The 288,358-nt window shown below is 36.8% G+C and overlaps 2 protein-coding genes across 3 annotated transcripts; one reads left to right on the top strand and one right to left on the bottom strand.

Annotated features, from left to right (window-relative positions):
- Positions 1-100,044: 100,044 nt before the first annotated feature.
- On the top strand, positions 100,045-120,358 carry CHODL (chondrolectin). 2 transcript variants are annotated; one of them, XM_056109398.1, is made up of 7 exons: positions 100,045-100,161; positions 109,396-109,705; positions 109,841-109,998; positions 113,996-114,082; positions 115,934-116,036; positions 117,474-117,552; positions 119,021-120,358. In XM_056109398.1, the coding sequence occupies exons 1-7, from the start codon at positions 100,083-100,085 to the stop codon at positions 119,021-119,023; spliced, it is 819 nt and encodes a 272-aa protein (XP_055965373.1). In that variant the 5' UTR covers positions 100,045-100,082; the 3' UTR covers positions 119,024-120,358. The 2 variants fall into 2 exon arrangements, with proteins under 2 accessions (XP_055965373.1, XP_055965372.1); XM_056109397.1 differs by lacking the exon at positions 117,474-117,552.
- A 2,710-nt stretch (positions 120,359-123,068) lies between these two features.
- On the bottom strand, positions 123,069-255,840 carry TMPRSS15 (transmembrane serine protease 15). The gene is made up of 25 exons (XM_056109423.1): positions 255,704-255,840; positions 253,240-253,366; positions 252,680-252,747; positions 245,335-245,486; positions 230,563-230,574; positions 230,220-230,375; positions 221,074-221,182; positions 220,023-220,129; positions 212,761-212,901; positions 211,805-211,954; positions 203,852-203,957; positions 203,006-203,156; positions 201,031-201,166; positions 185,189-185,278; positions 182,672-182,797; positions 180,756-180,896; positions 167,958-168,068; positions 166,613-166,742; positions 151,762-151,857; positions 149,076-149,125; positions 148,622-148,796; positions 136,594-136,775; positions 135,068-135,163; positions 129,644-129,783; positions 123,069-123,224 (listed from the first exon to the last, which is right to left on the bottom strand). The coding sequence occupies exons 1-25, from the start codon at positions 255,838-255,840 to the stop codon at positions 123,069-123,071; spliced, it is 3,045 nt and encodes a 1,014-aa protein (XP_055965398.1).
- Positions 255,841-288,358: the final 32,518 nt, after the last annotated feature.

The following is a 288,358-nucleotide window of genomic DNA, read 5'->3' as shown; positions in this document are numbered from 1 at the left end:
AAGAAACTCTCTATCCATTTTCCATAATTACCACGCCACATTTTATGAGGTTCAGACAGTAGGCACCAAATCATAGAGGGAAATATATATATAAATATATATTTTTATAAAATATTATATTATATATGCCTCTCAGAGCCCGGCAAGCTACCGAGAGTATCCCACCCACATGGTAGAGCCTGGCCAGATCCCTGTGGCATACTCGATATGCCAAAAACAGTAACAATAACAGACCTCATTTCCCTGACTCCCTCCAACCATTGGGAAAGATGAGTAAGAAGAGGCTGCTAAAATCTCAAGGCTGGGACGAATGGAGAATTTACTGGCACCCGCTTAAGTAAATCCATGAACAATGGGATGATAGTGATATACAAATTATGAACATTAACCCCCCACCCACCCACCAAATACTGTTTATTACCTAACAGTTCAGTAGACTAGAAGTCTAGGCACCACCAGGCTGTTTTTCTGTTCTATGTTTTTTGAAGCCAAAATCAAGGTATCAGCAGGGCGAACTTTCTTTCTGAAAGCAATGTGAATAAATCTACTTCCAATCTCATTTAAAACGTTGGCACAAATTCATTGCACATGATTGCAGGAATGAAGTTTCATTTTCTTGTTGACTGTTGGCTGGGGTCATTCCTAGTTTGAAATAGCTGCCAGATACCTTGGCTTGTGGCCACTACCCTCCATCTTTAAACCACAATAGTGAACTGAGAAAGTCTCATGTCTAAAATTACTTTGACTTCTCTTTTTGTCTTGGATGCCCTCTGTCTCCCTCTTTAAATATGTTTTTCTTAAAGTATTCTATCTTGTTCACCCCTTTTTAGAGGTTGTATGAGTGTTTGGGGTCTTAATGGGCAAATCTAAGATACAACCATTATTCTAGGTGGAGTTGATTCATTAACCTTAATTCTATCTACAAAGTACCTGTCACTGTCACTGTCAATGTCCTCCCGTTGTTCATCAATTTCATTGAGCGGGCCCAGTAACATTGTGAGACTTGTTACTGTGTTTGGCATATCGAATACATCAGGGGTAGCTTGCCAGGCTTTGTCGTGTGGGCAAGATACTCTCGGTAGCTTGCCAGGCTCTCCGAGAGGAGTGGAGGAATCAAACTTGGGTCGACCTGGCCGGCCGCGTGTAAGGCAAACGCCCTACCACTGTGCTGTCGCTCCAGCCCTACAAAGTACCTACATAGCCATATTTAGATTAGGCTATGATTGGATAGAGATAAAGAATTTGGAGGAATAGACTTAGAATTTTATATACCAAATACTTCATATCTAAATTTAATTAACAAATGGCTATGAGTGCCTCAGGAGGATGTGCTTGTTAAGAGATTCCTTGAAGGGTGATATATGATATACTTATATGTAATTATATAAGATATTATGTATAAAATGATTAAATGAGAATTGTTTAATTATAAGATTATTTGAAGGGTGATGTATATATAAATATATATTATAATAGTAGATATATAATGTAAGATATATAATGTATAGATATATAATGTATAGATATGTATAGATATATAATGTATAGATATATAATAGATATAATGTATAGATATATAATGCTCTGGGTTCTTGTGGATGGCATGTAAAGGTAAAGGTAAAGGCCCTCCCGTTGATCATCGATTTGCTCAAGCGGGCCCAGTAACGTCTCCATTGGAGACTTTGTTGTTACTGTATTTGGCATATCGAATATGTCACGGTGAGCTTGCCAGGCTCTGCCATGTGGGCGAGATACTCTCGGTAGCTTGCCGGGCTCACCAAGAGGGGCAGAGGAATCGAACTTGGGTCGGCCATGTTGGCTGTGTGCAAGGCAAACGCCCTACTGCTGTGCTATTGCTCCAGCCAGGAAGGCATGTAAGATTATCAAATTGACAACTGGATGTTACAGCTCTGTCAGGTATCAATTCAAGCTGGTACAGGCAGACTACAGGCAAGCAGTAACAGCAGGTCAGCAGCGGTTGAAGGGGTGACAGGGACAAAAGTCCAGTAAGAACAGGGCCCTTCTAAATAGTGGCATCGTTAATAAACATCACATAAGCCTGCCCTTTAGTAGTTTCAGCTACCTATTTACACCCTTTGAGGACATTGGATTAGAATAGCCAATACAACTGATAATTATGAATCCAAAGAACTAAATAATAAGCCAGACTGACCAAGACACAGTACCTGAGCAAACCAAGTGTACAATCTTCTCACGTCCTTGAATATCAAGTGGTGTTGAGGAACCCACAATTCACGCTCCCTGTGACTTCAGCAACTCTCGAAGCCAACTTCCTTTTACATCCTTCTCTACAGAGGAGGGAGTGACAGGACTGGACAAGGGCCAGGAAGGTTATCCTAGTTGAACCTCTTCCCTGTGAAACAGAAGTCAGGAGAAGAAGAGTCTCTCCCACTCCTTTGCAAAATTTAGCTCTCAGCTGGAGATAATAGTATCCAATTTCAACATACCCCACAGAGATTATTTAAATTTAAATATGATGAAACAGAAAGGAAGAACTTTGAGGTTTTTAGAGACACACGCGGTATGAGTAAAAGGCCTTGAGTTTAGCTAAATCATGTTACTCAAAGAACACGAGTGAGTTGGTAAGCGTCTTCTGCAGTTAGCTCTCCCTCAGTTTATATGCATTAGGAAGTTGCCATGAAACAATGCTGCTTGCTAGGTTTGTCCTTTCAAACTGAACCTTTCGCTTTCAGTGTGTCAGTCCTAGAAGGAGCTATTGATTCAATGCTAGTCCTACAGATCTGAGTCAAGCTTAAACTACTGAACAATGTTCAATGAAGGTCACCTATAAAATAGTTTCAAAATCTCGGGGTCATCAGCCCACTAAAAGTAAATTCTGGAACAAATTACCTAAAGGCATTATGTATGAATACCATGTACTTTTAGTCATGTCAGAGGCCAAGAGTCATTACTGCTGCGTTCTGCAGTATTAGATACCCAGAGAACAACTGGGAGATTCTCTGCTAAAACACTATCTAATGTATTCCTTTTAGCTTGAACTCTGGTAGGGAAATCAAAGTAACACACTTTACCAAGATAATTTGATAAAAATTGCATGAATAAAAAGATACCTTAAAAGTCAAATTATTTCTCATTTAGGTGTCTTTGAAATAAGTAAATAATTATTGTTATAAAATAACTGCCCTATAAATTAATGCTTTAGAGCTTTGATTATGTTTTATGATTTTTACTTTTAAAACAATTTTTTAATTTATTGTAAAAATGAAAATGACCCACCCGGGAAGCTACCAAGAGTATCTTGCCCACACGGCAAAGTCTGGCAAGCTACCCGTGATGTATTCAATATGCCAAGCACAGTAACAATAAGTCTCACCATGGTGACATTACTGGGCCCACTCGAGCAAATTGATGAGCAACGGGAGGACAGTGACAGTGACAGTGACAGTGACATAATCGGTAAAGCAAAATTTTAGGGACGTAATTTTAAATCTTTCTTTCTGGGTCAATAGAGTATCAATGAAGTTAATATTTTCCATGAATTTGTTATTATTTTTGTTATATTTACTATAAAAATCATATTAGCATATGTTTATCACTGGCCCATCATATTAGCATATTTTTAATCACTGATTTATCATTACTTCCTTTGACTATTGTTGTAAAACAATCTGTTCCAAGCTTGGTGGTGTAAAGTTTGTTTCTATTATGTCAATAGTATCCGTGGATTAGGAATATCTAAAGAATACAGTAGCATATGACCTGTCTGCTCCATAACATTTGGGGCCCAGGTGGAAGTTTCAATGGCTAGGACCAAGGGACTCAATGGTTGGGGCTTAGTTATCTGATGACTTGTTCATTTACTTGTTACCCTTGAATTGGCAGGAACCAAAGTCTAGTACTGCTGATGTTATACCTACTTTGATCTCTTTGAATGATTAGTCAATCAATTTTTTTATTTCCATTTTTTAATAGTGAATCAACGTGTGGTACAGTTACATACATACAAACTTTCATGTTTGCATTTCAGTCATACAATGATCAAGTACCTATCCCTCCACCAGTGCCCATTCTCCATCATCAATGATACCAGTATCCCTCCTACCACTCCCCCTCCTCCTCCCACTTCACCCAGCTGCTGTGGCAGTGCAAATCCCTTTTGTTCTCTCTCTCCTTTGGGTAATGTAGTTTGCAATAGAGGTATTGAGTGCTCTTTGTGTTTGGTCTATAGTCTACTTTCTGCATGCATCAGCCAACCTGAGCAGATCTTCCAAACACCCTTTACTTAATGTTCCCTTCTCTATCTGAGCTGCCTTCTCCCCCCAGTATGTGAGGCTGGATTCCAAGCCATGGGGCAAACCTTCTGGTCTTTATCTCTACTATTCTTGCTTGTTAGTCTCCTATTTCGTTTCCTCATATTCCACAGATGAATGCAATATTTCTATGTCTATCCTCTCTTCCTGACTCATTTAACTTAACATGATACTTTCCATGTTGATCCACTTACATGCAAATTTCATGACTTCATCTTTTCTAACAGCTGCATACTATTCCACTGTGTAGATGTACCAAAGTTTCTTTAACCAGTTTTCTGTACTTGGGCACTCGGGTTTTTTTTTTCCAGATTTTGGCTATTGTAAACAGTGCAGCAATGAACATACAAGTGCAGATGTCATTTCTACTATACTTTTTTGCCTCTACAGGATATATTCCCAGGAGTGATATCGCTGGGTCAAATGGGAACTCAGTTTCTAATTTTTTGAGAAAGAGTGATTGACTTTCTCACAGCTCACTAGCAGACGTTCAAATCCAAGGCTCCAAGTCAAAGATCAAGGTGCAAATATCCCTAGAAATTATGTGCTAGTACTGTTATCTCTGCCCCCAAAGCCATCATTGATAAATGAAGTCACATGACTGTGTGCATTCACAGAGAATCGATATTGGTACTGCCTCTCAACTGAAGGAATTTCACTATCAAATTGTAGAAGCAAGGTTGTGTATATTGAAAATTATGTTGTGGCTATTTTTGAAAGTGCAATCTGTCACACTATTTATGGTGTGCATATTTGTTATCCAACTGAGACTATCTTCCTAGCTACAGTCTGTCTTGCTTACCTGCCATTATGCATTTGGGAACTATTCAGAAGAATTTCATCTTTATTTGTGGTCAAAAGAGAAATGATATCCCATACTCTAATATTAGTGATGAGAACAACAAATGTTAAATTGAACAATGCAGTACTTCTGTTATTCAGTTTACTGGTAACTTTATAAATATATTCCATTAAAAATCCATTTGTACATTTCTCTAGGAAGGCTTTATTTTTCTTTATTTAGGCAGGTTGTGTCAGCCAAACAACAGATGGTCTGTCCATAACGTTTTTGGGCAGATGTTCTCATTTGAGCCATAACATGTGAATAAAAAAATGTCATATTCCAAACTATCTCATCATCTGCAGTAATTATTGGATAATGTCCAATGTGTACACAGGTTTTTTATTACTCTGTATTATACTGATTAGACCGAGTACTGGAGGCTTGACTTACCGTAAAACTATTTGCTAAGTTTCAGAATGTATTATTTCTAATACTACTCTATTCTAATTACTCTATTTAATTTGCCTTTTACCAAATGATCATAATTTTCACTTTTCTATATATTAGAGCCTAGGCAGAAGTTAATAAAATCGCTTTATTAATTCCAACTTTCTGATTATACCATTTTAGCTTAATTGACAAGAATGTTTATAATTATTTACCATATAACAGATTAGAATCATAAAAATAAGTCTACTCTGGTAAATAATAAAAATTGGGCTTATTATTGGAAGTGTGAAATGGTTTTGCATTGTTTTAATTGAAGAGTTATTCTAGCCATATAAGACTAAGTATTTTTGAATTTTTTTTAAATTCAGATGTTCATTAAAAGTAAATTTGTGATTCTTTTTATTTGAAATTTCATTGTTACAAGCAATAGGAATTTAAATTTGCTTATTCCTGCTTAGGGGACAGGGTTGGTGGGGTGCGTAGGAAACTGGAGCCATTGGTGAAGGGAAAGTCACACAGGTGGTAAGTTTGGTGTTAGAAAACTGAATGCCTGAAACAGTTGCATTATGAACAGCTTTATGAATCATGGTGTTTAATAGGTTTTGTGTAGATCAGTTTAATTCTTTCAGTATTAAATATTATTTAACAATTCCTACTGTATTCAGTCTCTGCAGTTTTATAAAGATGGTTTCTTTGAAGATGTGCCTGAAACTTTAAAAGGACAAGAAGGTGCTGAATAAAATAAATAAATAAATAAAATTCTCCTCACTAGTGTTGCTTTGCTAGGAATAAGACAGAAACACAGATTGTTCAAAATACTTATTAGGAGATAAATTTTTAAGCTATTTTGCACCTGCAACTTACATTGCATGTTCTGATTACTTTGCCTACATACTCAGGCAATATTCTTGAGAAAAATTGAATTTTAATGAAAGGAAGTCTAAAAAGTATAAATCATACTCTTTATTATTACAATACATACCTAAACAAGTGGAATATAGCAAATATTAAAAGTAATTTTATTTTTTAGAAGCATTTAGACATTGTGTTATGTGTTTTGCTATAAAGGGATATTTGTAAATGCGCCTCCAAATGGGTTGGAGCGATAGCACAGTGGGTAGGGCATTTGCCTTGCATGCGGCAATTTTGGCCCTCAAGTGGTATTTGGCAATATCTGGAGATGTTTTTGTTTGCTATATCTGGAGATTGAGTAAGGGAGACTGCTTCCAGTGTCCAGGGAATGGACATCTCAGTTTGCACATATTGTAGTTAATTACTTGTCAGTGCTTTGTATTTTAATGTGCTCTGTTTCCTTTTCCTAGCCTAAGGTTTCTCTGTTTTGTGACTATTGACATCTTGTGAAAGACAATTCTATGTAAAAGTGTCACATAAATATCCTGGTATGTCTGGCACATAAGATTGGAAATGATGGTGATTTAGTATAAAAATCATTTGTTCCCTTCTACCAGCATTTGAAATTGTCTTCTATTTTGAGATTTTTTTTTCTCAAGAAACCTTCTCTGATACAGGTCTTATTCCAAAAGTGAAGATTTCTATGCCAATAATATGATAGTTCAACCTAACTTTCTTGTTGAAGAACTATACATATACAATATATAATGTTGTGATTCACCTGGATTTTAATTTAAAAAAAATAGGAAAACATGATATGCCATGGGTTTGAAAAGGAATTAAGAATGTAAATGATCATTTGATCACTTGACTTCCCGTTAATCGTCAATTTGCTCGAGCAGGTGCCAGTAACGTCTCCATTTGTCCCTGTCACATGCTAGTGTAGCCCAATGGGGTCTGTTCACTCTAGGAACACAAAGAGCCTCAAACTGATCTTGATGAAGAAGTCTAACCATCTGGTAGGTGGGCGGCCATGCAGTCTTTTGACATCCCGTGGAATCCCAGTTGGTAACAGCTCTAGTCCAGCAGTCGTCTCTAAATCTCATTACGTGAGCAGCCCATCTGATTTTTGACACTGTAAATGATCATTTTGGAGAATTTCCTCTATCTGGCAATGTGTTCAGTGTTATATTGGGCATTTAATAATTCCTCCAGTCTTAAGGTGTTCAAGTCCTAATTCTCAGCACCTTGAAACCATGACTGTAAGTAGTGAAGGGGCTTTGCAGCTCTGATAGAGATTACGGTGCTGGATTTGAGTGCTAGTCAGGTGATCCAATGGTAGCAATATGAGATTCTAGATGGAACATTGTTCCCAGCTAGAGTCAGAAGATCAGATGGATGGTAGCACAACAGTGATTTGATTTTGTAAGTTTTAAAAATGGTTTAAAGGATCATGAGTAAAGAAACATAAACTAATAGAAGCTTAAAATGGTAAGGAAATAGATTCTTTCCTGTACTCTTCAAAAAGGAATGCACCCATTTTCAAGAAGGTGAAACCTTCCTCATAACTCACCTAAAAACTATACAATAAAACTTTTAAGTCTTAAATTTGTGGCAAAATACAAATTACCTCTTCACAGTATCACTTGTATCACTTGTCATCCCGTTGATCGTCAATTTGCTGGAGCAGGCGCCAGTAATGTCTTCATCCGTCCCTGTAGCGTGCTAGTGTAGCCCAAAGACATCTGCTCGCTCCAGGAACACAAAGGACCTCAAACCGTTTGTTCAGAGTTTTGATGAAGAATTCTGACCATCTTGTAGGTGGGCGGCCACATGTCCTTTTGATGTCTCGTGTAATCCAGTTCGTAACCGCTCTAGTCCAGCAGTCATTTCTAAATCGCGTTATGTGTCAGGCCCATCTGATTTTTTTTCTAATTTTTTTCCCCTTTATTTTATTTTATTGTTTTTTACAGTTGTAGATTTACAATTTTTTGTGCTTTGGTTTCAATTATACAATGATCAGATACCCATCCCTCCACCAGTGCCCATTTTCCACCACCATGGATAATATCCCTGCCACCCCCATCCCCCCATCCCCCCTGTCTCTGTGGCAGGGCAATCCCCTGTGTTCTTTCTCTCCTTTTGGGTGTTGTGGTCTGCAAAAGAGGCATTGAGTGGCAAACATGTTCAGTATATAGTCTACTTTCGACATGAATCTCCCCTCCTGGGAGGATCCTCCAAACATCCTTTATTTAGTGCTCCCTTCTCTATCTGAACTGCCCTTTCCTCTAGGATACCCGCTGACCTCTAAGTTATGGAGTAATCGTCCTGGTGCTGATCTCAGCTATTCTTGGGTATTAATCTCATACTTTGTTACTTTATATCCCCCAGATGAATGCAATCTTTCTATGTCTATCCCTCTCTTTCTGACTCATTTCGCTTAGCATGATACTTTCCATATTGTACCACTTGTATGTAAATTTCATGACTTCATCTTTTCTAAGAGCTACATAGTACTCCATTGTGTAGATGTACCAAAATTTCTTTAACCAGTCATCTGTTCTTGGGCATTCAGGTTTCTTCCAGTTTCTGGCTATTGTAAAGAGTGCTGCAATGAACAAACAAGTGCAGATGTCACTTCGACTATACATTTTTGCCTCTCTGGGATATATTCCCAGGAGTGGTATTGCTGGGTCAAATGGGAGCTCAATTTCTAATTTTTTGAGAATCGTCCATACTGTTTTCCAGAAGGGCTGAACCAGTGGACATTCCCACCAACAGTGAAGGAGTGTCCCTTTCTCGCCACATCCACGCCAGCATCGGTTGCTTTTGTTCTTTTGAATGTGGGCCAGTCTCTGAGGTGTGAGATGGTATCTCATTGTGGTTTTGATCTGCATCTCCCTGATGATTAATGATGTAGAGCATTTTCTCATGTGCTTTTTTGCCATTCGGATTTCTTCTTTGAGAAAGTTTCTGTTCATTTCCTCACCCCATTTTTGGATGGGGTTGGATGTTTTCTTCTTGTGGAGTTTAACCAGTATTTTGTATATCCTGGATATCAACCCCTTGTCAGATGTGTATTCGGTGAATATCCTTTCCCATTCTGTAGACTGTCTTTGTATTTTGGTCACTGTTTCATTGGAGGTGCAGAAGCTTCTTAGTTTAAGATAGTCCCATTTATCTATCTCTGTTTTCACTTGCTCGGCCAGTGGCATGGCATCTTTGAAGATACCATTAGCTTCAATGTCATGGAGGGTTTTGCCAACTTTATCTTCAATGTACCTTATGGTTTCTGGTCTGATGTTGAGGTCTTTAATCCATTTTGATCTTACTTTTGTTCATGGTGATAGGCAGAGTTCTGAGCCTATTTTTTTGCATGTAGCCGTCCAGTGATGCCAACAAAGAAAGAGAATTACAGGCCGATATCCCTGATGAACACAGATGCAAAGATCCTCAACAAACTACTAGCAACTAGAATCCAACTACTCATCAAAAAGATCATACACCATGACCAAGTAGGATTCATCCCAGGGATGCAAGGATGGTTTAACATTCGGAAATCAATCAACATAATCCACCATATCAACAAAAGAAAAGATAAAAAGCATATGATCATATCAATAGATGCAGAGAAAGCATTTGATAAGATCCAGCACCCCTTTATGATGAAAACCCTAGCCAAAATGGGTATAGAGGGGACCTTCCTCAACATAATTAAAGCCATCTACCACAAGCCTACAGCAAGCATCATCCTCAATGGGGAAAAACTGAGAGCCTTCCCTCTAAGATCAGGGACGAGACAGGGATGCCCACTCTCTCCACTGCTGTTCAATATAGTACTGGAAGTACTTGCAATAGCGATTAGGCAGGAAAAAGATATTAAGGGCATTCAGGTAGGAAAGGAAGAAATCAAGCTCTCACTATTCGCAGATGATATGATACTCTACTTAGAGAACCCAATAACTTCCACCAAAAAACTCCTAGAAACAATAGACTCGTATAGTAAAGTTGCAGGTTATAAAATCAATACCCAAAAGTCCATGGCTTTCCTATACGCAAACAGTGAGAGAGAAGAAAGCAACATGAAAAAAACAATCCCGTTCACAATTGTTCCCCAGAAAATCAAGTACCTAGGAATCAGCTTAACTAAGGAAGTAAGGGACCTGTACAAAGAAAACTACAAAACGCTACTTCAGGAAATAAAAGAGGACATGAGGAAATGGAAAGATATCCCCTGCTCATGGGTTGGGAGACTTAACATTGTCAAAATGGCAATACTACCGAAAGCATTGTATAAATTCAATGCAATCCCTATAAGAATACCCATGACATTCTTCAAAGAAATGGAGCAAACACTCCTGAAATTTATATGGAACAATAAGCCCCCACGAATAGCTAAAGCAATTCTTGGGAAAAAGAAAATGGGAGGAATCAACCTCCCGAACTTCAAACTGTACTACAAAGCGGTAATAATTAAAACAGCATGGTACTGGAACAAAGGCAGAATTGCAGACCAATGGAACAGGGTTGAATACACTGACATCTCCCCTCAATCATATGCTCATCTAATCTTTGATAAAGGTGCAAGTAATGTGAAGTGGAGTAAGGCCCATCTGATTTTTGATGCCTTGGAAAATGAGACAGCGTTCCTGATTCTTGATTGTCAATGGAGGTCAGAACTCGGGATTCTTTCTCTCACTTGAGTGAAGCATGATACTCCAAGTATAGTTCTTTCGATTCCTCTTTGTGTGATCCCAATAGTGTTCTTTTCCTGTGTGCGTAGGGCTCAGGTCTCTGAGGCATATGTTGATGCAGGAAGGATGGTGGAATCGAAGAGATGTGCCTGGAGCTGGAGGTTCTTCCTCCTCTTAGCCACTTCTTCAACATTCTTGAAGGCTGTTCATGCTGCTCTCTTCCTCCTGTGCAGTTCTGGTGCCAAGTTGTCCCTCATGTTGATTCTTGACCCAGGTACACATAGCTGCTACATTCAGGGATATTCATTCAATTGCGAGCAAATGGAACATCAGGGACTAGTTCATTTTTCTTGAACATTGTCTTGGTGAGATTCAGCTGCAGTCCGACCTTTCCACACTCATGGTCAAAATTGGTCAGCATTTGTGCAGCTTGGCCAATGTTTGGTGCTATTAGAACGGTGTCATCAGCAAAGCGGAGGTTGTATAGTTGCTAACCGTCTATCTTCACTCCCATTTCTCCCCATTCCATTTGTCACATGACGTTCTCGAGTGTGGCACTGAAGAGTTTCAGTGAAATGGTATCATTCTGCTGAATCCCTGTCTTTATGTTTATGATCACTTCCTTGTACAATGGTGAGATCCTGGTGGTGAATCTGTAATACAGCTCACAGAGGATCCTGGTGCACTGAGTTTGGAAACCCTGTTTGGCTAGGGTTTTGATGGCAGCTTCAGTCTCAACAAAGGCCTTCTTTAAATCGATGAACATTAGGCAGAGTGGCATCTTGAACTCTCGCGAAACCTCAGTGAGATTGGTCACCATGTGGTTTGGCATGAGCCTCAGGCAACCACAAACTAAAGTCCAAGCTCACAAAGCTGTGCAGAGAAGAGATAAAGGAAGACCTCAAAGAGAGAAGAGCAGCAGTATTGGCTAATGTGTCAGAAGCCAGGAAAAGTATTCTCAATGCCTGCCTGTCCTTTGCCAACTATAAGACCAAGATGACTGCCCTCTGACATCCTGATAGATCTATCAAATCTTCCAGAAGGGAAATGGAGAAGATTATCGATGACTTCTACTCGATTCTCTTCGATAACCACATTGACCTGCCCAAATTCGCAGGATGGATATGTCGTTCCCAACATTCTCCCTTCTGAAATCTGCACATCATTTTGTCGGTAAAGAAGCAAACAGCACCCAGTCCAGACAAGGTCAGACCTGGACACCTGAAGAATCTGCCACCAGTACTAGTCAATACAATGGCTCGACTCTCCACACGCTACCTGTCTGAATGCAAGTTTCTGTTCTAGTGGAAACTCAGCAGGGCCGATCTGTAGTACAAGAGGGGAGACATCCACGACATCGTCAACTAGCACCTGATCTGCCTGTTGTCCGTCATCTATGAGTTGTTCACTCGAGTCATCCTGAATAGAATAGGCAGAACACTGGATGAAGGACAATCCCTTGAGCAAGCCGGGTTCCAAAAAGGATTCAGCATGATAGATCTCTTCAAAGTAGCACTGAAAAAATTGTATATTTCTTTTAGTCAGCCAAACAACCCCAGGATAAGGAAGTTATGATTTTCTTCAGATCATAAGTGCAGAAATAAGATGATGAGGAGGTGGGGGGACAAGATTGCAAAAGCGGGTACATTTAACATTAAAATTAATGTTCTGAGAACGAACTTCCAAATTGTTTCTTAGGTGTAATTTTTAAAAGCATACTATAAGCACTTTATCTCAATCTTGGGTTTCTACCAACTGTAATCTTTATGATTATCTTGACAAATATTTCTTTCCTAGGATTAAGAGTACACTCCCTTCAATTTGGAAGATACAGTTTTTAAAAAATTGTCTTTTGGGATCACAATCAATGATTCTCAGGGATCACTCCCACTCTACAGTCAGAAATTACTCCTGGTGTTGCTTGTTGGACCATGAGGGATGCCAGAGATTGAACACAGGTCAGTTGTGTGCAAGGCAAATGCGCTACCTGCTTTACTATGACTCTGGCCCTGGGAAGACACATTTTTATGAATTTATCAAGGTTAAAAAATTATTTTGTTTTATTTTGGTTTTAGGGCGACACTTGGCTGTGCTCAGGGATTACTTACTCCTGGTTCTACTCATGGGAGCTAATACTTGGCTATATTCAGATGACCATATGGAATGTCTGAGATTGACTGAACCAAGGTTGGCTGCATGCAAGGCAAACAAACACCTTATCCTCTGTATTACCTCTCCAGATTCCACGGGGGGTGGTGGTTTTATTTTGTTTTTTTGAGGTGAGTGGGGAGTCATACCTCGTGGTGATCAGAGCATATTCCTGGGTGTGTACTCAGGGATCACTTCTGGCTGTTCTCAGGAGACCATGTGAGGTGTCAGAGATTGAACCTGGTTCAGTCACATGAAAGGCAAATGCTCTACCCACTGTACTACCTTAATCTACTATTTTAATCTTGGAGGAACTGCAGCATCCATATTTTGAAATTTTGAATATATTTATTACTTTTTGGCCTCCCAGGCTATGCTCAGGATGTTGAGGGTCATTCCCGGTGTTATTTGGTTCAATGCAAGGGCCTGGTCATGAAGAGATTCTCTGGCCCAGTTTTACTGTAGGCCCCCAGGGAAACCCTACCACGCGGTTCCAGGGAGCAAATTAGGGTCTCTTCTTGTGTAAAACATACACACTTGATCTCTGAGCTCTCTCTTCGGTCTCTATAGGATTTTTTGGATGCTGTTGTTGTTGAATTTTAAAATGATCGGATTCCCATTCAATATAGTCAAGCCATCAGAGTCCTATGTCTTATGTTTTCTAGGCCTTACTCATTTATTTCTCTCACCTTCTCTTACACATGACAAATCATTCACTGCACTTCAGCACCATGGAACTACTTTTATTTATTTAAATACTTCATACTTTTCTTCTTTGAATTCTCCTCACACCTTATTCTTTTCCATCTGTTTGCTCTGACTGGATTTTTTCCCCCTTCCTCATCTTAGTCGTTTGTACTCATTCTTCACATCCTAGAATTCTGTCATTACATGTCCCTAGGAAGTCGATCTCTGGCTGCTCTCCCAAAATCCAAGAATGAGTGTGCTTCCACTGTATATGTACTGAACCCTGGGTCAGAACTGATTTCCCTGCCGTATGTCCTCTCTGACTTCTTTGCATCTCTCTCAAGGCTGAAAGTTCTTCAAGGATATGACTGTATCTACTTATTACCAATGTTCTATTTTAAAGGGATTATTGTAGCATAATTTACACTGTAAAAAAAAAGGCACAGATCCTAGTTGTACAGATGGTTGAACTTTCAGGCCAGTACACATGTAGCCACCACTCAGATGAGGAAATTAGCAGCTTTGTAGATGGAAGAACTACCCTCCCTCTGCAAACTTCCAAATCATTATCCTCCTCCACCCCCTCCAAAGGTATTCTTTATCCTGACTTTCAACTTCATAGTTCAGTTTTGTCTGTTGTTCTTAGGGATGCAATAACAAAGTACCATAAATGAGTACCATAAATACCACAGAGTATTGCTTCAAACTCTGCAGATGAAAAGTTCAAGATTGGTGGTATGGTGCTGCCAGCAGTTCAATCTGTACCTGTGAGGCAAGTACATCAGCAGTCTGATGGCATCTTCAGACTTTCAGATACCTCAGATACCCCAAAATTGCTGCTGTGCCTTTGACCACACCCAAACAACTTGGGACAAAGTTTACCAAGAAAGCAAACATCCAAAACTTAGGTATGTGGGAGACACACCCACAAAACACCTCCGGCTCAGCTATATAATTGGAGGCAATGCCTGTCTGGTTCTTGATTGAACTACTTAAAAGCCATGATCCCAGAGACTCAGAGAAAAATCTCGGACCCAGTGACTTTTGGCAGAGGTGTATCCAGTCCCCACGATGGGTTATTGGCGCCGGACCACCTCAGGGGAGAAAGGGTGTTGTCCCTCTCCCTGCTCCCCCTTGGTGGCTCGGTGGCCACCATCTTCTAGAGGCCATTGGACGGTCATGTTTGGGCCCGCAGTGATGAGACACGTGGGGACTCACAGGATGGGGATGGAACCAACCCTTTCCTCCCTGCCCCAATGAGATCCCGGAGACACCACCCATGGATGGCCTCTCTGGCTCCTGATCAAACTGCTTAACAGCCATGATCCAAGAAACTCAGAAACAAATCTTGGAACCCAGTAGGTTTCATCAGAAATGCATCTGATTCCTGCAATAGGTTATCGTTGCCGGGAAACCCCAGGTGGGAATAGGTTTCGTGCCTTTTCCTGTTCCCCCTGGTGGCTTAGTGGCCGCCATCCTCCAGAGGCCATTGAAAAGTCAGGTTTGGGCCCACAGTGATGAGACATGTGGCGCCTCATGGGATGGGAGTGGAGCCGGTCCTGTCCTCCCCACCCCAACGAGACCTCGAGTCACCGCCCATAAACGGCCTCTCTGGCACCTGATCAAGCTGCTTAATGGCCATGATCCAAGAGACTCAGGAACAAATCTTGGAACTCTGCAGGTTTGGGCAGAAATCCCTTCAGATTTAATTGTTAAAATTCCGGAATTTCAAAATTGAGCAGCCACTAATGTGGCCGCACAACATTATATTATTCACAACCAGAAATAGAAAACAAATTGTCTACTGTTGCCTTTTCGGTAGATCTGAGTATTGGGGTAAAATCTCAAATAATAATGGTGGGTCTGATGTCGAAATATAGAATGTAATCAAAGTAGAGAGAGAGAGTAATGTGGAAATCATCTGCCCCACAGTTAGGGGGAGGGTGTGGGATGGGGTGTATACTGGGGTTTTTGGTGGTGGAAAATGGGCACTGGTGAAGGGACTGGTGTTTCATTGTATGACAGGGATTTAAACCTGAAAGCTTTGTGACTGCTCTCATGGTGATGCAATAAATGAAATTATAAAAAAAGAAAAAATAAAAGTAAGTTGGAGTTCATTTCCAATTTGATCAGCCTAGTCAATGGATGATTAAATATCAATACTCACTTAATCACTTAATCACTTAACTTCCCGTTAGTCGTCGATTTGCTCGAGCGGGCACCAGTAACGTCTCCATTTGTCCCTGTCGCGTGCTAGTGTAGCCCAATGGCATCTGTTCTCTCCGGGAACATGAAGGGCCTCAAACCAATCGTTCATGATCTTCACGAAGAAGTCTGACCATCTGGTAGGTGGGCGGCCACGTGGTCTTTTGACATCCCGTGGAATCCAGTCGGTAACAGCTCTAGTCCAGAGGTCGTCTTTAAATCTCATTACGTGACCAGCCCATCTGATTTTCGACACCTTGGCAAAAGAGATAGCGTCCCTTATTCTTGATCATCGACGGATGTCAGAACTCCAGATTCATTCTCTCATTTGAGTGAAACGTGATATTCCAAGCATAGCTCTTTCTATTCTTCTTTGGGAGACCTGAATAGTGTTCTCATCTTGTTTGTGTAGGGCCCAGGTCTCTGAGGCATATGTTAATGCAGGAAAAACAGTGGAATCAAAGAGATGTGCCCAGAGCCGGAGTTTCTTCGTCCTCTTAGCTATTTCTTCGACGTTCTTGAAGGCGTTCCAAGCCGCTCTCTTCCTCCTGCGCAGCTCGGGTGCCAGGTCATTTGTCATGTGGACCTCTCGACCTAGGTACACATAGCTGTTGCATTCGGAGATGGCCGTTCCGTTGAGAGCGAATGGGGCGTCAGGAACGAGGCTGTTTCTCATAAACATTGTCTTCGTAAGATTCAGCTGTAGTCCTACCTTTCCACACTCACGGTCAAAGTCGACCAACATTTGTGCAGCTTGGCTGATGTTTGGTGTTATTAAAACAATGTCATCAGCAAAGCGGAGGTGGTGTAGTTGCCGACCATCTATCTTCACTCCCATTCCTTCCCATTCCAGTCATCGCATGATGTTCTTGAGGGTGGCACAGAAGAGTTTCGGTGAAATGGTATCACCCTGCCGCACCCCTTTCTTGACATCAACGATCACTTCTTTGTAGAATGGTGAGATCCTGGTAGTGAATCCGCAATACAGTTCATGGAGGATCCTGATGTATTGGGCTTGAATGCCCTAGTCAATCAATACTCCTACATTTAAAAAAAAGAAAAAGAAAATTTCAAGATTAAGGTATATGCAGGTTTAGTCCCTGCTAAATGTTGTGAGAGAGAATCTGTTCTCTGCCTCTGCCTCTGCCCATCATCTGGTGCTTTTCTGTCCATCTTTGGAATTTGTTGACTCCTGGAAAGATCACCCCAGTATCTTCATCATAGTTTGTTGATTCCCCTTGCCCTTTGTTTATGACTTTGTATCCAAATTTCCTCAGTTGACGGACATTAGTCATATTGGATTAAGGAGCCAATCTGTTCTATTATGATCTCATCTAGCCTTTTAAAAAATGATTTGGGGGTCACGTCCATCAGTGCTCAGAGCTTATCCCTGATTCTGTGCTCAAGCATCACTCCTGGGAGTGCTCAGGATGGTAAATGTAGTGTCAAGGATGAAATTCTGGTTGACTACATGGAAGGAGAGCATCCCACCTGCTATACCACCTCTCCAGCCCTCAGTATAACTTCACCTTAGCCAGATCTGTGATGGCTCTATTTATAATATGGTCACACTCTAATATACTGGTGAATAGGACTGAAGCATAATGGAGAAGACACAAATTCAACCTATAGTAATTGCTTCTGATATTTAAATGATATCTTAACCTCTGTATTCTTCTATGTCTTCTTTGTTGACTCCATATTTTGTTCACGCACACATCATCCATTCCTTAGTATTGTTATACCATATTTCATGAAATGCCTATACCACATTATATGTAATATATAATATATATATATATATATATATATAATACCACATTATCTTGGTCTTGTAGTTGGTGAACGACAGACGGGCGTTACAAATACTTTTCCCGGCTTCTGCCACATCTACCAGCACTTGTGCTCCTCTCTATTTGAGGTCTTCCTTGATTGCATCTCTGCACTGCTTTGCAAGCTCGGACATTTGCTTGTGGTTGCCTGAGGCATGCGCCAAACCACGTTGGTGAATAAGCTCAAGAGTTTTCAAAGACAGGCATTTTTGGGTGGCTATCTCTCTCTTGGCGTTCCTTGCACAATCATGGAGGTGCTGAACCAATTGATCGTATTCCTCATCAATGTTGTCAACAATGGCATCTTCCCGTGTTGCAGCAAAAGTGCCAAAGAGCTCCCAGTTGGTGGTCGTTCTGGGAGTTATCTTCTTAAACTTTGCAGCCCTTCCTTCCTGCTCTGTCAAATAGAATTTTGCACGAAGGACACGGTGGTCCGATCCTGTTTGGAATTTTGGGACAACAGTGACATCGATCAGGCAAAACCGTCCATTGAATATGATGTGGTCTATTTCATTTTGGAACTGTCCACCTGGAGACTCCCATGCCCAACGTTTAGATTTGGCCTTCTGGAACTGTGAGTTACCACGGATGGTCTTGGTCATTATGATGAACTCAGACAGTCTCTCACCCTGTTCGTTCCATTCTAGGTCATGGGTCCTGATGTGGAGTTCTTCGGCTCGTCTTCTCTGTCCTATCTTGGTATTAAAATCACCCACAATGATCTTGTAGAAGGTGTGGTCTTCTTTATAGAAGACATCCTGATGGATCTGTCACATCTTCCAGAAAGGCAATGGAGAAGATTATCCATGACTTCTACTCAGATCTCTTTGATAGCCATATTCACCTGCGGACATACCAATTTCCACAGGATGGATATGTCATTCCCAATATTCTCCCTTCCAAAATCCGACACGCCATTTTGTCAGTAAAGAAATGAACAGCACTCGGCCCAGACAAGGTAAGACCTGAACACCTGAAGAACCTGCCGTCAGCACTCATCAATATGCTGGCCCCGCTCTTCACATGCTACCTGTCTGAATGCAAGTTTCTGCCCCAATGGAAAGTAGTACAGCAGAACTGTACTACTGTACAAGAAGGGAGACATCCACGACATTGGCAACTATCACCTGATCTGCCTATTGTCTGTCATCTACAAGTTGTTCACTCGAGTCATCCTAAATAGGATTGGCAGAACACTAGATGAAGGACAACTGTACGAGCAAGCTGAGTTTCAAAGGGGATTCAGCATGATCGACCATCTCCACATGATAACCAAGCTTTTTGAGGTTTATCGGGAGTTCAAGATGCCACTCTGTCTAAAGTGCATTGATTTAAAGAAGGCCTTTGATTCTGTTGAGACGAAAGTGGACACTGGAGCCCTAGCCAATCAAGGCATTCAAACTCAATACATCAGGATCCTCCGTGAGCTGTATTACTCACTGTGGATTCACTACCAGGATCTCACCATTCTACAAAGAAGTAATCATCCATGTCAATAGAGAGGTTCGGCAGGGTGATACCATTTCACCAAAACTCTTCAGTGCCACCCTCGAGAACATCATGTGACGACTAGAATGGGAAGGAATGGGAGTGAAGATAGATGGTCGGCAACTACACCACCTCCGCTTTGCTGATGACATTGTTTTAATAACACCAAACATCAGCCAAGCGGCACAAATGCTGGCCGACTTTGACCGTGAGTGTGGAAAGGTAGGACTACAGCTGAATCTTACGAAGACAATGTTTATGAGAAACAGCCTTGTTCCTGACGCCCCATTCGCTCTCAATGGAACGACCATCTCCGAATGCAACAGCTATGTGTACCTAGGTCGAGAGGTCAACATGACAAATGACCTGGCACCTGAGCTGCGCAGGAGGAAAAGAGTGGCTTGGAACGCCTTCAAGAACGTCGAAGAAATAGCTAAGAGGACGAAGAACCTCCGGCTCTGGGCACATCTCTTTGATTCCACTGTTCTTCCTGCATTAACATACTCCTCAGAGACCTGGGCCCTACAGAAACAGGATGAGAACGCTATTTGGGTCTCCCAAAGAGGAATTGAAAGAGCTATGCTTGGAATAACACGTTTCACTCAAACGAGAGAAAGAATCCGGAGTTCCAACATCCGTCGACGATGAAGAATCAGGAACGCTATCTCGTTTGCCAAGGCATCAAAAATCAGATGAGCTTGTCATGTAATGAGATTTAGAGACGACTGCTGGACTAGAGCCATTACCGACTGGATTCCACGGGACATCCAAAGACCGCGTGGTCGCCCACCTACCAGATGGTCAGACTTGTTCATCAAGATCATGAACGATCAGTTTGAGGCTCTTTGTGTTCCTAGAACGAACGGACACTATTGGGCTACACTAGCACGTGACAGGGACAAATGAAGACATTACTGGAGCCCGTTCGAGCAAATCAACGATTAACGGGAAGTCAAGTGATCAAGTGATCATACTACATTATATGTATATAATACATATACATATATTTGAAGGATAAGGTGATGGTGTTTATAGTCTGGGGCTATTATAAATCTTTTGTTCTAAGCTTTTTTGTATGTGACTTTGGTTGAATATGTTTAAGTAAATATTTACTGAATAGATAAATTTTAAGGCAGCTGCAGAATTTCCCTCTACTTTAACAGCCTTAACAAATGAGCAAGTGTCCAAGTTTGGCAGAGGTAATCAAATATTCCTCCAAACATATTTCTCGCAATAGTATCTTTGCAGGAACTTCCTGAGTGTCACTTTTAAACAGTACCTATGGTAAAAGAGTTTGAAAATATTGGCTGGAACAAAGTTTAATATTCTGCTTCCTTTTTTTTTACAGTTACACAGCAGCATATTTCCCAGAGTTTTTAAATGCTAATGCCAATCCTTTTTCTCCCAGATTTTGAATATGAAAGTCAACACTTCTCCAATTTGACGGTGAAGCTTTGCTTGTTTGTGAAGGATTTAGTTAGAAACCAATTTCCTATTAAACTCTCCATCTCCATACTAGCTAGGCACTATTATTAAGAATATACCCCTCTTACTCCTCCCACAATTTATACACATGCACTGCAAATTGACATATAAGCTCATTGGACAAATTTTTTAAACCCAAAATTCAGGTGGATGGAAATATAGCTCACCTACTAAAAACAAAATCCTCCCCTTGAGATGTTTGTTTGCTTTAGTGCTGGTGGGTGAGGGGGAATTGATTAAATGTCTGAAGCATTGTTTAGACTTCAATGATAAACAATATTTTTATGTGGCTCCTTTGCACACACAGTTTCATATGAGAAAAAGAGCTGCCTCTCTGAAAAAGCAGCAGCAAAACTTAGCAAGGATAGCAAGCCATCAGCCCGAGCTATGCACTTGCTTTCATTTTCCTGATCCAGTTGTGATTAATGCTTAGGAAGGAGAAACTACCCATTTCAATTCCCTTTTCAACTTTATTCTTAGCTGCACAATGGATTACATGCTTGCAAACGGAGTTGTTTCTATTGTCTGTCTTAAAAGAATTAAATTTTAATTACCGAATGCATTAAACCTGTATATTAATTAAGTGGTTTGGGTCGCAGTGATCCAGGCCTCAGCACTTTCCTGATGTCTCATTTTGCTGACTGCAGTCTGAAGGGAAGCGTGTCCCAGACGGGCAGCGGGACTAGGGCTGCCAAACAGCACTAAGGCCAAACAAAAGGGCTTGCCCCCCAATTAAGTAAAGAGTCTCTGAGCTGCTTCTGCATTCCAGATGGCAAGTAAATTCAAATCTACAGGAGGGATTTAATTAAAACACTTTGAAGCCAGGAATGCAATCTCAAGTACACACAATGCACGCACGCACATATGCACTCACACACACACACACACACACACACACTCACACACACCCCACATACTTAGAAATGATGGCACTATAAGTTGGTAGTTAAGCTTTGTAAGGTGATATCTAAAAGATCCTGTTAATTTTGTTAATTCTGTCCTTTTTTGCTATCTGATAATTTTGAAGTCTTTTTGTTTTGTTTTGGTGGGAGGTGAGGCTGCTATATTTAAGTTTTCTTGGTTCTTAGTGACTAATTGACCAGTATGGGTATTAGACAAATCTGATTTCTAATACTAGATTTGGCAACCAGTGGTTATGACTTTAATTCTGCTTGATCTGTTTTCTCCACTGCCAGAAGATTGTTATGAGGAAGGGATGAGTAATATCCTAATCATTTAAATGACAGTATTATTCTGGGGTCTTTCCTACCACATTAAACTTGTCCAACTGCTTAATTTCCAATTCTACTTGGATTTTATAACTGATATCTCAAACTTCAGCTGACTAAAACTGTTTATTATATATAAAAAAGACATTGTCCTCTAGTCCTGTCTCCTGCCTTTTTTACCCCCATTCTGTCACCTATCTCTCATCCTACTCTAGTAGTGATTTCACCATCTCTCTGGCTAATCAAACCAAAATCTTGAGGTTACCATTATTTATTTATTTATTTTTGCTTCTTGGGTCACACCCAGCAATGCTCAAGTGTTAGTCCTGGCTCTGCACTCAGGAAATTTTCCTGGTAGTGTTTGGGGGATGGGATATGGAATGATGGAGATCAAATCCAGGTCAGCTGCATGCAAGGTAAATGCCCTACTGCTGTACTATCACTCTAGCCCTGGTTACCATTCTTTTTTTCCATCATTTCCCACAAGTAATTTTGCTGAATCTTGTACTATCTACATTTTTGAACATGCTCACTTCTTCAATTGTCATCATGCTAGTACATGGTTTAGATTTATTGTTACTTTAAGTCCTGTGATTATTTGTGTTGGAGGAATGTATTGTGCATTGTGTAAGATGTTTAACAATATACCTGTATTGTGCATTGTGTAAGATGTTTAACAATATACCTGGCTTCTAGCCACCACAGTGTGCAGAAACCAAAATGTCTCCAGACATTGGCACTGGTTCTGAGAGATAAGGGTTTGGGTAGGAATCAACTCCTGTTGAGTACTTCTGTATACATAAAACTCAGAATTTAACCAATACAAAGCTCACTGAGATTTACTTATATTTTGTGATCATTGTTCCATTCAGTTTTTTTTCTTTACATGATCATATTTGGTTTTTTTTTCCTTTGTTTTGGGGTTATATTTGGTACTCAGTGTTTACTCCTGGTTCTGCTTTCAGGGATAACTGCAGGAAAGCTCAGGTGACCATACGGGATGCCCAGGATTGAACACAAGCCAACCATGTGCAAGGCAAGCAGCCTACCCACCACTGTACTCTCACTCTGGCCACAGCTTTTCCTTTTAAATCTTCATTTTATTATTCTGGTTCCATTGATATAATAAGAAAACTCAAAATTTATTGCATTAAGACAGTACTAGAACTTATTTTGCACTCAGATCTAAAATTTAGTCAGTAATTGATAAAAACTCATCTCTGCATTTTCACAGCAATAAAAGTTACCATAAGAATAGAGTTCTACCCTCCCCCCCAGCCGCACGCCTTTTCCCGCCAAATACCAGCAGGAAGACCGCCGCTGCAGATCCAGCTCCCTGGGACTGTCCATCAGCTAATCGACCCCTCATCTCCAGGTGGGTAGGGGGAGCCCAAGCCGGGAGCCGCTCCTCCTCCCCAGTCGTGCACCTTTTCCCGCTGAACGCCAGCGGGGAGACCCCCGCCGCAAGTCCAGCTCCGTGGAACTGTCCACCACCCTTCTCCATTCCAGGATCCTGGGTGGGAGTGACCTGGAACGGGCTAGGGGCGTGGTCACTATGAAGGGGGAGTGGCCTCCCAAAGTGGGCGTGGCCTTATCCTGGGCGGGCCGCTGCTAACACCGCCTCAGTTATATCGCCCACTACAAGCACTCAGGACTTTCATCCCACAACTTGTCGCCTAATACCGACCAAAAATTTCTCACCACTTCTACTATAATACAACAACATCCCACTCACCTACTCCATTTCTAACAAAAGACCTGTTTTAAATGAGCTGTATAAGCTCAGTACTAAATAGCAACTCCTCCAAAGTTTCACTCAATGTCGATTATAAAACAAAGAATAACGCCTGATTGAGAAGAAAGTCAGACTCAGAAAGGTAGAAGGGTGGCTACCATCGATCAACCTTATCCAAAATCCTTTCCCACCATAAGAGGGAACAGTACCTGTGATTTCAGGGTTCTACCTCTAGGCAACCAAAACAACATGAAGAAACAGCGCAAATCTCCGCCACAAGGAGAATACGAAGAAAAGAATCCTGAATCCTCAACTGAGGTTCTCCACAAATATGCTCTCTTTGATAAAGAACTCCAGGATGAAATGCAGAGGGTGTTCAAGGATCTACTCAAAGAATCAATGCAAGAGATATCCAGAAAACTAAAAGAAGAAATGAAAGAAACAATAGAACAGATAGTCGAGAAAATACAGGAAGAAATGAGAGCAGAAATAAAAAAGCTACAAAAAGAAGGCTCACAAATAAAGGATTCAGTGGAGGAAATTAAAAAGTCAGTAAGTGCCCTTAGCAATAGGATAAGTGCAGCTGAATAGAGGATCAACAAGCTTGAAGATGAGCAACAGAAATCCTATAGGTAACAACAAGAAATAGGAAAAGACCTCAAAATGGCTGTAAGGAGAATCAGAGACCTAGGGGATGACGCCAAGAGGAGCAACATTAGAATCATTGGAGTACTAGGAGGACAGGAAGACAACCACAATGAAAAAGCTACAGTCAAGGAAATCATTGCTGAAAAGTTTCCAGAGTTAAGGAAGGCAGACATCCAGATCCAAGGAGTCAGAAAGGTACCAGCTAAAAGAGACCCCAGAAAAAACACTCCAAGGCATATCACAGTCAGAACAATGGATGCTGTGGACAGAGACACAATATTACAAACAGCAAGGTCAAAGAAGGAAATTACATAAAAGGAGCACCCCTTATATTCACAGCAGACCTATCAGAATAAACCCTCCAAGCCCGAAGGCAATGGTGGGATATAGTGAAAAAACTCAATGAAATGAACACCTCACCAAGAATACTCTATCCAGCTAAACTCTCACTCAAATTCGATGGAACGATACACCACTTTGTAGATAAACAACAGCTCAGGAACTTCATAGACTCAAAACCAAATCTAAAAAAAAGGACTAAAGGGGCTCCTGTAAGATAAGAAGGAAAACACGTATAAACGCAACCAACTCCTACAGAAAGATGGCACAAAACCCCATGACAATAATCTCCCTTAATGTCAATGGTCTAAATGCACCTTCACACAGAGTGGCAAAATGGATCCAGAAACTGAAACCAACATTTTGCTGTCTACAAGAAACTCATCTGAACAATTAGAGCAAACACAGACTCAAAGTTAAAGGATGGAAAACAGTCCTGCAAGCAAACAGCTCCCTCAAAAAAGCTGGGGTGGCCATACTAGTATCCGACAACATTAATTTCAGGCTGAAAAAGATTAGAGGGACAGTGAAGGCCATTTTCTCTTCATCAAGGGATACGTTCAACAAGAAGAAATCACACTTGCCACGCCGGCAACGGCGTCGCCCACGTATCAACATGCTGCAAGGGGGCTCAGGCAAGGGCCTGGGTCCCTGGGAATGGGAGGTTCGCGACCCACGGGTCTATGCCTCCGGCAGCCCCCTTTCTCTGTTTTCTAGGCGCCTCTGACATGCAGTCTTCACTTGCCATTCTGTGGGAATAGGAGCCTGCTTGTTAGATATTTTGATTTAACTTTTGGCCTTGGAAAGATGCTTGCTAGTAGAGTTAATATTAGTTTTTGTAAAATCCTGATTTTTATATGCCTGCTAGTAAAGTAGAGTTAATATTAGCTTTTGTAAAGTCCTGATATTTTTTTAGTTTATGGGTAGGCGTTTTTAGGGAAATAAAAACTTAATGTCAGTAAAAGTATACAATAAAGGAATTATAAGGAACATAATATTTCACTCAGATATTTTATTGGAACAAGTGGATCTTCTGCCCTAATCTTAAAACAGAACATGTACGTGCCCCTTGATGTCTTGGGAACATGACCCATGGTCTGATGTAATGTGTGCTTTGCCACGTTGTTTCTGTAACTGTATAAAAAGAAGAACTTAGAAAAACAGGTAAAAATATCTATCTTCCATTTGGCAGATGAGAAATATGAATAACATTCCGCAACATCTTAAGCTCTGAGTGCCCATCAAGTCTGATTTCTGTATGCTCTTGGGGATTGGTCTCTTTCCTGGACTTTGCTGTCCTCTCTGGTTCATTTAAGTCCTTGAAAGAACTCAACTCCATACAGCTGCTCTGTGAACTGCTGCTCTCCGGTCTTAGTCTCAGCTTCTTCTTAGGCTGTTTCCATCATAGAGGCTTTTGTATATTTGATTTTTTTTAACTTTTTAATGTAATCACTATAAGATAGACCCTTACAAAACTGTTCATGATTGGATTTCAGTCATACAGTGTTTCAATACCCATCCCTTCACCAGTGTACATTCCCCAGCACCAGTGTCCCCAGGTTCCCTCCCATCACCCCTATATTTTATATATTTATTTATTTATTTTTTTACTTATATATTTATTTGTAACTCTGGTCTTTCGGAGAGCCTGGCAAGCTATCGAGAGTATTCGATATGCCAGACACAGTAACAACAAAGTCTCCAATGGAGACGTTACTGGGCCCGCTCGAGCAAATCGACGATCAACGGGAGGGCCTTTACCTTTACCTTTAACTCTGGTCTTCAGATGATCTGTTTAAGGGCTTATTTGATTCTGAAGCCTGATTTTTAAAAATTTACCTTGTGGTTCAATAGATTAACAACCTTAATAATCTCTATAAAATCTTTTTTTAAAAATAATTTAATCTTTTCTTTTTTTATTCATTTTTTATTAGTGAAACACCATGAGGTACAGTTGTAGACTTATAAACTTTCGTGCCTGGGTTTCAGTTATACAATGATCAATTACCCATCCCTCCACCGGTGCCTGTTCTCCACCACCAATGATCCCAGTATCCCTCCCACCCTCCACTCCCCACCCCCCATCCCATCACGCCTCTGTGGCAGGGCATTTCCTTTTGCTCTCTCTTTCCTTTAGGGTACTGTGGTTTGCAATAGAGGTATTGAGTGGCCATCGTGTTCGGTCCATAGTCAACTTTCAGCACAAATCTCACATCCTGAGTGAATCCTCCAAATACCCTTTACTTGGTGTTCCCTTCTCTATCTGAGATGCCTTTTCCGCCAGTATGTGCTTCCGGCTTCCAAGCCATGGAGCAGACCTCCTGGTACTTACCTCAACTATTCTTGGGTGTTTGTATCCCATTCTGTTTCTTTATATTTCCCAGATGAGTGCAGTCTTTCTATGTCTGTCTCTCTCTTTCTGGCTCATTTCACTTAGCATGACACATTCCATGTAGAACCACTTGTATGCAAATTTCATGACTTCATCTTTTCTAACAACTGCATGGTATTCCACTGTGTAGATGTATCACAGTTTCTTTAGCCAGTCATCTGTTCTTGGGCACTCAGGGTTTTTTTCCCAGATTTTGGCTATTGTGAACAGTGCAGTAATGAACATGCAGGTGCAGATGTCACTTCGACTGTACTTTTTTGCCGCTCTGGGATATATTCCCAGGAGTGGTATTGTTGGGTCGAAAGAGAGCTCAATTTCTAATTTTTTGAGAGTCATCTATACTGTTTTCCAAAAAGGCTGAACCAGCAGTGAAGGAGAGTCTCTTTCTTCCCACATCTGCCCCAACACAGGTTGCTTTTGTTCTTTTGCATGTGGGCCACACCAGATGTGGTGTGAGATGATCTCTCATTGTTGTTTTGATCTGCATCATCCTGATGATTAGTGATGTAAAGCATTTTCTCATAGGCCTTTTAGCCATTCGGGTTTCTTCTTTGAGAAAAATAATGGTATCTTCAAATATGACATGCCACTGGCCAAGCAAGTGGAAACAAAGATAAACAAATGGGACTATGTCAAATTAAGACGCTTCTGCACCTCAAAAGAAACAGTGACCAAAGTACAAAGACAATCTACAGAATGGGAAAGGATATTCACCAAATACCCATCCAGTAAGGGGTTGATATCAAGGATATACAAAGCACCGGTTGTGAACTCCACAAGAAGAAAACATCTAACCCCATCAAAAAATGGGGTGATGAAAATCCTTTTATTTTTTGCCTTATAAACTGGTCCAATCAATGGGATGATCATCCAGTACCTTTATCATGTTCTATTCTTTTGAAGTGAATTACACATTCCTTCCTATGTCATGAGGATAGTACACAGGGGTCATAACAGAATTTTATCTCTTACAGGATATTTAAATTGTTGTTCTTCCATTAATTGACTTGAATATTTTAAACTTATATCTTTAGTTTTATAATTTAAATGTTATAATAGTGTGATAATGACTTTAAACTTTATTTTATTAATTTTCTAAATTTTTTTCATTTTATCTCTGTGATTTACAAAGTTCTTCATAGTTGAGTTTCAGGCATCCTATGTTCTAGCATCAATCCCAACACCAATGTCAACTTGCATCCAACAGTATCCCCAGGTGCAAAATTAAATGTATGCAATTAAATTAAAATTTAAATGTACATATTTGACTCCACATTAACTTATTCATAAATTTCTTAGCTATTATTTATCTCTAATAATAAACAAATAATAACTTATCAATTGGTGCTGGAGCGATAGCACAGCGGGTAGGGCGTTCACCTTACAAGCGGCCAACATGGCCGACCCGAGTTCGATTCCTCCACCCCTCTCGGAGAGCCCGGCAAGCTACCGAGAGTATTCGATATGCCAGACACAGTAACAACAAAGTCTCCAATGGAGACGTTACTGGGCCCACTCGAGCAAATCGACGATCAACGGGAGGGCCTTTACCTTTTTACCTTTAACTTATCAATTAGGGTACTTAAACAATTTTACATGATGTGAACTATCAATGTTCTTAAGCAGCTTTTTAGAAAATATATAGGTTATATGTACTATAATATTGATGTTTATGACTTTTTATTCATGGTATTATAAAGGGATACTTTAAGCAAAAACAATGAATGACCATGAATATGATTCAAGAGCACATATCTAGTATGCACATATCTAGTATGTGCAAAGCCCTACGTTTGATCCTTACACTTCATATCCTTCCAATTAGCCACTGTTGAGTGTGACCCCTGGTAGTAACGTAACCCAACACTAGATATAGTGATTATATCAAATGATATATCAAATGAAAATGATATATAAGTTAGCACAAAATATTTTTTATACAAGCTAAAGTGAAAATGCATGAATTGGATTCAACATCTACCAATTTCCCATGACTCTTAGTGTTAAAGTTCTAATTAAGTGAAATTTTATGGCATCAATATTCTATAGTTCCTTAAAGACCATGTCACTTTATGAAACATAGTTTCTCTTAGCAATTAACTTTCATATTGAAAGCCAAGATCATAAGCTTTTCCTAATTTGTCATTTTTTAGAGATAGAAATTTTGCTGATGGAGCTTTTATAGATAACTAATGCATGAGAGTATTTTGTGTGAAAAAATGTTGAAAATGATAAAATGGCTTTTTCTAATTAGAAATGGCTCATCCCAACAGGTTCCACTTAAAACAAGAGAAAAATATTCTTTTTTTTTTCTGCCAGAGCATGTTTGTCTGGTCATGGAGATGCAGCTGTGTTTCATTTTATACCATGTCTATATGTAGATCTGAGGGGCCTTTTTGAAAATCAAACTAGATTTAAATTATCAATAAAGATGCCTTTGTATGAAAGCATTTGGGCATGTTCTTAGAGTATATATCACAGCTGTCCATATAAAGCCTGAAACCGAACTGTACTCAAATTCTTAACTTTCACTTTAATTTTTGTTGTTCTTTGATTGGTTGGCGGCCATACCTGACAATGCTTAGGGCTTATTTTTGGGTCTGCACTCAAAGATCAGTCCTGGAGGATTCATTGTTATTGGATGCTGGGGATCAAACCTGGGTTGGTCTCATGCAAGACAAGCACTCTATGCAATGTAAATTTCTTTGGCCCCTTAATTTTCAATTTTTAAAACTGACTTTGGGCAAAAGATGAACTTTGCCCTCAGTTTCTTAATATATAAAATTTTCATGACACCTGGAATACTAAGAACATTCAATTATCTTCAGAGTTAGATTTTATAATGATTTCACTATATTAAATACTAATTAAGATTCAGATAATAAACTTTTGTGGGGGGTGTGAGAAGTTTATTAGGGCTATTTCCAGTAGTGTTAGAGGCTTACTCCTGGCCTTGTGTCCAGGAATTACTCCTGAAGGTACCCAGAGGGCCATCTGCAGTACAAGGAATCAAACCCGGGTCAACTACAAGCAAGGAAAGTACCTTATCCTAAGTAACAAACTAGTATAATAAATTAGGTAAAGATATCATTACAGAACAAGCCTTTGCATCTATATTAAAGGTAAAAGGTAAAGGCCTTCCCGTTGATCATCGATTTGCTCGAGCGGGCCCAGTAACGTCTCCATTGGAGACTTTGTTGTTACTGTGTCTGGCATATCGAATACTCTCGGTAGCTTGCCAGGCTCTCCGAGAGGGGCAGAGGAATCGAACTCGGGTCGGCCATGTTGGCTGCATGCAAGGCAAACACCCTACCCGCTGGAGCGATAGCACAGCGGGTAGGGTGTTTGCCTTGCACACAGCCAACATGCATCTATATTAGCTAAGGAATTCATAATTCATGCCCTTGAAAACCTCTGTCAATTACTAGTCAAATGCTTTATATATGTCACAATTTGATAAGCTCTTGGCTTTGACAAATAGGAATGATGGCTACTCAGGACTCCACACCAGGCTGTTTTCACTCAGGGTGCCCTGGGGGAGGGGGGCAGGTGAGAGCCCTCCCTGCCCCAAGGGACTCAGCCCCAGCAGCCAACCTCCACAACCCAACTGCTACCATGCTCCAGGCCACTTTCCAAATGCTCAGGCTGATCTTCACATATGAGTGAACATATTCCTGGACACATCATAAGACACTCCCTACCTATTTTCCATAATTACCACATAATATTTGATGGTGTTCATACAGTAGTCAACAAATCATAGACGGTAATATATACATATATATTCATACATATATACATATTTTCAGACATATATACCAAAGCTCATATCACCCAAACTTTAACATGTTAGTGATATCCTATAGAATATCTTAATGACTCCTTCCAAAATCAAATAATCGTCACATTTTTTTCTATATGAACACTTTTTTGTAAGCAGGTTCAGCAGTTCTTCATAATAGATAATACAAAATATATTCTTTCATTTGTGTTTTGGGACAGGGATTGGAAACATTCCGAATTCGGTGGTGGGAAGGTATAATGGTGGTGGAATTGGTATTTGAATATTAAATGTAATCAAATATTGTGAAGTAACTTATAAAATTTAAAAAATAAGAAACTAAAATAAAACTTAAAAAGGGATATAAGTATTGGGCTATTGCCCAAGGAGTAGAGCCCATGCATTGCTGTGTGAAGTTTGAGTTTAACCCCCAGAGCTTCAGGGAGCCTCTAGCACCTTAGGTGTAGACCTGGGGGTTTCTAAGCATCTCCAAGTATGTGGGTCCCATAAAAAATACCCCTCCCCAAAATCAATTAAAAATATTTTCAGATTTTCACTTGTTTATTAAAGGTATGATAGAATAGTGGTAGGGCATTTGCCTTGTGTGCATCCAGCCCGGCCGAGCCAGGTTCGATTCCTCCGCCCCTCTCAGAGAGCCTGGCAAGCTACCAAGAGTATCTCGCCCGCATGGCAAAGCCTGGAAAACTACCCATGATGTATTCAATATATCAAACACAGTAACAACAAGTCTCAAAATGGAGACTTTACTGGGCCCACTCGAGCAAATTAAAGGTATATCTATGTAGTTTCGAATATTGCTAATGTAAAGAATGTTTTCCTTTCCTCTCTCTCCTCCTTTCCTCTCTCCTCCCCTCCCCTCTCCTCTCTTCTCTAATACCATAAGACTTTTCTGATCTTGAAGAAAAGAGACAGTGGAGGAGAAAAAATGATCTTATGCTTTGTATCTTAAAATTGACACTGAGCAAAATAAGATTGATCTATAATTCTTTCTAATAAGACTTATGAAACTATAGCTGTGATTATGTCATGAATTGTTCAACATGAGAAAAAAAGTGACTTTTTAAAAAACTACTACAAGGGGAAAATAGTACTTGTATTACCTTTATTACCTTCACCTAGTAGATGCATAGGTAGTCATAAGGGAATATTGCACAGTGTAGATTATTCTTTGGCCACTCACAGAATAGGATGCTGTGTAACCCCATCAACAGACAGGATCCAGAGACTATAACACCAAGCTCCCGGAAGACTTCTTATTCTCTAGTTCTCACTCGCAGAGAACCCGGCAGGCTACTGAGAATATCATACCAGCACATATGCCTGAATAGGAACATCTGTAAAGTTTATTTGTGTTTTCAGGCTACCGAGAGTATCCCACCTGCACGGCAAAGCCTGGCAAGCTATCCGTGTCATACTCAATATGCAAATCTAGTAAATACAATGGGTCCCATTCCCCTGACCCTGAAGGAGCCACCAAGATGGCAGCATTGAGAAGGATGTGGAAGGAGAGGCTGAAAAAAATCTCAAAGAGAACTAGGCTGTCAAAACATATAAGGACAAAAATGACTGTCTGTACTTTCAATGCATGTACACTGGCATCAGATGCATCCATTGAGGACCTAATGGTACAAGGTGAAATATCAACTATGACATCATTGGTCTGACCGAGATGAGAAGGCATCAATCACATCATGTTGTTTTTCGACACTGGAAAGGAACTGTTCCTCGGAACATGCGAAAAAAGAGGCGTCAGTGGTGTCAGTGTACTTGTCAACACGAACTTAGCCATGAGCATTGATTCATTCAAATGCCTAACAACCCTAATCAGATAATTGCACTTGAATAGATGTGGCTCACTGCTGGAAGTTTCTATCTTCATTGTCTACTCACCAACATCCAATTATGATGTAGGAGAAATTGAGAAGTTCTACATGGAGCTGGAGAAGTTCTATAAAGAAGACCACACCTTCCACAAGATCATTGTTGGTGATTTTAATACCAAAATACCAAAAAGATCAGCCGAAGAACTCCACATCAGGACCCATGGCCTCGAATGGAACAAACAAGGTGACAGACTCTCTGAGTTCATCATGTCAACCAAGACCACCCATGGTAACTCTCAGTTCCAGATCTAAACATTGGACATGGGAGTCTCCCAGTGGGTGGTTCCACAATGAAATTGACCACATTATATTCAATCGATGGTTTTGCCTAACTGATGTCACTGTTGTGCCAAAATTCCAAATGGGATTGGACCACCATCTCCTTCATGCAAAATTCTATGTCAGAGAGTGGGGAGAAACGGACTGCAAAGTTTAAGAAGAGAACTCCCAGAATGACCACCAACTGGGAGCTCTTTGGCTCTGTTGCAGCAACATGGAAAGATGCTGTCATTGACAACATTGAGGGGGAATACAATCGACTGGTTCAGCACCTCCATGATTGTGCGAGGAATGCCAAGAGAGAGATAACCACAAAACAACAACAACAACAACAACAACAACAAAACGCCTGTCTTCAAAAACTCTTAAGCTTATTCACCAATGTGATTTGGCACATGCCTCAGGCAATCACAAATGAACATCCAAGCTCACAAAGCAGTGTAGAGAAGCGATCAAGGAAGATCTCAAAGAGAGAAGAGCAGCAGTGCTGGCAGATGCGGCAGAAGCTGGGAAAAGCATTCGTAACGCCTGCCTGTCTTCACCAACTACAAGACCAAAATGACTGCCCTCCAAACTCCTGATGGATCAATCACATCTTCCAGAAAGGCAATGGAGAAGATTATTCATGACTTCTACTAGGATCTCTTAGATATCCACCTCTACCTGCTCACATACCAAATTCCGCAGGATGAATATGTCGTTCCCAAAATTCTCCCTTCCAAAGTCTGACAAGCCATCTCGTCAGAAAGAGCACCTGGCCCAGATAAGGTCAGACCTGAACACCTGAAGAACCTACTGTCAGTACTCATCAATACACTGGCTCTGCTCTTCACATGCTACCTGTCTGAATGCAAGGTTCCATCCCAAAGGAAAACCAGCAGGACTGTACTCCTGTACAAGAAGGGAGACATCCACAACACTGGCAACTATTGCCCAATCTGCCTATTGTCTGTAATCTACAAGCTGTTTACTCGAGTCATCTTGAATAGGATTGGCAGAACACTAGATGAAGGAAAACCATGCAAGCAAGCCGGGTTCCACAAAGGATTCAGCACCATCAACCATATCCATACAATAATCAAGCTCATTGAGGTTTCTCGGGAGTTCAAGATGCCGCTCTGTCTAACGTTCATTGATTTAAAGAAGGCCTTTGATTCTGTTGAGAGAGACGGAAGTGGTCATCAAAGCCCTAGCCAATCAGGGCATTCAAACTCAATACATCAGGATCCTCCATTAGCTGTAGTACGGATTCACTACCAGGATCTTACCATTCTACAAAGAAGTAATCATTGATGTCAAGAGATGGGTTTGGCAGGGTGATACTATTTCACCGAAACTCTTCAGTGCCACCCTTGAGAACATCATGTGACGACTGGAATGGGAAGGAAAGGGAGTGAAGATAGATGGTCGACAACTACACCACCTCCCGTTTGCTGATGACATCGTTCTAATAACACCTAATATTAACCAAGCAGCACAAATGCTGGCTGACTTCGACCATGAGTGTGGAAAGGTCGAATTACAACTGAATCTCACAAAGACAATGTTCATGAGAAACAGTCTTGTTCCTGATGTACCATTAATTCTCAACGGAACCACCATCTCTGAACGCAAGTTATGTATACCTAGGTTGAGAAATCAACATGATGAATGACCTGGCACCTGAGTTGCACAAGAGGAAGAGAGCAGCTTGGAACACTTTCAATAGAGTCGAAGAAATAGCTAAGAGGATGAAGAACCTCCAGCTCCGGGCATATCTCTTCAATTCCACTGTTCTTCCTGCATTAACATATGGCTCAGAGGCCTGGGCCCTACAATAACAGGATGAGAACGCTATGCTCTTCGGGTCTCTCAAAGAGAAATCGAAAGAGCTATGCTTGGAGTATCACACTTCATTCAAATGAGAGAAAGAATCTGGAGTTTCGACCTCTGTCAATGCTCAAGAATCAGGGACGCTGTCTAGTTTGCTGAGGCATCGAAAATCAGATGGGTTGTACACTAATGAGATTTAGAGATGACTGCTGAACTAGAGCCATTGCTAAGTGGATCCCACGGGAGGTCAAAAGATCGCGTGGTCGCCCACCTATGAGATGGTCAGACTTCTTCGTCAATCGGTTTGAGGCTCTTCGTGTTCCTAGAATGAGCAGATGCCATTGGGCTACACTAGCACACTACAGGTACGAATGGAGACATTACTAGCACCCACTTGAGCAAATCAATGAGTAACGGGATATCAAGTGATCATTCAGTGGACTTGTAAAAATGTATGTACTTGTATACAGTACAGTTATTACATTTACATCAAAGTATAATTTTAATTGCAAATGTATGAAGAGTGCCTTTACAGCAAAGATAAAAGATGATTGGAAGATCATTAATTATTACCAACCATACACCTGGACTCTAAAGTATGTCCTTAACCAATTTCCCAAAAATTTATTTATTTTGGGAATTGCAAAGTGTATGAGAATATTGAAAAATGTTGCCATGCTCTTGCTAAAAATAAATATTTTCATTTGAACCCAAATAAAACTTCTTAAATATTAGCAAAACTGTTTATAAAATAATATTCTAAGTCAATTGAATTCCACTAATTTTTCCAAAAGTATGTTATAAATGATTTAGTGTTGATATGATAGTTAAACCATATGAATAAACAGAGTAAGTTTTATTAAAAGTATGTTTATAACTTTTTTGTTATAAATTAAACAATGGTTAGATTAATATACTGTACATAAATTTTAAAATCAGATAAATTCCAGTAATAATTAAATATGAATAAATAATTAAGCATCTATACCGGACCATTTTGTCTATTTTATGTCAGCACATTTTTTGATATTAGATATCTCTGAGGTATGTGAATATGTCAATTTTGAGCCAAAGTGATAATTCTCTTTGCAAAATAAATGAATTCAAAATAGTCTAGTGTAGCACACCTTCGTGTTTTCTATTGAAATAAGGTCAAAATATAATTTACATGTATTTTATTTCAATAATATTTTGAAATTCATACAGAAAGTATATTATGTTCCTAATGAAATTTTTAGTTAAAAATTTTAAAGCGATGATAAATTAATATTACTTTAATCATTCTGTTTAAATAACACAAGTTGGTTTTTTGTTATTTAAAGAAATAAAACTGAAACTTCATACTTTTTAGGCCAAATTCATGGTTATTGGAAAAAAAGAGGATAAGGAGTTGAGTATTTGGTGTAAAAAGGGAGAACTGCAGGGTCAGAGGAATAGCACAGGGGGCAAAAAGTGCTTTCCTTGCAATGTGGCAGACCCCAATTTGGTCCTCAGAGCCAGATATAGTCCTCTTTGTACAACCAGGGCTCATGCCTGAGCAGAAACCAAATTAATCCCTGAGCACTGCTGCTGTGGCCTCCAAACCCAAACATAAATAATAAATGAATGAATGAATGAATGGATAAGTAAATACATAAGGTTAGTTGTACAGTGATGGATAGAATTAGGTGGTGAAATTAATATAGTATAAATTAATGTAATATAGCATGTGTGAATCATATAATGTGATATGATCTTACTTCAATAATTTATTCTAATTTTTTATTGTAGTATCACGGTTTGTAATAGTCTTGGTGCTTTAGCACCATATGCACCATCAGAGTGCCCAATTTTCTTCACCATAGTCACTCGGTTTCTTCTCCACCCACACCTTTGACAGCTTTAGTTCTCAGTTTTGCTAGCACTAAGAGTTTGTTTCTATTGGAGACTGTTATTCCTTCGCTTTGATATTTTCACTACACATATGAGCAGTAATCATCCAATTTCTGTCTTTCTCCTCATTCATTTCACTTAGCATGGCACCCTTGAGTTGCAACCAAATTGAAACAAAAGATTTTATAATCTCTTCTAGCTGAATAGTGTTTCTTGGGGTATATAAGTCACAACTTTTTTTTTTTTTATCAACTCATACACTGTTGGATAACTGGGCTCTTTTTAGTTCTTGATCCATTCTAAGATTTCTTTGATTATTTCATCAGCCAAAAAATATGTGGGTTGTTCCTACTTTTTAACTATTATAATAATGTTCTTATGAATGTTTGCTTATACATTTTGATGTAGAAGCATTTTTCAATTATCCAAATAACATATGTTTTAGAAATAACATTGATGTACCATATGTTAACTCTATATTTAATCCCCATTTTTGTGATTAGGAACCACTTCTGGAGGTGCTGAGGGTATATTCCTGGTTCTGTAATCGGGGTCTACTCCTGGTGAACTCAGAGGACTGTGCATGGTGCCAGAGATCAAACCAAGGTCACCTGAGTACAGGATAAGTGCCCTATCCACTATACTATCTCTCTGGCCCCTACATTTTACCTGTTGAGGAAATATCAGCATCTTTTTTAAAAGGCTGAGTCAATCATATTCTTGTGAGCTGTATTCAATATCCAAATTGATTTTTACACGCAGCCAACATGGCCGACCCAAGTTTGATTCCTCCGGCCCTCTCGGAGAGACCACCGAGAGTATCTCGCCTGCACAGCAGAGCCTGGCAAGCTCCCCATGACGTATCTGATATGCCAAACACAGTAACAACAAAGTATCCAATGGAGACGTTACTGGGCCCGCTCGAGCAAATCGATGATCAACGGGAGGGCCTTTACCTTTACCTTTACTTAATTTTTCACATTTTATTTTATTATCCTCGAGCGTGCCCAGCCACCACCATGCTGAGACCACTCTCCGCACACATGAAGGTACTGGCAGAGGGACAAAGCCACGCGGGTTCCGGGGCCGAGACCTCCAAGCCTACTCGGATTGGAGTCGAGCATCTTCCACCCAGATCCTCCAAATTCCAGTAGGCGGGGGTCACACCCACCACCTGGCCCCCTGGCGCCGTGTAATCCCATCAGCGGCCAAGACTCAGAGACTATAAAATCCAGATCCCGGAACCGCGCGGCCTCATCCGCGGCCACGCGACATCTTATCAGAACTTTTTTATGACATCTTATTGTCTCATTCCTACTTTGGACAAACTTGCAGGCTATCGAATGTAGCCTGCCCACACGGCAGAGTCTGGCAAACTCCCCGTGGCGTACCAAATATGCCAAATACCAGTAACAATGATGGGTCTCATTCTCCTAAAGAGCCTTGAATATAATCTCAGGGCTAGGATGAAAGAGACGTTACTGGGGCCTGCTCGAGGCAATCGACGAATAACAGGATGATGAAATGAAATGATGAATTTTAATAGAGCCTAATGAAACATGTATGAACTTTTTCAAAGAAAAAAATTAACTAAAAATATCCATAACTTAATTTTATTAATATGTTTCATTAAATTACATGAAAAAAGAATAAAATCACATTTTAGTAATTTTTGTTTTTAAATGGAATTTACATCCTCTATGAAATTTATATAAACTCATTCCAAAGTGAAAGCAAATGCTTCCTAAACTACTTAAAAATTTTCTGTATTTTTTAGAATGCGTGCCTTGTGTGCAGGCAACATTGGTTAGATCTCTGGGACTATACTATCTCCTGAGCATTGTTGAGTATAGCCTTGGAGGTCCTTCAAACTGTCAGGGGTGCCTAGGTAATTCGTGTCATCACAGGGTCCAAGCAGCAGCACATTCTCAGACCTGGTTGGCTGAGAAATGGTAGGAGAGGCCTCTGGGTTCAAAAGAAACACCTCTTAGCCTTGCCTGTCTTCCAAAATTGCAAGGCAGAAATCCGTGTGCCTCCCCTCCCCCATTGTATTTTTATTCTACTGATTTAGATGAATTGTGTTAGGTGTTGGTCTGCCTGTCACCCACTCTCTCCAGGTTTGCACCACAATTTTCTATAGACCTGGAGCTAATGTCTATAGAGGTGGAGCAAGAGGGTAGTTTTCTGTCACTACAATTCTGAGATCACAAAGTTTACATCACACCAAGTCTATGTTACAGAAAAGAAGGCACATTTATCAATAAGATATCATTCCAAAACCAGTTCTTGAAAGAATTTTGAAGAAAGGACAATTCTTACAAACCTCACATTGCTTTTAATACATATACACATTTTAGGTATTTTAATAATTAAATTTTGGGGTCTCTTTCTTTGAGTATGCATTCCACCTCTCTTTTATATGTCCATAAAGTATTTGTGTCTCAAAAGATGAATATTTATATTATATCTTGTAATACCTTATCAATGTTTATACAGTTTTACCATCTCTAATAATAGATTGGATCCGGGACTGGTCAAATCTGTGCCAAATTGTGTTAATTTCACAAGAACTTAAAATTGGGCTCAATAAAATAAACTGTGATTTGAGATAAATAGCACCAATTAGGAATCATGGCGAATATCAAAGTAAAGAAGAAAAAAGAATATATAGCCAAAATTCTAGAGACGAAAAATGAGAGTATAGATAGAAAGACATTTTAATTTTAGTACTACTGAGAAATCAAGACTGGTATCCGTCTTTTTTGTTTATGACACATCATTGATTTTCCCCTTAAAGTAGCTTAAGTTTTTCTTACTTGAAATTAAAATAAAGGACTCTAATAAGTTAAGCTTACTAGACTAACAAAAAAGAACTAATGCTCTTTCCTCTTTTCTGCATTTGGTGCTAGATGTATTTGTACACAGAAGATTCAGTAATTATGTACACATTAATATAACAAAGAAAAATCCTTCTGGAAGGGTGTGTCTTTGGTTTATATATTATGCTAACGGGGATAAGTGGCTACAGACTGTTTAACATTAAGAATTTTTTTCAAATGGAAACTTTTACTTTAGTGTTGTAATGTTTGTCATCTAAATGCACGTTTTCCTTTTTCAACATCAGAGTCCCAGCTTTTTAAGGGTTTGATTTTGCATTTGGACCATAAAAACATTTTCTATGACTTTTTCTTTCCCTCGGGCATAATGTTTAAAGGTTTTTCTGCTCATGTTATTGTTTTTACTTTGGATTCAAATGAGATTTAACTCCGTGAATATTTTATGTAATTTAAAATTTATTGATTGATCCTAATGATGGATTCAATTTTACAACTTCCTTTATAACTTTTTTGTTCTAAAAATATAAACATAAAATCCTTAAATCAACCAATATGGCATTTAGAGAAAAAAACAGTTTTGATTCCAAAAGCAAAAGGAAGTTTTCTGGAAAAATAATTAGTGATTTCATTTTCTTTGTTTTTGTTACTTAAGTGTAATCTGCTAAGTTTGAGATCTGGATAATTTGCTTTTTATTTTGAAACACAAATCATATGCAAAGACTGTCAGTTTTTCTAAGTGAAATTCAGACTGACTTAAAATTTAATTGGGTGAAATCAAGTTAGAATGCCTAACATAAAAGTCCTATTTTGAAAGAATTAAATGAAGATGTTAGAAGTATACATTGGTTTTCCACCCATAAATCAGTGGTTGGAAATGGATATTGGTAAAGGAACGGGTACATTAATTCAATACAAAATTATTTTTTTTTTGAAAGGAAATCCATGTTTACAAGATCATAACCAGGTATTGGTTAAAAATATTCTGTATTTGGTATGAATTTACTTAATGTCCAAGAGTATAAATTAATAAACTACTTTTACTTAAGTTAAATCCTATCTACCTCCAAGTTTGAAATCATTAGAACTGTAAATTGCCCAATAAAACCACTAGCAAAACTTCTCGAAAGTTTATGAGTTTCTAGATTAGAAGGCCTCTGATCAGAAACAGTGATAGGCCATCCTCCTCTGTGATAACTAGGAATATAGCCTTACATCAAGATTTCTAGAAAAAAAAAAAAGATGGGAGTGAGTTCTTGGTCATTTAAAACTTTCAAACACTTCTTATCACCCAGACTTTCAGGGAATCACTTGTAATAACTTGTCTCTTTTTCCTCAAACAATGTACAATTTGCAAATAAATCTGGGTTATTTTAATTGAGCAGTTGCAAGATATAAGTAAGAACAAAAGTCAAACTCAATTTAGCACACAAAGGGTGCTGGTTGACTTAAAGAAATAGGAACTTCTTAGGAACTTTAGCCTAGAGATGTGTCTGACCCAGGGGGAGTTTTATTTCTCTATTTCCTACTCTGACTTTTACCCCTTATTTCTAAAGCTGCTTTTGCTCCACAGGTAGAAAACCTCTAGTTTATGGTGAGGAAGTGGGTGTCTCTGGGAAAATAGTCTGTGAAGGGACAAAAAGGTACCATGTTAAGGTTCTTCTTCGTTGTTTCCTGAAATGGAAAGAATCTAGTTTTCTCTTTGCTGAGACTAATATTTGCCCCCAGAGGGGCAAAATATCTCTCATTCGTTACCTTTACCTTTGACAGCAAAGTCAAAATACAAATGTATATCTTAAGTATCTGGACATACTTGGCTCTGCCTGATAACCTAGATGATTGGATGATCCAGATGCCCAGGAGATTATCATTTTAGCATCCCCATCCATTTTACCAGTGTTAGGGCGCGGATTGTGATCTCCCTTTAACGACAAAGAAACTCCAGAGACTGCAAACAGCAAGCAAGGTTTATTGTAAGACTGGCTAGCCAGGGTCAAGCCGCCTACACAGACACGCAGGTCAGTTAGGTGAGGCAAGACCCCGAACCTCTTCAAAGGGGATCTTATATAGGCCTTCACTGGCCGTTACAGCAAAGCCCGCGCATTTCATAGCCAATAGATTTGTAACAACATATGCTTTCCTAACCAATCCAATTAAGGGTACATCACTTCTTAGCCTATAGTTTAAAGATCAGCATTTTGCGTCGGTGCTTAGGAACTGACAGGTTTTTAAGGCAGTCCTGGGTCTTGCAACACGGGTCTTATGAGAGACATCCGGTTATCTGGTCTGACCCCCACCCTTCGAGTACCTGTATCTGAACTCCTTGCTCAGGGGCAGAAAAACCAGTTATTTTGCAGGGCAGGCTCTTATAAAGCGGATCTGAAAAAGCTTATCTAGACCTGTTCCTTGAAAAACAAGTTATTTTGCAATGCAGGTTCCTATTAAGCTAAGCTAAATTAATTCTGGTGTTAGTCCATTTTTGGGCCTGTCCCTTACAACCAGCTCATCTCCTTTAAAGGCCTTGTATCTTTGTTAAAAAGGTATATAGTAGGGCCCAGAGCAATACAAGATTTGCTTTGTATATGGTAAACCTGGGTTTGATCTCCATTAACATAAATGGTTCTCTGAGACCATTAATAATGATCCCTGGGCACAGAGCAATGAGTCATCCCTGAGCAACTGTGGGTCTGACCCCAAAACAAAACAAAACAAAACAACAAAACAAAAGTGAATGAGAAAAAAGTATCAAAAGAGTAATGTTTCCTGCCATTCTCTGGAATCTGTCAGGGAGACCCTCCAATAATCTGGGAGATTCACTGAATTCTTTACCTTTCTTTTCCTTTCCGTTAAATAATGTCTTTTCTGTCATTTGATATCCAGTCACTTTTTCAAAAAAAATTTTATTAGTGAAACACCATGAGGTACAGTTGTAGACTTAATAAATTTTTGTGCTTGGGTTTCAATTATACAAGGATCAAATACCCGTCCCTCCACCAGTGCCCATTTTCCATCACCATGGATCCCAATTTCCCTCCCACCTCCTTCACCACCATGCCACCCTGCCTCTGTGGCAGGGCATTCCTTTTTGTTCTCTCTCTCCTTTTGGGTGTTGTGGTCTGCAAAAGAGGCATTAAGTAGCAATCATGTTCGGTCTATAGTCTACTTTCAACATGCATCTCCCATCCTGGGAGGATCCTCCCAACAGCCTTTATTTGGTGCTCCCTTGTCTATCTGAGCTGCCTTTTCCCTAGCATGCCTAGCTGGCCTTAAGCCATGGAGTAATCCTCCTGGTACTTACCTCAGCTCTTCTTGGGTATTAATCTCCTATTTTGTTACTTCAAGTCCCCCAGATGAATGCAATCTTTTTATGTCTGTCCTCTCTTTCTGACTCATTTCACTTACATGATATTTTCCATGTAGTACCACTTATATGTAAATTTCATGACTTCATCTTTTCTAACAGCTACATAGTACTCTGTTGTGTAGATGTACCAAAGTTTCTTTAACCAGTCATCTGTTCTCAGGCACTCAGGTTTTTTCCAGATTCTGGCTATTGTAAAGAGTGCTGCAATGAACAAAAAAGTGCAGATGTCACTTCGACTATACATTTTTGCCTCTCTGGGATATATTCCCAGGAACGGTATTGCTGGGTCAAATGGGAGCTCAATTTCTAATTTTTGGAGAATCGTCTATACTGTTTTCCAAAAGGGCTGAACCAGTCGGCATTCCCACCAGCAGTGAAGGAGCTCGCCACATCAGCGCTAGCACCAGTTGCTTTTGTTCTTTTGAATGTGGGCCAGTCTCTGAGGTATGAGATTGTATCTCATTGTGGTTTTGTTCTGCATCTCCCTGATGATTAATGATGTAGAGCATTTTCTCATGTGCCTTTTTGCCAGTCAGATTTCTTCTTTGAGAAAGTTTCTGTTCATTTCGTGGCCCCATTTTTTATGGGGTTGGATGTTTTCTTCTTGTGGAGTTCAACCAGTACTTCAGATATTCTTGATATCAACCCCTTGTCGAGATATCCAGTCACTTTTAGTCTTGATTGCTCCAGGACCAGAACCTAAGTGCTTATGTCTGCTATAATAATATAAAATGTTAAAATAATTGTATTTTGTTTAAATTCATGTTAAATATGCATAATAATACTTCTAATAGTGTTAAAACTTCACACTCCCAGGAAGTCTGCAAATTACCTTGCTATTGATGTCCTTTCCCTAAGCAAACCTCCTTTTAAATGCACTCAACATTTTTTTTTTTTTTTGCTTTTTGGGTCACATCCAGCGGTGCTCAGGAGTTAATCTTGGAATCCTGGCACTTCACTCAGGAATTACTCCTTGCAGTGCATGGGGGACCATATGTGATACTGGGGATGGAACCCGAGTCAGCCACGTGCAAGGCAAATGTACTACCTGCTATACTATAGCTCCAGCCCCAATGCACTCAACATTTTATGCTAGACAAGTTCTGTAATGTCCTTCTTTGATTATTTATAAAAAGGTAAAGGTCCTCCCGTTGATCGTCGATTTGCTCGAGCGGGCCCAGTAACGTCTCCATTGGAGACTTTGTTGTTACTGTGTCTGGCATATCGAATACTCTCGGTAGCTTGCCGGGCTCTCCGAGAGGGGCAGAGGAATCAAACTCGGGTCGGCCATGTTGGCCGCGTGTAAGGCGAACGCCCTACCGCTGTGCTAAATTTAATTTTGTACTCATTATATTTCAGAGAACAGTTGAGGCTAGACATGTGTCATACACTTCTTTTGGACATCTATCAATCTGTTGGAAACAACAGATTCATTATCCTATAACTAAAGGAAAAAGTGGCAAATGCTATCAACAAAGCAAAAATGCAAAGTTCAGGAGAACAGAGTGGTGATTATCTTAGTGTTCTCATTTCTCATTAAAACTGAGGATCCAAAGCTATGCCATGATAGGCTTCATTGGTGGAAAGGCAACATAGACTAGTTTCCAATTATTGGAACTTTAACAGACCTTTCCAAGAACAAAGGGTCCATATCTAGAGACACCACAGGGAGCCTAAATCCTGAACCGCCTGTGCCACAGCTCATCAGGAGTGACTTGACAGGGGCACACCACACAGGTGATCCCTAGATTAAATGAAGGAGCCAGTAAGGAACTAAGGTTGAATGTAGCCTATCACGTAGCACCGCACTCTTCAAATTGTAAAGATCAACCAATCCTGTAATAAAGATGTTTGAATTTCCCACTTCTTGCCGTACACTCTATATAAGCCTGGTTCCCTAAAGGGCTCAGAGCCCTCAGCCTCGACCTGCTGATGCATTGGTGTTGCTTGGAAGAACAAGCTAGAACGTGCAACAAAGACCCTTGTGTGTTTGCATCAGAGTCGGCTCCTTGGTGGTCTTTGGGAAACTGAGTCATGGGGGTAAGAAAAACTACAAAATTATTCACATGTGGCCTTTGGAAACTTTAGTGCTCTGGGGCAGAAATTCCTTTTACTTGAAATCCACTTGATATAAAGTTCTCTCTTGTACTGTAAACTTCGTGAACTTTATTTCTTTTCTCTGCAGTTTGTTGAAATCTAATCATAAAACACTATGATTTTTGCACCATTGATTTTTAATTTGTTTTGTCTCATTTCATTAGCCAATACGCATACTATTGTGCAGGAGCAGTGACAACGGGTGTCAGTGTTTGTACACGGTTCCCAGGTTCTTCAAGAGTGAAAAAAATTGAGGAATAAAGATGCTCAAGACTCAGAGTTAGTTAGAAAATAGAAAAGTTTATTGGATAGAAAATAGAAGAGAAAGATATTTCCCCATCAGGAGAAGAATTTAGTATAAGACTAAGATAACTATGACTCACATTTTGTGAGAGGGGTGAGGGTTGGGGTGTTATAGGAAAACTTTGTTACTTTTCAGACAAAGCGTCAGAGGATTCCCATTTGTTTCTCAGAGATGTCTTGTTAATTTAGGGTCCATTCATGCTGTTAAGACTAGCACACTGTTACAGGCTACACTTTAATACCGAATTCAGCAGGCCTAAATCTTGGTTTCCTCCATCAGAAAGTCCCAACTTCTCGGAAAACAGTATCACTCTGGGCAGATAAAACGATCCATGGCAACAACCTATCAGAGTTGGGGGAAAGGGCAGTGGCATCCAGCCAAGCAGAGAGGGCCTAGGGAGTGGACTCATGGGACCAGACAGGAACCAAGAATTGGAAACATAATATTGGTCTCTGAAGTCACGGAAGGAGAAAGAGACCAGAATTGGAGACATTGCCAGTTCCTAGAAAAAAAAATGCTGTTATGCAACCAAACCCTATATAAACTGCTTAGAATTCAGAGTCGAGGTCCTTGTCAAGACTCCACTGCGTTGAATGAGACTTGTACCCTAGCTGGAGCTACCAATAAAGGGGCCTTGCAGTTGCAGCCTCAAGTCTGATCTGGTCAATGTGTGAGTGAAACTCCTGTCCCGGAACATAATATCTGTACTAATTTGTGTCTTTTAGGTTATTTATTTGACCATCTCCCTGGGTATTGTTATTATTTCTTGGTTTCCTGTGAAGCCAAGAGTTGAAGTACAATTTATGGTCTTGGGAAAGAGTAAATTACCCAATCTCAAAGAGAGTCAAGGAATTGGATGGGTTGTTTAAAAAGCAGATTTAAGTTAGCTAAAATGGAGCCACAAGCAACAGTGGGCAAGGGGGAAACTGAAGGCCCCTAGAGAAAAAAGTACAACTCAGAAAGTCCAAGATATACAACCACAATGAGCCCACAGGATATGCAGAAGATATCCCCTCTTGTTTTATCATCTTTAAGATGGGCTGGAGCGATAGCACAGTGGTAGGGCGTTTGCCTTGCACGCAGCCAACATGGCTGACCTGAGTTCGATTCCTCTGCCCCTCTCGGAAAGCCTGGCAAGCTACCGAGAGTATCTCGCCCGCACGGCAGAGCCTGGCAAATTCCCCGTGAAGTATTCAATATGCCAAACATAGTAACAACAAAGTCTCCAATGGAGACGTTACTGGGCCCGCTCGAGCAAATCGACGAACAATGGGAGGGCCTTTACCTTTACCTTTACCCCCTTAAACATCTTGCTTCCAGCAAAGGATACTTGGAGGGCTTACTCAGAATGGGAGATGCATGCTGAAAGTAGACTATAGACAGAACATGCACTGTAGCACTGCAGCACTGTCCTCCCGTTGTTTGGCATATCGAAGACGCCATGAGGAGCTTGCCAGGGTCTGCCATGTGGGTGGATACTCTCGGTAGCTTGCAAGGCTCTCCAAGAGGGACAGAGGAATCGAACCTGGGTGGACCGAGTGCAAGGCAAGCGCCCTACCCCCTGTGCTATTGCTCCAGCCATGATGGACACTTATTACTATATTGCAAACCATAACACCCAAAAGGGAGAGAGAAAGAGTAGAAGTAACTATGCCTGCCACAGAGGTAGGTGGCGATGGAGTGGGGATGGTGGGAGGGATACTGGGACATTGGTGGTGAATGTGCACAGGTAGAGGGGTGGGTACTCAACCACTGTATAACTGAAACATAATCATGAAAGAGTGTAAACCTGTAATTGTATCTCACAGTGTTTCCTTAAAAAATTTTAAAAAATCCTGCTTCCCAACAATCCCTTTATCTTACCATTTTGCATGCTGTAAGGCCAATGAACAGTGCTCACTGAACCTCCTAGTGAAGACAATATTAAAATAGGATTTTTTTTCACCTTTTTCTGGCTTCCTACTTGAGGACAATCCCAGATTTTCTGCCCTCCCTTCCTTTCCTCAAAAAAATTTTCCAGTGAATTCTTCCCCATTCTCTCTCTCTCTCTCTTGATCCTCTGTATTCAGTGTTGACTGCCTGAGGTCAAGAATCTCAGCTCACTTCAAGAGGATCTTGTTTCTCTTTTGATGTGCATATTTGCATTTCTCTGATTAGTGCCTTTAAATCTCTTTACCTATTGACCATTTGTAAGAGGTCTTTAGAAAATTCTTATTCAAGTAATTAGCTCATTTTAAACTGGATGATTAGGAGATTTAGGTTTGTTTGTTTTTCTTTGGCTATTTGATTATAGGAGTTCTACATCAAATAAGCCCAGCATAGAAGAAGAATTACGCTTTATTCTGCTTGCTTACATATTAAAATCAAGATAGAAAGAAGTTTGGTTACCAGAAACTAGAGGGGGGTGCTGGTGGGAAGTGCTAATCAGTGTGCTCAGTCTTAATTATAGGATATGAAAAGTTCTAGAGATCTGTAATATAACTTAATACCCCCAAGTAACAAGGAATTTACATTTTAAAATGTTTTAAGAAAGTTTTAAAGAAAATGACATTGACATTTTGTAAAGATTATGCAAATAAATGCATTGATATTTTCACTTAAATATGAGAGAAAAACAAGTATTGAATATTAAGTCATTTTGTTTGTTTTTGTTAAAGGACACATCTGGTTGAGCTCAGGGCTTACTTCTGGGGCTGTGCTCAGGGACCACTCCTGGAAGCCTGGGAGTCCTTATGAGATACTGAGTCAGCCCATGTAAGTCGAGCACTTTATGGCTTCAGTCCCCAATTGTAAAGTCTTATTGAAACCACACTAGAAGAACTGTTTATAATTTTAAAGACAATAATCTCTCCCTTTCAACACAGTTACTAGAGGGTCCTATCTCTGACTCTTCTGCTTAGCTTGGAAAATTTGAGAAAAAGGGAAGAACAGCAATTCCATGATGTATTTACTATATGATTTACTGATTTACCTCTAGGCTAAATTCTGAATTTATAAGAAGAAAATGATCTCAGTCCTTTACTCAAAAACAGTGAAATTTTGCTGTAGTTTCCAAATTCTTACCCATATTTGCAAGATTTTTAATATGAACATTATAAACAAGAAAGAAAATATACTTTTTTTCAGTTGAAAAAGAAATGTGTGCTTATCTGAGATTTTATTCAAAGTGAGTAATTTACACATACATCTATTCAAAATGCCATTTTTATGGTTATGTAGTTTAGCTTAAAAAAGATCAGCAAACTACTTAGCATAATTGTACAATATTAGTATATTATTCTTATTTTTCTAATTTAATACATAATTTCAAATATTTAATTTTGACTTTAAATTTGACTTTTCCCAATAGAAGACAATGAAGAAATGGAAAGTTCTATTATTTGTTTAGTCTACTAACATATTCCAGTCAATAAAAGAATCTAGAGCATAAACTGTTTAGTGAATAAATATTTTTATTAGTGTCAGACAAAATTACAGATTGGCTATAACTAGTATATCATTTCGTCTAGTAGGTTCTAGAAAGATTAAAAGCCTGTTTGATCTTTCTGAGAACAGTAAATATCTTAGTCTATTTATAAGCCATAGATCTATCTACCTAAGTTTCGGCACTTGCAATATAGTGTCGAACTAGAAAATGTTCTAAGCTTCTTTAAGATCTACAAAGCATGTATTCATTAATGAGTTGCACTAAATTTTCTTTCCAGCCTTAGGCCTTAGTATTAAATATCCACATCAATCTGTATTTCAAACTGGAAGATAATATTTGCAGCAACAATAAGAATTTTGTGCTTAAGATTGCTTAAGATTAATATAGAGATCACTGATGTGTCTGAGATTTTTTTTTTGAGGGTTTTTTTTTCTTTTTTGGTCATGTCCGGTGGTACTCAGAAGTTACCTGTGACTCTGTGACCAAGGGGTAAAGCCTGGAAGTGCTTAATTATCCTTTGTATTGTTGGGAGCTAAACATAATTTGCTGCATACTAGTCAAAAATCTTAACCTCTGTAATGTACCATCTCTGTAGCTCTCAAAATTTTCTAATCCACTCATTCATTGTCACTGTCACTGTCCTCCAATTGTTCATCAATTTTGCTCGAATCAATTTTGTTTCAGCGGGCCCAGTAACATTGTGAGACTTGTTATTGTGTTTGGCATATTGAATATGTCACGCGTAGGGTAGCTTGCCAGGCTTTGCCTGTGGGCGAGATACTCTCAGTAGCTTGCTGGGCTCTTCAAAAGGGGCAGAGGAATTGAACTTGGGTCAGCCATGTTGGCCAAGTGCAAGGCAAACGCCCTACCCACTGTGCAATCGCTCCAGCCCATTACATTCACTTATAACGTGATTCCTTACTAACAACTCAAGCCAATGCTTTTTTATTGCAATAAAATTTAATATTAAACATTTATTTAGATAAACAGAAGTCAAATTTAGAAGTTTTTTCTCTATGTTAGAGACTTTTTAGACTATTTTATATTTTCAACTAGATATGTTAATTTCAATTTCCAACAGTTTTGCTATGTCACAATTAAGTGTAAGTGGTGATGGTTTGTATAATTGATAGATACATATCAAGTTGGTGGAGGGAAGATATATTCACAAAGTATGAATCCATTTAGGAAGATGAAGATATTTCGAGAAATACAATTTTCTCTCAGTTTTTACCCATTTACTGAAAACAAAGTTCGAAATTAAAACTAAAAATCTTCTTTTAAACATCTTTCCATTAAATTGTGCCATATAAAAACATGATGTTATAGCTTTTACACAAATGTTTCACTGCCATTTAGTAATTTACTCATTCACTGTAACTATACTTGTTTTAGCAAGGATTATTTAGAAATAAATCATAATTCATAAGACTTTTTACAATCAAAAAAGTTCTTTTGAGGTATTAAATATATATTATTACTATTAATTTATATCAAAATAGGTAAGTTTCATGTTAATCAGATTAGCTTTAACATTTTTGTGCTATATATATTTTTCTCAAAATTATAAATAATAACTTTTTTTTTTGCTTTTTGGGTAACATCCGGAAATGCACAGGGGTTATTCCTGGCTCTGCACTCAGGAATTATTCCTGGTGGTGCTCAGGGGACCATTTGGGATTCTGGGAATCGAACTCAGGTCGGCTGCATGCAAGGCAAACGCCCTACCCGCTGCGTTATTGCTCCAGTCCCCTATAAATTACAATTCTTTATAGTTGCCTACTTATATCAGTCTATTCAAACAAAATTAAAACCTCTCATTTACCTTTGCCACCGTAACAAGCAACAGAAATTTATGAAATGTTGATTTCTAGGTAAGACTATAAAAATAATATTTGTGTGTCAACAAACACCTTTTACCTCTTTCTTTAAATATTCGAGTTATTTTTTTTCTATTAAGAACTGTGTACTATTTCAACTATTACTAGCCTTCACATGAGTAAATTTTAGGTCTATAATTAAAAACAAAATTTTTTTATTAGCTGGTACTGATCAATTTTATTAGAATAAAAATATATCTATATAAGCTATAGATTTCCCTTATCTAAGAATTTCCTATTCTTCAGGGAGAGGTTATCAGTAAGAACAAAAAATAAGTTTCAGTATGAACTTTCATCTTTTCTGATAAATTTTGTATTAGTATATGTGGTGATTTTTAAAAAATTAGCTTTTTATCATAATCCTTACTTTTAAGAATATGTATCCGAGCCTTTTTGTGATCATGGGTGCTTTCATGGGACATTGGTGCTGACATCTGGTGATATCTCAAACATATTTGCTTTTTGTTGATCCTTGCTATTCTCTTTAGAATGCGAATACAGAGGGCTGTTCTAATGCCAGAGAAGTGGAGACCCAACTACTTACACTCCCCTCCCTGCCCGCTGGTCAGGACAGACTGAACCTTGTAGGAACCTCCATAACAGGAAGTGAGTTCCTGGCTGTAATGTTTAAGAACAAGAAGTTACAGGAAGGATTAACCTCTGGATTCGCTTCTTTACACATGTTCAGTGACTAGACTCTGGGAAAGGATAAGGTGTATCCGGGTTCAAAATGGAGACTCAAGGTATAAATTGACTGTCTACCAAACGTTTGGTGCTCCAGGTCTCTTGAACTTGTGAGACTGAAGTGCTGCGCCTTGTGTGTATGAGAATAAATCTGTCTTTTATGTTTAACTCTCCCAGTGTCTATTACTTCTTGTGCCTTCAATTCTGGGAGGCGCCAACACAAAATATCTATTCACAATTTTAAATTCCTCTTAATTCCACTTGGATTGCAATTCAAGACTTTTTCCACATATAATTTTGTTAAGGTTTGGTGACAGTTACAAGTGTCTATATAAATACTAGCTGATTAACATGCTCTTGATGAAAATATAGGCATTTGGTGAAGTTTGGAAGTAAATATCTCGAAGAGATCCATAATGAATACATTATCTATGAGATGATCCATGAAGCATTATTCCTATGCTAGTTTTAAGTATTATTAATTAATCTAGGAAGAATAAATTTATAAGTAAACATGTTAAAATACAGGTACTTCATGATATTGGGTTAAGCAAAAGTTTTTGAGGGTTGCAAGCAAATTGTAAGTTTCTTGGCATATAAACAATGTGATAAATATACAGACAGGTAGGGAAAATGTAAGATAGAAATAACAAGTTATTTACAATGAAAGATTTCAGTACATGTATACATTAAAATGTAGGACTAAATAGTCCTGATAATTAAACCTAGACTTAGATCATTCCAAGAAAGATATCCCAGAAATCATGTCTGGGATCAGAAAAGTTGCAAGATATAGATGAAAATTAGGGAGTCTTTTGAGATTTGAACTAATCTTTAAGGAATAAGTATCCATATAGGATGAACAGCATAATTAACATACTGTACAATCTCTGGACAATGGCTCACTTATGCATGGTATAGAGGCATTCCCTTCTCATGCCATCTCCTTAAGAAGGGAATTTTAGGGGAAAAAGCATTCCTGTCTGGTTGCAGAGTTTTACAAAAGAAAATTTGAAACTTTGGAAAATATTAAAATAACTTTATTCTCTTCCACACGGAATTTGATCAGAGAGTGTAATATTCGTCATCCTTTTTCATAACTTTTACTCAATCAGCCCAAGGGATGATGCACTGACTCTTCTAATTGATCAATGAGAAGAAAGTGTTGTGGGTTTGCACAGTTCATCTTCTCTCTTTTTCTCTCTTAGGAACTGCCTTGCCTGGAGCAGGAAGCTTTCTCCTCTGTCCTCAGGATAGAGGAATTTAGTTCTGTTAGACACCTTCAGGGAATCAAATGGTTTTAAAAGGAGTTATAATAAGACAGGGATGTAATTTTTTCTGTAGTAACTGTGACACTAATACAGAAAAATGATTTTTTTCATTTCTCATTTAATTTTATCTGGTGCATTAGGAGTTGTTTATTAAAATGAAATGTTGGCACAGAGATTTTAGGTAAATGTTATAGTTCAGTAATGAAATATTAGCAACACAGAACTGTGATGCATTTAAATATGTTTGTTCAACAATTTTATGGGCAAATTCAATATCTAGATATTTCTCTTTGCAAGTTAATGTTCAATTGCCAACACATTAAAGTCTAAAATTGAATTTTTATGCTTGAAAAAGAAGTTCAAGAGAAAGGTTCTGCGTCTTTCTCTGAGTCTTAACTAGACTCACTCTAAATGCAGACAAACTGGGTATCTCTAATGGCATCAGTTTGGTAGCTGTGGCAGAAGTGACTGCCATTACACATGGGCAATTATATTCCCAAAATGAACTCTGACACACTTGATTTTTCTAAAAGATGTCAAAAATAAGAATATTATGGTGCTTCACACAAAACAATTAAAAATATATATTCCAGTCTTTTGTAACAGTTAACCTTAATCTCAAATCAATTTACAATGCCTAATTCCAATCTTTTGCCAAGGATTAAAATGGAGACATAAAAGTATATAAGAAAGCATTTCATTTTTTTTTGGTTTGTTTTTACAAAGAAATGGGGGCTAGAATGATAATTGTTGACAATTATTTTGGGCCATAGCCCATCTATACAAATTACCTTCTTGAGAAAAGAATTCCAGAAACGTCTGTCATCTTGCAAAGTTTAAAATAATCATTGTTGCAAACCCCCATTTCAGATCATTTTTGAGTTTCCTTTGCCTTATAATCATAATCTTAAAAATATCTTATTTAATTTTTGTTTAAGTTTCTTGTTTCTGGCATACATACTTAACTGAGTGTGTGTTGATTCCACATAAATCTTTCGCCATGTCTTATGAGCATATATATTTAACTCTCTGACCCCTGGGTACTTCACTTATTCCTCAGGAATCATTTAATACTAACAAAGCTACATATTTGGGGAGTTTACATTCTCATATGTAATACAAGTATATACAGAGCGAGACCATGTTGTGGAGACTAGATCTTTTAGTCTGCAGAAAAGCAATAGGGAACCAAATTTAGCACCTTTAAACTTAATTTCTTTCTCCTCATGATTGAATAAGATGGCATAAAAGAGTAATTTAAGATTCATGAATAGACTTGCTCAATTTTCTGAGCTTAACACTCAAAATTTCCTATTTAGTATTGTCTTTTTTCTATAGTGTATGCCTTAATCATACCTGCTTAGTACATGGCAGCAGCCTGAACCTGGGAATCACCAGTAATTGATAAAAGCTCTTGCCTTTGCCAAAGAATCTTGGGAAATTATACAACCTAATTTCTTGTCATATAAAATGCCACAAAGTATCCTATATAGCAATGCCTTAAGGCATCTGGATAAATGACTATCTAATGCCTGGAGGGAAATAAACAAATGTGAAAGTTGAAAGGAAAGCTTTTGTCTACTTCACAATTATTCACATGAGTATATAATTTGCAAATGCAACTAAATAAATATTTCATGATTGTTAAAACTCCTTACCTAAGCATTTTTGGTGACCGTTAAGAAGAAAGACAAAGAGTAAAATTGACAATCATGGAATATTTAGTTAATGAAAAGTCATTGTTATTTGTGGGTTTTATTGTTTGTTTGAAAATAGCAAGCTGAAAGTAATATATGGGTCAGCAAATAACACAAACAATTGAAAGCCATAGGATACTTTAGTATCCATAGTTTCCCTTAATTAGATTTTTCTGTTAGATGCTATGCACTATATTATACAAAGACCTCCCATAATCCTAGGTAACTATAAGCATTTATGGAGGTTTCATATTCTTTAAATCTTGAGATGATAGGAAATTAGCAGCAATATTATGTTCTTATGTTATTTTCCACAGAAACTCATGTAAATGTTGCAAAGGGATTAAAATAAACTATTTTAATTAATGAAAAAACTATAGTATTTTTCATTTTCTATTCTAAATGTGAAATGTACAAAATGTTATTATAAAATAATGATATTTTACAACAGCAGGATTAGATTGAGTTAAAAAACAGCATAACTTCATGTGAAACTGTAATAAATTTAATTCAGATGATTTGATATTAGTGCTAGGCATAGCACTGTAGCACTGTCTTCCCGTTGTTCATTGATTTGCTCCAGGGGGAACCAGTAACATCTCCATTGTGAGACTTGTTACTGTTTTTGGCATATTGAATACCCCACAGGTAGCTTGTCAGGTTTTGCCGGGCGGGCATAATTTATCCAAATACAAAACAAAAGACAATCTTCAGAAATACAAAGGTCAAGTTTTCTCAATATTTTTTGTACCTTTAAAATTTGGATGTTATTTTTAGTTCTATTACAGAAGCATTTAAAAACAATACTCTTAAAAGAGGAAATTGTTTTTACAGGTGTGTGTGTGTGTGTGTGAATCCAAGTTCTTTTTATTAATATGCCAAATATTATTGTGTCAATACAAAAATCTTAACATGCAGAATGAAATTAGTCAGCAGGAGAGGGCTAGGCACTGAATAATCATACGTGGGATATAAAGAAACATGGTGGGAGAATATCTAATGCCCAAAGACATTAGCTGAAACTGAGGACTAGTCTTCAGATGGAAGCTTCCCTCCTGAGATAGGGGTATGGGGGCCGGAACACCTGGGCAGCCATGAAGGGGAGCAGATGCTCAGGTGGTGAGTGCAGTGTTGGAAAACTTTATGCCTGAAGTCCTACATCCGCAGGTTTGGAAATCATGGTGCCTAAAATGTAAAAGCAAAATACAAAACAAAACATCTTTTAAAGAAGAAAAAAGGAAAGAGAATGGTAATAACATTCCCAAAAGGTATCACTGTAACACTGTCATCCTGTTGTTTGTCCATTTATTCAAGTGGGCGCCAATAATGTCTCTATTGTCTATTCATCCCAGCCCTGAGATTTTAGCAGCTTCTCCTTACTTGTCTTTCCCAACGATTGGAGGCTCTTTCAGGGTCAGGGGAATAAGACCTGTTATAGTTACTTAGTTACTGTTTTTGGAATATTGAATACGCCACGGGGAGTTTGCCAATCTCTGCCCGTGTGGGCAGGACACTCTCTGTAGCTTGCTGGCTCTACAAGATATATATATATCATATATATATACATATATATATGATATATATATTTCTCTATTATTAGTTGCCTACTGCCTGAACCACCATCGAACATGGTGTGGTAATTATGGAAAATGGATAAGAAGTGTTTTATGATGTGTTGCACAGCAGCAAGGCAGCCTGGAGAGTGGCGTAGATTGGGTAGTGGAGGTCAGCTGCTAGGTTTGGGTTCCTTGAGGTGGTGAAGGCTCTCACCCACCTCTGTCTGGGTCGTCCTGAAAGAAAATGGCCTGGCACGAAGTCCGGTGGCATGGCTATGGGAGCCTCATTTTATGCTCCCTCCTGGGAGAAACAGCCATGATGAGTTGTGGGGGGTGGCCGATGAGGAGATTATTCTGGCACTGGCAGGTTGTGGCTTATGGGTGTGACCCCCTGGGTCGCCAGAGATTGGAGGAAGCAGGCAGAGGATCTCTGCTCCCGTGTCCCGTTGGGCCCAGAGTCCAAGGTGACAAAGTTCTGTATTACCTGGGTTGTTTGGGACTTCACTCATGCGTGAGGCTCAGCCTGAGCATCCAGAAAGCGGCCTGGAGTGTGGCGGTGGTTGGGTAGTGGAGGTCGACTGCTGGAGCTGGGTACCTTGGGGTGGAGAGGGCTCTAACCTACCCTCTCTGGGGCACCCCAAGTGAAAATGGCCTGGTGCAGAGTCCTGTGGCATGGTTATGGGAATCTCATTTTATGTGCTTTCCATTTATGTGCCCAATTAATACTTCAATAAGAGTGGAAATTAGAAAATAAAAAGGCACATCTTATACTACTATGTTGTTATTTAAAAATATTATGATGGTCACGGTCACCCCGTTGTTCATCGATTTGCTCGAGCGGGCCCAGTAACGTCTCCATTGGGAGACTTGTTGTTACTGTGTTTGGGTATATTGAATACCTCACGGGTAGCTTGCCAGGCTCTACCGTGTAGGCAAGATACTCTCGGTAGCTTGCCGTAACTTTAAATATAACATTAATAGAAAGGTGATTTAGCAATGACATTTTCAGCCCCAATACCATTTTCTATACATTCAGGAGACCCTGTAGTCCAAGGAATTAAAATAAACTCACTAAGTTATTTCTCGTTGGATAGAAAACCTAAAATGTTAATAAGTTTATATGCAGAGATTTAGCTTGTAAATAATAGATCTGATTTATTTGTGTGCATTTAGTTATTATTGTAACAGAGTTCCAGAAAATATGGAAATGGGGAAAACAGAATGATGGCTAATGAACCAGGCTGCATCGGTCACAATGATAATCCCAGATAACTCTCCAGAGCTACATTATTTCAATCAAACTTGATTTAGGATAAAAAGAAATACAGCTTAATTTTTAATTGATAGACTTTAACTTTTAGGATAGTTATTTATAGATTTGCAGAAACTGAGTACAGAGAGAATTTCCTTCCTGTGCTTCCTCTCTCCATGATTTTTCCCCCATTACTAACTTCATGATTTCTTTGGTGCATTTGTTACAACTGACTGACTAATATTAATATGCAGTTATCAACTAAATTCCATTGTTCACATTAGAGTTCATTCTGCATTGTGTGTTTCTATGATATTGAAAAATGTAACATTACGGCAAAGTTTATTGACTCAAATAACAAAAATGAAAAATACTGGATATGATGCATACTGAGTAACAAAAATGATAAAATTAGCAATACAAATAAATTCAATATTTGATCAAATTGAATTTCCAACTCATCTGTGTACTTTAAGGTAATAACATTTTAGAGGAATACATTCAATTTTACTTATTTTCCTTCTTTTATAGAAGGAAAGTTAAAAGAACACAGAAAGATGATTTTACTTATATGAATATCTAAAATAGTCAAAATCATAGAAGCAGAAAAAACAACATTAGTAGTGAAGGGAGAAGAAGTGGGGAATAGAACACTGTTCAATTTAATGCGATATGAGTAAGTTCAAGGAATCTTTTGTTGGGGAGCTTGTCATCAAAGACAGAGTGATACACACTTCAATATCAGTTAAAGATGTAGAGCTCACATGGTGATATGACTTAAGTGGTAGAAGCACATGCCTAGCTCCCCTGATTCCTGGGTTCAGTCACTAGACCGCATTGTTTCTGCTTCCCTCTACCAACTCCCAGAATCACTGAATGTTTCCTTTCTCATTTTTAAAGATGGCAAATCTCATGCTAAGTGTTTTACTAAATCCACAAACAGAACAGAGAAGATAAGACTTTGGGAGGATGTTTGAACAAAATAAGGTGTTGCCTTATTTTTGGTGGATAATAAAATGTTTGCTTTGCTTTATTACTTTCATGAGAAAAATACTTCTTTCCATTGTGTATTATATACTTCCTTTCTCAATTCCATTTAAAAGATCACTTCAGAGAAAGTAGGTGAATATAAGAAGTATAAAAGGAGATCACCAAGTTTCCTCTTCTATGTCTTCTTTGATTAATATACTGGACATCATGTATTCACATATTATTAGCTTCTGATGCATTTAGCAAGTTATCAATAATTGATGAATAGAAAAAATTGAGTCAGTTCAAATTCTGATTCTAATTATTTACTTACATTCCATAATGGCTGAAATGTCATCTCCAAAAGACATATTTAAATTCTTATTTCTGATACCTGTGAGTGTGTTTTTATTTAGAAAAATTCCTACACAGTGTTAAATTGCAAATTTTCATTTGAATGGTAGGTATTTGAGTCACACCCAGTGGTGCTGGGAATATTCACAATTTTGTGTTCAGAAATTTGTTCTTGGTGGTAGTATGGGGACCATTTGGTACCAAGGATAGAACTAGGGTCAGTCCCATGCAAGGCAAGTACCTCAACCCCTGTACTGTCTCTCAAGCAATCATTTTGGAGGTGACTTTTAATTCAATAACTTGTGATCAGAAACATGAAAAATGGCACTCAGAGCTAGGGAGCAGGATAGGTAGAAAGTACCAGAAGTAGAAAGTCAAGGAGGTCATTGAGGCTAGGAAGAAGCTAGGAAGAATTATTGATTGGTTGAGTCTCCACAGGAAATGTGGCACTACTGCTTTATTCAAACTTCTTGTCTCTATAAAGGAGCACAAACATATTTGTTGTTTAGACTGCCCCATCACTGGCAACTTTTGTAATAACCCGAGCAGAAGACATTTAATTTTATTTATTTCTGTTGGGTATGGCATATTGGGCCATATCTAGAGAGGCTCAGGATATACCTGACTCTGGGGCTCAGGAGTGACCCCTGGTGGTACTCCGAGGACCATATGCAGTGGTAGGGTTGGAAACTGGGTCAGCTCCAAGCAAAGAAGCAACGTCACTTTAAGTAATATCTGGTTCCTATCTTATTCTCAATAGCAGAATTTTCAAAGAAGCAGGTTATCAAACCCAATCATGAACAGATTTGCAACTGTGTATTTCATGGTGATTCAACTGAAAAAAAGTGCACATATATATATATATATATTTCTTTTTTTAAAGGAAGCAGATTATCAGTTTAAAGAAGCTTAACTTGGGAAAGGTTGCTCACTGATCTGATCTCATCAGTTATCAGCAATTATTTATTATTTTACTTCTGTTAATATGCTATTGAATAAGAAATAAATTGTTTTAATAACTAGGAAATTACTAAAATGTCCATGTAAACTTTTTCCCAGTAAATTATTGTACAAATTATTTAATTTGCTTAGAAAAGTAATCAAAATTTAGTCTTATTGTATTTAAATCCAGTTTCTAGAATAATGATTTGATTATCAACTTCATGCTAACTTAATAACTGGAAGACCTTATTGTTTGAAAGCTAAAATATAGAATGATTTACAGTATTTCCTTGGCTAAGAGAATGATCAGCCAAGCACAGAGAAAGGTGTGTGGAAGAAGTCCCTTTCCCAGGAGCATTAAAATAGTACGAGGACCATTTTTCTTTCAACAGTGAACAAAGTTGAATTACATTATGGTTTTTCTATATCAGAGAAAGGTAAAACTAGAGCTCATATTTTGTAAATAATTTTTATTGAGATTTATAAATGTGCTCTGACATCTTCTTTTGTTAAACCATCTTCTATTTTAATAATATCAAGAAGAAGGAAAGTTAAATTGTAGAATAGCATTCCACATTGAGTTAAAATCATCCATTAATATTGTGTATGAAATACGGAAAACATAGGCCACAAAATTTGTCCATAATGAAATGTTTCATGTTGCTTAGTCATTTTATAAACCATACACTTAATACAAAGGATTGATGTTAATAGAAAAATCATTTGGCTCTCAATAAAGATCAGATTTTTATCTTTGTCAGTCTTTATCCTTAAAATGATAATATCTTGTACAAATTATCATAGGCAGTAAATATTCTACAAGTATCTACAAAGGCTAGCTAATCATTCAATGTCAGTAATTAGCTTGAATAATTTAAAAGAAAAGGTCATCTTGAAAAATCGTTAAAGAATGTCTTCTGATATAAATAAAAAATACTAACTTACATTAAAAAATGAATATTATCATTACATAAAACTCTGAGTCTTAAATTCATTAGGTTTGGGATTAGCAAATTATGTTGATTTTAAAAGTACCAGAGTTTAGGACAGTGGTGGAGGGAAGTAGATACTAGTAGATACTAGTGGAGGTAATGATGCTGGAATGACATGCAAAAATCTCTACCATTTGGCTGCTTGGTACAGTGGGTAGGGTGCTTGCCTTGTATGTAGGTGGCCTGGGTTCAAGCTCTGGTATCCCACTTAGTCCTTGACTTGCACTAGGAGTGATTTCTGAACACAAATTCAGGAGTAAACTTTGGATGCTGCTAGATGTGCTCCCCAAACAAACAAAAAACAATATTTTCTTCAAAATATAGAATATAGGATGTTAGGTTCTCTATTAATATGTGATTCTAAACTTCTACTGCCACAATATGTTAAATATATGAAGACATGAACAAAATGAAGGAAAAGCAACAAGTTTGTTGTCTCACTGTGTTTGTAGTTGACCTATAAATTCCAAGTGAAGAAAGTGTCAATATCTTAGTTTTTATAATGGTAAGAATATATATTCTAGATTAGAGTTCCCAAATCAATGAAAGGTAACGACTTCCACCAATGCACAAAGCTCTCCTGAAGTTAACCCATTTAATTCAGAATAAAAGTTAAATATTACAGATTTCTAAGTCTACATCATCTGGTTCTTATTAACTCCCTCATATACCTCCTGATCATATCTAATCTCTTCCTGTTACATTCTTCTCCAACTCCATAATTATCTGGCTTTGCTTTGAAATATCCAGACATACTTAGACCTGAAAAACTCTTATTCCATGTTCCTGTTTTTATCCACCTTAAATATTCTTCTTCATATATTGATATGGCTTAAATCTTTTTCATCTAAAATATATATATTTCCTGGCTTTATTCTATCCTTGTTTCATAGCACTTATCACACACTAGTGCATGATCTAATTTAATTTCATAGATGGTTTATTTTTCTTGTATTCTCTCTCCTCTAAATTCTAGAAAACTCCAATTTTGTGTTGATTTGTCTGGATTTGTTCTTTGATGCCAATATCAGATACTAAGCATCATGTAATGATATTCAATTAGTATTAAGTGAATAAATTAATATGGGAGAAAATATGACAAATTAAGAGCACTCAATATTTAAGCAACAATTCAAAGGGAAAACTTTAGATCAGAATATAGCTTGGGTGAGGTTTTACAACAATATATCTGACCCTGGTATATTGTGAATTAGTTTTTTATGTTCTGAGGCTGTATACCTGAGACTGGCAGCTTTTAAGGTATATCAACGTTGGTAATAGTCATGGATTTTTGTGGCTAGCTCAGTTGGCCATAACTCTTTATCATTTAATTTTCTTTTTTTCTGGAGAGGAGTCAGGGTTACAAGCTGTCATTTAGTTCAGTTAAGTTTTGCTCTGTGATTTAGTAATTAATTATGGCAGAGAGAGGCATAAATTATGGAAACTTTATCTTTTTTTAAAAAAAATCTTACTCTCAAACTTTTCTTTAGCATTTGATACTTTTAACTTATTTAAATTATTTACTATAATATGTGTCTCATAGTCATGGAGATCACTGGAAAAATTTGACTTCTGATTTCTGATATACTCACAATATTTCAGGAAAATAAAATCTGCACCTTTGAATTGTTGCCAAAGTTTATTTCCTAAGAAACTATTCAATATTGACTAGATCTTTCTTCCTATTTCAATTTAACTTACTGGAAATTAAATAAAAGCAAAAGAATCAGTCACGGTAACTACATACCCAGCGTGCAATCATAAGTGTGGTTAGTCATTCCTGTATTTGAGAGGGTCTTGAACATTTCAGCTGCTTCACAATGTTTTATTAAACTTGTCTCTCTAGACTTGTTTTTATAGATTATAATTTATCTTTCCACCATAATTTCATTCATTTGAAAATATTTATCTCTTGATAAATATTTGAAAGCCTCTTTGGTGATTGTGGTCTGGAATTTAAAAGTCTTACATTTATGTAGGAAAATGAACCATAATATTATTAAAAGTGTCCCATTAAAGGTATGTACAGGAACACATATGAATTTAAATCAAGTAGCAATTAATTTTGCATCAAGTTTTGTGTTAGTAATATAACACACATTTTAAACTCTCTCTTTTTAATAGTGGCATAACTGTAAGAAAAGTAGATGAACACTGGTATTTGGTAAATTTATATTTATTATTGAAAAAAGTCAATCAATATCAGTCTAAATGTTAATAGTATGATTTTGGCATTGTTCAAACAATATCACAATTAGTAGTAATTTGAATGTCTGAAACTACCATAATTACCCTCAGTAATTAATAGATCGCACAGCGGGTAGGGCATTCGCCTTACAAGCGGCCAACATGGCCGACCCGAGTTCGATTCCTCCGCCCCTCTCGGAGAGCCCGGCAAGCTACCGAGAGTATTCGATATGCCAGACACAGTAACAACAAAGTCTCCAATGGAGACGTTACTGGGCCCGCTCGAGCAAATCGACGATCAACGGGAGGGCCTTTACCTTTACCTTTACCAATTAATAGATCGATTAAAGACTCTTTTTGGTTTTAGATACAAATATTGAATTATGCATTACATTTTTTAAAAGTTACTTTTTCATCATGACGAACCAGATTTATATAAAAGTAGTTTGAATACTCAGTAGAAACAATAAAATGAGAGAAAAAAATCTTATTCCAAAATTTATGAACAAACTTGAACTCTATAAACTCTATAAACCTTTCCTCTATATTTGTCATATGCTATTTATTTATTAATTATTATTGTTTTAGAGAAGTAGGGATTGTTGATCTTCACTTTTGGAGAAATCCAGATAAATATGTAGCTAAATCGAAATATAAAAACATATCCCCTGAATTAAAAGAAAATGGTTTTGTTGAATTCATATATTGACTTGGGAAGGGTCTGGAAAAATTAAACTTCTGATTTTGGAAGTAATAAATGGGAAGAAAAATGATCTTAAGATCACTTAAAATTTTTATTATTACTGTAATTTAAAATATTAAACCTATTTTTCTGTTTGGTTTTGGCCCACACCTGGCAGTGCTCAGGGCTTACTCCTGGCTCTAGACTCAGGGATCACTCCTAGTTGGCCTATCGGATGAACTGATGATAGGGACTGAGCCTGGTTGGCCACATGCAAGGACAATGGTTTTCCCACTGTGCTATCTCTCCAGTCCTAACTCTTAATTTGTGTTAATGCACCTTTCGTTTTCATTTCCTGTCATAAACATTTTTAATTCTTTTCAGTTTTGACATTATTGTTTAATTCTATGGGCACGATTTGAGATTGTTGCACCATTATAAATTGGCTTTTTATATAACGAAAGAAAAGTTGGGCAGGAAATCTGTGTTAGTACTGAAGGGTTTTCTTTGTGTTTTCTAAATTGATTTGGGATATGCTCAAACTATGATATGAATGTACATTTTATTTCTGCTTATTTTTTTTACTTTATTTTTTGGCTTTTTTAGGTCACATCTGGTGATGCTCAGGGTCTCCACCTGTCTCTGCACTCAGGAATCACTGGTAGTGCTCAGGGTACTACATAGGATGCTGGGGATCAAACCTGGGTCAGGCATGTGTAAGGCAAACACCCTCCCTGCTGTGTTATTTCCTGTCCTTGTACATTTTATTTTTTACTACAAAATTTTCTCATGGATGGGCTTTACTTAATTGCCAGAACTATATGAATGAATGGTAGTATTTTCCTTTTAAGTAAATCTACTAATTAAGCTTACTAGTGCTCTAACGTTTAACTTTAGGTTATAGGTTGGGAAGTAGGCTACAAAAGAAACACCTTTGTTATTCATCTCTTTTTAAATATGGAGACTGCTGTTTTGTAATAAAAAAATACTGAACAGATTTATTAACATGAATAGAATGGGACTGTAAATTAAAAGAAGATTATCGAGAGAATGACCTGACTAATCCTCTAGATGCTGGCTGTTTTAGGCTGTCTCTAAACATGTATCACTCACTTATCTACTCATTACTGTTTTTTGTGCCGCTTGGCTGATGTTTGGTGTTGTTAAAACAATGTCATCAGCAAAGCGGAGGTGGTGTAGTTGCCGACCATCTATCTTCACTCCCATTCCTTCCCATTCCAGTCGTCGCATGATGTTCTCGAGGGTGGCACTGAAGAGTTTCGGTGAAATGGTATCACCCTGCCGCACCCCTCTCTTGACATCAACGATCACTTCTTTGTAGAATGGTGAGATCCTGGTAGTGAATCCGCAATACAGCTCACGGAGGATCCTGATGTATTGGGCTTGAATGCCCTGATTGGCTAGGGCTTCAATGACCGCTTCCATCTCAACAGAATCAAAGGCCTTCTTTAAATCAATGAACGTTAAACAGAGCGGCATCTTGAACTCCCGAGAAACCTCAATGAGCTTGGTTATTGTGTGGATATGGTTGATGGTGCTGAATCCTTTGCGGAATCCTGCTTGCTCTCATGGTTGTACTTCATCTAGTGTTCTGCCATCCTATTTAGGATGACTCGAGTGAACAACTTGTAGATGACAGACAATAGGCAGATTGGGCGATAGTTGCCAATGTCATGGATGTCTCCCTTCTTGAACAGTAGTACGGTCCTGCTGGTTTTCCATTGGGACGGAACCTTGCATTCAGACAGTTAGCGAGTGAAGAGCTGAGCCAGTGTATTGATGAGTACTGACGTCAGGTTCTTCAGGTGTTCAGGTCTGACCTTGACTGGGCCGGGTGCTGTTTGTTTCTTTACCGACGAAATGGCGTGTCGGATTTCAGAAGGGAGAACACAAATGCTGGCCGACTTTGACCGTGAGTGTGGAAAGGTAGGACTACAGCTGAATCTTACGAAGACAATGTTCATGAGAAACAGCCTTGTTCCTGACGCCCCATTCGCTCTCAATGGAACGACCATCTCTGAATGCAATAGCTATGTGTACCTAGGTCGAGAGGTCAACATGACAAGTGACCTGGCACCCGAGCTGCGCAGGAGGAAGAGAGCGGCTTGGAACGCCTTCAAGAACGTCGAAGAAATAGCTAAGAGGACGAAGAACCTCTGGCGCCGGGCACATCTCTTTGATTCCACTGTTCTTCCTGCATTAACATATGCCTCAGGGACCTGGGCCCTACGCAAACAAGATGAGAACGCTATTCAGGTCTCCCAAAGAAGAATAGAAAGAGCTATGCTTGGAATATCACGTTTCACTCAAATGAGAGTACGAATCCGGAGTTCTGACATCCATCGACAATCAAGGATCAGGGACGCTGCCTCATTTGCCAAGGTGTCGAAAATCAGATAGGCTGGTCACGTAATGAGATTTAAAGACGACCGTTGGACTAGAGCTGTTACTGATTGGATTCCACAGGATGTCAAAAGACCGAGTGGCCGCCCACCTACCAGATGGTCAGACTTCTTCGTCAAGATCATGAACGATCGGTTTGAGGCCCTTCATGTTCCCGGAGCGAACAGATGCCATTGGGCTACACTAGCACGCGACAGGGACAAATGGAGACGTTACTGGCGCCCGCTTGAGCAAATCGACGACTAACGGGAAGTTAAGTGATTAAGTGACTTTTTTTTATCTTCCTCTAATGGAACTTGTGTAGAAAGTACTGACAGGATGTCTTTCTCCACTAGGGTATCAGTGAATGAGGTTATTATTTAGAAGTATATTTTCCTCCCATTTCTCTAGCTTAAGGTAACACATGTAAGTAATCTGTAGATTCTTATGATGCACTTAAACATTTTCCCATTTGGATGCCTTTAACAGTTTCGGAGGAAGTGCCCAGACTTCTTAGTCTGGCTAGAACAGTCCAATTAACTCTTATGGTAGATCCACCGGTGATTTTTAGTCTGAAAGACTATGAGAACTGTTGGTAGAAATATATACAGTGATGATCTACTCATGGGCTGGAGCGATAGCACAGCGGTAGGGGATTTGCCTTTCGGGCAGCCAGCCTGGCTTAGCCGGGTTTGATTTCTCCACCCCTCTCAGAGAGCCTGGCAAGCTACCGATTCAGTATGCCAAACACAGTAACAAGAAGTCTCACAATGAAGACGTTACTGGGCCCGCTCAAGCAAATCCATGAACACGGGAGGACAGTGACAGTGACAGTGTCACACCTAGCGATGCTCAGGGGTTCCTACTGGCTCTGCACCCAGGAATTACTTCTGGCAGTTCTGGGGAACCATATGGGATGCTGGGAATCGAACTAGGGTCAGCCACGTGCAAGGCAAACACCTTCCCTGCTGTGCTATAACTCCAGCCCACCATATTATATTTAAACTTAATGATTTTTTTTGCATGTTTTATTGGAAATCCAAACTAAACTAATACTGAAGAATTCATAAAGCTACAGCTAAACAAAAATATCTAAATAAATTTAAAATTTATATAAATCATAGTTAAAATGTAAGTTATAAAAGTGTGCTCAGGGTTATAGTTCAAAAGGTAGAGAACGTGCTTTGCATGTGCAAATACCTATGTGTTTGATCCTCAAGCACCTAGATTGAGCTTTGGTACTGTTTTGTTCCCTTAGCACTGCTGGATGTAGCCCAAACAATAATAGAACTAATGTACTGAAATAAACATTTATTTTTTTTAATTGAATCACTGTGTGATAGACCCTTACAAAGTTGTTCATGATTAGGTTACAGACATACAGTATTCAAACAACCATTCTCCACCACTGTACATTTCCCAGCACCAGTGTCCCCAGGTTCCCTCCTATCACTCCCCCCCCCAACTGCCTCTATGGCAGGTGCTTTTCTTCTTTTTATCTCTCTCTGTCTCTGTCTCTCTTTCTCTTTCAGTTTCTTTCTCTCTTCCTTTTCGGCATTGTGGTTTGCAATACAGTGTGCAATACTGAAAGGTTGAGGTAAACATTTTGAATTATAATAATAAATGAAACTAATAATATATTTATAGAGATAATTCTTTTCCTGAAAAATGTTTTCATTTAAACAAGTGTGTTCTTTATTAAAATATAAATTGTATGTTAAGATTGGCCGATGACAATAATATTAAAAAAAACTGTCCAATGGGAAGTTACTGGTGATTCTGCAATGAGCTATGTGAATGTCATGTTTATCTTAGTCAGGCTTACATAGATGGAAGCAAAAAGCCTAAGAGTACTGTGTTATTTGAAGAAGTAATGACATAATCATTCATAGAGCAATCCCATATATTGATTGCATTCACCATTCAGGAACCACTAACAGAAATGCACTGGTTTGTTTTCTCTGTTGTTAGCTGATGTCAAGCAAATTATCTACGTCCAATTTCTGACATATGAAAATTTCTTCTTTTGTCTGGTTTTGTTGAAGTTCTATGTAATGCTCTGAATAAAAGCATGTATTTGAGAAACTCTTATTTAGTTTGACTGGCTGCCTTCAGTTGCTCTCTAGATACTTTCAGCCTTTCATATCTGCAATATTAGTCCCAGGAAAAACTTTTAATTTTACATGAAATGGATATTTGTGTGAGCAAACTACCTAAAGAATCTAAAAAAAACTAACTAAAGAATCTAAAAAAAAATGTTTCAAGAGATTGATCAGTTTTATCTTATTTAATACTTGTTAAGCAAGGTAAAGGAAAGGAAAGGTAAAGGAAAGGAAAGGAAAGGTAAAGGCCCTCCCGTTGATCGTCAATTTGCTCGAGCGGGCCCAGTAACGTCTCCATTGGAGACTTTGTTGTTACTGTGTCTGGCATATCGAATACTCTCGGTAGCTTGCCGGGCTCTCCGAGAGGGGCGGAGGAATCGAACTCGGGTCGACCATGTTGGCCGCTTGTAAGGCGAACGCCCTACTGCTATGCTATCGCTCCAGCCCAAAGAAAATATTATTGTCCAATTCTCCATTTTTTGATTTTGTCTTTGTTTCCCAGGAGGTGCTCAGAAGACCAAGGACCACATCCAGAGATTCTTGGCTAATAATACTGGCAGGACAGTGTGAAGACGCAGTCAGTGGAACTGGGGCTTTGGTGTTGGTCTCACGTGACTCTTGGGGCAGTGTTGAAGGGGATGAAGTGGTGTCAGGGATCAAACTACAATCATTGGCATGAAGGGCATGCAGTTTAACCTGTGTGCTGTCTCTCCAGCTCACAACTCTTTTTTTTCTTTTGGTAGGTGTTTGGCTTTTCCTTATTGTAATCAAAAGGTTTGGGTATTGTCTTGTCACCAGTCATTAGATAGACTGAACTTAGAGGTTGGGAAAACTTGTAGATAAAAATTAATGAAAATACTGGACTTGGTTTGGAGGTGAAGGGACCCCAGTTGAGATTAAGCATTCATTTGAACAGGGGTGAGGAAAGTATGACCAGATGTTCAGACCTAAGGGCATTTGGCTGTGCATCTTAAAGCTGTTAGCAGAGTTATAGATAATATACTGGTGCGAGGGAAAGAATCCAGGTTCCTATACATGCAAGGCAAGTGCTCTACTGCTGAGCTATATACTCAATTCAATATAAAATGTTATATTGACAAAATCAAGACACCATAGTAAGTACTAAACCCAGATAATGGAAAATAGGCAGTTAAATGAGATTTATTAGTTTTTTTTTTTCTTGGTGTAGGCAAATAGTATGCCTGTTAAGAGTGCACTAACTTGAGACAGTTGAGAAGGGATAAAAACCATTCACTGTCAAGTAAGGTATTTGTTTCTCCTACTGCGGGTCCCGGGGCTGAGGTCTCCAAGCCTACTCGGATTGGGACTGGGCCTTCTCCACCCAGACCCCCCATCTTCCAGTAGGTAGGCGTCACACCCACCAGCTGCCGCCAGCGTCAGGTTGGTCCCATCCACGGCCAAGACGCAGAGACTATAAAACCCAGCTCCCGGATTATTTTTCCTTTGGAGAACCTGACAGGCTACCAAAGGTATCCTGCCCATGCGGCAGAGTCTGGCAAATTTCCCATGTTGTACTCAATATGCCAAATACCAGTAACAATGATGGGTCTCATTCTCCTAATCTGGATAGAGCATTGAAATGGCTCTTTAAAAATCTCATGGCTAGGAAGAAGGAGACGTTACTGGTGCCTGCTTGAGGAAATCGACGAACAACAGGATGATCGTGATCGTGATCGTGACTGTGGGAAAAGTTGTGAACAAATTTGAACTCTATAAACCTTTCCTCTATATTTATCATGTGCTATTTATTTATTAATTATTATTTTTTTAGAGAACTAGGGATTGTTGACCTTCACTTTTGGAGAAATCTAGATAAATATGTAGCTAAATAGAAATATAAAAACATATCCTCTGATTTAAAAGAAAATGGTTTTGTTGAATTCATATATTGACTTCAGGAGGGTCTGGAAAATTTAAACTTCTGATTTTGGGAGTAATAAAAGGGAAGAAATTGTTTTCTAACTTACCTAAAGAATCAATTAAAATTTCAATGTCAACTATTATCCACTAAAACTGTTTGTAGAGAATATAAGGTAAAAGGTAAAGGTAAAGGCCCTCCCGTTGATCATCGATTTGCTCGAGCGGGCCCAGTAACGTCTCCATTGGAGACTTTGTTGTTACTGTGTCTGGCATATCGAATACTCTCGGTAGCTTGCCGGGCTCTCCGAGAGGGGCGGAGGAATCGAACTCGGGTCGGCCATGTTGGCCGCGTGTAAGGCGAACGCCCTACCCGCTGTGCTATGTAGAGAATATAGAACTTCTTAATTATTTAATATAAATAAGAAAAATTCTGGCAATTTAAAAGATGACATTTACATAGTAATGCAAAATATTTATGTGTATAGTGAATTTTAGAATAAAGAAGAGCAGTATGAAAAATATTCATATGATATTCTACTATCTATTGAAAATAAGAAGAGGGGGTGCAAGTGGTTATTTTTCTATATATTGTTTGAATGTATATACAAGAATACAAAATACTAATAAAAGTGGTGTATGTGTATGTGTGTACGTGTGTGTGAGCAAGATAGAGAGAAATAGATAATAAGATTATTGGAAACAAAATTAGAAAAATTCATTAAAGTATATTTATACTTTCTAATTAATAAAGAGTACAAGCATATTTTCTACTCAAAATGTAATGATGGTTTCTTTAGCCAGTCATCTGTTTCGGGCACTGGGGTTGTTTCCAGATTCTAGTAATTAAGAATAGTGCTGCAATGAATATAGAAGTGCAGATGTTGTTTCTCCAGTGTGTGTTTGAACCTCTGGGATTATAATCCCAGAAGTGGTATTGCTGAGTCAAATGGGAGCTCAATTTCTACTTTTTTAAGTAATGCGCATCTTGTTTTCCAAAAAGGCTAAACAAGTTGACATCTCCACCAACAATGAAGGAGATTCCTTTTCTCCTTGCATCTGCACTAGCAGTAGTTGCTCTTGTTCTTTATGCTGTGTGTCAGTCTCTGTGGTGTGAAATGATTTCTCATTGTTGTCTTGATTTACATCTCCCTGATGATCTTTTTAAATGTGTTTTTGGACATTTGTATTTCTTTTTTGAGGAAGTTTCTATTCATTTCTTCAGAACAGATGACTGGTTAAAGAAACTGGTACATCTACACTATAGAATACTACAAAACTGTTACGAAAAATGAAATTATGGGACTATCTTACAAATAGATGGGCATGGAGAGTATCATGCTGATTGAAATGAGCCAGAAGGAGAGAAAAAGGCATAGAATGATTGCATTCTTTGTAGACTATAAAGGCAAAGAATAATATGAGTAATACCCAAAAGAAAAAAAGGCTAGGAGATTGGTTCACTATTGGAAGTCTGCCTCAGGTTCTCGGGGAGAAGGCAGTTGGAATAGAGAAGGCACCACTCTGATACTTGGAGGTGATCACTCTGGATAAGAATTTGGGCTGAAAATAGGTAAAGGAACAAACATGATAACCTCGCAGTATCTGTATTGGAAACCTCACAAGGGAAGAGAGACGGGGGGGGGGGGGATGGAAGGGAGGGAGACAGACACAGACAGAAAGACAGAGACAAACAGAGACAGAAAGAGGAGGGAACTTGGGGACAATGGTGGTGGGAAATATACACTGGTGGCCAGATGGTATGTTGGAATACTGTATGACCAAAATCTGACCATGAAAAGCTTTGTAACTATGCATGTCATGGTCAGTCAAGAAAAAAATGTAGTAAAAGATACTTAATGATAAATATATATAACTATTCTCCTTTGATTTTAGGACTTTTTTCTTTTAAGACTAACATAATGCATAGAGACCAATAGACAATATATTCACCAGGAGGGAATGAAAGTTTTAGTAAATGAATCCAACACTTTTAGGAAGACAGAAGAGGTGGGAGGAATTTTAAGAGATGGGGGATGAAAGCCAAAGGTAACTGCTACCTGTAGTGTTTGTCTTATTAATGTCTGTGAACACTGCCAAGTTTGGAGGAAAACTGAGGTTCATTATTTTCACAAAGATACAGTGCTTGGGAAGATAAATTGCTTATTTCTTCCAGTGCTCTAAAGTATGGATTCATTATTTTAAGTAATAGGTTAAATAAGTTGAGATTGAAAGGAAATGTTTTGCATTTTATGTACTAAATAGAAGTTACCCTTCCTGTCTCTTAGCAGTTTTAGTTGAAGCGTTGCTATAATACCTTTTATTTTTTATATAAATTGATTTTTTATTATAGTTCTCTAGACTTCTCATGTTTCCTGTCATTTTTAATAAAATAAATATATGGATTAAAATATTTGACATAGCTATTTAAATTCTATCTTAAAGTAATGCAGTATCTTTTTTAAAGGTCGAGAGAGACACATAGAAATGTTAGTTACCATCCAAGAGAAAGCATTTATTATTTTTATGTTTGAAGTTTCTAAAATAACTCCAATTAGCCAGTTTTCCTTATTTGCATTTTACAATGTGTTTTTTACAGAAACTAATTGTAACAAGTATATAAACTTTTATAATTGTGATGTCAAAATGGAGGATATTTCTCTGATATCAACATTTATAACATAAAAATTATCAAGATTTCCAGTCTTATATTTGCATTTAGAATGCTGCTTAAGTTATTTGAAAAGTTTATGATATATAGGTCATGTGTAGTAAATATTTAACTTCTGTCTTAATTTTATCACTCTCATGACGAGGATACATGATAATTTTACCTGTAAGCATTATCACCTCTTTACTTAGTGGAAACTCTTTGAATTTGATTTTAGAAAAATCTAAATAAGCCCTTCCAATTATCAACTATGTGATTAAGTTAGTGGATAGGGTAATGAATTTCTCCATGTTTCAGGTATCTTTGGTTTAGCTAACACATGGGATGGTTGATAAAATCAAATAGAACTTTATAAAAACATTTTAAGTTGTAATGAGCTATGCAATGTTATTATGTAATTGCCTCTGATGGATTCATATCAAAATCTATGTCTCCAAAATACTTTGTTACATTGGCAAAATAAAAGACAGTAAGTGAAAGTATTTGAAAGAAAATATTGCTTGTAATAAAGGCAGATAATATTATTTTTCAAGTTCAACTTTTCTAGACTGTTGATGGTATTATCACTATCATAAGTATTACTGTTATGTAACCACTCAGAATAAATTGATTATGATCGAACGACACTAATATCTTAGATTTTCATCTTTCCATTTTTAGGAAGTAGCTTACCTTTTCTTTCTGGTTATTTCACTTATTCTAGTAAATTAAGTAATTTTATGACTTACCCACTGCTTCCGATAGTTTAAAATTTTCAAACTATTGCTTTGTCTTCACAATGTTGTAGGTAGTACGGCATAAGACAACACTGAGACAGAAGTTTTAAGTTTATGTACCTGTCGTCATTAGTGTGTATCTATATATGAAAGTCTATTCATGTGAATTCCTTCTGTTTTATGTTTTCTTTTTCTCCTAATACAGGTCTGTAGTGACAAAATGGTGGATGAACAAACCAGCAGATGGTTTTATCTCAGTGACTGCATAGAGGAATGCATCATTAGTTTCATGCCTGTGTTTCACAGGAATTCCAGTTTTATCGTGGGCATCTGGTTGGCAGTTCCTGGGAGGAGTGGGACAGTTATCACATACATAATCCAAGCATCCCAGCTGTATTTTTCATTCCCTGATGTCTACTCTGGCATGGAAAGGTGCTCAAAAGCCAATTTAATCCTGTTGTCAATTCTGTGAACCACAGTGAGAGGTCTCTCAAATCTTAAATTTGTGCTGTCTTTTCAGGTTTTCTTTTTTCATTTAAATTGCTTAATATATCAAGATTTTTCTTTTCTTTTGACTAGATGAACAAGACAGGATATACATAGAGCAGAAGATTCTTCATTTGACTAAGCATATTGATGTATCAAGATAAAACATACAGTGGGTAATTAAATAATTAGGCCACTACTGATACAGGGGACTGGTTTCTATTTTGCTTTATCTCACCAAATGAAAGTGACAGCTAATAGGACTAATTCCATACTTTTAGTAACACTTTCCAAGTTTACTGCACAATGTAAAATTCTCTTAGAGTTTCTTAAAGCATATCTAGGAAAATAGGAAGGTCAGTCTCATAAACTCAATGATTGGTCTACTTTATACATATCCTGTAAAAGCTCAATGACCTGGGGTGATATGGCTAAAATGACATACAAAAACAAAAGTATATATTTGAAACACAATGAAATACAACTACAAATAAAATTACATGAGTTGCATATGATAAATGCATGAATAATGAAGAAAGTTAGGAGAAGTTTGGGTAAGGGGAAATAATATAAAATTATCACTTTTCCTTACTCATGAGTCCAGGTTGTTGATTTGAAACACATCAGACATGAATTGTGTAGTAGTTACATTTTCTGTTGATAGCATCAAAAAACAAACATCTCAATATTCCAGTGGCTTACAGTAAAGTGGACTTATTCCCTATTCATGAGTCTACCACATGACTTAGATATCTCTTCTAGTGTCTAAGTTTTTTGAATGTTTCAGTAGGTCTACCGTTATTTACCTCAAGTTGAAAGAATATTGGTTAACATTGGTTAATATTCTGATGAAATAAAGGAATTGTTAGGAACCCTATTCCTAATTCTCAGGAAACACAGGAATGCATTTGAAAGACACAAATCCATCTGAGACTCCCTTCTGAATAGGCTATATGCCATATGGAGTCATATTTCTTTATTCAAAAGAAACTACATAATTAGGCCAACCATCAATAGGATGGGAACATATTGTTCTCCAAGAATATATGTGTGTAATTTAGCAAGAGGATGAATATTTGCTTAATAATATAATATACCTACACCATGTTTTGAATAATAAATATAACTTTCCATTCTTTTGCCACAAAGATATTCACCCTAATATCAGTGAATATTCCTTCTTCACATAAAGCTCATGTCTTTTGATATCAAAGTTGAACTTAAAAATCTTGTGCTATTCTCTCTATTATATGTCCTTCCCCTGCAAGCAATGTTCATTGTCAGAATAGGATAGGAAAATCTCCCTAAATAAATAGTTTCCTTGTCCCTAAACTAATAGCATACAATTTAGTTTTCCTTCAAAAAGCTATCCAATCCTAGTATCAAATTCTGTATTTGTTCCTTTTGTTGTGCTATTTGCATGTGAAAATAGATCTCAAAGTTTTCAGCAACTACTATTTCCTCAAAAGATCTTAGTGTTCAATTATCAGTACTATTCTAGGTTGTTACAGGAGATCATATTGTAGACCACACATGTGTTATCCAGTGACCTAGGATGCAGGAATAGTCACCACTAGGAGAGCCTAATTTTGCAGAAACTTTGAAAGTTCAAGGCAATTTAAGAAGTTCAAAGAACAAAATAAATTGCTAATGTTCATTTTTAAGTTTTTGCTTAAATATGACTTACCTCACCTTCTCTCATCTCTTATTGGATGAGTAGGTCATATGGCCCAAACAAAAAGTTAACAAAGAGGGCATTTTATTCCTCCCAAAGAAGGTGCAAGGGGAGGGTAAACATCATAAAATATTAATGCAATTCAATTCACCTGATTTAAGTGGGTTGTAGTCAAATAAAATGTAGCTGTGGACCTCAGAAATTTTTTTTCTCAACTTACCCTAGGAGAAAATTATTATTTAATAATATTCTGTGTTTTCTTGAATAATTCTTTCAATGCTATTCAGGATCCTCATAGTTCAGTTTCATACATATTTTTTTGCCAGAGAATTTCTTGTAAAGGAAAAAGCTGGGAATAAGTAGAACCACACAATATAAATCACACTAATTGTAGACCGCAGATACTTATTCTTTTATAACACTGAAAAGAATCTATTCAATGAGGCAATCAAGCATTTCAAAATCACAAAATTAGCACTATTAGTTCTTTGTTGTAAAATTGTGACCTTTTATATTAGAAAGCTTTACATTTCCATGATTACCAGAAAAGAAAATAAAAGCTAAAAAGAATCTCAAATATTTGGGCCTTTGATTACTTGACTATCACCTGTAATGCTTATTGATGAAATAGAATATGACTTTATAATTTATCACAAAATGTTAAAAGGCAAAGTGGAAGAAAAATTCATAAATGAAAAATAGTTAACAACAGAAATTTCACATCTAGTATCATTTCGTAAATAAAAAGCTTGGTTAAAGAGGGTTGTTGAGTGTTAAAAGGTGGGTTAATATAACTTTTAATAGCGGCATGATTTAATGTGTGATGCATTAAAATAGCAATCAAGAATGTAAAATATTTGACTGCAAATTATTGATTGAGCAGCCTTATAATGATTTGAGCATAATTTTATCATTATTGACCAAAATTATTTTTATGGTAATGATTTTCTCATAGATGCCTATCAAAGAAAAAAGTGCAAGTTGCTAGATATACCAATACATTTTTATGCTTTTTTTCTTTACGTACATCTTACTTTTGCACAGGTGTTTCAGTCTTTATAACAAATTTGATCCCATTCAAAAAGCATTTATATAGCTCAAAGAATGGGTAAGACATTGGGATATGAAGATAACAATTGTCCTTTAATTGGTAATTTGTAATACACAAGGGAGAAAAGTCTGTCTTTACATGTTGCCTTTGCAGAAACAACTTTCCACAGGTTTTAAACTGAGTTGAGTACTGGTTAGTATGACAATAAAGTAGCAGTGCTTCTAATAAAGATTTTGAGGAGGTTACTGTCAGCTCCTTTCTCTGCCATCCTACTAAAGTGCTCTATACTTTTGGTTTCCAAGATTTGAAATGACACTGCTTAGAGAGTTCCCTGCAGTAGCCTATTTATTTTACAACCTACTCAGCAGAAATTGTCTCTATGGCTGCTTGCCATTAGGTGTGTGCTAACACTATGACTTGGCAATGCAGTACTTCCTTCCATTTGATTTAATTTAAGCATGTTCTTCGGCTCTCTTACAGTGAATATTCAAGCCTTTAAAAAAAGTAATATGCTTAAAAGAACTTTGATCCTGGGTGACTGAACACCCAGGTTATAATTTTGGGTCCTTGTATATGCAGTTCTGTCTTACTTTATCTTTTAATCGACTAACATGATGGTTTGAGAGAATGATATCTTTTCTTTACCATTACCACTTGATTTGTTTTCATTTTCATTTTTGGGTTTTTTTTGGGGGGTCAGTTTTCAGCAGGGCTGGCTTTGCTCAGAAATCACTCTTGGTGTTACTGCTGGGGATTGGACCAGAATTTGGATTCATGGAAGGCAAACACCTAACCCCCTACTATTGTCACTGTCACTCTCCTCCCATTGTTCATCAATTTGCTCGAGCAGGCCCAGGAATGTCTCCATTGTGACACTGGCTACTGTGTTTGGCATATCAAATACCTCACGGGTAGCTTGCCAGGCTTTGCTGTGTGGGCAAGATTCTCTAGGTACTTTGCTGGGCTCTTTGAGAGGGGCAGAGGAATTGAACCCGGGTTTACTGGGTTGGCCGCATGCAAGGCAAACACTCTACCTGCTGTGCTATCCCTCCAGCCCTACTATTATTGTTGAAATAACACTGCAGTATAATTTTATGTTTCAGGTGTGCCTCACTGAAAGCATTGTTTAACAGTTCTTTCAGCTTTGCTTCACCCTCTGGAAATTATTTTTCTTTCATCTACTGCAAAGTGCAGCAAAATTCTTCCAGCTTCAAAATTAAAGAAATCTTGTCTCACATTCTGCTAGATTTGAAGCTTTTGGTTTTCTTATCTATACAAGAGGGACAATTTTTTTTTTATGTCAGAGGTATTCAGAAGATTAAGTGAACAAAATACTACAGTGATTACAATGCTCAGAATAAGTGACTCCCTTTTGGTCTCCTGTGTCATAGTTGTCTGTTGGTTTCCATATATACTCATATTTATCTTGCTTTGCTCTTCCAGCCACTACAGAAAGAACTGGCAGGTGTTCTTGGACCAGAAAAGACACAAGTTCACTAGTATCAGCATAAGCTTTTGGTGGAGAGGTTTTGACTAAAAAGTGGGTAAAACTGCTTTGGTGTTTCTGGATTGTATAAATGAAGTAGGTAGATTTAAAACGATAATTATATCTAAATTATGATATCTAAATAAAAATGAATCAATTTTTAAAGCCTCGGGTACCATAAAAAATAAAGAAAAAATCATGGACGGTGTAGGAACACTTCAAATGGAATAGATCTATCTTAGTTTTGCTGTGACTAAGTAAATTTGAGATAAATTGGCCCTTAAAGTATTCATGGGGTGAATATTTAAGCTATCTTATCATTCACATATTCAATATATTTCTTCTCATTTTGTTTATAAGCAGTTCTAAAATTAAATATTTTTCTTTCATTACTCTTTCATTCAGTCTTGATTGAACAAGATATCACTATTAATTTGATATGGAATTATTTTAATTTTTAAAAATTGAGGCGATGAAAGTTTACAAGACCATGTGGAAAGATTTTCATTGTCAGTTTCTCATCTGATATTTCACAATGTTCAGTTACCCAGTGACTCAAACCAATTGACTTCTATGTATTTCATTCCTAATTATCCTCTGAGAATCACCATTCAGCCCTCAGAGTCAAAGGGCTTAGGGATTTTTTGTTTTTTTGTTTACTTGGTTTTGTCCTTTCTTATTCCTGCTTATTTCACTTAGTACCATCACCTTTCAAAATCCATTCATGTTATCACAAATGGCAAAATTTCATCTTTTGTGTGTACGTGTGTATGTGTGTGTGTGTGTATGTGTCTGTGTGTGATGGAATGGTATTTCATTGGATATATACAACATCTTCTTTAATCATTTATGAGTAGTCATTATATTGTTCCTATATCTTAGTTATTATAAATAATAATGCAACCGTGTATATAGGAGTATATATATATAGGAGTATATATAATTTTTTCATTACTGTTTCATTTCCATGTTGGGTATATATCTAGAAGTGCCTAATTAGACCTCACCCATTTTTAATTCTGTTCTGTGTTTTTTGTTGTTGGATTATATGAATTATTTGTATATTTTAAATGTTATCTCTAGTGTGGTTTGAAAATATATTCTCCCAGTCAGTAGGCTGTCATTTAAAATAAATTAACTTTTAAATTTTTTTTAAATTTAATCACAGTGATACGCAGTTATAAAGTTGCTCATGATTGAGTTTCAGTCGTATAATCTTCCACCACATGTCCCTTCACCAGGGACTTTTCCCACCACTAGTGTTCTCAGTTTCCCTCCCTCCCTCCCTACCTGCACCCCCTACCCCCATTTCTTTCGTTTTGGGAGATGGACCACAAAACTATGATTAAGTCTGTGTTTTCTATATATTTTGTGGATTCAGACTTTAGATTCAATTCTTTAACCGATTCTGAGATACCTTTTGTCATTTAAACATTATGTGCATAATATAAGATTGTACTCACATTTTAGTATAACTGCATTGTCAGGTTTTCCCAGAACTAATTACTGAAGATATTTTCCATTCTCCATTGTATGTTCTTAGCTCTTATGGGATCTTGGATCTATTCTATTGATATTGCACCAAAGTTTATTCTAATATGCTATATATTTTTATGATTATTTTAGCTTTGCATTGTAGTTTGAGCCTGAGAGCATGATGCTTTTAATTTTTTTATCTTTTTTTCTCACAGGATTATTTGATTCAAGATCTTTTGAAATTCTATACTATGTTGATTTCTTCCCTTCTTCTTCTTCTTCTTCTTCTTCTTCTTCTTCTTCTTCTTCTTCTTCTTCTTCTTCTTCTTCTTCTTCTTCTTCTTCTTCTTCTTCTTCTCCTCCTCCTCCTCCTCCTCCTCCTCCTCTTCTTCCTCCTCCTCTTCCTCCTTCCCTTCCTCCTCCTCCTTCTCCTTCTCTTCATTTTTCTCTTTCTTCTTTTCTTACTTCTCTGTCTTTTTTCCTTCCCCCTCTTTCTTCTCCTCCTCCCCCAGATGTGCTCAGGGTTTACTTCTAGTTCTGATGTCAGCGATCAATCCTAGCAGAATTCAGGAGACTATCTGGGATTCAGGAACTGAACTTCAGTTGGCTGTGTGTCAAAACAAGGGTTCTGTCTGCTCTTTGGCCCTAACTATAAAAATATATTAAGTTTATTTTTATTGTTTTATTTATTAAAAGTTGTTTTATTTCTTAGGTAAAATAGTTTAATACTTATGGTACTGATGTATGAAACTACCACAACCTACCTCTATTAAGTCTCCTCCACCATTTTTCATGTGATTCTTCTATAAAACATGTAAATAGTCATTAATAAAAATCTTTATTTCATCAAAGGATATATCAATCATCTTTTGGAACTAAAGATTTTGTTTTAATTAGAGGTGGTAAATGGTTGGATACAGGAAATCTAAATCAATAAACAAACTCTGTCTTAGGGACAGTGGGTGGTGGAAGCTCTAGGTCTGCACTTCTATAGTACAGGAAGGTATATTTTCAAAACATAGTTTGATTAGTTGGATGTTTTGTTTAAAAGGAGAGACTTTCTTTTTTTAAAAATTTTTTATTAGTGAATCACCATGGGGAACAGTTACAGACTAACAAACTTCCATGCTTGCTTTTCAGTTATATAATGATTGAATACCCATCCCTCTACCAGTGCCCATTCTCCACCACCCATGATCCCAGTATCTCTCCCACCACACCTATCTCATCCCCCCCTTCCATCTCACCTCTGAGGCAGAGCATTCTCTTTTGCTCTCTCTTTCTTTTGGGTGTTATAGTTTGCACCAGAGGCATTGAGTGACCATTGTGTTCAATCTATAGTCTACATTAGGCTTGCATCTCCCAACCAGAAATGGTCCTCCAAATACCTTTACTTGGTGTTCCCTTCTCTATCTGAGCTGCTTCCCCCCACCACCCCCCGTATTTGAGGCTGACTACCAAGCCTTGGAGTAAAGCTCCTGGTTCTTATCTCTACAGACAACAACGGGCTGGAGTGAATAGCACAGCGGGTAGGGCGTTCGCCTTACAAGCGGCCAACTTGGCCGACCCGAGTTCGATTCCTCCGCCCCTCTCGGAGAGCCCGGCAAGCTACCGAGAGTATTGGATATGCCAGACACAGTAACAACAAAGTCTCCAATGGAGACGTTACTGGGCCCGCTCGAGCAAATCGACGATCAACGGGAGGGCCTTTACCTTTTACCTTTACAGACAACAACAAACAATGGCAAAAGACCTGAAATTAGCTCTAGGGATAAAGGAGGGAGATTTTTTTTTTTTGTAGGAGTATTGCTATTTATTCAGCCATTGATTAGGCTGATCAAATTGCAAATAAACTCCAATTTACTTCCCCGCCCCCTTTTTATAATTTTATTTATTGAATCACTGTGAGAGCAGTTACAAAGCTTTGGGGTTTCAGTCTCCATCACACAATGAAACGCCCGTTCCTTTACCAGTGTCCTTTTTCCACCACCAAAAACCCCAGTATACCCCCCATTCCACACCCTCCCCATACCTGTGGGGCAGATGATTTCCATATTACTCTCTCTCTACTTTGATTGCATTCAATATTTCAACAGCAGACATACCATTATTATTTGGGATTTTTACCCCAACACTCAGATCTGCAGAAAAGGCAACAGTAGACAATTTGTTTTCTATTGCTGGTTATAAATAACATATGGTTTTGAAATTCCAAAATTTTAACAATAAAATCTGGAGGGATTTCTGCCAAAACCTGCTGGGTTCAGAGATTCGTTCCTGAGTCTCTTGGATAATGGCTGTTAAGCAGCTTGATCAGGAGTCAGAGAGCCCGTTTATGGGCGGTGACTCAGGGTCTTTTTGGGGTGTGGAGGAAAGGGCTGGCTCCACCCCCATCCTGTGAGGCTCCATGTGTCTCGTCACTGCAGGCATAAACCTGACTGTCCAATGGTCTCTGGAGGATGCTGGTCACCTAGCGGCCAAGGAAGAGCAGGAGAAAGGACAGCATCCTTTCCTCCCTGGGGTGGCCTGGTGACAGTAACCTACTATGGGGTGATCCATTTCTGCCAAAAGCCGATGGGTTTAGAGATTTGTCTCTGAGTCTCTGGGATCATGGCTGTTAAGCAGCTTGATCAGGAGCCAGAGAGGCCATTCATGAGCGGTGACTGGGGGTCTTGTTAGGGTGGGGAGGAAAGGGCAGGATCCACCCCCATATTTTGAGGCCCCACGTAGAAATGAGAGACTTTCAAGCCTGTCTTCCAAGGTTCAAATCCTAGCTATCATCCACCATTCATGTGTAACCTTGGACAAGTAATTTAAGAATCTTTTTCTTTACTATCTTTACATTTAAGACTTGTGATTACAATAATGCACCTAATTATTTTATAAGAATGAAATAAATTCATGTCATTTTTTCAGAGCACAACTTAGGAGACAGACTGTTAATGGATATAAAGATGGTATTATGAAGATGATAACAATTACAGAGAAAAAAATTCATCCCCGCATCTCTAATAATGTCATTAACTAGCTAGTGTGAGGGCTGAGTTTAACCTTAGGAACTTATTTAATATTTTCACCAAAACATTAAACCAAAGTTTTTGAATTTTTACATGCTAAGATAGCTTGGCCTTTGTTCATTGTGTCTAGGCTGTTTCTGGGAATACTTTGTGCATTCACTTTTCTGCTCATCTGAAGTGACAAGAAAAAACTTAATATTTAAAATTGTGTTATTTCTTACAGTATATGATGGCTTAAAACAATGAATATATCAAGATTTAACATTTTAGTCAATAACATGCTACCCATATTCTAACCACACTTTCAAAACACAATGTAGAATGTAAAATATTTTAGTTTTTTGTCAAGATACTGAAGAATGATACTTCAAATGATATTATTCACAAAGCAAATCAATAAAGGTAAACTTTAAAAAATGCTGGAAGAAAGAAATTTATCATGTCCAAGGTTTTTGGTTAATTAAATGCATTAAAATACATAGAAGAAAGCAAATCATACCTTATGATTTTAACTTAAAGACCATAAATAGGTTATTTTCTGTGAAAACAAAAGATCTTTATTTCAATTTTCATTCTTATTCTGTGGTTATATCAGGGTAGATTGTGATTTGAGAGTGAATTTGTGGTCATAACCTGTTGGGTTTACCTCTTTGGATAAACTCATTCTTGGAAGGAGCAGATGGTTTCCACAGGTGCTTAAGTAAAGGCCACATGACTAAAGAGTATTCTGATTTCTTTGCCCAATCAATAAACCCATATGACACCATGACCGGTAGTTAAACAGTCGAGAACATCTCTTTTAATATTATTCACTGGCCTTTTTAACCCTCCTCACAACTTTTCTTATGTACCTTTGGATTGTATGATAAGGTCTCCTTTGATGTCAGCTTTTGAAGTATGAGGTTAATAGCATGTCTGCCATATCTACCTTACTAAAAAGAAACAAGGGCTAAAATAAAAGGACACCTTAGGAAATTAAAGAAAATATTTGTACTTGTACTTCAAATACAAATATATAAAGTACTCACAACAATCAGTAAGAAAGAAGTCAATAACCCCATATAGAAATGAGGAAAGGACATGGACAAAGACTTTCATAAATGGACAATGAGCATAAGCCAAGGTGTTCATTGTCATTTACTATCAAGGAAATGCAGATAAAAACAATAGTGATGTATCATCACACACTGGTGAGAATGGCATAGATCAAAAGTACTGGGAAAACAGAAAAAAAAAACCCAGATAGTACAATGGCAAGGGCACTTGACTTGCATGCAGCTGATCTATGTTCAATTCCTGGCACCACTCATGGTCCTCTGAACCCTGCCAGTATAAGCCCTGAACACTGCCATGTGTGGCCTCAAAACAGAAACAAAATAAAGGTTCTGAAAAAAACAGTGTTTGCAGGGATATGATGAAAAAGGAACTCTCATTCATTGTTGACAGGTGTATTATCTAGTTTAGCCTCTATAGAAAGCATGGAAATTTCTTAGAAAACTAGAATAGAGCTCCCATTGAACCTGGTGATTTCACCTTTTGGAATCAACCCTTGAAATAGAAAAAACACTGATCGGAAAAGATATGTGCATATAAATATTTATTGTAGTGCTAAGTACAATTGTCAGGAAACAAAAACAGCCTCAATGTTCAATGAAAGACAATTAATTAAAAATAAAATTGTGGGGGGCTGGAGTGATAGCACAGCGGGTAGGGCGTTTGCCTTGCACAACATGGCTGACCCAGGTTCGATTCCCAGCATCCCATATGGTCCCCCGAGCACTGCCAGGAGTAATTCCTGAGTGCATGAGCCAGGAGTAACCCCTGAGCATTGCCGGGTGCGACCCAAAAAGCAAAATAAAATAAAATAAAATAAAATAAAAATAAAATTGTGGTACATACACAATGCAATTCCACACAGTCACAGAAAAAAATAAAATGATGCAGTTTTCTGCAAATTGGATGGAATTGGAGTGTATCATGCTCAGTCACAGGGAGAATAACAAACATTGTATGATCATGCTCATGTGTGGCGCATAGGAAAAGAAAATAAGGATGTAGACAATATCAATTAATAACAAACCTGGGTAATGGAATATAAACATAGAGTTTAGTGGGTTGTAGAAGAGACTCCTGAGCATGGGTTCAGGGTTGTGGACACTTTGGAGGTGATGAGGTAACGCTATACCAAGACCATAAATTTCAACACTATTGTAAACACATAAATTAAACTATAATAATAATAAAGAAAAGCTCCAATTTAAAATAAAGAAAACAAGGGCTGGAGTGACAGTTCAAAGGATAAAGCTCTTGAATTACACATAGCTGACCTGGGTTCCATCGCTGGCAACCCATATGGTCCCCAAACCTAACCAAGAGTGATCTCTGTGCAGAACCAGGAGTAAATTGTGAGCTCAACAATACATCAGAAGCAAAAAAAATTTTTTTAAATAATTTAAAAAGCAAGCAAACAACAACAAAAAGCAAAATAAATGGAGGAAACAGTACCCTTTAACATGTTTAGTCCCCTAAGTACTCCTATATATCTGTTGTGTGGGTGCAAATTTAGTTATCAGTGTGTCACTAGAAGGCAAAGTTCTGGAACTTGACTTCTGCTGTAAATATATTTTTATGAAATAAAATAGACAATATTTGTTGGGGTATGGAAAAAACATATGCCAACATGATTGTTTCTGAACAAACTTATGTCCTAATTGTAAAGGTAAATATATAATCATGTAAGTAGTTAAATGAAAATTGACAATATGAAATGCTCTACCAACTATATTTTATTAATGACTAAATGATTACAATACATTTGGGAAAGTAATATGAATTTTCTGAACATGAGCATTTTATTTTATTCTTGTATTTAGACAATGTAGAGGGAATAGATAAGCTTTTAAAAGTGAGAAATATTATCAAAGTGTGTAAGGAACCATGAAGACTGCCAGTCACCAAGTTGCTTATGAGAACTGATATATGAAAGTAGGAAGTAGAAATACTAACATCACAGTAGGAGAACACCAGATTGTATGGAAATGTAATGTAGGAACCAACTGATCTTGACTTTCAAAAACATTAACAGAGAATACTATCCCTGCAACAGCAGCTTAGTAAACCCTCCCGCAAAGGACTTACTGTCCTATGGTGAAATACATTAATTTTCACAAATTTTATTTTATTAAAATATTCATCGATTATTCCATTAGCCATTTGGTGGTAACAAGCAATATAAAATGAATGATTATGGGCCTGCTTTGGGGGCAGGCTTGAAGGGTGGTTTGGAAAATGGAGACAATGGTGGCAGGAAAGTGACAGTGATGGTGGCATTGGTGCTGGAATATTGAATGCCTGTAACAAATCATCATGAACAAGTTTGTAAACCACGGTGTCTAAGTCAAGTGGGAAACAATGAAAAAGAAAAGAAAAAATAAAAAGATAAGAAATTAAAAAACTGGAAAAATAAAGATAATTAGATATTGGAGGGTTTCAAATGAGTGAAAATATTAGTCTATCAACCTGAGTGTTATGAAAGTTATTTTACAGAACAACGTAACAACCCATGTATGTGTGAGTGGGTGCGAAAGGAGTTTAATACAACCGTTAATGATTCCATAATGTATAAACTTTTCTTTTGAGTTTTGAGTTATATTTCCTATAAAATATTTATATTGGTTCAGAGCTATAGTACTAGGTAGGAGTCTTGCCTTGTAGCAACTGATGGGGGTTTGATCCCCAGCTCCATGCATGGTCCTTTGAGACTGCCAGGAGTGATCCCTGAACACAGAGCCAGGGTAAATTCTGAGCACTACTGGTTGAAATCCCCAAAGAAACAAACAGAAATATATTTATATTAACAGTGAAATTAAATAAATTTAAATTGTGAATATAGGGCCTGGAAGATAGTACAGAGGGTAAGGCACTTTCCTTGCATGTGGCAGACCTAGGTTTGATTCCCAGTAACACATGTGGGTTCCTGAGTGCGGCAAGGAATGATCCCTATGCACAGAGCTAGAAGAAAGTCTTGACTATGGCAAGGTGTGGTTTAAAAACATTTTTGTAAGTGAATATATAAAAATCTATGCTTCTGACAACACAATGCCTTGATGACGCATAGAGTAATTGTATGGTTGGGACTCAGGGAAGCTCAAACATCAATCATGGTAAAAAAAAATTGAGTTGACTATAAGCATGCCTGCACTGAAATTATTCTATTGTTAACAAAATTTATTTTGTGATATAAAGGAAGTAACAAATAGTTTAGAAATCATTTGATCAAACAAAATTTTAAATAAAGAAATCTATCAAATACGTAATCAGTTGAATGAGTTCCATTTATAATAGGTTAGGTGTTCTAAGCAGGTTTTCTACCAAAACTTACTGCAAATAACATTTTGTTGTCATGACAACCTAGAACAGTAACAGCTAGAAACTAGAACATTAAATGTAAAATCGGTAAGATGCATAAATAGTACATATTTAGCTTGAGTATATTCTTATTAATTTTTTATAAATTTAGAGATGAATTTAAATTCTCATACATTAAAATGAATTATTGTTTTCTTTATATCATATAGATTTATAGTATCTAGTTATATTTCCATCATCTGTTGGTTATTAAATAAAATGAATCAACATTTTTTCCCCTAAATCTTAAAAGCCATTTTCATCTATCTGAGCTTTGATTGCTTTTGATAGATTCTGAATGGCTTGGCCCTCAATTTGGGATATTGTTGCTATTTATTGATTGAAATTCTGGTTTTCAAAGTGCTTTATGAGTCCAAAGGGTTCTGAAAATTACTCTAAGGTTTCTTTTGAAGGAAGCATGATCATTTTGGCCACTTTATTTAGATGTTTTCTATTTCTTTTGGATTTCATCTAAACAGCATGCCAGAAATTGTTATCAGGAAATTCAGCAAAAGAGCTGATAGCTTCAAAGCTCAAAAATGTTGCAGAAATTTTATTTTAAAAACGGAAATATTTAAATCCCTAAAAATTTTAACATAAGCTTTATATAATCATTTATACATCTCAAAATTGTGATAATGTTAGTTTATTAGAGTGTAAATGTTCATTTGCTCAGGGTTCAATGTTTCAACATGTTTCTACCACCAAAATCCTTCTGTCAATTCATTACATTCCACAGAGCCCATTCAAACCATACCCCTACCCTTAATAATCTCGGTTCTGTGGTCACAACAGGTTTTATTGTCATCAGCATTGTCCCCTTGCTTAGTGTCTTTATTAGCACACACAAATGAGATCATCCTTCAACTGACTTTCTTCTTCTAACTTATTTTGCTTAACATGATCCAATCATATTCTACCCATGTTGCAGCAAAAGGCAAGATTTCATCTTCTCTAATAGTTAAGTGGTATTCCATTTTGAATCTTTACTACATCTTCTCTAAACAATCATTTGCTCTTGGATACTTGGTTGTTTATAGATTATGGCTATTGTAAATATTGCAGCAATAAACATAGGTGTGCACATATCTTTCTGGATTTTAGAAAAACTTCTTTGGATATATATCAAGAAGTAAATGGTTGAATAATACTATATTTCTAATTTAATGTTTTCTATTTATAATAGAATTTCTATTTATAATGTGCATTGTGTGTGTGTGTTTGTTTCTTTACTCAAGTTATGTCCATTGGCATGAGTTTATGGTTTTATGTCAATATCAAACTTGCTTGAATATTATAGTTTCATTGCATTATTTAAAATTATGGGACATGATGCCTCACGTAATTCTTCCTCTTAGAGTTAATTTGGGATGACGTTTATTTTCAAATAAATTAAAAATTATTCTTAAACATTCTATCCCCTTTAAGGAAACCATTGAAACTTTCATTGGGATGACACTGAATCCAGATAATACCTTTATGAAGAAATCAGATAACTATTTAAAAAGTAAATAAAAATACATTTAAATAAGATATTCTCAGTAACTAACACTTAGGGGGCTGGAGCGATAGCACAGGGGGTAGGGTGTTGGCCTTGCACGTGACCAACCCAGGTTTGATTCCCAGCATCCCATATGGTCCCCTGAGCACGTCCAGGAGTAATTCCTGTGTGCAGGAGCCAGGAGTAACCCCTGTGCAACACTGGGTGTGACCCAAAAAGCAATAAATAAAGGAATAAATAAATAACTAATATTTAGGTAGAATTTTTTTCTATATTACCGCTGCTAGGCATCAGATAAAACATTATTAGATTAAATAATTATTGAATTTCTAGTGCCTTGCACCAGAACAAATGTTACTTTATAATATAGCAGTAAATACTTATAATATATAATGTAAAATAAGTATCTAAATGTATTGCATATATGGTGTACTTTGTAATATAGCACTTTATATGGTATTAATGTACTCACAGATGTTATTAATAAATACAGATTAAAAATATTGTTTAAGTTTTCAAAAAGTGAAGAAAAATATTTTTCTGTTAATTAAAAATTATTAATGCCCTGTAATTCCTAGTAGCAGGTATGCCCAGAGCTCTATTAAGGGCTCAAATTCTTTACTTAAATGTCCTATGTGTTTAGGTTTGTTTCCATTTGGTTACTTAACTTCATCACTACAAAGAGTTAATTTTGGTTCATACCATCAGGTCTTGGGCTAGAGCAATAGCATAGGGGGTAGGGTGTTTGCCTTGCACATGGCCAACCAGGGTTTGATTCCTCCTTCCCTTTCGGAGAGTCCGACAAACTACGAAGAATATCCCACTCACAGGACAGAGCCTGGCAAGATCCCCGTGGTGTATTTGATATGTCAAAAACAGTAACAACAAGTCTCAAAAAAATGGAGACTTACTGGTGTCCACTCGAGCAAATTGATGAACAATGGGAGGACAGTGCTACAGTGCTATATATATATATATATATATATATATATATATATATATATTCTATATATTCTATATATAGATATCTATATTCTATATATACAAATATATAAAGAAACATATATATATACAGATATATATATATAGTTTAGAGTGATAGTATAGAGAGTAAGGGTGTTCCCTTGTATGTGACTGACCCAAATTCAAAACCCCAGCACCACATATGGTCCCTTGAATACTATAAAAGAAGTTATTCCTGAGCATAGAATAGGAGTAAGACCTGAACACACCCAGGTGTGATCCAAAAACCAAAGCTAAAACATAAGTTTGTGTATTGAAGATGTTAGTCCTCCAACTAAATAGTTCACACCAATCAAGCAGAGAACACATGCTATTCTAGGAAAGTTAGTCTGGGTAACTGCCAGGGAAATGTGTCAGAGATATTGCTGATGGATTAACAATAATCTCTAAAATGGCCATCTATAAATGTTCATTTGAATTTTCAATTTATATTCTCAATCACCAAAAAAAATCCACAGTTGTATTGAGGGTGTCTCAGATTTCTGCAGGATAAAAATGGGTATTCTAACCCTGTCATTTGTTTTTTGTTGTTGTATTGTTGAATCACCGTGAGATACACAGTTATAAAGCTGTTCACAATTGGATTTCAGTCGTACAATGTCCCAACATCCTTCCCTTCACCAGTGTACATTTCCCACCACCAATGTTCCCAGTTCCCCCTCTCCCCTCCCCGCTGCACCCCAATCTGCTTCCTGCCTCTGTAGCATGCACTTTTCTTCTCTCTCTCTTTCTCTCTCTCTCTCTCTCTCTCTCTCTCTCTCTCTCTCTCTCTCTCTCTTTTTCTCACTCTCTCTTCTCTCAATCTCTATTTCCTTTTGGGCATTATCATTCACTAGTTCACTTGGCATACAGCTACTGAAAGATCATCATGTTTATCCCTTTACCTATTAATATCCAGAGTTGTCATTTCCAACTCTAACTGACTTCTCTACCTTAACTGCCCTCACCTGCTCTTCCACTTGTAGCAAACTTCCAATCGTGGCCCCTTCTTTCTACTGTCCTTGTCTCCTACTGCTTTTTTTATATTCCATAAATAAGTGCACAGCTATACCACTTATGGTAATATAACCCAGGGACAAATACATACTGTAGAACTGCCATCTACATTTCTGTGTTCATTGCAGCACTAGTCACAATGGCCAGAATCTGGAAACAACCCCAGTGTCCGAGAACTGTCAATTGGATAAATAAACTGTGATCCATTTACACAAGAAAATACTACTCAGACACCAGGAAAAATAAAGTCACGAAATGTGCTTGTAAACGAATGGGCATGGAGAGTATTATCTTGAGTGAAATGAGTCAGAAGGAGAGGGTCAGACATAGAACAGTATCATTCTTGAAGGAAAGGAACACTAATTACATTTGAAAATCTCCGTAATTCTGGCATCCTTTAGTGTCAGCAAAGATTTTGAAGTGTTCTTCAGAATTGCTAATATTTTATCTCTGACCCGCATTGCAAAGCCTGGCAACCTACCCATGATATATTCAATATGCCAAACACAGTAACAACAAGTCTCAAAATGGAGACGTTACTGGGCCTACTCGAGCAAAATCAATGAACAGCGGGAGGACCATAGGTTAAAAACATGTGTGCATGAAAGGAGAGTAAGTGCCGTTCCTCTGTTAGTTACAGTTGACGTAAGAGGACATTCTACACCTTACTGACCTCATTCTTGTGAGTAGGAAAGAAAAAGTGAGATGATATTCCATAACCTGACTGCAAGTGAGAGAAAAAAAAATAGAAATTCATGCTCATTTTTACCACTTACTTATTTGATAAATATTTTTCAGGTATTTGAGAAACAAACTAGAAATTCATAATCTATTCTGAAGAGACAATCAAAATAAGCCCCATGTGTACTCAAAAGTGTTTGTTGAATGAATATTAGCTGCAGTAATAGTAATAAATTGATAAGAGACAGATAGGGGTGAACTAGATTATGTGATAAGGAAGAGTTTTCTGTAGATCTAGATAGGACAGGATATATCATCCCTTCCTTTATTATCAACATAAATATTCTTAGTCCCTTGAATTACTTCGAACTCAGGATAAACAATGTAGAAATGGGAAGAAGACACCAATAATCTAGTGGTCCTCAACCTTCTGGAAGAAGCCATGGGGAGAAATGTGCTTAGGTAGGGGATGGTGTGAAAAAAGGAGGGGCCCTAATTAAGGGATTAAAATAGTAAAGCCTATCTCTAACTTCTTTTTAATTTCTACTACTAAGTATCTTTTCAAGTCATTAGACTTACATGCTGCTGAGCCCAGTGAAGATGAACTTAGATCCACAATGACTTTCCCAGTCTAGTATGAATATTCCAGTCTAGTATTAAAAACCTTATATCTTCTTATATCTCTTGCATTATTTGAATTTATAAATATTCAAAACTATAAATCATTATTCCTAATTATTTTAGTCTCAGAATCAGTGACTCCTACCCATTAGAAAAGATAGGATTAGCCTGGATAATAAATTTATGATGATTTCTTGTTTCTATGATGTTCTTGAAAGCTCTTGAAAATTAAACTTACTTATACATCTTGGGGAGATACATTATAGCATCAATTCCTCTATATATAGTCAAGTATTTTTTTTCTGGTATAATGGATTTGACACTAGAAAAGTATGCTTACTTTTGTTCTTTTCCAGCTCTGTTGAAGTTTATGTTTACAGACTTTCTTTGGAAAGTAGAATACTTAGACTTGATTACAGACAAATTGCTACATTTATGCAAAAAGTACAGTCTAGAGGATAGAAACTTCTACAGTTGTCGATATTTATGAGATACCTGACAGTGTGTTTCTTACTCTTCCCTGAATTTCCATTTTGCTTTGATGCAGTATACACATACATTTGGTGTGTGAACCATTTACCCATAGAAATAGCGTATGAACAAAATAACCAAGGGACAGATGTAACTCCAGAAGGATATTTAAATTGATTCTTTTTGTCCTAATACCTTTGTTTTTCCCTCCATTTTCCCCTTAATTTTATCTCACTGCATACAGCTCAGGTTTTTTTCCCTCTTAGGATTGCTTTGTCACATTGTTTGCTATTTACTTGATATATCTGGAAAAACACTGAATATCTGTGAAAACAATAAAATGTGTTTATATTTTTCAGTTCTTCAGTTACTCCTCTATCTGACACAGTTTGTTTTTTATTAAAATGGAATGCTTTATATAAAAAATTGGTTCATCAAATATTCATTTATAGCTTTATGGTCTCTTAGTTTATCTTTCACTTCCTTGTCATTCAGTTTTATTTTGCTTTGTTGGGATTTTTCATTGGTGTGTCAGCTGTGAGTTATTGATCTGCTGCTCAAAAGATCATAGAAATATTTCAGGACCATTTCTTACTAATATGAAAATATAGTAGGAGAGCACATCTATTCATTGTAAACCAACAGTATTTTTGAAAGAAAAAGAAGGAATAAAAAAAGGAATGGAGGAAGGAAGGAAGGAAGGAAGGAAGGAAGGAAGGAAGGAAGGAAGGAAGGAAGGAAGGGAGGGAGGGAGGGAGGGAGGAAGGAAAAAAGGAAGGAAGGAAGGAAGGAAGGAATAAAGCAGAGGTAGTGGGAGAAAGGAAGGAGAAAAGAAATAGGGGTAACACCCCCAAACCCAAAAAAGTAAATAGAAAAATAAATTAAAATGCTAGAATAGAAATTTTAAAAACATATAGCTGTAAATCTATTAGAAATAATTTAACTTAATGAGCTCAGCGTCTTGGACTTACAGTTCTAATTTTTTTAAGGTGCTTTATGACTTAAGGTAATGTAGTGGTTTCTAATACTACTCATGATGGTGAAAACTGTTACATCACTTTACCATGACCAATATTGTGTTGTGCTCTTGTGTTACTTCCAATCAACCTCATCATAACTCCCCATCTCCAACCTGGTATTTTTAGGTCTTCAATCCACTATGTGTGAGATCATCTGGTATTTGTCCTCTGCCTCGGCTTGTTTTGCTCAACACAGTACCCTTCAATTTAATTCAAGTTGCCGCAAATTGCATGAGTTTTTCTTCTTGTCCTGGAAACATACATATTTTTTTCTAGGACTCTACATAATAACAACCATTCTCTTAGATACTCTAAATAAAAATATTTATTTTTTAATTTAAGCACATAAATTATATATGTAAGATGCAAGATAAATAAAATACAAGATTTATAACATACATGGAAAGGGTTTGGTAAATAGCATAGATATTAGAGTTTATTCTCAGCATGAACCTGACACCAGTTTGATTCCCAGCACCACACTTCCTCAAGCATTTTTGAGGTGCAGCCGTGAAGGCCCCCAGCACCTTCTGGGAGGCCTAAATAACCCCAGCACTGCACGATCCAAGCAATAGCACATCCTTGGACATTTGCATTAAACTACTGGTACAGATGGAGAGTCACTGATGAGTCTCTCCAGACCTCCTGAGAACTGTTTGCGAATTCCACCCCAGCCCCCAGAAATAAACATGAAGATTTTTGATAATTTAGTAATATTTTCTTTTTTTTCTTTTTTTTTCTTTTTTTTATTAGTGAAACACCATGAGGTACAGTTATAGGCTTACAAATTTTGTGCTTGGGTTTCAGTTATACAATGATCATAATTTATTTTCAACGTACATTGAAACTTACATATACATATGTATGTACTAGTTACTTGGGGGTACTAGTTAAGATATGTAGATAACTCAAAACTTAGTTTTGCTGAGATAATTTTTTTTTGCCTTTTGTGTCACACCCAGCGATGCACAGAGGTTACTCCTGGCTCATGCACTCTGGAATTACTCCTGGCGGTGCTCGGGGGACCATATGGGATGTTGGAAATCAAACCCTGGTTGACCGCATGCAAGGCAAATGCCCTGTCTGCTGTGCTATTGCTCCAGCCACAAGAATAATTCTTAAAGCACTTGGAAGTTAAAATAAAAAAATTCTGGAAGAGAATACTGTTTAGTCAGGAAGCTCAAAACTTTTCAAATGGATTATATTTTTCAATGTGTGATGAAATTGTTTTTAAGTCTTATTGAATACAATTTTATTTATGTTTCTATCAGTGACAAAAAATTTTCCATATGAGAAAACTGAGAATTTGTTTATTAAGTATTTAATAAATATAGGTAGAGAGTTGAAATAAAGATGCCATTAACTTATTACTTTTTGGTTTAATTATTTCTTGTTGGATATACTGATGTGTATTAAAAACAAACTTAGTAATTAAATGCATTGACTCATGGTAGATTTATAACAACCACATGAAAATGTATTGTTTGAAATTAATAAGAGGCATTCTAAGGAATTTTTTAATTAGTTATACATTCACATAAATTTATATATTTCTTCAGATGTGCTTAGTTATGTTCCCAATAATTGAGTTGCATAAGTATTAAACTCATTGTAGGATGAGTGCATTTAAAAGATTCAGTAGTTTTTAACTAAATTTATACTTTAAATGACAGAAACACATGTATTTGTGGTATGATAATTTTTTTCAGTTTCTAGCAGCATTAAGAAGATGCAAGCTCCTTTATATGGTCATTTGAAAACTAACACTATTCCCGGTACTATAAGATAGAGTAGAAGTGGCTTTTGAGGTAGATAGAATTTAACGACTCTGCTACCCTAATCCCAGACTTCCAGAACTCCAGAACTGTGAGGAATGTATTTCTGCTTTCATAAATCACCCAGTTTATGGCATCCATAGAACATGCAAAAACTGGTGAAGCATCATTGGGGTCACTGTTCTAGAAGGGAGCCAGATCCTACAGGTAGACTTGAATAAGGCCCTGGAAGCCTAAAAGGTGAAAGAGAGCCCCAAGAATGAGAATTTCATTTCCCAGTGAGTCCCGGGCAACCATTCAAGGTTGTTCCTTTAAACACATGTGAAAGAGGTAGTACCCACCTTGACAGTCACATGGATAGCGTCCTGTATGACACATGCCTGCTGGTGTGGGAAATGTACCAATTCACCTTTAGTTAGAGCCAGGTCTTCCCTTGCTAAAGGCAGGGACAGGCTTCCTGAGCAACATCTAGTGTGGTACAGTCTTGGTTAGTAAAGTGAGGGTAGAAGTTGAAGAGGTCCAAGCATACTGACATTTTTAGCATGTTCATGGGGACAGAGTACGTGAGACAGGGACAGCTTGCCCTGATGGAGATTGGTTTTGGGGGTGACCATCCATATTCAAGACATAGAGCTGGTCCCATAATCTTAAGGCTTTTTCTAAGCCTTCCAGCAGTTCCTCAAAAACTTGCCCTGTCAATTCCTCAGGTGGTGCCACCAATCTTACCCTGGAGTCTTTGGACTTTTACTGGGGTCTCCTACAAATACATCTCTCTAGGGTTTATAGGGCCAATGTAAATGTAATCTGTGACTTCTAACAGATCAGATTCAAGTCCACCCCCATTTCAACTGTGTGAGGATGAAGAGATTTCCCTTACCTTCCTCTGCAGGGCCAATGCTGTTATCTCCCTCTCTGGATTAGTAAGGATGAAATAGATTGTCAAAACTAGAATGGGGGAAAAATTATAACAGCTCCCTCTAAAGCAACCCTGTTTTTCACTTTTTGCTTTGAAACATACATGTGTGAGCCCTGATGTGACTAGAAAGTTGCCCATGTCAGAGGCCATTCAATGTATATAAGTGGCTGGAATTCTGACCGACTGTCTGTCCTTAAGATATGTGGACATGTGAAACAGACACTCCCTGGAAATTGCAGACATTAGAGAGTGAATAGTTAGAGTGAAGGAGGAGTTTGTCTATTTGGGAGTAAAAATTAGGCAGTATATTATTTAGTGTATTATTAAGGGTCCTGATGTCACTTTTCAAAACTTTGGATTCAAAATACTGTCATTCCACTCAGAAATGATGGAAACTCAGCTGTGGATTCATGCCTCAAAATTCTCTGTGATCATTCACCTGGAAATTTTCTTATCATTTAAGCTTTTAGGGGGGTGAAAAAATGTTGTTGGTGTCATCATTTCACTCTTTTGAATTGGTCAGATATTTTCTTTTTTTGTTTATTGGGCCACATGAGCTGTGATCAGGGCTTTGCCCTGGCTCTGTATTCAGGGGTCACTTTGGGAGGGTTCAGGGGAACTTGTGTGTGGGTTGATTCAATCATCAGTGTGCAAGGCAAATACCCTATCACCTACATAACTTCTCTGTGGGAAGATAATCTTAACTTGTAAGAGGCACCTCTCTCTTTAGAGCCGAGTGGTTGTGGTCATACCCCACATTGCTTAGGGACTCCTCTAGGTTCTGTGTTCAGGGGTCACTCCTGAAGGTGCTCTTTGGACCATGAAGTTCTGGGGATGGAACAGGGATTGCTGCAAGTAAGGTGAGAGCTTTAAGTCTTATATAATTGCTCTAACCCCAGGACATATGTCTTGATCAACAGTTATGTGTCATATGCTCTCATCCTACTTGCTACGCACATGTGTAACCTTGTTCACATAACCCAGGGGGTTTGGGGCAATCCTGGAGAGAAAATTATCTTCAGATTTTTCTGAGAGCAGTTCTTAAACTTTTCATTTTGTTTCGTTAGTGGGCATAGAAATGTTTGTAAAATAAAGGTACCTGTTTCCTATATTTTATGCATACCCACAAAGAGAAAAAAAGTGATGCACTTGTGAAAAAAATGGTGAATAAATGAGTTATTAAAATGATTTGGGGGCTTATTAAAATGTTTTGAAGTTGAGGTTGTAGGATGTCAAAATTCCAATAAATTTACAATTACTCTTTATAAAAGTAAAATGTTATTAAAATTTAAATTTTTATCTTCTACAATGCTAAATCAACATTTGTATGAGATATCCCTACCCCTTAATGTATACCAAAAGAATGATCTATTGCTGCTCAAAATTTATATTTAAGACAATTTAAATCTGCTCTCTGAAATTAGTGATACTTGATCCAGATATTTTGTAGTGATGGAGAAATAAGAGAAAAAAAGCCTTTCCAAGCAGTCCCTTTAAATACACTCTCACTAGCTAAAAAAAAAATTCTTAAAAGTGAGCTTTTCTGATAAATCAAAAGCTATTAGAATAAATACTAAGCAGCCCTAGCTAATGATTGTGGTTATCTTAAATTGATATGTTTTCTCCAAATATTAGAAACTCTATATTAGAAAAGCTGTGCTATCAGCCTGAGGACATAGCTATTGTTGCAATTTTTATCTTCTAAAATACTAAAACCATAGGACTCCCTCTTGCCAATAATGGCTTAAAGAACTTGTTGGCTTTTGAGGCGACACAACCATTAGAGACATTGGGAGACTGCTGATATGAGGTAATTATATCCTGTATTTTGCAATCCACACATATTCGTTCCTAAAGAGGGACCTTTCTATGAAAACTCTTGCCCACGTGAACATCTAGGAGTCAGATGGCATAAAGAGAGAAAGGCATTCACATTCAAAATCGGGGGGGGGGGGGGATGGTGCAAAGACCTGGATTGCATGCTTGGTCTGCAGGAGACCTGGGTTCCATCCCCCACTCTGCATAGTTCTCTGAGCACTGTTGGCATGCCCCCGAACAGTGAGTACTCCCAACACACTGCTGAGTGTGACCTCCCCAGACAAAAAAATTAAAACAAAAATAAAAACAAAAATAATTGTAGAAGACAAGGAAAAGGTCAGAATTCTATTTTGCAGGCACTTGGAGAACTAATCTAGGAAGTTAGCCACTGAGGACTACTAGGTTCAATTTAGACAGCTGCTAGAATATTCTGCAAGCCATCTCTGAAAGGACACTTTACTCCTGTCTATTTGAACCATTTATATTCTAGTTACCCTTCCACTTATACATGCAAGCATGATATTTCACTACCCTTTCCATTTATGCATGCAATCATTATTGTACTCTATACACAGGTCGATCTCTACATCAACTTTCTTACAAAGCCACATCCAGTCATCCTATTTGACATGTTTTATAGGACTGAGCAATATATACCTTCATTGCCTTGAGGATTTATCAGTTTTCAATATTTCATTCAAAAGTCCAGCAGTGTTAGAGACACTGCTTTGGATGGTTAGCTAATGACACAAAATCCATACCTCCCTTAAGATTTATTAATTCCTTAAGTCCCTGTAATAAATCAGTAATTTTAGTGGTTATAAAGAGAAAAAGGTGCTAGAAACAATTTTAATAATTTTAGAATTCTACATTCTCCAGTAGGGTTTATTTCATAACCTTTAAGTTATTTCCAAGTACTTAATTATAGTTTTCCATAAGACTTGTCTTTGTTGTAGCAGCTTTTACTTTTCCAAATTTCTTCCACACTCAAAAAATAAACCCACAAAATAAAAAGGGTCCTGGAGAGATAATGCAGTGGGTAGGGTGTTTGCATTACACACCATCACCCTGGTTTCCCTACAGGCACCCTATATGGTCCCCTGTGCACAAAACAAGAGTGATACATGAGCACCACTGGGTGTAGCCCCAGAACCCCAAACAAACAAAGTGAACAAGTAAAACCAAGAACCCAACAAACTCTACTGACACTGATCATCATCTACTCTGTTAGACAGAGGCAGATAAAATAATTCTCAAGGCTGTCTTTGCAATACTCAGGGAATTCTGAAATTTCTGGGTAGATCATTAAAATAAAGACCAGGAAAGGCAATGAGAAAGTGCCTTAGTAGTTATTAAAAGAAGTTTTATTCTAACGTAAACCATAGGTTTGTCCTGAAAAAGGGCTACAAAGAAATACACACATTCATCTCCAGAAAATTCCCTAGAATTCTGTGTGTGTGTGTGTGTGTGTGTGTGTGTGTGTGTGTGTGTGTGTGATGGTTTTCTCTGGAGTTACTAATACTGGGATTGGCTTGCTACCCAAATACCCTCCTAAATTTGTAGCAGGGGCTTTGTTCCTGTGTCCATTTATTCCAACAACTTGCTTGGAACTCATTTATGTGCAGAGCCTAGGTGTGGGGGTGGGGGTGGAGAATGGAGGGGGAACCCTGGCACATTCTGTAATCCCCCAGCAGATTTCTGGCTCCCTTTTCACCAATCCATCTTAAATAGTGCCTAGAGCCCCGCATCTCCCCATACCTATGATGAAGCAATTTAGCACAAAAAGAGAAAAGCCCCGTAACTTGGCATTCGCGTGGACATTAATCTTGGAGAAAACCAAATGGATCCAACTTTTAGCAGACTTTAATGGCAAAGCTGTCACATTTTACATAAATGAGTATCGGGACTGGTAGCAAACGCAGAGGGAACCCCCTAGGAGCCAAGAAAAGGAGGCGGGGCTGCTGACTGGACTGTTTGCAAAGTGGCTCCAGTTTTGAGGGGAGGGGCTGCGACAGTAGGCAGGACAGAAGGAGATGAAGCAGTTAAAAATGATGAGTAGCGAGGGGCTGGGACCTCGGATCCGGTATATAAGGAGCCTCCAGCGCTGAGCGGCGGCTGCTGCTGAGAACCTCGGGGCGCACTGGCTCCGCCGCTCACTAGCCAGAGGCCAGAAGGAGAATCAGGGGTGCAGATGGAGTCCAAATAGGGGTGCTGCCTTGCCTCTGAGCTAGACGCAAGGCCCCTTAACTTCCCTTTCACTCTACCCAACCCCGTCGCCTCCCTGCATCCCGTACGCGCCCCAGGCACCAACTGCACGTCGGGCTCAAGGCGATGCGCCCCGGACTCCTGATCGCGGGGTGCCAGCCGGAGTAGGGAGTCAGGGCGAGGCAGGGCTGTGTGTTTCCGAACCAAGGCTGCCCGGGGAGACCGCCCAGCTCCCCTTTCACCACCACCTTCTCTCTTCGCCACACCTGCTGCTGCCGCCGCGTCGCGATGAGTCGCGTGGTCTGGCTGCTGCTGGGCGCTGCGCTGCTCTGCGGCCACCGAGCCGCCTGTCGCCGGGTGGTCAGCGGTGAGTCCGGGGCGGCTCTCTGGGGCGGGTGGTGATGCTGATAGTGCGGCGGGGGCGGGGGGGGGAGGTGGGGAGGGTCCAGCGGGTCGGGTCTAGGGGCTGAGGGGTGTGGGGGGTGTGTGTGTGTGTGTGTGTGTGTGTGTGTGTGTGTGTGTGTGTGTATGCGTGTGTGTGTCCGGGTGTTGTATTCTCCAGCCCACTGCCTAAGTTCCTCATGCACGTGCGCGCACACACACAGAAAAGTTGATTTTTTAAAAAATGTTTTCAAAAGTACACGCTTGAAGAGCTTAGACGGCGAGCTCTGCTTCCTGCCGAGCGCTTTTAGCCTTTGCCAGTAGTCTTGCCTACTTTGTGAAAGAGTTGGCCACGGCGCATGGGCTGGGCACCTGCAAACGGGGCGGGGTGCCGCAGTGGCAGAGGGAACCCAGGCGCAGAAGAATCGCTGCAGGAATGCCACCCAAACCCCCGCCCCCGCCCCCCGTCGGGCTTGGATCCATCTCAGCCCTGGCACTGGGTTTCCTTGGTTGATTTCTGAGCTCAGACCTGGTTCCCTTGCGAATTACCGTTCACTCTCCCCACCCTTGGGCGCGCAGCCTTTGTTCTCAGGAGGACTGACAAAGAGCAGGAGACACACCAGTGTGCGTGGTCCCAAAGTGTGTCCTGCCTTTGCAAGCTTCATTCCAAATTGGCGACTGCTCAGAAAAGGAACTCCACTAGAGTTTGGGTGAGGCGCAGAGGGGGAGCGACTGCAGGATCCTGCACACTCCAGGAGTGCAATTAAGTCTATGCAGAAACCAGGGAAACGGGTCCAGACAGCCACGCTCCTAACCGGTTTTTATGCTTTTTCTAATTTCTTCTTTCACGATTCTCCGGTCTAACAGTGTACATTGCATTTACTCTCTTTACTTTCGAGACGATCTCTCAAGGAAAGCATGTAGAGTCTCACACATCTTAAATGAAAGACTGGGACCTTCCATGAAGGCTGAGCACTTGCTCCCACTATTGGAATGACTTGTGATGCTTATTTAAGCGTGACAATAAATATTTGTTGAATGTGGGCGTGTTTTTTCATCATGGGAAGTTTTTACAAATTCCTCTTCACATCCTGTGCCTCTGTCTAACAGGTGTCATTAGAAGTAGAGTTAAATGACAAATGACAGCAACTTAATCAGTAGTGAGGCCAGACCTTTGGAAAGAGGCATATTAAGCTTAATTGTCACTGATCTTCCCCTCAGCAATACGTGATGTTCTGCATCTTCAGGATATAATTCTTCAATGTCTTGTTATCAATCATTTCCCAGTAACTTTCAGCCCTCTGGAGAGACAGTGGAATTAAATTCATTGTGAAATGTCATTTGTAAAAAAAAAAAAATGTTGCTCACATTGGGGGCTCGGGAAGGAAGCTAATTTTATTCATGTTAAAAACACACACACACAGCAACTTTACAGTATCAAATAAGGATGGCACAGAAACCAAACAATAAGTTTCTTTCCTCCGTGATTTAACTCGGAATGAAAAGTGCACTATATCAACTCATCTGCATACCTGAATTACTAACCTGTTTGATTTAGTGTTTATCAAAATTATTCTTGCAAATAAGCGAACAGCAGAAACTATGTTTTGAGCATTGGTATTTTGAAGTCATAGACATTCATTACTGATTTAAATAGTATCATTTTGATTGTTTTGGCTTATATTACTTAAACCTTGTGAAAGAAAAGGGGTATATAAATTAAATATATACATGTTTATTTTGATATATAAAAGAGCAATCTAAAATGTTGACAAAAGTGTATTCTTTTGTTCTATTGTTGCATAAATCACTGCAAATATTTTTCTGTGTTTTTCTAGGAATCTTGTAGGTGACATCTGGAAAATTTCTAATTAACTGAACATGATATATTTGATTTAGCATAACTATGTTTACTTGATATTAAAACAATTACTTAGTTAGATTTTTTAAAGGAATAATTTAGCTGCCCATGGCCATAAAAAACCCATTTAAATTTGAACATTATAAATTGATTTGTGATTTTATTTATTGAAGGCTAACTTTTAAGACTATATGCTTTAGGCAGAATACATGAATTCAGAGCACCCTAAAACTTGAAATTGTGGAAACAGTTAATCTTATGTTTTTATGGTCAGTGTTAAGTTTTAAGAGGTGCATCAACTTTTTCATGCCACTAGGGACAATCTACCAAATTTCAACTCAAATATCTGTATTTCCTAAACAAACACTTTGGAAGAAATTACTGGGAACAAACTAACCCAAAGTATATGAAATTCATTTCATGTTTATTAATGTCAATAAACTCTTTACAATTTCTATTAATAGGCCAGTCATTTACCTTAAAACTTCAACTTAATACTTCATAGAAGTTTTTGTAACTTTAGTACCTTAAAATCATTAGGGGACTGGAGCAATAGTATAGTGGGTAGGGCACTTGCTTTTTAATGCAGCTGATCAGGGTTTGATCCCTGGCATCCCATATGTCCTCTTGAGCACTGCCAGGAGTGACTCCTGAATACAAGATCAGTTCCTGAATATCACCACATGAGGCCTAAGAAACTAAAAAAAAATCAATAATATGCTTTCTAATATTTTCAAATCATTACACTTTTAAAAATGAATGCATTGCCTCTTAATGAAATGAATCATTTTTATAAGAAACATTAAAAATCCTTTATTATAAACTGCCCTTTACAATTTACTAGCAGGTGCCAATAACAAATATATTTTGATGTCAGTGACTATATTTTGATGCACAACTATATAACTGAAAATATACACTATGAGGGTGATAACAGGAAAATTTAAAGCATATATGATTCAAGGCTAGAGAAATTTCTGGAATCCTAGGCCTAACTTGATTTGCTGCTGAGCCTGGATTTGTAGGCGTTATTTGCAGGAGATGTAATAATTAAATTTTTTGCAGTGGAACTGATTAGATAATGAAAGCTTTATAGGAATAGATAAGATGTAAATCATATGATATGGATGCTTAAGTAAAATGAGTATTAAAAATTTTCTTCTAAACTGAGTGAATGGGAAGAACCACACATTTTAAAAACTGAAAATGTTTTGAAGTGATGTACTTCTTTTTCTTTAGCTTCAGTTTTTTAGTGTGCACAGCAGTGATAACCTGCATATTCTGCAAATTGGCATTAATGTAATTTATGGTACCTTAAAATATATCTGCAGAACACATTTTAATTTCTACTTAATAAAAATGACATGGGTGTTATTTATGAGACTGGGTGATTTAGAGAGCACACTTTGTAGTCATTCAAATGTCACTGAATATTGCAAAATCATAGGTGGTGATGAGACCATACAGATTAATATAGTAGCTCGGGAGACTCAAAACTGCTGAGCAGATCTGAGCTGATGGTACTATTCCATGACATCATCAAAAGCATAAAGTGATGACACTGCAGTTTTCAAAGATGCAATTACTTTAAGTATCTCTTGGGCAAGAAAGGAACAAATTAATCTTATTACCAGTCATTTCATCCACTAGCCATTTATCATAAACATTTCTCTTAACTGTTTTTCATCATTTTATGCTTTTTTTTAAAATAACATTTCTCCTGTTTCTCATCATTTTATGGTTGAGTTTCATGACTCTTTTTTCCCAAAGATGGTAATACATATTACAGTAACATTAGAAGAGAAGTGACATTAACTAAAGAGGCCCAACATAGAAACCCAGCTAATATTCTTAATAACTGTGTTACTTTGAACAACTATCTTCACTGCTAACAATGGTTGGTGGATATTTTTTGAAGAAAAAGTCCAGGCAAGATTTTTCTTTTACTCTTGTAATATGTGTTCTTTTATTGTTGTAACAGATTACTGATGATATAATATATGTCAATAATTCAATTTACATTCCTTGTTACTGGGGGGAAGTCAGTTTGAGATTTTCTTGTCTGATTTGGAAAATAAAACATATGAACAAGAAATCATTAAGGAAATATCTCTGAACTGGAAGATGCTCCAATATTAACCTTGTATCTGAATGTTTGTGTAATAAAATACCTTTAGCTTTTTTATTTTATGCACAGTGATTCACAATATTGATAGTGGCAGGGTTTCATGCATAAAACATTCCATCACCATCCATTTCACTAGAGTGTTAGCATCCCTCCACCATCATTCCAGTGTTCTGCCTCCAAGTCGTTCACAAACAAGTTCTTCTTCACTGACTGTTAATCCTATAATGATCTTGGATCATTTTAGGGATAGTGATATCAGATGTGTGTCATACTTCTTCAGCTGGGAAATTCCACATGCTCTCAGAAAGGGGTAAAACTTGTATTTATTTTCAATTCCAATACTAGAAAGAAGCATATAGGGCCTTCAAGAGGAAGTGAATTCTTTCATGGTTCTATTATATGTATTCCAAAGTTCTATATTCATAATCATATGAATATACTAATTGTTTTACTGGAACTTCGGTATTGAAATATCTAAAGCCTTTCATATTTAAGACTTACATCTAGCCACACATTCAGATCATGTCAACAAAATAACTACAAAGAGATTTCTTACTCTACCATTTTTCCTAAAAATCTTGTTAGCTCCTCCCATTTGTAGAAATTCAGGTGGAAAAGCTCTTAAATTTATCATCAATTGTCCAACAATCAGAGGATATTTATTACCACAGACTCTGTGTATTTCATTATTTTTAGAATAAATTAAGACAGTATTAACATAATAAATTGCTACTTATGACGTTTTTTAGCTCATAAATATTCCATGTGAGATGTTATCTAAATATAACATTGGAAAGTGAGAAAAAAGGAAGTTCATGTGTTCTCAAAATATGAGAAATAAAATGAGAAAACATAATAATGAATACACATAATAAATTTCAAAAAGACAAGACTTTACAGAAATAGCACAGTTAGTTCTAGAAGCTCCATGTCAATAGAACATTCTGGTAATTAGAGTAACATTTGTTTTCCAGCTCTTGGAGTTTCACTCAAAGGGGATCAATTGAAATGGTCACAAGCGGTTCAATAACTTCTTCTGATCTTGTTGCAACTTGGATTAACTTTGCACAATAAAGTGGCTATCAGTGGTCAAATTGAACTGGGTATAAAGAAATTGAGTGTCTTCTTTTAATGAAAATATATAAACCATAAAAATTCGCAGTGCGATTATAATTTTTGAAAAATTGTCTTGCAAGAGCTGAACTGACAGTAACATTTGAATTCAAAATCAGTGAACACATTAACAACCACTATACTTTGCAGTTAATATCTATGTGTATTAGATAACTGACCTTGAACCCATTTCTTTAAGAGCATTCATATATACAGCCACCACAATTCTCCAGGATGTCTGTATCTTTCCATCAGAGATAAGCAAAGAGAAAAAGTCTCACACTGAGATTAGCAAACTGTCTTCAGGGCCCATTAAGCAGTAATTACTTTAAATATAATTCCTGTCTCTAAAATTTTACTATTATTTCTCTATTGAGCAACATACTGGTGTCAAGAATTTCCACATGACACATAGAGCTTTGTTGTTTATTTAATTTGAAAGACAAGTTTTTACTTTTATAATGAATAAATCAAATAATGAATAATCAATGAATTCCCTATATTCTTACCATTTGTTTAGTCTTAGCATATACATGTAAAACTATTAAATTTATTTTTAACATATAATAATGAGCAGACACTTTTAGCATATAAATAATGTTCATGCATTCTCTGAGTATGATATACTTTTGCTATCTAAATATGTCTTACTCATTGAAACTTTTGGTTAACCTATTTTCATTTTTTCTTAAGTTAATTTCCTTCCACATTTTACAGAACAGTCTTGCTGGACAAATTTAACATTTCAAAAGTGCTGGAACAAAATCCAAGTCTGAGAGCACTTGAAGTGAAAGAGTAAATTGAAAACTCTAGGGAATGCAGTTAGGATATTTAAAAATGAATATGTAGAGGATATTACTAGAGAAAATGGAAATGGGACTTGCTTTAAAAACAGGAAGATAAACATCACTGAACCTAAGACCATTTTAGACTACTACTAGGACCAACCATTTTTAAACAATAAATTCACCACAAAATTTATAAAGTTTTTGGAAAATGAAAATCAATATAATAATTGCATTATGGCCAACGACTGAGACTTCTATGATGATTTCTCAAAGACTATTTATCTCATATTGGTGTGGTTTCCTGAAGTCTCTTTAACTCTAGCTTCCAAAGGTCATTTACACAGACATGTTATTTTTTATTAAGAATCAGGGTAGTATGATAATTGGTTCAAATTATTTGGTGTGCTGTTCCTGCATTCAGAAAAGTCCACAGACTGAGAGTATAACTGATGCCTTCCTTGTAATTTGCAAAGCTTTGTTTTATTAACTGACTGTTCTCAGCTTGTGTCAAGATATTGAATACACATTACTTAAAAACTGTTGTGAGGTTAATGACCTTCTGCTGATTTCTGCCTCCCACTGCCTCTGGGTATCATCATAGGTCATTAATCACTTATTCTGGGGGAGAATGGATGTGATACTGCAGCTGTATCATTGCGATTCTCTTGGGTTGTAATTAAGAATACAAATTGAATGTTTGGTTTTCAACTAGTGTTTAAGTACAATTATAATTCCAACACCTTATTACTGATAGACTTTCTTGGCTACAAAATTAAACATATAGTTAAAACACACACACACACACACACACACACACACACACACACACACACACACACACAAACCCAAACCTTAAGTTCCACCAAGAACAACCATGTAGATGCATTGGAAGAAAGCAGAACTATATCATGATGTATTACCAACAAAAAAGTTAATAATTCAACTTGATTTGATACAAAATCCTTGATAGTTTGTATTCCAGTATCACTCTCTAAGCTGAAATATAAGAGAATGAAGAAATTGAAGACTATGGCTTGCAGGATAGGGGTAAGGAATCTGTTATAGATTCTAAAGTTGACAACAGAGATGAGAGGTAAACCATGTAGACTAGAGAAAATCAAAATAAAGCAGCATGACTGTCCTGGAAATTGTCTTTACAATTTACAATCTTTTTTTGTTTGTTTGTTTTGGGGCCACACCCAGCAGAGCTCTGGGATTATTCCTGGACATATGCTCAGGCATCACTCTTAGAAAGGCTTTTGAGATGATATGATTTGCCAGGAATTGAACCCTGTGGGCCCCGTGCAAGGCAAACATTCAATCCACTTTAATATCGCTTCAGTCCTTATAATCTTGACATACATGTTTAACAGTAAAAGAAGACAGGTATAAATCATAGAATAATAAAATTCCACTGCCGGTAGTATTGGGCTAAATCCCCCACACTACAATATTTCATATATAATATATATATTCCATATATACATATGATATATGATTAACATATACCTCTTATATGTATTCCACATATACATATATTGTTTTATTGTGAGTCATCATTATACTTACTTTTATGTCTACTGATAATTCTATTAATTACTTAGTCATTAGTAGAATTCATTCTGTTTACATGTAGAGGTATATAAAATTGAATTTTGAAATATTCTTTTAAATCAAGTTTTTGTTATCAATGTAATTTTTTACATAAATGTTGTTAGAACAGTAGCATATTAGTGATGCTATATCAAGTCCTTTTTCTCTTAAAAAGGTGATATGATTTTAGAACTCAAGAATTATTTTGCTCTGGCTAATTTCTTAAAGCAAAAATATTTTACACACATATGTGGAATAATCTATAATTATAGGTGGAGCGATAGCACAGCGGGTAGGGCGTCTGCCTTGCACGCAGCCAACATGGCGAACCCGAGTTCGATTCCTCCACCCCTCTCGGAGAGCCCGGCAAGCTACCGAGAGTATTCGATATGCCAGACACAGTAACAACAAAGTCTCCAATGGAGACGTTACTGGGCCCGCTCGAGCAAATCGACGATCAACGGGAGGGCCTTTACTTACTTACTTACTTACTTATAAATAAATATCAGAATGGTTAAACTGAGTGCTGTAACTTGTAAATCCTTTAAAATGCAGCTATGAGCACAATGCATTTCAAATTTACTCTCCAAATTCATTAACTGTAAAAAAAAAGTTCAACTAAAATAATTTGAATTTAAACTTAAAACAATTCTGAATTTGGGAAAACTTAGAAAAAAATATAGATTATCATTTTTAGTGAAATAAGTCAGAGAAGGACAAATTTAGTGATCTCACTCCTTTAATATCAAATAAGGAAACTTGATTTTATTGAACAATGACAAACTCTTGACCTGAAGTGACAAAATTCAGGTTTTCAAGCAGAGGGCAAGGAATAAGACAATGAAAAGACAAACTAGAAGTAACATGAATAATAGAGATGACTCTCTAAAGATAGTGAAGACTGACTTTGGATTGGAATTCTTTAAATTTATGTCCTATAAAACTCGAGAATATTCAGGAAATGGACTATGAAGAAGTTTTCAAAGAGGTCTATACCATCAATTATATACAAAGTTAAGTTACTCTTTTAATAATTATTACTGCTTTGTGACCCCCCCGTTAAATTTTAATTTTAATATATTTGCTCTCAGGCATGTTCGATCCAAAAGTAGTTAGCCATTAAATTTGTGATTTTCTATCATCTTCATCATATCTTACATAAAATTGGCTATTTCTATGAAATGTTTTAATAATAAAATATCTATATAAATTACTATTATTCTTTCATTACTTTGTCCTTTTAGCTTTTTAAAATCCATGTACACTTGAAATTTCTTTAGCTACTTTCACTTGCTACAGTAATCAGTTTAAAAAGCTAATTTAGAATAGTGACTACCTTTACTAAAATGCTCTTGAATTGTGATTTATTAAGTTTTGTCACAAGTTTATTAGAAAACCAATTCAATTTTATAAGTTGAAGTTTTTAATCTTAAACATGACACAATGATTCAATGAAGGCACGATTATTCTTTGGTTTTGTTTCTGGGTCACATCCAGCTGTGTCCAGGACTTACTCTTAGCTTTGTGCTCAGGAATCACACCTACTGTTGCTCAGTGGACCATATTTAATTCTTGGAATCTCCCTGGGGTAGGATGCGGCCAAGGCAAGCACCTTAAGGCCTGTATACCCTAAATGAAGCAGTTTTGGTGGAATATTTCTTGTTTTGGTCATTTTTCAACCTTCTTAGCGTCATCATTACTAAAGCTCACGTGGATACATGGCTATTTTTCTTTCAGGCCAAAAGGTTTGCTTTGCTGACTTCAAACATCCCTGCTATAAAATGGCCTACTTCCATGAACTGTCCAGCCGAGTGAGCTTCCTGGAGGCCCGACTGGCTTGTGAGAGCGAGGGGGGCGCCCTTCTCAGCCTTGAGAACGAAGCAGAACAGAAATTGATAGAAAACATGTTGCAAAACTTGACAAAACCAGGAACAGGAATTTCCGATGGTGATTTCTGGATAGGGCTTTGGAGGAATGGAGAGGGGCAAGCATCTGGTCCCTGCCCAGATCTCTACCAGTGGTCTGATGGAAGTGTTTCCCAGTACCGGTAAGTGTGAGCTCTGAGAAGTTAGATGTATTCTGGGGACATGAAAGGGTGAAGAGAGATTTCTGCAGATCCTATCAGACTAGAATAGGGGTGAAAATCACTTGTGGAGTTTTCCTGTTGTTATTTTACTTGCAGAAACTGGTATACTGACGAACCTTCCTGTGGAAGTGAAAAGTGTGTTGTAATGTATCACCAGCCAACAGCTAATCCTGGTCTTGGGGGTCCCTATCTTTACCAGTGGAATGATGACAGGTGCAACATGAAGCACAATTACATCTGCAAGTATGAACCAGGTATGGAACTTAGCAGATCTTGTACTATTTGCTTCCATTATTCTGTACCTTTGGTCCTATTTATTTTTCTGCTATGAAACTTGGTTGACTTTACTCATTCAGTGTACCAAAGCACTTACTGCTGTGCCCGAGTTTCATATCCCCAATTGTGGAGAGACCAAGTCCACACACAATAATGCAAAAGCAGAGGAACTTTATTACTAGCCGGAGCCAGGGGCCAAGTCTCATCCAACACAGTGGAGTCTTGACAAGGACCCCAACTCCCAATCACAAGCAGTTTATATAGGGTTCAGTCAAGAAGAAATTTATATACTGATCTATTTTTAACATTGCTCTATTACAACAGTGGTCAGCAATTAGACAGCAGGTACCAGTAATGGTTTGGGGTTTTTTCCTAGAAAGGTTTGGCAACCCCTCATAATTGGCCAAATCCAACTGCCCAATTTCTTATCTAGGTGAATTATTCAATTGGGAGAAACTGCAAGTCCTACTCTGGGGAAACAGAAACTGAGGCCTAGTTGAGACTCAGTGTTAACTGCATCTTGTCATGGCTTCTGAGAAGCCTGCTTTTGGGCCTCACAGTTTACTTTCTGTAAAACTACCCAATGTAAAGAAGTAACTAGAAAGATCTGGAGGCATGTCTAAGAGAAACTAATCATTTCTCATAGTAAGATCATAAATTTATCTTAACAAACACATTTTTGAGGAGGAATATGCAATTAAAATAGTTAAAGCATGTTGTATAATATAAGTGAAGAAGGTACAAAAGCCCCTTAGATATTTCCACATCTGAGAAACAGTTCTTTAGGTGTTATTTGGTAGCTTAGAGGAATAGAGCAACTTCCTCCTGGGACATTAACTTAGCATTTCCCAGCTTGATACTTGGCCTCTGCTCCTCAGTAAAAGTTAAAGGGATCCTCATTAATCAGTCCAGGTGAAAACAAGTCAGGCTAAGTGCCATATTTTCCCTGTAGTTCTATAAAACAGGACTCTTTCAGTTGCCTTTGTTTGAAATATCCACTTGCCATACATCATAAAAGGAAGGACTGCATTGATTTGATCAACACCTGGGTGGTTTTCTGTTGAAAATGGTGGGTTTAAATTACTTCAAATAATATAGTTCAACAGCATCGCTGCTTGACCAAAAGATTAATAAAAATACAAAAACTCAATTTTTAAATCATTGAAGAAATTACATTGGCTACTTAGGTTTAGAGATGTTTTGTTGTTCTTCCACCTTGGAGTTGGCAAGTGTCAGTTTAGTTTTTTCAAGGGGCCCTGTGCTTGACCTCACTCTGTGTTCACTGAAGGTAATTATATTCGAGTGCCGCCACTTCCATTATACTCTTGATGTTACATGATTCCTTTCCTCCTAAAACCATAAAGCACAAGGGATTACTTGGATTAGACTTAGCTTTCCTTTATATTTGTCTTATTCTAGACTTTATTAGCCAATAGTCTATATCCCTGACGACTTTATTCTTTAAATAAACCCTTATGGTTTAAAGAATCAAGATGGTTGCTAAGTCCATTATTATGCTTCTAGAAGCTTTTATAGAGATAAATATGTTTTGCACTTACTTTGTTTTGTCTTTAGATGGTCCTTGGGAAATATAATGCTGGAATTATTTGTTATTTTAAAATTGTGACACAAGATATTTTAGACTTAAATAAAGCAAAGCAATCTAAAGGATTTTTAATAAAATATTTTCCTTTCCCTCCTTTGAGATTTTAGATGAATTTTTGATACTCTGTATATTTGCTTATTTATTTGGTATTTTAGATAGCAGCAATACCACATATTCAAAATGACATTAACTTCAGTATTTTCTTCACTTAATTTGTATTAACTACTCTAAGTTTAGGTTACAAATGAAAGACCTTGTAAGAAATGAAGTTATTCTTTATTCTATATTTTACAAAACTATAAAAATGACCTATAGTTTATAAACAAGTGTCTTTAATATAAATTGTTTAAAAACATTAGTAGTTTTGGGATTGGAGAGAAAATATGTTGCGTAGTGTGCTTGCCTTACACATGGCCAGTCTGGGTTCATATCCTGGAACCCTATATGATCTTGCACCGTATCAGGAGTGATCCCTGAGCACAGAGATAGGAGTAATCCTTGAGTACTGCTGGGTGTGACCCCTCCATGCAAAATAACTCCGCAATTTTACATTTAATTTTACGTGTGCTTATTTCTATCATTTAAGACATATTTTAAACTTTTATTTCTCTATTTTCTATTTAATGAATTTTTTATTAAGTTTACTCCCCCCCTTTATGAAAAATATTGATGTGATGAAGTCCCTTGCTTAGAATCATTTCCTTAGTAGTGAGTTTTTAGTAGTGAAAGAACTGAGGTATTAAGCAAAAGAAATGTGACATTTATAAATTATAGAACTAATTATTTTGAACTGTATTCTCCAACTATACCAGAACTATTGTGTGATTTAAATGTACTCTCCTTTTTCTGCTCCCACATGTATCCTAGAAGTATGATTCATGATATCTAAAATGGAAAAAGAATGAAACATTTTTTACTATGTGGAAGCTAAATAATTCATATGTCAACTTTCTTACTTCTTCTCCACTATTTCTGTTGTTTACCTATGCTGATTATTTTTTGTGTCTGCCTATGTTGTCAAATGTATTTTTATGGGAATATTCCTCTATCTAATTTTTGTGTTTGTTAAAATTACTACCTTGTATGTTACTTGCTTTTAGACACTAAGATAGTATTCTGGAATTATGTTTTATTACATAATCATCGGTTGAGTTAATTGAAAGTTTGATTTACAAGTATAGAGTACCTTAGTTCTATAGAAAACTAAGTGTAGAGTAGGACTATATTTGCATGTAGATAAATTAGAGTAGTAAAAATAACACTAAATATTTTATTATTCCATTACAATTTTACTGCATGTGATTTTTCCCCTCTTTTGTCAATTGACAAAAATGGAGTTATAAATTTTGACCAATAAAATAATTGCAGGTGATTTTTGTAGTTAGTCAGCTTTCTTTCAGTGAACTATTAATTTGACAAATTATGCCTTAGGAAAAACAGAAGGTAATGAACAGTATCAAACCATGATAAGAAATGTCATTATTTTTACTTGTAGCAATTGAAGTGATCTTTATTTTCTCATAAGCCAGAAAAACAAACTACTAGAAATCCTTAATTTATTATTCTTTAAGAAAGTGTACAGTCTTTGAAAATGAATTCTTGGATGGCATTCTAAGGACAGAAGTGTAGTATAAGATCATTACGTGTTTAGCAATTTTAAAAGAAGCCCATTTATCATTATTGTGAGAAGCTTAAATAGTTTGCTGACATAAGTAAAGAAATATTTTATTTGCTTATACTTGTTTATATGTAGTTAATGTCTTAGTACTCAGGCTTACTAGCTGATGTTTATCTTTGCCTAGTTTTACACCTGCGTTGTGTTTATTACTAAAGGCTGTCACCAATATAGATGATGTTGATGGACATGTAAACTTTTGGATTACAGTGATTCACCAAGCGACTTTAAGTTGCAAGGATTCATCAAGGATTTGCCTTGATTTAAAGATAATGATACCTTTATAGTTAGATAGTCTTAATATACAATTTGTTCTAAAACCAAAACTATATCTTTATTGTTTCTTAATAGACTTTTAAAGCACTGTATCACTGTCCTTCTGTTGTTCATCGATTTCTTGAGCAGGCCCAGTAACGTGTCTATTGTGAAGACTTGTTGTTACAGTGTTTGGCATATCGAATATGTCAGGGGTAGCTTGCCAGGCTTTGCCGTGCAGGCAAAATACTCTTGGTAGCTTGCCGGCCTCTTTGAGATGGGTGGTGGAATTGAACTCGGCTCAGGCACCCTACAGCTGTGCTATCGCTCCAGCCCAGATATTAAAATATATACATTTATGTTTTTGTATTTATTCATTCTTACAACCTATTTGTGCTTGTGTATCTTTTCTCTATGATGCTTGTATTTTTATTTATAGAGATTAATCCAACTGCTCCTGTAGAAAAGACATATTTTACAAATCAACCTGGAGATACCCATCAGAATGTGGTCGTCACTGAAGCAGGTAATTATTTTACAATATGACACCTCTATGAGTAATAGAATCAGCTTCACAACTGCTGCAACTTATCTTATTGCTTGTCCATGTAACAAACTAAATGTGGGCAAGTGGTATTTTACTTTTAAATTAGACTAGAACAAAAGATGAGAAACAAACATTATGACAGATGAGCCTTTTTGTTTCCTCCTAATTTTTTTTTAACTCATGTGGTAGTGTCTATATTAAGTAATTCAGATTAAAACCCTTGTTCACAAGGTAGGCATTAGGATTTAAAATTGCACATTCAGTGGCCTGAATAAAATGGTGCCCAGATGAGGGTTAGGGATTGGCTAACTGTGGGTGCAGGCATCAAATGCAGAGCCTGCTTTGTAACCTTTGCAGATTACCATGGTGTAACTACTTTGGCTGATTTCAGGTTACCAAAATGTCATCACTGAATAGCAGAAGACTGCACACAGTGAGCTTTCAATGAGGCCTTTCAGCTGCCTCTAGTACAATATTGTTTGCAAAATAAGCAAACGGCAATTTCACTATAAATTGCATGTTTTGCTCTCAGTACAATTAGGGGCTCATTTTAGCATGGCCTTCTTCCAATTGGATAGAAATGTTGATTTAAGCTCATTCTTTAGTGTGCTCCAGATTCTGCATCAAAATCTTTCTGAAGATTATTAAAATTATACAAAAGAGTAGGGGATTATTATTATATATATTTATAAGAAATTATAATTTCTAAAAAATGAAAATATTCCTGATTGCCAAAATTGCTTGAAGTCATGTCTCAGAGGTTTGAGACTAACTGAAAATATAGCAGATTATTTCCCATCACTGACCTCAATTAACATATATTGTTTGGTTAACAAAGGAATTGGAAGTACAAGTAAATGGATAGTTTGATCCAAGTCTGATTCAGTTTGCTCAGAATTATTAAGATTGATCATGATGGCAGCTTTTGATTTGCTAAGTGCATAGATTTTTAGATCACATTTCTTATGTGGTCATATTAAACTTTTTATTTTTCTGGTGTTTGATTTAATTTAATTTTTTTTTACAAAAAATCCTCTACCTTTGTGTGAAGTAAGGTAGTTTTATTATATTAAAATGGCTTAGAAAGAGCAGAGAACACAGGCTTCTTCAGAGTGGAATTAAGCAAAAAAAGAGAGACAGACTAGTAAGATATATGTTCATGGGCTTGAAGAGCCAACCAGAGGCACCTAATTTTAACACAGAATATATGCACCTAATTAAAGCTATCCTTAAGTGTTTATGTTGGGAGTATGCTCCCATTATAACATTGAAAGAGTGTTTAATGAAATAACTTGTAAACTTTAAAAGACTTTTATTGTGCCAAGAATATCCTAGATTATCAAGCAATATGGGACAGAATTTAAGAAATGTTTTATTTTAAAATTTAATGTGATCAAATTTTTCTGCCTCTGGAATGCATCTCTTATTACTGTCTAATCAGTTAATATTTCTAATTTTGGTTTAATCCTAGATAGTTTTTTATATCATTTTGGCACTGAGCCTATTGGCTAGAATCTTAATTTGTCTATCAAATCAACAATTCTTGTTCCAGAATTAATTCAAAAGATAACTAAATTGTTATTAAATTATGAATTGCAGATATAATTTAGAAAATATAGATCTTGAATTGGAGCATGATAGTATCATTTTGATTTTAATGTTAGCAAAGAAATATATTCTTTCATTCCATTATTTTGGGAAAGACTTTTATTCATATCTACTTATTGATAATTCAATTTTACTTTGATTTCTGAAACTTTTAAAAAAATCTTTTGTGTTAGACTCTTATCTCAACTCTCTATTTGCACTAAAACTGTTTTACTTTTGTAGGCATAATTCCCAACCTAATTTATGTTGTTATTCCTACAATTCCACTGCTTTTACTGATACTAGTTGCTTTTGGAACCTGCTGTTTTCAGATGCTTCATAAAAGGTAAATAATTTATACATATTATAGAAAAATTGAATGGTTAAATGCTTTTAATTTTTTAAAATGGTAAGGTATGTATTTAATTTGCCTTAAGAAATTAGATTTTTCAATTTATAATATATAATTAAATGACTATATCCTTTATAGAATTATTGTACTATCTCACTTAATCCTTACCAGTTTTATGATACAGGTACTCCTTTATTTCTTTTTTCAGTTAAGAACATGAAAGTTTAGATTGGCTACACAATTTGCTTTGGGATGTATCTGTGGTAGATCTGAAATTAAATAAAACTCTATGGTACAACCATTTGTTTATTACATATAAGCACCTATACTAGACATTTAAACCTTGAACTCTGGTTGTAACAAGACATTTGCAGGTGCACTTTGCAGTAATTTTTTCAGATTCCAGTTATACACATCTCTTTCATTTCAAAACAAACTTTTCAATATGGGGAGGAAAATACAATGGTAAAAATAGGTCATGGTTTGGCAGATACCTTGCAATAGAATGAAATATCATAACAAGATTACTGGGACATTCTTTTTTGTCTGTTTATTCAGACCTTAAATTAGATAAAGTTTTTCTGTGCCTACTCTGTCAAATCTATTTAAATAGTCATAAAAGAGATATAAGTGTGTATCAGAAGATAAAGGGAAATATGTTGGGTTGTGAGACCTCTTTTTCAGAGTGTTTAAATAAAAACTGGTCACGATAATGCCTCCACCTGGAAGAGACCCACAAATGAGGTAATTTTATTTTTTGAATCTACTCCATCTTTTTCTTTTAATAAATTAACCCTAAAGGATACACTAAGCAACAAAACTTCTGAGAAAAAATTTAAATAGATGTATACTATAGATGACATACCTAAGCTTTATTAAAAGAAAAAAAATGTGAATTACACACTTAAGTTTTGCATCTGGATGATAATAGAGGCTGGCAAAATGATACTAGTTCTCTATAATATCCAATATATATGAAAAATAGTTAATTAAAATTTTTTAACTTCCTGCCATTAGTTTTAATTAATGGAAGGACCATTTATCACTATGAAAAGCTACGGTGTACCAGAAGGATTATAATAAAACATGCTCTTACTCCAGTCAAACTGTTAAGAGCAGTTTATGACAACTCAGTTTGAAAAAATTATTTCAAAAATATTCACTTCATCATTTCTAAGATAAGAATTATCAAAGTGTCAGTAACAGAGTTTTCTCTGTGCCTTACATTTTTTCTAAATAGTGTATTATTGTAGTTTCCATATATTCAAAAGTTTTCCAGACTTTTACACTTTCAATAGCTGTGACATTTTGAATTGTTTGAAACTCTGAGTGAGAAAACAAAGCAAGATCGAGTATCTACCTGCAGATGCCATAATTAACTCCAGTGCTTAATTCACTCGTTCTTAGAGCCTCCATTTTCCTTTCTTCCAGGAAAGCAAGGAGAAACTTCATCAAAGATTCAACTCCATTATCATCTGAATGCCTTGCAGAAAGTTTAAATTCCAATCTGGTATACATCATGGTTTCTATCATTCCATGTCATGTTCCAAATAACCACACTCGTCTCCTTAACTAGTAGTAGTAACTCAAATGAAATACTAATGTTATCTGAGAGCCACATTAATAACTTAACCACCCTTTCCTTTTCATCTGAGAAACTCTCATGCTTTTCATAAACTTTGCTTGACTTCTGTTTGATTCTTGTTTGATCACTTCAGAGGTTAAGATGTTTTGATCTTATTTTGGTACAGATCTCCAAAGCGTATCACTTACCATGGTATTCTATTTTATTTTCTTTATTTTATATATCAGTGCTAGAGACCACTTCTGGTGGTACCACCAGGCCACACTGGCAGTGCCTGGACCACTAACACCACCGTCTTCAAGCTAAGGGTAAAGACTTCCAGGTCTACACCAAGTTGGGCTTGGTGAGAAACATATGATACCCCTGAGCTTGGTGCTAGCTTTCCATGTAGTGTTTTATTAACAATCAACTCTTGCTAAAGTGCAATCACCTAGGTAATACTACCAAACTGCCTTGCTCAGACTTGTTTAGAAGGAATTTTTCCCTTTCTTTCAATTCCTGGCATGTCTGGTAAATAGAAAATGAAGGGAATGATGCAGAAAACTTCCCAGTAGGAATGGTGCACAAGCTGTTGGAAAGGATGAGAGTGCAGAATGTAATAGGGACAGGCGCTGGTTGGTGGTTCATGTGAGAGTTCATGAATAGGAAATGCCAAAAGGAATTGAGACTTGCATGATTGATCCAGTAAATAATCACCTGGAATAGAGGTTTTCAGGAACTGCAGCTGCCCTCATAGTAGCCTAAATTTTAATGGGAAAAGGTTAGGAGATAGCTTAGTCTCAGGTGCATGCTGCCTATGTGAGCATAAATTCTCAATCTAAGAGAAGAGTTCTCTATCAGATTGAAGATGAACTCAGGAGTCCCTAGTCTGAGTCTTCTCCTGCAAATGCATTGAACTATACTGGTTTCAGAGACAACAAAAATCAACTTTTATTAATGGACTCAGTGATAGAACAGAATGAGTAGAATAGCAAGGTCCTTATATCTACAGCAAAAGCACTCTTGATGATCTTGTATTATATACATGATCAGTTAAAATATTCAGAAGGCAAAATAATCAAAAGTCATTGGTCAAAGATTAATTGTCAAAGATTAGTTACAATAGTTATTGGTGTTCTGTCAGATATAGTTTGTGTGTGTATGAGAGAGAGAATTATAAGTTCTAAAGGGTAAAACAGAAAAAATGTATTTATCTTTAAATTACTTCATATGTACTGTTTATCACTTTTGTGCACTGGAATAATCTAAATTTTTTTGTAGGACTGAAAAAATATGAAGGTGAGAGAAGGAGCCCTTGTTAAGAAGGGTCTGAAATTTTCTCCACTTGGGCATTGACAAACTCATTTGAGATGCAGTCTCCACAGTTAAATTTATTTCTTCTTGTGTTTTTCAGTAAAGGAAGAACAAAAACTAGCCCAAACCAGTCCACACTTTGGATTTCAAAAAGCACCAGAAAAGAAAGTGGTATGGAAGTATAATAATTCATAAACTTGACTTCAGAAAGTAAATTAAAGATTTATAATTCTGGATAAGTATAAGGTATGTCATCAGAACATTAGCTTGGAATGGCTTGAAATCTCAAAGGATCTGCAAGATGAACTGTAAGCTCCCCCTTGAGGCAAATGCTAAAATAATTTTTATATGTCTATTGTTTCATTTATAAAGTATGCTGTGCTAATAATGGAGTGAAACATGCTTATTTTGCTGAAGGATGTACCTGAAATTCAAGTTAATGGAATGGATCATGCAGATAAAATTGCTATCAATGCCTCAGAAATATGTGTGCTAGAAGTAAATATTTTGGTTTCTTTTATCTTTCTTAGGTTATAATCAAGCTAATGTACTGTAAATTGTATTGAAATTTTCAGTGTTCAAAATGTTTTATCTTTACATAAGTGTTTGATAAAAATGAACAGTTCTTATATTTATTTTTATGGTGTTTAATTTTTCAATACATGCTGTTTTGACTAAATAAATTTCTCACTATTGTCAACTTAAATCACACAAACACAAATATATTACCTTAGAACAAGTTTCTTTCCTAGAAATGACTCATCCTTTTTCAGTTTGTCTCCTTTTGGTCAGATTATGTTTAAGAAATAAGCTATTTCATTAACTGTGGTATAAGTCTGCTAAAATATTTTACATAAAGGCAAGGATTGTCTAATTTCAATTGTGCAAGACATGTGCCTTACAATTATTTTTAGTTTAAAATTAAACCAATTTTGTAGTAACTTTAATAAGAACTATTTAAACAATAATACACTCAATTGAGAACAAAAGAAGTGGCATATAAAGTATAATTCGTATGTCTTCACATGTTGCCTGTTTAACCACAAGTAATCCCCTGAAGGTTCTGGAATCAGTTTACCCCTCTCTTGACCACAAAACAAAGAGACGTACTTTGGGGGTCAACGTTGTCACTAGAGGTAGATAGCTTCAAAATATTCCTAAGATTTTCCTGTAACTCTGTTTAGCCTCCTTTGGCATATAAAAGGGTCTTGGAGCTGGGACAATATTCATGGTCACTGATGGGCGAGGTAAGCACAGCTCACTGACATTTCAGCAAGGAAGAAAACTCAAGTAATGAATTAGCATGAAAACGGATGGAAGATATCAATGGTAACGTTCATTGTTGAGGATTTGACTGAGAGACTAAAGCAAGTCTCCTTCAAGTCTCATCCTCATTTCTTCAATGTTTGTGGCACCTTCTTCTTAAGAGAAAGTTGTAACTATCCAGTTCCTTTTAAACCAAATAAAAAATTATGGTTTCTGAAGACTGATGACCGGTGTCTATATCTCTAAGGGAATAAAGCATAGCTGCTTTATGAACACAGATGTCAACACACAGAGATGATAACAAGTTACTGTTTACGTGTGGTAGAGATGGTAGTTGTCTTATAATAAAAGTTATCTTTAAAATGGACATTTAAAAGGTAGTCTCTCCCTTGTCAAATTCTATTGAATAGCAAAGAATACTTATTAAGGCAGTTCACAACTATTTTTAGTTGGCCGAACTAAGAGGCAATATAGAAAAGCACAGTGGGTAGGGTGTTTGCCTTGCACCAGGCCTACCCGTGTTTGATTCCTCGACCCCTCTCGGAGAGCCCCATAAGTTACCGAGAGTATCCCGCCTGAATGGCAGCACCTTACAAGCTCCCTGTGATGTATTCAATATACCCAAAACAGTAACAACAAGTCTTGCAATGGAGATGTTACTGGTGCCCACAAGCAAATCGATGTACAATGGGAGGATAGTGCTATAGGACAGTGATACATATAGAAATGCATGGGCCTTGGCACCTTTTCGGCTTCTTAGAGACTGAATGTCCTATTGCAAACCAGCCTTAAATGCTGACCACATTTAGCACTCATTTTCTTTGCCACCCATCTTTCTGGGCAGAATGCAATGACAGCTGCTGAGATCTCCTCTTCCCTACAAGTTCCCACCCTTCATTTCCATGCATTTCTCCCTTTAGTTAGGACTCCATGAGAAAGAAACAAGGTTTCCCCTTTGTTGGTGCCACCCAGGACTCCAACAGCTGCAGAGCAGGAAAGGCAAGTCATAGGAAAAGGCCTTGATTTTGCCTTTTATCTGGATCCAGGCCTGGAGAATTCTGATGGTATCCATTACTAAACCCATGAGTTACTAGGAGCAGGGCAATGAATTCCTTTCTAATTTGAAGAAAGTAGCAAATTTGTTTTTAGAGTTTCAAAAAGTTTTAGCTGACTATTGAAAAATGAAAAGGAGTACATGGTGTATCTGTTATATTTATCTATTTTAGAATGTATCTTTAATATGCGTTTTTGAAATATGAGCACAGAACAAGATTTAGATAATCAAGTTGAATAATATTCCCTATTGTGTTGTTTCATTTTCCCTAATTGTTCTACCCTCCTTATTAGGAGAAGGTTATCAAAAGGTTATCAAAAATTTCTTCAGAGAGTGTTTGGGGATCCTAAATTTTATCTTTAGCATAGAGCTTAAGATTCCTACAGGAATAATTCCTACTTCTCCTTTCTCTGATAATTTTCACAGAGATGATCTTTGGGCTTATCACAATTCTCTACTATCCTCTCCCAAAACTTTCAAATCAATCATGCATGCACAGCAATTCCCAACATCCTCTTCAGTACTTTAGTAATAACCATTTGGTTCAGCCTAAGACTCATTTGTAGTATGTCAGTCTTTACTCATTGAACTTATCATAAAACTTCTAAAACTCACTCCAACTATTTTGGAAGTATACAGACTCAAGTAAAAATGTGTGTGTTTGTTTGTGTTATGTTTGTATAATCAAACTAATATAGTTGTAACCCCCAAACACATGAACAGCTTTTTTGTAGTAAGCTGAGTTAAGTTGCACATATTCTGGAAACGATCCAAAAGATTAAAGCAGTGAATCAAATTCATTTATTCCACACATTTGGCCTATTAATGGGCAACTTAACTGTGCCTAAATAAATTTTGCACTGGTTTGAAGATTTCATTATAACAAACATAAAACATAAAAAAATAATATAATATATGCACTCTCATACTGTCTGACATTTTTGAAACTTAGAAAATCCTAACATGGAATAAACAGTACAACGAATCAAAATAAAAGATGATTCAGAGAAATAAATACCATATCAATGAGCTTATCTTTTGTTTTGATGCTAAAGTGCTATCTAGACCTCTGTGTTTATGCTGCTTAATTAGCTTATTTGAGAGGAATGTTCCATCGTTTTAGTCCAGGTCTATGAAGTGAGTTTGCAATAAATATTTTTATAAGGAAGAAAATATTAAAGGCACTTTCAAGATAAATTTTAAGTTTTTTTTTGATAGGAAAACAGAGAGTCTGGGTGATAGTAATATAGGTTAGAATTAGATTATTTACAGCAGTTTATTCCGGACCATAGAAACAAAGGAGCTAGTTTCACCGCTTTGGCTAATTTTGCATAAATACTCCATGTGCAGAATACTATTTAAAATATAATTTTCATTTTATTATTTGTTTAATTTTGTATTCATCTTTAGAGCCACACCCAGCAGTACTCAGGGATTGTTCCTGGGCCGTTCGCTGGTAGTACCTCGAGAACTATGGGTGAGAAGAATGGAAAGGCAGCTTTAGGAAAGCCCCAGCTCCAGCCCTTAGCACTATCTCTCCAGCTCTATATGACATTTTCAAATAAGAAAGCATGCTAAAAATTGATCATGACTAAGGAAATCAAATCTGTAAAAGAAAGCCTATTCACATTAAGATGAAAATATATTATTTAGCTACTTGTATATATTAATTTTGTTATTTTATTCTCTTCCCTTAATATTTCAGTGCCCCAGATCGTAATAAAGAGTATTAAAAAATAGTTGTTTTTTTATAAAGCTTTTTATTTTCATTCTTCATTGAGTGTAATGGAAGAAATGCTCGATTTCCGTGTTTGATTTAGGAGGCTCTCTAATGTAGAAAATTTTGTATCCATTCTGTGAATCTTGGGACCCGAGCATACACCCCTGGTCGATTAGGCAGACCGCACTGGTATCCAAATGATGTCACACCAGCCAGGAACCACCTGCTGTTTTCTTGGCACATTAAGGGTCCTCCAGAATCACCCTAAAAAGTAAGTTATAAAGGAAAATTGTAGGCATGTGGTTAGCCGATAACATTAAATACAACTGATTTTGCAAATCAAACCCAAGTCTCTCTCTCTCTCTCCTTTTTCTCTCTCCTTTCTATCTCTCTCCCTCTCTCTCTCTCTCTCTCTCTCACACACACACACACACACAATTACATATTCCTACTACCACATTAGTTAATAATGAGAACCTTTTGTTACTCAGTAAAAAGGCAAAAAAACTTTGACAAGTAAAATAAATTTTTATGTGATGTTTTATGATGCACTTTTATTGACTTAAAATAACTCATGTATGGGGTACTAAAATTTCTCTACTGCACAACTATGAATGTATTCTGGCCAAAATATACATAAAATTCTTGTCACTTTATTTAAAAATATATTCTAACTCTCACAGTGGGCTTTGTGGAAAAACACAGACAAAAAGGTCCATGCTGTGTACTTAGAAAATCTGAAAACACGTAGTTAAAACTGATTTTAGTTTTCTTGAATAATATTAACATTTGGCATTAAAAAAAGCAGTAAGATTTGAAAAAAATGTAACTGGATATGGGAAAATCTATGATTTAACTTTTTTGATAGGAACTTATGTTTTTATTTAAGATTCCAATTGAGCAAACTTAAGTATTAATTATAATAAGACTTATAGAGTTAATTTTATAGACTATATATGATTATTTCTGTGCACTGCAAATGAATAAATTATTTTTCCTTTTTAAATTGTACAAATATTAATCTTTTTACATTTATGCAGGAAATGTATGCAGTGGATGTCTTGACATTGCAGGTATAATGCATTTTTTTTAAATAAAATTGGGTGGGGATTAATATACACCAGCAGTGCTCAGATTTTACACCAGACTGTGCTTTGGGATGATTTCTGCCAATGCTCACAGGATGCTATGTGGCTCTAGGAATTGAACCAGGTAGAATGAATGCAAGGCAAATGCCCAGTACTAACTCTCCCATCCTTACAAAAGGTATTTTAAGCTTATATTGTATCTGATAATTCCTTGAGGGAATTTTTGATGATTATTATTTTCTTTTATCCCTATTTTTAAGGCAGTATAACTGTCACTGTCACTGTCCCCCTGTTGTTCATCAATTTTGCTTGAGTGGGCCCAGTAACGGCTCCATTGTGACACTAGTTACTGTGTTTGGCGTATCAAATACATCACGGATAGCTTGCCAGACTTTGCCATTCGGGAGAGATACTTGTCCGGCTCTGCAAGAGGGGCATAGGAATTGAACCTGGGTCAGCTGGATCCGCCACGTGCAAGGCAAATGCCCTACCTGCTGTGCTATCGCTCCAGTCCTATGGCAGTATATATAATATACTATATATATGTTAATCAGAGAAAGGGTGTTTATATATTATATATAGTAAGGTAAAGGTAAAGGTAAAGGCCCTCCCGTTGATCGTCGATTTGCTCGAGCGGGCCCAGTAACGTCTCCATTGGAGACTTTGTTGTTACTGTGTCTGGCATATCGAATACTCTCGGTAGCTTGCCGGGCTCTCCGAAGGGGCGGAGGAATCGAACTCGGGTTGGCCATGTTGGCCGCTTGTAAGGCGAACGCCCTACCCGCTGTGCTATCGCTCCAGCCCATATATAATATATTATTTAATATATAATTGGGTTGGAGCGATAGCACAGTGGGTAGGGCATTTGCCTTGCACGTGGCCGACCCACGTTCAATTCCTCCATCCCTCCTGGAGAGCCCGGCAACCTACCAAGAGTGTCACGCCTGCACGAGAAAGCCTGGCAAGCTACCCGCTTATATGATATGCCAAAAACAATAATGACAAGTCTCACAATGGAGACATTACTGGTGCCCGCTCAAGCAAATCAATGAACAATGGAAGGACAGTGCTACAGTGCTACAGTGCTACAGTGCTATGTATTATATATATGTAATTATATATATATATATATATATATATATAATGTCTTCCTTTGTTGGGGCAGAGAACCAATTACACTCAACCACAGGTTATTTCTATTTCAGATATAACAATATGTTTAAAGTATTTAAAAGCTAGAACTGTGATTTAATCACTTTATCTTAAACCCTTAGTTCATAGACCAAGTTCAGAAGTATTTATGAAATATTATCAATTCAGTGGAAAAAACAAGTGCAGGCTCAACATTTTCATGTGACTTTAAAATTGTTAAAAATAAAATCCAACTGTCTTAATATTTTCAAAAAGGAGTCTGGTTTGCTTCACATTTTCTAGAATAATTTGATTTTTAAAATAAATAGAATCCAGACACTGATAACACAAACAAGGATTTTAACTTATCCAGACATGCTGGGTCAGTCATGGCTATTGAAGGGAGCCACCAGCATGCCCGATATCCAGCTATTGTGTCGTCCGTCTGGTTGAGACACATATGTCTGCTTCCATCACTTCCCGTGATCTCATTACAGTTATTTTGACTCAATTATGTAGCTCCCCTTGTTTTAATTTTTGATTTGTTCATTGAAGACATTTTCCTTTTGCAATACATCAGATAGATAAATACTTGAAAGGTATGATTATATGTCTGAAACAAAATATTTATCATAATTTGTTTTTACTTAAATGTTATATTTGTAGATAAAAATAAGCATCTCTACCTTCTCATAGTCTTTGAGTGTAACAGTTGGTGATGATTTTAGTTTAGAGCGGTGGTTTTCAAACATTCAGTACGCAATAGAATAACTGGAAAGGCATTCTGCATATTGATGACTATCACTTCCAAAACTTTTGACTCATCACTTCTAAGGTAGGGAGTAGGAATTTACATATATAAAAAGTTTTGGGGTGTTGATGATTTGGAAAGAAGGCCATTCTTGAAAAGTAACTCTGAATAATAAGCAAAATGAGGTAGTTTTTTGTCATTTCTTTAGTTTCTATAAGGAGGACACACTACAGATAGTCATAGTGGTTTAAAATCTGAATAAACACAAGTTTTGGTAACCCAGAAGTACTCAAGAAAAAGGGAGTCACTTTTAGTCATATTTTTCTTTACTCCAATAGGATAAATAATAATTTTCAGAGAATGTGTTCAAGTGACTATATAAAGAAAACAGGCTCATAGTTTTAGCCATACTTGCTTATTTAGATAATCGATCTCATTATGGAGTTAAAGTTGAGAGAAGAAAATCATGTGATTGTGCTATTGATAACTCAGTCATGATAATATTCTATACACAAGATACTGAGTGGGGGCTTTCTTATTTTCTAATGAACAATATGTTAGCTTCTAAACATCAGAGGCAAATATAAGATTTCAGAGATTGGGCATATTGTTTTAATATAACTCTAACATCAATAGCACCAGCAGTCATATTTTCTCCGTAATATATGAGGTGTCTGCCAAACAATCCACATTAACTGTAATTGGTCTTATGAGTTGATTTCCCTCATGAATAATAATTCTATAAATCTCCCTCTTAGTCACAATGTATATATTATTTTAAGCACATTCAGTTTCAAAAGTCCAAGATCCAGAGATAAAGTTTAAATAAGAAAGGTATTCAATGTCTTAAATTTGCAAGCGTTCATTAAAGATCAAGATAAAACTAACTGAAAGATTAATATGAGACATTAACTGAACTAGAGTATACATATACAGGTTTATCTACATAACTACCTGTTAAAATATCTTGTGTGTGTGTGAATCCAGTTTTTCTGTCAAATTTGTGCTAATGCATATGACACTGTCACTGTTACTGCCCTACCATTGTTCATCAATTTTCTCAAGTGGGGCCAGTAATGTCTCCATTGTGAGATTTGTTGCTACTGTGTTTGGCATATCGAATACGTCACGGGGAGCTTGCCAGGCTTTGCCCTGCAGGCGAAATACTCTCGGTAGCTTGCTGGGCTCTCCGAGAAGGGCCGAGGAATCAAACTTAGGCCGACCAAGTCGGCCACATGCAAGGCAAAATCCCTACCCGCTGTGCTATCACTCCAGCACATGACACACATTTTTATATGTAAGCCATATTGTTTTCACCTTAAGAAATCAAAACCATTTCTCTTGGGTATATACTACTACTATCATATTTGTAAATTATTCATTTATTCCATTGGAGACTTTGTTGTTACTGTGTCTGGCATATCGAATACTCTCGTTGTGAGCGATAGCACAGCGGGTAGGACGTTCGCCTTACAAACAGCTAACATGGCCGACTCGAGTTCGATTCCTCCGCCCCTCTCGGAGAGCCTGGCAAGCTACCGAGAGTATTCGATATGCCAGACACAGTAACAACAAAGTCTCCAATGGAGACGTTACTGGGCCCGCTCGAGCAAATCGACGATCAACGGGAGGGCCTTTACCTTACCATTTATTCCAGTCTGCTATCAAGTTTAATATGATTTAGTAGATGTGACTGCATTAATATTTCATTAATTTTAAATACATAAAACATGAAATAATTTACAACATGTGATAAGTTATTAATACTTTTATTTTCTTACTTAAAAACTTTTGGGTTGGAACGATAGCACAGCGGCCAATATGGCTGACCCGAGTACGATTTCTCCGCCCCTCTCGGAGAGCCTGGCAAGCTACCGAGAGTATCTCGCCCGCATGGCAGAGCCTGGCAAGCTACTCATGACGTATTCGATATGCCAGACACAGTAACAAGAAGTCTCATGATGGAGATGTTACTGGGTCCGCTTGAGCAAATCAATGAACAACGGGAGGACCGTGACTTAAAAACTTTTATGTGTTGCCTCATTTATTTATTTATTTATTTGCTTTTTTGGGTCACACCCAGCAATGCACAGAGTTTACACCTGGCTCTGCACTCAGGAGTTACTCCTGGTGGTGCTCAAGAGATCATATGGGATTCTGGGAATCGAACCTGGGTCGGCCGCATGCAAGGCAAATGCCCTACCCTCTGTGTTATCTCTCCAGCCCCAATATGTTGCCTCATTTAAACCTCTTCATATAACCAAAGTGAGTTGCCAAAAATTCTCACCAATTGTTGAAGTCAAGAGTAATTTAAACACAAAACTTATGTTCTTTATAACTACTTCATCTGTCACTGTCCTCCCGTTGTTCATCGATTTGCTCGAGCAGGCCCAGTAACGTCTCCAGTGTGAGACTTTGTTGTTACTGTGTTAGGCATATCAAATAGGTCACGGGTAGCTTGCCAGGCTTTGCCATGCAGGTGAGATACTCTCGGTTGCTTGCCGGACTCTCCGAGAAGGTAGAGGAATCGAACTCCAGTTGGCCATGTTGGCTGCGTGCAAGGCAAACACCCTACCCGCTGTGCTATCGCTCCAGCCCTCATGCTGCTCCTAAAAATTAATATTAATTCTAAAATATAACATAATGTGCTTTTTATTTGCTTAGTGTAAATTTTATGAAGCTAATAGATAGCTCTGTTATTTCTTGGTGGTGAGTTGTTTTGTCTTCAATACATTTGTAATTGTTTTCTTTAATGGTCACATAGGTTAAAGCTATTGAGGAATCAAACAGTAAATTCAAACATGTAGTGAGTTTTTTATGACATCTCTAAAATGAAATGTAAAAGGTAATAGAAATATCCTAGGACAGGAAATAAAGAATGAGGTGGTTCTGATCTATTAAGTCTCTTATTTACCTTCCTACGAGTGGTTAACTGTACACTGATACAAACTAAACTTTCAAATTTGTTTTCATCCAGAAATTATTTCTTGTAATTAGACAATTAAAACTTACCCTAAATAATTGCTTAAAAATAAAGGACTAATAAGTCAATTGGCCCTGAGATCCATTTCTGTATTTGTTTTAACTTACACAGTATTTTAGATAATTGGGGGTTTGAGGAGAAATGTTTTAAGCAAAATTGTGGAACTCCAGCTCACATGCAAACCCACTGCTATATGTCTTACCTTACTGTCTCCACAGTCATACCTTTTCCTTAGACTTTATAGCTAACATTTGTAGAAATCCAGGTTTTTAAATTTTTCTTAGGACCAAAATGATAGATCAAAGGACTGGAGGGCAAATTGGGCATTTAAAAGGTCCAAATTCAATATGGACCTGGTATTGTATGGCCCCTTGAACATCAGTGGGAGTGTCATTGGTGGCTCCAAGCATTGCTGCCCTTTAGTGGAACAATATTGCCAGGCCCAAGCATTGGACCACCAATGGGCACAATTGGGCCAACTATTACCAAGTGAACTCCAGACTCCTGATAATATCTTGAGTGGACCCCACAATTTTTTCCCTGATGCTCAGGCCTACATAGTGTTTCTATATATTGCAAATAGACTGAAACTACCCCCCACAAAAAGCCACAGTATTGTAAAAATAGAGATAAAGTGATGATTGAGTCTTAGCCATTGTTAACTAGGTGATGAAATCATCCGTAGCAGTACTTTCTGGAACTGCAGCACTAAGTCGTTTTAAATACTTACCTTACAAGAATCTATTCCTCCTTCTTCATAGCCTGCGCATACCATATTTTCTGTAATGTTATATTCTGGCATCTGTTGTTTGCATTTTTCATTTGATAGAAGAGGAACATTAGCTTCTTGCAATATGCTTGCTGTAGGACCTGTTCAAATAGATAAAACAGCCAGACAGTCAGAAGTGATCAACATGCATCATTGAATGAGCCACCATTAGTCTTACTTATTCCAGCAGTTCCCCCTCATTATCCAGTACTGTGTGTGTATATAATGGAACTAAATACTAAACTTTCTATGTTGAAGCACATAATAAAACCCATCTGTGGATTTTGCTAAATGATAACTCTAAAGTACATTTTTAGTTCCCAAGGGCTAGTAGGAATGGTAGATTGGACTTGATAGTTTTTAGACATTTTCAGTAATTGACACATTTATATTATTGCTCATGGGGAGAAATGTAAAAAGCCCATCAAACAAAGAGTTTCATTCATGGAAATTTGCAACAGCTCCAAAATCCAAAAGTGCCTTTCATTTGACACCTGAAGAGGTGCTGCCTTATAATGGCATTCAGCTCCTTTGTGATGTGTGAGTGAGCAGGTGCACATTTAGCAGAAGATAAAGCTCAGATGAACTGTGCCCTGGTCTGAAGACAATCAGCCTGTCATCCACGTGCAGGAGAAGAGAAAGGAGACATTTTGTAGCAGAGTGCACTTCCATCCTTTTTACAAGATGAATCATCTCCTGGAAGTCTGAATTTCTGTTTACTGAAATACTAATCCCAAGAAGGAGGCAAAACCAGCAGGTGTCTGGGACCCCAGAAAAGATAACTGATAAGCACTTTGTAGTAATTAGCAGTGACATTGGCTTTTAAGTGAACAGAAAGTTGATCCATATACTAAAAGCATTGATGAAACAAATACGAGTGTGATGGCGTGGATACGTGTGTGTCAGACTTAGGTGCAAGACAGAACGCGACTGACTCTGCACTGTTCTAGTAAATGTTTAGTAACCTACTCTTCAGGTAATAAAAGCTCATGTAAGTATTATATGCTGATTCACTGGGGAGGGGGAGGGCGTAAATACTTCCCATGGCTAATTCTCAGGTATCAGTCTCGTAATTATGCGACTTTGGGAGAATACTCCACTATAGCACTGTCCTCCTGTTGTTCATTGATTTGCTTGAGCGGGCACCAGTGATGTCTCTTTTGTGAGACTTGCTGTTACTGTTTTTGGCATATTGAATACGCCATAGGTAGCTTGCCAGGCTTTGCCAGCGGGCGGGATACTTTTAGTAGTTTGTTGGGCTCTCGAGAGGGACGCAGAAATTGGGAGAATACATAAATGTATTATCATGTGAACTATCAAAGTCCTACAGTGATGCCTTGGATATAGCTGGCAGTAGATTATGTAGCATAGTGAAGTCCTGGTTTTGATCCTGAGCACTACAAATAAAGTTTGACAATAGAATTTGAGTTAAGAAAATGATTTGGAGGACAGGAGAGATAAGACAGTCAATAAGGGCTTGCCTTGCATGCACCCTATCAGATCTACATTTGATATCTGTCACCCCATGTGGTGCACTGAGCCTGGCCAGGAGTTCTTGAGCACAGAGCCAGGAATAAGCTCTGTACATGGTTGGGTTTGGCTCCCCAAAACCAAACTGATAAAATAAATTAGAGGGATGAAAAATAAGAGAAAATTCACCTTTTTCTTTTCCCCTAATCAGAATCTGTTAATTTGTAAGGTCAGATCCTTCTAGGACACTGAAATTGTATTGTAAGTTAATATTGCCTTTCTCCTCTCCTTCTGTCTTTTGAATAGTTTACTTTAAAGCAATGTCCCTTTTTGTATAGATACAGGAAGACCATTAATATTATGCATTGTAACTTAGGATTTAATTGGCTTTGAATATTATTCACTCCCGGGCATCTGTTTTCTCAACTTAAGACTCAGTTGCCCTTAGTTCCTAGCACCCCCAAAGCAGGGTCCTGATGAGGGACTGAATGGACCCAGGGCAAGCGGTGAGCTAACCTGGCATTGAAATGGGCCAGGCCAACGTGCCACGATTCTTAACTATAAGTTAAGAGCTTAATCATAGACAAATGCTGTCATGATCCAAAAGTAACAATGAGACTAGGACCCTGTTAGGGATAGGAAAGACTATCTGGCCTGAGCACTGTACTCTGAGATTGAGATGGCCCTAGGAGAGCAATCTATAAACTTAAGGTATTTCTTACTGTATTCATACAAAATGATTTATATTATATATGCTTACATGTTTACTGGACAAGGAAAGGAGAAACATACCCAGGGGATTCCGTTATAGGGTGAGTCGATCTGATAATGAAAATCTGTCCTAGAAGCAGCTTTCCCCAAGGGAAAGAATTCTACCCCTATTGATTATGACCACGCCTAAGTGTAATTGTTACCCCAATCCCTCATGCTGGGGGTTATAATGAGACTGTAAGAATGGGCCAGGGAAGGCAGAGGAGAGAGATAGGAATGAATGGAGAGAGAATTGGAATAAACTGCAACTAAGACCAACCAGCCTGGCTCTCGTTTCCTTCCTTTGCCTGCCCATCGCCATCGACCTCCCTAGGGTGGGGGAACCTGTGTGAGACCACCAAACACGGGCAGCAGGAGAGATAGACCACCACCGCCTCTGCTGTCTTTTTTTTTTTTTTTTGGCTTTTATTGGGTCACACCTGGTGATGCACAGGGGTTACTCCTGGCTTTGCACTCAGGAGTTACTCCTGACGGTGCTCAGGGGACAATATGGGATGCTGGGAATCAAACCCAGGTGGGCCACGTGCAAGGTAAACACCCTCCCCGCTGTGCTATTGCTCCAGCCCACTGCTGTCTTTTTTGAGTTTACACAATCATCATCTCACATTCTTCCAGAATGTGCTGTAGACTCATTTTATAATAAAATTCAAAGCCAATTTGAATGTTTTCTAAGAAATGCAAAATCAGTTCTGCATATTATAAAACCTTGGTAAAAATATTTTCTGGCAGCATCCTTATATTTAATATTCATTAGCCACCATGAGTATACTCGAGAAGATTATACTCATAATGAAATAATATTAATAATAAAGTGAAATTTTATTTTTGGTGAGTTAATAATGGGCTGCAAGACACATCATATGACACTTCCTACCCATTTTCCATAATTAGCACACCATGTTTGATGGGGTTCAGAGAGTAGGCAACAAATCATAGAGAGAAATATATATATATATATATATATATATATATATATATATGAGCCTGGCTACTGGCTAGACACTGAGAGTATCCTGCCCACACAGGCAGAGCGGGCAAGCTTTCCGTGCCATATTCGATATGCCTATACCAGTAACTATAACAGGTCTCATTCCCCTCACCTGAAAGAGCCTCCAATAGGCCAGTACTGGGAAAGGCGAGTAAGGAGAGACTGCTGTAATCTCAGGGCTGGAATGAATGAAATGTTACCAGCACCCGCTCAAGTAAATCAACAAACAACATGATGACAGAACAACGGGATGATAGTGATACAGTGAATATTGGGCCACCCCCAGCAATGTTCAGAGCTTACTCCTGGTTCTGATTTGCCACATGCAAGGCAAGTTCCTTATCTAGTGTACTATTTCTCAAACCCCATCTGTAATTTTAAATTTTCCAATATATCGAATAATGTAGTTTTATTTCTTCTAGCAAATAACATGTTCCAATGTTTCTAGCTAACTAATTATTAGTCTAGTAAACTCAAAGAGATATGTAGTTCTGGGATTAAATAATTTTAAGTAACTGGAAATCATAAAAAAAGTTTATATAATTTTATTAAGATTGCCATCATCCAGAAGTTATTTAGACATAACCTAGTGTTTTATTTCTAAATAAAATTGATCTGAGACTTTGGTTCTTGGCTCCATATCACTTTTACAGACTTTTCTAAAATCAATTAAAGGGACATAGTTACTAACAATAAGTCAATGAGGGCCAAATTTGCTCAGTTCTTAAAAAAAATTCTTAAGGAATAAGGAGTCTTAAACTTTGTTTGTAGATAATTTGTTGTTGAAGAGACTACAATGTAGTCATAAATGTCTTTTAGTTTGATGTCTCAGAGAAGAAAAATCTATCTGGGAATCCTATTTTATTTTAGACTTCAGATTTAATAAATCTTGACATTTTTCAAATGGAGAAAATAAAAATATGCAGTCTGACTTGAATACACTTTATGGTTAGCAGGCATGAAGCATTTTCAGCAACTTAATGTAATTGCAATAAGGAATCTTTGTTGGTTTGATCAGGCAATAATTTGACTGTGAACTTGATGCTTTCTTTTGGAAGATGTAGGACATTTTAACTGAGTGTTTTGCTTCTGAGATATGTACCTCTAAGCAAGACTTTGTGCTTTTTATTTTTTATCTTAAATACAATTAATAATTTTTATTTCCATGGCTATAATTTGTTGTGACTTCAGAGGCCAGGATAGCCCACAAGTTTATAGTTTCTTTTTCTTTTGATTAACTGTTAATGAATGGTCAAAAATTTGCCCAAGATGAGCTAACTCATTAATATTTCCATCCCCATGAGCCTTGTGATTGTATTATGAGTGCATTAAGCACTAGAAAGCATTTTAAAAATAACATTTATAAGTATTAATATGCATCTTTTCAAACTTTGGAAAATGTGGTTATCAAATATTGTCAATAAGTATACAGTAAAACAATTTGTAGTCTACAAGGTAAAATTTGTGCCATACATGCATATTCTTTTCAGAAGTAAATCAGTACATAGAAGATGCAAGAAATTTCTCATGGAAGAAGATATAAACTTGAGAGCTTTACTTGATAGATTAATATAATTTTGATTTAGAAAACATAACAGTAATAATTTAGCTTTCGATAAGACTTCTTTGGGGGAGATGTAAGGCTCACATCTTGTGAACAGAGCTCACTCTCTTGGCTCTGTGCTCAGGGATTACTCCTGGTGGTAGAGAGATGCATATTTTGTGCCAAGAATTGAGCCCTGTTAGCAAGTAAAAGGCAAGCACCCTACCTACTGCACTATCTCTCTGGTCTCAAAAATTATTCTGAAAAAAATTTTATGCATACTCTTTACAAAAAATGTTTTTTATATGTTGGTTATGTTCATTTTAGTACATGTTCTTTTTAGTACACTTGTGTCTATCAGCATATTGTTAATACTAAAACGCATATTTAATTTCAAGGATATTTGAGTTTCCTTGTAAATTTTATACTTTGTTAATGTGTTCAACATAATTTGTAAAAATACTTTATACAAATATACAAGAAAATCCTTTTAGAGCTAATGCATAAATTTACTGTAGCCTAAAAGTTGTAGAACATGTTATAATATTTAAAAAATAAGGAAACTACATGCTTTTTAATTATCATTTTCTTTGTATAGTGTATGAAAATTTACCTTGATGCATAAGCATACCCCAGCCAGCAATAGAGCAATTTATTCCTGGTAGAAAAACTTGATTTTTGTCTGGCAAACAAATAGGTTGTATGTAGTCTGGGAAGAAGAACAAACACACATTCAATTAAATTTTAAAAATCTAAACACATTTTTAAAACCAATAATTTTCAACATATTAAAGCTTATTTTTCTTGATTCTGCTAAATAATTTCTTCCACATAAATCCCTGGAGAAAGAACATTTCAGAGCAATGATCTTTGACAACGGATCCCATGGTCTCTTTGGACTTTCTATGTCATCTAATTATTTTACAGTGAAAACAATGTCTTAGTTTTGAAGCCAACCAACTGTACTTTATTTTAAAATAATATTGCCACTTAACAGAACATGCCTCTAATCCTATGAAAATCTTGATATAGTTTGTTTCCAGGATCAATTAAGAGAAACTTAGGCAAGTGTTCTGAGGCTTTTTGATGTTTTCCTAATTACTTTCATATTAAAAAGCTTTTAGGGATTGTTTATACAGGCTACTTAAGGAAGTATTTATATTGGTCATTGACTATTAAAGTTTCCCTAACAATTAGCGAAACATTTGGCACTTATTAGACATCAACTACATGTAAGATACTAGGTATATGCAAAAAGGAAAACTATCCATTGTTGGATCCCAGAAAGAAGGTGATCCAAGAACAACTGTACCTCTCTGACAAATACCTCAATACTTGTATAATCTAAACTCCACTGGTGCACAAGAATGGCAGTGCTTTCTCCTAATTGGAGATTGAAAACAACTTCAGAGCAAGGCTGTAGTTTCTCAGAGCTCTTCAGGATGAAGTTCACTGCCCTGTGATACTTTTGGCATATGACCAACGATTTTGAAGGAAGTTCTCTATCTGCCATTCTATTAATGTTATTGAAATCCTTAAAGCTTCGCTCGTGACCAGAGATATAGTTCAACTGGCAAGGGGCTTGCCTCACACATAGTGGACCCAATTTGATCAAAGGCACCACATCAGGTACCCACTAGGAGTGATCCCTGACACAGAGCAAGAAGCAAGACTTGAGTACTGCTCGATATGACCTCAACGACAAAATACAAAATCTTTGTTTTATGGATAATTAATTATTCTTCACTTTACTCTTAAAAATATTTTCTTCTTTCAGTTAGTCCTACTCAAGACTTTTGTGGCAGATGGGTCTGCCTTTTTTTACATTCAAAATCAAAAGGCCATACATTATAATATGACCTATTTCCCTCCTGGCTTCTTCTTTGAATTTACTATAAATTTACTGAGGACTGAGAGAGTTTTATTCTCCTGGCCCATTTTTTGAAAATCAGATTTAAATAGCTTCATGAAGGTAATTTTCTACATTTCTCTCTATTACCTATTCAGTTTATTTAAGTTAGAATGACTTCTATAACAAATTATCCGACTCTTAAGGATAGAGCATTGATATTGACACTATATAACATGTATTCTGAATTAATTTAAGTAGGTGATATGACTAAAAGTGATATTTCTTACCTGTATAATCCACTTTAAATTCAAGGTGCATCATGGCAATGTCACTGTCCTTTGTTCTTTTATTATAGTGTGGATTGATTACAATTTGATCTATCCTCTGAGTTACTATTTGAGGAGAAGTCATATTTGTTGTCTTATGTAGCCCCAGGACTGCCTTCCAATTAGTTGGGTTTAAATTTCTCCTGGAGATAATATAAAATAAGTATAAGATACTCTCCATATACCTGGGTTTCTTTCTAGAGATCTTTCTGTCAAAACAATTCTTTCCATACCAAATTTAATTGAAGATTATTCTTTCAAAATATCAGTAAATCAGGGGCCACAAAGCTAGTATAGTGGGTATGGCACTTTCCTTGGACGTAGCCAACCCAGGTTCAGTTCCTGATACTCAGTATGGTACCCTGAGCTCTGCCAGGAAGATCGAATAATGTATAACCCAGAATAAACACTGAACAATGCTGGGTGTAGCCTCCAAACAAACTAAAACACATGCACACATACACAATCCTCAGGGTATAGTCTCTGGGCAGCTAGAGAAGCCCTGATGGCTCTCCCCCTCACCTCCTGGGTTGTGGTGGTTGAAGTGGGGTGATCTTGACTGCTTACTCAGCTTAGACTGATGTAGGCAGGTAGATAGGGAAAGGCCCTTTGCAATGAAACAAAGTTTCATGGAGGAAGAATTCTAGGAATGACCCACCTTGTGGATACAGAAAACAAAGGCCTGATAAGACCATCCGCAGACCCTCAGGATATAGGCCTCCCCATGAAATTCCTCTTTTTGGACCTCCCTGGTAACCTCGTTAGCAACGGACTTTTACTTGGGAAGAAGCCCCATGTGGGGGCAGGTTGGAGAAACCCTATAAAGACCACCTGGAACAAAGGAAGGGCACGCATATGCTGCCTGAGCCCATGTGCTGCTTGCGCCCATGTGGCCGAGCACATGTGGTGCCCGAGCACATGTGTCGCCCGCATCTCCCCTCTTGAGATGTGTACTTTCATGCTTTTGTACCCAACTTTCTCTCTCTCTCTCTCTCTCTCTCTCTCTCTCTCCCTCCCCCCTCCCCTCTGCACCTAAAAATCCTCCAAATAAAATCTATTTACTTCACTGCTTGTCTACTCTTGAAATTCCTTTCTAAGAGGCGAGACAAGAACCCAGTAACCCTGGGTCCTGGGTGGCAGAGGCGGGTGGGGAGAAAGTGACCGTCTTTCTCCTCCCTGCTTTACATAAGTCACCAGTGGGGCCCACCGACATCAAGACAACCCTTGCCATGGGGCAGATGGAGGAGAAAGAGAGGGCAAAGCCAATTGATTGATCAGGTGCTGTTTATTCCGTTCTCCCCCACGCGCCTCTTCCAGTCTCTCTGAGTCCCCCATTCTAGTCTCACACTGCCCCTCATTCCCAACTCTTCCTGTCTCTCCCCCTCATCTCTCCGCACCTCATCTTGCTGTTCTGCCTTCTCTCTCCTCTCCAATTCTCTACCCAGCTCCCAGCACTCTGGGCCAACACTGCACCCAGTCCTGTAGCAAAATCAACATAAGAAAGCTCTTCCTGATGATCCATGAGGCTCAATCACAGAAACACCACCTAGTGGTATTTCTCTTCTCCTTATTCCAATAACTTAATTAACATCATAATTAACATCTTAATTCTACTTCTTGGGCTGGAGCAATAGCACAGTGGGAGGGCATTTGCCTTGCTCAGACAACCCAGCCAAGCCAGGTTAGATTCCTCTTCCCCTCTAGGAGAGCCTGGCAAGCTACCGAGAGTATCTCTCTCACACAGGCAAAGCCTGGCAAGCTATCCCTGAGGTATTCAATATGCCAAACACAGTAACATCAAGTCTCAAAAATTGGAGACGTTACTGGGCCCACTCGAACAAATCGATGAACAACAGGAGGACAGTGACAGTGTATGGACACAGAGACACATTGAGCTTGTAGGGTGGCTCTCTTTGGGAACATCTTGTCACAGACTCAGACTACAGAACTCAGGCCAGATTAATCATCCCTAAAGCTAGCAGGGTCTGAATCTAGTTATTACTTTATGGATGATGACAGAATTTGTCCATGACCATGCTCTTAACTTAGAGTTAAGCAGTATGGTACTTTGGCTAGGCCTATTTCGATGCAAAGCTAGCATATAGCTCACTGTTTGCCCTGGTTCCATCCAGTCCCTCGTCGGGATCCTGCTTTTGGGGTGCTAGGAAGTAAGGGAAACTGAGGCTTAAGTCGAGAGAACAAAAGTCCAAGAGGTAAATATTATTCAGAGTCAGTTGACTCCTAAGTTTCCAAAGCATAGCATTAACTGTCTTGTGTCCATACAAAAAGGACATAGCTCTGAACTAACTATTCAAAGGACTTAAGGAGAAGAGATAAGCAATATTTACAAATCAACAGATCAAAAAGAAAGAATTTACAAATAACACAAAGGAATGGGAGCACTGTTTATGGGAGCACCCCATAAACTTAAAGATCCTTGTGGCAAGGCAGAAAGGACAAACCAATGCTACCCTACACCTCAGGACATGGGTTAAAGTTCACTTTACAATGATGCAGACCTAGGGTTCTGCATACTCTCTCTCTCTCCTTCCTTCCTTCCTTCCTTCCTTCCTTCCTTCCTTCCTTCCTTCCTTCCTTCCTTCCTTCCTTCCTCCTTTCCTTCCCTCCTTCCTTCCTTCTTCCCCTTTTTTCCTTCTTCTGTTTTTTTCTGGGCCTTCACACGCTTGCTCAGGAGGTCCTGGGTCTCCTTGGTAATTCTCTCTCAACCATGCTGGCGTTTCAAAGTACATTCTCGAGGATTTGGTACTGCTCGGGTGAGAAAGGTCAGGAATGATCTTGTGTCTTTAGAGTTGTACCCAGAAATAGTTGGGAGATCATGTTGTGCTGTTGATTGAACTCATGTGGGTTGCATGGTAGAGGCATGCCCAAAGAGCTGTATTATCTCCTGTCACTCCCTTCCTTTTTGAAAATTTGTGAGAAAGACATCATAACCTCAAAGGTACCATTTCCCCATTATAGAGTGGTACCTTCTAGATCTTCAAATTGTCCTGTGCCTCCACTGCCTCCACAGATCTTGCTCAAAATTTGATCTCTGTAGTAGGTTAGCAAAAGCTCTACCTCTGAAGACAACTTTCTGACCTAGTGCCATGGTGCTGTTGATAGCCTTTGCTTGTCCAGGGTCCTTCCTGCTCTTTTATCTCCAGATTGGAGGAATTAGCACATTGGACAAGATGGATATAATGACAATCTGTCTAGACTTTATTCCTACTCTACCCCAGGTGCTCCCTCCCTACCGTGGTCCCCTCAAGGAGAGGAAGATAGTGAGATCTCTTTCCTAAAGTCCCACCTTTCAATTTCTTTCTCTCTCACATGCTTCCCAAGGTCATGGTTACTACTAGATCTCTGCTCCTTTTATGACTGAACACTAACAGATACACTTCTCTCTTAGTAAGAACCCTATACATTTCCACTCAATATTTAGTGAATTTATTTGCTTCAGTGTAAGAAGAATAGTTTTATAATTGCTATACTGTATATTTTCTTCTTTGGACTTAGTTGCTTTTAATTTTGCTTATTACAGTTTGCAAGATAGCAATTACCTTTAACATATTATATGATATAAATTATAATTCATTGCAATATTAATGCATTTCTTAATGTGTATATTATTGATATGTACATAAACTCTCTAAATAGTGTTAATTACATGACTTGACTAGCATTTGAATAATAATCACTAAATTTGCTCTACTTAGTATGAGTCCATTCTATAGATTCAATTTTGAAATTAATAGAAAACATTTAATTGGAAAATAATAGACTTGTCTCCCTTAATGCCTTCTGAATATTTTAATTTTCAGAAAAATTACTTGAAGTTGAGAAAGTTATATAGAGTACATTTGCTTTGGATTTAAATCAATGATAAAATATGCTATTTTAAAAAATTAAGTATACTTCCAAAGACATGTCTTTTCTTTAAATACTGTACTGAATCTTCAAACTCCAAATATAATTACTGATATAAAAGAACTCAGAGGTAGAAAACTTTAGTAATCACCACTTCTTCTCATTATTTTAAGATTATTGGTAAAAAAAATACATGAACTACAAACTATAAAGATTAAGTAAACATTATTTAATCCTCAGGTTTAATTAAATATAACATACAGCAATGCCAATGTGGTACATTATAGATTATACCAAACTGTGATTATGTTATACAAAAAATAGTCCTTTTCTGATTTTACTTTTCTTAAATCTGTAGGTAGCACTATAAGGAAGAAAATATTTCTCCAACATATGGCACTTTTCTCTTTTTCAGTCTTGTTCCATAATATTTACTGTACCTGTGTAATTTGCTGCCAAGCACAAGCAAAACACTAGCCCGGGGTGCCTAGAGCTGCTACATTCTACTTTAACTTCAGCTTACTCTCTCAGAAGGAAAAAGACTTGTAGCCCAGAAATAACAGAAGAAGTGGTGGAGGGTCATGGACAATCAAAATGGTGATGTGCTATAAAGTTAAACATACTATTACTTAAACATATTCACTGTAGCACTGTCCTCCCGTTGTTCATTGATTTGCTCAAGCGGGCACCAGTGATGTCTCCATTGTGAGACTTGTTACTGTGTTTGCCATATTGAATACGTCATGGGTAGCTTGCTAGGCTTTGCCGTGTGGGTGAGATACTCCCGCTAGCTTGCCGGGCCCTCTGAGAGGGGCGGTGGAATCAAACCTGGGCTGACCAGGTCAGCCACATGCAAGGCAATCGCCCCACCCACCGTGCCATCGCTCCAGCTATCACTCCCCAGCATCTCCAAATTAGCTATTTCATAACTTCTGTACAAAACAAATTATTTAGCATCTGCCTGTTAGGCAGACTTTAGTGGATGCAGGAAACTTCAAAATAATAGTGGTGGCAAGGTGTAATGATGGTGGGATTGGTGTTAAAATTTTTAATGTAATCAATTCCAGTAATTGATTACATTAAACATATTACTTAAACTATAATAAGAAAATGTTTTGTGGGAAAAAAACAGAAAAAAGACTCATGAGTGCAGAAGAAAGTCTCAAATTTTATAAATCACACGAGAAATTTTCTGAAAATTCTTTTTCTTTTTTTGTGAGTTAAAATAGTTTTCAATTAAACAAAAATTACTTAGAAATGTGAGGAGAGAAAAAGGGGAATATGTGTTCAAATGAGAACACAGGTTTCTCCAGAGTGAACAAAAATAATGAGCAAAGATATGTGTTCAAGGGAGAACATGAACTGGAAGAGCAGGCCTCATACTCCTAGATTCTATCTACAGTAGTTCTGATTGGAAAAACTGAAGTAGAATCTAGGAATCCAGGCTTTGCAACCCTTCTCTGGATGCTGAATAATGCAAAAAGCCTCTTAGCTTTTCTATTCATCTGATCCTGATAGATGAGACAAAAATAATTTGAGATAAGAGAGGGCATTTTTCTTTTTCAAAAAAATATTGTAGCATCAAAACATCTACATTCTAGTGAAGTAAGGAAAAGCAATAGTACAGAAGACAGGTAGGAATGGTTCTAGTCCAGCAGAGCTAAAAAATCTCAGTATTACTGGGAAGACTAGGTTAGATGCAAACCTTTTTAACCTCAAAGCTTTCAGGCATTTGGTAATTGCATCAAAGATGCTACACAAGGTGAGATGAACTGATGCTATGCTTCTCCATGTTGCTATGTGCTTGTGTGTAAGTAACATTATCTGCCTGCACCTACGGATAACATTTTGTAATTGGGATTGTCATTGGGGTCACTGTCACTGTCACTGTCCTCCCCTTGTTCATCGATTTGCTTGAGCAGGCCCAGTTACATTGTGAGACTTGTTACTGTGTTTGGCATATCAAATACGTCATGGATAGCTTGCCAGGCTTTGCTGTGTGGGCGTGATACTCTCTGTAGCTTGCCCGGCTCTCTGAGAGGGGCAGAGGAATTGAACCTGGATCGGTCGCATGCAAGGCAAATGCCCTATCCTCTGTGTTATTGCTCCAGCCCTTCACTAGGGTAGAAAGTAAATATAAAATTGTTAAGATGAAGTTATACTATAATATACTAAAAGAAAAATTGTTGAGACCCATAGTTGTAAATATTTTTATCTGTCCTTTGATAATATTATTATTAACACTTTAGTGAAGTTTGCCCACTGCTACCCACAATGTTTATCACTATCACTGTACTTTGGTTTCCATAGAATTTTGTTTTTATTATTCTGACCAAATCCAAAACTAATTCCTAGGAGAATATCCAATTCCAATTTTCAAAGCAAGTAAAAATTAGAATTCTTCTGAAATGCAATGACATTATCAGAAAATAAAAGTTTTTAATAATATCAGGTCCAATTTTAAAAGAAGAAAGGAACTAGATTAGGTGGAATAACATTGGCCAATTCAAACAAACTGAGCATCATAAAACTATCCTAATTAGTAAGTAAATGAGGAAACATGAATTTAATTAAACAAAAAACTGGTTAGCATAAGTCTTTAAAGGTTGATTATAGAAGAAGAAAGGATGATTGGGTCTTTTCATTTTTCTTTTATATAACAAGAGTTTTATACCTGTAATCATTCTTATTTCTATCGATAAGGAGAAAAATCTTTAAGGTATATATATATATTTTTATCTGTCCTTTGGTAATATTATTATTAAATGTGACATATATATGAATTCATATATATATGAATTTATTCAAGTTTAAGAAACAAAACTAAGTACTTATTTTCAGGAATAAATTAATAATACTTATTTTACCAGGGACATTATTCTAGACAATTAGGAAAACTGTTTGAACTCCTTTACTCTAGAAATGTTCACAGACATGTGACTTCCTGATTACTTTATTCTCTTTTCTTCCTCATTATTATTCTCTTATTCTAAAAATCTAAATGTTACCATACCCCAGAATTTTCATATACTCTTTCTCCACCTACATTAATTCCTAAAATGCTTTTTATCCTAAGTGTTGACTTAAAAATCTAGAAACTATAGAGAAATTATTCTATTCCAGATAAGGCCTGCCTTCTGCTGACATGAATGGGCCTATTAGGAACAGGAGGCAGAACCCTAATGGCCAAGTCCCAGGAGTCACCATACCCAGCCTACATTATATCGAAGGGCCTATACCAAAGCTTCTGAAGCGACAAATCTACTGGACAAATTACACCTGGATATATTTTTCCTGTCACTGGTTAAGGTAGACAGAAAAGAAAGGAAGCAACCCCAGCCTAATTCTTCAGCATGTTCCAGGTTACCTCCCTCCTCGTCCCTTGTACAGCAAGACACTAGAAAATCAGAAAGGAAAGCACATATAGAAGTCTGCCAAGCTTAATCAGCAAAAACAGTACTACCAGAGACAAACAACATCAGTAAATATGAAAAGAGAGAAGATTTATTGTAGTCTATAGTAATTTATTTTAAGTCTAAATAGCATTTTGAGTTCTTAGAATGATCCAAAGGACCAGGAGCTGGAGCGATAGCACAGCGGGTAGGGCGTTCGCCTTACAAGTGGCCAACATGGCCGACCCGAGTTCGATTCCTCCGCCCCTCTCGGAGAGCCCAGCAAGCTACAGAGAGTATTCGATATGCCAGACACAGTAACAACAAAGTCTCCAATGGAGACGTTACTGGGCCTGCTCGAGCAAATCGACGATCAACGGGAGGGCCTTTATCTCTCTCTTACCATAGCAATAGAGCTAAATATGTCTGAGTCTCTGGGTTCAATCCCTAACACTACCAACACCTTCTCCCATAGGAACTAAAATGAGTTAAATCAAAATGGAGTTTTCTCTAAAAAATAATTAAACTGAGGCTCAGATAAGGTTCAGTGTAGGATAATGTTGATTTGTCCTTTCTCCCTTGCCACAGGGAACTTACGTTTATCGGGTTACACCCATCACAGTGCTCCTGAGTCACTCCCATTCCTTTATGCTTATCTGTAAATTCTCTGTGCTCTCTTCCCCAACAAGTCTATCACCTTTTCCCCCTAATCAGACTCTGTTAACTTGTGAGGTCAGACCCTTCTAAGGACACTGAACTTGTATTGCAAGTTAATTGTTGCCTTTCCCCTCTCCTTATGTCTTTTGCATAGTTTAAAGCAATTTCCTTTTTGTATAGACACAGGTAGACAGTCAATATTATGCTTTTGTAACTTGGGAGTAAATTGACTTCAAATAATTTTCACTTCTGAGCATCTGCTTTCTTGACATAAGCCTCAGTTTTCCTCAGATCCTAGCAGCCCAAAAACAGGGTCTCGACGAGGGACAGAATGAACCCAGGGCAAGCTGTGAGATACCCTGGCATCAAAATGGGCGAGGCCAAAGTGCCACAATACTTAACTATAAGTTAAGAGCATAGTCATGGATGAATGCTGTCCTGATCCAAAAGTAACAGCGAGATTAGGACCCTGCTAGAGTTAGGAAAGACTAATCTGGCAGGGCACCATATTTTGAGATCTGTATAGCAAGATGGACTTGGAAGAGCAATCCTATAAACTTAATGTATCCCTCTTGTATCAATAAAATATGACTAATATTATGAATGTTCATATGTTTGTTGGATAAGAAGAGGAGAAACAAACCCATGGGATTCCGCTCTTGGGTGGGTCGTCCTGCTGAAAGAGAATCTGTCCTAGAAGAAGCTTACCCTGAGGGAAGGACTTTACCTCTGTTGATTGTGACCACACCTATGTGTAAACCCCAATTGCTTTGGGATTTAACTAAAGCTGTAAGAGTGGGCTGGAGGAGGCAGAAGAAAAATGAAGTAGAGAGGGAGACAAAAGCAGGAAGGAGAAGGCTGAAGGAGTAGGACCCAAGAGGAATATGAGGGGGACCAGGAGAGGCAGAAGCAGGAGGAGAATCAGGGGAGAACGAAGAGGAGATTGGAACAAACTGCAATTGAGACCAACCAGCCTGACACTCCTTCCCTCCTTTGCCTGCCCATCATCATTGGTCTCCCCGGGTGGGGGAAGTGGCCAAGACCACTGAATCTGGGCAGCAAGAGAGAGAGAGTGCTGCAACCCTTTATTAAATACACAGTTGAGGATGCCCTAAAATGCACTCAGAGTATACCATTTTTTTCAGAAATGAAAAAAGTTCTCAAAGACAGGGATTATATCAAGTCTAAGATATGAGCAAAATTGAAGAATTTCCAAATATATAGTAGTTCAAATTAACTTACTTGTATTAACACATATCACAGAAGAAAAAATCCTGAGTTCCTAGGAACTACTCCATGATAGAAGACTAAGGTAAAGGTAAAGGTAAAGGCCCTCCCGTTGATCATCGATTTGCTCGAGCGGGCCCAGTAACGTCTCCATTGGAGACTTTGTTGTTACTGTGTTTGGCATATCGAATACGTCACGGGGAGCTTGCCAGGCTCTGCCATGCGGGCGAGATATACTCTCGGTAGCTTGCCGGGCTCTCCGAGAGGGGCAGAGGAATCGAACTCGGGTCGGCCATGTTGGCTGTATGCAAGGCAAACACCCTACCGCTGTGCTATCACTCTAGCCAGTGTTTGTCTCCACTCATAAAAATATCTCTGCACTCATGGTGTCTCACTAATAAAAAATTTTAAAAAATGTCGCTATAGACAAAAGAAAAAATAAACAAATGGGAACACATCAAACTACAAACACTTTTTCACAGTGATGAGGGGAGGTGAATGGGAAAATAGAGGGAAGAGACTGATGAAAGTGACATAAGAACAATCTTTGGCACTTGTGTAATCACTTTGTGTACATAAACACGGACAAAAAAAAGAAAAGATTAATAGACTTGCAACTGGGTTGCAAAGTAAAACAAAATAGAACAAAACAACAAAAATCCCTTTAGCTCAGAGCAATAATGAAGTGGGTAGGGCACTTGCTTTTCTTCCAGCTGGCCCAGGTTTAATCCCTAGCACCATGTATGGTCCAGAGCACAGCCAGGTAGAGAGGTCCTTAACACAGAGCCAGGAACAAAGATTTAGGACTGCCAGATGTGGATCAAAAAATAAAACACACGTGCTTTTTTGCCATTCGGATTTCTTCTTTGAGAAAGTTTCTGTTCATTTCATTGCCCCATTTTTGGATGGGGTTGGATGTTTTCTTCTTGTGGAGTTTAACCAGTATTTTGTATATCCTGGATATCAACCCCTTGTCAGATGTGTATTCGGTGAATATCCTTTCCCATTCTGTAGACTGTCTTTGTATTTTGGTCACTGTTTCTTTGGAGGTGCAGAAATCCGAATCCGAATGGCAAAAAAGCACATGAGAAAATGCTCTACATCATTAATCATCAAGGAGATGCAGATCAAAACCACAATGAGATACCATCTCACACCTCACAGACTGGCCCACATTCAAAAGAACAAAAGCAACCGATGCTGGCGTGGATGTGGCGAGAAAGGGACACTCCTTCACTGTTGGTGGGAATGTCCACTGGTTCAGCCCTTCTGGAAAACAGTATGGACGATTCTCAAAAAATTAGAAATTGAGCTCCCATTTGACCCAGCAATACCAGTCCTGGGAATATATCCCAGAGCGGCAAAAATGTATAGTCGAAGTGACATCTGCACTTGTTTGTTCATTGCAGCACTCTTTACAATAGCCAGAAACTGGAAGAAACCTGAATGCCCAAGAACAGATGACTGGTTAAAGAAACTTTGGTACATCTACACAATGGAGTACAATGTAGCTGTTAGAAAAGATGAAGTCATGAAATTTACATACAAGTGGTACAATATGGAAAGTATCATGCTAAGCGAAATGAGTCAGAAAGAGAGGGATAGACATAGAAAGATTGCATTCATCTGGGGGATATAAAGTAACAAAGTATGAGATTAATACCCAAGAATAGCTGAGATCAGCACCAGGAGGATTACTCCATAACTTAGAGGCCAGCCGGGTATCCTAGAGGAAAGGGCTGTTCAGATAGAGAAGGGAGCACCAAATAAAGGATGTTTGGAGGATCCTCCCAGGAGGGGAGATGCATGTAGAAAGTAGACTATGGACTGAACATGTTTGCCACTCAATGCCTCTTTTGCAGACCACAACACCCAAAAGGAGAGAGAGAACACAGGGGATTGCCCTGCCACAGAGACAGGGGGGATGGGGGGATGGGGGTGGGAGGGATATTATCCATGGTGGTGGAAAATGGGCACTGGTGGAGGGATGGGTATCTGATCATTGTATAATTGAAACCAAAGCACAAAAAATTGTAAATCTACAACTTTAAAAAAAATAAAATAAAATAAAGGGAAAAAAAAAAAGTAGTGAAAAAAAAAAAGTAGACTATGGACTGAACATGTTTGCCACTCAATGCCTCTTTTGCAGACCACAACACCCAAAAGGAGAGAGAGAACACAGGGGATTGCCCTGCCACAGAGACAGGGGGGGATGGGGGGATGGGGGTGGGAGGGATATTATCCATGGTGGTGGAAAATGGGCACTGGTGGAGGGATGGGTATCTGATCATTGTATAATTGAAACCAAAGCACAAAAAATTGTAAATCTACAACTGTAAAAAAAAAATTAAATAAAATAAAGGGAAAAAAATATAAATAAATAAATAAATAAATAAAAAAAATAAAAAATAAAACACACACACACACACACACACACACCAGTGTTTCAGAGATGAGGAAGAGGCTGTAGTTTAGCTATTTCAAATGCATAGAACCAGAAGGCTATCTATAAAGGGTTTTGTTATTTAAAAAAAATTATTGATCACATTGATCTAATTAAAATATGTCTAGCACAATTTATACATTTCTCATTTTACCTCATAATGCTTACCCATGGATAAGTTAATTTTTCTATTTTTATATGTGGAAGGAATGGAATATTTGGTATGACTCTGTAATGGATGAAGAACGATTCTTAATTGAACTTTAATTTATACATAATTGTAATGGGAAAATGATTGGAAAGATTTATGTCATAAATGGAAGGAACTTTCCCCTAAACAATGGCTTCTGAGTAGGCTAGAAATAGGGCATCTCACTAAGGGGCGCTGTGACGTCACACTCACCCGTACAGGCAGTGGGCAGCAGACACCAGCCACTCATTGCTGACAAGAGAAGCGCCGCAGAGCAGTCTGTCATTATAATACAGAGCTACGAGCCACGGCCAGGCTCCTTCTTTTGCATCATTTCCTCCAACAATCTTGGGACCGGTTTCTTGACCCACCATTCTTTTCCCACAAGCTATTAAAATAATTAAAGAAAGAACATCTGTTTTACTTTGGCGGATTTCTCTGATCATAAATACTGAGTGGATAACTACAAAGAAACTTAGGGTGACATGCAGGCTCTAGAATTTAAGTTAATTTCTTTCAAATACAATTTTATTTATTTTTAAGTTTTTATGGATACTTAGGTAACAGAGCTACCATAGGATTAAATTTTATGATTCTTATGTACACTACACTTTAGATTCTGGAAATTTAAAGATCTAAAGGTGACTATGGCAAAGTATTTACTTACGTTTATGGTTACATTGTAATAGAATCACTGAATTCTGTGAACACTCTTTACTGTAATAAAAGAACATTTATGTTTCAGAAAGTGTACTTCTTACATGTTAATGCAATAGAGTTTATTACCCCATATTAAACAAAGGATTTTAAATCTATCAATGCATGAACTTCAGGGAAACTAAAAAAAAATCTTAGTCTAAAGATGAATAGAGCTGACTTTGCAACCTTATCTTTGCCACTTACTCTTTGTGTGTAATATTGGATAAGTTGCTCAATACTTAAGACTCAGTATTGAAAAAAAAATTTCACCAGTAAAATAAGTGCATGTTTATTGGAATTTTATGAGAAGTAAAAATCATTTGCAATAAATTTTTGTTGTGCTTGAACATCATGTGCTTGCCAAATAATAGTCTTTGTGAGATTGTTTGAACTAACTTTTGATTTTATCATCCTTTTAGGCAGACTATGTTTCAGAATTTCTACAATACCTAACTGTATGTGAAGATGTGAATTGAATTCAGGGAATTCAATAATGAATGAATCACAGGTCCTACTTTCTAAAGAAGCAGACACGTACATAGATACACATAAAAAGAAAGTGTAGGCATAAATAATTAAAAAACTCACCGCCTATTTAAACATTTGAAAAGCAACCTTTTTCCACAATGCCCCAAATTCTATTTTAAATTAAAACTTTAACAAAGAAAAATTGTCTCAAAAATGTTTTATACTTACCAACCACTAGAGATCAGTGTAATACAAGGAACTAAAGGATTTCTCTTACTATTTCCTAATGTGAAACTGAAGAGACTGGTCACATTAAACACACATACACACACACACACACACAAAAACATATAATACACACAATTTTCTTCAAACACAGTATAATGTAGCACATCAAAGAAGAGATTATCTCTTTAAAAGAACATGAACATACTTATTATAAGGACATCAAAGTATAGAATACGGACATTTTTTGATAAGTAGGAAATATCCCAGCTATGGTTTGAAATATACGCATAACTAAGATGTTTGTCCACATTTTATATTATTTTTTTCTTTACCATTTTAATTTTATTTATATATTTTTTGTTTGCTTCTGAGCTTCCCCTGGCAGTTCTACACTCAGGAATCACTGTTGGCAGGAGTTGAGGGACCATCTAGAGTCCTGGAGACGGAACCCTGGTCAGCTTCCTGGAAGGCAAGCACTGTATCTACTACACTATCTTTCCAGTCCTTTCATCCACTTTTAATACTTCTAATGTGTAAATAAAATATTCTCAATACTCAAACTCTTCAAGACTTACAGTTGTAACATGAATATTGGAAGGAACTTATAAGTCGCTTTTTCACTGGTTTTGCTTCCTTCCTAATGACTAATGATATCAGTCATGCACCAGTAAACATTCAGATAAAACATTTAATGGCAAAGTGTTTGGGTACTAAAAATATTCTTTTACAATTTGCTTTATTGGTTAAACTCATAAAAACTAACTTTTTATGAAGACTTGAATAATTATACAATTAAATCTTACATGATTACATATGTTAAACAAAAAAAAGGCAGAGCCTGGCAAGTTACCCGTGTCATATTCAATATACCAAAACGAGTATCTATAATGGGTCTCATTCCCTTGACCCTGTAAGAGCCTCCAATCATTGGGAAAGACGAGTAAGGAGAGGCTGCTCATATCTCAGGGCTGAGACGAATAGAGATGTAACTGGAGCCCACTCGAGTAAATTGATGGACACCGGGATGACAGTAATACAGTGATACAGTGAAACAAAAAACTACAAGCTGATGCACCAGCAATTTCTTAAATTCTTGTCTGTAGATGCAGCTTCTTTTTGTCACCCACAGCTGGACTTTAATGGGACTGAAAAATTCAAAACCCAATTTCAACCAAAAAATTCCATTAATTTCAAAGCAAGAGAAATGATATAATCTAAGCTAAAACATCATCTAAGTTAAAACATGCTAGAAAATATTTCCTAATCCAATTGTTACTGACTTAGGAAAAGTTATTGCTCATTTTTGTTTTCAGATCACACACACCCTGCAGTACTCAGCACTTGCTCCTGGCTCTGCACTCAGGGGTGACTTCAAGTTTCAGGGACCCTATGCAGTGTTGGGGATCAAACCCAGACTTACTAGTGTCTTAAAAGACCTTACCCATATTACTTTCTCTGTGACAATTATTTAAAAGCAAACAGGGTTATGTATGCATGAGTGCAAGTCTGAAAATTTTCACTTAAATTCACATTTTATTTATGAAAAGAAAAATAATATCACTAATTCTTACCCACTTTTATCTCTGCCTTAATGGTAATTTACGTTGTTCTTATTGTCAGATCAACATGAGACCTATTTATCCCAAGCCCTTGGCCCTGTTTATCCCACTGGTAGAGTTTCTTTGAGAAGATTAACTTTGGAATCAGGGAGCAGAATAAAAAGGATAAAGAATCAGTATCAGTATGCTGAATCGGTGTGACTGTGCTAGAAGTATATATCTCAGTCTTATTTGATTCTCTTTCCACACATATTGGATAAGATAGTATTTGAGTTTACATGAAGAATAAAATGTTAAATAGTTTTCAAGATTATACATTAGAATTACAGCCTAACCAGATTCAATAGCCTACTTTCCAAGCCATACATAATAAATGCAAGAACAGATTTAGAGACTCACCTTGGTGTTAGCAATAAATTGCCATTAGGTGCTGGGCTTAATGTTACAAATGGTCCATCTCCAGTAGAGATAACTGGTGTTGATGAGTTTTCATTTCTATTGGTGAAAAAAGTACATATAATGCAAAAGCATAAACAAAGGACCATCCATAGTGAAATTTCTAAGTAGTTAATGTTGTACATGCTGAGGGAACACTATGGATATCAATATAAAGAAATTAACATTTTAATATGGAACAAAGTAGCTTGTTATCAAAAATATAATAAAATCAGTAGGACAATTATACACAAGATCATTGAATGCAAGATTTATTTCTGCATATTGTCCCTGTTTTATTTGTAAGTTAATATATTTTTAACAAAGTTAAAATCAGTAAATACAAAGCATTTGTTTTATCTGTTTTTTTCACTAGCCTTTTCTGAAGTTTTGCAAATTTTCATAATGATCTATTTCAATAAGTGTCTCATAGAATTTATTTGCTGCAACCATAATTTGTTAAGCTCTTTATTGAACATAAATTAATCTTTTAAAAAGTATATATTGCCTACGAACACACTATAAAAGGACTCAATATTTAGCTGTCTAAACATTGCTTTATTTTTGATATTTAATTTCAAAGCTTAAAAGGCTCTAATTTAAAGCCAGACACATGAAATCGCTCTAAAAGAAGTGTATAGACTGAACCTGTAAGTGTTCACAGGTGAGGAAATGTAAGATGAAGAAAGCAACACCTTCATGTGACAATGCATTAAGCTCCTAGGCTTTCTTTTTGCTGAAAATGTGTTATATCTTAGCTCTCAACTGTGAGCCTTAATTGAAGATTTCTTTTGGTATCCTGCCTCTTTTTCCAAAGGCTCAGCTGGGAGAGAATTTGAGAAGTTCAATTCTTAATCTTTTTTCCTGACCTTTATTTATTATAAATTTTAATCTTCATATAAAATTATGACTTTGGGGGCTGGAGAGAGTATTAAAGTTATTTGTTTTGTGTGTGACTGATCCTGATTTGGCACCCTATATATGCCCCTGGCATGCCTAAGAGTCATCCCTAAGCACAGAGTTAAGAATGAGCTCTGAGCAAATGGGAATGCCCTGCCACAGAAGTGAGGTGGTGTGGGGGTGGATGGGGTGAATGGAGTGGGGGTGGTGGGAGGGATACTGGGATCATTGGTGGTGGAGAATGGCCTCTGGTGGAGAGATGGGTACTTGGTCATTGTACGACTGAAATGTAAGCACGAAAGTTTCTAAGTCTGTTACTGTACCTCATCGTGATTCATTAAAAAAAATTAAATTAAAAATTAAAAAATTTTTAAAAAAGAAAAAAGAATGAGCTCTGAGGATGTGACCCTCACTCCCATAATAAATGTAAATAAAAACTTTTGATAAAAATGTTCTGGGTTCTATTTTCCTGTTATAGTTGATTTATCAGGGAGATTATATGGCTCTTTTAAATTTCTTTTCAGTAGCATAGAGAACTAATCCATTGAATCTCCAAAAGAAAGCTCATTGTCCCTTGTAGTCACCACTGACCTTTTTTCTATCTGTATATAGGGAATTTCCAAGAAGCACTCTCACCAATTATGTGCAATAAATAAGAGTAAAAGAACTAGGTAGATGATAATACTTCTCTCTTTCTGGTAAAGCATCATTCTTATATAAAACAAAATGAGCCTCTAGTCTCTTTCATCAACTGACCAGAGAGGAAAAATGGTGGATATATTTCATGCCCCATAGTTTAGCATCCTGCACTTCTATTTTGTTATACAGATAACGTCAAGAATCCCAAGTGATAGTAATTCTTTTAATAAAATTTGAAATTTATTTAACAATGGAAAATTTATTATTATTGTTAGATAAGAAACTATGTCTTCAAAGTTAGCAGGGAATTTTTTTAAGTAAGCACTAACAGTTCAAAAGGAATTATAATTCATCATACTAATCTTGGTTTTGAAAAATATCAAGAATGCCCATTGGATATAATAAAACTGATCTAGGTACATTTCCTATGTCTGCAGTTAGCATAAGAAAATGTAGATGGCAAATGTGTCTATATCTTTGCTGCAAGAATAAAGTTGGTGGGTCTTAGTTACTCTTCAAATTTTTTTTAATTTTCTCCTTTATTGATTGTTTTGATAAAGTGAAGCAGTATTCATATCTCAACATATTCCATTTGGACAAAGGGGCTGTTTTGTGCTGAAGGCAAAGAAGATACAGCAGATTCAGGGAAAAACTTTTTATCTCTTCCTTAACTGCCTGAAAGAATTTAGATGAGGGCCTGCACCAGGAAGAGAACATACCATAAATAAAAACTCTTTATCAGATAGCTTTATCTGCATGGAAAATATCTGTTTACCAAAAATTTATTCCTATCATCTTCCCTCTCTTTCAAACCCCAGGTCCTTACCCTCCTCTCCTTAGCACAGAATAACACAAAACTGCACTTGTTCTATTTTTTTGGAGTTTCTTTTTATCAAAATGAGGCTCTGATGTATATAGAATTGCATTAGGTTTTATTCTATTCATCTGTTTTAGTTTAGTTTTATTAGACTAATCACAGAATCTAGAATGGAAGACAGAAACAATTTCCTTCCTATCATGTTCCATGTATTCTTCATGTTGCTGAAGGATTACATACGTTGGGCAGTCATCTAGGCAGTTTTCTGTTACTGACTCCATGAACAATGATTTTCAAAAACAATCAGAAAGTATTAGCTTCAGTAGAAACTGTATTAGACATGCAAACTGACCAGATCCATGAGAATGATCGAATCGGGGTTGAGCACTAGGCAAACTAGATAATCTAATTTGAGTCTATTCCTAACATTTTTTTTTTTTGGCTCGGGCGGGGCCAAATTTACCTGTGCTCTGGGTTTACTCCTGGCTCTGGCACTACATTCAGGCATCACTCTAGGCGGATCAAGCCCATTTTGGCCATGTGCAAGGCCAGTGCCCTGCCCCTTCTACTATCTTTCCCTCTCCTGTTCCTGTTTTTTGCAAAGAAGCTACCTGTTAATTTTTGCAACCATCAAGATTACAACTTGAATTTGTATGTTTTCACTTAATCACTTAATCACTTAACTTCCCGTTAGTCGTCGATTTGCTCGAGCGGGCGCCAGTAACGTCTCCATTTGTCCCTGTCGCGTGCTAGTGTAGCCCAATGGCATCTCTTCGCTCCGGGAACATGGAGGGCCTCAAATCGATCGTTCATGACCTTGACAAAGAAGTCTGACCATCTGGTAGGTGGGCGGCCACGCGGTCTCTTGACATCCTATGGGATCCAATCAGTAACAGCTCTAGTCCAACGGTCGTCTTTAAATCTCATTACGTGACCAGCCCATCTGATTTTCGACACCTTGGCAAATGAGACAGCGTCCCTGATCCTTGATCGTCGATGGATGTCAGAACTCCGGATTCGTTCTCTCATTTGAGTGAAACGTGATATTCCAAGCATAGCTCTTTCTATTCTTCTTTGGGAGACCTGAATGGCGTTCTCATCTTGTTTGCGTAGGGCCCAGGTCTCTGAGGCATATGTTAATGCAGGAAGAACAGTGGAATCAAAGAGATGTGCCCGGAGCCGGAGGTTCTTCGTCCTCTTAGCTATTTCTTCGACGTTCTTGAAGGCGTTCCAAGCCGCTCTCTTCCTCCTGCGCAGCTCGGGTGCCAGGTCATTTGTCATGTTGACCTCTCGACCTAGGTACACATAGCTGTTGCATTCTGAGATGGTCGTTCCATTGAGAGCGAATGGGGCGTCAGGAACAAGGCTGTTTCTCATAAACATTGTCTTCGTAAGATTCAGCTGTAGTCCTACCTTTCCACACTCACGGTCAAAGTCGGCCAGCATTTGTGCCGCTTGGCTGATGTTTGGTGTTATTAAAACAATGTCATCAGCAAAGCGGAGGTGGTGTAGTTGCCGACCATCTATCTTCACTCCCATTCCTTCCCATTCCAGTCGTCGCATGATGTTCTCGAGGGTGGCACTGAAGAGTTTTGGTGAAATGGTATCACCCTGCCGCACCCCTCTCTTGACATCAACGATCACTTCTTTGTAGAATGGTGAGATCCTGGTAGTGAATCCGCAATACAGCTCACGGAGGATCCTGATGTATTGGGCTTGAATGCCCTTATTGGCTAGGGCTTCAATGACCGCTTCCGTCTCAACAGAATCAAAGGCCTTCTTTAAATCAATGGGAGTCTCCCGGTGGACGATTCCACAACGAAATAGACCACATCATATTCAATCGACGGTTTTGCCTGACTGATGTCGCTGTTGTCCCAAAATTTCGAACGGGATCGGACCACCGTCTCCTTCGTGCAAAATTCTACTTCACAGAGCGGGGAGAAAGGGCTGCAAAGTTCAAAAAGAGAACTCCCAGAACGACCACCAACTGGGAACTCTTTGGTACTATTGCGGCAACATGGGAAGATGCCATTGTTGACAACATTGACGAGGAATACGATCGACTGGTTCAGCACCTCCATGAATGTGCGAGGAACGCCAAGAGAGAGATAGCCACAAAAAGTCGCCTATCTTCGAAAACTCTTGAGCTAATTCGCCAGCGTGGTTTGGCGCATGCCTCAGGCAACCGCAAGCTAACGTCCGAGCTTGCAAAGCAGTGCAGAGATGCGATCAAGGAAGACCTCAAAGAGAGAAGAGCAGAAGTACTGGTAGATGCGGCAGAAGCCGGGAAAAGTATTCGTAACGCCCGCCTGTCCTTCGCCAACTATAAGACCAAGATGACTGCCCTCCGACGTCCTGATGGATTCATCACATCCTCCAGAACGACAATGGAGAAGATTATCCATGACTTCTACTCAAATCTCTTCGATAGCCATGTCCACTTGCCGACATACCAAATTCCACAGGGTGGGTATGTCGTTCCCAACGTTCTCCCTTCCGAAATCCGACACGCCATTTCGTCAGTAAAGACGCAAACAGCACCCGGCCCAGACAAAGTCAGACCTGAACACCTGAAGAACCTGCCGTCAGTACTCATCAATACACTGGCTCGGCTCTTCACTCGCTACCTGTCTGAATGCAAGGTTCCATCTCAATGGAAAACCAGCAGGACCGTACTACTGTTCAAGAAGGGAGACATCCATGACATTGGCAACTATCGCCCGATCTGCCTATTGTCTGTCATCTACAAGTTGTTGACTCGAGTCATCCTGAATAGGATTGGCAGAACACTAGATGAAGGACAACCATGTGAGCAAGCAGGGTTCCGCAAAGGATTCAGCACCATCGACCATATCCACACGATAACCAAACTCATTGAGGTTTCTCGGGAGTTCAAAATGCCGCTCTGCTTAACGTTCATTGTATGTTTTAAAAATTCTAAACATGTTCCAGCTCTACATAATTAGAGAACTTTATCAATCATTTACCTAAGTAGGCAGTCAGTTGAAGTTTGGAATCAGAAGCACCCCAGATAATATTACTTGGTTGACATGCTAATGCCTCCTGTCCATAGATTTCTAACATTTATTTGCTAATTATTTAGTTTACATTTATTTAGTTTAATTAAGGCTCTCTGTATTCATAGGGACTTTGCACTCTGTAAGTAGGAAACATAATGATGCAATCAATCATTGTTGATTTTGGTATCATAAATAGAATCTAAATACTGATAGATAAATTCACAGAGATAATGAAGGGTATCTCAAGGCATCTTGCATAATGTTAAATTGACTTCTTTCCTCAGCTGTTCTTACGGGTCCCCTCTTTGTCTAGCTCTTCAGACTGTACTGACTCTCATACAAATTCCTTGGTGAAGCTGAAATTTACTAGAAGTGTTTTAAGCTTTTAGAAACAGACTCAGGGAAATGAAAAGGAATAATAACACATGTTGCAAATGCTGTAGTCAGGTCCAGTAGCTCATTTCACACCCAAAACGCTTAAGTTGTGGATGGAGCCAGGTGGGATTAGTTTGAAAAAATATTGGAGAAAGATGGTCTTCCTTCTCATATGAAAAGGAAAGAAGATGATTTGGCAGGCCAGAAGTTTGGGGAAAGCATTTTAGCAGTCAAGGGGAAGTTGAATAAAAGGAATTTGAAGCAGAAGTTGGCAAAGCATCCTACTAGGGAAGTGAGGACATGTGAGCAAACAGGTAACTATCATGATGGAATTGGACACATTCCAACTCTAACTGCTTTTCTCTTCATACATTCACAGTACATGTCTAGTCCTCACCAAGAATTATGATAGTTCTCAGAAAACAGGTGAACTTTATTTTATATATTCATATCTCAACCTTACACTTTCATAACACATATACACAAAATGGACTAGAAGAAAGAGTGTCTCCATCTAATAGTCTTCCTTTGTGCAAACCATTATGTTAGAATGAAAGAAGTTGATGGGGAAAATTGTAGTAGCTTTCTTTTATAAGACAGATATGATGATTTTAGGAAGAATGATGTCTCTGAATATCTCTACCAAAAAAATCATGGCTGAGAGAAGTGATATTATGGGTAAATATTAAACAGACGTGATCTCTATGGACAAGATGGTCTTAATCCCATGGAGGGTACTCTTGACTAAATTTTTTACACTATTTTCTCAGCTATTATTACGGTTTATGTTTTTAAAGAGGTCTATAATTTTTTCACACTTTTAGTGAAGTTTCCTCCTTGTAAGTGTATATTATTCATACATTATTAATAAGAACTATATGTTAAATTTTGACATTTTCATCATGAGAAATCTATGGAACTCACACACACATATATTTTATTTCAGAATAAAGATTTGTGATCTTCATTTTCCCTATTTTTGGTCAGCTTTCAGCAATTTCAGACAAAAGAATAGCTCTATAGACCCTGTATATTATTTAAATTGCTTCCTTATTTCTTTGGACATTTTTTTATCCACTTGCCTCTAAATCTGAGTTTTTTATCCACTTGTCTCTTAATCTAAATCTCTTTCTTATAAATCATCTAAGTTTCTTGAAAAGCCATGAGTATAAAGAAGGAAAGTCTCCTTCACATATTTATTAAGAAATAAATGTGTGAAAATGAAAACAAGACATCTAATTTGAGTCTATTCAAATAAGAAAGGAAGGCAGAAGAGAAAAATATCTAAAAAGAGAATGAAGGTATTATATAATTATATAAATCTTAGCAAAAGTTGGTCTTAGTTTTATAGAATAGAGCATTTACTAAATATTATTTTAAAATAGTTTTTAGAAATAAAAACCAAGAAATAAGAAAACAATGGTGAATTTCACGGAAAGAATGTTTTCCTTTTCCCTTAGTTGTCTATTTCAGCATATTGGAACCACTCAACTCTCCAAAGAACTCAAATCTAAGGAAACTATAAAGATATTGGGTTGGTTTAAAAAACTGTGGTGTATGAAGAAACAGAATATGGGGATAACAAATGTCCAAAGGCAACAGACACTGGAAACTGCTCTCCAGTATAAAGTTTGCTACAGAGAAACTTGGAAAGGGATTAGGATGGGGATTTGAGGGGACATTGGAGTAATGGTGGCAGAAAGTGGACACATAGGTGTAAGGTTTGGTACTGGAATAGTTCAAGTATGAAATCTTACCAAAAACAATTTGTAAACCATAGTGCCCCAAATAAAAAATATAAACCAAATACAAATAACCCCCACTGTATCTTATTTTTATGTACAGACAAATACTTATCTGTTGCAAAAAATTATTGGCATACCATAATTTTACAAAACATAAAAAAACTTTCTTAATCTTTTATGTAGGTCATTATTTTACAAAACATAAAAAAACTTTCTTAATTTTTTATGTAGGTCATTATATTCTTAATATGTCCTTGCTATATCTTCTATATCTCCCTGGAAACACAAAGTACCCATTGATGCCTAGTAAAATAAGAGATAAAGATAATAAGAATTCTTCTCAAAATGAATCAATATAAATAAATGACAGTTCACATAAAAATGATATTATTTAATAGAAAATATCTGCTATACTCAGATGTATTTTTGGCAAATGGTTCATTTTGAATGGTTCGATTTGCTCGAGTGGACCCAGTAACGTCTCCATTGTGAGACTTGTTGTTACTGTGTTTGGCATATCAAATACGACACAGGTAGCTTGCTAGGCTTTAGGAAGCCATAAAAACACAATGATTACCTCTGCAGAGATAGGTACATAAAACCATCTTCCAAGGTGTTGGAATATGATAAAGATACTTGGAAATGATCACTCTGGATAAGTACTTCATACTGAAAATAGGTAAAAGGCACAGCATGACAACCTCTTAGTATCTCTATTGCAAACCACAATGCCCAAAAGGACAGAGACAGAGAGATAGAAGGAGGGAGAGAGAAAGAGAGAGAGAAAGAGAGAGAGAGATAATATTGCATGACTGAACAGGTTTGTAACTGTGTATTTCATGGTGATTAAATAAAATAAAATTAAAACAAAACAAACCACAACATCTCCCTTAAGGACTTCTGGCAGGGAAGAATTAATTAAGGGAGAAGGGAGAATTTTAATTGTTTTACTTAGCTTTTTTGGGTAACTTTCCTAATTGAACTGCTTCTTTTTTTCTTTTCTGAAAGTCCTCTGTGTTATACAAACCATTAAAAGATGACATATGAGTCATCCAGTTTGCTGTCTCTCCCATGTACAAGCAGATATTCTTTATAATAAATTTTTCAAGTTTTCTCTATATTAATATACCTGAAGCTTGATTATGTATCTGTTCTCTTTAAGAACCCCAAAGGGTACACAATATACCTTTTGTAGTCTAAACAATATGGATTCAAACATTTAGTGGAAAAAATAAAAAAATGAATTTCTCCAGGCAAGAAATAAAACCAGCTTGTGATTGGTGATAACCTAGCCATAGACGTTTTCTTTGTACCTTATAATGAATTCCTTATTGTAGTCATTTTACATACTCTGCTTTCTTTTCTGCTATTGTGGGAAACATATTTTCTCAGTAAAACAGGTTAAGACTGACTGGTGTCAGAACAACAAACTAAGATTTGGGTTTTAAGAACCTCTGGTAATATATAGTACTGTCCTCCCATTCATCGATTTGCTCGAGTGGGCCCAGTAATGTCTCCATTGTGAGACTTGTTGTTACTGTGTTTGGCATATCTAATACGACATGCGTAGCTTGCTAGGCTTTGCTGTGCAGGCAATATACTCTCGGTAGTATATGATGATATAAATGTGGGGTTGTAATATGGATGAAAATTAATTACATCTTTATTGTATCGGCCTTTTTTTGAACTTTAGTCTTTTCTTCCAATAAACATTTATCTGATTAAGACAGCATTATTAACAGCACATACAGTTTTGTCACCAAAAGAAAGTCCAAAGTTATCTTTGCTTCACATTACAACTGAAAAATTCATCTAGATATATAATTTATGCTCATTCATGTTAATGCAGTAAGCATTAGACCATTAGACCACTGATATATCTTATTTAATACGTTGGTAAATTCAGAATGCAATATCATATATTCAATATTTAAGTTATTGAAAATAATTTATTTTAGGCACTTAAAAGTATGACCCTAAGAAGTATAGATACATAAGTTTCACTGAATTACCAAAAAATTATTAAGACACAAAAAAAGGGTAAGAATATATTTTCTAAGTAGTGGTTCTCAAAGTTTACAAAGTATCACAATGATCCAAAGGACATATTCTATTCAAATGCAAGTCAAAGGGCCCTGCTAGTGACTCTGATCAAAAGTTCTGAAAGGCAGTTACATAGTTTATATTTTTATGTTTATAATTGAAAATATAAATCTAAAAAAAATTATGCAACCTAACTAATGACGATGCTGCTTATTTGGTCCTAAAATTAGAGTTGGGACCCACTGATTACTCTGAAAATAAGTTTTTGGGTTCCAGACTAGATTTTCTTAATTTAAAACTAGTCTCATAGGCAGCTGAGTTAACTCTTGAATTACAAATCAGAGTGGTTTTATTTACTTCATATCTGCCTTCAATTCCTAGTCTAAAGCAAGCATCATTATGTAATCACTCTTTCCCCCAATCCTGCTACATAATAAACTTATTAAAGATGAATCTTAGAAAGTTAGTAAGTTACTATTGTTTGATATTAATTTTTCTCATCTTATTTTTTGTTAATGTTTCCAATTTTAATAGGAAAAATAAGATTTGTAATTTTATTCAAGGCAAAAACTAAGCTTTTAATTTCGTGAATTTAATCAAGAAAACTAATTTTTACCAACCTCTTGCCCACAGCTCTCCCTATCTATCCTATTATAGCAAAATGTGCTCAATTTATAAAACAAAAGTTCAACCAGAAAATATTATTTTATAATTTTATATAACATTGACCAAAAATAAAACATTTAATGTTGGAGCAGCTATTCTCATTAATTCTTGTCTTTGGCATTTTGTGTAAAATTTTTTTACACCTAGCTAAAAATTGGGGAATTATGATAGGGGGAAAAAATGGGGAAATATAGACAGGAGAATGAATAGAAGTTTATCTGTCTACTAACTTCCTAAATAATATGAAATTGCTTTATTTAAATTTTCCAGACCCTAGTGCTAAATTGTGGATAGAAGGGCTATAGTGTTTCAGTCAGTTAGTTCTATGTATTTGGAAGGCTTATTAAAATGTATTTTATCCTTTATCCCCCAAAACTTTCCAACTGCCTCTGAAATGGAAGAACACAGAAGTAATTCCATTTCTTATTTGAGTCTGAGAATGAGAGGCTCAACTTGATGTTTCTGATATTTGAAATGAAGTTCTCTTGTATAGGATTATTATGGGATTTAAAATGAATAGCAACTTCTCATAGGCTCCCTAATAGGGATGCATATAACCAACTCTATTTTTAAGACATGAACATTTACTAAATTCTGTAAAGCTGTACAGAGCTGATGACTTTTAGGTTCTAATGACTTAGCAAGGCAAATCAACTGCAGAGTTCATTTATTGCGTTAGTAATAGGGTAATGCCTTTCCTAGAAAATATCACTTGAAAAATCACTACCCCTAAATTTCTTTAACATTTATTCTTATATGAGTATAAAATGTTTTCTTTCATACTTTTATCAGAGACCATGAAAATGTTATTCAAAGTACTGTTTTACTTATGCATGCTATAAATGGCACAGAATGAAAATGTTTCATTTAAAAAAGGGAAGGTGGATAAAATCTGCCTCACATGATTTACTAGAATCTGCAGGGAATTGCATTTTGTACCCTATCTGCATAAATAATCTTGAGCAACTATAGTGCCTTCTTAATAAATTGACTCCTAAATTGCTTTCCATTGTAGCTAACACATCATTTTTAAACTTGCTAACTTTTCTTTCAGTTACCATGAACCAGTCGAGACAAATTCTCATTAAGGCTATAACTTTCTTTCAATTACTACAGCACTATGGAGACTATTTAATAAGTGCAAGATCAGAGATTAAAGTCTTTACAGAGATTACCTGACTCATTTCAGGGGAAAAAAAGCAAGTGCCTGACGTTCATCTGAGATACTATGTCTAGAGAGACAGTGATATGTACTACTTGCTTTACATTAGAAAAATACAGTTCTTTATGCTTGTCTCTAGCTGCAAGGAAAATGAGTCATAGGAAATGAGGTCAGTGAACTAGAGAATAAAATCTGGCTGAAGAAGAAACATGTAAATAGATAGTACCTTTGAGCGGAACTGGCTGTCATCCACTAAGCACACACAGTTTTCTAGGAAGCCTTCTTTGATATACCCAAATTGAGTAGGTCTCTAATAGCACACTGCAATTGTCCTAATTTGTCATATTTTATGGTAATCATCTACAGTATCTACACTACTGTCACCACATTTAAAGCAAAATCGATGTCTTAATTATTCATGGAACAAGTACAACATCACTACTAATTCTTAGATTGGTAATTCGGAGGTAATCCGAATAACGAATTTATATTGGCAACTGCCAAAAAATAATAAAGATGTATGTTCGTTTTTTAGTATATTGTCTCATGAAAATGCAGGAATGAGCATAATGCCCAAGAAACCCAATATGTTTCTTTTGAGTTCGCTAGAAATCAAAAAATTGCTTCCAACGAAAAGATAATCATTTTTATTTTCATATATAATTCTGTCCGATCCTCTATATCCTACAGGGATTAGTTTATATTCAAAAACTTGAATGAAAAATGCTTTGTAAAGAGTTTTATAATCAAGCTTTCAGAAGGTGCTGAGTAGAAAACAAACTCTTGTACAGTGAAAACCCAATCATCCAGAGCACTGGGTTCATCGGTTGTGGAAACAAGGTCAAGATACAATCTCCTCAGCCTAATCTTTACACACTTAGTTCTGGAATATATGAAAACAGCTGCCCAGCATCACTGGCAATTTTTACTAGTGAGAACAAGTGACTTCACCTGCATGAACTTGCTATTGAACCAAAATCAAAGAGAAAGTAGGACCCGGAAATCCATGCCACTTACCTAGTGCTTTTCTTGAAGTGAGGATAAGTAAACAACTGTTAGTCCAGTGTATTTTGGACTCTTCATCAAAACTCTTTGTTCCCCCAATAACCCACCCTTCTGCCAGCCTCTTTAAGTCTGAAATCTACTCATGTTGAAAAGTGTTCACTACAATACGAGATATAACATAAAATAAGAGGATACTACATATAAACTTTCTGACTGATACACACAAAACAAATTGATGATTTTTAAAAAATGTATGATTAACTCCCTTTGTTACTGGCAGAAACATCTTTTAATTGTGACTGAAATCAGTATGATAAGATTTGAGGCTAGGGAATTAGCACTTTCAAAGAATAGCATTTAGGATTGAAAAGTTCTCAGTCCAACTGCAAGAAATTATGAGGCATGCCTAAAACTTCAGCTGGGCCCCTGATACCTTTTGCTGTGATAAAATGTATATGCTGTGATTAGGTGTAATGCTTGTTATATGCAGTTCAAATCTGCCACTATAAACTACTGTGTGCAACTTTATTTTTAGGTGGAAATACATTTTTGGTGAAAAAATTAATTTTGAAATTGTATATCTAGTAAAAGGAGTTTGTCATAATGACTAACAATAAATGAGAAGAGTCCCTCAAAATAAAGTTATGTTAGAATTGAATTTGATTTGATTTTGAAATAGTTGAGAAAATTACCAAATACTGAGGGTTTGGGTAGATGTGAAGTTATATTTCCCTTATAACTTTATAAAATATGTTAGAAAAAATAGAAAATAATTCTCCAGTTCAGAAAAGAAAGATGATGATTTTGTAATTGAAAAACTTTTAGCATATATTTAGATATAATATATGCTAATAGATATAATCTTGCATATTCAAATTTTATATATAATGTATAATTTATTTATTTAACAAGTGTTTATTTAGTTTTGATATTTTGAGATAAGACTATATGGGGGGCTGGAGTGATAGCAAAGCGGGTAGGGCATTTGCCTTGCAAGTGGCCGACCCAGGTTCGATTCCCAGCATCCCATATGGTCCCCTGAGCACCTCCAGGGACAATTCCTGAGTGCAAAACCAGGAGTGACCCCTGTGCATTGACGGGTGTGACCCCAAAAAGCAAAAAAAAAAAAGATAAGACTATATGTTAGCGATGTAAGAATGAATCAGACAGACATGTCTTATTATCGCTTCATAGCTGGAAATAGTCAAGCATATAAAAATATTGTGATATTAATGATAGAGTAATATTTGGTCCAATATTTTTCCTATATCATGAGTTAAATGATAATAGGTAAATTAGATTTGATTGAATTTTAGTTTAAGAGAAATAAACTTTAGCTTAATGCCTTTCATCTTTTATCTCCTTATTAAATTGACAGGAAGGTAAAAATAAATATGGTGAGGCTAGAACGATAGTACAGTGGGTAGGGCATTTGCCTTGCATGCGGCTGACCCAGGTTCGATTCCAGGTCTCCAGAGCAACACCAGGAGTAATTCCTGAGTGCAAAGCCAAGAGTAACCCTGTGCATTGCCAGCTGTGACCCCAAAATCAAAATAAATAAATATGATGAATTATATATACATATAAATGTATACATATATAAATGTGTATGACTTATTATTGGATGATATTTGACTGGAGATAGAATAAAATTTTGTTGACACATTAACTAGAATGGTAACATATTAAACTTGTGGAAAGTCTTGAAATTTTGCATATCCTTCTCACGATAGATAGACTGCTCTAAATTTTCCATAAGAAATATAGTGATCATGTTGCAAATGCATAAGAAAAACATGTTTTCTGCAGTGCCCTAGTGATTATACAAATTAAGATAGAAAATATAATAAAACATTTAATTTAATTAAAATTATAATCTATAGTAAAATTTTAGTAACTTGAGAAATGTTTATATATGAGAGCTACAAATAAAAATAATTATATTAAATAATAATTTAGGATATATTTCTAAATAGGAATATATTATTCAGAAAAAGCTATCAACAATGACTAGATAAAGATAAAGATAAAGGACCTCCCGTTGTTCGTCGATTTGCTCGAGCGGGCCCAGTAACGTCTCCATTGGAGACTTTGTTGTTACTGTGTTTGGCATATCGAATACTTCACTGGGAGCTTGCCAGGCTCTGCTGTGCGGACGAGATACTCTCAGTAGCTTGCTGGGCTCTCCGAGAGGGGCAGAGGAATCGAACTCGGGTCGGCCATGTGGGCTGCGTGCAAGGCAAATGCCCTACCGCTGTGCTAGCACAGTGGTATCAACAATGACTAATTTTTGAAAATTTAATCATGACTTTAATTTTATTTTATGCATATTTCTATAAATTAATAACTTCTGCAAATTATAAATTCATAATAAGTTAAATTGGATACCAATTAAAATGTATAAGAATCTCTTCAAAAAGAATTAAGGGTGGTTACTTACCCTAGTCCCAATGACTGGCAAACATTATTTGAAATCTGAGTGGTCCAGTTATCAGCACAAGTTACATGCCATGTATTCTGAATTCTAAACTGCACTAATCCACTGTTTCTGGTTCCATTGAAAAGACGCACTAAAGAGACCATAAATAGGGTCAATTTGACCTAAATTGATAGAATAAATTATATACTTTAAATGTGCAGGGTTCTTAGAATTTTATCTAGAAACTTTTTTTAAGAATATATTTTAAATACTAATTCAACTTTAGTACATTAATTTTGTTCTTTTATTTTTATAAAAATGAACAATGCAACGTATCTAAGTTCTATATAGTGAATTTATATAAATGCACTACATAAGCAGAAAACAATGCTATATGCTACACATGTAGTCTATGACTGAAGATATACCCAAAGTGAGCCTTCGCTCTCCCCCGATGACTTCCATTAGAAACTATTTTATTTCCGTTTGTTCTTTTGTTACAAGTTTTTCTTATTTTTATTATTCGCACCATTTTATAACCATTCTGTATAAACTGTTTAGGCTACTTGTGTTCAGGTAGGGGCTAATTCAAGCTAAACTAGCCTATCTCAACAAGTAAAACATCAGGTTAACAAAATTAGTCTACTTAAGTAGGTTTTATTCACAAATGGCATACTGTTATTCTGCAAGTTAATGTTATTCTACATTTTAAAAAGTTGAGTAGAGTAAGAGAAACAGCATTTGGATTGATAGAGTATACCAAAACTTAGTAGGAATGTGATCTTTGGAAGTTACTGCTATGTTAAGCCTGTTTCTTAAAATTAAAATAGAGTTAATTTTTATTTTAAGCTTGTTTTATAGCACATTTACAGTGTGTGACACATAATAAGTACCATTACATATTTGTTTAGAGATAAAAATGAGAAGTATTTACTTATGATGTTATAAGCAGACTGGCTGGAATGAACACCAGCAAGACAGGATAATGTGCTGAAGAATCTCTAAAGGATCAAGATTAAGAAAATTAGTTATAAATACGCATGCGTGTATCTCTGTATATAGAGAACAGCGTACAATGGTCAATACAATTGGGATTAGGTTCCTGGGATGAGCTATTATTTTTCTTTGATAAACTGCATTCTACTAAAGAGGCATTGTTCTAGACATAAAGCTATTTCAGTAGCCAGATTTAATCAGAAAAGAAGGCTCTGTGCTGTTTTTTCTTAATCTGAAAAGCTAATACCACTGGACATTTTCATATCTAAAAACATCAAAGCATTTCCTAGTAAACAAAATCATAATTTCCTTCTAACACAAGTATAATCAACTATAGATGTAAAAGCATTTTCCTAAAAGTAAAACGTACCACAATTCTCTTCATCTGAGCCATCCTTACAGTGTGTTGAACCATCACAGAGATTGACGAGAGGAATACAGTCTCCATTCTTGCACTGAAAACTATCTTCCCTGCAAGGCTCTATGGGGACAAAATATTTACTGTTTAGGAGAAAGAAATGGCAGACAGATGACTTTAATGTGTATCTCCTGTCTCTGCTGTGTAGACATCAATCCTTTAATGCGGCACACAGCCAACGTGGTTTTAATTTTGAATAGGACTATGTATCCTTAGTTGCTCAACTGCTTCAAACATAGGGCTACCAAAACCAGAGATATGAGTTAAGTTGATTGTGGATAAAAGCTTCATCATATCCTTTGAAGAAGACCAAAGAGATGGTGGACCAAAGAGAAGTTTTAAGAGATGGTTGGCAGTTTTTTGAACATACCTATTTCTTACAATCTTTGAGTTTCACATTACTAAACACGTTTACCCCAGAAGAATATACAAGAAACAACTACTTTAGCAAGCATAGAGAGATTGCTTACTTTTATCCCCAGATAATATGCCCATACTTTTATTATAGATGTGAAAGTCGCCTTTTAGTGGAATTAAAGTTGGACCAGACTAGAAATAGTACCTAAATTATAATGTGATCAAGAGCAGATAAAAAACAGAAGGAACGTGATGAGCCTTGATAAGGAAGTGAGTGGACCAACATGCAGTTTGTAGTTGTTTTGAGGGTTTAAGTCCCCGCAAAGCCATAAATAGAAATACTTCTTATTTAAATGGCAGAGGTACTCCTCACTTCATGGGAGTGGGGTTATTTCTCATAATATTTCTGATAATGGATTTCGAGGGTTTGCTAGAGGCTGACAGTAAGATCCCAGTGGCATTTGGATTTTCTAAGAAGGAAGATGGTAGCTCTGTATGAGGAAGTGACGTATTTGACATGCCAAACACAGTAACAAGTGTCACAGTGGAGATGTTACTGGGCCCGCTAGAGCAAATCGATGAACAATGGGAGGATAGTGATACAGTGCTACATAATTGGTTCATAGATAATCATGATAGGAAAATGGAAATATTTGATAAAAACAAGGAACAGAGAAAATTACATTTTTTCAAGAGCTAGTTAACTACAAAATATTATAATGTACCCAAGAAGACAAATATGACTTAAAATTATACTAATTGCTACAAAGTTGTCCTCAATGTATGATGACCAAATAAAATGCAGCCACAAAAGAATTATTTCAGTAGACTTAGCATCTGGAGTCTAAAATTTTAATACACTGACAAATACTATCAAAAGCTAGAGGTTAAATACAGCTAACTATATTTAACTAAAAACAAAGATAATGATCTAGAAATTATCAACATCTACGTATTTTGTCCAGCAGAGTCTCCTGCCCCCACGCCTGGCTGTCCTTACCGGGGACCCTTGGAGGGGGGCGGGTTGACTTTCCCTCCCTGCCCTGAGCAGAGCCCCAGCAGCTGAAGACCTCCAGAACCCTGCCACAGCCATGCTTAAGATCACTTTCCACACGCTAGGACAAGCCTCATGCATGAAGGAACCGGCTGAGGAACCCAGGTGTGAAGGACACGGCACTGAGAGCTCCAAGCCTTATTGGATTGAGACTGGGCCTCCTCCACCCAGATCCACTATCTTCTAGTAGCTAGGCGTTACAGCCACAAACTAACCCCAGCCCCACTGTGTAATCCCATCAACGGCCAAGCCAGAGACTATAAAATCGAACTCCCAGGAAGCGCGTGTTCACATTTTTGCCCGGGAGCCCTCTTATTGTCTAGTTCTCGCTCTCGGAGAACCTGGAAGGCTACTGAGAATATCCTGCCCGCACAGCAGAATCTGACAAGCTCCTCGTGGCATATTCGGTATGCCAAAACCCACTAACAGTGATGGGTCTCATTCCCCTGACCTGGAAAGAGCCTCCAATGTAGCACTTTCCTGATGCTAATGAATGCTAGAAGAAAAGGAGAAAAGGTATCCATAAAAATTAACTGCATTTTTCCCACGTGTCGGTCAGTGCATGGATTTTATTTTGGTCCCATAGATGCAGGAAAAGATAACTTTGAGATCTGCCTTTCTCTAGCACCAAGAAGAAGGGTAATGAAACCTGATGGACAGAATTTAACAGCTGAACAAAGTTAAAAATGTACTCCCATCCCTATAGTGAAGTACTTATGGGGCTAGGAGGGGGAAAGTATGATTTAAAGAACCCATAGCTCTGTTCTATAAATGAACTGGCATTTGTCTGGGAATCATTTGTTCAGGAGTCAAGACTACAGTGGCAATAGTTATCTGCCCCCCACCCCCAATGCCTCTTCTCTAAGAGTTTAACTGTTAGAAGGTAAAGGTAAAGGTAAAGGCCCTCCCGTTGGTCGTCGATTTGCTCGAGCGGGCCCAGTAACGTCTCCATTGGAGACTTTGTTGTTACTGTGTCTGGCATATCGAATACTCTCGGTAGCTTGCCGGGCTCTCCGAGAGGGGCGGAGGAATCGAACTCGGGTCGGCCATGTTGGCCGCTTGTAAGGCGAACGCCCTACCGCTGTGCTATCGCACTGTTAGAAGATGGAACAGAAATAAAGTAGAAAATAAGCCAAGAACAATACTTTCATCATCATTAATCTTAAGTGTTCGCCAAGGTTTGTGCATGAGTTGAGAGACAGAAGAAGCTTTGGATCAGATGATACTAAAGATTTAATGCTGTAGTTGGCAGCACATTTTAGTACTTTAAAAAGTGAGTTTTCATTCACAGTTAAGAAAATTTAGTACCAGAAACTAGAAAAGTTTTTATTCTTTTTTCTAATTTCTATTCTTTTCTAGTGAAGTATCAACCAGAAATCTATCTTTTTACATGGGCAAAAGAGGAAATTTGGAATAAAATAATGAATAAAAATAAAGTTCTATTTATTCTCTCATTGGTTCTGGTTATTAACTATAGCTATGACATTCATAATGTCCAGATCCTTAATTTTAATATTCTCTTAACATTAATGATTGGCAAGATATTTGGCACAGACTAGGAAATGAGCAGATGTTTGTTAAATATTAGGTAAATTAATTTATTTTAAGTGAGTGGTAAACCTAAAAATTCTGTAGTAAGCTTAATAAATAGAGTTGTCACAAGTTAACACTATATTTATAAAAGTGAAGTCAAAACATGCATCTTTAAATTAGGCAATTGCTTACTAATGAGTTATTGATTTAAAAAATAAAATTAGGACCAGCACATAGAACAGCAGTTAGGCACATGCCTAGCATTTGTCTGACCTTGGTTTGATTCTTGACACCACATGGTCCCCTGAGTACTGCTGTACGCTAGCCTGGGTCCCCCAGAGACCTCCTGGTAACCAGGTTTTATCTGGCACTTCAGACAGGATCAATATCACATCACCCCCCTTGGAATTGAAACAAAGTCATAGTTGGCCCACAACCATCAGTGGGACCCTCAGGTCTCCTAAGCACCACTTGGGAGGTCTCTTCTTGCCCTCTAAATAAGATAAGAAAACTTTTATAAGTTCCAAGTTTTATAAGTTATAAAGATAAATCTTACTCAGTTGGGTTTGAATGTTAATTAAAATACTGACTCCGGACTCCTACAACTTGATTTGACCTGCAATTTGGCCGATCTTTATGTATTTTTGATCTTACACAAGCAAATCAGCCCTAAGACTATTTCTTATTAAGTGGAAATAAATACAACTTGTGTTTCAGGCAAACCATGAGAGTAATTTAAACAACAAAAATTTTTAAAATGGCCCTACTCTACCTATTCAGGACTACATTTCCCAGAAGATGCATGCCAAGCAGGAAAAATTCATGGAAACATCAGTCCATACAGCCAAAAACTCCAGGGTGCCCATGGGGGTGGGCGGATTTTGTAACTGCCTAGTAAATACTCAGGCAGCTGCACACAGGTACCCACAGTAGTCATGCCAAGCACTCAACTCCAAAGCTTCACGAATATTCTATGCAAAGGTGGCAAACTGCAGATAATTTCAGGCACCCAGTGCCCAGGCTGAGAACTCTGATGTTTTTCAATTTCCAGGTAGACAGTCTCTCCCAAAGTTCTTACCTTTGGAAGCCCCAGAACTTCACCCACCTCCCACAGCACATTGATTTATTGTCCAAGACCATAAATCCTGCCTGAAATCTGAAATTCCAGTAGGAACACATCAAATTAGACTGGAAAGCAACACAAGCCAAATAAACTCAACAAACGAAAATAATAACACATGGCGCATTCAACAACAGCTTAATCAATACATAGACAAGAACTTAACAACCCCAAGATCAAACATAACAATTTTCACATACACTAATTTTTAAAATGCTTATTGATTTTAATATTGGAACATTGTTATCGAATCAATTTTAATTCTAGAATTGTAGTAACAGTTGTGGCTTTTGTACTTCCAAATAAATATAGTATTAAAAAATAAACATATAATAACAACCTGGGAAATGACTCAAGTGGTAGTGCATATACCTTGCAGGTATGAGACCCTGGTTTCCATCCACAGTACTATGTATCCTCTCTGAGCACTGCTGGCAGAGGCTCTAGGCCACTGAGCACTGTTGGAATTGACCTTCTTCCAAATGACAATAAAATACACTTAGCACATCAATACTGATCAATTAAATAGTCAATAGTAATATTTTTGCAGCAAACACTAACATTTAAAAATTGTCAATAACACTGATTTTTTTAAACTAAAATTCTTACATTCATATACTATCTGCTGCACTTTCTCATGCCTAAAACTGGATAAGAAGAAATAATATCTAAGATGTTCCTATAGGAATATCACAGTAGTATTGAAAATATGAGCATACATTTTTAAAATTCTAAAATTCTATATATTTTTAACTCAAATATAAATAACGGTAAGAAAAGTTTCTTTTTGAGAAAGACATGTTTGGCTTGCTATTCTTATAAATCTTTTTTCTTATGAGAAAATTCAGTTACATATCTCAAATATAATAATACTATTAGGGATTTCTTGTAAATGTAATTATCAATTTGCTTCACAGAAACATATTTTTAACCAGATTAGTGAAATAATAAATGAGCAAAGATGACTACATATACTACAAGAAGCAATTAATATATTCATCAAATTTTTATTATCTTTATATAATAACTTTATTTTAAAAATAAATGTTTAAATCTAGATATATATGTGTTTGTATTTATATACGTATTTTACAATCAGTACTTTAATATGTTTAAAGAGTTGAAAGCACTAATTATATATCCATGATCAAATATCCTAATATACTTATAGAATAAAAATGACTGCTGGACATTTTTAAATGATCTCATTACGTTGTTTTCATAGCTTATTAAAATCATTATGCAGAAATGAGTTCTTAATGTCAATAATTTAATAATAGATATACTTATTGATAATTTTATTCATTCATGTAGTCAGACTATATTTAGAGAAATACATTTTCATTAAATACAAATAGATTAAAATATATGAATAAAATTTGTATAATATTTTATAATTAAAATTCAATTTTGTGCCCTAGTCAATATTAACATTATGCTTATTTATAAAAAATAAATTGTTTCTGTATAATGAAAGCATAGGACCAAAAATGTTAATTGGTGAAAAAACACAGTTGGTGACCTGATTAGAAACAATAAATTTTGAGAAGAGTTATAAATAAGTTCACTGAAAATGTTTTTAACATAAATGATTTGGGTACTAATTCTTTCCAACAGACAGCATTTGGGTCTCATTAGAAGTCTTTAATCCAAGAGTTTAACTCTCTGTGTGCTCTGAAATCTTATGTCTGATCATTCAATGCCAATGGTGAGAGAGGAAGAGTGAAATATATCTAAGAATTTGAATTTTCCTATCTCCTTTTTATAAATTTCCCATTAGCCCTGCCTCATTTAGTCAACATATGCTTGGTTTTAAATGGAACTCAATTAATCTCTAAGGCACATGCCACACAAGCTGGGGTGGATGCTAAACCTTTAAATGTAATCAGCTGTCACTTCCACAGTTGCCTGCTATGTACTATTGAATCAGAAGAAATGAAGAAGCATTTATAGGAGACTGGTCTCAATAAATCTATATCTCATATAGTCTAATAGAAATGGAAATGCTGAAAATACAATAAAGGAGATCAAATATATACTGTTGAATTGTTTCATATTTCAATTGAAATCTTTAGAAGCCAACAGTAGAATATCTCAGAAGATAAATGAAGTACATAAATGCTGACAATTTGTGATATCTCTTTCCACACCTTATCCGCCCATCCCCCCAAATGGTCACCAAAGCAGAGTAGCAATATAAACTGAAGTCTCTGCCCAATCTTTCTTTCCATTACTAGCTTGATTATCTTCCACTGCCAATTCCCTGTTTCTGTAATTGCTTTTCATTCTTTTGTTGTAAAAATCTCACTGGGAAAAGATTGTACTGATGACAATTCAATGACTCCATTTTTTCTTCCCCGGTTACATCTGTTTCTTGTTCGGAAGGAATGTGAAACCATATCACCAGCATATTTACCACACAGTCCTGGTTGAGAGTGACTCAATTCTAGTCTCAGCCAAGGGAATTTTCTCTTTAAATGATTTACATTCTTAATTACATGGAATAATATTAATTGAAATCTAGTTAACTGGCACACAAATATAAACTACATCACAAATTGGCTCTCAATTTTGTATAAGTGATCGGTTATCCTATTTCAATGTCCTGAATAGAAATGGTTTGTCATATTTTTCAAAATACTAGTTGCATTTTATCTCTTTTTGAAAAGCTAATGAAAATCAGTAACTGTGTTATACTTAATGGAAGAGATGTGTTGCTTTCCCCTTCATCCCCTCCCCATGATCCTTTCTCCTTTTTCTATGCCTGCCCTACTTTTAACTTGGAATTAAAAGTATGAGGTTTTAATACCTAGTATTTCTCTAAAATGTTACTTTTGAAGATAGTAGAGTGGGTCCAAGTTATCTCAGTTGTTTGAGTTTCTAAATAAATTCACTCTCATTTTTGTTTGTTTCTAGTCCACACCCAGTAGTGCTCAGGGCTTACTCCTGACTATGTTTGGAGATCACCCCCAGTGCTGCTGAGGGTACCATATTGGCTGCTGGGTACTGAATCTGGGTAAACTGAGTGCAAGGCAAACACCTTATCCATTGTATAATCATTTCAGCCCCTCACTTTCTTACTTTTTAAAACTTTTAGTTTTTATAAATCTTATTAGAATATTTAATCCCTATTGAAACTTAAAACTTAGAATGGGATTTTACTTTTTTAAACAGCCAAAATAAAGACCTGGTAAGTTTTAGATCTATCTAGCCAGATCCAAAAATTATGTAATTTTTGCAATTATAGCTTTATGTTAGCTTTGACAGTTCTTTTCTTTGGAAATTTCTTTTATTTACAAATGTGGCTTGAATTTTTTTTTGAATCATTGTTCCCATTATAAATTTGCATGCTTTTGAAATAACTGCTTATTGTTTTTGCCTTCTTGATAAGGCTTTTGCATATTAATTATTATAAATATGTGGGTATTCTGGGATCATAGCTTTTGAATAAATAATTAGGCTTTGCAATTGATCAAATTAAAAAAAAACCAACGTTCATTTTAAATAATTTGCAAAAACTTATAGCAGATCAGAAAGCATAATCTTATTGTGTATAAGTTAAAATAGGAAAATAACTCTACCCAAAGATAGACATAGATTTCCAAATATTTTAAAATGTAAGTGAGTGGTTTACTTACTTTACTTAAGTGAGTGGTAAATATCACATAGTTTTGCATATATTTAGTAAACTATCAGAATCTACCTTTTATATTAATTTCCTAGAAAATATTGAGTTATAATGATCATATAAAATGAAAATAAAACTGTTTTATATTTATTACCCCGTTTTTCATTACATATTTTACTTTCTATGTAGCATTACGCCTATTAGTTCTGACTAAACAATACCTATCTGAAATCGCATTATCTTAAAAAGTCTCTCAGGCAGACACTGGAGAAAGTATGTAAGGGTTAAGATTCACGAATTGCATGTGGCCAACCCTGGTTCAATCCCCAAAACCATAAAGTCTCCTAAACATCTCTGGGTGCAGCCCTAGAGGCATTAGAGCACTGTCAGAGTGACCTGAGCAATTCTCAGGACTGCAAGACTCAGTTAGCACTGAATCCTTAGACCCAGGATTGAACCCCTGCCTGGCCTACATGGCCTACTGTAAAAACTATATCTTAAGCGGGAGCAGGAGAGGGCTGTGAAGATGATGATGTGTTGTTGGCCTGCTCTTGGGGCAGCTCTCTCTTGCCGCCCACGTTCGGTGCTCACGAGCTGCTGTGTATAGACCGGATTGGGATGGCTCCTCCTTTGTGCTTTGCTTCTGTGCACTCTTCTGTCTGTCTCTCTATTTCTGACTCTGTCTCTGTTGTCTCTCGTCTGGTCTCTTCCGATCTTTCTCTCTGGAGCTCTTCTACCCTTGGCTCTGGATTCTGACTCTGCCCCTGGATTCTGACTTTGCCTATGGACTCTGACTCTGCTCTCTGGATTCTGACTCTGGCCCCCCTCTGTTCTTACAGTCTTAGTTTATATAGTAATCACATAAGGTGGTGACTCAAAGGTGGGTTGAACATTAACAAATCAACAGAGAGGTAAGACCACTCCTCCAGGAGATTAAATCAAGGATAAAACCTAATCTAAAGAGATTACTCTGGATTACTAGAAGATCCACTTAAGGGTGAGACCCCATTAAGGGTGTGTTGCTTTCTTCTTTCCTCAACTAGTAATCCACTTAAATAGTTGTAGTAAATCTACTTCTAATATTTCTAGCAATGCCATTCTATATGAGCACAGTAAGAGATATCAATTTAAAGTTTGGTTCTTCCTGAGGATGTTTTACCACAGTCCTCAGGCCAGTTTAGTCTTCCTAAGCCCAGCAGGGTCCTAGTCTCATCGTTACTTTTGGATCATGACAGCATTTGTCTATGACCATGTTCTCAATTTATAGTTGAATATTGTGGTCCATTTCGAAGCCAGAGTAGCTCACAGCTTTCCCTGGGCCCATTCTGTGCCTCGTTGGGACCCTGCTTTTGGTGTGCTAGGAACTAAGAGCAACTGGATTGAGAGCAGATGCCCAGGAGTAAATGTTATTGGAGTCAATCAACTCCCAAGTTACAAAGCATAATATTAACTATCTTCCATATGGAAAGGACATTGCTTTAAGGTAAACTAAGTTCCCTGTGGCAAGGCTGAAAGGACAAACCCATTGTTATCCTACAGCCTACAATCATTAGGACAGGATCGCTGGTCTCCTGAGTAGCAATGTGACTGCCTCTTCTCCCAGAAGAAAAGAAAATAATACAATTTTTTTTAAAAAAGTACTACATTATAAAAAATATATTTCTCCTTCATAGTTATTTCCTGGACTGGAGTGATAGCACAGTGGGTAGGTCATTTGCCTTGCATGCGGCCAACACCAGTTTGATTCTTCCATCCCTCTAGGAAAGCCCAGCAAGCTACCAAGAGTATTTCTCCCACATGGCAAAGCCTGGCAATTTACGCATGACATATTCAACATTCAATATGCCAAAAACAGTAACATCAAGTCTCACAAATTGTTGTGAGACGTTACTGGTCACTTCTTGAGCACATGAATGAACAAAGGGCGGACAGTGCAGTGCAGTACTATTTATTTCCTATCTACACTTTAAAGGTTACATAAGAAAATAACATAATAAATCTATTTTTGAATTAAACACGATGAATGTTAACACTACATCACAAGAGAAAGAAAGAGAGTAAATAAAGCAGTATCAGAGAAGCATCCAGCCAAGTTCCAGAGACTATAATACAAAGCTTCCTCAAGAGAGTGACGCAGAGTCTCCTGCCCCCACTCCTGGCTGCCTTTACCAGGGCCACTTGGAGATGGGCATGTTGAGTCTCCTTCCCCGCCCCAAGCAGAGCCCCGGCTCTGGAACCCAGCCATAGCCATGCTCAAGGCATGCTCCACATACTCAGACGAGCCTCACGCATGAAGGAACTGGCAGAGGAACCCAGGTGTGGTGGACCCGGGGCTGAGATCTCCAAGCCTGCTTGGATCCGGACTGGTCCTCCTCCATCCATATCCTCCATTTTCCAGTAATTTGGCAGTCACGCCAACAAACTGCCCCAGGAACCATGTAATCCCATCAATGGCCAAGATCCAGAGACCATAAAACAAAGCTCCTGGAAGCCCGTAGCAATGAGGCCATGCAACCTTTATAGTCTAGTTCTCACTCTCTTCTCCCTCTTGGAGAAGACAGCAGGTAACCAAGAGTATCCTGCCCTTATGACAGAGCCTGGCAAGGGGCGTATTCGATATGTCAAAAACAGTAACAATAAAGGGTCTCATTCCCCTAACCCTGAAAGAGCCTCCAATGCGGCACCCTTGGGAAGGATAAGTAAAGAGAGGCTGCTAAAATCTCAGGGGTAGGACAAATGTAGACGTTACTGGCACCTGTTTGAGCAAATCAATGAAAAATGGGATGACAGTGACAGTGACAGTGACAGGGAAGCATGATCATCACTGAAGCGTGAAATCAGCCACAACAAAACAAATTTATCAAGGCATAGAATCAGTGACAATTCAAAATGGTAGTCTGTAACTGTCTTTGTTTAAGTGAAGTAAATAGCTTTATTCTGAATACATAAGATAGAAGAGAAGGTGAAGAGAGAGGCAGATAGAGGTAAAATAAAAGAGAAATTATGTACTCCATGCTCAGATATTGACAAGTAAAATATGGGATGTACTTAAAATGCCTTTACTAATATTTTCTAGAGAACTGATTTAATTATCTTTGATTTAGTATCTGACTATATACTCATAATTACAATTTAAATACTATTTAAAAGTAAATAGTTTAATTTTCAAATTTATTAATTGTAAATATTATTAATTTCTCCTTTTTGATAGATTTTATTTGAAGACAATCTCTGATTTTCTGTAGATCTCTCAGATCTTACTCTTTTTACATCACTTTTCCTCCACAGGTTTTAGTACTTCTTTGCTATTTCATGAATTTATTGTTTCACTGATTTATGCCAGCATTACCTGTAAACTACTAATAGTTGCTTCTAGAAGGTGTATGTTAAATGAAGCAAGTCAAGTGGAGAAAGACTAACACAAAGTTTCAATCATATGAGTTATAGAGACGAATTGATAAAATTAGTGACCCAAATAAAGCAAAAATAAATTTTTAGTGTATAAAGCTGATCAGTGGTTACTAGCTTGTAGAGGAAAAGTGAGGAGGATAATTAGGTGAAAGGGAACAATTGTAGAGTGAAAGATAGATTTGGACTCTCAGAAGTTGAACTTACTGTAATATAAAAATGCTTATTTTAAATTATGCATCATAATTTTTATAAATATTTTATAAAATATAATAGCACAGTGGTAGGGCATTCGCCTTACAAGCGGCCAACATGGCCGACCCGAGTTCGATTCCTCCGCCCCTCTCGGAGAGCCCGGCAAGCTACCGAGAGTATTTGATATGCCAGACACAGTAACAACAAAGTCTCCAATGGAGACGTTACTGGGCCCGCTCGAGCAAATTGACAATCAACGGGAGGGCCTTTACCTTTACCTTAATATTTATTCAATAAATTGAAGAAAATGAATACTAATAATGAAATCTAGAACAGACTGATCAGATTACTATTTTTTTTTTCAGTTAAATTGCTTAGCCAAAGATTCTTACAGTTTATTTTCAGGGACAAAGTGTAGGTAAAATAAAGGCTGATCTTTATAATTGCAGTAAACTGAAAGCATATATGATGAAAGTAAACTGAGATGAAATAAGTGGTAGATTGTCAGTGGAGAAACAAAATAATGCACTGGTGAGTCTGGGTTTAGATATAGGATAAAAAAAAAATCCATGCTCTAAATTTTTCCCTTTCAGAGATTGTATAGAAAATAAAATTGACCACACTCTTCTATGAAAATTCAGGTGCATGCTATATTTCTGGCATATTTGTTTACACTAAAGAAAACCAGTGAGTTGAGGTATATCAGTATACAAAAGATCATTATTCAAGAAGAGTAGCATGTGGTCAAGATCTCTATTGTTGATCTTTATATATATTTAAGATTTATATCCAAACTATAGATGTATAGATATAGACTGAGCTGGAGATATAGATTTGTGATGGGCAGGCGGCCCACACTGCTTTCTTGCTGATTCTTACATGAAATGAAAATTAGGGCAAGGAGATTATTCATGTCAGTAAATATCAACATGGAATTTCCTTATCCTTAATATTAGCACTAATATTACACTGGTCGACTCTAATAAGATAATGATGATCCCCATTCCCCACCCCCGCAGGAGTGGGGGATGATAGGGGACTTCAAAGTAAATGCTCAGGAGGTACAAGGGAAGCACCAGAAGATGCTATGCTAATGAGGCCAGAGGTTTAATGCGAGGACTTGAGATTGCTGTGTGCCCCAACCCTGTGGTGCTGGGGGACACCCCTTTGGTGTTGCTTGTGGAACCACCATGGTAACATCCAACCGTTCTAAATGCTTAACACGTTAATTTTCTGTGAAGAACATTCATGATCACACGCCAGAGAAGAGCAAGTTAGTCTGCTGACAAGAATAAAGTCTTTCTTTCAACAAAACTTAGATAATGTCTAAAGAAAGATTTGCAAAAGAACGAAGAAAATCTTTATTCACTCATATTTAGGCATGGGAATCTACATATTTTTATTGCTTGACTCCAAAAGTTGCAAAGAAATCTTTAGATTGAAGGGCACACTTACCTGGAACCCCCAAGTGATAGCCAGTCGTGAAATTGGCTTTAAATCCTTTTTTTGCCAACTCATCATCCGAGATGAAAAGCACAGTCATTCTGTTGGTGGTTGAAAAAACGTCCTTGACAGGTCCTGGCCCTGTGTACACAGCTGCCCCAAAGAAAATGAACTTAGTGAGTTAAAACTTTCAGTATAAAGGGAAATCTTTATTTTAGATTTCATCCTATATACATACACTGCTCAGCTCCATGTAACTGCTTATAAAACAGTTATATGTAAATATTTCTGCATATGCTTTTACATTTTGGGCACTGCCTCTAGGAAAGCTAACTTGATAATTTTCAACATTCCCTGAGAAATATTGAAAAATTTATAATTCTATTAAAAATTATTCATAATAGTATCTGACTTATAGCACTGACTATTTGAAATTTTTATTATTTCAGCAAAATGATTATTTGCTTACTTTTAAAGAACTTTAAGGAACCTTAACTCCCTTAGTAAATTGTATCTAATATGTTTCACATCTTTGAGTTGAGCCATAATGAATCTGAAAGAGGATGAATTAGACTGCTAATATAAAACTACAGGGTAGTTTTGAAAAACCTCTCCACTGATCCATGGATTTGGAGTTTATAAAAACAGATATTCTTCAACAAACAATAAAGCCATAGGTTAATTAGAAATACATTAATATCATTAAAAGTATCATGAGGAAAATCTGAAAGAGATTTTGTTTCAGGAGATTAGATTTTTTGTAGACATTAAGAACCCAAAATTCTTTTTGATAGGACAACATGATATTCAAATGGGACACCTACTATGAATGAGTTTTCAAACTACATATTCAAAAGCCAAATCTGAAGTTCTCGGTTGAGGCTGGCACTAGCTTCCTGGCCCTACCAAGACTTTCATTTTTATTTGTTCTCTGAGTGACTCTAAAAATTAGCATTCCAGATGTTTGTGAGGTTTTACTTAAGAATCCTACACCAGGAATGATGAATTAGCCTGGTTGAGGAGTCCTCTCCTTCTCTCTGGCCCTTCAGATTAATGAAAGTGTTCCTAAGTATCTTCATCCCTGGTTCCAGGGTTCACATAATTATATCATGATTGCATAGTCATTGAAAGACATTTTATAAAAAGATTAATATTTATTCAAAGCACAATTACATAATAAATCTTTACTTGTAAAGTGCACTATTTCATGTATTCCACTTGACCCCTTATGCATCTTCACAATTTAATTTATCTTATCAAGAGACACTGAACCTAAAGTTGGCAGTAGTTTACTAAGGTAATAGGTGCTTTATGTGTTCAAAAGATTTTTATTTGCTAACTCGCATTTTATGATGTTAGGACAGAAGTTTTCTCTAGAATATGAGTCCCTCCATGTTTATTAAAAAATAAATAAACAATAGATATTTTTTAATTTTGGTAAATTTTGGCACATTTTCCAATATTTTCAATATTACAAATAATAATAAAATATATATTGAATTAATTTTCAAATTTTGTGTAACAATATTTTGTATAACAAACATTACTTTGCTACTTTGAAGTTAATATGACCTAATAGCAATCTTTAGACATTTGATCTATGTATGATGCAAAGAAAACTGCATAATGAGTGTCCTTAGCTCTTAATCTCCAAAGTGCAAGATTATTGTAGTGAATTCATAATAGATTCATGGAACTGCTGACTCAAAAATACTAATCCTGGTTTACTAAGACACCTCAAGAATAATGTAATTCTGTAATAACTGCAAGAACATCTGATAGTGAAAACTGCATATAAAACAGAAAATGGAAGTATGCTATTGTTTTATTTTAATTTTATTGGTTGCCAAAAGCTGGTTACTTTTAATGAGAAATTTTCTCTTCCTTAGTTCAATGGAACCTTCATGATATTTCAATTCCAGACTTACCTAAGAGCAAGGAGTCATCTCCTTCACCATCTCTGATTTCAACCACATCTGCAATATTTTCCAAGTCAAATTCTTGAAAATGAAGTTGTATGTTCTTTCCCTTTTGTGCATTTAAATTCCATATGCCTTTAAATGAATAAATAACAACACATTTGAAAATGCATTTCTTTTGAGTCTTCATAAAAGCTTTATGCTTTTGAGAATAACAAATCCTGTTCAAAAAATATTTTTACCATTTTGTGAAAACTAAGAGTACAACATGTTTTTCCCTCTAGGTCTGTGTAAAAAATACATTGATTTAGTCAAGATTATTTTTAGTAAAATTTCAATTAGATTTGTAATTAAATTTACCTTGCTTATATGAAATGAAAAGCTTTAATCTTATATATTTCCTTTCAATGCTAAAATCTAACATTTATAAATAGCAAATGATAATAATATTTTGCTCCCATGTATTTAAATCACCATCATTAAATTTAGATGAAATGATGGTGATTGCAGTGTAATTTGTAAAGTGATCAAACTTACCATTTAAGTATCTTTTGTCATTCAGGCTTCTTTTACATATGTTTTTTGCTTTGATTTTTTTTGAGAGTGTTTCAGAACAATACTCAGGATATACCCCAGGAACTGCTTCTAGTGATACTCAGTCATCTGGGATTTGGTTATGCTTGAACCCAAAAGAGTGGTACTGTTGGGCCATGCAGTGCCAAAGACCACCAGAACCCATCTTGATGTCGCTTGGGCACTTCCAGAGCCACACCTAGAGATGAAGAGGCCTCCCCTCTCTGAGTTTTCCTATAGTAAGTACATGTGGTGTCCCTCCATTTTTAGTACCTTGCCCCCTTACAACAATAACTTAGTCATTATGTGATTCTTTAAAATGTAACAATCTCAAACCAGACTACTGTTGGGTTTTGCTCTACTTATTTAAGTGTCTAGCAAAGTGTTTAATAAATATCTGTTTCCAGATTAACACAAAATATCTTTGAATTATGCTTCTAATGATTTATTTTTCAGAATTTGGGGGGTGTACATTGGGCCACACAGAGCAATGCTCAGTAGTAACTCCTGGCTCTACACTCAGGAATGACTCCTGGCAGTGCTCAGGGGATTTCAGGGATAGAACTAGGGTAGGCTACAAGCAAAGCAAGCATCCTACCTGCTGGATTATTTCTCCAGTCCCTATTTTTCAAATAATTTTAAGTCTCTTGGGATAAGGATTGGGCAATACCAGTATTACTTGTAGCTCTGTGCTTAGAGATTGCTTCTAGTATTGTTTGGGGGACCAGGTATAATTTGGGGGACCGAACAAAAGTATGCCTTGTGAAAAGTTAGTACCTTAACCTCTGTACAATGTCTCTTGCTCCTTATACCAGGAGTGTGTTGAATTTTTTTTTCTTTTTCTTTTTGTGTCACACCTGGCGATGCACAGGGTTTACTCCTGGTTTAGCACTCAGGAATTACTCCTGGTGGAGCTCAGGTGACCATATGGGATGCTGGGAATCAAACCCGGGTCAGCCATATGTAAGATAACACGCTGTACCATTGCTCCAACCCCCCAATTTTTTTCAATGTGAAATAGATATTATAATTTCTGGTTACTCAAAGAAATTAAATTAAGTGCTGTTCATTTATTTGCTTATTTGAACCACATCTTAATCAAATTATGACACTACTCTTCCATGAAAGTTATTTTTACTTATCTTTGGATAATTTGAAGGATTAAAGTTAACATTTTCTAACAACACACTTTTCTCTATCCTTGGGTCTCTCTTTCATTGGCAGAAGTTTCTATTAAAAGAGTCATGTTAACATGGTAAAATAAGAGAAATATGTCTGTATCTTATACTTGGTACAATGGAATCTTGGTACAAAAAGGAATCATCATCTTTAACAAAAACTTCATAAAGCTTTTATTAACTTCCTTATTTACTAATAATGACCTAGAGAAAGATTGTGCTCAGTTTTAATAAACTATTCATTTCTTATACTTTAGTAGTCCTCATTTCATCTTTTATACTGGGAACCTAATTAATTAGTCTCATTGCCTGCTTTATTGATTTTAGTTAATATTTACAATTGACTACTTTTGATATTTCCCATATATTTTATTCTATGAAATTCTTATATATATTACTGAAATTCTATCCATAAATAAGGTTCATGACTATGTGAGCATTACATGGAGTAACGTGGCTCTTTAGTTTAGTGATTTCATTCTGCTTTTATATTTGAGAATTAGAACAACACCTTCAAAGAAATATTCAGAGAATCAGCTCAATTTGTATAAATTAGTCCTTGCAATAAAATAAATGCCCAAAATTTCAGCTATCACTAATTGTTACTCTTCTTGTTCTCATTATGGTAAGCAGTTTCACCGATGTGGTAAGTGAATTCACACTTGGAAAATTTACACTTTTGTTGTGTCGAGAGAACGTTCTACTCATGATTTACCTATTTTCCCTACCCCCCTCTTCCCCACACACACAGGGCTTCGAAGAACAATATACTCACAGAAAGCCTTATTGGGATAGTTATTTGGAAAGTTCGTAGAAGTAAATGTTGTATTTGGCTCCCACAATTCAAAAGGTCCTCCACAATCCGCTGTAAAAGAAATTAATGAAGAATCATTAGTGACACAAGGTTGGTTTCAGAAAGGTAATACTAAGTTCCAGCAATGTTCAGTTACATTTCCCACAATTACATCTTTATTTTTTTCTTCTTATATTTATTTATTGAATCACTGTGGGAAAAGTTACTAAGCTTTCAGGTAGCTTTCAGGTTTAAGTCTTGGTCGGTAATACAATGGTCAAACACCTCTCCCTCCACCAGTACTCATTTTTCACCACCAAGAACCCCAATATACACTCCCATCCCACCCCTCCCAATGACTGTGAGGCAGATGATTTCCACTTAACTCTTCTCTACATTGATTACATTCATTATTTCTACAAAAGATGTACCATTATTGTTTAGAATTTCCCCCCCAACAATCAGAATCGCTGAAAAGGCATTGCAAAATACTTTGTTTTCTATAGCTGGTTATGAGAATTATATCTTTAATATAATTACAATTACATCTTTAATGATAAATTTTACAGTTAAAAAATTGTGCAACTTATGTTAGGAAAGATACAGGTAAAAAGTTCTTTTATTTTTAAAAATAAGCATGTCAAAATCTTATGTATTTTTATGTTCTTTGATAATCTCCAAAGGGCATTAGTTAGTATTTACTAATTTTGTTTTATACAGTGGTAGCACTGCATTGTCGCACTATCCTCCCATTGTTCATCAATTTCCTTGAGCAGGCACCAGTAACATCTCCATTTTGAGACTGGTTATAGTTTTATTTTGGCATATCAAATATGTCACAAGTAGCTTGCCAGGCTTTGCCATGCAGGTGGAATACTCTCAGTAGCTTGGCGGGCTCTCCGAGAGGGGCGGAAGAATTGAACCTAGGTCTGCCACGTGCAAGGCAAACACCCTACCCGCTATGCTATCACTCCAGCCCTTCTACAGTGGTATATGTGTTATTTATTTATTTATTTTAATTTTTTGCAGAGGGGGGCATTTTTTTATAGATTCTATGAAATAAGGTTACAAAATTACTGCTCTACAAAATAAAAATTAATCTTTATAATATAATAAATCTTAAAAGAACTCATAAATCATGAAATTGCCATTTCATTCTCTGTCCTCCACCCCGATGGGCTATGCTCAACAGTGCTCAGGGTCTTCTCCTGGGTTTGTGCTTGGGAGTTGCTCATGGCAGTGTTCAGGGGCCCTAGGTGACACCAAGAATCCAATCCCACTAAAACATACAGAGCATGCACTCAGTTTTGTTAGCAATCTCTCTGTTCCCTTATTTTACTATTCTTTTCTTCCAACTTGTTTTCTGTATAGGACATTTATCATCACTTTCATTGCTTTCATTGAGAAATTTGACTTTAAGATGATCAAAACTAAAACGTCACTTGTTTAATATTATTCATTTACAACAATTGTTTCACTAGGGGCTAGTGAAATGGTACAGCCAGTGGACAAGGGATTTTCTTTTCATGAATCTAACCCAAATTTAACCCTATGCACTACATGTGGTCCCTTGAGCACCACCAGAAATGATTTCTGATCAAAGATCTAAGGGTAAGACTAGACTCTCACTGATCAGAGGCAGATGTGGCCCAAACCCCACTGCTTCAAAACAGAAAAAATTTCAATAAACTGATGTTATCCATCATTGTCTAGAAATCAAATTGGAACTTAGCTTTAATATAAGTGTATAGAAATGCCTCATTATAAGTATAATCTCTTAAATGATAAATTTTTATGAGATTCATACTATTTTATATTTATCTTATTATTTGAAGAATCAAATATAAAAATTTAAAAATACTAAAAGTACCCCATTTCTTTTGTTTTTATTATCAATTTTGCTCAAGATAACAAGATAATACAAGTAACCTAATCTTAAAATATAAATAACTAGGATAATCATATATATTTGTAAATAATACAGGAATTGGTTTTCAATAAGATAGAAATCAGAGAGAATAATTCAATGCACCTTACTCAAGGCAGGGCCATCAGTTAAATTTCTTGCTAAATTTATTTTATATATCTTATGCTTTATTAGAATTATTAGAATTATTTCCATTTATTTTTTGCCTCGGCATTTTGGGAATTCTGACATTTAGTGTTTTGGGTCTGTTTTTCTTGTGTAGTTAGATAGGAGAATGATAGGTCTCATTCTCCTAGCCCCGAAAGAGCATTGAATATGGCTCTTTTAAAATCTCAGGCTAGAAAGAAGGAGACGTTATTGGTGCCTGCTTCGAGGTAATTGACAAACAACAGGATGATCGTGATCGTGATGTCTTATTAATGTAGCTTCTTTGAAACAAAAGTGTAATTTTCAAATTTATATATAATTAGTCTCTCCAATTTGGGATCACTATACTTCTGATAGTTCATAGAGCAGCCGTTGCTCTAACTTGGTAATAATATCACTGCCAATAATGTTGTCACCATACAGGACACCTGTTCTGTCCTATAAAGAGGTAGGGTCTTGTCCACCATATACGCCCTTCCATATTATCTACCAGGACCCAATAAGCTTAATGAGAACAATGAACTATCTTACAAAATGTTATCATTTGCAAAGTGCTTCCATGCATATGCCTCACCTAGGGAAATGTGAAAGAAAGATGTGTGGGTTAAAATTGTTTCTCTGAGTTAATTGTCTTATTATGACTTGGTTTTATCATATGTAAAACAGAATTACTTTGGGGGTTTTCAGTTTTGTCATAAAAACTAGAGATAATTTAAGAATAATTTTTTAATTTCCCTGGCACACTTATTATTTTTAATTAGCTAATTTAATTAGTGCATTTTCATATACTAAGTAATTATTATTCTTATTTCCATTTTTAAATGGACACTGGGGGTTGGAGATATTTAATTACTTATTAAAATCACTGACATTTTACATGAAATCTAAGTCAAAACTTAGATTTGACAAAGCTCAGTTCATTTCAAAATCACCCATTGTATATTATGTCTCCTGCTGGGTTCATTAAACTTTGAATATTTTGACCATCTAGTTAATAAAGGCTAGATCTGAGAGAATCATGCAGTGTACATGAAGTGCTAAAGAACAATTTTTTTTTAAAAATTGTTTTGCTTTTGGGCTGCACCTAGCCGTGCTTAGGGCTTACTCCAGGCTTGTTATTCATAGATCACTTCTGGTGGTGCTCAAGGGACCATATGTATGCTGGAGATTGAACTCAGGGTCTACCACATGCAAGGCAAATAAATGCTTTGCACACTGCATTGTCTCTCCAGCTGTTGATGGAGACATGTACAAAATAAAGAGAATGCAGAAAAAGGGCATGAAGACAGGTGACAAAAAGTATATGGGAATTGTATCTATCCACAGTAACTGTCTTCTTAGGGTGACACTAACCTACATTGTGTGACTATCTTGCAAATATTTTTGGAATAAACAAAGACTATACATGTCCTTAACTTCCACATACACAGAGATTCATTTAATTTTATCTAAGTGCTATCAGATACTCCCTTCAAACTTTGATTAGACTAATGAGGAAGTATAACTTCAGGGTTTAAAAACAAAACTGCAAATTTAGCCTCTGCCAGCATGGCTGGGGATTTGACACTAATTAATTTTTGAAATTTTGCTATTCCTTTTAAATTTTCATTATTATTTTTCTCTTTAAAAATATAAAAGTCTCTAAATATTCTCCACCTAATATAGCAAAGAGGTAACATTTTTTAGCGCATATTGAATTTTCAAGACCTGAACACTCAGTACACAGGAAGACCAAAATTCAAACTTTATCAAGGATAATTGCAAAACCATTTGAGGCATTTAGTTTACTTCACATTTCTCCTCTGAGCACAAGTCTTGGGGGAAAATCATTCATTTAAAACATTAAGAATAAGGGACTGGAGAGATAGCACAGAAGGTAGGGTGTTTGCCTTGCACACGGCCAACCTGGGTTCAATTCCCAGCATCCCATATGGTTCCCGGAGCACCACCAGGAGTAATTCATTGTTATGCATGGGTAATATCTATCATGGTTACTGAAGGAAATTGGGAAGGGAGTAAGAGAGATGGGTGAAGAGATCATTTTTATGTTGATGGCAGAAGTTTGGTGGTGGTTTTGATGAATTTCTTATGCATACAGAGCTGTAATGCTTTAACTCCTAAAATACTTAGTCCTGTTCACCAGGATCAATGAATAAAAAGAGGTTTGAAGTTGTTATGCTACTGGCTTTAAAGAGGAAAAAAATTGCACTATGACTTAATGAGTTCAGAGACTCTTTAGAAAAAGCTGGAAAAGCAATGCATTTATATTTGCATTTGTAAATGATTATGCAGCAGGTTCTGCCAGTGAACCCCAGAGCCTGACAATCAATCACAACCATGCAAAATTGGCCAAGCTCACCTTTACGCGCAGTAACTTGACAGCACAAAGTTAAAACCAATGAAGGCCAACCTGAAATATACTGTTAACCATAACACTAATTTTAAATGCAATTAAATACTTACATATACATTTTCAAATATAATACATCAATTACTATACAATAAAGAAATTTTCAAAGTTCATTTAAAATTAAATATTGGTTGAATAAATGGCCACCAAGATGAACTGATGAGAGGTATGAGTTATTTTCCTTATATCAATTGTTATAAGGAATTTGCAGAAAATTGCAAACTATTCTAAAATATGACAAACAGTTTAATTCAAAGGGGATTTTGTACAAATAGAGATATAGTGTATGCTTCAGAAAGGAATTAGAATCATAGAAGGTAATTACAGTCATGCTGTGTCATTAGATAAACCATCCCTATTTAGAGGTCAAGCTTTAAATAGTCTGTGTGGTACTGGTGGATTCTTTTCAGTTATGATAGTTAAGCTCTTTTCATTTTTCTTTTCTTTCAGCTGTTCTATCAAAAATTTATATTCTGATTAATTTCCTACTAGGCCATTAGGGATTTTTGCTACATGCACTCCGTAAATACCATGAAGTATTCTGCTCAGTGCTTGTCAGAATGGATATTTGCCTCAATGTATGGTAGCTTTCATCCAGACAGAAGCCTCTGACATCCATGAGATAGGTATCAATGTGAAGACATTGACAGTGGGATGAAGAACAGTTTACATCTTTCATTTACAACAAGAGGATTCAGATTAAAGATAGGGGTGACAAATAAAATATAGTAAAGTGTAAGTTTAATTATTGTTTTTGTCTGAGGGGAACATTGTATGCCAATTAAGAAATAATATCTCAAAAATGTCTGTGTGGTTTTTTTATTTTGCTTTTTTTTGGTCACAGCTGGCGATACTCAGGGGTTACTCCTGGCTTTGCACTCAGGAATTACTCCTGGCAGTGCTTGGAGGACCATATGGGATGCTGGGGATAGAACCCGGGTCAGCTGTGTGCAACCTGCTTCTCTATCGCTCCAGCCCTATCTGTGTATTTTTAAAAGTGAACTATTTTGAATTTTAGTGATATTATTCTTTGTCATAGGACAAATAGGTAGTCCTGCTATATTACAGGTAATATTTCCATAAGTTTGGTATGTATTGCAAAACAATATTTTGTGCTCAATTCATCAAAATTTATGTTTATAACAACACATTCTAATGACTATGCATGATACACATATTTTTATTTAAATTGTGGCAATGAAGCACACTTTTATTCCAACTTCCAGACTTCTATGGTTCAGACTCCCTTTGTAATTAATAATAATAGAGTCAATATTTCTCTAACAAATAGGCGTTTTAATGGGACCCAGATAAAAATAGAGACTTCAGGAAATTAATGGGCTAATAACAAGTCTCACAATGTTATTGGGCCCACTCAAACAAATTGATGAACAACAGGAGGACAGAGGCAGTGGCAGTGACAGTAAAATTCTGGAGATGCCTCTTCCCACAAGCACAGCAACCCTGCCTCTATTCTGAAGCAACTGCCTTTGAAAACAGAACCAGGGTTTGAGGTACAGCACCTCTGCACAGAAAGTGTTAGATACTCTCCTCCAGAATCATATTGGGGCATTGGGATCCAACGCTATGAAAGGCATCAAGGGCACTGAACCTCCACCTAAGAAATAAACATATTTTCCCACACAGTTGTCGTAGCACTGGGAATTGAATGGAAGAAGGGAATTCACCCCAGTAGAGAAGAAAGGAGAAGCTTTCTCCTGGAGAAGAGAATTCTGGGGAACAGAGATCAGTAAAAGGTTCTCAGACATAACTGAAGAAATGGCCTCTGTTGAAACAAAGATCTCAGCATGAGGAGCAAGAAGGTTGTTGCGTGAATATTCTTTCCATCGGAGGTGAAGAGACAAGACACATGAGAGGAATGAGAGAGCACAGAGGCCAAGGCATCGATCTGGCTTGAGGTGAAGAGTGACTGCCAGAGGTCACCTTTTTTTTTTTTTGCTTTTTGGGTCACACCTGGCCGTGCTCAGGGGTTACTCCTGGCTCATGTACTCAGGAATTGCTCCTGACGGTGCTCGGGGGACCATATGGGATGCCGGGAATCAAACCTGTGTTGGCCATGTTGGCTGCGTGCAAGGCAAACGCCCTACCTGCTGTACTATCACTCCAGCCCCAGAGGTCACCTTTTGTTCTATTTTCTTTATAACTACATCCTATGACTTCATCACAGAGAAAGATTCACTAATGAGATTACAAATAATTATAGGATGAGCACTCGTCACAGGAACATCAGGGTATACATTGTATTATCAAAGCTATGTTGTTATGATGAAAATGTCAGAGGAAGATATGGAGCTGGACACATACAGATTATGCCCCCCACATTCTTGTGGTTGGTTACACATTGTGCAAAGAGAAGGCTCATACTGATACTTGATGGTCAATCCAGATTAACGATGTGTAAAACAGGGGAAAACTGCTGCCTTATACTGCCAAGATAATGTAGGACCAGGTGGGCATATGAGAGCATACTATACTTCTCCAGATCATCCAGACTCACAAGTTTATCTTGCCCTCTTAATGTAAAAGTGGGGTTTCCATTCTGCTTCCTACTTGCAGGGCAGCATCCGGAGGCTCATCCTAATGTTCTGGCTTAGTACCAACAGAAAGTGGTACAAATTCTATACAGATTGAAATCACATCAGAAGGTAAATGGCTCCAACCTTCTTTTCTAAGGGGATTTTCCATCAGTTCTTCCATCTATCAGGCCATTCCAGTTCAAGTCACTGTTTGTGTTTGAGTTTCTGGGGAAAATCCCGTTAGACTTGTTTGAAACCATCAAGATTGTAGCCCTCTCCTGGGTTTGTTTTTGCTGGGAAACACATTTCTTTCCCAGACTAGGGTCTAAAGATTTCCAAAGGATTTTTCTCACCTTCAGTAAGGAGCCTGGGGATTGGTGCTTGTGCCTCCAGGAAATGTTCTGTCCCTGGAGGTGCTTACAAATGACCCCAGATTGAAAACAGTACAAAGCAGGTGGATCAAAAGGAAACTGCTGGTAGAATCACTTTAAACTGGCACTGATAGCAGAAACCTGTTGAGAAGCTGACTCCACAGTTGCTACAGACAAGATTTCCTTACTCTATAGTTGGCTTCTTGCTTGCTACTCAACACTAACACCTGTGCTTCAGTAGTCTTAATAGTTTATAAGATCTCAGCCTTACCAGAATAAAAACCCCAGGTTCCTCGGCCAATGGCAAAATTCTCGACCTACAGCTCCATATTTATTTATTTGTTTTAGGCCACACATGGTGGTACTCAGGGATCACTCCCCACTCTGTGTTCAGCAATCACTCCTAACAGTCCTCATGGGGCCTTCTGGTATGCTAGGGATCAGACCCAGATCAGCCATATGCAAGGCAAGCATCCTCCTCACTGTATTCTCTAGCTCCTAAAACTCTGAAATTTAAGACAACACTGTTACATCAGAATTGGGGCAGAAACATGCTTAAGTTAACCTATAATAATAAAGACACAAAATCAAAAGTAGTGAAAAGGCAGAAAAATAGACCCAATTGATGGATTAATGTAAGACCTTTAAAAAAAGAATTCAAGTGCAACAAAACAAAAAACTATGCCCAAAGAAGACTTCAAAACAAAAAATACTAAGGATATTCTTGAGATCCAAATAATTAATGAAGAAAACTAACACCATAAAAACAGAAAAAGTATGGGAAAATTCCAAACAAAATTCACAGAACTAAAGAATACAATACAATTCTGACTTTCAGAATACATTAGAAAAGTTCAATAAGAAACTTGATTATGAAACTGGAATATGTCAGTTGGAGATAGTGTAGTGGAAATCATTTCAAAGAACAGTAAAACAAACAAACAAAGAAATACACCAGAGAAATAGATAGCACAGCAGGTATGGCGCTTGACTTTCATGAGGCCAACCTAGCTTTGATTTATATGGTATTGTCAAACCTCCAGGAGTGATTACTGGGTTCAGAGCCAGGAGTATCCCTAAGGCCTCAAGACCAAATACATATGTATATTTGGATAATCTTTGGATATGCTTATCAATATCAAGAGGAACAAGCTTGATTTCAGCAGGATTCCAGAAGAAAATGTGAAAGGGCAGGGACCATCTGAGGAAATAAAGATATTTTGCAAACTGGGGAAGGAAATAAATATTTGATCCAGGAGTATTGAGAGTTCCAAAGAAAATAACTTCTAAGTGAGACATAGCAAAATGTATCATAATTTAAATGGGAAAATAAAGGATAAAAAGAGAAAAAACAGGAAAAAAAGTATGGTCATGTTTAAGGGAATTGCCTTAAGACCATAAATGTATTTCTCAGCAGAAATCCTACAGAATAGAAGGAAGAGCATGAGATACTCAAAGTACTGAATAGAAAATACCTCTAACCAGCAAATTTTATTTCGTTAGTCTGTCATTCTTATCTGAAGTAGCCTTATAGGCAAACAGAGGTTTAGGAATAAATCCCCACTAAATCATCCTTACAATAAGTGCTAAATGTATGTCTATAAACACAACACAACAAAATACCTCCAAAACAAACAAAAATGTGTGGAAAGGGAGGAAGAAGACCATATCTAGTGTCAGAAGGAAATTATAAACCTCAAGGTACTCTCCAAATATAAAGAATTTAGAAGAAACAGATAAGATAAAAATGGAATTCAAACATTATACAAAACATATCTACCAAAGTACAAGAGATGAGGAAATGAGAACAAAATAGTGTCAAACTGCAAAAACACTCAGAAAACCCACAGCAAAATGACAAAAGATAATCAAATCACACCATATAACAACATAATTGAATATAGAGGAGGTCATACTTACTAAAGTAAGTTAGGAGGAGGAAGGAAAATAAACAGCAATAATTTTATTCAGATGCAAATCACAGAAATGTAAAAAAAATGGACAAAATTAAACCAAGCGAATTCTTTGGTACTGAGAACAGAAATGAGGTTATCAGGTAGAGAGGAGAGGATGGCCAATGGGTAGAAGTCCTGAGAATTGTGGTGGAATGGTATTGGTATAGTGGTTGGCATAGTATGGCAATATACATTTGAAGAGGTGTGAACCTATATCTTGAAAATATGCAGTGATAAATTCATGTTAACAATAACAAAGAAAACCTCCAGAAAAACAAAATCCAACAGGGAAAAAAAACATTGATACTGAATAATATGGTTACATTTCCTATAGAGATTGAAAAGGATTTGAATGCCATATCATATTAATGATGTAAAAACAATCAGGTCTTCCTTGAATATGACCGTTGGTTATGAGAAAGGTGGATAACTGAGTCATTCCTACATGAACAATTAAAGCCAGTTTGTTTTCCTTCAACTGCTATGTCATGTATTTTGAGACTTGTTACTGTGTTTGGCATATTGAATACGTCAGGGGTAGCTTGTCAGGCTCTGCCGTGCAGGTGAGATACTCTCAGTAGCTTGCCAGGTTCTCCAAGAGGGCTGGAGGAATCGAACCTGGCTTGGCCCGACTGGCTGTGTGCAAGGCAAACGCCCTACCAATGCACTATCGCTCTAGCCCATGTATAATACTTTAAAAATAAGCTTTATTTTATTGTTTGGCATGCAGAGTTGACCAAATGAAGGTCAATGAATTTATAAATTATTATAATAAGCACAGCTGTAATTTGACCCTTTCATCTAATTAGTTTTAACAACTTTCAAAAGAAGTCTGTTTTCTGAAGGTATGTTGGGTTCTGCTTGTATGTGTTTCTATTCTATTTAGTAGATATCTTGTCATAAAGCAACCACATTGTATTGAAGGTTAGTATAATATTTCTGTACTAGAATGTTTACTTTTAGAGATACTACCTACATATTTAAATTATTTTGCTAATGTCACAGGGCAACCAATGAACATAGAGTTAATGAAAACTGAACATATGCTTTCTCAGACCAGGCACTTATGGATCTCTAGGAAAAGGGGAGAAAATTAACCTTTGCTATTCAGTTACTAGTGTAGGGTTATTTTCTTATATAAATTCTCTCAGAGAGCCACAGAAAGGCTAGTCAACCATGGTTTCCTTTTATTTCTGCTTAAACAAATCAATGATCTGGAACCAGAAAAGCTCTGTTCAAATAAGAATGTCACTGAACCAGTTGCAAATGGCATTAGAATGAAATTGTTCAGAATGCATTTGATGGTAATTAACATTTTCTGCTGTGCTAAATATTGCCCTGAAGTGAACCATTTGGAAACTGGAACAAATATACTTTGGGAAAATTCTAAAGATTATATTTTAAAATCAGATGGTTTATTCTTACATTATAATTTCCCTATTGTTAAAGTATGTAGGGGTATATGATTCCTTGACAGAGAGGTATTTTTCCCTCTTCCTGACTGGAGTAAGTATGAAGTCTGCATAGGTTATAGTGATAGTATTCTCACAAGAGAAATTATAAGTAATACTTTAATTTCTATATATGATATGTACAAAGTAATTTCATCTTTAAATTTTACAGAGTTCTTTGATTTAGATAGCACTGTAGCACTGTAGCACTGTCCTCCCATTGTTCATCGATTAGCTCGAGTGGGAACCAGTAACCTCTCCATTATGAGACTTGTTACTGTTTTGGAGATATTGAATACACCACAGGGAGCTTGCCAGACTTTTCTGTGCGGACGGGATACTCTCATAGATTGCCGGGCTCTCAGAGAGGGGTGGAGGGATCAAACCCAGGTCGACACGTGCAAGGCAAACGCCCTACCTGCTGTGCTACCGCTCCAGGTCTGATTTAGATAATAGTTCAAAAATATTGGGCTCAGGATATTGTTAAATTAATTTAGAAAATTTATCTCCTTGATTATTGGTTGAGGACATTTCAACACATTGGCAAAAGGGTGATGAATACAAACATTAAATTAGTACAATATTAAAATAACAAAATGTTGTCAATATCTGATACTGTATGGGGCTATTTATGAAGCTAAAAGTGACTTTAATGTCTATAATTTTTAATGTAAATGTTTTATGTACTAGACAAGTAGGATATGGGACATCTATCAAAAAAAGGTATACTATTTGAAATCATGCAATAAAGTCCAAACTATTGCACTCATATTGAAATTTTCATAGCACAGCGGGTAGGGCGTTCGCCTTACAAGCGGCCAACATGGCCGACCCGAGTTCGATTCCTCCGCCCCTCTCGGAGAGCCTGGCAAGCTACCGAGAGTATTCAATATGCCAGACACAGTAACAACAAAGTCTCCAATGGAGACGTTACTGGGCCCGCTCGAGCAAATCGACGATCAACGGGAGGGCCTCTACCCACAAGTATTTTCAAGCTTTAATTCTTGCATAAAAATTTTTCTTGCTCAAAACTTTAGCATCAAAGAGAAAAAAATAAATTCAAAGTAAAACAGAAAAAGATTTTAGCTCACATTTAATATTTATTATCTATGTGGCTTTTAAGTAATGTGGACATGGGTGAAACAAAATGAATTAAACATAGAAATTATCAAGAAAATAGATTCTTGTGTAATTTTATGACAAACATTATTTTTGGAGAAACATGGTAGTTTTCTATATTTTTTAATCCAATTTCTTGATATTATTAAATCTCTTAATCTCCCAATGGGAGGGCACACTGGACAGGGATTACTCCTGACTCTGTGATCAAGGATTATTCCTGGTGGTGTGGTATTAGGAAATCATGTGCCTTGCTAGAGATCAAACCTGACCTACTGTATGAAAGGAGATAATTACCTCGGCATTATCTCTCCAGTAAATCTTTTCATCGTAATGTTTCCTTGGTATCATCAGTTCACAATCTTTTCACAATCTTTTCAAATTCTTTTCTGATATCTTTATACTTCTAAGGGCACACAATTGCTTTTAATATTTATTTATATAAACTAGTTTAATAGGATTTGCTCTTTCTACATCTCACTTTTTTATGCAGTGCTTTACATATAGTGGGTATCTAAAACATTTGAGTGAATTTTCAAAATGTTAAGAATTATCTGTATTACATAACAATATCTAACATGTAAATACAAAAGATAAATTAGCCCTTGAGTGGTATGTAAGACTACTTCCAATATGGTTTTATGGAACTATTATAGCACTGTATAACACTGTCCTCCCATCGTTCATCAATTTGCTCCAGCGGGCACCAGTAACGTCAACATTGTGAGACTTCTTGTTACTGTGTTTGGCATATCGAATACGTCACGGGGAGCTTTCCAGGTTTTGCTGTGTGGGCTCATTACTCTTGGTAGCTTGCCGGGCTCTCTGAGAGGGATGGAGAAATCAAACCAAGGTTGGCCCAGCTTGGCTGCATGGACGGCAAGCACCCTACCCCACTGTGCTATCACTCCAGCTCTATGGAACTATTATGACAATGTAAATGCTATACTCATCATACAGCACATATGTAAAATATTAACATTTTCTACATTATCAAACACTAGTATTTGTTTTAGTGCTTTTGAGTTGAACATCCTCCACCCAGATCCTCCAAATTCCAGTAGGCAGGGGGTCACACCAACCAACTGGCCCCCTGGAGCTGTGTAATCTCATCAACGGCCAAGATTCAGAGAATATAAAACGCAGCTCCCGGAAGAGAACAGCGCAGAGTCTCCTGCCCCCACGCCTGGCTGTCCTCGCCAGGGCCCCTTGGAGGGGAATGGGTTGAGTCTTCCTCCCCGCCCCGACCAGGGTTCCGGCAGCTGAAGACCTCCAGAATCAGCCACCACCATGCTGAGACCACTCTCCGCACACATGAAGGTACCGGCAGAGGGACAAAGACACTTGGGTTCCGGGGCCGAGATTTCCAAGCCTACTCAAATTGGGGCTGAGCATCCTCCACCCAGATCCTCCACATTCCAGTAGGCGGGGGTCACACCCACCAACTGGCCCCCTGGCGCTGTGTAATCTCATCAACGGCCAAGATTCAGAGAATATAAAACGCAGCTCCCGAAGTGCGCGGCCGCTAATGCGGCCGCACGACATCTTATCATCTCATTCCTACTTTGGACAAACTGGCAAGCTACCAAATGTAACCTGCCCACAGGGCAGAGTCTGGCAAACTCCCCGTGGCGTACTTAATATGCCAAATACCAGTAACAATGAAGGATCTCATTGTCCTAACTCTGAAAGAGCCTTGAATATGGCACTTTTTTTAAAAAAATCTCAGGGCTAGGATGAAGAGAAGTTACTGGGGGCTGCTCGAGGCAATCGACAAATAACAGGATGGTTGTGATTGTGATTGTGAGTTGTCAATTCTGCAGATTTTAAAACCAAAATTTAAAACCAAGAAAATACAGTTTTAGAGTAAAAGTAAAATTTGGATAGACTCACCGAATTGACTTGCTGATGTGAACATGGGAAGAATTTCAAATTTGCTTAAGAGAAAATGGGAGTGAAAATAATTCTGTGTTTGTGGGCTTGGGAATATAACTAAATAAAAATATTCATGTGTTCAGTATAAGCAAAGCTGTAGAGCTTAATCAGCATCCAATAAGCATAATCCAAACACACAGGACATGCCTTTTAATAAAAGTTACAATGAGGTAAATAAACAATATACAGTTGATAGAATTTACCATTATTATATTATTATAATCTGTCATCACCATATTTTCTCTCACCCTATAATATAAAAGTGGTATGGAGTGATTGTCTCCTATGACATAATAAGATGGATGATAACGTCTATTTGGCTTCTGAAATTTTGTTTCCAAATAGAACTAAAACACAGGTAGATAGGTTTTATATATCTCTATCTCTATCTATCGATCTATCGATAGATCGATCGATAGATAGAGATAGAGATATATGTGAGTTTTGACCTGCTCCTTTTCCTACCTGGGCCAGTTCACCCCTCCTTAGGCAACCTGGTGGTCCTCTGCTCCCGGAGGCTCACCATATTGATGCTGAACTTAATGCGGACACCGGATGGGCATAGCGCATTACAATCCAGAACTCCTGGACTCAAGCCATCCTCCGTCCTCAGCCTCCAGAGTAGCTGGGACTACAAGCACAGGGAGCAATAGCACAGTGGGTAGGGCATTTGCCTTGCACGCGGCAGACCTGGGTTCTATTTCTCCTCTCTGGGAGAGCCCGGGAAACTATGGAGAGAGTGCTGCCTGCACAGCAGAGTCTGGCAAGCTACCCGTGATGTATTCAATATGTCAAACACAGTAACAATGAGTCTCACAATGGAGACATTACTGGGTCCTCTCGAGCAAATCGATGAACAATGGGAGGACAGTGCAGAGAGTAGTGGCTCTCAGGAGCTTGGACAATGACTATCACAGCTGTGACGACAATATTCTAAAGACTAACTGGTGTGTGTGTGTGTGTGTGTGTGTGTGTGTGTGTGTAATTAGAAGATCTTAAAAAACAACAGAAATCCTGGCTATTTTTATGGCTGCAACACTTTAGTGTCTCCAGTAAGTAAGGACACCAAGCTTTATCAAGACATCATATAATAAATTTCTATAATCTAAGACTATGTGGTATGTACAAAGTTCAGACCTAATCATTAGCATTACAATATTTGAAAATAAGCATGAAGGGTTCAAGATAAATCATTTAACTTGAGTTTTTAATAGCATTCTAAGAAGGGTATGAAAATGTTAGGGTCTTTGTTTTACCTCCCCTCATCCCAAAATAATTGTTTTCTGCTGTAGAGATATAGAGTGGACATGGCTCTTGCCTTGTATGAAATCAACCCAGGTTCAACTCCCGGGCACCCCATATGATCTCATGAATCTTCCAGAACTAATTCCTGAATACAGAGACAGAAATAAGTCTTGAGCACAGTGGGGTGTGGCCACAAAATAAACCAAAATAAACAAAAAAGCCATAAGGTAAAGTAAATGCATTAGCCACATGGTCATTTCAAAATTAGTTTGTATTCGAAAATGAAAAAGAAAAGATATACTATCTTCATTATTTTCAAACATTATAATAAATTTATTACAGTGATAAATATAATGCTTAAAAAGTGTTAAATCCTTTCAAATTATGTATTTTATTTTATTATTTTTTATTTTTTTGCTTTTTTGGTCACACCCAGTGATGCACAGGGGTTACTCCTGGCTCTGCACTCAGGAATTACCCCTGGTGGTGCTCAGGGGACCATATGAAATGCTGGGAATCGAACCCGGGTCGGCCGGGTAAAAAGACAAACCCCCTACCCACTGTGCTATTGCTCCATCCCCTCATTATATATTTTAATAACATATTTACTATGGTCCATTTTGTTATATTTTAGAATCTTAGTTTTCAGCAAAAAAATAGGAAGCCGATATAATAAAAAAATAACATTGATTACTTAATTAGGAAAATGAATGTTACAGTTACTTACTAGGAAGTTCTGGTGGAGAAGTTGGGACCAAAGTTGGGTCTGGATAGGGACTCTTTTTGCAAATCCCCTGTGTTAGGCTAATGTCATCCAGTGCTATATCACTCAGAAGTTGGTTTTTAAAACCATTAAAAGCAACCTGAAAATTGAAAAGGTATATGAAATCATCCCACTTTAATCTCCTGTGGCGTAATTCTTTTTGTGGCACAGTATTCTCTGGAAAACAAGGCTTGCCATCTCTAAATATATGAGGACAAGTTACTACATAGGGAATTGCTGATGAAGCATGCCTCTATAAGTTTCCTGCTGAGTCTTATGTGTCTGTATTAGTCCAAATATTTACTTGTGTTTTTCCTTTTGTGGCTGGCATTATTTCCACAATTTTTCTCTGACTCTCCCTTTTATGTCATGCTTAATTGTATTCTGTCTCACATACATCCCATCTGGAGGAGAGAGACAATTTCTTCCAGCTTTCTCCTCCAATTGTATGAGAAATGCATGTGGCTGTCTGCATTATTAGAGTGTAGACACCTGAAGACCACTGTCTGGATAATTTAAATGGAAGAATCGGAGAGAATAGAAAATGTGAGTATAATAAGCTAATTCAGGATTAACATATGAGGTTTATTCCCAGAGGACACAGACCTAGGCATTTGTGTGACAGAACCATTGGTCACATAAAATATACTAAGTTCTTAATGAGTAGCTTTAGTTTGACTTTTTGTCACTTCTATGTAGGTTAAGAGATATACAAACAGGATATCTTACACATGATAACTGCTCTGCTAGACACATTACATATGTCATCTCATTTCATTTATTTAGCAGTATGATATAACCATCACTCACCTACTTTTTGATAAATACTATTTCCAATAATGATGAATTTTCTCTTTAATATATGTGCAAGCTTAATTTCAGACAATAAAATGATTTGTTCAAGTTTTTACAACTGGGTGACAAAGTCAAGATATCAATATTTGTAAATTCTCATCACTATTCACGACTGATAACTGAAGAAATCAACTCTGTTATATGACTAACAAAATGTGGAGTGAGTTAAGTTAGATTTGGACACTATAATACCAATTTTTTCCATTTTGTTGTCTCTTTATTTCTTTGATGTTCCATTATAAATCCTTCTTGAATAATAAGAAAAAGAGGAAGAAGAAAACATCACAGGAAAGATTCATGTAAGGAAGGAATGAAGAGCAAATGAAGGAAAGAAAGAAATACTGGAAGAATATAGACAGGGCCATTGACTATGATCTGCCTTAGACCAAGTCACAGGAAAGACACAAGGCTTTCACCAATGGAAATGTCTGCCTAATTAAACATCTTCTGAAAGTCAATATTCTCTTCTAAAGTTACCCAATTAAACCATGTTAATTTGGTTAAACTATTAGGCTGTATTAGACTATATTTTAATTGAGAACACCCTTAGGAAAAGAATACATTAAGCTGTCATCTGAAAAATTTATTCACTCTAATGTGAAATAAATTGCCAGAGACTTTCTAATGATACAGCTCATAGGATATTTTTTCAAAGGAAACATATGGAGATTCAATCAGAATGGAAAAGGGTGGAGTGAGTACCAATAGGTATGGATGTTCTAATCAAAAAGGATGATTACTTAGAAAAGTTTAAAGATGACATGAATGGGATTTGTAAAAACTGGATGCCCAAGTAATAGCTTGTGTTGGAAAGTTGCTAAAGAAATTGGCAATATACCACAGGATTTCTGTGAATTGTATGACTCCTTATAAGAACCAATTTCATAAATTTCAATTTTCTTATTTCTCAATAAGTTATTTTAATAGGCCAATAAATAAATAAAAATGATATTAAAAAGAAGTTATATTCAAAAGCAACTTGGAACTACTCAAAAATATTTTTACCATAATCCATAAGAAAGAATTCTAGCACCAGTTTTGGAATCTAAATATAAGGTTATAAATTATAAAATAGTTTGCCAACCTTAAATTCCACTATTTCATTTAATGTTACTTGTCCATAATTCCAATTTTCTCCATAATTTCCTTCCTTTTGAAAAATAGTCTTCTCCACGTTTTGGTCATTGCTGATATTTATGCTTAATTTATAGACATTGTTACCATACATATAATACCTAGTTTAAAAATAAGCAAAAGTGATTGGATTCTTATAACATTTGTAAAGTACATTTCATTTTTTTTCATCATCCTGTTAATCGTCGATTGCCTCGAGCAGGCCCCAGTAACGTCTCTTTCATCCTAGCCCTGAGATTATATTCAGGGCTCTTTAGGAGAATGAGACCCATCATTGTTACTGGTATTTGGCATATTTGGTAGGCCACGGGGAGTTTGCCAGACTCTGCCCTGTGGGCAGGCTACATTCGACAGCCTGCAAGTAAAGTACAATACAAGGTTTTTTGTATCTGTTAATGTTTTTTAAATAGCTCTTTATCTTGCATAAGGAAATTAATAAAGGTGAGGAAATCTCCCAGAACTTTGCTACTTTATTAAATGGAAAATCTGTGATAACTGCATTGAAATTTGGGATATCTGCTTAGTGAAATCTGTGTATGACATCATGAGAAAAACAATGTTGCTTATGATATAGTTCACAATATAGCACACATCTATAATACCATTTCAACTAGGAACCATTGGCTCTCTATGGGCTTACAGAATAATACATGAGGCCAAAGGTGAAAATTATATAAAAGGAGGACCCTGGCATGAAACTCGAAAGTCAAATGGTATGATCGTATGTACGGGAAATAAATAATGTTGGAGGAGCGCCATATTGGAAACAGATTGAGAAACATCATCTACATCATACCAAAAACTGAGGCAGACTGGCTCTAAAGTGGGGTCTAAAGGGAGACTTAGAAGTCCCACTCTTTCTCGTCTCCCTCCTGGGCCAGTTGGGGTGGAAATGTAATATCCTGAAACAGAAAAAGAAAAGTTTTATTTCATTTACAAATGATGTAAAATATTCACATTTTTCTCATTTGAGTTATATCACTCATAAGTAGAAAAGAATGGTCTGAAGAATGAAGGATTAAAAGAATAAAATAAATGTATCTAGGTAAAATGGAAAGGAGAGTAGACTCAAATCCAGAAGATAATGACCCTGCTGTTGTAAATAGTTATTGATGAAAATCACTTCTAACTCTGGTCTCTGTACAAACAAAGAATCTTGAACTGGAAGACTATTAAGATTAAGTTTGCATTATCTACTAGTCGAGTTTTTATTCCCAAATACTCCTTAAATTTAAATTTATTAGATGCTTTGATTAATTTGCTTGTTTAGAGAAAGTTTATAATGAAGGTATTCAGAAATGCTTGTATGGTAACTAGTGATGTATGCAGTATTTAAATATAAATTTAAAGTAAAATTACGAGTTTCAAAGGCCAGCCTTTTTTTAAAAAAAAATTACACTGACTATACCGCATACCTCTAAATCAGGAGTTACCAGATTTTATGATTTTTATCTTAAAGATTCCTTTGAAAGATAACTGATCTGCTCATAGAGGAGCAGAAATTATGCTAATCCATATAAAAGCTTTCTAAATGGCTCAGGTTACTACATAAAGGCTTTCAGGTCTATTATTCATTATTCCAACCAATGATTTGAATAATTCGAAGTGTGGAAAGATTGCAGGATTGAGGACATTTGAATATTTTCTCAGGAGATTTTATTGTTTTTATTCTTATTTTTCCAAACATAGATTATAAAAGGAAAAATAAATTATTTAAATATGACAATAATTACATGAATTAAATATTGTATAAATCAGGCCTTATTGGAAGTATTTATGAATACTTATGAAATATTTATGAAATATTAAAATCTATTATTTGTTTGGCATCAAATATCTTTTCCTATGTTTTCCAACATAAACTTTTATTAAAAATATTAGTTATAAAATACTAAATCATGCATTTGTAAGATACATTTAAGAATAGAATATAACACAAATACTAGAAGAATTTTCAAAGATAGAGCAAACAAACTTTAGATCAGTAAAAGAAATTATTCAGAATAAATTATGTACATAAGGATTATATAGTAAAAGAAAAATATTCATTAGATTTAGATTACAAAGCATAAAATAGAAAGAAATACATATTTAATATTTTCTAAGTACATATAATATTTAAAGTGTTAATTGCTATTTCAGCTCTATAATGTTATTATTAAACCTATTTAGAGATTGGTTTAGATGAAAAGCTTGAGATTTCACTTTGAAATATCCTAATTAAAGTACTTTTTGAATTGACTTTACTTTTTAGATAGGGAAGAATTGTTAAAATGACATTGACTCCCCTGAATAATATTGAAATAGCTAGACTAATGTAGAATATGTCTAGCTATCTTCAATTATATAAATATCTGCTATGTTCCTATTAATCTTTGGGCAAATTTATAGTTGTTATAATCTGGAATGGTTTAAATTTATAACATGCTCAGTATGCAGTAATACTTTTGAATTTATTTATTCAATCAAGATATAATCATTAGCTTTCCATTATTTTCCACAAAAAATATAAAATGTGTAGTGACTCGTACCTACTGAAATTTGCATGAGTACAATTTCAAAATATTTTTAAATTTATGTAAAATAGCCTGTCATGGAATACAGAAAATAATATGCTGCATTAAATATTTTATATTATAATAAACTATTTCTGTGATGCCTAACATTTTCTTATGAACAATTAAATGTAAGGAAAAATTTTACAAATATGAGTATTAAAATTAGTGAAACTAAAATATACATAAAACATCAATATGATTTAAGTTAGAGCATCATTGTCACTATTTCCAGTACTCTCTCATTTGTAGTTTTTTGATCCTCTATAATAAATTTTCATACATCATTGCACGGTAATGTTTCTTCATATGTGATCTAAATGGCCCCTTACTTAGCACAGTTTAGTATGTTCTTATTTCACAGTGAAGCATGTACACAATCTGATGTTTGAGACCTCCAAATTTCAGTACAATTTTCTTTATTTTTCCTTCCTTTCTTTATTCTTACCATCCTTCCTTCTTTCCTTTCATCCTTCCTTCCTTCCTTGCTGTTTCTTTTTCTCTTTTTCTCTCTTTCTGCCTCTCAGTGCTTACTCTTGGCTCTGTGCTCCAGGGTAACTGTTGGAGGTGTGTTGGATACCACATTTTGTACCAGGGATTAAACCCAGTTTGGCTGAGTTCAAGGCAATCGCCTAATGTCGTGTTCCATCTCTTCGATTCAGAATAACTTTCAAATCATACTTCTTATAATTCATTAAATTACATAAAATAATTCCAGAAATTACTCTCATTTTACTTCAGGTACCGTGTACTTTGCAAAAATTTTAATATCAGGGTTTCATTTTAGAAGATCCTAGTACCACGGGCTCCTAAAGAGTTTTGCTTCTATCTACCCATTATCAATTTTTAGCTTAGAGGCATGTGATAACTGTTGGGTTTTTCTTTTTTTAAGTTTTACAGTTGTATCTGTCTAAAGTTTACTAATATTTAAGGTAAGTGAAATAAAATTGCCATCTCCTTCAGAAAGATTATCAGTTCTTACAATTTGAAGTGACCACTCCTTTCTGTGAATTTTTGGTGGTATACAATCGCCTCCTATGCTAATTAGCATATACTGCTTTCACATGCACGATGTAAATTTTAGTTTTCGACTTTGACTATGAAGTTTCAGTTTTTAATTCCTTGTATTAACAGTATTTTGTTTTATATATGCATACTGCACTAATTTTATTTATTTTTATCATTTTGGAACCTATTGAAATACTACAAAAATTATATTCCCATAACCATATGGACATTTATATGGTGAATTCATGGTTTTAAAAAGATCTTCCAATTTTCTTGAAACATCTTTGAAAACTTGAAATTAACTTTAGCGCAAAACTCAGAAAATTGGATAAAATTTGTTAATTTAATCACATATTTATCTCTTTTGTGTAGAAAATTGTTGAAAATTTTAGAGGAAAATATGGTCTGAACTCAGCTAGTATAACAGCATGAGTAATGTGATTTTCTAAAGTTCAACATTACCAGGAAAAAAAGCAACCAGAAATGAAGATAACACTACTTTGAAAACACTGACTTTACACTTCTTTTAGAGAAGTGTATATTAAATGCAGGTATCTAAAATACTTAATTATACTCTTGTAAATTGAGCAATAAAACTATTTTCTTCTCAAGCATACTCTTCAGAACTGTGCTACACCAATTTGCTTGTACTGAATACATTTGTTGTCTGAAAAGAAAATAGCTATAACATTTTTATAACAATTTCCAAGTGCACACATTTTCTAGTCTCTACCCCCTCTGAAAATCATAATTCATTTTATGTTCATAAAGAATTCTAAAGTCAGGTTCAATTATCATTTACTTTTCATATGAGGAGATTGGGGGAGAGAGAAAGAGAGAGAGAGAGGGAAGGAGGGAGAGAGAGACATTAAACAAAGGCAGAGAGAAAGAGAGGGAGGGAGTGAAGAGAGAGAGGAGAGAGAAAGGGTATAAATCTTTTCCAACGGCAGGGTTCATATTTAAACCTAGTTAAGACTTTAGTGTACATATTTTAATGATCCTTACTACTATACTAAGCTAACCCCCAAGTGTTAAAAACCATTATGATTTTATTGGAAATGGCCAACAAAGAAAAAAGTTTCTTTGCACTCTCCTACCCTTTTGTGACCCCAACATTTCTGAAGTTCTCACATGTTACTAACCTCATTTTGCCGGAAAGTTCTGAACAAATGGACCACTTCTAAGCCTCCTAAGATGCTCTCCAGCATCAATGGCTCTGTTTTCACCAATTTTTGCTGCTAACAGGTACAGAGAAACTCCAAAGCATACACAGTGCAGAGGTGTCAGAGCTTCTGCTCTACCAGGAGAGTCCTTCAGAAGGACTCAAAAAAGTTACAGGGCTTAGATATTTTCCAAGGTGATGTTAATTCAAAGTTTATCTGTTTCATTTAGATTTTCTTGTCATTTACAGTGAAAGTGAAGAACAAAAAAAGCCCTCTATGGATAAGAGGAACAGCAGGAGGGATTTAATTCTCTTCCATTTCATAGGTTGGATGCTCTGACACATGAAAAAGCCAGTTGGAAGTAAAATGCCCCTGGAGAGGTAGATGACTGGTAGATTATGAAATTATCAGTATGAGAGTTGAGGAAGACCTATTAAGTCTTATCACCCGTTCTCATTACCCTGCTGTCCCTGGTGGGCTCTGAACTGCTCTGACTTGTCTAATTTTAAATAACTCCTGCTACACAACTTTCTCCCGAGACTCCATTTCCGGGCCCAACTATTTAAAACCTCCACCTGACATTCAACCTGCTTTACTTTGGTCAGTTTCAACTTCTTTCTTTAATTATTAAATCTGTTGGCTAGCAGAAAACTATTTTTCACCTGTAATGTGCTTATATTCTTCAAACATCAGTGGAATTATTTTATGTCTGACAATGATGACATGAAAGTAGAAAAAAAATGATAATTTGAACATCAAAGATTTCAACTACATAAAAGGTATCTGTCATCGTCAATAGATATAAATGCTTTCTACACTTTCCTCTAACTACTCTTATCCAAGTATGATAAAGACATTATTTTTTATTATAGCAAAGGGGAAAAAAGTGGTCAAATTATGTCACTATTTTAGGCGAACTTTTTTAGAGGACTTTATGATTATCACTAAAGTGTTAGTTTTCAGCTGTACAGATTATTCATATATCCATAGAGAATCAGCCTTGGGAAATTACCTATTCAACCAAAATGAGTGACATTTGAGAGTATGCATGTCATATTTTCAATGCTAATTTTTTTTGTCTTTTGGGATTGACCATCTAAGCAAAGTATTTTACTATTATTTTGTCTGTAAATCTACTCTGGTAACTAATTTAAAAGGATCCTATTGATTTATTTTAATACTGTATTCAGAATCTCATTTCTAATTCAATCTGCTCTGTAAACTTAAAAAAACTCCCCTGAGCACTTCTCTGATTAGACAATAAATTATTTTTTTCTTAACTTTTAAATTACTTATTTATTTTTTAATTTTAATTTTAACTGTGAGATACATGTTACAAAGTTTTTCATGATTGGGTTTTAGTCATGTAATATTCCAACACTCATCCTTTCACTGGTTACATTCCACCTACCAATGTCCCTAGTTTCTCAGTTTCCCTCCCCAACTACCTTGCCTGCCTCTATGGCAGGCTCTTTTCCTATCTCTCTCTCTCTCTCTCTCTCTCTTTCTCTCTCCCCTCCTCTCTCTCTATTTTCATTGGAGCCATCTATTTTGCAGTACAGACACTTAAAAGTTACCACGTATATCCCTTTACCCACTTTCAACACTCAGTTCTGTCCAAAACCATCATTTCCATCCATTGTTTAGACAATAGAATTTTAAGCTGTATTCTTGATAAAATTCTAGCCCTTCAAACTATATTCTTCAAATAAGTGATAATTCTATCAGTGATATCCTCAAGAACATCCAATGTCTCTTTTAATTGACAAAAAAAGTGAAATTCATAGAAAATTCATTATAGTATAGTGAACTATAGTACCCTTATTTTCTCTACTTTCTTTGGACTGGCCTCTCTTTAAATCAATCAGACATTCTCACTTTATAGATTTTGATCATTTTTAGCACCTTCTCTATGAAGTAATATATATGTAAAAATTTATTTAAGCTTTGATCAAAGTATTGATTTTCTAATCAAACAAACTTACAATCAAATTTTAATTTGCAGAGTTATTGGGAAAACTTGGAAGCCAAATGCAAAAATAGTACTTTTTGTACCACACAAAAAAAATTGTCTCAAGTAGATTAGTACATATATGTGAATGTTTATACACACTTAAACTCACACATATATACATATATGTATATATAGCATATATATGTATATATATTCAGCCATAAAATTCATGGAAGAATGCATAGAAGGTGTTTTCTAGGAATTAGACTTTAGTGCTATATTTGTCAACTCAAGTTCTAATGGCAAGGATCACATAAATAATAAATAAACAAATAAAGAAAGGGGCTGACAACAAATTAAAACAATTTAAGGCAAAATAAACTACCATATCAACAAAAGGATAACCAACTAATTGGAAGCAGATATTTATCTATCATGCATCTGATAAGAGTTCATATCTAAAAATATATAATACACTCACACGGTTCAACAGCAAAGACAAATTAAATCACAAAATTGAAAAAGGACCTAAATAGACACTTCTTCATTACAGAGAAATAATAGGCATATAAATATTGTTAATTTTTTCTGATTGTTGGAACAGGCTATAGCACAGTGAGTAGGACATTTGCCTTACACGCAGTTGACCTGGGTTTGATTCTTCCTTTCCTCTCGGAGAGCCTGGCAAGCTACCAAGAGTATCCCACCCGCACCGCACAGCCTGCCAAGCTACCTGTGACGTATTAAATGTGCTAAAAACAGTAACAAGTCTCACAATGGAGATGCTACTGGTGCCCGCTCAAGCAAATTGATTGTTGGAACAATGAAAATTGTTCCAACAATCTATTTAAAAATGGCAGTGAACAACAAATATTACAAAAGAAACACTTGTACATGCCATTTGGAATGTAACTTGGTGGAGACTAAGGAAAACAGGATCAAAGTACCTTCACAAACTAAAAATGGCTGAAAAGGTATTACAGTGGGCAAGGTACTTGCTTTACACATAGCTAATCGAAGTTTATTCCCCGCCATTTCTTGTGGTCTCCTGAGTTTTCCAGAGATTATCCTGAGCAGAAAAAAGCTTGGTGTGGCACAAAATGCAAATTTTAAAATAAACAAAAACCCCAACTAACTAAAAGTGGAGCTACAATATTATCCCCCACCCCCCAAAAAAAAACAACCCATGTGCATTTATCTGAAACATGTAATTTATGAATTCAAAAGAATATGAGCATCCCTATGTCACAGCAGCATTATTCACAATAATCAAAATATAAAATCAACTTAACTGCCTATTGGAGAATGACTGAATGAAGAAATTACATTCAGAGGCATACTACCTATTATTATAAAGGATAAAATTGTGCTTTCCTCAGTAAAATGGAATTTATGTGATAATTTGAAGTCAATCAGCCAGTAAGTGAAAGACAATTGCCAAATTATTTTAATTATGGTTAGAAAATAAATAACTAAAAAACCCTTAAAAAACAATCAATTAAAAGATAAAAGTGCCTGTCAGAGAGGTAGGTTGTGGGCAGGAAGGAAACTGGGGACACTGATGAGAGATTGGTCTTAAAATATTGTACACGTGAAAAAATCCTGAATAACTTTGTAACTTTATAATTTATGATAATTTAATAAAATTAAAAAGTCAGTGAAACAAATTGATGTCTGAAAAAAATAAAAAATAAATTATTTAGAGGAAAAGAGGAAATATTTTTATAAAAATCATTCATATATCTGTGCACTAGAAATGAGCAATAAAATTGTGAACTAGGGAAAAATGTACAAAATTCTAAAAGTTTAATTATCTTACACAAGTCAAACTAGTTAAGAAGTGGTGTAGCACTAAGTCTATTTTTCTCTAATTGTCTCAATTTAATATCTGGTAAACACATAGTATACACTTGTTTATATGTGCTCATTTGAGACAAGTTTAGCCCATAAGCTTTTTAAAAAGGAACTATGAAGAGACCATTCTATGCTTCACACTTCTTTTTTTAAATTGCAGAGTATTTAAAGTACATAGCACTCTCTTTGATTAACAAATTAAATATGAATTATACCTGAAATATTGCCAAAAGTATGGTCAAAATTTGGTCCAGTTAAAGGAGGAAAGGTGTGTCCCTGGATTCTTTCCCACTCATTATCATCGTTTAGATCCTGGATCCAGAAACAAAAGCCATCTTCAAAATTACAATTAATTTTCTCATAGTCTGTAATTCAAAAAGAAAAAAGAAAAGAACACTTCAAACTGAATCTCCAGTATAGATTTGCTGTAATAAATTATATTAAAAATAAAGACATTTTATAGATTATAATTAAGAAATATTAACAGAAACAATTACTATTTAACTATCTCATTCTGTTTAAATAAAAAAAACAGGATGATATTTCTGATTTAGTTAAATTAATGTTTCTTATACCCTATTATGGCTTTTGCAAGACAGGTTTCTTGTTATTTCTCTGTTTTGCCTCTGTTGGTTCACCTCTATATTTTTTTCTTCACTTCTTGCTAAATTTAATATTCTGATAAAAACTAAGTTGATATGAACCACCTTAAATTAATTTTATGCTATTTTTTACTTTAAATTCTTGTTTAATATAAAATTTTAATTCATTTTATGCTGATTTGTAATGTTTTTTCAATTTGTCTGTTCTTTGAAGAGCATCAAAAGAATCCAATTAGAAAATGATTTCTTTGTTTCGTTTGAAAGGAAAAAGGCAAAATTAACAGATTTTTGTTAAAGATTTAAGGATCCACAGAGATGGTACTACAGCGAAAGCACTAAGCTTCACATGTTTTTATCCCAGGCAATCCATAGGGTCCCCTGAACTCTGCTGGGAATGATCCCTGAGCAGAGAGCCACTTAAATAACCTCTGAGCACTACAAGTGTGGCCATAGCTCGCGCTCCCACCCCCAAGAGCTTTTTTTTCTTTTTTTCTCCAACTAATTTTAAAATTCTATAATCAATTTAAATAATCTGAGGACCCAAATCCTAAATAATAAGAAATACTTACTACTAAGAGCTCTACTGTCAAAAGCAGTGTATGTTGCATTAAACCCAACATAGTCATTTTCATCAGATTGTATAAAAAAGGAGGCGGTTGCTTGGTTGGAAAAGATCCTAATTGTGCCAGGATTCCTTTCTGAGAGAGAAGCTACAAAATAAAAATTAAAAACCATCATAAAGTACATCTTTCTCTGTTCATCTATTGATGTCTTCATCTATCCATCCATCTATCAACCTACTGATCATTCAGATTTTGAAACTAATTAATCTAAAGGAAGTAGCCCTAGCATGACTAATAAAATTACTGTTATAAGTTTTCAAGATGTTATTGTCACTGTCACTGTTTGCCCGTTGTTCATCAGTTTGCAGGAGTGGACCCAATAACATCTCCATTTTGAGACTTGTTGTTACTGTGTTTAGCATATCAAATACATCACGGGTAGCTTGCCAGGCTTTACCATGCGGGTGAGATACTCTCAGTAGCTTGCCAGGCTTTGCCATGCGGGCAGGATACTCTTGGTAGCTTGCCAGGCACTCCGAGAGGGGGGGAGGAATTGAACTTGGGTCAGCCATGTCGACCACATGCGAGGCAAATGCTCTACCTGCTGTGCTATCACTCTAGCCCGAAATGTTATTATTTTATATATTTCTGGTTTATGTACATATTTATTTTTAATTATTTGTTATGTACTCTACAGACACATGAAGGGAAAATATATATTCTTTACTGAAAAAGTTACTCTAAGAAACATACAAATTAAAAAAATTGCTATTAGGCTTAATTTTTTCACAATAATACAAGAGTTTTTCATTGGCTGTCTACTGATATAATTCTAGAACCCCAAAATAATGCCAAATGACTGAAAGTCTAATTCGACACAATCTTTAAATTTTTTGCCACTTTTTTCTCTGTGTGTTATATATCTAGAAAGGTTCTAAAGAGTCACAACTAAGATCAGAGAAACAGTGTGAGATATAATACTGTATTCATGTCTTAGAAACTTCTTGGTGCCTCAGTTGTTTCCTTTGTTGTAGAAATGTAATAATTTCTCAAAATATTTGCTAAAATAAATAATGTCCATGTGCCACACTTAGTGGTTTATAACAAATGTTTGAAGGATTTTAGCTATTGGTTTTTTATATCCCCAACTGGACTATAAATTAAAATGCAGAAAATGTTTTAAATGATTCTGTGACTTTGCTTTTATTGCCAAGACATGGGAATCTTTTGACCAATACTTGTGTCCAGAAATTAGCATGTACTTGTATTTGTAGGATAACACTGTTCTGTCCTTCCTGCATAACCTCAGAAATAGTTGATAGTTTATTGGACTGAGGAAAAGAGAAAAACACCTTAAGAGGTATCTTGCCCTTGAGCAGTCAGGAAGGGCTTTCTTATGTTGATTTGGCTACCTGACTGGGAGGAGTGTCAGGCCAGACTAGAAGGGAGCTGGAGAAGGAGAGAGCAGGGCTGAAAGATGGACTACCGAGAGACTAGCAAGGGGAACATGTGCTTGAGAGAACCTAGGCCCTCCACAACATAAGTTCTTCTATGGGATAAACTTCCTTGTAATAAACTGCCACTAAAATCAACCGGCCTGGCCCTCGTCTCTTCCTTCATCTGCCCTTGGCCAACAGCCGTCCCGATGCAGGCCACACACAGAGGCTCTAGGGCACCGAACACGGGCGGTGAGATAGAGCCGTCCAGAGAGCCCGAGAACACACAACCTTCTGCGTGCATAGTTTTTTACAGTATTGAATAACTGTCTAAATAAAATATTTGGCCCTTGAGTTAAGAGAAAAAATGCTTAATAATTTTAAACAATTGGATACATCTGAAATGGATATAATCTGCTTTAGACAATAATTTCTTAAGAAAATAAAGTTTTAGAAAAGCTAAGAATTATACTAATGTTGAATTAAAAAATTACCAGTATATCATACTTTGATGTGAGTCAACTCATATCTTGTCTACTTAAATCAAAGTAATATATATTTTGTGAGAGAGGTAAACAGGAGAACATAATTAAAATGCAGGCATATTTGGAAGGAGGGCGATAAGCAAGAATGACAGATTATCTATAGAGTAAGACTCAAGAAATTTATCTAAAACTTTATTTTATCAAATTCATAAAATAAAAAAGTTCTGTCCTTAGAGTATTCATTGGTTGGGGCCTGGGGTTTGGGTCTTACTTAGCAGTGCTCAATGTTTACTCCTGACTCTGCTCTCAGGGATCACTCCTGGTGTCTGCTGGGGATCACATAGGGTCCTAGAGTTGGAACCTGAATCAACTATATACAAGGTATGTGTCCCACCCTCTGTAATATTGCTCAAGAACCTAGAGTATAATTCTTGCATGCTGAAAGCATTTCTAATGCATTGAACAGATTTTATTGAGCACTTACACCATTAATGTATAATGGTGCTAAGTGCTGATGACACAAAAAATAAGTAGCCAGGTTTTTCTATAACGTGATTATTAATGTGTACTGGTGAATAAAAATTAATAAATAATTTAAAAATTAATAAATAATTTAATAAATTGAAACTAATTTATATAGAAGAAATGCCATGGCAGCAAAGTATTTAGGAGAAACAGATCCTAAATTTTCCTAGATATTGTGACTGGGGAAACTTTGAAAGCTTCTGAGAGAACTAACACTTTAAAATGGTCCCCATTTCCATATAACATACTGCTATCAACAGAGGCAAATAAAAGTGTTCTTCTAATTTACCTAAGACTACTAATATTAGCACAAAATTTTTATAAAAAAATTTCTTTCAAAAACATTTTCATATATTCTATTATTCTACAAGGATGATTTATTATTTATTATTAAGGATGGTCTATCATGGTTATTATTTTTTTTGAAAAAATAGTACATGTTTATTTTGCTGTAGATTTAAAATTATGTTCCAAACCACTATAGTATAATATATTATTAGGGATGTGGTTTTGGTACAAAGGAGTAAACCTAGAACTAAACATTTGAAATATAAAAAAATATCATAACAGGTACACTCTTAGAAACATTTTTCAAGATTTGACAATTTAAAATCAATTTCAAGGTGCTCACAGAAACCATTTTTATTTTCTTTCTCTGAAGATGGGTAATCATATCTATGAACTTTTCTGAAAAAAAATAAAGAACACAGAACAAAAGAAAATTGCCATATTTTATGGCTTCCAACTAAGCAGTGGTAATCATTACAGCTTCAAAGGTAAACATACTTTCATCATTTCATCTTAAAGAAGATACTTGAACTAAGTTATCTGTCAATCTATTCTGATATATTTTTTTAATTTCTATTAGTGAAACACCATGAGGTACAGTTGTAGAATTACAAACTTCTTTGCTTGGGTTTCAATTATACAATGATCAAATACCCATCCCTCCACCAGTGCCCATTTCCCACCACCACAGATCTCAGTATCCCTCCCACCCTTCACCCCCACCCCCCATCCAACCCTAACTCTGTGGCAGGGCATTCCCTTTTGTTCTCTCTCTCCTTTTGGGTGATGTGGTTTGCAAAAGAGGCACTGAGTGGCAATCATGTTCTTTCTATAGTCTACTTTAAACATGCTTCTTCCATTTGAAAGGATGCTCCCAACACCCTTTATTTGGTGCTCCCTTCTCTATCTGAGCTGCCTTTTCCCCTAGCATGTGTGGCTGGCCTCCAAGCCATGGAGTAAACCTCCTGGTACTTATCTCAGCAATCCTTGGATGTTAGTCTCCTATTTTGTTACTTTATGTTCCCCAGATGAATGCAATCTGTCTATGTCTGTCCCTCTCTTTCTGAGGGACATTTCGCTTAGCATGATACTTTCCATGTTGTACCACTTGTACGTAAATTTCATGACTTCATCCTTTCTAACAGCTACATAGTACTCCATTGTGTAGATGTGCCAAAGTTTCTTTAACCAGTCATCTGTTCTCGGGTACTCAGGTTTTTTATAGATTCTGGCTATTGTAAACAGTGCTTGCATGAAGAAACAAGTGCAGATATCACTTCGACTATATTTTTTAGCATCTCTGGGATATATTCCCAAGAGTGGTATTTCTGGGTCAAATGGGAGCTCAATTTGTAATTTTTTGAGGATCGTCCATACTGTTTTTCAAAAGGGCTGAACTAGTCGGCATTCCCACCAGCAGTGAAGGGGGCTCCCTCTCTCTCCATATCCAAGGTGAAATTCATATAGAACAATAAGTCCCCATGAATAGTTAAAGCAATTCTTGGTGAAAAGAACATGGGAGGAATCAACCTCCCTAACTTCAAGCTCTACTACAAAGCAGTAATAATTAAAACAGGATGGTACTGGAACAAAGGCAGAGCTGCAGACCAATGGAACAGGGTTGAATATACCGATATCTCCCCTCAATCAATCATATGATCATCTAATCTTTGATAAAGGAGCAAGAAATGTGAAGTGGAGTAAGGAAAGCCTCTTTAACAAATTATTCTGGAAAAATTGGACTGCTACATGCAAAAAAAATGGGCTCAGATCTCTGCCTAACACCATGTACAAAAGTAAGATAGAAATGGATCAAAGACCTCAACATCAGACCAGAATCCACAAGGTACATTGAAGACAAAGTTGGCAAAACCCTCCATGACATTGAAGCTAATGGTATCTTCAAAGATGTCACACCACTGGCCAAGCAAGTGAAAAAAGACAAATGGGACTATCGGAAACTAAAAAACTTCTGCACCTCCAAAGAAACAGTGACCAAAATACAAAGACAGTCTACAGAATGGGAAAGGATATTCACCAATATACATCCAACAAGGGGTTGATATCAAGGATATACAAGGTATTGGTTGAACTCCACAAGAAGAAAACATCCAACACTATCAAAAAATCGGGTGATGAAATGAACAGAAACTTTCTCAAAGAAGAAATCTGAATGGCAAAAAGGCACATGAGAAAATGCTCTACATCATCAGTCATCAGGGAGATGCAGATCAAAACAACAACAAGATATCATATCACACCACAGAGACTGGCCCACATCCAAAAGAATATTCTGATTTATTTTTACTCTCAGAACCATTTGAAAGACTCCCTACTGAACTCCTTATCTATATAATGATCACCTTCTTACTTATTCCTAATCAAAAATACAGAAATTCTCTGATACCAGATATGTTTTGTCCCCACAATATCTCATCACAACTTTACCTTTCATAATTTTTATTAAAATATCTACAAATTTTCAATATGATAAAAAATAACCATTTTTGAAAAGAATGGTACTATGAAGTAAGATAAAAAAGGATCGTCATTATCTCAAACAATACATTTTCAAGTTATGAGAAATATTATACATTCTTGGAGTTTGAATATTATAATATCACCGAATGTCAGTTTGTTAGGTTAACTTGAAATACTTGGTTTTATAATATATGAGGCATTATGTTAGATTCTGAAAACATGATATTGCATTTAAAATTTAAATTTACTTTAAAATAAATGTATAACACTGCCATTTCTTGTATTTCAAGTTAACAATCACACATTTATTATAGTATAACTTAAATATACTCATGTTTGTGCTAAAACTTTGAAAGTCCAATGGCAAATATATTGCATCAAAAGTCACACTGTTTGAGGTTTCTATTTCTATCTCTAACAATAGTTCCATAGACATCACTTAGATTCATAATATGTACTTTACTCAGGTATAGTGAATACAGTAATTAATTTTAATATGAAGCACCCTGTACAGTGAAGCCATATCAATGCCTCCCAATCAGAAACACATACTATAACCAAAGATGGTCATAGCTCCAGAGGCCAAACACATGTCTTGCAAGTGTAAGATCCTAAATTGAATCTTAGGCACCATAAGAACAATTGCATAGTATGACTGAGAAAGGTTCTTGTGTCCCTAAGTACCACTGGATGTTTTCCCACAACAATTTTTAAAAGTCATATGTGATCATATTTAAATAGTTATCAATTTCAATCATTATAAAGGATTTATTTTTTCGTACAAGCAAAATTAATACAGATGCCTTTTTATTCTGGCTGGAGTGATAGCACAACAGTAGGGCGTTTGCCTTGTCTGCTGCTGGCCTGGCCGAGCCCTGTTCAATTCTTCCGCCCCTCTCGGAGAGCCCAGCAAGCTACGGAGAGTATCTCACCTGCATGGCAAAGCCTGGGAAGCTACCCGTGACGTATTCAATATGTCAAACACAGTAACAACAAGTCTCACAATGGAGATGTTGCTGAACCCGCTGGAACAAATCGATGAACAATGGAAGGATAGTGCTACAGTCTACAGTGCTTTTTTGTTTATTGAGTTTGGACTATATCTGTTTATGCACAGGGATTACTTCTAGCTCTTCACTCAGGAATTCTCATGGTGGGATCAAAGGACAATATAGGATGCTGGGGATTCAACCTGGGTTGACAGTACATAAGACAAACACCGTCTCTCTGCTTTGGACTTAAACTAAATGCATTTTTTTTGTTTAAAGTAATAACAGCCATCATTTTAGATCTTATTTTAATTTTTTTCTTAATTTAATTCTAAATCCTCCAAAAAGTGAGAAAACTAGCTATTATATAGACATTATTTCTGCAACCTCATCCTTACTATACTTTTTCCAGAAATTTCACTAATATCTGTTGGTTACTCAAAATAGATTTATAAATTTGGGGATCAGATAAAAAAATCCAGTGGTCATACATTAAGAGTACATCCCTTTTCTATCAATGTCTGTGTTCATAATGACAAATGATTACATAATAAAATACCAGTAACACCCACCCCCTCCATTTGCCATGCTTGCATTCTGTTCCAGTCATTGTTTTGCTCACTTTTATTAGAATAGTCTTTTAAGAGACTTTGTGTAAAGTGCAGACTAAAAATAGTATAAGTGATTTGTACTGTTATCGTCTACACTTTTGTCAGAGAAAATACAACAGTTTTTAGAGTTTGCATGAATTTTCTGTAGTAGGGAGAAAAAGTTCAGCAAAGCATAGTAAACAAAGGCATAATTATATTTCTTTGGAAAATTTCATGACTTTTAAGACATCAATTATATAATAATAAAGTAAATTGACAATCATTTAAATATTATGAAGATTAATAATAACATATAGTATTAAACTCTAAAGATTTATCATGAGAAACTCCCTCCTTTCAGCAACTTAAATTGTTAGTTTATATTCAGTTCAGAGTCAAAGAAAAACATGCAACTCTGAAGTATCCAGTGTCTTTTCATTTTTGTTAATGGAATATAAAGTGGTTTTGACTTACCTCTTAAAATCCTGTTTGAACCCACACCTTCATAAATTTCTAATATATCAGTATAGAATGTATTAAAGGAATTGAATTTCAGTTCAATGGAAAGTCCTTGATTTACACTAAATTGAAAGAAAAAAAGTAAATCACTTTAATAGTAGCAGTTTCACAATTCTTGCATTATGGAATTTGCAAGTAATTTTTTAATAGTGATTTCAAAGCTACAAAACAGAAAATCAGCACTCTTAGCCAAAGTTCAAGTTTACAGTACAGTAATGATAAGTACTTTGCTATACAGCTAATCTCTGGAAAATATTTACCTGCATGATCAACGCTCTATACCAACTGAATACAATTTCCTAGTTTGTCCTCCCCAACTCGTGGGAATGACCATTCTACTTCCTGTCTTTATGAGTCTGAATACTTTAGATGCTTCTTACAAAAATGGAATCACGTAGTATTTGTCATTCTGTGAGGGGCATATTTTCCTGACCCGAATGTCTTCAAGCATCATCAATGCTGCAGATGCACAATTTCTTTCTGACAGTGAATAACACCCTCTTGCATTTATATGCCTCATGTTTTTAAAAAATATTTAGATTTTTGTAAATATTTTCAGGTTCCCAAATTGAATTTACAAATCATATTTGTATATTTATTTATTTATTTATTTATTGCTTTTTGGGTCACGCCTGGTGATGCACAGGGGTTACTCCTGGCTCTGAACTCAGGAATTACTCCAGGTGGTGCTTAGAGGACCATATGGGATGCTGGGGATCAAACCCGGGTAGGACGTGTGCAAGGCAAACACCCTACCTGTTGTGCTATCGCTCCAGCCCCTGTATGTTTAATTCTTGATGAAATTCTAAATTGTTTTCCAGAGCACTGCACTTTTTTTCCATGCCCATAATTACTGCATCAAACATGAATAGGTTAAGAGCTGGGAAGACCTTGCTTCATAACTAACACAAATACTGTCAAAATAATAAATACCTACTAGGGGTGGTAAGATTCAAAGTCTCAGAGGTATTCTACATCATGATAGCAAGGAATAGAGATGTATTACCGTATAATCCACTGACAAGTCACAATTGATGCAGAAGGCTTTGGATAATGATCAGCCTGGAAGGATCCCGAAGACCCCGTCAACAAAAATCTTCCATCACAAGTGGTAGCTGTGCAAAAATGGCAGTTAATGTGAGATATAAATAGTCATGGAGGGATTCTCAAGAGAAATATTTCAGTTAGCTAATGAACACCTGAGAGCTCTCCAGACAGGTACAGATGAGACTAGCATACATAACTGAAACGACCAAATAGGAGTAGAGCAGAGCTCACATTTAAAAGTTTTTAGGTATTTTCAAATACTTTTACATAATCCATCACAGAGTTCTGTGAAAGCATTCCATTCCTAAGAGTTAAGACCCAAACTCTATTTCTAGTGTATTCTTTCATATTTGTAAGAAAACAGATATTTGAATTGTGGAATTCCAAGTTAGATAAATGATCTATAAGTTTGTCTTATTTTTCTCAATTAATTGAAGCTAAGGTAAGCTTAAAATAATTTTTCTTAAGTGTCATGTCCTCTTGAGGCTGGAGAGAGAGGATTTATGGCTGACCTAGGTTTGTTTCCCAGCACCAATATGGCCTTCTGAACCTCACCAGAATAATCCCTGAGTGCAAAGTCGAGAGTTATCTCTGAGCACTCCTGGGTGTGACCCCCAAACAAATAAGCAAACAAAATGCTGTGTCCTCCTAAATAACAAGTGGAGTATGCAGGTAAATGGTAAATGATAGGCATGATGTCAGTGGTCTTTAGAAAAATTCCATTCATCCAAGATATTTGCTTGTTTTAAAAGCATAATACTTGCTTTTTTTGTTATGCACTTGATACTTAGCTAATTTTTGTCTTTCAATAGTCTTGAACACATTTTTTTGTTTTTCATGACTACTAACTTTTCTTTTAAAGTCCTGAGGTGTCACAGACTATTATTCTCCTGAGTGTCACAGACTAGTAGTTGTCTTTAACTTAGATTTAAATCATTTCCAAGTACATTAAAATTGTACTGTAGTCAGAAACTGGGATCTGTAAACAATTTTACTATCCTCTTAAACTTTTTATTATTTATGTATTAAAAAATAAAACTAATTTGATTTCCAAAATTTTAATTCTTGGACAGAAAAAAAATCTTTCAAGCTTTATGCAGCAAATTCATCAAGTAACAAAATAAAAATTGTTATAAAATTGCATAATTCACATTTGATGACTCTTCTGGAATGCTACATTTAGTTTTTTAGAATCAGAAAAAAGATTCCTTTGACAATTGGGTGTAGGAATAGACAGGTGTTCTCAGAGTTTACTTTAGACTCTGTACTCAGCGCTTTCTCCCGGCTCTGTGCTCAGAGATCGCTCTTGCTGGTACTCAAGAGACCACAGGGCATAAGGGGAACTGACGATTGAACTGAAGCTGATGGCCTGTAAGGCAAAAACCTTAAGCCTTGTACTATATCTCTGACCCCTTAAACCTTTGTAGCACTGTAGCACTTTAGCACTGTCTTCCGGTTGTTCATCGATTTGCTCAAGCAGGCACTGGTAACATCTCCATTGTGAAACTTGTTGTTACTGTTTTTGGTATATTTAATACATCACCGGCAGCTTGCCAGGTTCTGCCATGTAGGTGGGGTACTCTTGGTAGCTTGTCGGGCTCTCTGAGATGGACGGAGGAATTGAACCCGGGTTGGCCGCATGCAAGGCAAAGGCTTTACCTGCTGTGCTATCGCTCCAGCCCTTTGTAAGTTTTAAAATTTAAAAATAAGTTTAAAAATAATAGGAATTTGAAAGATATATCAAAGCACTGGAGGGTGTTTTGTAATTGAAAAAGTCCTGGGTCTGATCCCCTGCAAATGCACGAACCCCAAGCGCTGCCATTATCAACCCTAGAGCACCAGGCTGGGGAATCCTTGAGTGCCTCTGGGTATGCTTCAAGTCCAACAAAAATAATGCAAAGCAGTCTAAACAAAATGAAAGCAACTTAGATAAGGATGACTTAGTTTCAAATATGATTTGTCAGCTTGATTTTAAGCTGGAGACAGAAAGTTCAAGAAAACCGGAGAAGAAAAAAAAAAGCACCATCTCAAGATTCATAAGTTAGACGCTGAAAAACCTCTCAGTTCTCAGGGACAAATATAAAAGATTGTGGTTTGTGGGTATAATTGACTCTCCTCACCTACAATACCAAAGAAAAACAACTAAAGGTTAGTTGTGTGATTTTTATATCATTATATTGATATAATGGGACAATTAATGTAGAGTTAAGTAATTTTATAGATGGAAATGAAAATCTCCTTCATCCTAAACTACTTGCTTAACACAAATCATGCCAACTTAATGGAATAATTACTGCTTTATATTTTCTAGTCATCAAAGAAAGAATACTATCTGTTTATATTTTGCGTGGTTTTCTGGAGTCTTTTAATCACCACTTGTCAAGAAAAAATGTATCTAAAGCAAAAGGCTGTTCAAGAGAATACACTACTACTGTTAATAGTTTATACCCAATGAAGTAAAGCAATCAGACCTATTGCCTATACAGTGTAATTGAGTTTATAGTGCTTATCATGCATCAACCATTGTTTTTAAACCATAAATGTTAATATAATCTCCACAACCTTTTATATTGAGGCACAAAGTAAAATAAGTCTCCCAGCTTATCCGTGTCACTTGTAGGTGACAAGGTAAAACCAGTCTTCTCCCTGATTCTTCTCTGCAATACTGCTTAATGCCACAACATCTAATGGAATTATCATGATGACATCACTTGCTTTTTCAAACAAAATGAAGGTTAATATGTGCAAATAAGAGAAGAGGAAATTTAAAGAAAAATTGATTCCAAAGTTCTTAAATTAGAATATTGATTATGCTTGCAGTAGTATACCAACAAACAAGAGGAAGAAAAATCAAAGTTAAGAAACAAAACAGATGTTTAAGAATTTACAGAACAGTCCAACAGAAAGATAGTACAGCAGGGAGGGTATTTATCTTACATGGATAAAACCCATTTGACCTGGGTTTTATCCCAGCTGACATATGATTCCCAGAGCATCGCAGAAGAGTGACCCGTGAGCATAGTCAGGAGTAAGCCCTAAGCATAGTCTGCATGGCACCCCTTCAAAAATTGTAAAAACTATTTTCAGTACTGATACTATTTTGGAAATACTTCATATCTATTAACTGCATATATTTTGGGGAAAATATCAACAGTCTTATATCACACAAGAGGATTGATAATTTTCCAAAAAAAATCTGAGTTAATATGGTTGATGTTAGATACTGTAGTGTAGGATAACATTGGTTTCCTGCATAGCCTCAGGTAGTTTATGTTTATTCGGTTGCTCCCATCACAGTGTTCCCATTCCTCTGTGTTTATTTCTAACTTCTTTCTTTGCACTCTGTTGACTTGTAAATATTGTTTTTCTATTCTCCTTAAGTCCTTTGCATAGTTTGTCCTTTGTTAAGTCTTTTGTCCATAGTTAAGTCCTTTGCATATTTGGAACAATGTCCTTTTTGTATAGACAGAAGACAGTAAATGTTACACTTTTGTAACGTGTGGGTGTGGGAGTTTATTGGCTCTCAGTAATATTTTCCTCCAGGATATCTGTTCTCTCGACCTAAGCCTCAGCTGTGCTTACTTCCTAGCATCCCCCAAAGTAGGGTCCCAACGAGGGACTGGATGGAACCAGGGCAAGCAGTAAGCTATGTGCTACCCTGGCATTGAAATGGGCCTGGCCAAAAGTGCCATAATGCTTAACTATCAGTTAAGAGCTTGGTCATGGACAAATGCTGTCATGAACAAAAAAAGTAATAACTAGATTCAGACCCTGTTAGGCTTAGGAAAGATTAATCTGACCTGAGCTCTGTAGTCTGAGTCTGTGGAAAAATGTTCCCAGGAGAGCTGCCCTAAAAGCCTCAATGTATTTCTTACTGTGTCCATATAAACATAACCAGTATTAAGATGTTGATAGAGTTATTGGACTGAGGAAAGAAGAAAAACACCTTAAGAGGTATTTTGTCTCTGGGCAGTCAGGAAGGTCTTTGGAATACCCTTAGGTGATGTTTCTATCTGGCAGTCAGGAAGGGCTTTCTTATGTTGATTTTGCTACCTAGGTGTAGTGTCCCCAAAGTGCCAGGAATTGGAGAGACAAGAGAGTTGGGTGAGAGAGGAGAGAGAACAGGGCAGCAAGATGAAGCATGGAGAAACTAGCAAGGGGGCCAGAGAGAGAAGGATGTACAAGAAGAATTCAGGAGCAGAAAGGTGGAGAAAGAGCCCAGGCTGCCAGTTGGAGCGCAGAGAGTTGAGCAGGAGAGACAGGAAGAGATGAATGAAGGGTAGAGTGAGACTAGAATGGGAGGCTCAGAGACACTGAAACAGGCACATGGAGAGAATAGAATAAACGGCAACTGATCAATCAACCGGCCTGACCCTCATTCTTCCCTCTCCATCTGCCCGATGCCCCGGGCTGCCCCAGGTAGGGGGAGCTGCCTGGGCCCACGATTTTGGGCAGTGAAGGGGAGAGCCGCTAGGCCTCCCCGGGCCACCCCGGAGATTTTATACACTGTATGTTTGTCATAACGCTTTTCAATCCCGTAGATGACTGAATTGCACTTTCCCAAATGGGGTGCTACTCAAGAAACTACTGTGGAAATAACTGTGTTTATTTCCAGATGCAATTTCTAAACTGATCATGGTCTGCAGTAGTTTGCAAAAGACCCAGGGAGAACTACTGGGACAGAAGACATCGAGGAGAGAGTGCTGACATACTTAGTATCTACGAGGCGTGCAGCCCCTTGCATTTATCCATGGGCTGTGATCTGGCTTGATAAATCAATTATTATTGATTTTCATTAATAAGCTCATTGATTCTACAACTTAAAGAATATGATTTTGCTTATCTAGTAAGTGGCTGAGTTTTAGCTAGAATAGATAACCTTTAGATCAAGTCTTTGATGAATTCGTATGTGAAATTAAAGTCTGAGAAGAATAATCCAAAAGTATTTCTAATAAAATACAAATAGTATCGATCCACGTGTAATAAAATAGTTCAGAATGCCAAAATATCATTTTAAGATATGAAATTGTGCTAGGGTCTATCTCATACATGCTGTCATTGAATGTAAGGATATATCTGAAGAACACTAATTCTGTTGATTTATTCATTATTATTTTAGTTTTTGGCTCTTACACTGTGGTGCATAGATGTCCTTTCATGTTGCCTAGGGGACCTGCTATCTCAGGGGACATACCAGAACTCTTACACGCAAACTGTGTTCTCGGACTGTTGGGCTTTAGCCCTTGAAATGCCAAATTTTACAAAGTACAGTGGGAGCAAGTTTACTGCTCTGAAAAATAAAGATAATCCAGTCATTATTGAGTCAGATTACAGGGTATTCAGGAACAACACTTTTTACACTTTATAATAACACTTTAGTATCAGATAAAAAATCAAATGGGAAATAAACGTGTCAGTGAGGCAATATCAGTCATTCTGGTACACCTTAGAAACCTTCACTTGCAATGGCATAGACTTTGTTAAGAACTGGTTCTCAGGATTATGAGAAAGCTCCCTCTGCTGGCTCAACATTGAAAATTGTGCTTGTTGGGACGTTGAAGACTCCAGAGTATACCAATCAAATCTGATCTATGTGCTCCTACAAGGTCCTTTGTGAACATGCATGGGGGTATGCAAACAATGTATGGAGACACTTGCCAACCTCCAAACGGATCTGAACATTGGCCCACATGACTGAGTCAGCATATTTCCTCCTCATAGGTCAGCACAAAAAGTGAACTTTCACGCTGATGCAATTCTAATCAGAAAAGGAAAACAATTTAAAGAAATCTTGATTCAGCTATCGTCAGCTATAAGTTGTGCAAACCTAAATAACTAACTACTAAAAAAAGGAAGCTGTGTGAGGAAGTCAACATTAATGTGACTCTATTAATAACGCCAACTAGAATTAGAGCTCACAGCTGGAGAAAGAGAATGGGAGCAAAGGTTAATTTCATATAGAAAAAATTCTCTTCAATGCATTTTCTATGAGTATAGATTGATGGATAAGGGTTTCCATGTAGAAATTATGGTATGTGGGTTTGAATTGGTATTCAGGTAAAGTGCATGATGTTTTAGAAGGTACCAGGATTAATGATTAAATAAAGCAATGTATACACCTGAATCTTATTAAGTAAAGAGAAACTGATTTAGCCGCTTCTATTTCAGTCTTTACATTTTATTTTAAAATAATATCTTTGAAATAATTTAAAATAGTTTAACACTGATAGCTTATAAATTGCTTTTAAAATATATTTATTTCTATTGAGATGATATTTGCTGCAAGACTATATATTTGAATGGTGATTTTACACTTTTTCAAAATCTACTATCACTACCACCACAGCATTGACTCAAATTTTAGTGAAGCCTGCTCACTTCATTTCTCTCTCTCTCTCTCTCTCTCTCTCTCTCTCTCTCTCTCTCATAACCTCACAGAGCTAACTTTCTAGTGTAGCGACAAAAATTTTGTAAGCATTCAATGAAAACAAACTCTTTAACCATGGCAGTAGGATTAATGTTACCTAAGTGGAAAATGGAAAGGTCCCATAAACTGTTCTGGAGAGATATTGGCACATTAGTGGTGGGCATGGTGTGATAATATAGTTTCCATAAAACAAAAACATTTAATTCTCATTGGGGCTGGAACAATGGTACATTGCTCGTACCATGGGATACACAATTATTGTGCATGCAGCCAATCTCAAGTTTAAACCTCAGCATCATATATTGTCTCTCAGCATTGCTAGGAGTAAATCCTGAGCAGAGAGCAAGAGTAAGCCCTGAGCACAAACTGGTGTAGTCAAAATTACCCCATCCCCAAATTTTTTGGTGATTGGGAGACCACACTCAGCAGTACTCAAGGATTACTTCTGGATTTATGTGCAGGGATCACTCTTGACTATGCTCAGGGGACAATATGTGGTGCCAGGGGCCACACCCATGTCAAAAGATCAAACCCTTTAGCAAGACTAGTGTCTTAACCTCTATATTATTACCTCTCTCTCAAAAAAAGAAAACCTCTTTTTTTTCTTTTTCTGTCACACCTAGTGTTGTACAGGGGTTACTCCTGGTTCATGCACTCAGGAATTACTCCTGGGGGTGCTCTGGGGACCATATGGGATGCTGGGAATTGAACCTGGGTCGGCTGCATGCGAGGCAAATGCTCTACCCACTGTGCTATCCCTTCAGCCCCACAACTCATTTTAAAATAAGAAAAATATGCTAATATTTAGAGAAGTGATGATGCAATTCACTTATATCTTTAAAGTAAACTTAGCATCTAAGTTCTAAGACTAAGATATTGGCCATGTTTACAGAGACTCAGAATAACATTTCTGAACTTTTATCTATTATAAGGAAAGTTGTTACACATAAGATATCTCTATGGTAGTTTCTGATAAGCACTGATATTAATTTATTGGGGAAATTATGAATTCCATACCAATAGAGGTCAAATAGTTGAGGTACATTTTATAATTATTTTGTTGATATTTTATATGTCTCTAAATTTTAAGTTATTGAGCATAATTTTTATAGTCTCAGAAATATGTTTTTAGCTGATATATAATAGTATTTTTGAAACATAAATCAACATCACATTTATTACCATATAATGGCATACTTGTACTGATGGTACACTTATATTCTCTAAAAAGGTTCTGGGAGCTGCCTGGAATTCCTTGCAAAGATGAAAATCACTTCACTTCTTTTCTTCTTTGAGTAATGTATTTATATTAAATAGATTAAAATATTCTGCATTCTTCACGTTATTCCAACAATATTTTAGACCAGTTAAAAGTATGTAGTTATACTTTGAATGTTTGAATTTTATCCAAGATCATTTGAATTGGAATTGCATAGAAAAGATATTTTTAGTTATCTTTATTTGAGTTGGTACTTGGAAAGAAACCAAATTCCCGTCTTAGAAAGTATATTTCAGAGCACAGAGGTAAGTTTTAAAAATTTTGTTTCTTGGTAACACGCAGACCATCCGGGCTGATCCCGGTTTGACTCCTCTGCCCCTCTCAGAGAGCCCGGCAAGCTACTGAGAGTATCGCACATGCATGGCAAAGCCTGGCAATCTAACTGTGACATATCTGCCAAAAACAGTAACAAGTCTCACAATGGAGACGTTACATTTGTCCACTCGAGCAAATTGATGAACAATGGGAGGACAGTGCTATACAGTGCTATGGGAACACACATCTTTAGTTAATAACAAGCAAGAACAGTAAAGTGCAACAAAAACACAATAGGAAATTAAATTAAGTGATAACTTTGGATGTTATACATATCAAGGTCTAATTGAAATCTCAAATTTAAAACCAATCATAAAGGATAATGAATTGTTTAATTCATGCCTTATGTTTTTTAAGAACAGATTAGATGTGAGAATTATTTGTATAATTCTTAAAATTGCTAACCAATTTTTATTTACAATATGTGATAAGCTCTTGTACATTACCTAGCTATACAATGATGAAAGAAAGTGAAGTATAAATCTGTTAATTTCATTTGAAGTCACTCCTGTAGTGCTTACTGCTAATTGTAATAGTTTAAATGTAATAACTATTGTTCTATCATCTCTCAAAAAATATGTCAAAATTTACAAATAAGGAACAAACATTTTATTTATGAGACTTAGATTAGAGTGTGTTCTAGTAGAGAACCACAATTCACATACACTTTTCTCCTGTTTCTATGTCAAAAAACAAAGAAATATTCAAGATCAATAACTACCAATTATTGAATTAGGACATCATTACAATGGAGAAATATCACTACGGAATAATGAAAAAAATTGAAAAGCAATTAAATTCATAATTCTTTATAGTACTGTAAAAGGGGATTAAAAGTAATGACATATCATACCACACCTGTGATAGACTTTCTTTCCATTGTGATCAAATTAAATTTCTAACTAATGATTAATATTAAGTAATAAAGTTTAGAACAACAGTGACATAATAATTGAATTATAGTCATATTTACAGAAATAAGACAATTTCTAGTAGTTTCTGGTATTGATATATATATCCCATATATATATGAGGGATGCATAAGAATTAATGTAAAGGTGAGAGGGAGGTAGACATCACTTACCACAAATTTTACTGTCTTCATCAGAACCATCGGGGCAGTTTAACTCTCCATCACAAAACAGATCAACTGCTATGCACTTCTGAGCATCAGCACAAGGTCTTGATCCAGGCTGGCACTCCACTGATTTATTTCCTTTTGAAAAATAAAATGAAATCTCTAAGTTTCCTGCATAATAGCTTTAATTTCCAATGGATTAAATATTGAAAATTTGGATATATATAATAAAAATTGTTATCATTTAGATCCTTTTATATGAGGATATATCTCTATTTAAAATGGTCACAGTCCTCCCGTTGTTCATCGATTTTCTCGAGCGGGCCAAGTAATGTCTCCATCATGAGACTTGTTACTGTGTCTGGCATATCGAATACGTCACGGGGAGCTTGCCAGGCTCTGCCATGCAGGCGAGATACTCTCGGTAGCTTGCCGGGCTCTCCGAGAGGGGCGGAGAATCGAACTCGGGTCGGCCATGTTGGCTGCGTGCAAGGCAAACGCCCTACCCGCTGTGCTATCGCTCCAGCCCTATTTAAAATAAAAGTGTTTATTTCAAGCTTGGGAATGTTGCAAATTGTGCAGTAACCCAGAGTTTAAAACCTGGCACCACAAAGTTTCTTGAGTACCACCAGGAATAGCCTTTGATCACTGCCAATTGTTACAAAATATAAAAATTAAAAAAAAAATAACTTAATGAACTAATGACTGGTAAAAAAGTGAAGTTTAACTTTGAAAAACTATTACTTTGTAGGTATTGTCAATATTTTGTTTATTTTTACCTGGCTAATAGTAGCACTGTCCTCCCATTGTTCATTGATTTGCTCAAGCTGGCCCAGTAACGTCTCCATTGTGAGACTTCTTTTTACTGTATTTGGCATATCAAATACATCACGGGGAGCTTGCCAGGCTTTGCCGTGAGGGCGAGATACTCTCGGTAGCTTGTCAGGCTCTCCGAGACCTGGCCAATAAATATTATAATTTGAACATTCAATCTTTAACATTTATATACCCAACTTAAATATACATACCCCCAACTTAAATATACATATCCCCAACTTACGTATACATATCCCCAACATACATATAAAATATGTATGTGATGCTATTTGTATAATGTTTATTGTATTATTTACTAAAACTAGCAGACCATTCACTTACGAACATACTATTTGCAAACATAGGACCAAAGTCACAATTTGCATTCTGCAGAAACAAATTTGTCATTAAGTTTATTTCATAGTAAGATAAAATAGTTGAAATTATCTGTGCATTGGAGGAAACCAATGGTTAATTCCATATGAATTTTCCTTTTGGGGTTCAGAGGTTTATAGTGAGAAAGAGTTACATCAGAACTATTTCACCACTTAGCTTTTTCAGTCTTTTACTTACTCCTCTTCCACATATCTTCGTAGAGAAATGCAAGAGAGCACATTTTACTTTTATAAATTAACTTGGAAAGTTTTCACAAAATTCTAAAAGGAAATATTTCTGTGCTCAATGGATAAAAACATAAAATTTTTATTTTTCAGAATCATTTTATAGTTTGAATAATTGTCTATGATTACACTGATGGTTTAAATTTTAAAAATATATCATTGAGATTCATAGCATTTGTGTTATTGTTTTTCATCTTAAAACCTGCACTACAGTGCCATCTTCTGGGTTCTAACTGTATATTTGTTTTTGAAATTTTCCGTATGCTACATGAATTAATTGGGAAAATTATGTTATTTAACAATGGTTAATATAACTTTAAGTATCTGGCCTTTGAAAGACTAGGCTTAGGATATAGTTCAGAAGATGTAGTATAAATCTTTTCCATGGGACTACCAAATTATTTCACATCTCTGTTGCCCATTGAACTCCACTGATTGAATCTCAACCCATATTAGCAATTACTACCATTTGGCATTCTTAGATTGTCAATAATTACTTATTAGTTTTAAGTTATTCATTAGCTACATATCTGTGTCAAAGATTTTTAAGAATTGAAACTAATAGAATGAATAAGGCACAGTCTTTATTCCATAGAGCATGATCTATATTAGAAACTGTGTCATTATTATTTTTTTATTTATTTTAACCTGGAAAAAAACAAAATCGATTATAAATTTCTAGAATTAAAATTGACTAGACAACAAAGCTCAAATATTAAAATCAATAAGTATAAAAATTCAATTTATATGAAAAATATATCTGATACCAGGAGTAAGTTCTTTGTCTGAGTATTTATTAAGCTGTCAGTTGCTAGTTGAGCCTTCTGTGTTGCTGTTTTAGTTTGGTGAGTTTAGTTGGCTTCTATATTATTTTTTCATCTAATTTGGTGTGCCCATACTGAAATTTCAGTATTGAGAAATTAGGAGGTTTATTGAGAAATCTGAAGGTTCCAGAAACTTCAGCGTCTATATTCTGAGTCAATGACCTCACCTGGCAGGGGCTTTGTGTGGTGGGCATATCTGCTGGTGCTTCTGAAAGTATGGAAGACTGGGGGAGGCTATCCACCCTGACTCTTAAAAATCACCAGAATTCTCAACACCAGATACTTGAAATTATTCAGTTTCGTGTCAGAGAATATTCATGAAGTGCTGGAGTTGAGTCCTTGGTATGACTACAGTGGTGGGGTGTGGGAACTGCTTCTGGGGCTTTGGCTCCAAGTGGGTATTCAGCCTGCCCACCTCCCAAGGACACCCTGGAGTTCTCAGTTGCAGGGACTGGTGGTTCCATAAATTTTAGCTAAATCTCCCAGGAATGCATGCCAAGCAGCTGAAATTCATGGAAACTCTGGTGTCTCCACTGCTGAAGTAATTGTTTTTGAATGAGAGCTTTGTGGAATTACATTTATTAGACAATTAATTTCCTTCTAAGTCAGTAATTAAAACCATCTTAACAGGGGTCAGAGGCATGCTGCAGGGATAAGGCCCTTGCTTTGCGTGAAGGTGATATAGGTTAGATTCCTGGTACCACTTATGGTCCCCTGAGGGCTGCCAGGAATGAACCCTGAACATAGGGCTGTAAGTAAATCCTGAGCACTGCAAGGGCTGACCCAACCCCTTTCTTCCCTTTTTCCCTAATAAAGCAATAAAGCATCTACATAAAACCAAGTTTTGAAAGATGCCTAGAAACAGAGAGAGAGAGATGGAATGTATACAAGATAACGTCACAAGAGTACATCAATCATGAGTATATAGAAAATGAATGAATTTAATGTATGTAGATTATAGGATGCATGTGAAAACAACAAGAAGGAAGTTTAATACTGAGTGATCATAGTTTATCTTTGTAAATTTTAGAAATATTTTCCATAGATGATAACATTGTATCTTTTTTTGTCCATGTGTGCTATATGACGTGACCATGTATCAGTAATTTTGGGATCATGTGGAGAATCATGTAGGACAAGAGGAGTTAAAAATTATGTCAATAATCAAGGTGAAAGTTGAAGAAAACTAACACACCAACAAAGGAGTTGGAACATATATTTTGTTGTTATTTTACAAATAGAATCAATAAGCTTCAGTGACCAGATAACTACTTGACCAAAAGGAGGTACAGACAGAATGCTGAGGATAATACTTAATGTTTTCAAAGTAGTAATTGCTTAATCAAACAGGATAGTCATTAGAGAAATAAGTGTCAAGGTTTGACAATGACTCAAATATTTTGACTTCAGATAAGTACTGTGAAGTTGTATTCTCTATCCAAATTCTTTACACACTCCAATCCTCAGCCCATATAAATATTCTTAGTGAAATCAATATAAAACATGAAGTGCAAGTACAAACATTAAATGAGAAAAGGATAATTTAGGATTAGTTAAATTGTATTTTGCCAAATTTTATCTCCGCATCTCCTCACTTACATGTGTCATATTACATATGATTATAATTTTCAGTGAAACTACTGTTTATCCTGAAATTAGTTAGGAGCCAGGATTATTTATTTTCATTTTAAAAATATTTTTTATTCTAAAAACAACAGTTCTTTAACTTGCCAGTTAATAAACCTGTATCAAAATCTTGCTCTCAATAGGGAATTTCAGGAAAAGGAAGTAATGAATTCTATTTAAATATATATATATATATATATATATATGATTTCTTTAGATTTCTCTGAAAAGAAATGTTCTTTTTATCCAATATAAATGAAAAGAACAAAAATTCTATGTATCAAAAACTGGTCAAATGGCCTACATTGTACTTACTATTACTTTGAGATGGAAAATGATACATATAAGATTTTACATCAATACATTACTTTTTAGTAAATCTTGTATTATGAAAACCTAGCAGAAAATTAGTATTATTTGAAATTCTGAAAATGGAAGGGTTTAATGATTATTTGGTTTGTATCATAAAACAATCAGTGTAATTCAGATATGATCACTTAAGAGTGATCCAAAGTGACAATTTCCAGTGATTTGGGGGTTAGGAACCTACTGTATCTTTGTACAGAATCTGGGTTAGATATTGTGGGAAAAGAAAGGACTGAAACCCATTAATGTTTCTTTCTAAAGCAATTACAAGAAATGCTACAAGATACTACAAAATCATATTTGAAAAATTAAAGTACAATTTTCATTTTTCCTAAGGGCTGGAGCAATAGTACAGAAGGTAGGGCGTTTCCCTTGCACACTGCCGGCCCAGCCGAGCCCAGTTTCATTCCTCCGCCCCCCTCATAGAGCCTGGCAAGCTACAGAGAGTGTCTTACCTGCACAGTAAAGCCTGTCAAGCTACCCTTGATGTATTCAATATGCCAAACACAGTAACAATAAGTCTCACAATGGAGACATTACTGGGCCGCTTGCTGAACAACAGAGGACAGTGCTACAATGTTACTTAATCAAGAGTAATAGAGGTTGGTTGCTAAACTGTGTGTGACAAATTAAGTCCAAAATCCTTCCAGCTTAGTTAATAGTGGACATAGAATCTGAATCTATAAGTTTTTGCACTCAGAAACCAACTTCATTTCACTACACTGGATTGCAAAAATAGTTATCACCTTATATCAATAGTTATTCACTTAGCTAGAGCGAATTCAATCTTTTTAGCAAAATTATGTCTGATCAATCCAAATAAAATATAATGAAGAGGTACTTTAATAGATATGATTTAATGTGTACTAGAATGTCTTAAATTAGAAGAGTTTATATATATGTGTGTGTGTGCGTGCATTATGTGCCTGCACTCGCTCCCATATTTAAATCAAGGAAAGAAAATACTTAAAATAACAACTTTTGGTTTCAACTAAAGTCAGTATTTCTTAGTCCTGGTGTTAGAGAGGCTCAGATTCTTGTCCTCAGACAATCAAGATTGAAAGCAGAAGTTCAGAAATAAGATGAACAAATTCAGTAGATACTTTGAGAAATAAAGACAGAGTCTGAGTCCCGAGTCTTTTTTAGTAGGAAGCCTGGGCTAGGTGAAAACCCTTCTCTTTTTATGTCTTCGTAAGTAGGGTGATGGGTAAGAGTTTCTGCACTGGATTTAAGGAATGCAAGATGGTAAGAAGAAGAGGTGGGGTAAGAGAATTAATATCTTCTTCATTTCTTACATGTACACTATGGGCCCATGTGACATTTCACTAAGAATTTTAGCTGGTGACAATCTCCTTCTTTCGCCCTACATAGTTGTCACTTGTCCTTATATCCCAAATCACTGATAATTCAATTGATAAACGTAATTCTTAGCTTTTCTTCCAATTTCAAGTTCTTCTCTAAATTAGCTCATTCATTTTCTTCAGTATTTCCAAACTGCTTAACATAAAGAAATGCATTTTATCGAAGATTGATTGGTAGCAAAACTTTGGATTTTCTATAATCATTGCCTGCACAGTAAACAACAAAGGGCTAGAACAAGGTATATTCTAGAAAATCTTTAAGTGTATGAGCAATTGCCCAAACCAGGCCCCGTATGTTCTTAGCAGCAGCCGAGAAATAAATCCATGTATTATAACCTTAGTTCCCATTTCTCTCCTCCTGTGCTCCAAATGGTTTAGTAAAATTTTACGGTAATAGGCAACAAAGTCTGTTAAACAGTAGAATTAAATCTTCATGGGCTTTGAACTCACTCTCATACAAAAATTCTCTTTGGCAGAATTTATAATAGAATTCATGCCAGGTATATGATGCATGCATTTGTTGATTTTTCTCAAACTTTGTCTTCCAGGCATATAAAAATGAGAATAAACTTAACATCCCTGAAAGGCATACTCGTAATAAATTACTGCTTGGAAACAGTGGTTTTCAACTTTAATTGCCTCGTTCCCCTTCATAAATCTATAGTATCTTGCTATATAAGAGAAATAAATGGGAAAGATGATTGGGGATTCATGTAGTATTTGGACCCAATAAAGAAGGAATATGATATGTTACCACTTTTTCCTTATAATAATTCTTTAAGGATTTATTAAAGTAAATTAATACAATTTGAAATAATAGGTAAGCTTCAAAAGTGAATTTTTTGTTAAATAGACTAAAATGAGTATTACTAGGATGAATTTCTCTGCTTTATCCATAGTTCAGTTCTTGAATCTTTTAAAAGAAGTCAATTGCCTTTTGCTATCTAAGCTAGAAGAAAGAAAGGAAAAAGAGATTTAACTCTGTATCCCTTCTTTGTTCTAACAATTGAGATCATACAGTATATTTGTAATCCATAACCTTTAATTCTCACAATAACTCTCTATATTTGATTATTTTCCCTCCAGATAATAAAAACAAGTCTCAAAAAGGTAATTTTATAAATACCACAAAGCAATTGGCATTATTATTAAATGGTGAATTCACCCCTAGTCTTTTCTTTTGTTTCCTTTTTTATATTGCATTAACTTTTATTTTATACTTGCATCTTCTTATGGTAATAATCATGTCTCACATGTCATTAATAATACTTTTAAATAAATTCTGTGTTGATATATTTTGGAATTTACATGAAATAGGTAAGACCAAAATATATAAAATTTCCCCTTATACTTTATACAAATACTCACAGCAGGTAGGGCATTTGCCTTGCAAGAGATCAACATGGCTAACCCTAGTTCGATTCCTCTGCCCCTCTTGGAGAGCCCGGCAAGCTACCAAGAGTATCTCACCCACACGGCAAAGCCTGGCAAGCTACTCATGACATATTCAATATGCCAAACACAGTAACAATTGTCACAATGGAGACGTTACTGGGCCTACTTGAGCAAATCGATGAACAATGGGAGGACAGTGACAGTGACAGTGACTCAGGTTTACCAAGTTGTTCATGGTGATTCGTTAAAGGCACTAAACCCCTGGTCTATTCAATGACAAAGAATTGTATATTACATTTTGGTCTTCATTTTTATACCAAATTCTCATACAAAGTAAAATTAAGGCTAACAGCTAACTGTATACTCATGCCATCCCTGTAGTTCTCAAGTAGGAAAGGGATTTCTTTTCTAATTTCCAACAGAGAAAAGTATGAATGATAATCACCCATTTTCAATCCCTTTATCACGATCTCTTCAGTCACAGGAAACTGAGCATACAGTTCAGTCACTTCTTATTCTTTCAACAAATTGGTTTTTAGGAGGGGATACTTCCATTTGTGTGTGTGGGTATGTGCGAGTGTTTGTGTGTGTGTGTGTGTGTGTGTGTGTGTGTGTGTGTGTGTGTGTGCATGCTTACGTGAGTGCATTTGTGTGTTTGGGAGGCCATATTTTAAGCCCAAAGACTTCTTTCTTTAACAATGATTTCCCTAAATCATCCCACATATTTCTCTTAGGACATTTTATGCACGTAACAAGTCCTTAATAAATGTAGGCCAGTAGATCACTTAATAGATCAATAGAAAACAAGGGACTAATAAGGATATCTATTGTTGACTTTCAATGTTAGAGAAAACCATTTATCAAGAGATGTCAAAATTTCTTTAAATAGCTTTATCAATTTTTAAAGCATTGTATGAAGTTGGCTGAAGGTGATTTTGAAAGCCATAAGTAGTTTTTCACATTGGAGAGGGGCATACAGGCTTAAAAGCATTTTTATTTTTCAATATGTTGTTTTGTTATATGAATAAAACCGAAATACAACTCCAGGCAGGTTTATTCTACCATAAAATATTTCTATAGGCTTCAGTGGTATGATGGCTTATTTTATAAAGCATTTGAATTAATGATTCATGTATTACTTTGCATTTCAAACATTGCACCAACCATTTTATCCAAGAATTATTGTCTTACCCAGAAGGGCATTTATAGTTCCATGAATGTTCTTTTCTCCTATGTAAGTAGCATTTTATTTAAATTATAATAATGCTAAAAATTAGTATTATTTTAAAATCTGAATATATGTACAATATTGCCTTGATTTAGTTTACTTAATAATTCTAAGTTCAATCCTGAAGATTGGTAGGATCATAAAAGGCACCGAGGCAGAGAGACTTACAGGTAGACAAAAGTACTTTTATGAAAAGTACTAAAAATCTAAATAAATTGACACATTAAAGTACACATGAAGAGATAACAAATACTAGGTACCCCATGGGGCGAGAGCAATAGCACAGCAGGTAAGGTGTTCGCCTTGCACGCAGCCAACATGGCTGACCCGAGTTCGATTCCTCCACCCCTCTTGGGAAGCCCAGCAAGCTACTGAGAGCTTCTTGCCTGCACAACAAAGCCTAGCAAGATTTATAAGCCCGGCAAATACCCATGACGTATTTGATATGCCAAACACAGTAACAAGTCTCACAATGTTACTGGGCTCCGTTGAGCAAATCGATGAATAAAGGGAAGACAGTGACAGTGACAGGTACCCTATGGAGAGAGGGCTAGTACAAGGAGTTAAGGTGTTTCAATAGTCTCATCAATTCATTTGTCATAATTTATCTACAAAATTTACTGCACATTCAAAGAAATGTAGCAAGAAAATTTAAGAGGGATGGGGAATTCCACTCAGAGAATTAGTATACATTACTCAAAGTGAGGGAGTTTCAAACACACTCTAGTAAAATTATTTTGACCACAAACATTGAGATTAGACCACCTTGACAACAATTCTCCATTCAGTTCTGGATCACTGTGTGATTTAATGCAATTTATCAAAACTAGGCATGCACTGATATTCTCTTCTGTCAAATGGAGATTCTAAGGCACTATTTAAAAAGGTTGATAAGAAGAGAAATGTATTGAAAGGTAGCACTTCTAGTTGTAGCTTAACAATAAAGCGATTTTTAACCCATTCAAATTTAAAATGCATAACTGTTTTTTCCAACGGCTATAGCACTTGAGATCAAACCATTTGACGAAGAAGATTGGCTGATGCCTCCCTTAGCAGGAGCAGCAGCAAAGAGACAGCCAGGGCCTTAATGAAAGAGGAAAGTTTTGATGAATCAAGATGGTAATGAAAACCAACCAGAAGTCATCAACTAACCAAGATAGTAATGAAAACCAACTAGAAGTCATCAACTTTATGTATACTAGTTCAGAGAGGGACAAATAACCCCCCAAACTTCATGTTTTTATGTATTTTTGTATACTAATATCTCACTTTATAACAAGATTATCTGATATTGGGATATTTGATTTTCCTTTATTCCAATTGCTATAAGGGCTGGAGTGATAGCACAGCGGTAGGGCGTTCGCCTTACAAGCGGCCAACATGGCCAACCTGAGTTCGATTCCTCCGCCCCTCTCGGAGAGCCCGGCAAGCTACTGAGAGTATTCGATATGCCAGACACAGTAACAACAAAGTCTCCAATGGAGACGTTACTGGGCCCGCTCGAGCAAATCGACGATCAACGGGAGGGCCTTTACCTTTACCTTTACCAATTGGTATGACTATTTAAGTAGTGTTTAATTTTTCAACATCTAAACAGAATAAGTTTAGTTTGTAGTTTACTGCAGGTTGACTTTAAGTTGACCTTGCGACCACTCACTACTTTCAGGCTAGTCAGGGGCTGGAGTGATAGCACAGCAGTAGGGCGTTTGCCTTGCATGCAGCCAATATGGCCGACCCGAGTTCGATTCCTCCGCCCCTCTTGGAGAGCCCGGCAAGCTACCGAGAGTGTCTTGCCCCCATGGCAGAGCCTGGCAAGCTCCCCGTGATGTATTTATTCGATATGCCAGACACAGTAACAACAAAGTCTCCAATGGAGACGTTACTGGGCCCGCTCGAGCAAATCGATGATCAACGGGAGGGCCTTTACTTTACTTTAAACAGAATAAGGTTTACACATAAAGAATTGTGAGTGGTCCGGTTTAACAATTTACTATTGACATAGTCTATAGCTTGGGGATAGTGCAACAATGAGTTATTTAGTAATAAATCCAAGATGTGAATCAAGCACATTTCTCTCACACTAGGTCTTGAGTAGCCAAAAGAATTGAGACTGACCAAACTTTGTGTACACAGACATTGAGGCCCAATACTACTGTAACTAATTTTAATGCAAGCCCAGAGAATGCAAAATTATCTCCAGAGAAGCTGCAGTAGAAAAAAAAGTTTGTGATAAGAACAATATGGGTAGCACTTGTATAACTTGTCATCCCGTTGATCATCGATTTGCTCGAGTGGGCACCACTAACGTCTCCATTCGTCCCTGTCATGTAGTAGTGTAGCCCAATGGCATCTGCTCGCTCCAGGAACACAAAGAGCCTCAAACCGTTTGTTCAGGGTTTTGACGAAGAAATCTGACCATCTCGTCGGTGGGAGACCACACGTTCTTTTGATGTCCCGTGGAATCTAGTCCCTAACAGCTCTAGTCCAGCGGTCATCTCTAAATCACAATACGTATCTGGTCCATCTGATTTTTAACACCTTGGCAAACGAAGCAGCATTCCTGATCTTTGGTTGTTGATGGAGGTTGGAACTCCAGATTCCTTCTCTCACTTGAGTGAAGCTTGATACTCCAAACATAACTCTTTTGATTCCTCTTTGGGATACACAAATAGCATTCTCATCCTGTTTTCACAGGGCCCAGGTCTCTGAGGCATATTTTAGTGCAGGGAGAACAGTAAAGTCGAAAAGATATGCCTAGAGCCAGAGGTTCTACATTCTCTTAACAACTTCTTTGACGCTCTTGAAGGCGCTCTGTGTTGCTGTCTTCCTTCTGCACAGTTCTGGTGACAAGTCGTTCCTAATGTTGAGTTCTCAACCCAGGTGCACATAGCTGCTGCATTCAGAGATGTTCATTCCACTGAGAGTAAATGGAACATCCGGGACTAGTTCATTTTTCACGAACATTGTCTTGGTGAGATTCAGCTGCAGTCTGACCTTTCCACACTCACGGTCAAGGTCGGCCAGCATTTGTGCCACTTCAATAATGTTTGGTGTTATTAAAACGATGTCATCAGCGAAGTGGAGGTGGTATAGTTGTCGACTGTCGAAGCAATAAAGAAAGACCTCAAAGAGAGAAGAGTAGCAGTGTTGGCCGATGCAGCAGAAGCCAGGAAAAGTATTCACAATGCTCACATGTCTTTCACCAACTACAAGATGACTGCCCTCCGATGTCCTGATGAATCTATCACATCTTCCAGACGTGCAATGGAGATGATTATCCACGACTTCTACTCAGATCTCGTCAACAGACATGTCCACCTGCCCACATACCAAATTCTGCAGGATGTTGTTCTCAATGTTCTCCCTTCTGAAATCCGACAAACTATTTCATCTGTAAAGCAGCAAACAGCACTTGGTCCAGACAAGGTCAGACCTGAACCACTGAAGAATCTGCCACCAGTACTCATCAGTACACTGGCTCAGCTCTTCACATGATACTTGTCTGAATGCAAGGTTCCATCCCAATGGAAAACCAGCAGGACTATTCTATTGTACAAGAAGGGAAATACCCATGACATTTGCTACTATTGCCCAATCTGCCTGTTGTCCATTGTCTATAAGTTGTTCACTTGAGTCATCCTGAATAGAATAGGCAGAACACTAGATGAAGGACAACCATGTGAGCAAGCCAGGTTCCAAAAAGAATTCATCATGATTGACCATATCCACAGGGTGACAAGCTCATTGAGGTTTTGTGAGAGTTCAAGATGCCACTCTGCCTAACGTTTATCGATTTAAAAAAGGCCTTTGATTCTGTTGAGACTGAAGCGGTCATCGAAGCCCTAGGCAAATAGGGCATTCAAACTCAGTGCATCAGGATCCTTTGCGAGCTGTATTACACATTTACCACCAAGAACACTATGGGTATAACTCAAAAAGCTAGAGATTGAGCTTCCATCTGCCCCAGTCATACTACTTCTGAGAATAAATCCCAGGGCCCCAAAAATACATAGCAGAAATGTCATCTGCACTTCCATATTTATTGCAGCACTATTAACAATAGACAGAATCTGGAAACAACCTGAGTGCCCAAGAACAGTCAACTGGTTAAAGGAACTATAATATACCTTCATAAGGGAATACTATGCAGCTGTAATAAAAAATGAAGTCATGAAATTTCCTTATAAATGGATGGACATGGAGAGTATTATGATACTGAATGAAATGAGTCAGAAGGTAATGGACAGACATAAAATTACTGAACTGCACTATGGTAACATAGTATGAGACTAACACCAAGGAGAGTAGAAATAAGGGCCAGGAGGATTGGTCCATATTTGGAAGCCTGCTTCAAGAGCCATGGGAGATGGTAATTAGAACAGAGACAGGACCATAAGAACAAAGGTAGTTGGAAATGATCTCTCTGGATAAGAACTGCATGCTGAAGTTAAGGAAAGGAATAAACACAATAACCTCTCCACTTCTATATTGCAAACCATAATGCCAAAAAGGAGAGAGAGAGAGAGAGAGAGAGAGAGAGAGAGAGAGAGAGAGAGAGAAGGAAAGTGCTTGCCTTAGAGACAGGCTAGGGGGAGGGTGACAGGAGGGAAATTGGGGACATTGGTGGTGGTAAAATTTACACTTGTGGAGGGAAGGGTGTTGGGACATTGTATGACTGAAACCCAATCAAAAACAGCCTTGTAACTGTGTATGGTAATTCAATTTAAAAAAGACCAACATTGTAATTATTTATCTTGTGGTGATTCAATTTAAAAAAAAGAAATGAAAAGGAAAAACAGCTGGAACACAAAAAATTCAAAGCTCTAACCCTTGACAGCATTCTAACAATGGATTTTTATCTACATGGAAATCCCAGGGGAGTTTAGAAGAACAACTATAAAACTAACTTTATAGAGGATGTGGAATTCTTCAGAAGATGTTTGGAGCAAAGCTAGAAAGCTAACTTGATAGAGGATATGAAATTCCCCAGAACAGTTTGGGAGAAAACTTATAAAACTAACTTTGTAGAGGTAAAGTTCTGGGTGTAGTTTATGGGGGTATCTCAACATGAGTTGGTATTTCCTTCTGAGCTCTCTCTTCTGGAGAATTCCCTGTTCTCTCTTCAGTGAATCTATCTCTCTCTGTCTCTCTGTCTCTCTGTCTCTGTCTCTGTCTCTGTCTCTCTCTGTCTCTCTGTCTCTCTCTCTCTCTCTCTCTCCCCTTCTTCATAATATTCTAAATAAAACTTTTTACTTTACTGCTTACGTCCTTTAAAAATTATTTTCTGTGGAGGAAGGCATTGTTCCTAGAAAGCCTTGGCAGAAATTAGAACCAATTTGCTTTTCTTGCAGAGAGGAATTTGTTTGGTCTTGTCTGAGTTCCATGGTATGGATCATTTTCCAAAATGCCAGGTCCTCTTCTAAGATATACTTCAGTAGGAATAAAAGGTTATTATTAAAAACAGATGGACTACCAAAAATTCAAAGATCTTCTCCTTGACAGCATTCTGTGGACTTCAGAATGGTAGGACCTGGATGCAGTTTGTTAACTGTCTTGTGGAACCGGTGAGACTTAAGTATTGTACTGTGCAGTGACTCAATGTACTTTCATCAGTCCTAAATTTTCCTGGCCACCTGTCTGGATCACCTCAGTGGGTGGACACAAATGTGCTAGTCCCCCCTCTTGAGTCTGCCATCTCTCTTCTTCCCACTTCTCATAAATCACTACAACATTATTATGATTGAACAAAATCTGTATTCAGTATAATTGAATTAAATGTGGGAAAAATGGAATATAAATTTAGAATAATCTAAACAAGCATCAGTAGGTATACTGTCCTAGGATTATTTTTGATGTGCATTAGCTCTTCTCTTTTAAGGAATTCTAATTCAAAATATAATTATCATTTTTTGTGTGTGTGTAAGACCCTGTGTCTTATACCCAGCACCCAAAACAAACAAAAACCTGTTCCTTAGAGGTAGGGCACATGGCATGTGGCATGTAACTCAGTTGCAAAACACATGCCTTGGGGTTTGATCATAGAGGAAGGAGAGACAGACAGACAGACAGACAGACAGACAGATAGAGAGACAGAGATGGAGACAAAGAGAGCACTTATTTAAATTTTTGAATATTAAAAAATATTTTTTTATAAATAAGAAATTGAGGAGCTCAAACAATAGCCCCACGGGTAGGGTGTTTTGCCTTGTATGCGGCCGACCAAGCTGACCATGATTCAATTCCTCTGCCCCTCTCGGAGAGCCCAGCAAGCTACCAAAAGTATCCCGCCTGCACCACAAGGCCTGGCAAGCTCCCCGTGAAGTATTCAATATACTAAACACAGTAACAACAAGTCTCAGTGGAGACATTACTGGGACCGCTGGAGCAAACTGATGAACAATGGGAGGACAGCACTACAGTGCAAGAAATTGAGATGTATCAAAATCATTAACCCTTTTCTTTTGCTACCCTCCTTTGAAGTTCTCTGTTACAGACTAGACTGATAGACTTGCCTTTCAGTTAACAATCGGATCATATCTATGACTATCAGAAATGAAAGAGTGCTTCTTTATGATGGAGTTTTCTGGAAATTGGGGTATATGTGTGACTAATGACAGGAAACTGGTAACACCTTCAAACATTTAATCATGTCAATATTTTCAGAACCTCTTTTATATTTGATAGTACAAACATTTCTCTCTGATGTTTTTCTTCAAATATGGTTTCTGCACATTTTGCTTTTTTCATGTAAATGTGTTACCTCAAGCAACAAGAAATGTATCAAAATTCAAGAGTAGGTATCACTGCTTTCCTGATATATATATAGCCACAATTTTAATTTCATAGCTTAATGATTCAAAGAAATCAAATAATGTTCAGAGATACCTGTGATATCAATGCTGTTCAAATCAATATGGAAAGTGACCAGGTGGCTGGATTTATTTGCTTCAATTCCTTGAATTAGTTCTTCTTTAACATTTTCATCTGACACCCAATGGGCAAAGAAGAGGTCGAATATGACTATAACACTGCCAATTCTGCAAAGCAAATGATGACATAAGATTTAAAAAGTCAGACTTCTTTTTGTTATCTGTGCTCAATTTATGTTACGATGTCTCAAATTCTTCATAGTCATCATCTCATTAATTCTCATTATACCTGTACTAGATATATTATGCCAAACATTATCTCTGTTACACAGGTGGAAGTAAAAGGAATTGTAAGTCTAAATGTTTATCTGAGAACAGAAAGACCCAACATAGTTAACACGATGGAATTTAGATTTTGAGTTCTCTATTAACAAATCAATACCTTGTAAGGCTTTTCTCAAGTCATTTCTGTCAAATTAAACAAAATTAAGCAGCATCATAACATTTAATATTAATTTATAGCTTGAGACAATGAAGAGTGTGAATTTGTAATTTTTCACAGTTATTCCTAAGTAGTAAGAACTCTAAGATGGATTCACTAATTTCAGAGAAAAATGTTCTACATAGTATATGAGTGTCTAATAGCAGGCATATTTATAGAAATAATTTATTTCTAATTGATAGCTATAGAAAAAAGATAGCATGCATAATATGATTAGAAACTCGGGTTGTTCCACTTGATGGTCAAGAACTGGGATTATTTTACCTGTATCATTTTTTTAACCATAGCATCAAAATTTCATTATAGGGCCTAAATCATCTCATTTTTTATTTATACCCTGTTCTGCAACATGCATTTAAAAGTTTTCATTGGTGATTTGCTTGTATTTTTAAAAACATAAAAATTCATAGATCCTTACTTCCAAATACCTTGAGAGATTGTTCTTTCTCTCACTTATATTTTCCACCTATCTCAAACTGTCATTTTATAATAGAAACTACTTGGGAGACGAGAACACCTCTGCTATTCATTCTGTAGTCCGCAGTCAGCTAGTGACAGAGCATATTTGGAACTTTAAGAGAAAGACTAGCTAAAATTCAGTTTTGGATAGAAAAATGTGTTCATCCTCAAATTTAGATAGTTACACATATTAATATCCTTGCAATATCTGTTATTAAGATTCTTTAAGGATGTGATCAACTTCAAAAGAGTACTTTATCTGCCCCTATATCTCTATACCTATCTTAATAAAAGCTCAATTAAATGTTTCCTTTTTTTTTTTTAAATGTTTCCTTTAATGGTTATGCAAAACCACAATGTTCCTGAAATATTGTAGTTGGTCAACATTCTCTACAACTTAAGTTCACAGGTTCATGTAGATAATTCTCTTCTATGTAGCTAGTTTTTAATAAAAAATGCTAATATATCCTATTAGAACATTTTCATACTTTATTTTTATTAAATTATTTTAAAGTGTTAGATAATTAATTATCTAATCATTTACTAAAATTGTTGTAGCCAGTAAAGGCTCCTCAACTAGTTTAGGGACCAAAGAACTAGCAGACAGGACACTTGCCTTGTATGTGATTAACCAAGTTCTCCAGGCATGACATATGATTCCATAAGCACAGAACCAATAGTCATCCCTGAGCACAGCTGGGTGTGCAACTCCCCTACCTCCCAGGCAAGGACAAAATTAACTAGTTCAGGATCACAAAATTCGCCACATAGGGAATCACTTGCTATTTTGGGTCACAATGTATTTTGTCCAAATCCAAATACTGTAATAATAATAATACTGTAATAATAATAACCATGTATAATAATTGTAAATAATAACAACAATGTATCAGACTGGAGTGATAGCACAGTGGTAGGGCATTTGTCTTGCACGCGGCTGACCTGACCGACCCGGGTTCAATTCCTCCGCCCCTCTCTGAGAGCCCCGCAAGCTACTGAGAGTATCTTGCCTGCATGTCAAAGCCTGGCAGGCTACTCATGAAGTATTTGATATACCGGACATAATAACAAGTCTCACAGTGGAGACATTACTGGGCCCGCTCCAGCAAGTTGATAAACAATAGGAAGACAGTGGCAGTGACACTAACAGCAATGATGTTACAATGATGCAAAAGTAATAATATAACAAATATACCTAGGTGCAGGTATATAGACTTTAATTATTTGCATTGTTACCCAAAGCTTTAAAACCCAGTTGAGAAGGAAAACAGCTACCTGTATTTTTTGGAGTGTGGAGGAGGCAGCATATTTTATTCATTCCAAAGAAGTAGAATCTCACTCATCTTTCTTTCCTTTTATCCGTCCCCACTCCCTTTTATCCCCCTCTTCTTTCCTCCTCCTTTATCAGCATTTCTTTCTCCTTATTTTGCTTTTCTTTCTTCCTTGTATTTTTCCTTCTTCTCTTACCCCTCTTCCTCCTTCCTTAACCACTAGGTCCCCAATATTTAAATAGCACTGTACCACTGTCTTCCCGTTGTTCACAGATTTGCTCGACTGGGCCCAGCAACGTCTCCATTGTGAGACTTGTTGTTATTGTGTTTAGCATATAGCATCACGGGCAGTTTGCCAGGTTTTGCTGTGCAGGCGAGATAGTCTCGGTAGCTTGCCAGGCTCTCCAAGAGGAGCGAAGGAATCGAACCCAGATAGGCCGGGTCGGCTGCATGCAAGGCAAAAGCCCTACCTGCTGGGCTATCACTCTAGCCCAAATAATATTTAAATAAACAAGACTAAATATAATTTAAATAAAGTGAGACGGAATAGCATGTGTAAAATTCTCTTTTTTAATGTTGTACATTTTCACTTTGCCCTTGGTTGCACATTAGTTGGACTTCTGACTAAATCTGCATTTTCTCTTTACATAATTTTGGCATGTTTCATATGACTAAACATATGCTTTTATTTAATGTGAGTTGGGAGTAAGAGCACCAGGTATTTTTGATATAAAAATACAAATCTGGAATTTTCCTTCCCTGAGTTGAAAATAACTGAACTAGTTTGTCCTCAGGCATAAAGCATTTTTATGAGATTTTTTTTTAGTTGTGAATTATACATTGCATTTAATAATTTATATGTTGCAAGGACAGGAATGACATACCCTATATTCACTTGCAGTTACAGTCTTTAAAATTTGTTTTCCATGTATATGTTGGGATAAGAGAGATGCATAGTAGAAATCAGAAAAAAAACATAATAAACATTATTTTTCACTTTTAATCAGAAAACTAAAGCTGATATTTGGGGATTTAGAATGATTTCTATAATTTTCCTTAAATTGATTTTTACTATGGAAAATGTGAGTTAGAAGGACCCTGGCCCTTTTTTTTTCAAAGTACTTGTCAATGTTAACAAAAGGATATATTATAAGCAGGTAATGGTATCATGGATGAGGACCAATGTGCAAGAAATGAAAATTTTTCTTATCTTTTACATTGCTTAATAGTATTAGTAACCTTAAAGATTGCTGAGTAAGCCAAAATTTTTCTTTTTCTGATCTCTGCTCAAAGGAAAATATACCCGCCACAATGGGTAAATCATATATCATTTAAAGAGTAGCCTGCTAAATATTCTGTAAAGAAAATCTTCCCAGATGAGAACAGACTATCCTGTAAACCTGCTACACATACATACATACACACACACCACACCCACACACACACGTATGCATGCATGCTCACACACACACTCACACACTCTTATATACACTGGTCAGGGTCAGGACTTGACATAAAATAGTTTTAAGACATTTTTAAGACAGATATTACATAGGTTAATAATTAAAGAGAATATTCTGAATAATAAGTTTTAATCATATACACATGCATATATAGATTACTGTCACTGCAGTTCATAGATTTACTAGAATGGGCACCAGTAAGGTCTCCATTCATCCTAACCCTGAGATTTTAGCAGCCTCTCCTTACTCGTCTTTCCCAACATTGCAGTATTGGAGGTTCTTTTAGGATCAGGGGGATGAGACTCGTTATACATATGTAGATAGTTAATTAAAATTAGTAATAAAATATAAAATAGGTTTGCTAAAATATTTTAGGTATAATTTTAAAAGTTGGTGAAGATTTCAATTAGTTGAGAGTCCATTTTATTAACTGCCATTTAAAATGAAAGTCAGTAGCTCATTTAGGGATTTGTCACTTTTTACTGAAATATATCATTTTGTTTGTGATCATTTAAAGACAACCTGTTTACTTTCATCTTCATTCTTATTTTTGTATTGCTTTTTAAAATTAATTAATTAATTAATTAATTTTTTATTACTGAAACACCATGAGATACAGTTATAGACTTATAAATTTTTGTGCTTGGATTTCAGTTATACTATTCTCATTTCTAAACGTCCTTAAATACCAATATATAATTTACCATTCTAACATTTTCTTGGGATTCTTTTTTTTTTACCTTCTAAGAAGTCACTTCTGATTTAAGTTTTAGTTTAACTACCACTGGCTTAAAGTATATCCACTCTAAAGAAGTTTGCTGTTTTAGCATCATTATAAAGTCTGTGTGAAGGTTTTGGCACTGCCGTGCTCTTCAAAATAGCTATAAAAACGAAGGAGAGATGCAGCAGTTCAAATAACTTGAAGTTTTAAATTCAGTCACTTTAACTTCAAGAAAAATAAAAGATTTGTTATTGAGAATCAGAGAAATTTCTGGAGGTTTTGATAACCCATCAGAATATAAAAGTCTATATTTATGGTTGTAAAAAATACTTCTCTAAGCTCACATGAGAGAGAAATATTTATCACAGAGGGCTGCTACCATCCTGCATGTGAAATAGACTATGTCCACAGTTGTCTCCATTACCAGATAACCATTCTATGAGAAAACAGTAACTGCTGTTTTAGTGCTTCTAGGCATCCCTATGCAATTCACAAAGTCCCTTCCTGGTTTATACTAAGTACTGTAAGGAAGATCTGATGACTGATGTCAATTTCGTTTTTATCTCTAAATTGTACCTAGTGTATAGGGCTTTTGACTAGAGACGGCTGACCCAGGTTCAAACCCCAACACCCTCTATGGTTCCCAGATCAACACCAAAAGTGGATAAGCCCCACCCTACAGAAAGAGAGAAAGAGAGGCAGAGGGAGAGAGGCAGAGGGAGAGAGAGAGAGAGAGAGAGAGAGAGAGAGAGAGAGAGAGAGAGAGAGAGAGAGAGAGAGGCAGAGACACAAAGACAGAGACAGAGAGAAGGAGACAAAGACAGTCAGAGACAGTGATAGAGAAAGAGAGAGACAGAGAGAGATAGAGACAGAAACAGAGAAAGGAGGTAGCATTGCAAATATAAGCAACAGTATTGGAACTGTGGTAAGTCATGTCATAGCAACAACTGCAAGAATATCTATTCTTTTTAGGGGGAGAGAGTGAGATGGGTCACAGTTTAATACTTCTGAGGACTTGTCTCTGGCTCTGTGTTCAGAGATCAGTCTTGGTGATGCTTGAAGAACCATGGGCAGTGTCAAAATTTGAATCTGGGTCGGCTGCAAGCAAAGAAAGCATCTTAATCCCTATGCTATCAGTTTGTTCCCATAGAATTTATATTCTGAAACTAAAACATGTACTTACTCTTTTTTTGTTAGTATATGCAGATGTTGATCTATAATGATGCATATGGAAAATTTTAAAATGTTGCAATGAAATGCTATTTCATACAAATATTTTTAAAAGGCTATATTCATCAAAATTCCCTAGTCTAATCAAAATAATGTTATCCAGAGTGTTTCAAAATTGTAAACCTCACAAACTTGCTATTAGCAAAAGTATTAGATAAACTTTGCACTGGTTACTGTCATTGGGAGGGATTTCTCTCTACAAAGTCTAATTAAATCGAGACAAGTGACTGCAATATTTGCCCAAAAATGCTAAAAACTTTGAGAATTAAATATGAACTAATGTTTTAATGTTTACACTCAATCTCTATCCAACTGGAACAGTTAAGCTTGTTTTGAAACATCAGTCCAAGTAGATGAATAGCTTGGGATAGAAAAATTTCACATGTATGGTTTTACTCTCACAGAATAAATATTGATCAAATATTTAAAAAATAGAACTTTGTGAAGGATTAAAAATCAAACCTTTCCTAGGAGTCTCCAAGTTTTCTAGTCCTGATATTGTGCCAATAAAGGGGGATTTAAGAGAGAACAAGACCCAAGAAACATGAGAAGTCTCTGCATTGTAAATGGGATAAAGATATTACGGCGGTGGACATAAGACAGGGTGGTTATTGGGATCAAAATATTTGATGGAAAAGAGAATTAGCCAGTTTGACATGCAAGGAAATAAGAAATAAAGGTAATAAGTGTAGAATAATAGAAGCAAAATACTGTATTATTTTTATAAGTACTACTCATATAATTCATGGTGTGGAATTATGAATCCAAATGAGGATCTCACACATGCTTATAAGCTCTACCACTTAGTAATATCTCTCGCTCCAAAAGATAAAGGAATTTTAAACTTTTCACTGGGCATAGTGTAGGAAAAGGTGAACCTTTATGCATTTTTGGCATTGTACCATCCATGTATAGAGTTTTTTTTTTCAATAGGATATGACAAGGTCTTAAATTTCCTCCTCATTTGATTTTTGTTTTTCCAAGTGTGATCCCTTTGCCTCAAGTGTGCCTTTCCTAGCTCTATTTGATCACTTAAAACTGAGGATATTTTTTTTTAGTATGCCAGAACTCTTGTGAACATCTCATCCCATGACCATGAATCTTTCTTACTATTTCCTTTGGGTATAATTATTCTTGATCTAAGATAGAAGATCAACCTTTATATTAGCTAGTTTTGTATTTCTCCAGTGGCCTAGAGTTCCTTAGAAGTCTCATTTCATATTAATTGAATAATAAACTCCTGTACATTGCAAGTGCATATTTTCAACCTTAGTTCCCTTATTGTATCTACACAATTTTACACTCAGGATGGAAAAATACGTTAATATAAATCAAGTATCAAGAGTTATGATTTTCTGCTACCAATATAAAGACTTTATGCTATGCCCTTTTTTGAAATTTTCACAAGAAATTTGTTGAAAAGTTTAATTGTTTCCTTTGCTCCTAAAAGTACTATTTTAGAGGCCAGAGAGAGAGAGAGAGAGAGAGAGAGAGAGAGAGAGAGAGAGAGTACAGGAATTAATGTGCTTAATTTGCAGGCAGATGACCCTGATTCTATTCCTGGCTCTCTGAACAAGGAGAGATCCCTGAGCACAGAGTTAAGAACAGCCTCAGAGCCCGGTTAGATGTGGCCCAGCTCCCCTTACTATTTTATACATTTAGAAAAATTTTTTGTGCTTCTGTGAAATCAGTAAAAAAATTTGACTTTTACTCACTCAAATCGTAAAACTCTTGAATTTTTATACTCATTTTGCAGCTTACTTGATTGAAAGATGTCATCTATCTAAAAATGAATAGAAAAAAGTTACAAAAAAGCTAAATAAATTAAGATTTAAACTAGGTTTAAAATATTTAAAAACGTATTTATATTCTGCTAAGAATAAGATAATAGTAATTTTCTTCTCTCTGGTGCTGAGCTCAGTCCTGAGAATATTAGTTATTACATTTTCAAAGTGGGGCTGGAGCGATAGCACAGCGGGTAGGGCGTCTGCCTTGCACGTAGCCAACATGGCCGACCCGAGTTCGAGTCCTCCGCCCCTCTCGAGAGCCCGGCAAGCTACCGAGAGTATTCGATATGCCAGACACAGTAACAACAAAGTCTCCAATGGAGACGTTACTGGGCCCGCTCGAGCAAATTGACGATCAACGGGAGGGCCTTTACTTACTTTACTTACATTTTCAAAGTAAGAAAACAGAATTTGTGTATCTGTCTGCAAGTAAGTAGCGAAATTATGTTCTGATATTTTAATTTAGCTGAAAAGAGACCTTTTCCTACCATTTGCTGAAGATCAAAAGCAAGGACTTTGAAATCCGCGGAGTGTTTGTCTTGCAAATTTGGATTGTATGTAGCTCCAGATATTATTTTAAATGTCCCTCTTGTTTCGTGACTTTTTCCAAACTCGCTATCTAAATCAATTAACAAGAAATAAAACACAAATGTGAAAAATAAGTAAGAAAGACACAGTATAGTTAAAACAGAAATAAAATTCTTGTTTAACTGTGTTTATCCCATATTTTGTTTTCTTCTTTGCAGATACAATGTTTCATAATCAACTGATGTTTTTCTTACAAAGCTGTCTTCTAGTTTTTAAAGATAAAAATACATTTATTCCCCATCTTATTACATGTTTTTCTTGTATTTGAAGTTTAATGCACAATCCAAGTTTCCAAGGAATTTTTGTTATTGAGATTCCTGTTGAAAGATGATCAATTTTGACCAATTATGGGAACTAACTGAGAGAAGCATGGTGAGAAGTGGACCATTAAAAGTTTTGTAGTTGCTAGCATCCAAGTCCACTGCTGGGTTTCTATGTGTGGATTGCTGTGAAGATTTCAGTATTGTATAACTTTGAAACACAGCTCTGAAGTTGCTTTCATTCTAATAATTATAAAATTGGTTGGTATGACCTTTTGCCTTTAGACAATGTATGTCATTATGGAATATTTATCAAGAATACTGCAGAAAATATATGAAAACCATAGAAACTGCCAGGAAAATGGTCAAATTTAATATAAAGATGGCTAATAAAATATACTGTTAAGTCCAGAAAATCTCTTAATCAAAATATATTATTTGATACATATATATTCATTATGAATCACAAATCACTTCAACTGAAACAGAAACTGATAAAATTGACATTACATATTGTAATAATGATAAGAAACTTTCACACTGACTTTACATAAGAATACATTACTTTGTCTTTTCCAAGGGAAGGAAATTAGAACTTTGTTTCAGATAAAATTTCCCAAAGTCATAACTTTAATAAACAACAGATCTGAAAATTTGATATCAGCTTATTTGATGTTACAACCCCGAATACATCATAGATTGACACTAAACTTTGCAGTCTGTGAATAACATTAGAAATAATATTAATAATGAATCCTATATTTTTTAAACCATTCTCATTGCATAATTATTACAGCATATTTCCCATTTAATTTAATTTTTTAATATCCAAATTGTACATTTAAAGATTAAACTGAAAAAATTTTCATGGGTTGAGCAGAGCTAAAGAAATAAAATAATGGTGATATGTTATTGAACATAAAAACAATAAATCTTGCTTAGATATACGCATAAAATATGAACAAGTAATAGTGGATTAATGGGAAAAGTGGGTGGGACCTTAATAACCTAATTAATTAATAATAAATTAATAAACCAATAAATTAATTACTAATATTGTACAAACCTTTAATCCACAATTGTGATATTTGTGTTATGACCAAATAAAAGATCAGGATGACCAGGACAAAGCTACGTGAAAATTCTACAATTTCTGTAAACTTTTTTTTGTAAGCAGAGGTTCCCAATTTGTTTGACCAACTGTCTTATTTTCAGTAGTAAAATTGTTCCCAAATGCTGAAAGCTACCATCTTTAAGCAAATAAGCAGAAAGTGTCACTGAATCGTACCCAAGGCTATAGCTGGTCTCCCCACCTCTGCTATATTATTCCTACCCCCAGGGACAGCCTAGTTCATTTTAGAAGGATTAGAGATGAGTCAAGGGGTAATAAAAGTAAGCATGTCTTATGTTTTTGGGTGTTCTATTACAGAATTAATTTGAATCATTTTTTTTGGCTTCTGTGGAATATCCCTAGATTTAAAAGGTTAATTTAAAAGATAAAATTGTTAATCCAATAAAAAATACATTATAATCTGACAATAAGAATTTCTTTTTCATTAGCTTTGCTTGTTGGTTGATGTACATTTTTAGTATTTTGACAGGATTGTCACTTAAATTCTATCAGACAAAACCTGTGAGCTATGAAAACTATTTTATCATATGTTAAAATTGAAAAACTTAACATATATTTTTAAAAATGTAGTCTCATGAGACCTGAGAGAATACAGTGTATAAAGCACTTGCCATGTGAATGATCCAGATTCAATCCCCAGCACCCCATAGTTCCTGAGCTTTGCCAGTACTGATCCCTGAACCAGAAGAAAGACTTAAGCAAAGTGAAGTGTGGCCAACCTCCCAAATAGGTGAAAACTTGAAAAAAATTGTGCCATATTTGAATTCTGTATTAAATTTCAAATTGCAAACGAACTCATTTTTCTAGTATATTCTGAAGTGAACTACAGCAAGGCATTTGAATCAACATAAATGCCCGGTCATATAAGCACAGAAATGAATAAAATATCCTGGCAGGATAATTTAGTTTAATGTATATCAATCCATCTGAATAGAAATTATCTGCATTCATCAGTAACCAAATCCTTGTCACTTACCTCTTTCTGAGCTCTTGATTGTCAACCAAGACACTGCAATTAATCCTGCACTGACCACTAGCAGCATGACAAAGAGAGCTGCAAACATGACTTCAGAGGTGCTGAGAGAATGTATGCGTCTTCTGGACACCATTTTAGGATTTTGAAGGTATTATACTGAGAGAACCTTAGAAATCTCCACCAACTTTGGAAAACTCTCTCTAGCTTTCAAAGATTTGCAATGCACTTACATAAATCTGCATCATCTTACTAGGCAGTTCGAATGCTCTGTCAGTCTAATGTCTCTATACACTAAGTAGCTTTAAAAGGACAGTTAATCTTTAAGAAGATATAAATGAGTAAAGAGATGGCTAGAGTTGTAAATGTTAATCATCTGAACAGGCCATCTATCTGGGTAAATGAAAATACATGTTGTAGACAAAAATAAAACTTTATCATTTTAAAAACTATTAGGAAAATATATGAAATTTATAGTAGGCAAATTAGTCATTAGGCACATGAATTGATATTATAAAGCATTTCTAGTCAGTTGAACTTTGACTCTCTGACTCAGGTCATTATTAATGATGTCTACTCTTCTATGTCAATGTAGAAATTCTATAAATAAAGTTTATGTACAAGTATAAATAAAGCCTGATATTATACGTCTCTGTAATACTTCCCTCTCTTCTTTTGTGTATAAGTGTATAATTGAGACAATCACACATTTTGTAATTTCCATTCATTGGAGGTTGAGCAATGTAAGTCAGTATGGATTAAACTTAAAGTCCACTAAAATGGCATCACGTGGCTGTACTTTATGGCCTCATGCAGTTATCAATGAATGGGAGTAACTGCTATGAGAATAATAAAGTATTTGTTTCTATTTTAGGGAAGTAGTCAGGGTGTAAAAGCCATTGCTCACTTGCCTTGAACTTTATCTTTTTAACATACTGATTGTAACAAGTGAACATGTAAAGATAACCTGGTTCATAACAGTAGACTATGCCTCTTATTCTTCTCATAGCAGTTACTCCCATTCATTGAGTCATGGGAAAATCATGACTTTCCTGGTAATCAAAGTACAGTTTATCCACGGAACTTACAAGCTTTGGATAATAATAAGTCTGTAATTACAAAAATAAATACATGTATTAAAATCTGTTGTGTAAATCTAATTTTTGTCTGTTCTGGTAGAAAAGAAATGAACAGAGATAAGTAATTTCTAGATCAGCCACTTAATATGCTGACATGATGGTGCATCATATTTGATTAAAATGAGCATTAGCTATCTTTTCCCTTCTTTATTCTTATAAAGAAAAACTGCTTGCTATATATTGGGATCTCTGCTAATGAAAGTGAGTCGTTATTATATTGGTTTGGGGACCACACCAATAATAATAATTACTTTAGACAGGGCTTAGGAAACCACTGGAGTTCCTGGGAATCTAACTCCTAGGGGGTAACGTGTAAACCAAGCACCCTGCTCACTATACTCTTCCCTGTGGCCCCCAATGGTGAAATTATAAATCACTAAATGCATGTTGTTAAATACACTTTCAATTTTTATTTAATACTGATTGTATTGTTGAACATCTAAAAATATTCAAGGTCTGTGAGAGATATTGTTCAAAGGGCTAATCATGGGTTTACATGAAAGGGGCACAGGTTTAATTCCTGGCATTGCATGGTCCCCCAAGCACCACAGGGAGCAATTCACCTTTCAGCACCCAGCACAGAATTGGAGTAGACCCCAAACACATCTAGGTGTGTCTTCTTTCCCAAATATTCATGAAATAAGATATATTACTGAAGAAGTTCAAAGCGATTCATTTCACTTATATTCCAGGAGAAAATTGGAGTCTGAGAAGAAATAAACCCTTGATGTTTGGAAGCAAAGAAGGTAGAAACTTGATTGTTTTCTTCATTATACCTGATGCTATCAAATTTCTTTCTAGAAAATCAAACAGAACTTTAAATTACATTAAGTTTCTCTTCACTTTGTTTTAGGGGAGAAAAGACAGCAAAATGACTCACCGTTCTCTTCCCCAAGACCAGATAATAATAGAAAATGTACATTTTTAAACAAAAATTATATAGATTTATAAAGTCAGCATTCATATTATAATTGATCTTTGAATTATATGTTTTAAATAATCACATTTTGTACATTAGCATAAGTCTATTCTTAAGGGTAAATAATTGTGAAGAGCAGACTGAAATAAAACAGACAGGTCATTGTGGAAAAAAAATGAATCATAGGTCTTGATATTTTATAAAATAAAATGGAACTATTCCTATCAGATAACAAAACCCAATAGAGAGTTATAATAATAGAGTATGTGATATTCACCAGGAATTGAAAAATATCTCAGTAGAATATAATAAAGAGCCCATAATCAAAAATTTATATATGGGAACTTCATAGATCAAATAGATTAAACTTCTGATAGAGGATGAAAAGGTGCTTATTTAATCAGTAGTGCTGGAATGGTTGGTTATCTACCTCGAGAAAAATAAAATGAGATCCTTATTTTATGCCACAAAGAAAAATAAATTTCTAGAAGATAAAAAACTAAAAATATAGGGGAAAATGTCAGAAGAAAATGTAGAGAAGTGTGGTTTTTGATGATAAGATGTCGAAAAAAATTTTAAAATAAATAATTACACACAATGAAAGGACAAGGCAGAAGAATATTGATGAATTTAGCTGATAATATCATGAATAATTTAAAAGCAAAAGTCACCAAAAATGTAAATATTCAAGACAAAGAAGGTTGTTTTCTTCCATTCTTTTATTTAAGTTGGGTTACAACAGAACAGAGCTGAGACAAAATTGTTGAGAACAGCTTTGGGGCTTTAACTCCTACACTTTGTCATTCATGTGTCAGAGCCAGCATGGACAGAGAGAGAGAGAGAGAGAAATACATGGCCTAGATCTTTTGAGTTTACAACAAAAAGTTATTTCCCAGAATTGTGAAGAACTTCTGCACCAATTAACATATTTAAGACAAACAGCATGCAATTAGTAAAACCACAAAAGTAATAGTGAATAAAGCATGAAAACACAAATATTAATAGGCATTCAACTTTAGTAGATGTTCAACTTTAGTAATATTTATGCCAATTAAATCCAACAAAATATTATTATACCCAAACAAGAACTTAAAATTAATATGCTTATTATTAAGTAGCTATTCATTTCTAGTAGGAGTGAAAATTCAAATAACTATATTAGAGAGCAATTTGAGAATATCTAGCAAAACTAAATCTCAAGCAATTTGATCCTCAAACTTTTCTTTCAACTATTCATCTTAGAGAAATATTAGCACAGGTGGATTATGAAACAAAACATAATCTATCACTATTTTGAGGTTCACAAAATGGTGAGAAATTTGTTTCCAGTAAGAAAGTCAATTATATATACAGTTTTTATATTATTTTTTTTCTACCAGCATAATTTTTTTTTATTGAAACACCATGAGGTACAGTTATAGACTTACAAAATTTTGTGCTTGGGTTTCGGTTATACAATGATCAAGTACCCATTCCTCCACCAGCACCCATCCTCCACCACCACGGGTTCAAGCATCCCTCCCACCCCCCATTCCCCCCCCATCCCACCCTGCCTCTGTGGCAGGGTATTCCCTTTTGTTCTCTATCTCTCCTTTTGGGTCCTGTGGTTTGCAAGAGAGGCATTGAGTTGATTATAAAATTAAAATTCATGAGTTGGTGCTGGACAGATCAGTCCAGAAATAATAAAACAAATTTTTAACAGTAAGAAGCATGCAGCGATTATTTACTTCTTTATAATATTTCATTTTTGTTTTGAGGCCATACCCAGTGCTGCTTAGGGGTTACTCCTGGCTTTGTGCTCAGACATCACTCCTGGTGGTGGGGACCATATGGGATGCTTGGGATCAAATGGCATGCAAGACAAGCACTTTACCCACACACTATCTTTCCAGCCTTACATTATTATACTTTTTAATTTTTAACACAAAAATATTTTCTCTAGTGATACAGTATTATGTGAGAAAAGTCTCCCTGAAAATGATATAGATAAGATTTGATATTGTGATTAGGTTTAAGTTAAAAGCCATGAGTATAGTATAAGAGTATCAACACAAGGGCATTTCAATCTTATTCATAGTGTTTTGATAAATTAGAGGGGTGGGGAATCCTGGAAGTACTCATGCTTACTCACAATTCCGCTAAGGAGTGGTGTTGAGAAATCAAATGAGATTTGCCTTTGAAATTTCCTCTTTATTTAAAAACTATTTGTTTAATAAAGTTTTGAAATTTTATGTTTTTGATATATGTTCTGCCAAAGAAAGCATTTAACTATAAGTCTTCTAGGGTTAAGTCTAATTTTCCTTCAGTTGAACTCATTTAGTCATTCTCTATATTTATACTTCCCTACTAATTGTACACTATCTGTAACTCATGCATACATTTTAATTGTATACAATATTCAACTATATTTTCTATTTTCTACTTTTATTTCTTATTATTTATATAAGACTGTTGATTCAGAGTGTAATTACTTTTCTTAATAAGTCTTTCTCTTTTAATCTAATTCTATATTTTATTATCTTATTCCTGTTCTCTTAGTGCCTTGAAATCATTTTCTCATTAAGTTCTTGATAATAAATAGTACCGTATGATTTCTTTCTTTTGTTGAATTTGCTTCCAGACTCATTTCCCCCCCAATATTTTATAAGCTAAAATTCTTGTTTTTGTATTTATTCTTCCTTTTCTTTTTTCCTCTTTTCCTTTGGTCTCTTTTCTTCAATCCTTCCTTCCTTCCTTCCTTCCTTCCTTCCTTCCTTCCTCCTTCCTTCCTTCCTTCCTTCCTCCTTCCCTTCCCTCCTTTCCTTCCTACCTTTCTTCCTTCCTACTTCCTTTTCTTCCTATATATGGTTTCTACATTGTTTATTTCATCAGATTTCTAATTCACTTAGACATTTGTTTTTTCCATGGTTTTCCCACATGTTGAGTGGATTCTTGAAATTTTGTGAATTGCGATTGGAAGAATTTATGCTCTGTGCTTTGTATAACTTCTTTTTTTTGTAATCTGGCATATTGGAAGAGAGTAGTGAGGGAGAAAGTTAGGCCCACATAAAGCCTTTGTGTAATAATTCATACTGCTTCTTTTCTTAATGAAAGTCCTTTATACTAATTTGGAGTTTATTTCTTCATAATTGTGTTTGGAATAGGCTGGAGTGATGGCACAGTGGTAGGGCATTTGCCTTGCACACAGCTGAACCAGTCGGCCCAGGTTCGATTCCTCCACCCCTCTCAGAGAGCCTGGCAAGCTCCTGAGAGTATCTCACCCGCACAGCAAAGCCTGGCAAGCTCCCAGTGACATATTCGATATGCCAAACACAATAACAAGAAGTCCCACAATGAAGACGTTACTGGGCCCGCTTGAGCAAATCGATGAACGGGAGGATAGTGACAGTGTTTGGAATACTGCTGTGCTGTCAAGTATTTCTTTCTCCAATTCTGAGTAACACAAAGAAATCACTTTCTTTTTCCATTCAACTGAAGATCCCACGGCAGTAATGTGCTAGTTACGGATTACTAGTCATAAGATAGTTACCTTCCTGTTTCTCAGACTGCCTACCTGAGAATTTATTTTATTTTTCTATACTTTGTCAAGCATAAAAGAGTCAGCACTTTTTTGAGGTTTTTTTACCAACATTTGTTGAGAGGAGGGAGAATATAGACAAAAGATAGAAAAGAATCATACTTTTTCTTAATTTTCCAAATACTGAAAAACAACTGTGACATGAAATTAATTTTGTTATAATCTTATTTTATTGCTATTTGTCTTTGAGAGGGTAGGATTTGGGGCCAAATTCGGCAGTATTCAGTGTTACTCCTGACTGTGCAGTTAGAAATTACTCCTGGTGGTTCTCCAGGAACTATATGGGATGCCAAGGATTGAACATGGATTGGCTACATGCAAGGTAAGTGCTCTACCCACTTTACTATTTCTAGCCCTGTATATATACATATATATACACATATATAATTCACATATACATATAAATACAATAAAAATTCATAGATACTACCTAATCACCATTTCACAATAATGGATGCTGATTAAATTCATATATATTATGTATGTACAGATTCTGATCCCTTTATTTAATTTTAACACTTTAGTTCTGGGCTGGAGAGATAGCACAGAGGATAGGGCATTTGCCTTGCACATAGCCGACCTGGTCTCCGTCCCTCTCATAGAGCCCTGCAAGCTACTGAGAATATCCTGCCCACACGGCAGAGCCTGGCAAGCTGGCAAGCTCCCCATGGCGTATTCAATCTGCCAAAAACAGTAACAACAAGTCTCACAATGGAGGCGTTACTGGTGCCTGCTTGAGCAAATTGATGAACAATGGGAAGACAGTGCTACAGTAAGTTTATAACTGGTCTACAATATTTACATGATTTAAATATAAAATTGAGTAACATATTTAAGGCTTTAAATCGATTCAGACATTACCCAAATGTTCTTCAATATAATTTCTCACCTAAAGAGTTGGTTGAGTTCATTTAGGTAAAACAATACTTAATATTAAATTTGATGTCCTATCTCAGCTATGGGGTCTGTAAGCATATGAAAAGGAGAACATTGGTTCTATCATGTACAGTATTTTCAATTACATATTTAAAAAAGGATATGAAAAAGTTGATAGCAAACAGATTAAAAATAATTTTAATCAGTAATCATCTCTTGAGTAATTTTACATTCCCAGATATGTTGGGATTCATTTGCTTTATTAAAGAGTGGTAAAGAGTCCTTAAATATGTTGTCAACTGGCATATTCTCTTTAAAATTATAAAACTGCATGACCTGGGTTGCTGGAAAAAATAATAATGTGTTTGTTGGGATGGGAGAGAAAGTGCAAGGGGAGCAGACTCTTATCTTGTCCTGAGATAGGTTTAATTCCTGTTCCCAAACAGTCTCCTGAGAACCACTGGAGTGATATCTGAGCAGAGTGCCTGGAGTTAGCACTCAGCACTGACCACTGCCATTTGTGGCCTCCAAACAAAACAAAGGAAGGAACAAAATATATCAAATTTGTTTCTCATTCAAATAGGCGGGTGATACTGGGGATTAACACTAGTCATACCATGGAAGACCCACCTACCCAAGTAGATACTGCGCGCCCCCCCCCCCCCCCCCCCCCCCGCCACTAGGCCATCTTGCACATTTTACTAAAACTCTCTAAGCTTCTGTTTTCTCTTCTGAAGAACTAAACCATTGATCTTAATATCATTTCAACAATTTTATGACTTTGTGATTTTTATGCTCCCTTCTATAATAGGCTATGATTTATGTCCCTTCACAATAAAACAAAAATCCTCCTTTCCCTTCACAATTAAACCAAAATCCTCCTTTCCCAGATTTCTTTCAGCTCTTCATCTAAAAATCACCATGTGAGACAACGTCTATTCATTGATTTTCTTTAGATCTTTCCCTTCCTATGGCCCACTGACCTTTCATTCTCAGTCCAACTCCTTTTTATCCTTCCCTTGTCTCACTACTGTGAGACCATATTTACCTTCCCTTTGCAAATGCAAATTCTGCTTCCTAGCTCTTCCCCTTTGTTCCTGCTCTCCAGGCTGCTCCTTATCTCACCTTCTGAAAGTTGCTCTCCAGGAGCATATCTCCCTAATCTACTTTTGTCTGTCAAGTAGATTATGAAACTTTTGAATAAAAGGTATTATACCAGAACATGCTGAACTGCATAGCACTTAACTGTTCCAAAGGAAAGAACTCTATTCATGGCAGTATTCAAAAATAGAACAGTGTTTCAGGAAAGAAAAGTGATCTAGGCAGGGAGAGATTGGTTTTTCCTAGTAGGGGTTATCCCATTTTTTATAGCATCTTAGTTGGTTAGTAGGGAGCTTTGAAAAAATATCAGCATGCTCTTCCCTACCAGCTGCTAGTTTAGGTCATTTTCAAAGCAACCCCCTATGTGCCTAGAATCCTTACCAATTCACAACCCCATGATTTTATATTGTTGTGCCAGCCACATCCATAGCCAAGGCAGGCTTTATCTTCTCACTATGCTACGTTTTAACTTTAATCATCTTAGTGCTTGGAGGTCAAAAGATTTTATTCATATCAAAAGAGACTCAGCCTACTTGTCAAATTTTCTCAGTATTCTTTTATCTAATTGCCCTGCTATCATTGCTGGGGTGTTCTATCAAGTTGTATTTTTTCCTATTGCATAAGTTTTCCATATGAACCAGTGAAGTTTTCATGAACTCATTAATTACAATACTTCAAAAAAAAACTCATTTTTCCCCTTTCTGAACTAAAAGAATGAAGAGATAATGTGATTAAATAGCTATTCACTGTATCAATGTCATCCTCATGTTCATTGATTTCCTCGAGCAGGCACCAGTAATGTCTCCTTCATCCTAGCCCTGAGATTTTAGAAAGTGCCACATTCGAGGCTATTTCAGGGTCAGGGGAATGAGAGCCATCGTTATTACAGGGTTTTGGCATATCGAATACAGCATGGGGAGTTTGCCAGACTCTGCAGTGTGGGCAGGATACTCTCGGTAGCCTGCCAGGTTTTCCAAGAATAAGAACTAGATAATAAGATGTTGTGCATCACATTTGCGGCTGCATGCTTCCAGGAGCTGGGATTTATAGTCTCTGAGTCTTGGCCATTGATGGGATAACACGGCACTGGGTGCAGTTGGTGGGTGTACACCATCAGGAGTAATCACTGAGTGCAGATCTGAGTTGGTGGGTGTAACACCTACCTACTGGAATATGGGGGATCTGGGTTGAGGAGGCCCAGTCCCAATCCGAGCAGGCTTGGAGATCTCAGTCCTGGGTCCTGCATGTCTGGGTTCCTCTGCCGGTTCTTTCCTCCACGTGTGGAGAGTGGTCTTAAGCATGGCTGTGGCTGGTTCTGGAGGTCTTCGGCTGCCAAAAATAGCTTTTAAATAGCTATTTTAAAAAAAACCACTGACATCCTAGACTGGTCTGAATTTTGAAACACAAAAAGTGTTGTACTTCATATTAATGACCATATATCTTTTTGGATATTACCCAAATCAGTTCATCAGGTAAATTTTTTTTTCTAGATACACACCTCTTTTATATGAATGTTTTTTACTTCTCCTTTACTATTTAATGTATAACTGCTTAAATTGGTCAGTTTAGGGCAGTAGTGCAGTGGATAAAGCACCTGCTTTGCATTTACTAGACCTGGGTTTGATCCTCGGCACCCCATGTAATCCCCTGAGCACCATCAGGAGTAATCACTGAGTGCAGATCTGAGCACTTCCAGGTGTGACTCTAAATCCAAATTATAAAATGAAATAAAGTGGTCAACTGTGTATGTATAATGCACTTTTGACTAAATAACATTCTATTTGAGAAGTAAAAAAATGTCAAACATATTATTTGACTTGTAGATTATCTTGAATTGAAGATTATTATGACCCAGCATATTCAGGGAAGTCTTAAATGTTTTTATTTGGGGGCCACAACCCGGCAATGCTCAGAGGTTTCTCTTGGCTTTGCGCTTAGAATTTACTCCTAGAAGTACTAAGGGCTAGAATTTGAACCTGGGTTGGCTATGGGCAAAGAAAGTGTCCTACCTGCTGTACTATTTCTCCAACCAAACAGAAAAGTATTCTTACTCTCCCTTAACTTTCAGAAGGAATTTAGAAATGAAGCTTATTACACGGGGAAAGCTACTAACATATTTAATTATTTTTGCTGAAGCAATAGTACAGTGGGTAGGGTGTTTACCTTGCATGTGACCAACCTGGCCGACCTGAGTTCAATTCCTCTGCCCCTTTCGGAGAGCCCAGCAAGTTACCGAGTATCTCACCCGCGCAACAAAGCCATGCTACCCATGACGTATTCTATATGCCAAACACAGTAAAAAGTCTCACAATGTTACTGGGCCTGCTTGAGCAAATCGATGAACAATGGGAGGACAGTGACAGTGACAGTCTTTCAACCACACCCTGTGGTCCTCAGAATCTATTCCTGGCCCTTTGTTTCGGCATGATCCCTGGCAATGCTTTGGGAACCTTATGTGGCATCTGGAATTTGAACCCCAGTGAGGGCCATCACAGTTGCACGCAAGTCAAGTCCTTTACTTCCTGAAAATCTCTTCAACCCAATAGCAAAATAGGTTAAACTGAACATGTTAATCAATCTTCTAGATCTATGAGTATGCATAATCACAGAATCATGCAAATACACAAAACCAAGCACACATACTCATGCCTAATCTCATATGTACGCAAATATGCAACATAAATTCACAACCATACAAAGCAAACATACATATTCACATGCAAGCACAATTGGAACACAGTATCTAATAATTCAATATTCCCTTTACAAGGCACTTTTTTAGGAAAAGGTTAAAGATCCTTATGTTAATAAAATTTGGGTGGAAAGTAGAGCCAATTTTTTTTTGCCTTTTGGGTCACACCCAGTGATGCTCAGGGGTTACTCCTGGCTCATGCACTCAGGAATTACTCCTGGCAGTGCTCAGGGGACCATATGGGATGCTGGGAATCGAACCTGGGTCAGCTGCATGCAAGGCAAACACCCTACCCGCTGTGCTATTGCTCCAGCCCCAAGTTGAGCCAATTTAAGAAAAGTTATTGAGTCAAAAACAACCAAAACAACCTCTGCATCCCGTTGCCCATTGTCTTACTTTCATTAAAAGATAAGTAAACGCATTGTTCATATTTTCTTTTAATCATGACTTACTCACCACTAAAGAAATAATACCTTCTCTGCTACTCCTTCAAACATACTAGCCTCTCTGGTTGAATTTCATGCAGCAATTCTTTAATGCTTGAGACTTGATGGCAGAAGAAACCAAAAATAAAATGCATAAAAATACTCTGCTTCTAAGTACCATGCGTGAAGGAGTTAAGTATCTTATTCTGCAAGACTGTCTCAGCATCTATTCTCAATGTTATCTGCTGTAGTAGTCGTAGGTCCCAGAAATGAGAATGTCATTGCCATGGCTGATACTATAGAATCCAAGTGAGTTTCTATTCATGTATGTAGAGGAAACGGGTAAAATCTGTGTGAGAGTGACATTATCCACCTGTAAATATTTGCTGGAAGGGACCTACTCTTCTGCCTAAATTCTTGTGTTTTGGAAGTTACTTTACTTTCACTGTTACAGGCAAAATGGCACCCATCTCGTCACTTCTTACTCTCCCATTCCTATATCTTCATCTCTTTGATATAAAAGCTGTGTCACTTTGTTCCATAATCTACTGACTATAAAATGATATCATTGTTACTGGACATATTAGTATTTCAGAGGAGAGGATTCTCTCATTTTTGTTTTGCTCTGGAAATTGGAGGGTCTTTAGATATAGCACAAAAGACCAGAGAGCATGTTTGGCATGTGTAGGATTCTGCACTGAATCCCAGGTTCTGCATTTAATTCCAGGCACCATGAAACAGCTCTCATAACCCCAGCATCCCTAGGGAAACCTCTAAAATGAACAAACAAAACCAAATAAAAATGGATGAGTAATCTTGGCTGCAATTTTTACTAGAAAATGTTGTTGAATTTGGGACCACAAAGGTAGAAAAATGGACAATCCAGCTTGGTGTGGCTATTTGTAAGTGCTAGTTTTATACAATAGCAACAGAGTTCACAGTTTATTTTTTCTTTTTGGGTCACGACCGACAATGCACAGGAATTACTCCTGGTGGTGCTCGGGGGACCATATGGGATGCTGGAAATCGAACCTGGGTCGACTGTGTGCAAGACAAACGCCCTACCCACTGTGTTATTGCTCCAGCCTCAAGTTCACAGTATTTTTAATGATAGAAGATTACATAACTAAAAATGAATCTATGCTACCCTGATAGAACAGTTTCTCCAGTGTCCCAGCAGCATTAACTCTAAGTTAGATCCTGATACTTTCACTGTTCTTTCTTGAAGGTGGAAAATTTAACCATCCTTTTCAAGATATGTTAAAAACTAATTAGCTATGAGAACAGCAAGTTATTTTACCCCTCTATAATAAAAAAGAATATTCTATATATGGCTCGTCTATACAGTTTGGTCACAAAATACAGTTAATGTAAACAGAGTTGCTTATGATTAATAATAAGCACAAAGCATGGACAAAACTTTATCCAAATTATTATGTACCAATAATACTTGTGGGTTGTTACAGAATACAGAAGACCTCACCAATTTGTACTTATAGTAATATTAGGCAGATCGGGCGATAGTTGCCAATGTCATGGATGTCTCCCTTCTTGAACAGTAGTACGGTCCTGCTGGTATTCCATTGGGACGGAACCTTGCATTCAGACAGGTAGCAAGTGAAGAGCCGAGCCAGTGTATTGATGAGTACTGACGGCAGGTTCTTCAGGTGTTCAGGTCTGACCTTGTCTGGGCCGGGTGCTGTTTGTTTCTTTACCAACGAAATGGCGTGTCGGATTTCGGAGGGGAGAACGTTGGGAACAACATACCCATCCTGTGGAATTTGGTATGTTGGCAAGTGGACATGGCTATCGAAGAGATTTGAGTAGAAATCATGGATAATCTTCTCCATTGCCATTCTGGAGGATGTGATGGATCCATCAGGACGTCGGAGGGCAGTCATCTTGCTCTTATAGTTGGCGAAGGACAGGCGGGCCTTACGAATACTTTTCCCGGCTTCTGCCGCATCTACCAGTACTTCTGCTCTTCTCTCTTTGAGGTCTTCCTTGATCGCATCTCTGCACTGCTTTGCAAGCTCGGACATTAGCTTGCGGTTGCCTGAGGCATGCGCCAAACCACGCTGGCGAATTAGCTCAAGAGTTTTCGAAGATAGGCGACTTTTTGTGGCTATCTCTCTCTTGGCGTTCCTCGCACATTCATGGAGGTGCTGAAGCAGTCGATCGTATTCCTCGTCAATGTTGTCAACAATGGCATCTTCCCATGTTGCCGCAATAGTACCAAAGAGTTCCCAGTTGGTGGTCATTCTGGGAGTTCTCTTTTTGAACTTTGCAGCCCTTTCTCCCCGCTCTGTGAAGTAGAATTTTGCACGAAGGAGAAGGTGGTCCGATCCCGTTCGAAATTTTGGGACAACAGCGACATCAGTCAGGCAAAACCGTCGATTGAATATGATGTGGTCTATTTCGTTGTGGAATCGTCCACCAGGAGACTCCCATGTCCATCGTTTAGATTCTGCCTTCTGGAACTGTGAGTTACCATGGATGGTCTTGGTCGACATGATGAACTCTGACAGTCTCTCACCCTGTTCGTTCCATTCTAGGCCATGGGTCCCGATGTGAAGTTCTTCAGCTGATCTTCTCGGTCCTATCTTGGCATTAAAATCACCCACAATGATCTTGTAGAAGGTGTGGTCTTCTTTATAGAACTTCTCTAGCTCCATGTAGAACTTCTCGATTTCTCTTTCATCATAATGAGATGTTGGTGCGTAGACAACGAAGATAGAAACTGCAGGCAGTGAGCCACATCTATTCAAATGTAAACGTCCGATTCGGGTTGTTAGGCATTCGAATGAATCAATGCTCTTGGCCAAGTTTGTGTTGACAAGGACACCGACGCCTCCAACACCTCTTTTATCGCATGTTCCGAGGAACAATTCTTCTCCAGTGTCGAAAACGGCATGGTGAGATTCGTGCCTTCTTGTCTCGGTCAGACCAATGATGTCGTACTTGATCATTCGCGCTTGTACCATCAGGTCCTCGATGGATGCATCTGACGCTAGCGTACGTGCATTGAAAGTACAGATGATCATTTTTGTCTTCCTTCATTGTGGCAGCCTAGGTCGGCCTTGAGATTTTGTCGGCCTCTCCTTTCTCATCCTTCTCAGTGCTGCCATGTCGGTGAAGCCTTCAGGGTCAGGTGAATGAGACCAGTTGTAGTTACTGGTTTTGGCATATCGAATACACAGCGGATAGCTTGCCAGGCTCTTCCGTGCGGGCGGAATACTCTTGGTAGCTTGCCAGTCTTTCCGAGAGGTATAGAGGCTTTTGTCATCTACAAGTTGTCATCTACAAGTTGTCATCTACAAGTTGTTCACTCGAGTCATCCTGAATAGGATTGGCAGAACATTAGATGAAGGACAACCATGCGAGCAAGCAGGGTTCCGCAAAGGATTCAGCACCATCGACCATATCCACACGATAACCAAGCTCATTGAGGTTTCTCGGGAGTTCAAGATGCCGCTCTGCTTAACGTTCATTGATTTAAAGAAGGCCTTTGATTCTGTTGAGACGGAAGCGGTCATTGAAGCCCTAGCCAATCAGGGCATTCAAGCCCAATACATCAGGATCCTCTGTGAGCTGTATTGCGGATTCACTTCCAGGATCTCACCATTCTACAAAGAAGTGATCGTTGATGTCAAGAGAGGGGTGCGGCAGGGTGATACCATTTCACCGAAACTCTTCAGTGCCACCCTCGAGAACATCATGCGACGACTGGAATGGGAAGGAATGGGAGTGAAGATAGATGGTCGGCAATTACACCACCTCCGCTTTGCTGATGACATTGTTTTAATAACACCAAAAATCAGCCAAGCGGCACAAATGCTGGCCGACTTTGACCGTGAGTGTGGAAAGGTAGGACTACAGCTGAATCTTACGAAGACAATGTTTATGAGAAACAGCCTCGTTCCTGATGCCCCATTCGCTCTCAATGGAACGACCATCTCCGAATGCAACAGCTATGTCTAACTAGGTCGAGAGGTCAACATGACAAATGACCTGGCACCCGAGCTGCGCAGGAGGAAGAGAGCGGCTTGGAACGCCTTCAAGAACGTCGAAGAAATAGGTAAGAGGACGAAGAACCTCCGGCTCCGGGCACATCTCTTTGATTCCACTGTTCTTCCTGCATTAACATATGCCTCAGAGACCTGGGCCCTACGCAAACAAGATGAGAACGCTATTCAGGTCTCCCAAAGAAGAATAGAAAGAGCTATGCTTGGAATATCACGTTTCACTCAAATGAGAGAACGAATCCGGAGTTCTGACATCCGTCGACGATCAAGGATCAGGGACGCTGTCTCATTTGCCAAGGTGTCGAAAATCAGATGGGCTGGTCACGTAATGAGATTTAAAGACGACCGTTGGACTAGAGCTGTTACTGATTGGATTCCACGGGATGTCAAAAGACCGCGTGGCCGCCCACCTACCAGATGGTCAGACTTCTTCGTCAAGATCATGAACGATCGGTTTGAGGCCCCTCATGTTTCCGGAGCGAACAGATGCCATTGGGCTACACTAGCACGCGACAGGGACAAACGGAGACGTTACTGGCGCCCGCTCGAGCAAATCGACGACTAACGGGAAGTTAAGTGATTAAGTGATTAAGTAATATTAGAGACATACTTATGCAAAAGGAGTTAGTTCTTTCTAAGCACAAGACTACTGGCTATGAAATTCAGTTGCTGATTTTAATAATATTATTAACTAACCTAATTACTTAGGTTTAAATTTTGACTATGCAAAAAGTGGTTTGAATAAGACAATTTTAATCAGTTTAAAATAGCCAAAAGTCATACTAATAGTAACCCTAAATTATTTTTCTAGTGTCAGAATTTTTCTTCATTTAGGAGACTTAAAAAAGAAAACAGAATGAATGGATTAGTAGAATAAAATGATTTGTTTCTTGTATCATGATCAAGTTATGGTGAAGGCCTTCTTCCAGGGTACAAACTGCCACCCACTCCCTGACTCTTCACATATCAGAAGTAGCAAGAGAGGGAGGGCTGTTATCTCTTTCATGAGATCTGATCACATTCCTGAGGACTTCACCTTTGATCTCATAACCTTCCCAAGGGCACCATCTCCAAATAGATCACACTGAAGGTTAAAATTTTAACATATGAATTCTGGAGGGAATAAATATGCTCTTTTTATTATCATTATCTGACTTTACCAGAATCTCTTTCCCTTATTTCTTTATTGGGTAGCTGGGGGAGTCTTTTGTGGTTAGATAAAGTACAAATTCAATTGAAAATCTTTAATAAAGACCTTTAACACTTTAAAGGTATAGTGAAAATTCATAGGTTGTGATGAGGGTCAAATGAATCTCTCATACCACATAATAAAGAATCAGTGGATTATAGGAACCGATGCATCAACAAAAATAATTATTATTTGATTTAGTAATTGATTGTTCTTAGTAATATCATACTTGACTTAAACAGATAATAAACATGTTTGCAGCTTTATGAAATAAACTTTTGATCTCTGAATTTCTGTTAGGTCCATATAACATAGTCATGCCACAGAGATGCCACTGTGTGTTTAGCATGCAGGTGTCAGCCTTGATCTTAGTCACCCCACCACGGTGAGAGTAAGACACGTATAATCAAAGAGTTTCCAGGTGTGTAGGCATTCTCATTCTGACCACTGGGAAAAATTTAGGGTAGATTAAAAGAGGTTATGATTTTAATAAAGTTTAGTGTATCTCATCATCTGTAAGCTTGTTAAAATGCAGAATCAAAGCAGATTTATTAATTAAAAATCTCTATTTTAAAAAAAAAGTCTTAGTTTTCACAAGATCCCCAGGTGACTGATATGTCCATCAAAGTTCTAAAAACATGCAGTTGTGAAGGAATAAGCTTGAGAGAAACTTAGAAATTGTCTCATAACTTTTGTATTAAACATGTGTACTAGAAGCCCTAAACATTAAATAATAAATCATTAATATTAGGAAATTTGACATACTAATAAATGCCAATATTGGTAAATGGCTCTAATATGGAGTTAATATGATCTGTGATGATATAAGAAATTAGTGTCAAACAATTAAAATGAGACTTTCATCTTTTAATAGAGGATTCCGGAAATTGGTGCTAAAGACTGTTTCTATGTTTCATTTCTTTATAGTGATATTAAAGAGAATTATTGATTTAAATTGTTGGCATTTAAATGCTATTTTGTTAGTTTAGATTTTATCCTCTTGTTTCTCACAAGTTAAGTAATTTTTGCTTAATTTTCCTGAGCATCAAATTTCCTCATTAGTAAAAAGGAGGCAATAATTGCCCAAATATTTCAGTATAGCTCAAAAATGCTTTCCTTTGAGACCAGATATTCTTGTCCCTGACAAGGTAAAAATTTTGCTTTTCCTAGAGTCCCTGCTAAAATTATAGCTATGTTCTTAATTTAGGTGTGTTAAATATCAGTATGTTTTGCTTTTGTAAATCTATAGTTTAAAAAAAATAGAAAAACAATGCCTGTACTTTTTTTTTTTTTACTTTTTGGGTCACACTCAGCTGTGCACGGGGCATACTCCTGGCTCATTCACTCAGGAAAATTACTCCTGGTGGTGCTTGGGGAACCATATGGGATGCTGAGAATCAAATCTGGGTCAGCCACGTGCAAGGCAAACACCCTACTCGCTGTGCTATTGCTCCAGCACCCAATGCCTGTGCTTTGGTTTAGTATTAATTTCACTCTATCAAAACATTTCTCTCGTATAATTATACGAGAGAAATAATTATTATATTAATTAAATATAATAATTAAATAATTATAATTATAAGAGAGCTTATAATTATTTCTCTCAGTGTATTTATGGAATGTTTTTCTCTTTTGTTATAGAACTGAATTTGATTTGGGGGATACGATATTTTGTTCAGAAATATATGGATTAAGTTCCATGGAGAGTATAAGTGAGAGTGGTTTAAGAGTGGAAAAAATGCATCATCGGAGTGTAAATCATCACTGAGCTAAAGGCTGTCAGATAGTAAAATATATCTGTTGATGGAGAAGCATTATTTTAAAGTTTCTTATAGGTTTTTTTGTTTATATCATTGTATTGCATATTACATCATAAGTTATTTAATCTTAACAATGCTTATAATTATTGATGCAGTTACACAAATAAAATAAATTACAAATTTTAGATATTGTATAACTAAAACCTCCTTAAAATTTTCAGTGTTATTGTGATATAATCTTTTTATTTTCCTCATTTTATTTGAACATCATGAATTACAAATTTATTCATGATGATTTGTTACAGGCATTCAATAACCCAACACTAATCACACAACCATTGTCACCTTCCCTCCACCATTGTCTGTGTTTTCCCTACTACTCCTCAATGACCTGCAGCCATAGCAGCTCACAGTGATTAATTTTATATTTCTTCTTATCACTAAATGGCTAGTGGAATGGTAAAAAATATTTCAGTAAAAGAGAATTTTTGAAAATGTTACCTCATTCTAAGGATATTACATCCTTGTCTTAGGGTTAACCCTACTGGTTAAGCCTTCTATGTTAATGTTTTGACTTGTATGTTACGTGCCTATACAATATGCTGTGCTTCTCTGGGATGTAGACTTTGGAGGTGTCACTCTGGAAAATACAGAATATTTAACTGGACAGTACAGTTGGACATATGTGAGTGTGGCTGTTGGAGATTTGGTAGGGTGGAACTTGATTCCTCCCCCTTTTGAGATATTCCCAGAGGTCTTGGTATCTGAGAAAATTTTGAGGCCAGTTGTTCTTTTACAAGATTTAATCAGAGTCTCCGGAACAGGAAGGGCTGGAGCGATTGCACAGCGGTAGGGTGTTTGCCTTGCGCGCAGCCAGCCCAGCCAAGCCAGGTTCGATTCCTCCGCCCCTCTCAGAGAGCCCAGCAAGCTACTGAGAGTATCTCGCCCACACAGCAGAGCCTGGCAAGCTACCCATAACGTATTCAATATGCCAAACACAGTAACAACAAGTGTCAAAAAAAAATGAAGACGTTACAGGGCCCGCTCGAGCAAATCGATGAACAATGGGAGGACAGTGGAACAGGACTGTAAATGATTTACATAGTGGCCACAGAGGGATTTGAGTGTGGCTGTCAGGGCTCTCAAAAGTACAGGAAGATGGGGGGAAAGTAGCCCAGCTGGGAAGGTTTATGTTTTCAGCTACGCATACACACACACACACACACACGCATACAAACACAAACACACAAAACCCCCAAAAAGATATAACTGAAATATAAGCCAAGTTAATATGTCTGTGAAGCTCAGTTTTAGGGCACTGGGATCTGGCGAGAAGACTTGCTGCAGCTATTTGGGTGTAGGTGTGGTTGCTGGGCTTCAGTAAGGTGGGAACTTGGCCCACCCCTCTCCCGAGGTCTCAGCTGGGACCCAGTCTATGATATAATCTTAATGGAAAAAGCTTTTACTATTTTACATAAAAAAGAGGGATCAAAAACATTTTCAAAATATGCTTTATACATTTTTTCTTAAAAATTTTATGATTCACATAAATCAGTATTCTGAAATTCATTCTGGACATTTCCAAATCATTTAATAAGCGAATTAAACATTAAATTTATATATTAATTGTGAAAAAAGAAGCTCATTAATCTTTTGGGGGACTCTGTAACAAGTACTATGCAAGGAGGCATGTAAGAAATGTAGATCATACATTTTTATTCATTCTTTTTACTACCTCCCTAAATATGTGTTCTAAACTTTTTTAGTATGCATTCTTTTTTCCAACTTCCCTGGCAATGTGCACACCTAGCATTGCTCAGGTATTACTTTGGATCTATGCTCAGAGACCACTCTGGGCAGGCTCAGAGAATCATTTGAGTTGCTGGAATCAACCCTGGGTCAGCCAGGTGAAAAGAAAATGTATTATCTGGTTCTGATCTTACAAATTTTTATTTAACAACTACATACACCTACACATATATAAGGCAGATGCCACAGATAACTATACTTTATGGATACTATGTCACTTGAGCATGGCATACATCTTTTTTTTTTTAGTTAAATTTATTGAATCACTGTGAGACAATTATAAGCTTTCATGTTTGGGTTACAATCACACAATGACCAAACACCCATCCCTCCACCAGTGCACATTCCCCACCACCAATATCCCCGTATAAACCCCCTTTCCCACCCTCCCCCTGCCTCCATGGCAGATATGATTTCCCATAATCTCTCACTACTTTTGGGCATTATGGTTTGCAATACAGACCCTGAGGGGTTATCATGTTTGGTACTTCATCTACTTTCTGCACACATTTCCTATCCCGAACAATTCCTCCAGTCATCTTTTTCTTAGTGATCCGTTCTCTATTCCAGATGCCTTCTCCCCTTTGCTCATGAGGCAGGCTTCCAGCTACGGAACAATCTATCTGTCCCGTGTATCTACTGTCCTTAGGTGTCAGCCTCATGTTATGTTGTTTATACTCCACAAATGAGTGCAGTCCTTCTATGTCTGTCCCTCTCTTTCTGACTCACTTCACTTAGTTGATACTCTCCATGTCTATCCATTTATAAGCAAATTTCATTACTTCATCTCTCCTGACCGCTGCATAGTATTCCATTGTGTAGATGTAACCAAAATTTCTTCAACCAGTCATCTGTTCTAGGGCACTTGGGTTGTTTCCAGATTTTGGCTACTGTGAACAGTGCTGCAATGAACATATAGGTACAGGTGTCATTTCTTCTGTGATTTTTTTTATATCCTCGGGATATATTCCTAAAAGTGGTATAGCGGGGTCATATGGAAGCTAAATTTCTAGTTTTTGAAGGACTGTCCATATTGTTTTCCAGAAAGGCTGGACTAATGGGCATTCCCACCAACAGAGAAAGAGTGTCCCTTTTCCCCCACATCCACAGCAGCCCTGGTTGCTTTTGTTCTTTTGAATGTGTGCCAGTCTCTGTGGTATGAGATGATATCTCATTGTTATTTTTATTTTCATCTCCCTGATGCCTAGCGATGTGGAGCATTTTTTCATGTGCCTTTTGCCCATTTGTATTTAATTTTTGAGGAAACTTCTGTTCATTTCTTCTCCCCATGTTTTATGGGGTAGGAGGTATTTTTCTTGTACAATTCTACCAGTGTCTTGTATATCCTGGATATTAATCCCTTATCACATGGGTATCGGGTAAATATTATTTCCCATTCTGTGGGCTCTTTCTGTATTTTAGTCACTTTTTCTTTTGAAGTGCAGAAGCTTTATCTAGTTTGATATAGTCCCATTTGATTATGTTTGCTTCCACTTGCATGGTCAGTTCTGTTTCATCCTTAAAGATGATTTTAGCTTCAAAGTCATGGAGAGTTCTACCTATATTTTTTTCTCTATGTACCTTATCAATTCATGTCTGATATTGAGGTCTTTAATCCACTTGATCTGACTAATGTTCCTGGCATTAGACAGAGGTCAGAGTTCATTTTTTTGCAGATAGCTATCCAGTTTTCCCAGCACCACTTGTTGGAGAGACTTTCCTTGTTTCACTTCACATTTCTTGCTCTTTTGTCAAAGATTAAGTGGTCAAATATTTGACGGGCCATGACAGAATATTCGACTCTGTTCCATTGGTCTGCAGGTCTGTTTCTAGCCCAGTACCATGTTGTCTTAACTATTACTGATTTGTAGTACAGTTGGGGAGGGTGATGCTACCCATCTTCTTTTTGCCAAGGATTGTTTTAACTATTCATGGGGGTTTATTGTTCCATGGGCTGGAGCGATAGAACAGCGGTAGGGCGTTTGCCTTGCATGCAGCCAACATGGCCGACCCGAGTTCGATTCCTCTGCCCCTCTCGAGAGCCTGGCAAGCTCCCCGTGACGTATTCGATATGCCAAACACAGTAACAACAAAGTCTCCAATGGAGACGTTACTGGGCCCGCTTGAGCAAATCGATGATCAACGGGAGGGCTTATTGTTCCATATGAATTTCAGGATTGTTTTGTCTATTCCTTTGAAAAATGTCATGGGTATCCTGATAGGGACTGCATTGCATTTTTATAGTGCTTTGGGAAGTATTGCCATTTTGATAATGTTAATCCTCCCTATCTATGAGCAGGAGATGTGTCTCTATTCTCTAGCGTCCTCTTTTATTTCTTGAAGTAGTGTTTTGTAATTTTCCTTGTATAGGTCCTTCACCTCTTTGGTTAAGTTGATTTCAAGGTATTTGATTTTCTGAGGTACAATTGTGAATGGGATTGTTTTCTAATGTCTATTTTTTCTCTTTCATTATTTGTATATAAGAAGGCCATGGACTTTTGGGTGTTGACTTTGTAGTCTGCCATTTTACTAAACTAACCTATTGTTTTTAGGAGCTTTCCTGTAGAATCTTTAGGGTTTTCTAAGTATAGTATCATATCTAAAAATAGTGATAGTTCGACCTCTTCCTTTCCTATCTGTATTCCCTTGATACCTTTCTCTTGTCTAAATGCAATGGCCAGGACTGCCAGTACTATATTGAATAGGAGTGGCGAAAGGGGGCAACCTTGTCTTGTGCCCGAACTTAGAAGGAAGCCTTTATTTTTTCCCCATTGAGACTGATACTTGCTGTGGGCTTGTGGTAGATGGCTTTGACTATATTGAGGAAAGTTCCTTCAGTGCCTATTTTGCTGAGAGTTTTCATCATAAATGGGTGTTGGATCATGTCAAATGCTTTCTCCTCATCTATTGATATGATCATATGGTTTTTATCTTTTCATTTGTTGATACGATGGATTATATTGATCAATTTCCGAATGTTAAACCATCCTTGCATCCCTGGGATGAATCCTACTTGGTCATGGTGTATGATCTTTTTGATGAGTTGTTGGATTCTATTTGCTAATAGTTTGCTGAGGATCTTTGCATCTGTGTTCAACGGGGATATCAGCCTGTAATTCTCTTAATTTGTGGTATCTCTGTCTGCTTTTGGTATCAGGGTGATATTTGCTTCATAGAAACTGTTGCTTCACAGAAACCACTCTCCACATGCATGATGGTACCGGCATTGGAAAAAAGGCATGCGGGTCCCAGGGCTGAGATCTCCAAGCCTGCTCTGATTAGGGCTAAGCATCCTCTACCAAGATCCTCCATCTTCCAGTAGGCAGGGGTCACACCCACCAACTGACACCCTGGCACCGTGTAATCTTATCAATGTCCAAGACCCGAAGTCTACAAAACCCAGCTCCCGAAAGAGAACAGCACAGAGTCTCCTGCCCCCATGCCTGGCTGTCCTCGCTGCGGTCCCTGGGAGGGGGCAGGTTGATTTTCCCTCCCCACCCCGAGCAGAGCTCTGGCAGCCGAAAATCTCCAGAATCAGCCACAACTATGCTAAGACCACTCTCCACATGCCTGAAGGTACTGGCAGAGGAACAAAGGCATGCGGATCCTGGTGCTGAGATCTCCAAACCTGCTTGAATCAGGACTGAGCATCCTCCATCCAGATCCTCCATTTTCCAGTAGGTAGGCATCACACCCACCAACTGACCCCCTGACTCTGTGTAATCCCATCAATGGCCAAGACCCAGAGACTACAAAACCCTGCTCCTAGAAGCTGGACATCTTATTATCTCATTCTTACTTTGGACAACCTGGCAGGCTACCGAATGCAACCTGCCCACACGGCAGAGTCTGGCAAACTCCCCGTGGTGTACTCAATATGCCAAATACTAGTAACAATTATGAATTTCATTCTCCTAACTCTGAAAGAGCCTTGAATATGGCACTTTTTAAAATCTCAGGGCTAGGATGAAGGAGAAGTTACTGGTGCCTGCTCTAGGCAATCGACGAATAACAGGATGATCATGATCGTGATCGTTTGAAACTGTTCGAAAGTGTTTTTGATATTTCAATTTCATGGAAAAGCTTAAGGAGGATTGGGAGTATGTTCTCTTTAAATATTTTGGAGCATTCATTAATGAATCCATCTGGGCCAGGACTTTTGTGCTTGGGGAGACTTTTTATTACCATTTCAATTTCCTTGATGGTGATAGGTCTGTTCAGGTATTCCAGGTCTTCTTGGTTCAGCCTTGGGAGGCTATAGGAATCTAGGAATTTATCCATTTCCTTGAGGTTTTCCTGTTCCGTGGCATAGAGCTTCTCGAAGTACTCCCTGAGGATCCTTTGAATTTCTATAGTTTCTGTTGTAATGACCCCCTTTTCATTTATGATTCAGTTTATTAGGATTTTCTCTCTCCCTTTCTTTGTGAGTTTTGCTAAAGGCTTATCAATCTTGTTTATTTTCCCGAAGAATTAGCTCTTGGTTTCATTGATCTTTTGGATTGTGTTTTGGGTTTCCATCTCGTTAATCTCTGCACTGGGTATTATTTCCTTCATCCTGTTCAGATTGAGCTCCTTTTGTTGGTCATTCTCCAAGCTCTTAAGCTGTGAGGTTAGGTTACTTATGTGGGCTCCCTCCTCCTTCCTGAGGAATACTTGCAGAGGTATAAACTTTCCTCTTAGCACAGCTTTCGCTATAAATGTTGGTAACTCGTGCCCTCATTTTTGTTTGTTTCCAGGAATCTTTTGACTTCCTCTTTGATTTCCTTTCTAAGCTACTTTTTGTCCAATAGTGAGTTGTTTAATTTACAGGTGCTTGATTTAATTTTCTGTTTGTGTGTGTGATTTATTTCTAATTTCAGTGAATTGTGGTCTGAGAAGATTATCGATACTATCTCTATCTTCTTAATTTTATGGAGGTATGTTTTGTGGCTCAACATCTTAGAGAATGTCCCATGCACACTTGAGATGAATGTGTATTCAGCTTTTTGAGGATGAAGTGTCCGGTATATATCTACTAAGTTCCTTTCTTCCATTTTTTCCCTCAGAAGAAATATGTCCTTGCTAAGCTTGAGTCTGGTTGATCTATCAAGAGGTCATAATGCGATGTTGAAATCTCCCACTTGTATTGTGTTGCTATTGATGTCTTCAAGTCTATGAGTAGTTGTTTTAAGTACTTTGCTGGTCCCTCATTAAGTGCATATACATTTAGTATTGTAAGTTCTTCCTGTTGTGCAGATCCCTTGATCAATAAGAAATGGCCTTCACTGTCTCTTGTGATTTTCTTCAGTCTGAAATCAATGTGATCTGATACTAGGATGGCTACCCCAGCTTTTAATATGGGAGCTGTTTGCCTGTAGGTTTGTTTTCCAGCCTTTGACTCTGAGCCTGTGTTTGCTTTGACTATTGAGATATGTTTCTTGCAGGCAGCAGAATGTTGGGTTCAATTTTCTAATCCATCCTGGCACTCTCTGTCTTTTAATTGGTGTGTTTAGCCCATTGACATTGAGAGAGATTATTGTTATGGGGTTTTGTCCCATTTTTCTCTTAAAATTTGGAGTATTTGAGGGGCCTGTCTTGTCTTAAAGTAGCCCATATAATTGCTTTTGAAACTATGGTTTTGAGTCTATAAAGTTCCTGAGCTCTTGTTTGTCTGAAACTATGAGTTGTTCCTTCTGTTATGAATGAGAGTCTAGCTGTGTAAAGTATTTTTGTTGAGGCATTTATTTCATTGAGTTTTTTTTTCACCGCTGTTTGGGGGCCATGAGGGTTTCATCAGATAAATCAGCTGTGAATCTTAAGGATGCTCCTTTATAGGAAATTTCTCTCTTTGATCTTGCTGCTTTCAGAATTTTGTCTCTATCTAAGGTTTTGGTCATTTTGATCAGGTTGTGCCTTGGGGTATTTTTATTCAGATTTCTTCTAGCTGGTACCCATTGGGTCTCCTGAATGTGGTCGCATGTTTTGTTCAGCTCTTGGAACGTCATAGCAATGATGTCTTTGACAGTTTCTTCTTCATCAGTGTTTTCTTCCTGTCCCTCTGGGACTCCAATAATTCTTATGTTACTCCTCTTGGCTTCATCACGATCTTCTTGCCATCTGTTCTCAAATTGTGAGTCTCTTTTCCATTTTCTGCTTTTTTCTGGAGAGTCTCTGGACTTCATCTTCGAGCTCACTGATTCTATCCTCAGCAGCTGTTACTCGGTTACTGAGGCCTTCCGCTGAGGTTTTCAATTCTCTCACCAGGTTTTTCAGGTCTGACATTTCCGTTTGTAATTTTATTTGCATTTTCCTCATTTCTACATTCAAATCCTTTTGTCTTTTGTTGGCATTGCTTTTCATTGTTTCCTTTAGCTTACTAAGCATCCTCAATAGCTCCCTTCTAAATTCCTTGTCAGAGAGGTTGTCTAGCACTTCATTACTGTTGGTGTCTTCTGGGCTAGCCTCTTCAATAAATAAGTTTGATGGGCTTCTGCATTGCTTTACTGTTGTGACTTGTGTGGTTTAGACCTTCATACTTACTGTTCTGCTTAAGATGCAGAATTAATTGAGATGGGCTTAATGAATTATTGACTAATGTGTTTCTGGTGGTTAAGCTAACCTAGTTAAAGTTCCATATAAGAGGATAACTTATGGTTCCTACGGGCTATGTGGGGAGAATAACTTCAGGAAGGGGCCCTGCTACCAGGCGGGTACCTGGATGAGTGAGCATAGGGTGCCGGAAAGGCTCAGCTTTGGTTTGCATGGTGTCCCTCAATTCTCATCCCCCGCAGACCAAGGATGAAAACAAGCATTTCTCAGGGGATTTAGTTAGATGTGCAGCTCCAGGACAGGGCCCTGCCCCCGGGAGAGTACCTAAATGAGTGAGCCAAGCATGATGTACATCTTATGGGTTAAGAATTAATGTCATTTATTTTTTTAATACAGGAAGGAGAATATCAAGAAATAGAGACATTTTTTAACTTTTCCTTTTTCTATTAGGATTAAAATGACTGATTGAGAATTAAACTCAGTAAGAGAATCTTAAATAGAGTGATGCACATAAATGTGCTTTTGAATTGTGTAGGAAGAGCAAGAGGCTCCATGGAGAAATGAATTCAATATCTTTCATGTATTTTATTACAAAGCACTCCATTTCTTGGCTTTATTGAAATTGCCTTTCTGATAGATTGGTGATCTAGGGTTTTTCATGATTAAATTCTGTTAACACAGTTTATTATTTTCTAACTTTCTAGAGTTACGTTTCTTTGTAAAATTATTCATTTCCATTGTAAGAATTGAGAAGTAAAGGGCTAAAAAAAAGTGCTAACAAATGATTTGTCAATGAAGAATGTAATAATATTTCAGTTCTTCGGAACTCATTCAAATGTTATAATGTCTATTTTTTGAGGAGTCCCCACAAGTGGCAGTGCTCAGAGCTTACTCCTTGCTCTGTGCTTCAGGATACTACTGGTTGGGCTCAGGGACCATATAGGGTGCCAGGCCCGTAGGGTAAAAGACAAGTGTATGACTGACTGTCCTGCTGTATTATGGCTCTGAGCCATCTGTTTTGGAAAAAAAATATGAAAATATTCTCTTCAATATTTCTTCTTTAGAATAGTTAAATCTTAGAGGGGTTGTTTTTATGATAAAATATGTTTTTTAGATGCATATAATTGTAGAGTAGTTTTACTGGCCAGTAAATTGGTTTTTACAAAGCAGGTTGTTACTTCCAAGTATCAAATTAACAGTTAAATTGCATGTGGTTTTTGTACACTGCTAATGCATAGGGTTCTCTGCTAGCCTTTTTCTTATTTATGTCTTTCACTAACTGACAGGGCTAACCGCATAGCCAAAATGCATCCCCCCCCTTTTTTTAAAAACTGAATCACTGTGAGCTACAGTTAAAAAACTTTCAGTGGGTGAGTTGGGGTGGGGGTGGCAGGAAGGATACTGCAGACATTGGTGGAGGGAAATGTACACTGGTGGAGGAATGGGTGCCCAGTAATTGTATGACTGAAACTCAGCCATGAGAGCTTTGTAACTGTATCTCACAGTGATTCAATAAAAACAAATTTAAAAAAGAAAAAAAATTCATGTTTGAGTTTCAGTTCCTCTTCTTGTTGCTAACACAGCTCCAGTTTTGATTAGATTATCTATTGTGTACTGCCATCATTAGTCTAGCCCTATAATGTAATCTTGACCTGTTTTTAACTTTTCCTACTTTACTAGATTTGTATTTCAGAATGAAGTCAATATACTAATGATAGTGAAAGAAATCACTGCTGTTTACACATAAAGAAGTAGCTGTTCCAGTGCTGATAGACTCTCCTGACAATGCTTTGTGAATGAAAAGTGCTTTTCTTTTCTTTTCTTTTCTTTGTTTTTCTTTTCTTTTTTTCTTTCTTTCTGTGTACTGTTTTAGCTCCAGCCTTTAGAGTACTTTACTTGAAGTTAAAATCATTTAAAATTACTTTACTATCAGAAAAGAATCCCACAGAAATGCTCCATCTCCCCAAAGGCTATCCCTTCAAAGGCAGTATTTTTAATTTGCTGGCTTATTTCTTCCAGGATGCTGTCATGAATGAGGGCCTAAAATCGATCTGTATTTAGCAGCTTTGTCTTATTTGGAGCAGATTTTGGCATCCTTCAAGAGCAATGCATTATATAGGCACATATGATTCAATTATTGCCATTTAAAAATCCTTTCCGAATAAACATGTAATAAATGTGCTTGCCAATTTTTCTTGAAGTCAGGAATATATTCTCACATTATTTATTTTGAATGTATTTAATTTTTGGTCTCTTATTTTTTATGGCTTTTACAATTCTCAATCACATAAACTCATCATACTTCTATTTTGCTTTTGTACTTGTACACTATTTAATACTTAATAGTTATACTATAAATTTATATAGTGTCTTTTTTAAATATTTTTTATTTATTTGTTGAATCACCGTGAGAACAGTAACAAAGCCTTTCAGTTCGAGTTTCGGTTGGTCATACAATGATCAAACACCTGTCCCTTCGCCAGTGCACATTTTCCACCACCAATAACCCCATATACCCCCTTTCCATTCCCCCCCACCTGTGTGGCAGATTTACACTTTACTTTCACTCTCTCTCTCTTTCTCTCTCTCTCTCTCTCCTCTCTCTCTCTCTCTCTCTCTCTCTGTTGATCACATTCAATATTATGACAAAAGACCCACCATTGTTATTTGGAATTTTTCCCCAACATTCAGACCTGCCACAAAGACATTATTAGAAAATTTGTGTCTTTTATGTATGATATTAGCTATGCTAATTTATTTAAAATTTTTCTTTGAAATTTTTAATATCTTATGCTAGTGATCAATATTCTTAATTTTTATTTTGTTAATATTCAGTACACATTGAATATTTTAGGGCCTTGCATGCAGCAGACCTGGGTTCAATTCCTCTGTCCCTTTAAGAAAGCCCAGCAAGCTACCAAGAGTATCCTGCTCATACGGCAGAGCCTGGCAAGCTCCCTGTGACCTATTCGATATACCAAAAACAGTAACAAGTCTCATGATGGAGACGTTACTGGTGCCCACTCAAGCAAATTGATGAACTACAGGAGGACAATGACAGTGACTGACACACATTTCATATCTGCAAGCAATGTTTACTCTCTCAAATATATCTCTTAGTCCAATAATATTGATAACAATTTTCCTCAAAAAAGTTTGCTATTTGATCTGACATTTCCTTTGGTCACACTCCCCCAAAATACTAGGTTAGGAAGCATAGTGCTGTAGCACTGTAGCACTGTCCTGTTGTTCATCTATTTGCTTGAGCAAGCACCAGTAACGTCTCCATTGTGAGACTTGTTGTTACTGTTTTTGGCATATCAAATATGCCAGACACAGTAACAGCAAAGTCTCCAATGGAGACGTTGCTGGGCCCGCTCGAGCAAATCGATGATCAACGGGAGGGCCAAATATGCCAAAAACAGGGAGCTAGCCAGGCTCTGCTGTGTGGGCAGAATACTCTTGGTAACTTGCCTGGTTCTCCGAGAGGGACAGCAAAATCGAACCCGGGTCGGCCGTGTACAAGACAAACACCCTACCTCACACAGAAAAAGAATGACAGTACTTTTTTGCCAATTAAGTGTCTGTCCTGTCATAAATTATCACTGAGTTATTTGTATGAAATGGATTCCTAATAATTGATCATATGTTGTAGTACAGAAAAATAGCACTAATGACCACAGAAATCTGGGGACTAACATGGTGTAAGACAGACATTTTCCGCAATTATTCCTCACTGTGCTTAATGGTGCACCCCACCCACTTGTATGCACATTTATACATACGAGTCAGTCTTCCCATTTTAGCACACTCATGTCTCAAATGAAGAATTCTAAGCTATTATGCTTAAGAATTATATGTCCACTAACTGTCACTGTCTATGCCATAAAATATAATCAGCAGAACTGTGTTTTTAAAGAAAAATCGACTTAACACAGGTGACATTTATTGTGTCAGAAATATTGTCACTGTGATTCCAAAATCATTATTACTGACCAAAGAAAGAGGACATTCCAGTTTTTAAAATTTATTTGATAGGTTTGATTTTTATATTTTACAAAATATTTGTTTTGTTTTGGGGTGGGCTGGAGTGATAGCACAGAGGGTAGGGTGTTTGCCTCGCCCGCAGCTGACCCAGATTTCATTCCTTAGTCCCACTCAGAGCCTGGCAAACTACTGAGAGTATCCTGCTGGCACAGAAGAGCCTGGCAAGCTCCCCGTGGCTTATTTGAAATGCCAAAAGCAGTAACAAATCTCACAATGGAGATGGTACTGGTGCCCGCTTGAGCAAATTGATGAACAACAGGATGACAGTGCTATTTTATATTTTATAATAGGAAACATGATGATTCTTCATCTCTAATCAACTTTGATTTTTAGTTTGAATGAGTAAAACTCTCCGTATTAAGTCCCACTATGAAGGAAAACAATTTTAAGACCATTTTGGTAAAGTAAAGATAACTTGTTTTTGCACATTCAAGTTCACACAGTTTTCTTCCTAAAATGATCAGAAACAGTTTACTTTCATAAGACACTTTGATATATAATAGAGTACTTAGGAATTTTAAAGGAAAAATATTTTCTAGTCATCTTTAGGTTTATATATATATATACATATATATATATATAATTTCAGTTGACCAAATGCATTTAAGTAAGTAAAAATCTATGTGTGTATACACATATTTTCTGCTCATGAATATCTTATATGTATGAATAGTATCACAAGCCACAATCAATGACACAATTTATTTGCTAGAGGAACACTGCATATTTTTCTGATGTTGATAGCTTAAACAGTTTATTTCAGACACAACGTGGCCTCAGAGTATTTAGTTTTAACATACACAGTGAGGATATAAGTTTATTTCTACCTTACATAATGGTGATAAATATTTATATATATTTTGAGGATTGTAAGATGGAGATTTTTTTAAAAATAAAGGTCTGCAGAGAGAGAAATAGTACAGTGGATAAGGTGCTTGCCTTGTTTGTGGTAAACCTAAATTTGATTCACAGCACCACATAGATCCCTTGGAAAGACCAGAAGTCCCCATGAGTACAGAACCAGGCAAAAGCCCTGAGCACCTTTCTCCAACAAAACCCAAAGTAAAATAACAACAATCAAAGAATAAGTGTTTAGGAGAGCACACAAAGCACATGCTTTATCTGCCATAAACCAGGATTCAATCTGTCTACATTGTCTACATTGGCACTACATTGTTCCTAAAAACTTAACTGTAAAAAATTAATAATAGCTTAGAGTAATGCTGAACAGTATCAGGTGTGGTACAAATGTATGAGAAAATGAAAATTGTGTGCAAATTTCATATAGCACTGTAACACTGTCCTCCCATTTTTCATCGATTTGCTAGAGTGGGCACCAGTAATGTCTCCATTCTGAGACTTGTTGCTACTGTTTTTGGCATATCAAATATGCCACGGAAAGCTTGCCAGGCTCTGCTGTGCTGGCGGGATACTCTTGGTAGTTTGCCAGTCTCTCCAAGAGGGAAGGAGGAATCAAACCCGGGTCGGCCGCATGCAAGGCAAATGCCCTACCTGCGGTGCTATCGCCCAAGTAGCAATTTCAATTACTATAAAAAATAATAAAATGGAAATATATGATATCATGATAGCACTCATTTGAGAGGAGACACTTACTTACCAGGCCAACACCAGTGCAAGATGAGTTCCTGATGGCCAAGTCCAGAAGCCTTCATTCTCCTGTCAACAAGCACAGTCCTAGCACTGCACATACCCACCCATTCATTTCAGCATCGCATGAAATGAATTCCAGTATTTCAGGACCAGCACTGGCAATCAGCCATGCCATTTGGAGCCCTAGGACAACTAAGGGAGCCATAGACACTGGTGAGAGTAGCCATAGAAAAGCAAGCAGCTTTTCTTTCCTGTTTTTCACCCATTAATGACAAAAATCTAGGAAATCTCCCTTTCTAATCTGATCAAAAAAGACTTTAGAGCAACAATTATATCAGTGCTCACTGGCATGTTAAGGACATTTGGAGAGAGAATAAATAAACTTGAGTGATTGATGAAAAAAACGAAAGAGCATATTCGAATAGAAATAAAAAAGCTAACAATACAGTAGCAATTCTCAGCCGCAGAATGGATAAAGCTGAACAATAAATCAATGAGCTTGAGATATGTCAAACAGCTTGCCAATAAATTAGAGTCAATAAAAGATAAAATAAAGAGAATATAAGAAATATTATTGATAATACCAAAAGAAACAAGTTCATAATCACAAAAATTCTAGGAGAAGAGAGAGGGAGAGATGGTGAAAAAAATAGCTGAAAAAGTAATAGGTGATAAATTCCCCAATCTGTGCTCAGGGATCACTCCTGGCAGCCTCAGGGGACCAAACGTGGGTTGTCCAGGTGCAAGGCAAATGCTTTACACTTTACCATTGCTTCTGCCCTAATTCCCCAATATGAAGAGTGATGCTAGAGCAGTGATCAAAGGGCATGAATAATGCCAGCCGAAAGTAAAGCAAAACAGAATAATACTAGGGCACACTGTAATCAAAATGATGTATTACACTAATTGATTTGTATATATTAAGTCAACTTTGCATCTTTGGGATAAAACATACC

Source organism: Sorex fumeus, unplaced genomic scaffold (assembly GCF_029834395.1).
Source record: "Sorex fumeus unplaced genomic scaffold, SorFum_2.1 ptg000265l, whole genome shotgun sequence".
Taxonomy (NCBI): Eukaryota; Metazoa; Chordata; class Mammalia; order Eulipotyphla; family Soricidae; genus Sorex; species Sorex fumeus.
The sequence above is the reverse complement of the archived record's forward strand: the minus strand, read 5'-3'. Positions and strand labels throughout refer to the sequence as shown.

Coding starts and splice junctions, on each gene's coding strand:
- CHODL (XM_056109397.1), top strand. CDS start 100,083: ATGAGTCGCGTGGTCTGGCTGCTGCTGGGCGCTGCGCTGCTCTGCGGC. Junction 109,999..113,995: donor CATCTGCAAGTATGAACCAG/GTATGGAACTTA, acceptor TTTTATTTATAG/AGATTAATCCAACTGCTCCT. Junction 114,083..115,933: donor TGTGGTCGTCACTGAAGCAG/GTAATTATTTTA, acceptor TTACTTTTGTAG/GCATAATTCCCAACCTAATT.
- TMPRSS15 (XM_056109423.1), bottom strand. CDS start 255,840: ATGGTGTCCAGAAGACGCATACATTCTCTCAGCACCTCTGAAGTCATG. Junction 245,487..252,679: donor TCAAGAGTTTTACGATTTGA/GTGAGTAAAAGT, acceptor TTTGCTTTGCAG/AATTGGCAGTGTTATAGTCA. Junction 220,130..221,073: donor ACTTGTCAGTGGATTATACG/GTAATACATCTC, acceptor CTTTCAATTTAG/TGTAAATCAAGGACTTTCCA.